The sequence below is a fragment of the Monodon monoceros genome, unplaced genomic scaffold (genome assembly GCF_005190385.1).
Source record: "Monodon monoceros isolate NGI ecotype Baffin Bay Population unplaced genomic scaffold, NGI_Narwhal_1 Super_Scaffold_18, whole genome shotgun sequence".
NCBI lineage: Eukaryota > Metazoa > Chordata > Mammalia > Artiodactyla > Monodontidae > Monodon > Monodon monoceros.
This window is the reverse complement of record NW_021703774.1, coordinates 45737372-45991797: the sequence shown is the minus strand read 5'-3', so window position 1 is coordinate 45991797 and position 254426 is coordinate 45737372. Positions and strand designations below refer to the sequence as shown.

Genomic DNA, 254426 nt, shown 5'->3' with positions numbered 1-254426 from the left:
CACCAGTGCATAAAGTTTAGATATTTGACAAGTTACTCTACATTAACATGTATTTCAAAGGATATTTGTTAAGCTAGTCTGTTTTAGTGGAGATGTTTATACGCTTATAACACTTTATAAGTTTCCAATGAATTTTCACATTTCTAATTTCAGAATAGCACAGTATAGTAGAGATTACAAAGTTTTTGGATGAGACAGAACTGAGCTCACGTCTTAATGCTGCTGACACATGAATGATCTTGGGCAACTTATATTTTGTGTTACTGTCATTTTCAAAATCCTCCTCTCATTATACGTATGTTCTTTAGCTCACCTTTAGCGGTTACTGTTGATAAGCTGATTAGCCCGGTTCAGAGACCCTCAGATCTGTATCTCCAACTGAGATTTTCTTTCTGAGCATCCAGACCTTGGTAAACAACTACTTACTGGACATACATTTCTGTCCAGAAATTTAAAAAAAGTACTTTACAAACTGAAGAAAACCCCCTAACTCATCCTAAGCTCTATACTCTGTTCACTCTTCAACTGGTTTTTCTTTGTTTAAACACAGATAGGAGTTTCTGCCAAAGCCATAAATATCACCACATCTAGTCAATTCTTCTTCCAGAGCACCTTCCAGTTGTGCTATTCCAAACAAGCTGCCTCTGTTCTATTCAGGCTATCATTAACTTGGATGTACACTGATGCAGCCTCTTAACTGATCTTCCTGCTTATTTAGTTCTGCCTGTCTACAGTCCATTCTCCACACTACAGTTAGATTAACATTCCCATACAAATCTAAGGTCACCACTGCACCCCTCTTTGCTTAAGCCAGTGGTTCCTATTGCCTTTGGAGTAAAGGCTAAGCTCCCTTCTTATGCCCTCACTCCTACCCTACACTCAGTTCCATTTAGTAGCCACACCGAATTTCTAGCCTCAATCAATGGCTTTCTTGTGTCCTTTGCACATGTTGTGAAAACTCCCATAAAAGGTATAAATTTAGTAATGCCTCACCTGACTGGTACGTATTCCTCCAACTTCAACTAGAAATGGGAAATCAGAAATGGCCAAAAGGGATATCAAATTACATTTTCTGAAGCTTGAAAGAACCACTCAGGCAGGCATAGTTCTCAGAATTTAGCTAGAAACATAAGGCAGTTGCTATGCAGATTTCTAGAACTCTTCTCTTTGCAGCTGTGTCCTGTATTCTGCCCCACAAATTTTAACTACCCTCCTCAAACTCCAGTGTCTTAACTCAGTGAGACTGCTCTTCTCTGCTTGTTCCTTTCTCGCTTTGTCATGATCCAGAGTGCCTCCGCGCAAAGTCAGGGTGGTCTTAGGCTCATCGAATTTTTTCCCTTATTTTGGGGGTCACAGTTCTACATTGCCTGTTGTCCAATGTCTGAAAGCAGTTGACTCATATATATAATATTTTGTTGTCATTTCAACAATCTTCACAGCATCTTCACCAACCAGGCGTAGATTCCATCTTAAGAAATCACTTTCTTTGCTCATCCATAAGAAGCAACTCCTCTGTTCAAGTTTTATCATGAGATGGCAGCAATCCAGTCACATCTTCAGACCCCACTTCTAGTTCTCTTGCTGTTTTCACCACAGCTGCAGTTACTTCCTCCACTGAAGTCTTGAAGCCTTCAAAGTCATCCATGAGGGTTGGAATGAACTTCTCCCAAACTCTGTTAATGTTGATATTTTGGCCTCTTCCCATGAACCACAACTGTTTTTTTTATATATATATAAATTTATTTATTTTTTTGGCTGCGTTGGGTCTTTGTTGCTGTACGTGGGCTTTCTCCAGTTGTGGCGAATGGGGGCTCCTCTTTGTTGCGGAGCACAGGCTCTAGGCTCACAGGCTTAAATAGTTGTGGTTCGCGGGCTTTAGGGCACAGGCTCAGTAGTTGTGGCGCACGGGCTTAGTTGCTCCGTGGCATGTGGGATTTTACAGGACCAGGGCTTGAACCCACGTCCCCTGCATTGGCAGGCGGACTCTTAACCACCGCGCCACTAGGGAAGTCCTACAAATGTTCTTAATGGCATCTAGATTGGTGAATCCTTTCCAGAAGGATATCAACTTATTTTGCCCAGATCCGTCAGACGAATCACTATCTGTAAGACTTGAAAGTTGAAATTACTCCTTGATCTGTGGTCTGGAGAACGGATGTTGTGTTAGCAGACATGAAAACAATATTAACTTTTGCACATCTCCATCAGAGATCTTGGGTGCCCAGGTGCATTGTCAGTGAGCAGTAGTATTTTGAAAGGAATCTTTTTCTGAGCAGTAGGTCTCAAAACATTCAGTAGACCACTGTAAACAGATGTGCTATCATCCAGGCTTTGTTCTGTTTTGAAAGTAGATTTAGCATAATTGTTAAGGGCCCTAGGATTTGCAGAATGGTAGATGAGCATTGTCTTCAACTGTATTATCCCCTAACAAGAGAGTTAGTCCTTTGCAGCCACGCATTGGCTCCTCCTGTAGCATCTTCCTCCAACATAAGGCTGTTCTGTCTACATTGAGAGTCTTGTTGAGCGTAACCACCCTCACTATCTTAGCTAGGCTTCGGGATAACTTGCTGCGGCTTCTGTGTCAGCAGTTGCTGCTTCACCTTGCTCTCTTACAGAGACGGCTGCTGTTCTGAAACCTCATGGACCAACCTCTGCTAGATTCAAACTTGGCTTTAGCTTTTCACCTCTCTCGATCTTCGGAGAATTGAAGAGAGTTAGAACCTTGCAGTTGATTAGGCTTTAGTTTGAGGGAATGTGGCTGGTTTGATCTTCTATCAAGACCAGTAAACTCTCCTTATCAGCAGTGAGGCTGTTTCACGCATTCATTGGAGTAGCACTTGTAATTTCCTTCAAGAACTTTATCTTGGGGCTTCCCTGGTGGCACAGTGATTAAGAATCCACCTGCCAATGCAGGGGACACGGATTCAAGCCCTGGTCCTGGAAGATCCCACATGCTGTGGAGCACCTAAGCCCCTGCGCCACAACTACTGAAGCCTGTGAGCCTAGAGCCCGTGCTCTGCAACAAGAGAAGCCACCGCAGTGAGAAGCTCACGCACTGCAATGAAGAGTAGCCCCCGCTCGCCGCAACTAAAGAAAGCCCATGCGCAGCAACAAAGACCCAGCGCAGCCAAAAATTAATTTTAAAAATTAAAAAAAGCCCTCCCGGGCTTCCCTGGTGGCGCAGTGGTTGAGAGTCCGCCTGCCAATGCAGGGGACACGGGTTCATGCCCTGGTCCGGGAAGATCCCACGTGCCGCGGAGCGGCTGGGCCCGTGAGCCATGGCCGCTGAGCCTGTGCGTCCGGAGCCTGTGCTCCACAACGGGAGAGGCCACAACAGTGAGAAGCCTGTGTACAAGAAAAAAAAAAAGCCCTCCCATTGAATACACTCATATGTCAAGTAATCTATTAAAAAAGAACTTTACATTCACAACTTTGCTAACTGGCGCTGGAGGCCTAGCTTTCAGCCTCTTTCGGTTTTTGACATGCCTTATTCACTAAGCTTAATCATTTCTAGCTTTTGATTTAAAGTGAGACATGTGACTCTTCCTTTCACTTGAACACTTAGAGGCAGGCCATTTTAGGCTTATTAATTGCCCGCATGTCAATATTGTGTTTTAAGAGAATAGGTTAGGCCCAAGGAGAAGGGAAAGAGAGAGGGGTATGGCCCATCAGTGGAGCATTTATCAGTTCAGTTATTGAACTCATTTATCAGTTCACCATCTTTTATGGGCATGGTTTTTGGTGCTCTAAAACAATTAGAAGCATAAAGATCACTTATCACAGATCTCCATAACAAAATAATAATGAAAAAGTTTGAAGTATTTCGCAGCTTACCAAAATGTGACACAGACATGAAGTGAGCAAATGCTTTTGGAAAATGGTGGCAGTAGACTTGTTTGATGCAGATTTGCCACAAACTTTCAATTTGTATAAAACCCATCTGTGAAGTGTGTTAAAGCTAAGCGCAATGAAAGGTATGCCCACACCATTGAATCTCTCTGATTGAGGTCACCTGAATTTATCAGACTACTTTAGTGATAATTTAACTTTAAAGAAAAGAATCTATTTCCTAGGAACTAATTAGGGTGACCAGATGTTCCCAGTTTACCCAGACTGGTTTTCTGAGACATGGGAAATGCTAAAACAAAGAAAGTTGTAGGCAAACTAGGATGAGTTGGTCACATGAACCTTAATGGGGGAATCTTTCAGAAATTTCAAGACTTTGAAATTGCATATTACTTTCAAACAAATTTAAGGTAAAGGCAACAAAGGATTTGGCTACAAATCCAGTATTTTAATGTTTCTCAACTGGTAAACCTGTATAATACTTTTCATGTTAATCTGTAAAAATGTGAAATATATACTTGGCGGTTATTTTTAATACTATAGTAATTTTAACTTAAATAATTGAAAATTTTAGCTCTTTTTAAAGTAACAGGAAGCATAAGAGGCTTAGGTTAACCTGCTGACCTAAACAGAATCTAAGTTATAGGGCATTAGTAGTTCTAAGCATTTCCAAATTAAGCTAGTATTCTAATGATACCTGCCCATGGCTTCAGAATTTTATTAGGAAATAAAGTAAATTTAGCTTGTGCAACTGCAAAATCTGAAAAATATCAAATTACCGAAAAACACATGGCATAATGTTTAGTATTAAAATAATGATATAAAGTTGCCTGAATTTTCTACAGAACAAATCAGAGTATTCTGTAGACAAAGCAACACATTTTGTTAAAAGCTGTTTTAGGCCTCAATTGAGTAATAGTAAAGAATATGTAAAAGGAAACTTAAATACTACCTAGTTCAGTTGGCTTAAGCTTTTGGTGACTGAGAGGCTCCTTTGAGAGTATGAAAGTTATGGACTCTTTCCAGCAAAGAGCATGTACACAAAGTTTTTTACTTAAAATTTCAGGTAGTTCACAGACTCTTGGTGCCTGTACTTCAGTTTAAGAATGGCTGATTTGATTCAGTCACTGAAAATATAGTATATTTGTATAATTTTCTCATTTTCTACTTTAATACTTTGGAAGAATTAGACCCCTGTCCTCAAGTTTATTGCTTTCTGATTATAACTGTTAAATCTATAAGATAACATGCATCTCGGGTGTCTCACAAAGAATAGTAACTTGCTCCTATTTTTTTTTGTGGCCATGCCGGGCAGCATGTGGGATCTTAGTTCCCTGACCAGGGATTGAACCCATGCCCCCTGCAGTGGAAGCATAGATTCTTAACCACTGAACCACCAGGGAAGTGCTCCTATTATATTAGCAACTTCTCTGTACCTTGTGTTGCTGAGGAGTGCCTCAGTCCCTTGGTTTGTAGCCACCTGCCACTTTTCACTGCTTCTAATAAACTGACAAGAGGCTCTAGCATTATAGTTCCCATTCTTTTCTTCAATTGAGAGTTTACCATAGCTGCTACTGGCATTGCAGCGGAGCAAAGGAAATCTCCACTCCTACTGCCAGCTCCTTGCAAAAAGGCAGAAAGGGGTTCTAATTCATCCCTTTTCATTCCACACCAAGGCCACTCTTCTAATCTTGATTTGTCCAGTCCTCACCTCCAGAATCCTAACATTTCCATCCCCAGCAACTGTGATGAAATATCCTTAAAAGTCCTAGATTGTAAATCTCATTTCAGTCTTTTGCATAAGCAGAGACCCATTGGTAGCATTCTTTTTAAACTGTTAGCAGTTATTACTTGGAATGCACAGCACAGTGGGGAATATAATGGTTACTAAGACCCAATACCTGTACTACAAAATTAGTGTCCAGTAGGCCAGCCAGATATGTGCACGAGTGAGGACAGAGCAGAAATATGGAACCACCTCTAGGTTCTAAATTAGAATCTCTTATTTTTATACATCTTTATTGGAGTATAATTGCCTCACAATGGTGTTAGTTTCTGTTGTACAACGAAGTGAATCAGCCATATGCATACATATATCCCCATATCCCCTCCCTCTTGCATCTCCCTCCCACCCTCCCTATCCCACCTTTCTAGGTGGTCACAAAGCACCGAGCTGATCTCCCTGTGCTATGCGGCTGCTTCCCACCAGCTATCTGTTTTACATGTGGTAGTGTGTATATGTCCATGCCACTCTCACTTCACCCCAGCTCCCCCCCCCGCACCCCCCACCCCCGTCCTCACAAGTCCATTCTCTACGTCTGCGTCTTTATTCCTGCCCTGCCACCAGGTTCATCCGTACCAATTTTTTTTAATTCCATATATATGCATTAGCATACAGTATTTGTTTTTCTCTTTCTGACTTACTTCACTCTGTATGACAGAGGTCCATCCACCTCACTACAAATAACTCAATTTCGTTTCTTTTTATGGCTACTATTCCATTGTACATATGTGCCACATCTTTATCCATTCATCTGTCGATGGGACATTTAGGTTGCTTCCATGTCCTGGCTATTGTAAATCGTGCTGCAGTGAACATTGTGGTACATGTTTCTTTTTGAATTATGGTTTTCTCAGGGCATATGCCATTGTTCTAAATTAGAATCTCTTTTAAAATGTATAAGAGCTATGCATTGGTTGGTCCTGGTAGAGGAAACTTCTTAAATCCCATTTGAGGAGTAGAATTAGTATTTGTCTTCCCTTGACCTAGAAAATTGGTTAAGACGAGTGGTAAACAGAATAATGGCTCCTCAAAGATGTCCACATGCTAATTCCCAGAGCCTGTGAATGCATATCTTACATGGCAAAAGGGACTCTGCAGATGTAATTCAAGTTAAGGACCTTGAGATGGGGAAATTATCCTGGATTATCCAAGTGGGCTCAATCTGGGCTCAATCTAATCATGAGTCCCTAAAAGTGGAATGGAGGGAGCAGAAGAATTGGCTCAGAGAGATAAGATTGAAGACGAGGCAGAAGAAATTAAAAGCAGAAAAGGGACTCAGTCCATTGTTGCTGGCTTTGAAGATGGAGGAAGGAGGACGTAACCCAAATGCAGTTGGTCACCAGAAGCTGGGAACAGCCCTCAGCTGACAACCATCAAGAAAACAGTCCTACAACTGCAAGGAACTGCATTCTGCCAACAACCCAAATGAGCAAGGAAACAAATCCTCCCCTAAAGCCTCCAGAAAGAAACAAACCCCTGTCAACACTGATGTTAGGCCGGTGGGACCCATGCCAAAACTGCAACCTACAGAACTGTTTGATGATAAATTGGCGATGTTTAAACCTCTAAATTTGTGGTAGTTCGTTATGACGGAGAGAAAAATAGGGTGGGAAGGTGAAGGAGGGAGAAAAATAACTATCAAAGTTCAGATTTCTTAGAAAATCTTAAAAATGCTTTGTGCATGCTTTAGAGATATGAGAATAGGAGAAAAAAAACAAAACCCTGTATTCTGAAGTGGGCCTGGGGAAAAAAGTAATTGGTTGGAAACCAATGGCAGCAACAGAAAGGAGGCAAGTAACCAATGAGTGAGAAGTTTGCTCCTGTGAGGCTATTGCTTTCTGTTTACTCAAAAGAGCCTATCTTTGTCCATCACATACTCTTCCTAAAGCCAAAAACAGGGAAGTAGAGGAAGAGGATTGTGAAGGAAAATCCCCACTTTTACAGCTTATCAAATTCATTATAGAGAGATTGTTCTTGTTAAGGCCTCCTCCCTGGAATTATGTCACCTGGCTAAGAAGACCTTGTGTGTAAAAAAAAAAAAGCTATTCAATGAAACACTGAAGAACAGCTACTATACTTCATTCAACTCTCAGCCTCAAGAGATTCTCTATAGCAACACAGGGTCGCCTTTGCTAAGTTACAGATAACACAAAGTACTGAATAAAAAAATTGTGGAAGGAAAGATTGGGGGCTGAAGCCTGAGTGCTTATTTTCTTTTATATCCTGAAGTCAATGTAAGCTGTGCTTTGTGAAAAAGACCAGTTTTTTCTTACAAAACAAACACCCTATTTTAGAGGACACATGCCATCCAATTTAAAGATTATATTTCCTAGCTTCATTTGCAGTTAGATGCAGCCATGTGATCAGATTCTAGCTGGAGGGAGGCATGAAAGTTGAAATAATGTGTGTGACTTTGAGGGAGAAATACATTTCTTTGTTTTTTTGCCTCTCTTATTTTGAATTTTCTTGTTTCCTATAGTTAAGCCTAAACATAGCGCTATCTTATCTTATTCCAGTTACCTGCACAGATAAATGGGAATGAATCAGATATTGTCCATAAACTTTTTTTATTTTTTCAATTCTCTACATAAAACACCTAAAGCTTCTTATTGGACTCAGACTATATAAAACAATATTTAAAACCACAATTGTTTTTGGAATTAATGATGATGGTATATACTAAAAATATACTAAATACCACTGAATTATGTATTTTAAAAGCGAATTTTATGATATGTAAATTATATCTCAAAACTTATTTTAAAAAACATGTTAAAATGAATCATTCAATGAAAGCATTAAATATTTAAATTTTAAAATTAAGTTTTACATTTAATTAAAACTACCATTTCTGTGGGATATGAGAATTATTAAATATCTGAAACATAAAACTTTAACATAGATCCAGATGCTTTAACTTGTTACTATTCTGATAGCCCCCTTTAGGTTTGCTTCTATTTTATTATTATTCATTTCCAGATTCAGATTTTGCATTACTTTGGAGAGCATATTATCATCTTTTTTATCTCCTGAAGCAGTCCCTTTGCTGAGGGTTTCTTCTGCTACAATAAAAAACTGTTCAGTTGGTTGAAGAATGCTTACTCCGTAGCCATTGTTGTTGTAAATATGATTGTTGGTCATCTTCAACTTGGGTGCTGGAAGAACCTGTTAAATTATTCAAGGAAATTAGTTTTTCAATTTCTATAAAAATAAAATATGAACTAATGAACATCTCATAAACTCTAGAACTTATTCTTGAGTTTACACATTTCTTTAGAACAACAATCTCAGTTTTGAACAAGTACTATTTTCCTCACACTGAATTAATGTAATACTAACTACAAAAAGTTTTAATATTAAATGGAGTTTTCAATTTTATCCATTATTGATAAAGACAACTGATTCTAGATGGGGGTACAGCAATATCCCATGAAGTTGACTTTTAATATAACATGATAAATATGAAAATAATTTCAGATAATGAAAATGCTAAAGATGAAAATAATTTAAAATAATGATATGTAAATTAGTGTTCTAGGGAAAACTTCATTAACTATACGAGTCTAGAGAGGGACCTAGAAAGGTAGAATTTATAGAAGTAGAAAGGAATGGGAAGGCATTTCACTTATAAATTATTGCTATTAATGTTTTAATTGGTTAGCTTAAATTATTTTACAAAGTTTGAAAGTAAGACTTAAAATATTTAATATATTCTCTTAATTTGCTTTACCTTAGAAAATCTATTACAAGTCTGCTCAGTGAAAAATTAAAACACTTATAAGAGTACTTTCTCATATTCAAAGTTATTTACTAAGAATTTAAGTTGAAATTATTAAATAAGACTAAACTTGTTTCCTATCAACCATCATTTAAACCATATTTTAATTACTTGTACCATACTTTTCCAAATCAACAATAACATTTAGACTAAAATTTAAGACTGAAGGTATCTTTCTAATAATTATTTATAATTCTTACAACAATTCTATGTTAAAAAATGTGAAAATACCTTCATATTAACTCCACCTAACGTGCTTTTTGAACTGTCAGTTGTTCTGAGGTTATTACAGTGATGAATTTCATTCCTTTCCAAAATAGCTATGCTTCCAGGATACAGTTCAACACCAGCACCCTGTAAATTAAAAGCAAATAATCTATAAAACACATGCACCTCTCCAAAATTTTCTTTAGATTTGAAAACTGTAATTCTGTATTAGCAATCTAAACACACTAAGTTACATGAAAATACATGATAGTGCAAACAACAATTTTGTGGAGATAATGTTTAAAACATTTGTGTCAGAGAATCATTGGGCCTAGAAGGAAGGTTGAAGTCATATGGCGTATAACATTCTCTCCTACCCAAATCAAGTCTTAGAAGGGAGTCAAAGACCTCTTTAAGCAACTTTCAATAGTTATAAAAATTCATTTATATATACTCTAAATCCCTCATAATTCTACTTAAGTATTTCCTTATTTTAGTGGGAACTAAGAAAAAGTCATTCTATAAAAAGGTCTTATTTTTCTGCTTCCTTTAATCTTTTTTTCATTCAATTTTCTAGTCCTTTAATGGTCTTTGTGATTGTTATCTTTAGACTCAAGCTGTCAGAACTAATCACAATACCTTACAGCAATGTCTGATAGCTTATAAGTACTTATATCTTTTTAAGTAAACTATCAAGTAACTGACTCATGATCTGTTTTACAGCCACTGATACCTAGATTTTTTTAAAAATCACACATAAACCAAAACTAGTAATTTCTTACTTTGGACTTAGGCAGTTTACTTTTCCTAAGTGTACTAAGTGTATAATGACACACGTATACTTGTTCTCATTTTATTTACTTTTGTCAGTTTCTAAGTTTAATTATAATTCAATTAAAAGATAAAATAATTGTTACCCTTTGTCTCCATATTAAGATCACTCAAAGTTATCAATAGCCAAATAAACCCATAAATTTTATAAAATAAAATACCTGGGCACCAGTTATTTCACAGTCTGTAATTGTCAAAGCAGCTCCTGTAAGAACACACACTCCTGTTCCTTCACATTTTAATACACAGTTTTCTAGAGTCATGTGACCAGACTCCACCACCACAATACCATCAACTGTCCCTTGTTGTATCAAAGATAGATGCATTAATTTCACATTATCAGCTTTGGACACCACAAAACTGTCATAAGAAGGTTCAGAAGTAATCATAATTTCCTCTCTCTTTCCAATTCCTGATGTATAAAGACAAAAATACATAATTAAATCAGTACTCCCAAAGCTTAAAGCCCTTTAGTCATTCAATAATACTTGTTCTTACTAAGTTTTTCTTTTCACACATTTTTAATAAGTAACATCTGTAATTATTCAGTCAACTAATTAGATACTTAACTATAATGTAGTCTTTTGTCCTTATTTTGATGCCATGATGGAAGAATCTGGGTTTATAATCAATCTAAATGTACCTATGGTACTTACTCAACATATTCCTTCCACTATATATTTCCCTATATTATATAGTGAGCAGTCATCTACAAAATGTGTAAGATACAAAAAGTATCTTACCAAAACCTGGTTTCAAAACCATTATAAATTACCGTAACGAAAAAGACTGGCAGAGACTTGAATTAGGTTACAAGATTAATGTAATCATATCCATAATTTTGTTCTAGAGTAGTCTGAGCAATCTTCTAAATTTAACATGAATCCAAAAATAAGGGGTTGGATCTTTAAGAAGACTACCAATTTTTAAAATTACAAATATGATCCTTATTACCCATATAGTTGAGCAAAATATAACTGACTACAGTCATCAAAATCTAGTGAAAATTTTGCTCAATTTTTGAATTGATAGCAAAGTTTAAGTCATCTGTCTTTTCTTTTGGCTAGACAAGGGGAATAACCTTACTTTAATGTAAAAGGGCAAAATTAAATATGTTCACTAAATATGTTCAGAACCTAAAAGAAATTTAGTAAACTCTGCTTTTTTACTTCTTGAGTTTCCATGTGAATTAAACTTTGAGAAAATGCTGAGCATATTTTAATATAGCCTTACATTTAGGTTTCCCTACTAGAGTGCTATGAAGTGCTATGGAGACAGGAGAAAAAAGTAGTTTAGGTAAAAATATAGAGCTAATAGAAGGTATTGTGAACTGATTTTTTTTTCTGATTTTGAGTATTTATTTAGAATCTCTGCTTGTAGTGCTACATTATCATGGGGAAAAAGTAGTCTCATTGATTGATTTGCTCTGGTACAGTATGTCCAAATGAGGTCACCTGTACAGATAATATACTACTGAACAGGTGAGAAAATCTTAATTGTAAAAAGCACATAAGGGATTTTTGTGAAACATAAAACCCTGTTCTAATTTCTAGTAATCTGATTAACCATGTTTATAAAATAGTTTCTCCAGCATACATTGCTGTTAAAAAATTGCAAAGGATGCCTTGCTAACCCTTTATAACGATGTCATCAGTCAATAAAGCAAGATTTACAGCTTGATATTCTCCTGGAAAAATAACTACTGTATCTCCACTATAACAACTATCCAAAGCCAAATCCAAATCATCATGCTGTTGGAGAAGTGTGTCTGAAGATAAGTCCTTTACCTGAAAAAAAGAAATAAAACAATAGGTCAAACTGAAACAGGTCATTTTAATCAGTTAACTCATTGGTAACGTGCTTTTCCCAAAGACTTACTTTGTATAGGTAGTGCACTGTAAATACTCTAGGTATTTATGTTCATTAAATGCTCAAAGTATCAGTCCATCAATTAAGGAATGATGAAAAGAGATTTTCTCATTACAATTACATTCACTAGTGAATGATTACAATCACTAGTAATTTTACAGCTATTAAATACAGCCAGAAGTCATATTTTGACCTTTACATATTACCTCCTAAGCCTCACAACAGTTCTTTGAGGTAAAGTATTATTATACCCTTGTAATGTTAAGAAATTGAAACTCGGTGAGAGTAAATGATTTGCCCACGGACACAGAGTTAGTGGGTGGTGAAGCTAAGTTTTAGATCTAGATGACACCAGATCTCTTTCCTACTGGAAACTACTACTTTGTTTTAACTCAAACTGACTCTAAAATTTTGGTAAACCAACAAAAATTTATATATTAAAGATTCTAGAACTAAAATCAAAAAAGTACCAGAAATTTGCACTGGGAGTAGGAAAGGGGAAAGAACTTCATTATTAGTGCCATGAAGAATGAGGAACTTTAAAAATAAAATCTGGTAGCTAAAAATTACTCTGAAAAAATGCTTATTCTTTTATCCCAATAGAAATGGCATCATCATTCATATATCGTTTTTCTTATTATGTAAGAGGCACTTATTGTAAAAAACAAAATGAAAAAAAGCATAACAAAAATGGAAATTTTAACCTAAATAAAATATATAGATATTTCCTTCTTGTCTTTTTCCCATGCATATATTCATTTATTCATAATACCAATATATCATACCATAGATGCATATGGTTTTGAATCCTGATTTTTCTCATTTCATTATATCACATTTCCCCATGTCTTTAAATATTTTTTCAAAGCCTAAATTTTTTTTTTTTAATTGGGGGTATAGTTGTTTTACAACGTTGTGTTAGTTTCTACTGTACAGCGAACTGAGGTGGAGTTCCCTGTGCTACATAGCAGGTTCTCATTAGTTATCTATTTTATACATAGTAGTGTATATATGTCAATCCCAATCTCCCAGTTCATCCCACCCACCCCGTTACCCTCTTGGTGTCCATATGTTTGTTCTCTACGTCTGTGTCTCCAAAGCCTAATTTTTATGATTTACATAATACATCATACAGATGTGTCATAATATGATTTTCTTACCCTCATTTAGATAGCTTACAATTTTTTTCAATATTACAAAAATATGACCACAAATAAATTATGCACATCTCTAGTTATTTCTTTAGGATAAACTAGATTGAGAATTACTAAGTCAAAAGGTATAAAACATTTTAAGCCTCTTGGATACATATTGCTAAACCACCCTCCAAGAAAGTTTAACCAATTGAAACTTGGTCTGAGAACTCACTTTTCTGCAAGCTCATCAGCATGGGGTATCTTTTAAATGTATAAAAATATTTGCCATTTTAATAGGCTCACTGCCTCATTTTAATTTTCTTTGATAAGCAGGAATGAACGTTTTTTTCCAGATATATATATGAAACTCTTAAAATCCTTACTAAATCAGCAAACCAATACAGTCATTTGTGCTTGTATTACATCTTACATACTCTAAATACTTCTGTAGCAGACAGTACAAGGACTACCTCTGTAAATACTTTGGAAGAACTCTAGAATACATCTCATTTATATATATATATTAAAAAAAATTTTTTTTTTGGCCATGCCATGTGTGCGGCTTGCAGGATATTTGTTCCCCGACCAAGGATCGAACCCGTGCCCCCTGCAGTGGAAGCTCAGAGTCCTAACCACTGGACTGCCAGGGAATTCCCATCATTTATATTTGCCTTATTCACTGAAACAGGAAACATGAGAAAAATGTTTGATGGGGGAAGATAATGAGTTTAATTTTGGTGCCAGTTAATTTGAGGTACCAGTGGAGTCACTCAGAGATATCCGGTAGACCATCTATATAAGGATCTAGAATACAGGACTGAAATCTGACAAGGTATAAAGATCCTAGAATTGTTTACTTGTATGATAATTCAAGCATGGGAATGGGTGAGATTAGCTATAAGAATGTATAAAAAGGAAAAGGTAGCACCCTTGTACAGAACACTGAGGAATAACATTTAAAGGATAGGCAAAAACAAGATATTACAAAGAAAACTGAGGAGTGGCCCAAGAGGTGGTAAGAAAATCAGATCAAGATGTCATGAAAGGAGGAAGTAGCTGATCATGTCAAATGCTGCTGAAAGATTAAAAGAGATGGTAATCCCTACTGCATTTAGCCACAGCTTGGTCCCACGTGACCACAAGAGCATTTTCACTGGTGTTCTGGAGGCAGAAACCAGATCACAGTGAGTAGAGGCATGAATGGGAAAGAAGTAAAGACAAGTGAAGCCAAATATTTCAAGAAGTTTGGCTCTGCAAGGGAAGAGACAAAGATGTGGTATTTAGGGTAGATATTGTTTTGTTATTTAAGATAAGACAGAATTGAGCATCTCTCAATGCATTCAGGAAGGAGAGAGCAGAGAGAAAGATACAAGCAAGAGGTGACATCCTGGAAATAGTGGAGTAAAGAGCTCCAAGAATTAGTTCTTCTTCTAAAGCAAACAAATTGGCAAAAAATGACAGAATCAATGTTTTTTTGTAACTCTGAAATCTAATTAAACATAGCAGCCAAGGAAGTGCTAGATGAAGAGGTGGTTAAAATTCAGTAAGAAAGTGTTCTGGTGTCTTTACTTACTTGCCTACCATATCCCATTCTCCAGACTGGCAGCAGTTGAGTGAATAGCAACAGCCCGTATTTCTGATGTGGCTTGCTGGCACTGGGATGGGTGAGGGGTGGGGGAAATAGGGACCTTATTCTCAAAAAAATTGTGACTGCATTTTGACCTGTCTGATGATCGAGTATCTCAGGAGAGGGACTGGCAAAGAAACTGACCTTTGTTTCACCTCCCTCAGGATGGAGCAGCTTTATAAGTAGCATCTGATGAAAGCATTTAAAGACATACTCTACCCAATGCTACCTGGGACAAAGGATGAAGGAAGGGCAAGGAAAAGCCTACAAATGAGGAGGCTGAAGAGGAAGATTCTTGGGGAAATAAGAGCTACCTTATATACTGGGGAATCTACAGTAAAATGCACAATCTCAGGGATGGTTGCATACTCAGAAGAGATCTGTAAGGACCTTAAGCTTGTGCTTCTGGCTGATCACTGGGCCCTGTGCAAGCAGGAGGTGAAAACTAAGGCAGAGTTGTAGGCAGCCTGGCTTAGTTTGAAGGAGTGCCTCAACTCAGAGCTAATCTGCAAAGACAAGGAGTTTTTTGTTTTTCTTTTTAGCTGCAGGTGTTTAGGGAAATTTCTGTCAGGTCACTGACTAACTGCTGAGATAACAGAGACTTCAGCAGCCACACACAAAAAAGAATACAGCCTTTGCAAAAACAGTTTGGAAAATTCACTAAACATATGGACAACTGCAGTCCTAAACAACCAATACAGCAAACCCTGGGGATGGGGTAGAATCCAATTTCCAGAGTTACCACATTATAATATTAAAAATACCCAGTTTTCAACAAAAATTATAAGACATACAAAGAAACAGGAAGCTATGGCCCATTCACAGGAAAAAAAAAAAAAAGAAATTGACAGAAACCATCTCTGAGGAAGTCCAGAAAAGACTTTGGACTTACCAGACAAAACTTTAAATCAATTGTCTTAAATAGCCTCAAAGAGCTCAAGGAAACCATGGATAAATAATTAAAGGAAACCAAGAGAACAACAGATGAATAAATAGAGAATATCCATAAAGGGATAAAACTTATAAAATTGAACCAAATAGAAATTCTATAGCTGTACAGTAAAAGTACAAAAAAGTACAATAGTTGAAATGAAAAACTCACTAGAGAGGTTCAATATCAGGTCTGAGCAGGCAGAAGAATAACAAACTTGAAGATAGGACAATTGCAATTATTGAATCTAAGGAGCAGGAAGAAAAATGAACAAAGTCGAAAGGACCAGTGGTATCCCATCAAGAACACCGATATTATGGGAATCCCAGAAGAAGAGAGAAAGAAAAGAGCAGAAAGAATATTTGAAAAAATAATGGTTGGAAACTTTCCAAATCTGTTGAAAGATGTGAATCAACACATCCAAGAAGCTTAATGGATGCAGAATAAATACAAAGAGATCCACACCAACATACATTATAATCAAACTGTTGAAAGCCAAAACAGAATCTTGAAAGCAGCAAGAGAGAAGCAATTCAATATGGACAAAGGACTGGCAATAAGATTAACATGATTTCTCATCAGAAACCATGGAAGCCAGAAACCAATGAGATGACATATTTAAAGTGCTGAAAGGGGGGAAAAAAACACTATCAACCAAGAATTCTATATCTGGCAAAACTATCCTTCAAAATAAAGAAAAACTTAAGACATTCCCAGATCAAAGGCTGGATCTTCCCTGTGCTAAAGGGAGTCCTTCAGACTGAAGGAAAAGAACACTAGTTAGTAACTCAAAGCCATATGAAGCAGTAACTCCAGCAAAGGCAGCAAATACACGGGTAAATATAAAGCCGGTATTATTATAATCTTTGTTTGTAACTCCTTTTCTTTGTTTCCTGTATGATTTAAAAGAGCAATGCATGAAACAATTATAAATCCATGTTAATGGGCAGACGATGTATAAAGATGTAATTTGTGACAACAGCAACATAAAGTAGGAATGGAGCTGTAAAAGAACAGAGTGTTTGTGTGCTATTGAAGCTAAGTTGGTATCAATCCAGACTAGATTGTTATAAATTTAGAATGTTAATTGTAATCTCCATGGTAACCACTAAGACGATAACTAAAAATATACAGAAAGGAAATGAGGAGTGAGTCAAACAAAACACTAGAAAAAACTCATCAAATACAAAAGAATATGACATATAGAAATCAAATGGCAAATGGCAGAAGTCCTTTCTTATCAGTAATCACTTCAAATGTAAATGGATTAAGATCACCAATTAAAAGATAGAGACTGGTAGAATGGATAAACATGATCCAATTATATAATGTCTACAAGGGACTCACTTTAGGTCCAAAGACACAAATAAATTAATAGTAAAAAGATAGAAAAAAACATTCCATACAAACAGTAACCAGAAGAGAACTGCAGTGACTATACTAATATTAAACAAAATAGACTTTAAGTCAAAAGTTTTTACCAGAGACAAATAAGGACATTATATATTGACCAAAAAGAATTTATTCATCAAGAAGATATAATAAGCACGTATACAGGAAACAATGAGGCTCCAGAATATATGAAGCAAACACTGGCAGAGCTGAGGGGAGAACTAGACAGTTCTACAATAATATAATAGTTGAAGACTTCCATACTCCATTTGCAATAATGACCAGTACATCTACAGAAGATCAATAAGGAAACAGGATTTGAACAACATAATTCAGCTAGACCTAATACACACAGAACTCAATACAGAAGAATACATATTCTTCTTAATTGCACATGGAACATTCTCCAGGATACACCATATGATAAGCTACAAAACAAATTTCAATAAATGTATCCTCTCTGACCACAATGGAATTGATTTAGAAATGAATAACAGCAGGAAAAACTGGAAAATTCACAAATATGTGGAAATTAAACATTCTTAAACAACAAATGGGTCAAAGAAAACCCAAAGAAAAAATGAGAAAATGAGGTGAATGAAAACAAAATCACAACGTACCAAAACTTATGGGATGCTCAGAGTGGAGTTCAGAGTGAAATTTATAGTTATAAATGCTTACATTAAAAAAGAAAGATCTTGGGGCTTCCCTGGTGGTGCAGCGGTTGAGAGTCCGCCTGCCGATGCAGGGGACACGGGTTCGTGCCCCGGTCCGGGAGGATCCCATGTGCCGCGTAACGGCTGGGCCCGTGAGCCATGGCCGCTGAGCCTGTGCATCCGGAGCCTGTGCTCTGCAGCGGGAGTAGGCCACAACGGTGAGAGGCCCGCGTACCGCAAGAAACAAACAAACAAACAAACAAAAAAAGATCTTGGGGACTTCCCTGTTGGTGCAGTGGTTGGGAATCCACCTGCCAATGCAGGGGACACAGGTTCGAGCCCTGGTCTGGGAAGATCCCACATGCCGCGGACCAACTAGGCCCGTGCACCACAGCTGCTGAGCCTGCGCTCTACAGCCTGTGAGCCACAACTACTGAGCCTGTGTGCCACAACTACTGAAGGCCTCATGCCTAGAGCGCATGCTCTGCAGCAAGAGAAGCCACCGCAATGAGAAACCCGTGCATCGCAACGAAGAGCAGCCCCCACTCACCACAACTAGAGAAAGCCTGCGCGCAGCAATGAAGACCCAATGCAGCCAAAAATAAAATAAATAAATTTAAAAAAAGAAAGATCTCAAATCAGTAACCTAACTTTATATCTTATGGAACTAGAAAAAGAAGAACAAACTAAATCCAAAGTCAGCAGAAGAAAGAAAATAATAAAGATTAGAGCAGAGATAAATGGAGAACAGAAAAACAATAGAATTAATGAAATCAAAAATTGATTCTTTGAAATGATCTATGAAATTGACAAACCTTTAGCTAAACTAAGAAAAAAGGGAGAAGGCAAAAAATAACATCAGAAATGAAAGTGGAGACACTACTACTGAACTTCTAGAAATAAAAAGGATTATAAGAGAATATTATGAACAAATGTACACCAACAAATGCTCCAACAAAATGAACAACAAAATGAAGTGTACAAATTTCTAGAAATATACAAATTACCAAAACTGAGTCAAAAAGAAATAGAAAATCTGAACAGACCTAGAACAAGTAAAGAGATTGAATCAGTAATCAAAAACCTCCCAACAAAGAAAAATCTAGGACCAGATGGCTCCATTAGTAACCACTACAAAACATTTAAAGAATTAACACCAATTCTTCTCTCCAATTCTTCCAAAAACAGGAGAGAACAACTCCTAACTCCTTCTATGACACCAGCATCCTCTGATAACAAAGCCAAAGAAACCAGAAGACAACTACAGACCAATTTTGCTTATGAATATAAATGCAAAAATCGTCAACATATTCTAGCAAGCCAAACCCAACAGTATTTTAAGAGTTATACACTATAACCAAGTGGGATTTATCCCAGGAATTCAGGGGTAGTTTAACATATAAAAATCAATCAATGCTACATTAATAAAATAAAGGGGGGAAAGAAATTACAGGATCATCTCAATTGATGTATAAAAAGCATTTGAGGGCTTCCCTGGTGGCGCAGTGGTTGAGAGTCCGCCTGCTGATGCAGGGGACATGGGTTCGTGCCTCAGTCCGGGGAGATCCCACATGCCGCGGAGCGGCTGGGCCCATGAGCCATGGCCGCTGAGCCTGTGCGTCTGGAGCCTGTCCTGTGCTCTGCAACGGGAGAGGCCCCAGCAGTGAGAGGCCCGTGTACCGAAAAAAAAAAAAAAAAAGCATTTGACAAAATCCAATACCTTTTCATTATAAAAACCACTCAGAAATTAGGAATAGAGGGGAACTTCCTCAACACAATAAATGTAATTTACGAAAAGCTCACAGTTAACATCATAATCATAAAAGACTGAAAACTTTCTCCCTGTATTAGTTTCCTAGGGTAACAAAATACCACAAACTTAGCTAAACAACAGAAATTTATTTTCTCACAGTTCTGGAGGCTGCAAATCCTAGATCAAGGTGTCAGTAAGTTTGGTTCTTTTGAGACCTCTCTCCTTGGCTTGCACATGGCCACCCTCTTGCTTCCTCTTCACATGGTTGTCCCTCTGTGCACGTGCACCCTGGTACCTCTTTGTGTGTCCAAATTTTGTCTTCTTATAAGAACATCAGGCAGTTTGCGTTAGGACCCACCATAAGGACTTCATTTTAACTTAATCATTTCTTTAAATACCCATCTCCAAATACATGTAGTTATATTTTGAGGTATGGGGATTAAGACTTCAACATACGAATTATGGAGAGACACAGTTCATCCTGTAACACTTCCCTACGATCAGGAACAAAACAAAGACACCCATTTTTACCACTGCTATTCAACACTGTACTAGCCAGAAGTTCTAGCCTGAGCAACTAGGTAAAAATAAATAAAAGGCATCTAGACTGGAAAGGAAGAAGTAAAACTATTTCTATTTGCAGACAACATGATTCTACATACCATATACATAGAAAATCCCAAAAGAATTCACCAAAAAACTATGATAGCTATTAAATTCAGCAAAGTTGCAGGACACAAGATCAACACACAAGTCAGTTTTGTTTCTATATACCAGCAATGAACAATCTGAAAAGAAAATTAAGGAAATAATTCTATTTACAAGAGCATCCAAAATAATAAAATATCTAGGAATAATTTTTACATACATATAAGGTGAAAGCCTTTATGTAAAAACTACAAAACTTTGCTGAAAGAAATTAAAGAATGCCTAAGTAAATTGGAAGGCTCCATGTTTATGGATTGGAAGCTTTTCATATTGCTAAGATGGCAATAATACCCTAATTGATCTACAGATTCAATGTAATTCCTGTCAAAATTCCAATAGCCTTTTTAGAAGAAATGGAAGATCTTATCCTCAAATTTATATGGAATTGCAAGGGACCCTGAATATCCAAGACAGTACTGAAAAAATTTGGAGAACTCACACCTCTGATTTCAAAACTTACTACAAAGCTATGGTAATTGAACTGTGTGATACTGTCATAAGGATAGACAGTATCTGAAACAGAACTGAAAGCCCAGAAATAAACCCATACAACCAAGGCCAACTGATTTTCAACAAGGGTGCCAAGATTATTCAGTGGAGGAAAAAACAGTCTCTTCAACAATGGTGTTGGGACAACGGGATATCTACATGCAAAGAAATAGAATTGGACTCCTCACTCACACCATATACAAAAATTAACTCAAAATGGATCCATGACCTAAATATAAGAGCTAAAACTATAAAACTCTTAAGAGAAAACATAAGGTTAAATTTTTATGACCTTGGATTTGGCAGTGGATTCTTTGGTATGATACCAAAAGCATGAGTAATAAAAGAAGAAATAGATAAACTGAACTTCACCAAACTTTAAAACGTCTGTGCATCAAAGAACATTATTAAGAAAGTGAAAAGACAACTATGAAATGGGAGAAAACATACATAAACATACATCTAATATGAATCTAGTATCCAGAATATACAAGGAATTCATAATCAGTAACAAAAAAACAACCCAATCAAAAATGGGCATAGGACTTGAAGAGATATCTCTCCAAACCAGAGATACAAATGGCCAACAAGCACATGAAAAGAAGAAACGAAAATCAAAATCACAATGAGATACCACTTCATATACCACTAGGATGACTTTAATGAAAGAGACAGGTAAGTGTTGATAAAGATGTGGAGAAATCAGAACCCTCAAACATTGCTGGTGGGAATGTAAAATGGTTCAGCCGCTGTGGAAAACAGTTTAGTGGTTCTTTAAAAAGTTAAACATATATGGTTTAACATATGTAGTTGACTGGAAGGATATTTAGGACATTAATTCAATAGAGAATACAGAAGGACTAGGGATGGGATTAATTAATAAGTTAAAAAAAATTAATAAGTTCAGGTCGAGGAAACACACCATGGTGGAGTAGAAGGATGTGCTCTCACTCCCTCTTGCGAGAACACCAGAATCACAACTAGCTGCTGGACAGTCATCGACAGGAAGACACTGGAAATCACCAAAAAAGATACCCCACATCCAAAGACAAAGGAGAAGCCACAATGAGACGGTAGGAGGGGCGCAATCACAGTAAAATCAAATCCCATAACTGCTGGGTGGGTGACTCACAGACTGGAGAACACATATCACAGAAGTCCACCCACTGGAGTGAAGGTTCTGAGCCCCATGTCAGGCTTCCCAACCTGAGGGTCCGGCAACAGGAGGAGGAATTCCTAGACAATCAGACTTTGAAGCCTAGTGGGAATTGATTGCAGGACTTCACAGGACTGGGGGAAACAGAGACTCCACTCTTGGAGGGCACACACAAAGTAGTGTGCACATCAGGACCCAGAGGAAGGAGCAGTGACCCCAGGGGAGACTGAACCAGACCTACCTGCTAGTGTTGGAGGGTCTCCTGCAGAGGTGGGGGGTGGCTGTGCCTCATGGTGGGGACAAGGACACTGGCAACAGAAGTTCTGGGAAGTACTCCTTGGCATGAGCCCTCCTGGAGTCCGCCATTAGTCCCATCAAAGAGCCTGTAGCCTCTAGTGCTGGGTTGCCTCAGGCCAAAAAACCAACAGGGAGGGAACCCAGCCCCACCCATCAACAGTCAAGTGGATTAAAGTTTTACTGAGCTCTGCCCACCAGAGCAACAGTCAGCTCTACCCACCACCAGTCCCTCCCACCAGGAAACTTACACAAGCCTCTTAAGATAGCCTTATCCACCAGAGGGCAGACAGCAGAAGCAAGAAGAACTACAATCCTGCAGCCTGCGGAACAAACCGCATTCACAGAAAGACAAGACGAAAAGGCAGAGGGCTATGTACCAGATGAAGCAACAAGATAAAACGCCAGAAAAACAACTAAATGAAGTGGAGATAGGCAACCTTCCAGAAAAAGAATTCAGAATAATGATAGTGAAGATGATCCAGGACCTCAGAAAAAGAATGGAGGCAGAGATCGAGAAGATGCAAGAAATGTTTAACAAAGACCTAGAAGAATCAAAGAACAAATAAACAGAGATGAATAATACAATAACTGAAATGAAAACTACACTAGAAGGAATCAACAGCAGAATAACTGAGGCAGAAGAACAGATAAGTGAAAGACAGAATGGTGGAATTCACTGCTGCGGAACAGAATAAACAAAAAAGAATGAAAAGAAATGAAGACAGCCTAAGAGACCTCTGGGACAACATTAAACGCAACAACATTCGCGTTATAGGGGTCCCAGAAGAAGAAGAGAGAGAGAAAGGACCAGAGAAAATATTTGAAGAGATTATAGTCGAAAACTTCCCTAACATGGGGGGCTTCCCTGGTGGCGCAGTGGTTGAGAGTCCGCCTGCCAATGCAGGGCACACAGGTTCGTGCCCCAGTCCGGGAAGATCCCACATGCCATGGATCAGCTAGGCCTGTGAGCCATGGCCACTGAGCCTGCGCATCCGGAGCCTGCGCGTCCAGAGCCTGTGCTCCGTGGCGGGAGAGGCCACGATGGTGAGAGGCCTGTGTACCGCAAAAAAAAAAAAAAAATTAACTTCCCTAACATGGGAAAGGAAATAGCCACCCAAGTCCAGGAAGCGCAGCGAGTCCCAGGCAAGATAAACCCAAGGAGAAACACACCAAGACACATAGTAATCAAATTGGGAAAAATTAAAGACAAAGCAAAATTATTGAAAGCAGCAAGGGAAAAACGACAAATAACATACAAAGGAACTCCCATAAGGATAAAAGCTGATTTCTCAGCAGAAACTCTACAAGCAAGAAGGGAATGGCATGATATACTTAAAGTGATGAAAGGGAAGAACCTACAACCAAGATTACTATACCCGGCAAGGATCTCATTCAGATTCGATGGAGAAATCAAAAGCTTTACAGACAAGCAAAAGCTAAGAGAATTCAGCACCACCAAACCAACTCTACAACAAATGCTAAAGGAACTTCTCTAGGTGAGAAAAACAAGAGAAAAAAAGGACCTACAAAAACAAACCCAAAACAATTAAGAGAGTGGTCATAGGAACATACATATCGATAATTACCTTAAACATGAATGGATTAAATGCCCCAACCAAAAGACAAAGGCTTGCTGAATGGATACAAAAACAAGACCCATCTATATGCTGTTTACAAGAGACCCACTTCAGACCTAGGGACACATACAGACTGAAAGTGAGGGGATGGAAAAAGATATTCCACGCAAATGGAAATCTAAAGAAAGCTGGAATAGCTATACTCATATCAGATAAAATAGACTTTAAAATAAAGAATGTTACAAGAGACAAGGAAGGACACTACATAATGATCAAGGGATCAATCCAAGAAGAAGATATAACAATTATACATATATATGCACCCAACATAGGAGCACCTCAATACATAAGGCAACTGCTAACAGCTATAAAAGAGGAAATCAACAGTAACACAATAATAGTGGGGGACTTTAACACCTCACTTACACCAATGGACAGATCACCCAAAATGAAAATCAATAAGGAAACAGAAGCTTTAAATGACACAATAGACCAGATAGATTTAATTGATATTTATAGGACATTCCATCCAAAAACAGCAGATTACACTTTCTTATCAAGTGCGCACGGAACATTCTGCAGGATAGATCACATCCCGGGTCACAAATGAAGCCTCAGTAAATTAAGAAAATCGAAATCATATCAAGCATCTTTTCTGACCACAACGCTATGAGATTAGAAATCAATTACGGGGAAAAAAACCGAAAGAAACACAAACACATGGAGGCTAAACAATACGTTACTAAATAATCAAGAGATCACTGAAGAAATCAAAGAAGAAATCAAAAAATACCTAGAGACAAATGACAATGAAAACATGACAATCCAAAACCTATGGGATGCAGCAAAAGCAGTTCTAAGAGGGAAGTTTATAGCTATACAAGCCTATCTCAAGAAACATGAAAAATCTCAAATAAACAATCTAACCTTACAACTAAAGGAATGAGAGAAAGAAGAACAAACAAAACCCAAAGTTAGCAGAAGGAAAGAAATCATAAAGATCAGAGCAGAAATAAATGAAATAGAAACAAAGAACACAATAGCAAAGATAAATAAAACTAAAAGCTGGTTCTTTGAGAAGATAAACAAAATTGATAAACCTTTAGCCAGACTCATCAAGAAAAAGAGGGAGAGGACTCAAATCAATAAAATTAGAAATGAAAAAGGAGACGTTACAAGAGACACCTCAGAAATACAAAGCATCCTAAGAGACTACTACAAGCAACTCTATGCCAACAAAATGGACAACCTGGAAGAAATGGACAAATTCTTAGAAAGGTATAACCTTCCAAGACTGAACCAGGAAGAAATAGAAAATATGAACAGACCAATCACAAGTAATGAAATTGAAAGTGTTATTAAAAATCTTCCAACAAACAAAAGTCCAGGACCAGATGGCTTCACAGGCAAATTCTATCAACCATTCAGAGAAGAGCTAACACCCATCCTTCTCAAACTCTTCCAAAAAATTGCGGAGGAAGGAACACTCCCAAACTCATTCTACAAGGCCACAATTACCCTGACACCAAAACCAGACAAAGATACTACAGAAAAAGAAAATTACAGACCAATATCACTGATGGATATAGATGCAAAAATCGTCAGCAAAATACTAACAAACAGAATCCAAAAACACATTAAAAGGATCATACACCATGATCAAGTGGGATTTATCCCAGGGATGCAAGGATTCTTCAGTATATGTAAATCAATCAATGTGATATACCATATTAACAAACTGAAGAATAAAAACCATATGATCATCTCAATAGATGTAGAAAATACTTTTGACAAAATTCAACACCCATTTATGATAAAAACTCTCCAAAAGGGGGCATAGAGGGAACCTACCTCAACGTAATAAAGGCCATATACGACTAACCCACAGCAAACATCATTCTCAATGGTGAAAAACTGAAAGCATTTCCTCTAAGATCACGTACAAAACAAGGATGTCCACTCTCACCACTATTATTCAACATAGTTTTGGAAGTCCTAGCCACAGCAATCAGAGAAGAAAAAGAAATGAAAGGAATACAAATTGGAAAAGAAGAAGTAGAGCTGTGACTGTTTGCCGATGACATGATACTAAAAATAGATAATCCTAAAGATGCCACCAGAAAACTACTAGAGCTCTTCAATGAATTTGGTGAAGTTGCAGGATACAAAATTAATGCACAGAAATCTCTTGCATTCCTATACACAAATAATGAAAGATCAGAAAGAGAAATTAAGAAAACAATCCTATTCACCATTGCAACAAAAGGAATAAAATACCCAGGAATAAACCTACCTAAGGAGGTAAAAGACCTGTACTCAGAAAATTATAAGACACTGATGAAAGAAATCAAAGATGACACAAACAGATGGAGAGATATACCATGTTCTTGGATTGGAAGAATCAATATTGTGAAAATGACTCTACTATCCAAAGCAATCTACAGATTCAGTGCAATCCCTATCAAATTACCAGTGGTAGTTTTAACAGAACTAGAACGAAAACTCTTAAAATTTGTATGAAGGCACAAAAGACCCCGAATAGCCAAAGCAATCTTGAGAAAGAAAAACAGAGTTGGAGGAATTAGGCTCCCCGACTTCAGACTATACTACAAAGCTACAGTAATCAAGACAATATGGTACTGGCACAAAAACAGAAATATAGATCAATGGAACAAGATAGAAAGCCCAGAGATGAACCCACAGACCTATGGTCAACTAATGTATGACAAAGGAGGCGAGGATACACAGTGGAGAAAAGACAGTACCTTCAGTAAGTGGTGCTGGGAAAACTGGACAGCTACATGTAAAAGAATGAAATTAGAACACTCCCTAACACAATACACAAAAATAAACTCAAAATGGATTCGAGGCCTAAATGTAAGACCAGACGCTATAAAACTCTTAGAGGAAAACATAGGAAGAACACTCTTTGACATAAATCACAGCAAGATCTTTTTTGACCCACCTCCTAGAGTAATGGAAATAAAAACGAAAATAAACAAATGAGTCCTAATTAAACTTAAAAGCTTTTGCACAGCAAAGGAAACCATAAACAAGATGAAAAGACAACTCTCAGAATGGGAGAAAATATTTGCAAACGAATCAACGGACAAAGGATTAATCTCCAAAATATATAAACAGCTCATGCAGTTCAATATTAAAGAAACAAACAACCCAATCCAAAAATGGGCAGAAGACCTACATAGACATTTCTGCAAAGAAGACATACAGATGGCCAAGAAGCACATGAAAAGCTGCTCAACATCACTAATCATTAGAGAAATGCAAATCAAAACTACAATGAGGTATCACCTCACACCAGTTAGAATGGGCATCTACAAACAACAAATGCTGGAGAGGGTGTGGAGAAAAGGGGACCCTCTTGCACTGGTGGTGGGAATGCAAATTGACACAGCCACTATGGAGAACAGTATGGAGGTTCCTTAAAAAACTAAATATAGAGGGCTTCCCTGGTGGCACAGCAGTTGAGAGTCTACCTGCCGATGCAGGGGACACGGGTTCGTGCCCCTTTCCGGGAAGATCCCACATGCCGCGGAGCAGCTAGGCCCGTGAGCCATGGCCGCTGAGCCTGCGCGTCCAGAGCCTGTGCTCCGCAGCGGGAGAGGCCACAGCAGGGAGAGGCCCGCGTACCGCAAAAACAAACAAACAAAAAAAACTAAATATAGAATTACCATATGATCCAGCAATCCCACTACTGGGCATATACCCAGGGAAAACCATAATTCAAAAAGACACATGCCCCCCCAACGTTCATTGCAGCATTATTTACAATAGCCAGATCATGGAAACAACCTAAATGCCCATCGATAGACGAATGGATGAAGAAGATGTGGTACATATATACAATGGAATAATACTCAGCCATAAAAAGAAATGAAATTGAGTCATTTGTTGAGATGTGGATGGATCTAGAGACTGTCATACAGAGTGAAGTAAGTCAGAAAGAGAAAAACAAATGTATATTAACGCATGTATGTGGAGCCTAGAAAAATGGTACAGATGAACCAGTTTGCAGGGCAGAAGTTGAGACACAGATGTAGAGAACATACGTACGGACACTACGGGGAAAAGCCATGGGGGGATGGGGATGGTGGTGTGCTGAATTGGGTGATTGGGATTGACATGTATACACTGATGTGTATAAAATTGATGACTAATAAGAACCTGCTGTATAAAAAAATAAATAAAATTCAAAAAATTTTTAAAAATTAGTAAGTTCAAATTTAGGATTGTTGTATGTTAGTGAGACATAAGGTAAAGATGCTGAGAAGGACTTGTAGTAATGTTGGTCAGCAAAGAATACAAGCAAGAAGGGAAAGAGAAAAGGGAATGAAATTACTGAAAGACCACTGTGTGCCAGACACTGCTAGGTATTTTATACATAGCATCTCATTTCATTCTCAAAAAACCCTATAAGGTGTCAGTGGTGGTGGTAGCCGTAATAGTAGTAATAAAATGTTTATTTAGTACTTACTATGTGCTGGCCATTATTCTAAGCACATTACATATATGAACTCATTTAATCTTCATAGCTCTATAAATAAGGAACACATAGCTCTATAAATAAGGAAATAAGGTATTATCCCCATTTTACAAATGAGGAACTAAAGCACAAATGGGCAAATAACTTGTTGAAAATCACATAAGTAGTAAGTGCCAAAGCCAGAATCTGAATCCAGGCAGTTTGGCTCCAGAGATCATCATCCTCATCAGAACAGTACAGTTTTTTCTCTTTTTAAAGCACTCTGCAAATAGAAATTGAGGTTCAGAGGTTAGGCAGCTTGCCCAAGACAGGCTATTTACCTGACTACAAAGTCCATGCCTTTTCGCTATACTACTTGTGAAGATCACCAGCATAAAGATGATGGGCATGGATAAAACTGTTTAAGGAGAGAGTATAGAGGAGGAAAAACACCAAGTAAAGAATCTTCAAAGTTGAGAAAATTGTTAAAGGCTTATGTACATAGCTGCAACTACCGTCAAATTAAAATTTTTTGTCAACCTCAAAGGTAAATCTAAAATCGAAGATCCAAGCAAAGTGGAACTTGATGATACTGCCTTCTCAGAGTAGCCTTCCTCTCATTATCCTGTCCTCTGAAGTTCATGGATATTTACTTACACAAATGAAGAAAGGGTTGCAAAGCACTGAATAAAAATCAAATAAATTTCTTACTGCCATATAGGAAAATAAAGCCAAAAACAGATTTAAAAACAAAAAAAAGATAAATAAAAATAAAAATATTTTAAAAGGCTGGAGATAAAAGCAAAATCTATACCTTACTTTAAAATGATGTTTTAAAAGATGTTTACAAATATAATTGGTGGAATAATTAATGTTATTGAAAATCTGATCTAATAAGCAAATCAAAGTAAAGTTAAATTTTGTTGAAAATAATAAAAATGGGTAGAATAGCAGATAAGACCAGTCTAATAGTCCAGCTTTATCTCTAACCACTCTCCTAGGAATTAAACACCATCCTTGCTGGACTTCTTTTAGTTCTTCACATATACCCCATACTCTCTTGTCAAACATGCACTCATTTGCTAATTCAACAAAAACTGCTCAGCACCTACCTCGTGCTAAGCATCATGCTAGGTGATTGGATGAATGGTAAACATACACCCCTTGCTCTCAAGAAGCTCATATTCTAGTAAAAGAGACAGACATGCAATAGATAGCCACAAAAGTATTTAATACAGTCATGATAAGGAAAAGTGCCAATAAGAGAAAGTGCAGGGTACATGGGAATATCTAGTAAAATGTATTCTGGAAGGTTGAGAAAGCCTTTTTCTACGGAAATGACATTTAAATTGAGACCTAAAGGATGTGCAGTAGCTCTCTGAAACAACATGGTGTACACCAGGATACGGTATTAATGAGGAATAAAAGAGGGTACATGAAGGTGATGAGGGATAGGATTAGGCTAACTCTCAGAAGATTGTAATTAACAACTGGGTAGATAGTGGAGCCATTTACTGAAACAGAGAACTCTAGTATATAAACAAGTCAATGGATAAGATCATGAATTTAATTGTGGACATGTGAGTTGAAGTACTCATGAGGTTATCAAGGGGTGATGAGTAATAGGCAGCTAGACATATAGGTTTGGGACTCAGAACGAAAATGTGGGCTGTGGATACACATTTTAGATTATCAGTGTATATAACTGAAGTCATGGGAAGAGATCAGATAAATGACTTAGGGATATTATAGTGCAGAAAAAAGATAAGTTCCAAGCATTTAGAGGACAGAAGGATAGACAGACTGAAACCAGCAAAGTATTGTAACAGAAGACAGTGAAAAAGAGTATTCCAAGGAGAGAGCTGTGAAATGCTGAGAGGTCAAATGAGATAGAAATATTTACTCTGACTTAGAACACTTTCCCCTCTTTGGCTGGTTAAATTTACACTCATCCTTCAGGTTTCATCTGGTGATTTCTTCCAGCCAGCACTGCCAGAATTCCTAACTCTGGCTTATGTACCCATCTTATATGCCTTCTGTACATACTCCTATCATAGCATTTATCATTTTGTGTTGTAATTGTAATAGCCTATTTACTTGTCCATATCTCCACCATAATTCAAACTTGTCAAATGTATGGAAGAAGCAAGACTGTGGGTCTGGTTCAAAACTGTATCTCCCTCAAATGCAGTATTTCTCGTATTTGTCTCCCATAGCTACTAGGCATAGCACCTGGCAACAAGACTAGTACTCTGTAAATAGTTGCTGACATATATTTATTTAGTACCTATTAATTGCCAATCTCTGAGCTGGACGTAATGGAGGAAATAAGGCATTACTGTCAGATAAGAATCCAACCTTCAAAGAGCTTCTTTTCTGATTATATGCAGCTATATAAATGAACAAATAATAATAGTGTATTTCTTACCATGTCAGTAGTCATCACTTTTGCTACGATATGTGTTATAGTCTTTCCAAAGTCTCTTTTTCCTTTCCTACGCCTCAGAATTCTTGGAAAGAAAGGCCCATGAACTCTGAAGTTGAAAACATTTATTTATGATTAAATTAACATGAAAAAGACAACATATACCTACTTAGAAAATTAAAACTTGGTACTAAGCACCTTTGAGAAATAGGTTTCACTAATTTTAAGCTTCTTGAGAGCAATGAGCAACTTGAGAGCAATGCAACAATTGAAATATTTTAGATAACTGAGTGTTTAAAGCTTTGAATTCTAAAATCTTTTCATTTTAATGAAAATCTGCGTGCAACCCACTACAATCATCTCAACTTTTCAATACAGTAGAAATTTTCTTGATTGTACTTTCATAATCCACTGAATTGTAGACACTTGAAGCAGCGATAGGTTGTCTGTGATACTGAGGTATAAGAATGTTTTGGGACATGCCTAATTTGAGATACTGTGTTCATTTAACAGATTGTTTTTGTTTCAAAGGTTAAGTTCTCCATAGATATAGTTGGCTGCTGGCCTCCCAGCAGAACAATTCTAGCTTCCCTCTTCATTGCTTTTTAACTGTTTGATGTTCAGCACTCTTTCTCTTCTTTCTGCTTTTCTTTACAGTTCCTGTTTCCTATCAATCATTTAAATGTCATCAAAAGAAAGAAAGGAAAAAAAAATTGAGTATAACTTTTACCGTTACTGTCAGCCAAAAGGGATACTCCTTTTTCAACATATTTACCAGTAGTCTCCTTAGGTGTAATCTTTTGGGTTCTCTGCAGCACTTTGATTATTGCTTGATGCTAATGGGATGCAGCATTAATACCAATATTTTTCAGCTTATATTTCAATTGTTAATATTTTTGTAAAGCTTAAAATTTCAGAAAACTGTTTCTAAGAATTTATGACACCAATTATTAAATTTTGAATTTTAAGATACTAGCAATGTCCTTCAAAGCAAAAGTTTCATTTAACATTTCAAAATCAAACCCATTCAGCATTTTTATACCTATTTAAGCAATTGGTTTTGATTTTGAGAGAAATACTCATATATTTTTTTCACTGTATAGCTAATTACTAGTTGCTCAAAGAGTAAAGCATCTTACATGCAGGAAATAAGTAGTTTCTCATACAATCCTAGTTTTGAAATTAAAGGTATATGTGATTTTTAAAATTATACCTTTATTAAGGTATAATTTACATCACAGACACTCATTTTAAATGAACCATTCTATGAGGTTTCACAAATGTAAACACCCATTTAACTCAATCATAATAATCAAGATATAGAACATTCCCATCATACTGATAAGTTCCTTCATGCATCTTTGCAGTCAATCCTCCACACCCACTCCCAGAAAACCACTGATCTGCTTTCTGTCATAGATTTCCCTTTCTTGGAAGTTTTTTTTTGCGGTACGGGGGCTTCTCACTGTTGTGGCCTCTCCCGTTGCAGAGCACAGGCTCCGGACGCGCAGGCTCAGCGGCCATGGCTCACGGGCCCAGCCGCCTCGCGGCAGGCATGTGGGATCTTCCCGGACCGGGGCACAAAACCGTGTCCCCTGCATCGGCAGGCGGACTCTCAACCACTGCGCCACCAGGGAAGCCCCCTTTCTTGGAATTTTTAAATGGAATTTTAAAATGGAATATGCTATGTACTCTCTTGTATCTGGCTTTTTTCAGTCAGACTATTTTGAGATCCATCATATTATTTTGTGTATCAGCAATTTATTTCTTTATAGCGCAGAGCAGTATTTCATTATAGGATTTTCTATATACAAGCATGTCATCTGCAAGTACAGATAATTTTACTTTTCCCTTTCTGACCTGGATGACTTTTATTTCTTTTTCTTGCCTACTGGTCTGGCTAGAAACTCTAGTACAATTGAATACAAGAATGGACATACTTGTCTTGTTCCTGATCTTAGGCAGGGAAATATCCATTCTTTCATCAGTAAGTATGATGTTAATTATAGGTTTTTCATAGATGGTCTCAAACAGGATGGGAAAGATCCATGCTATTCCAAGCTTTTTGAGAATTTTTGTTGTGAAAGAGTGTTGAATTTTGTCAAATGATTTTTCTATAACAGTTGAGATGATAATATGGCTTTATTGTGTATTACATTGATTTATTTTCATATTTTAAACCAACCTTGCATTCCTGGGATAAACTCCACTTGTCATAATGTATGATCCTTTTTATATGTTGCTAGACTCAGTTTGTTAAAGTATTACTGAGGATTTTGCATCTATATTTATACGGGATAGTTTATGTAGTTTTCTTGTTATGTCTTTCTATAGTTTTAGTATCAGGGTGATTGATAGTGGCCTCATAGAATGAGTTGGGGAGGTGTTCCCTTCTCTTTTTATTTTCTGGAAGAGTTTGTTAAAAAAAAAAAAAATTGGTGTTAATTCTTTAATGTTTGGTAGAATTCACCAGTGAAGATATCTGGTCCTTGGCTTTTCTTTGTGGATAGTTTTTAAATTTGCTAATTCAATCTCCCTACTTGCTATAGGTCCATTCAAATTTTCTGTTTCTGTTCGAGTCAGTTTTGGTAGATTGTGTCCATTTGATCTAGGTTATCTAATTTGTTGGCATATAATTGCTCATACTATTCCTTAATAATCCTTTTTATTTCTGTTCATATTTTCATATTTTCAACTTATTTGGGTAAATACCAACGGTTTGAATAAGTTTAGTTTTTAAGAAACTATCAAACCATCTTCAAAAGAGGCTATACTACTCTGTATTCCCATAAATAATGAGCGTTCCTATTGCTCCACATCCTTGTCAGCAATTGGTATTGTCAGGTTTTTGCTTTGTTTTGTTTGTTTAGCCATTCTAATAGGTTATAATGAGATCTCATTTTAATTTGTAATTCCCTAATGACAAATGATGTTGAGCATCTTTTTTAAATTTATTGATTTATTTATTTTTGGCTGTGTTGGGTCTTCATTGCTGCGTGTGGGCTTTCTCTAGTTGCAGCGAGCGGAGTCTACTCTGCTGCGGTGCGCGGGCTTCTCATGGTGGCTTCTCTTGTTGTGGAGCATGGGCTCTGGGCACGCAAGCTTCAGTAGTTGTGGCACACGGGCTCAGTATTTGTGGCTCACAGGCTCTAGAGCGCAGGACCAGTAGTTGTGGCACACGGGCTTAGTTGCTCCATGGCATGTGGGATCTTCCCGGACCAGGGACTGAACCTGTGTCCCCTGCATTTGCAGGCAGATTCTTAACCACTGCGCCACCAGGGAAGTCCCTCGAGCATCTTTTTATATGCTTATTTACCATTTACCATCTATATATTTTCTTTGGTAAGGTGTCTGTTTAAGTCCTTTTCCCATTTTTAATTGGGTTATTTGCTACTTATGAATGAATTTTAAGAGATCTATCTATATCTATCTATCTGTATATTAGATATGTCTCTTTTTTTTTTGGCCACACCACATGCCATGCAGGATCTTAGTTCCTGACCAGGTATTAAACTCGTGCCCACTGCAGTGGAAGCGCAGAGTCCTAACCACTGGACTGCCAGGGAATTCCCCTAGATACAAATCTTTTATAAGATATGTGTTTTGCAAATATTTTCTCCAAATCTATGGCTAATCTTTTCATTCCCTTAACAGCAGTGTCTTTCACAGAGCAGAAGTTTTTCATTTTAATGAAGTCTAATTCATCATCTTTTTCTCTCATGGATCATACTTTTGGTGTTGTATATAAAAACTCATTGCCAAACCCAAAGTCACATAGATTTTCTTCTGTTTTATTCTAGAAGTCTTAGTTTGTTTACATTTAGGTCTACGGATCACTGTGAGTTAATTTTTTGTGAAAGGTGTAAGGTCTGTGTCTAAGTTCATGTTTTTGCACAAGGACATTCAATTATTCTAACTCCATTTGTTGAAAAGAATATCCTTTCTCTATTTAATTTCCTTTGCCAAAAATCAGTCAACTATATTTGTGTAGATCCATTTATGGACTCTCTATTCTGTTCCATTGATCTATATGTCTATTCCTTCACCAATACCATGCTCCTCTGATTACTGTAGCTTTATAGTAAACCTTAAAATTGGGTAGTATGAGTACTCCCACTTTATTCTTCTTTGGTACTGTGTTGGCTATCTTAGGCTATTGCCTTTCCATACAAATTTTAGAAGTAGGTGGTATCTACAAAATAGCTTTCTGAGATTTTCATTAGGATTGCATTGAATCTATAGATCAAGTTGGAAAGAACTGACATCTTAACAACATTGAGTCTTCCAATCCGTGAACATGGAATATCTCTTCATTTATTTACATTCCCTTTTCTTTTCTGTCATCATAGTTATATAATTTTTCACATATAGATCCTATACATATTTTGTTAGATTTATACCTAAGTATTTCATTTTTTTGGCTCTACTGTAAGTGGTATTTTTTAGAATTCTAAATTGTTCCTGGTGTATAAGGAAGCAATTGACTTTTTAACTGAGGTTTATTGATTTACAATATTATATTAGTTTCAGGTGTACAACATGATTCAAAATTTTTATAGATTATACTTCACTTATAGTTATTATAAGATATTGGCTATACTCCCTGTGCTGTACAATATATCCTTGTAGCTTATTTATTTTATACATAGTAGTGTGTACTTCTTAATCCCCTACTCCTATCTTGTGTCTCCCCCTTTTCCTCTCCCCACTGGTAACCACTAGTTTGTTCTCTATATCTGTAGGTCTGTTTCTTTTTTGTTATAGTCACCAGTTTGTTTTATTTTTTATATTCCACACACAAGTGAACACAGACAGTATTTATTTTTCTCTGTCTGACTTATTTCACTAAGCATAATACCCCCAGGTCCATCCATATTGTTGCAAATTGCAAAATTTCATTCTTTATATGGCTGAGTACTATTCCATTGAATCTATATGGACTTAGGTTGCTTACATATCTTGGCTATTATAAATAATGTTGCTATGAACATTGGGGTGGAAGAAATTGACTTTTGAATATTAACCTTGCATACTGTGAACTTGCTATACTCATTTTTTGTTCCAGGCTTTTTTGTTATTGTGGTGGTTATTTAGGATTCTCTATGTAGACAGTCATGTCATCTGTAAAGAGTTTTATTTATTCCTTCCCAGCCTGTATACCTTTCATTTCTATTTCTTGTCCTATTGCACTATCTAAGACTTCTAGTATGATGGTGAATAGAAGTGATGAGAGAAAATATTCTTGCCTTATTCCTAGAGGGAAAGCATATAGTTTCTCACCAGTGAGTATGATGTTAGCTGTAGAGTTTTTGTAATGTTCTTTTTCAATAAGAGGAATTCTCCTCTAGATCTATTATTATTATTGCTTGATCTATCAACTACTGAAAAAGGGATGCTGAAGTCTCCAACTATAATAGTGGATTTGTCTATTTGTCCTTGCATTTCTATCAGTTTTTGCCTCACATACTTTGATTCTCTGTTGTTTGGTGCATACACACATTAAGGACTGTCATGTCTTCTTGGAAAATCAAACCATTTATCATTATGCAATTCCTGATAATTTTACTGGTTCTGAAAGCCTACTTTGTCTGAAATTAATATAGCTACTCCAGCTTTTTAATGGTTGTGTTAGCATGAAGTATCTTTCTCTAACCTTTTCCTTTGAACATTTCTAAGCGTTTATGTTTAAAGTGGGTTTCTTGTAGATGACATATGGTTGAATCTTGTCTTTTTATCCACTTTGACAATCTCTTATCTTTTGATTTATGTATTTAGATCATTCACATTTAAAGTAATTATTGAGGGACTTCCCTGGTGATCCAGTGGCTAAGACTCCGTGCTCCCAATGCCAGGGGCCTGGGTTCAATGCCAGGTCTGGGAACTAGATCCCACACGCTGCAACTAAGAGGTCACATGCCACAACTAAAGACCCCACATGCCACAACTAGGATGCAGCACAGCCAAATAAATAAAAATAAATATTTTTAAAAATAAATTATTGATATCATTAAATTAATATCTACTACACTTGCAACAGTTTTCCATTTGTTGTACCTCCTTTTTGTCTCCTCTAGTTTTAGCTGAGCATTTAGTAATTCCATTTTATCTTCCCCCTTAACGTATCAATTATTTTAAAAAGTTTTTTTAGTGTTTGCCCTATAGATGGCAATATACATTTTAAACTAAGTCCACCATCAAATAACACTATACTACTTCATGTATAGTACAGGTACCTTTTAACAGAGTTTTCCCATTTCTCCCCTCCTATCCCTATGATATTACTGTCACTTATTTAACCAATCCATAAACAATTACCACCCAATACCATCATAACTACTATTACTTTAAATAGTTATCTTTTAGATTGATAGAGATCTATTGAGAATAAGAAAAAGAAAAGATTTTATCTTCATTTATTCCTCCTCCAAAGCTCTTCTTTCGTATAAGTAGATCTGAGTTTCTGACCTTTAATAATTTTTCTTCTCCCTGAAGAACTTCCGTTAGCCTTTCTTGCAAGGCCAATCTACTGGTGACAAATTCCTTTGGTTTTTGTTAGTTTGCTCTTCTTTTTTTTTTTTTTGGTCTAAGGAAGCTATTCCCCTTCACTTTTGAAGGATAATTTCACTAGACATAGAATTCTAGGATGGTGGTTTTCTTTCAATACTGAATATTTCACTCCACTATCATCTTGTTTACATGATTTCTTATAAGGAGCCCATTGAATTTCTCATTCTTGTTCACCTATAGGTAGGGTTTCCTTACCCCCCTAGGCTTCTTTCAAGATTTTTTCTTTATCTTTGGTTTTCTTCAGTTTAAATATAATATGCCTATTTATACAATTTTGGGGTATTTATCCTGCTTGGAGTTCTCTAAGCTTCCTAAATCTGTGGTTTGGTGTCTGCATTTAATTTGGAAATTTTTCACCATTTTTTTTTTTTTTTTTTCCCTGCGGTACGCGGGCCTCTCACTGTTGTGGTCTCTCCCGTTGTGGAGCACAGGCTCCGGACGCGCAGGCTCAGCAGCCATGGCTCACGGGCCTAGCCGCTCTGTGGCATGTGGGATCTTCCCGGATTGGGGCATGAACCCGTGTCCCCTGCATCGGCAGGCAGACTCTCAACCACTGCACCACCAGGGAAGCCCTTTCACCATTATTAATTTAAATTTTTTTTCTGCTGCATTTCCTTTTTCTCTTCTGGTATTCCAATTACACATATGCTACATTCTTTGAAACTGTTCCACAGTTTTTGTATGTTTTGTTGTTTTTTCATTATTTTTTCTCTTTGCATTTCAGTTTGAGACAATGCAATTGACATATCTTCAAGCTTTCTGATTCTTTCCTCAGTTGTGTCCCATCTACTGGTGAGCCCTTCAAAGGTATTCTTCATTTCTATTTACAGTGTCTTTGATTTCTAGCATGATTTTTTAATTTGTTCTTACAGATTCCATCTTCTGCTTACATTAGCCATCTGTTCTTGCAGGTTGTGTACTTTTTTCCCATTAAAGTCCTTAACAAATTAATTATAGCTTTTTTTTTTTTCTTTTTGGCTGTACTGCACAGCATGCGGGATCTTAGTTCCCTGACCAGGGATTGAACCTGTGCCCCCTGCAGTGGAAGCATGCAGTCCTAACCACTGGACTGCCACAGAAGTCCCAATCATAGCTATTTTAAATTTCCTGTTTGGTTAATTCCAAAATCATACTTGAGTCTGGTTCTGATGCTTGCTTTCCCTCTTCAGACTTAGTTTTTTCTTGCCTTTTAGCATATCTTATAATTTTTTGTTGAAACCCATGCATGATGTATTGGCTAATAGGAAGTGAGGGAGATAGGCTTTTAGTGTGAGGTTTTATATTAATCCAACCAGGAGGTAGCCTGTGTTTGTTTGTTGTAGCTTTAGGTGTCAGAGGCTTCAAATTCCTGTAGTTTCCATATTTCTGTCTCCTCTCCTTTCCATATTTCTGTCTCCTCCTCTTCCTTTAAAACTTCTCTTGGAAGAGTCTGTGTCTTACAGGTCTTTTAACTATAATCCAGTTATTATACTGGAATCCTGTTGGTGTGGTTTTAAGTTTCGGCAGAGAGGAAATGTTCTATATTCTTATGATTGATTTTCAGGCTTTTACTGAGTCTATATCACCAAACTGTGACCCTCACAAGTGTTTCTTAGTCTGCTCTTTCCCCAGACAAGAAGGCTAGACGGGGCTAGAGTCTGGAAATGCCCTTCCTCTAGGTGGGAAAAAGCTCTGGTAAAGTCTTTTCCCCTGGAGAATAGATCTTTGTTATGGAAAATGCTCAGGGTATATTTCACAATGGTTACTTTTCCCTTCACCCTGCCACAGTCATAATGGGATCTTTCTTGGCTCTTCACCTGAGAACCTAGTGAGACTCCTGGAGGTTAAACCCCACAAAGGTATGAGGTCTTCATAAGAACTGCAGCTCCCCAGGAGTTTCTCTCATACTCGTTAACATTCAGCCTCCAGCAATCTATCAAAATTACCATTTAAGTCTTTTACAATTTATGGCTCTAGTGGATTCTGTTCAAGGTAAGCAGATCTTAGCTGTGACTCTTACCTTTCTCCAGATTTCAGGGTGGCAGTTTGTCCTGTGACCTCGGTTCTCTGATAGTTCCAAGAAAGTAATTTTCAAGTTTGTTCAGCTTTTTTCTTGTTGTAAGGATAGGACTGATAACTCACAAGCTCTTTCATGTCAGAGCTGAATCTGGAAATCCTTGGTTCTATTTTATAGTTTTCTCTGCTGAGATTCTCTGTATACTTATGCTTTCCTTTAGTTCTCTGATATAGTTATAACAGCTGCTTTGAAGTCTTTGTCTGACAAATCTAACATCTGGGCCCACCCAAAATCAGATTCTATTAACTTCTTTTTTTCCTGAGGATAGATCTAAATTTCTGGTTTCTTTGCATATCTATTAATTTTGGGTTGAACACTGGAGATTTTGGATAATATACTCTGGTAACTCTGTGTTATGTTCTTCCGAGGATTGTTAGTCTTGTATTTTAGCAGGCAGTTAACTTGCCCGGCCTCAAAATGCAAAATGTTTTCCTTGAGGTATGTAGCAGCTGACATCTCTGCTCAGTTCTCTCACCTTCCATGTTTCGCTCTTATACTTCCTTATTTAGCAGAGTTCCCAGATTTCTCTCCCCTGCCATTGCTAGCAAAGTTTACTGGACAGCCAAGGATCTGAGCAGAGTTTATGCTCAAATTTTGGGTCTCACTCCTTTTGCAGCTCTCTCACTTTCAGGCTATCCCAACTAAATTTCCAGCTGCTCTGCCAGCACTGTCCTTTGTCACCTTGAAACAGTAAGATGCCATTTTTTTTGCTGCCTGGGCTATGAGAACTGGTGATGACCCTCAGACCAGAATGCCACAAGTTCCCATTTCTTACCCATTCCAAGGATAAACTTTTCTGGTTCCTGATGCTTTTGGTCATTTCTTAGTGCCTTAAAATATTTGAAGACTTTTAACATATTTTGCCAGATATTATAATTGTTACCTATGGAAAGGTTTGACCAATTAACTCACTCCACCACCCCTGGAATAAGATTCTCTGTGATTATAACTTTTAAGATGAGAGGACTCTGTGTTGCCCTATACCATTAGAATATAAAGTCTAGTGACGATAACTTGTATTAAAATTCAACTTTCATTGAATCTGGATTTCTAGATAGGTGGATTTCAAAAATCTTATCTATACTGATTCCCCAAAGTAATCCTAAGATTTTGTTACACAGGAATCCCACTAACAATGAAACATCAAAAATGGGCACTAGAATGAGATTCTTAGTGATTTTTAAAAAGGGCAAGCTTGGGGACTTCCCTGGTGGTGCAGTGGTTAAGACTCCACACTCCCAATGCAGGGGCCTGGGTTCAATCCCTGGTCAGGGAACTAGATCCCACATGCGCACCACAACTAAGAGTTCGCATGCCGCAACTAAGACCCGGCACAACCAAATAAATAAACAAATAAGTAATTTTGTTTTTTTTTTTAAAGGTCAAACTTGAGGGCTTCCCTGGTGGCGCAGTGGTTGAGAGTCTGCCTGCCGATGCAGGGGACACGGGTTTGTGCCCCGGTCCGGGAAGATCCCACATGCCGCGGAGCAGCTGGGCCTGTGAGCCATGGCCGCTGAGCCTGTGAGTCCGGAGCCTGTGCTCCGCAACGGGAGAGGCCACAACAGTGAGAGGCCCGCGTACCGCAAAAAATAAATAAATAAATAAAAATTTAAAAAGGTCAAACTTGAAAGAAAATAGAATAAGAAAATATTTAGGCTAATAATTAATTGTTAGACAAGTAAAATATGGCTCAGAATTCCTAAGGCAAAGAATGAGTAAAGGTGGAACACAAAGGAAGGAGCTTAACAGCCTAGTATGAAATAGCCAAAAGTCCTTTGGCTCCAATCAAGATTTTCCATTAATTTTGGGGTCATGAGCAAGAATTCCTCTTTCCCCTCTATTTCAAACAAAGACAGAAATATATACTTTACTGCACAGTAATGTAAAAATATTTTAATACATTTTGAAGTATTCTGGAGAATGATGCCAGTTAAATCTGCATTATTTTATTTAACATCAAAAAAACAACTTATTTTGGTTAGAAAAGAAATTATGAGGCAGTCAAATTAGTCAACTCTCTCTCTACTTTTCATTTTATATGTGGATGACGTCTACTTACTCTTTTCTTATGCTTTGGCCAAAATTAAGAAGGTAAAGAAGAAAGGTAAGGAAAGGACTAGATTTATGAGATTTTTTTCATCAAAAAAACCCAAAACAATGATTTCAGTGAATTCAGCTAATATAAAAATAATTTTCCAATATTGGTAGTTGCACCTGTGCTTATAAATTGGACATCTACTTTTTTTTTTTTTTTTTGGACATCTACTTTTATAATCTATTTCAATTAGGGTAACATATATGACAAGTGATATGATAAAAGAATGACCATGCAATCTTTTTGTTTCCATTTAAAATAGAACAAATTATTACCTGAGGCGTAAATCTTCCCACATTTTCAATAATCCACAGAGCATTACTATCTCATAGTACTTTTTCCAGCATTCAACAGCCTCTGCTGCAGATGGATCTTCTTTAATATTGCTCTGATACTCAATGAGCTCGATTCGCTTGTTTTTATACTTCTCCAAAGTTTTTTTGAAACGTTGTGCAATAGGACCAGGTATTGTTCCATCTTGTATATCACACCACCTGAAAAGTATGAGTATAGTTACAATGTTTATCTTACATAATGTGATGAATGCTTTTAACTATACTTACAAATTAATTCTTTCTTCAATCAAAGCAGTATAATTCTCACAACTTTCTTCATCATCCCAGTCCCTCCAAAGAAAGTCATAAAAAAACCTATGATAAATCAAATTGAGATGACAGTGATCAAAATCAGCCAGTACATGTTTAGAATTAAAAAGACATTCTGATGTCAGAAATCTTTATATGAATCTTAATTGTTAAGAAAAATATTTCAAAATGATCTTTCAGTGAACTAATATTAAAAGTAAAACTTTATACATTAGATGATCTGCATTCTATTTCAAGTTACTACAGATAATGTTTCTTGAAGTGGGATTGTAAAATTCATGTTCCACATTTCACAGATTGTGGCTATGGTTTTGTTTACCAAAGAAATAATACTTGAGATATCATCATATTTTTATTTTGGGGGAGCATTAGGAAAACAAAAACATGACCCCAATATTCTGTATTATGCTTACGTATAGCTTCTCTCAAATTATATCAACTTGTAAGAAGCAATCACAATGAGGATGAAGACATCAGGTATTTGTAATGCCTTTAAAAGTGAAAAATGAAATCTAATATATTTAAGATGCTTAAATATGAACAGAATTTAGTGGGGGTTTTTTTGGACTTTGGGTTTTTTTGGCTGTGCCGTGCAGCTTCCCAGAACTTAGTTCCTCGACCAGGGATTGAACCTGGGCCCCAGCAATGAAAGCGCTGAGTCCTAACCACTGAACTGCCAGGAAATTCCCTAGAATTTAGCATTACTTATCTCTAGAACTGTTCAAAATTCAATTTTTGTAAAATGCAAGATCAAAAAACAGCAAACTTCCACAAGAGAGAATGTTTTAAGTAAAAGTTACAAGTATGTTCATTAAAAATAGAAAAATTGAATTCAGCAGTGAGTAAAAGTTAAATAAAGTGCCTATATGAACAAAACTTACATATTAAATTAACTTTTTGAATATGAGAATTTGAACTTTCAGAAGAAATAACCTCTAATACCTTACAACTTCCAAGGCCAAAGCAATATCATGTAAATCAGAATCTTGTCCTTCAACAGGGTACACTTCCAAGAGAGGCACACTATGCTCTAGTTCTTCCAAAATCTCATCGACCAAATCCCTTGGAATATTTGCAATGTTAGAAGAAAAGGGCTCAGCAACAGAAACAGTAACTTTGAAACAAGATGATGAGCTTTGGCGTAGTTTACAAGTTACCTAAGATAAATATTATAAAATTTGTAATTATAAATGAAAGTAAACCACAAGAATTCTTTCTCAAATATGACCTACTTATAAAATTTCTTCTTTTAAATTTTTATGACTTCGCTAACAATCAACATACATAATAATAATAGATCAATATTGAATAAAATACAAACAATTTTTCAAACTAATTTTTAAACAACATTAATTTTAAGGTTCATGAGAGGAATTGCCTATCTCCCACATTATTCTAAGTTTGAGTTGCCAGACTTTGGGATTTTATAAAATAGTAGTATTAAAAAAAGTTTTTGGACTAATTTTGCCATAAAAGTATGTTTTTTAAAATCCTACTATCTATATTACATTATTTTTAAAAGAAAGGCTAATAAAGAACCAAAAAAAGTAGAATGGACATAATCAAAAAATGAAGTCCTAAAAAAAAAGGTAAAGTCCTTAGGTTGAATAAATTTAGCTTCATAAACAGCACACTATATTGTGGTTACTTGTCTCATTTCACCACAATAGAGTGATAACCTCCAGCACGTCTGAAAATCAGTGCTTGAGAACCACTGAGTTGACAGTAGCTTTAAAAATTAATAAATTATGCTAAGTATTAACACAAAATTTAAAATTACAGAAGTTGGTAAAAGGGTACAAACTTTCAGCTATAAGGTGAATAAGGTCTAAGGATCTAATGTATAGCATAGTGACTATAGTTGATAACACTGTAGTATATATTTGAAATTTCCTAAGAGAGAACTTAAATCTTTTCACCAAATAAGGGGGGGGGGTAAATATGTGAGGTGATGGATATGTTAATTAACTTAATGAAGGGAATCCTTTCACAATGTATATGGGTATATATATATATATATATATATATATATGTATATAAAATCATCATGTTATACACCCTATCCTACAATTTTGTTAGTTAAACCTCAATAAAGCTGAAAAAAATACACTTCCAATAATGAATTTTAAACATTTTCAAGTACATCTCCAATAAAATTGTTTATTTTTAAGTAGATTTTATTTACCTAATGCTACTTATAGCAGCTTTATTCATAACTGCCAAAACTTGGAAACAACCAAGATGCCCTTCAGTAGATGAATGGATAAATAAACTGTGGTACATCCAGGCAATGGAATATTATTCAGTGGTAAAAAGGAATGAGCCATCAAGCCATGAAAGGACATGGAGGAACCTTAAATGCATATTACTAAGTGAAAGAAAACAACCTGAAAAGGCTATATACTATATGACATCCTTGAAGAGAGAAAATTTTTTCTACTCTTTTACTAAAACTGACAGTGTGACTGGGTATAGAATTCTAGGTTAGGATATCACTTTTGTTGACAATATACTTACATAGCTTTTTAAAGTTAAGAACTTACTTTTGAGAAGTCCAATGCTATTCTGCCTCTTGATCATTTATATGAACTTATTGTTTTTCTCTGTGTAATCCTGCTCAACCTTCTCTTTGGCCCTCGTGTTCTCAAATTTCACTATGTGCTAGACAATCAGTGGGCCTTTTCAATTTAGAAATTCATGTCCTTTTGTTCTAGGAAACTTGCACAACTTGACAATTTTCTTTCCTCTGTCTGTTGTTCTTGTTTTCTCCTCTTCCATTTTTCTCTCTCTCTCATTACTTCTCCTCTTCTTTTCTTCCCTCCCTCCCTCCTTCCTTTTCTCTCTCTAGAACATTTAATTGGATGTTGGACCCAATCCCCTAACTACTCTCCTCTCTTTCCTTTCCATTTCTTAGTCCTTCAGCTCTACTTTATGGGAGATTTTACTCCAACTTTATCTTCTAATGCTTCTAATCCTTCTATTCAGTTTTTCACTTGCTGTTGTATTTTTATTTTCCAAAAGCTCTCTTTCTTTCTTGGAATTTTCCCATCATACAGGATCCAGTTCTTGTTTCATGAATGCTTTAGCTTGTCTCTTCTTTCTGAGAATATTAATAGTTTTATATATGTGTGTGTGTTTTTCTTCTCCCTGTCATCTGTTTCTTCCAAATGTCTTCTTTTCTGCTGTTTTAACCACTGTTTTGATATTTAAGTTTCCTCAAATGTCTGGTGACCCTTGGCTGTCTGCTCATATTTAAGAGTTGAGTACTATAAAGGTAATTGGAAGGTCTGTGTGGAACAAGTCTACTATGGATCCACTGTAAGATGTTCTGCCCAGGCTCTTTCCATGGGAACTTCATGTATCAGTATCTTTAGATCTTTTCTTTTGAACTGATCATAGAAGAATCTTTCAATTTTAATGCCTAGAGAGATATGCCTTAGCTGCCTGTGTTCTAGAAGGAGAATCACCGTAGAAGACAGAGGATCCTAACATTCAGTACCAATGAAGTATCACAATCTTTTTTTCAGTGGGATACTCCCACCTTTAACCATGCTTCTCAAGCCAGCTTCTTAAATCTGTAGGTTTATGTCTTTTGCCAAATTTGGAGAATTTCAGCCATTATTTCTTTGAATATTTTTTTCAGCCCAATCTTTTCTTTTAAAACTCTGAAGACATGAATTGTTATAGTCTAACATGGCCCTGAGGCTCCGTTTTTTATTTGTGTATTTTTTGGGTTTTGGGGTTTTTTTCATCTATTTTCTCTCGGGTGTTCAGTTAGGTCATTTCTATTATTCTACCTTCAAGTTTACTGATTGTTTCCTCTGTCTTCATTCTGTTGTTGAGCACATCCACTGAGTTTTTAATTGCAGTTACTATATATTTTTTAGTTTTAGTTCTAAAACTTTGTTTCGGTTTTTCTTTACATCATTTCATTTTCTTTATATCTTTCATTTACTTACTTTCTATTTCTTTGCTGAGACCTATTTTTTCATTTTGCATGTGTTCATAATTGCTCATTGATGCATTTTTATGATGGCTGCTTTAAAATCCTTATCAGATAATTCTAACATTTGTGTCATCTCAGTGTTGATGTCTATTGGTTTATCTCATTCAAGTTGAGATCTTCCTGGGTCTTAGAAGTGATTGAGAGTGATGACAAGTAATTTTCTATTGAAACCTGGACATTTTGTGTATTACATCGTGAGAGTATTAATTTTATTTAAATCTTTTATTTTATCAGTCCTCTTCTGACACCAATCTGGCATGGAAAAGGGGCTTTGTTACTGCCAGATGGGGATGGAAGTCCAGATTCTCTGCTCAGCCTCTGTTGACCCTGGAGGGTGAGGGGGTTGTTCATTACTGCTATTCAGGAGTGGGGGTTCAAGTTCTCTATTAGGCCTCCACTGATACCACCCTGGCTCAGAGAGAGGAGAGCACCTCATTACTGCTCCCTACGTTGTCTCCACTAACATCATGGGGGTGGTAGTGAAAGTTCTGATTCTCCACTAGACCTTTTCTGACACCATCCTTGCAGGGAGTGGAAGGAGTCCCTTTACCAGTGGGGGTGGTAGTCCGGGCTTCCCATGTAGTCTACACTGACATCATGGAAGGCAGGGAAAGTTCCTTTTCACCCAGCTCCCCATTTTCTTCCCACTAGATCTTCTCTAACACCACTCTGGGAGTGGGGTTAGTGTGCCTTGTTACAACTTGGCAAGGGTGGAAGTGTAGTTTCTTCACTTTGTCTTTTCTTGCAAGATGGGAGTGAAGAGCAGCAGTTTTTTTTCTGTATTGTTTGGCTGTCCCTTTCCTGACTTTGACTAGAGAAAGCAGGCTTTTGAGGGGAATTTAAAATTTTTTTTCCTACACCTGTTGGTGTTTCCAGGTTTCCAGCTCCTCTGGTACACAGTCTAGGATATATGAAGCAAAGCCCAGGGAACTCATCATCATGTCATTCCTTGTGTCACAAGGTCCCTAGACAATCTGCCTTCTCTCCAACTTTCAGAGTCTCATGTTTATTTATACATATAATCCAGGGTTTTTAGCTGTACTTGATAGGAAGAATAGGGAAAAGTTTGTCTTCTCCATCTTCCTGGAAGGGAAGTCTCTGTTTCTTAAATAGCTTTCAAGCTATTCTTCTTGAATTCAAGCTCCATCTTCAAGCCAATTCAAGTTCTAAGTACAGTCAATTCCTAAGCCTTTGGGGTTATGCAGTGTAAATCAAGTGGTTTTTTTTTTCTTTTTCCCGGCTTTCCCTACTGTAAACAGAATTCAACTTTCTTAGCTCTACTAAGTCAGTTGTCATTTATTTATATGTTTTACACCTTCTAAATTGTGTTGCTATTGTCTCCTTTTCTATCTCTTGTCCTTGGGTACCTTTTAAAAAATCCCTTTGCTATCATTTTGGTGAAGGACTCTGGGGACAATACTATAAGAGAAGATACTATAAGTTTTCAGACAGGAAACAATATATCATCTGGACTTCCCTAGTGGCACAGTGGTTAAGAGTCCGCCTGCCAATGCACGGGACACGGGTTCGAGTGCTGGTCCAGGAAGATCCCACGTGCCACAGAGCACCTAAGCCCGCGAGCCACAACTACTGAGCCCACGCACCGCAACTACTGAAGCCCACAAGCCTAGAGCCTGTTGCTCCGCAACAAGAGAAGCCACTGCAATGAGAAGCCTGCGCACCATAATGAAGAGTAGCCCCTGCTCGCTGCAACTAGAGAAAGCCCATGCGCAGCAACGAAGGCTCAACACAGCCACAAAAATATATACATATATTTTATATCTATATCTATATCTATAGATATATATATCATCAAAGAATCAGTGACACTGGATTCTCAACCAGCAACACTGGAAGTTTGAAGACAATGGAATAGAATTTTACAAATTCCGGGCATGAAATCAAACCTAGAATTTGTGTATCCAGTTAATCTGTCAAATAAACTTGAAGATCTGTAAAGATATTTTCAAGCACACAATATCACAAAAATTTTATCTACTTTGTGCCCTTAGCCGTGAAGCTATTAGGATAAGATCCTTGGCCAAAATGAGAGAATAAACTAAGAAAAAAGGAATTTGGGGAAATAGGTTATTTACACAAGAGAATGATGAAAGAAATTTCTAGGATGATGGTGGAGGGAGATCCCAAAACCTGTCCAGCAGGTCTAGAGATCACCAAGTTTTAAAATAGGCTTTAAAACCAAGGAGCCTATTACTGGAGTTGGGAGTGTGTGGAAATAGCCGTGATGCAAGCTCTGAATGTTGAGCACAGCCCAAAGTTACTATTTCCTCTGTACAACTATGATATAGCAGAATCAGGTAAATAACCAATTTCCAGAATCCACTAAGAATTCCCTTAAACATCTGCAAATTAAAGATTCTCTAAGCCTTCATCAAGGGATATAAACAAAATTTTAAAGCATGTTGTCCAAGAAAGCTTACTGATGGTGACTAGACATGCTTTTTTTACAAAATTTTTAAAAATCAACCAAAATTCTGTCATCAGAGATAATCACTGTTAACCTTTTGCTCTTTATCTTCCAGTTTTATTCCTATGTACTTCGTTGGATCATACTGTATATTTAGTTTTGTGTCTTCTGTTTTACTTTATGTACACAATGAGCATGTTCCAAGTCATTAAGAGATTTTTTGTTATCATAAGTTTTATAACTACATGATATTCTATCTTATGAATAAATTATCATTTATTTGACCCATATCCTATTATTAAACTTTTATGGTCTTCCCAATTTTTTATTTTATAAATATGACTTGATTACCTTAAATACATAAATCTTCTTCTACATTTATGATTTCTATAGAATGAATTTCTAGAAATAAAATGAACATTTTTAATTTTTATTTATTTTTCTGTGCAGTGGGGTCTATTTATTTATTACTATTTTTATTTCTTCCAGCTTTATTGAGAAATAACTGACTTACAACAAATAAACTATTTTAAAGTTCTTAATATATTTTACCAAATTGCTTTCTACAGAGGTTATAAAAAAGTTTCCTTAATATTTGGCCCACTTTCTAACAAAGAAGGATATGCTAGATTTCCTTCCAATCAAATATTATATTTCCAAGTCTTTTTTCTTTGTTGTATGGATCTGTATTAGGCAGAATAATGGCCCTCAAATGGTCCCCTAATACTTAGAACCTGTGAATATATTACTTTACAAGGCAACAGGGACTTTACAGATGTAATTATGGTTAAGGAATTGAGATGGGGAAGTTCTCTTGGATTACCCAGTTGGGCCCATTCTAATCATGAGTCTTTTAAAATGGAAGCACCTTTCTAGACTGTAGGGAACCAGAGAGATAGTGTGAGAAGGACTTTGAAAATGGATAAAGGGGGCCACAAGTCATGGAATGCAGGTACCTTATAAAGGCTGGAAAAGACAGGGAAACAGATTTTCCCCTAGAGCTTCCAGAAAGGAATAAGCCCTGTCTACTCCTTGATTTTAGCCCAATTAGTCCCATGTCAGATTCCTTTCCTATAGAATTGTAAAATAACAAATTGATATTAAGCCACCAAATTTGTGGTAATTTGTTGCAGCAGCAATAGAAAAACTAATATAGCATCTAAAGCTAAAGCCAGAGATTGAGGTCCATAGGAATAAATTATTGTAACTTCAGAACAAGGAGCATTATATAGCACTGTTGATATTTCGATCCAAGTAAGACTAAAGAAGTAGAGGCAGACAAAACCACCAAATGTGAATTGGGCAGCACAATCTTAAGAGGTCCCAAGAGCTAGTCTCAATGCCTTGTAATGCAAATTAGAATCTGCCAATATGTTATTCTGCTTTTCTTCTGTTCTCGCTTTTCTTCCCACCTTTCTAATGTTTAAAGGACGTTAGCATTTCATAGAGGATATTAAAGCAATCTAATTATGTGTAATCTTGTCTGTTATTTTTGGAATAAGGAAGAGAGCAAATATATTGCATGTAAAATCTTAGAACTTGATAGAATTTTTGGATAACCTAATCCAGTGAGTTTCCATGTAACTTTAGGGATCTTGAAAAGTTTTATGGAATGTAGGGGCTATCATGTGATGTTGAGAGAGAAGCCAAGCAATTGCTGTGTTACCATCCCTCATTTCAATCAGGAATGTTCCACTTTAATATGTTGTATATGTGGGACTTCCTCATAAAACTTGACTGAAAAAACCCAAACTTATACTGTTAAAAAATTTTTTTCAGATACTATAGAGTCCACCTCCTCTTATTTTATCCATGTGAAAAAAGTCCAAAGAAGTTATGAAAGTTCTAGGCAAAATCTACTCAAAATCTGAAGTTGGTCAAACCTCAAAGAACCACTAAAAATAGAGTATTATTGGAAAATTAATCCCAAGACTTTCATATTCTTTTGTAGCATCTATGACTGAAAATATGCCATCCTTTACTGTAAAAATACCACTAATTTACTTTTCCATATAACACAGAATTGAATTGTTTTCAGGCAGTGTGCAATGTAATGAGTTTCAAACACAATTTTTTCTTGTCACCAAAACCACAAATTTGAAATATCTATCTGAAACAGGGGTACTATTTGTGATTGTAAATATTGATTTCTATACAAGGATAATTAACCTTTAAGTGAATTGAATTTATCATGTCAAATATGCTACAATATTTAACATATAGACCTATAAAAGCAAAATTGTATCAGCTGAAGGTTTGGAAGTGGATGTATTATACTAAAAGGGCACTTTTCATAGGAAAATATTTCAAATTTTACCAATAGTTTTCTGATCTATTTTTTTCTTTCCTAATGTAACTAAACCTCATAATTCGGATAAATGAAGATTAAAGAGAAATGATGGGGAAAAAAGGCCCAAGTTAATTAAAGCCTAAGTTACTAAATTTTAAGAAATGCACTTTAGTTATTTTTATGTTATTTGAGCAATTGAAACTAGGCTAATAAATATTATGTAATACTAGATTTGATTTAATGACAACTGTTTATAGGTAAATGGGTGCTAATATCCCTCCTTACCTTCTTTTTACACTATTAATTTGCTTAGAAACTTAAAATAGAAGTAAACTTTTGTCAACCTTTGTTTAAGTATCAAAGCCTCAAATTAATAAGGTTACATTTTGGTCTTAAAAAGAACTGATAATTTCACTCAAAGAACAAGGATCAGGTGAAAATTATTTACCTCAACCAGTATACCAACAAAAGAAATAGAAGCTTCTTCATATTTCACAAAGAATAACTCAGGATTAGTTTTCCAGACTCCAAGCCATTTGCCTTTCAACTTTAATTTTTCTGATAGGTATCTACACATAGCATCATCAGCATCTTCTGCCTAGCAAAAGAAAAAATAGATACATATAAATATATGAAATTATAGATTTATATATTTTTTTACTGATTTCTATTTAAATATGAAACCAATATACCCTTAAATAATGAAAAACCTGGGAAATAATAGATTTTTAACTGAATCTATAATGGAAAATAGAAACATTAAAAAATTAAAATAAATTTAAAAGAGATCTATTCACTCAATAGAGTAATTCAGAGATGAGACATCTACTTATTATGTTTTAAGTAATTGGTTTTATTAATCCACTGAGCAAAAAGTATACTGTAATTATACATATAAGAACATAGTTATTATCATGTTAAAAAACAGTAATGATTTTTTCTGAACTTTAAAGATTTATTGACTTTATTTAAAATTTATTCAGTACATAAAAATTTAAAATAGAAATCCACTCTATAAAACAAATGAGCATATTAAGCATTCAATAAATATCTGCCCATTTGATTTTCTACATTTCAATTCAGCGACCTCAGGATGACAAATAATATAAACTATTATGAAACTCAGTCATTAGACACTGACTGATTAATGACACTGTGATTTATATAAATGTTTTTCAATTGCCTTTAAGAGGTCTAGCCTTCTCCAACCTCGAATATCAAATATAAGTTGGTCATTAAATACCATTCTAGTTTTATGGTAACAGTATTTTTAAAATTTTTCTTCTGATTATAAAATATGGTTAACCTACAGAAAATCTGCAAAATACAGATAATATAAGGAAAACAAAAACCACCCCTAATCCTGACAGCCAGAATAACCATAGTTGATATTTTGGTGCATTTCCTTCCAGTCTTTTTTCTATGCGTATATTCATCCATACATATGAAGCATATGTTTTGTCTTCTGATTTTTTTTCCTTAACATTATAGCATAAGCATATCTATAGTTTCTGAAAACATAATTTTTACAGCTGCATGATTTTCCATTACATGAAGCACCACAAGTTCTTTACAGCCCCCATAGTTGGAAATTTAGTTTCTAGTTTTTAAATTTTATAAACATCGGTGCAATGAAATCCTTGTACACAAATTCTTCTGCTATAACTTAAAAAAAGAAAAAACAGGTTAGAAAAAACAATATTTGCTCTATTCAGTATTACCAAGTATGTATCTTCTTTACAAAACCTCATTCCACATCCTAGACTGATGGCTGGGAACCACTCTTAAAGTGTAAACGTTTTGAGTTATTGTAGTGTAAAAGTCAAGGCTAAGTAACCTTATCCTTATGCTTGGGCACAGATTGTAAACGAAAACACTAAGATGCATACCTGGGCACTGATAACCTCTCAGAAAACCAGAAAACACTATGTGATCTGTTTGAAGGAAAATCGAATTGGAACTCCTTTAACAGGGCCTGGGAACCTCCAACAAGGTGGAAGCCCTGGAAGTGTGGAGTAAATTTACTTTTTGAAATGCAGGGTTTCTTTGTGCCCTCTGTACCCCCATCAGCATAGGAGGAAGACCCGAGTCCCTCGGTGCTGGATTCCCGTCCGTTTTCTTCTTCTCCTCACCTTGCAGCCCTGCAGCACCTCGTCGCAATACAGCGCCACCTTCTCCTCCCGCCACATCCCCCTCATAGGGGACACGCAGACTGGGGGCAGTGGCTGCGCCTTCTCGTCATCCTCCTCCGGCACCGACAGAAGGGGCTCCTCTTCCTCCTCCTCGGGCCCCTGTCCCCGGCCCTCGGCCTGAGAGCCCGGCAGGAGCTGGAGCCGCCGCTGGGCCGCCTCCCGGACGTCTTTCCGCTTCACGGGGCGAGGGGAGGCCACCACCGACCGCACGGCAGACGCGGCGCTCTTCAGGGTCCCCGCCTCCACCGAGTCCCCGGTGAGCGCGGAGACAGCCTTCTCGCCTCGCCGCCCGGGGCTGACGGTTCGGACCGAGTCTTCAGGCACCGTGGCTCTGGATCCCGACGCCATCTCCTCAGCCCCCTGCGGGCCAGCGGCAACCGTTAGTCGCTTCACGGCCCGGCTCGCGCGGGCCAATGGGCGAGCAACGAGCGCGGCGGCTCGAGGGGATCCCGCTTGGAGGGAGTTGGGGGATGGGGTGGTGGGCGCGGGTCCGGGTGTCGCGGGTGGTTCTGGGGCTTGGAGGTAGGTAGGGATACTGTGGGGCGCGACGGGGCCTGGGGGAAGGAAGGTTCTGGGCCGTCTGTTGGCGGGCGGGGGAGGGGCGCCACTAGATGATGCCCACTCCGCGGGCGCTGGCTCTAACCACACCCTGCTCACCTCAGAACCATCCAGAGACAGAATTCTTTCCCCATGGAGGGTTTTCATGGGGTCCTCACACGTTTTCAGGGTGATTGTGCGTCACCCTTCAGGTCCTCAAGACCTAACGAATGTAGGTGGTACCTAACCCTCTACACACGCGTGTCTGCACAAACACAACCTGGAGGAAAATTTATTTTTATACTGGGTGGTGATGATAACTACAACTTTCTGGTTATTACTAGAGTTAACTCCAGTGTCAAATCCAACGACGTAGGTTTCCTCCAACATATTCACAGGGTTCCCAAAATAAAATTTCTTTTACATTTTAAGCAAGACATTTTCTGCCAAGAAGGATAGGTTAGTCTATTTTCATGCCCCTATTGTGTTGCTCAAAATTCTCACGTGAAAGATTATATTATGTAACTGTTAAACTGGACGCAAATTTCCAGCTGGGAGTAATGTATGCAAACTATAATACTTTCATAATAAAAGTCTGCTCAAGATAATACTTTGGAGAACAGAGACCATTCGTTTCTGTGATTTTACTATTGCATGTACGTTGAGCCAACTGGAATAACTTTTGTTTACAGTCTAGCTGTGAAATACTGCATAGGGGCTGACAGCACCCAAGGAGAGGAACACCATTGGGAAAACACCTGCCTGCCTTACCCCTGATCTGGAAGGACACTGTGTTAAATTTGGAGTCTATTTTAAGGTAAATATTAGTATTAATATCGTGTAACTATAGTTCAGGGAATAATTACAACATTCATCATGTTTAACTCTAAGTTTATTTCTTTTGTCAGAAGTCCTGGATTTTTTTAAAAAATGATCCCACGCTGTAGATTTTACTCACCAAAAGTAAAATCAGTTACATAAGCATCTCCTGAAAAAGTTTGTTTTTAATAAAATTTGGGTTTTTTATTCTTAGGTTCAGAATAATAGAGACCACTTGTCTTAGTCAGAAGTTCGAAAACAACAACCTCCCACCAAAAAAAGAGAAAGAAGACAAATATTTGTTAGGAACCTGCTACGTGCCAGGCAATGCATAAATGCCAAGTCATAGAAATAAAAGACAAAATTCTTATCCTCATAATCGTAGTGAAGAGTGCAGATAGGTGAATAGATGATTGTGTTTGGTAAGGACCATGATAAAAATATATATACATATATAAGTATACACATATATATGTATATACAAATATATGTATATATATATATTTTTTTCCACATTGTGAGAAAAAGGGACTTTTCTTCCCAGAAGGGATACTTAACCTGAATCTTGATTATGAAAGCAGTATCTGTTCCCTGAGCCAATTTTGCAGTACAGAAAAGCATAAGAAAGAAGAAAATTTAAATAACTTTTTCTTCTTATTGCAATGCCTGGCAATAACAGCTGCTAAATTTGGTAATATTTTCTTTCAGTATTGTTTCCTATCATATTATTACAAAGTTTTGGCCCTATTAACTTCATTTTGTTTTTTATTTAGCGTATCATAAGCGTTTTCTTATCATTACAAATTATTTAAACACATCATTTTCAATAGCTACATACAATTTTTTGTATGGATGTAATTTCCTTAAACCTATACTTTCAGATATTTGGGTTATATTAATTTTTATAATAATAAATATGCCATTTTTAATATCTTTGTGCATAAATTTTTGAAAATTTCAGATCCCCTCACACCACCCCCAGGGAAAAGTGGGATTCCTGAACCAATTTAAGGCTCTCAGTATTGCAAAATTGTTTCCAAAAAAGGATGCATTAACTTCTACTTCACTTAGCAGATAAGATTCCCAGATGAGCTGTTATGAAATAGAAGTAGACTATAGGTGCCTACGGCAGGGGTAGAATGGGGGATGGAGTAGGGTGAACATTCTAGGAAGAGAGAGTTGTTAATGGTTTTACAGAGGGGTAAAATAACTTGGCCTAAGTAGGTTGGTATTGCTGGAATAGAGGGGACAAATTGAATAAAACCTCAGGTTGGAAAACACACAAAAGTGGAAAACACACTTTATATTCCACTCTCTGATCCAGCACCCTCAGTATGCATTCCCATATAAACTTTCCCACCTCCTTCCATTACATATGGGCCACTCCTTCAGTGTCCTTGTCTTCCCTTAGCAGACCCAATACTCCCCTGGCTGAGTTATGTTGTATCTTTTTTTTTTTTTTAATCACCCAAAAGATCTCCTATAAAATAAATTCTTAGGCAAAGAGATAGAATATGATTAAAGTACACACACACACACACACACATCATAGAAAAAACAGTTAGGGACTTCCCTGGTGGCGCACTGGTTAAGAATCCACCAGCCAATGCAGGGGACACGCGTTGGAGCCCTGGTCTGGGAAGATCCCACATGCCGCGGAGCAACTAAGCCTGTGTGCTGCAACTACTGAGCCTGCGCTCTAGAGCCCGTGAGCCACAACTACTGAGCACACGTGCCACAACTACTGAAGCCAGTGTGGCTAGAGTCCATGCTCTGCAACAAGAGAAGCCACCACAATGAGAAGCAGACGCACCACAATGAAGAGTAGCCCCTGCTCGCCACAACTAGAGAAAGCCCACGTGCAGCAATGAAGACCCAACGCAGCCAAAAATAAAAAAATAAAAATTAATTAATTAATTAAAAAAACAGTTAATAGGAGTATACCTAGAGATGAACCAGATACTGAAATTAACATATGAAGTCTTTTTTTTAATTTAATTTTTTTATACAGCAGGTTCTTATTAGTTATCTGTTTTATACATATTAGTGCATATATGTCAATCCCAATCTCCCAATTCATCCCACCACCACCCCCCACCCCCGCTTTCCCCCCTTGGTGTCCATACCTTTGTTTTCTACATCTGTGTCTCTATTTCTGCCTTGCAAACCAGTTCATCCATACCATTTTTCTAGATTCCACATATATGCATGAATATACGATATTTGCATCTCTACAAATGACCCAATTTCATGGCTGAGTAATAGTGCATTGTATATATGTAGCACATCTTCTTTATCCATCCCTCTGTTGATGGGCATTTAGGTTGCTTCCATGACCTGGCTATTGTAAATAGTGCTGCAGTGAACACTGGGGTGCATGTGTCTTTTTGAATTATGGTTTTCTCAGGGTATACGCCCAGTAGTGGGATTGCTGGGTCATATGGTAATTCTATTTTTAGTTTTTTAAGCAACCTCTATACTGTTCTCCATAGTAGCTGTATCAATTTACATTCCCACCAAGAGTGCAAGAAGTTTCCCTTTTCTCCACACCTGCTCCAGCATTTGTTCTTTGCAGATTTTCTGATGATGCCCATTCTAACCGGTGTGAGGTGATACCTCATTGTAGTTTTGATTTTCACTTCTCTAATAATTAGTGATGTTGAGCAGTTTTTCATGTGCCTCTTGGCCATCCGTATGTCTTCTTTGGAGAAATGTCTATTTAGGTCTTCTGCCCATGTTTTGATTGGGTTTTTTGTTTTTTTAATGTTGAGGTGAATGAGCTGTTTATATATTTTGGAGATTAATCCTTTGTCAGTTGATTTGTTTGCAAATATTTTCTCCCATTCTGAGGGTTGTCTTTTCATTGTGTTTATAGTTTCCCTTGCTGTGCAAAAACTTTTAAGTTTCATTACATCCCATTTGTTTATTTTTGTTTTTATTTTCATTATTCTAGGAGGTGGGTCAAAAAAGATCTTGCTGTGATTTATGTCAAAGAGTGTTCTTCTATGTTTTCCTCTAAGAGTTTTATTGTGTCCAGTCTTACATTTAGGTCTTTAATCCATTTTGAGTTTATTTTTGTGTATTGTGTTAGGGAGTGTTCTAATTTCATTTTTTACACATAATTGTCCAGTTTTCCGAGCACCACTTATTGACGAGACTGTCTTTTCTCCACTGTATATCCTCGCCTCCTTTGTCATAGATTAGTTGACCATAGGTGCGTATGTTTATCTCTGGGCTTTCTATCCTGTTCCATTGATCTATATTTCTGTTTTTGTGCCAGTACCATACTATCTTGATTACTGTAGCTTTGTGTTATAGTTTGAAGTCGGGGAGCCTAATTCCTCCAACTCCATTTTTCTTTCTCAAGATTGCTTTGGCTATTCGGGGTCTTTTGTGCCTTCATACAAATTTTAAGAGTTTTCGTTCTACTTCTGTAAAAGCTACCACTGGTAATTTGGTTGGGATTGCATTGAATCTGTAGATTGCTTTGGGTAGTATAGTCATTTTCACAATATTTATTCTTCCAATCCAAGAGCATGGTATATCTCTCCAGCTTTGATTTCTTTCATCAGTGTCTTATAATTTTCTAAGTACAGGTCTTTTACCTCCTTAGGTAGGTTTATTCCTGGGTATTTTATTCCTTTTGTTGCAATGGTGAATAGGATTGTTTCCTTAATTTCTCTTTCTGATCTTTCATCATTTGTGTATAGGAATGCAAGAGATTTCTGTGCATTAATTTTGTATCCTGCAACTTTACCAAATTCATTGAAGAGCTCTAGTAGTTTTCTGTTGGCATCTTTAGGATTATCTATGTTTAGTATCATGTCATCTGCAAACAGTGACAGCTTTTCTTCTTCTTTTCTGATTTGTATTCCTTTTATTTCTTTTTCTTCTCTGATTGCCATGGCTAGGACTTCCAAAACTATGTTGAATAATAGTGGTGAGAGTGGACATCCTTGTTTTGTACGTGATCTTAGAGGAAATGCTTTCAGTTTTTCACCATTGAGAATGATGTTTGCTGTGGGTTAGTCATATATGGCCTTTATTACGTTGAGGTAGGTTCCCTCTATGCCCCCTTTTGGAGAGTTTTTATCATAAATGGGTGTTGAATTTTGTCAAAAGTATTTTCTACATCTATTGAGATGATCATATGGTTTTTATTCTTCAGTTTGTTAATATGGTGTATTGCATTGATTGATTTGCATATATTGAAGAATCCTTGCATCCCTGGGATAAATCCCAGTTGATCAAGGTGTATGATCCTTTTAATGTGTTGTTGGATTCTGTTTGTTAGTATTTTGTTGATGATTTTTGCATCTATATTAGTGATATTCATCTGTAATTTTCTTTTTTGGTAGTATTTTTGTCTAGTTTTGGTGTCAGGGTAATTGTGGCCTTGTAGAATGAGTTTGGCACTTTTCCTTCCTCTGCAATTTTCTGGAAGAGTTTGAGAAGGATGGGTGTTAGCTCTTCTCTAAATGGTTGACAGAATTTGCCTGTGAAGCCATCTGGTCCTGGACTTTTGTTTGTTGGGAGATTTTTAATCCCAGTTTCAATTTCATTACTTGTGATTGGTCTGTTCATATTTTCTATTTCTTCCTGGTTCAGTCTTGGAAGGCTATACCTTTCTAAGAATTTGTCCATTTCTTCCAGGTTGTCCATTTTGTTGGCATAGAGTTGCTTGTAGTAGTCTCTTAGGATGCTTTGTATTTCTGAGGTGTCTCTTGTAACGTCTCCTTTTTCATTTCTAATTTTATTGATTTGAGTCCTCTCCCTCTTTTTCTTGATGAGTCTGGCTAAAGGTTTATCAATTTTGTTTATCTTCTCAAAGAACCAGCTTTTAGTTTTATTTATCTTTGCTATTGTGTTCTTTGTTTCTATTTCATTTATTTCTGCTCTGATCTTTGTGATTTCTTTCCTTCTGCTAACTTTGGGTTTTGTTTGTTCTACTTTCTCTAGTTCCTTTAGGTGTAAGGTTAGATTGTTTATTTGAGATTTTTCTTGTTTCTTGAGGTAGGATTGTATTGCTTTAAACTTCCCTCTTAGAACTGCTTTTGCTGTGTCCCATAGGTTTTGGATTGTTGTGTTTTCATTGTCATTTGTCTCTAGGCATTTTTTGATTTCCCCTTTGATTTCTTCAGTGATCTCTTGGTTATTTAGTTACATATAGTTTAGCCTCTATGTGTTTGTGTTTTTTTCGGTTTTTTTCCCCTGTAATTGATTTCTAATCTCATAGCGTTGTGGTTGGAAAAGACACTTGGTATGATTTCAATTCTTTTAAATTTACCAGGGCTTGATTTGTGACCCAAGATGTGATCTATCCTGGAGAATGTTCCATTTGCACTTGAGAAGAAAGTGTAATCTTCTGTTTTCACATGGAATGTCCTATATATATCAATTAAATCTATCTGGTCTGTTGTGTCATTTAAAGCTTGTGTTTCCTTATTAATTTTCTGTTTGGATGACCTGTCCATTGGTGTAAGTGAAGTGTTAAAGTCCCCCAATATTATTGCGTTACTGTTGATTTCCTTTTTTATAGCTGTTAGCATTTGCCTTATGTATTGAGGTGCTCCTATGTTAGGTGCATATATATGTATAATTGTTATATCTTCTTCTTGGATTGATCCCTTGATCATTACGTAGTGTCCTTCCTTGTCTCTTGTAACATTCTTTATTTTAAAATCTATTTTATCTGATACGAGTATTGCTACTCCAGCTTTCTTTTGATTTCCATTTACATGGAATATCTTTTTCCATCCCCTCACTTTCAGTCTGTATGTATCCCTAGGTCTGAAGTGAGTCTCTTGTAGATAGCATATAGATGGGTCTTGTTTTTGTAACCATTCAGCGAGCCTGTGTCTTTTGGTTGGAGCATTTAATCTATTCACATTTAAGGTAATTATCGATACGTATGTTCCTATTACCATTTTCTTAATTGTCTTGGGTTTGTTTTTGTAGGTCCTTTTCTCCTCTTGTGTTTCCCACTTAGAGAAGTTCCTTTAGCATTTGTTGTAGAGCTGGTTTGGTGGTGCTGCATTCTCTTAGGTTTTGCTTGTCTGTAAACTTTTGATTTCTCCGTCAGATCTGAATGAGACCATTGCCAGATAGAGTAATCTTGTTTGTAGGTTCTTCCCTTTCATCACTCTAAATATATTGTGCTACTCCCTTCTGGCTTGTAGCGTTTCTGCTGAGAAATCAGCTGTTAACCTTACTGGAGTTCCCTTGTATGTTATTTGTCGTTTTTCCCCTGTTGCTTTTAATAATTTTGCTTTGTCCTTGATTTTTCCCAATTTGATTACTATGTGTCTAGGCATGTTTCTCCTTGGGTTTATCTTGCCTGGGAATCGCTGCACTTCCTGGACTTGGGTGGCTATTTCCTTTCCCATGTTAGGGAAGTTTTTGACTAAAATCTCTTTAAATATTTTCTCGGGTCCTCTCTCTCTCTCTTCTCCTTCTGGGACCCCTATAATGCGAATGTTAATGCATTTAATGTTGTCCCAGTGGCCTCTTAGGCTGTCTTCATTTCTTCTGTTCCACGGCAGTGAATTCCACCATTTTGTCTTACAAGTCTCTTATCTGTTCTTCTGCCCCAGTTATTCTGCTATTGATTCCTTTGAGTGTGTTTTTCATATTGGTTATTGTATTGTTCATCTCTGTTTGTTGTTCTTTAATTCTTCTAGGTGTTCTTTAATTCTTTTAGGTGTTTGTTCTTTAATTCTTCTAGGTCTTTGTTAAACATTTCTTGCATCTTCTCCATCTTTGCCTCCATTCTTTTTGCGAGGTCCTGGATCATCTTCACTATCATTATTTTGAATTTTTTTTCTGGAAGGTTGCCTGTCTCCACTTCATTTAGTTGTTTTTCTGGGGTTTTATCTTGTTCCTTCATCTGGTACAAAGTCCTGTGCCTTTTCATTTTGTCTGTCTTTCTGTGAATGTTGTTTTCATTCCACAGGCTGCAGGATTGTAGTTCTTCTTGCTTCTGCTGTCTGCCCTCTGGTGGATGAGCCTATCTAAGAGGTTTGTGGAAGCTTCCTGATGGGAGAGACTGGTGGTGGGTAGAGCTGGGTGTTGTTCTGGTGGGCAGAGCTCAGTAAAACTTTAATCCACTTGTCTGCTGATGGGTGGGGCTGAGTTCCCTCCCTGTTGGTTTTTTGGCCTGAGGCGACCCAGCACTAGAGGCTACAGGCTCTTTGATGGGACTAATGGCGGACTCCGAGAGGGCTCATGCCAAGGAGTACTTCCCAGAACTTCTGCTGCCAGTGTCCTTGTCCCCACCGTGAGCCACAGCCGCCCTCCGCCTCTTCAGGAGACCCTGCAACACTAGCAGGTAGGTCTGGCTCAGTCTCCTATGGGGCCACTGCTCCTTCTGCCTGGGTCCTGATGCACCCACTACTTTGTGTGTGCCCTCCAAGAGTGGAGTCTCTTTTTCCCCCAGTCCTGTCAAAGTCCTGCAATCAAATCCTGCTAACCTTCAAAGTCTGATTCTCTGGGAATTCTTCCTCCCATTGCCAGGCCCCCAGGTTGGGAAGCCTGATGTGGGGCTCAGAACCTTCACTCCAGTGGGTGGACTTCTGTGACATAAGTGTTCCCCAGTTTGTGAGTCACCCACCCAGTGGTTATTGGATTTGACTTTATTGTGATTGCGCCCCTCCTACCGTCTCATTGTGGCTTCTCCTTTGTCTTTGGATGTGGGGTATCTTTTTTGGTGAGTTCCAGTGTCTTCCTGTCAATGATTGTTCAGCAGTTAGTTGTGATTCTGGTGCTCTCGCAAGAGGGAGTCGGGTTTTGTTGTATCTTAACTCTATTTATTGGACTGGTGGCCAGGAGGAAATATGGGGTAGATCGTCAGGAGTGGTGCATGTAAGGCAGAAGCGTATGCATCATCTTCGAGCACAGGGGCTAGCCTTTGATGGGAAGATGTATGCCCAGAAGGTTCAGGGGAACCTGGGGATTTAATATTTTCAAATGTATCAACCAAGATATCCCCAACTCTCAGGTTCCTACTCCTTCCCAATCAGAGCCTCACTTTGATTTAGCAATCTCGCTCTGACTGAGAACTCAACCTTCTCTGAAACTTCATTGCTTTTGTAAAAACATGGAGCTCAGTTTTTTCCTGCCCTTCTGCAGAAAATGAGTCTTTTTATTTGCTGCAGTGGAGGCCTCTCGCCTCTCACCTTAAATTGGTGATTAATCACCTTAGCCTTTCTTTGTCTTATGCCAGTGCATAGAATAAGTAAGACTCAGCAAGAGCCATAAGAGTCCTTATAATTACCTCTTCCACCAAACTTCTCAAACTCCTGATATTGTACCACCAGTGAAGCCCTTCCCTTTCACCCGCAGTGAAAGTTTTAACCATTGCACCTACACCTGCTGGGAGCTATTGGTATTCCACCTACCACCAATGACAGTGTTCTCATTGACAACTGGTGATCCAGCTCCAAAATATCATCTTATAATCTGCTTCCATACCAACTGTCTTAGGTTGGGGATCCTGGGATTCAGGATCTGAGAGAATGATTTGCATAAAGAGAATTTGAGGGAGTGTTTTTGAGAACAACATCTGTAAGGGAAGGAAGGAAGTGGGAATCTGTGCTTTCTTACAGCAGTTAAAACAATTCTTGCGTTTGATTAGTAATTCTAACTAGCAAGGCCTTGTGTGCTAAATGAGGCCAGCTCTATTCTATACTTTGCATGGGAGAGGGGTTGTGTGTGGGGGGAGGGGCATATTTCCTCTCTTTTTGGAGACTTTTCCTTGAATTGGATATTCCTTGCCATTGTAGTGGTAAGATGCATGATTTTGATAGTTGAGTGGTGCCCCAAGGTGGAAAGGATGTTTCCAGGCCTGTGTAGAGATTAGGGCTCAGGTCTGCCAAAAATGAGGAGAGAGTCTGTGGACCCTGCATACATGGGCTAGTTTCCACATTGGGTTTTGTTGCAAAAACCTCCTGGTTTGTCTTGTTTGTCACAAGGACCTTGAAGGGGATACCTGACTATAGCATAATTGAATTTGAGAAACTTAAGGTCCTGGATATCGTTCTTTCTCTCTCATTCCCAAGGATCTGATCAGTAGCCATTGTCCTACCTTGCTCATGCTCTTTTCTTCACCTGAAATGCCTTTCCTGCTTGCCTCTACCTGTCAAAATTCCTCTAAGCCAGGTTCCAATACATGTCCCTTATCAGAACTAAACTTCCTCTCTTCTGTGCTCTCAGAGTACTTTTTGCATAGTATTATAATACACTGAAAACACTTCATGTGGAAAGACAACGACATTTATAGTTTTTATCCCCAGTACTTAACCCAGTTTTGGCACATAACTAGTAAAAGTTTTGAGAATTACAGCACTCTAGGGGTACAATAAATATTTTTCCAACTTCTGAATTGTGAAGTGTGTGTCTGTCTCCCTTAGGTTATTACCTCCATGCTGCTCAGGATCAGGTTCTACTCATCTTTATGTTCACTACAGAACTTTTTTAGCACGGAGGTCTCACATTGCCAGTTCTTAGTGCATGTGTGCTTAAATTCTTTAGGTTAATGTAAATACTTGTATGCTGTTATTCTCTTTGGGTTGGGCTGTCTTGGGGAGCTCTGGGTTAAATCCACAGACTGTTTCCAATATACAAATCATCTAAATGACAAAGTTTTATTTAAAATTTAGAACTCATTATTTTTTATTAGAAAAATATTTCTGATCAAAACTCCTTTTCTTCTTAGGTCACCGTGAAGTAGAAAAAGTAGGCTTGTAAATTCTTTCAATCCTGCAGCCCCTGAACATTAATTCCTTGGGATCTTCTTTTCTCTTTTTTGGTCTTAGAGGGAAAGAACAAAGCACTGATGAGTAATAACAGCTAGCCCTAAGCAAAACAAAGCATAGATAAGGCTCACTGACATTTCAGAGGTCCACCCAGACTCAGAGTTTTCTTGATGTTTCATTATTATATAGAGTAGGGGCTTGGAGTCAGGAGCAGTGCAGATCCACTTGACATAAATACAGAGATGTAATAGGGGCTGGAGTGTAATAAAACCAACTTTGGGATTGGAGGAATGTACTGGAGAGATAGCAGAGACCTGGAGGATTTGTGAAATGTGAAATAAAATAGAGTCATTAATGTCAAGCAGTTTTAAAATGGAGTCGGGGGCTGTTAAGGAAGTGGACATTACACATATCCTCACCAGGTGGAACCATGAAATTTTGAACTGAGCCAAAGCACAAGTAGTCCAAAGATTCTGCAAAAACACCTGCAACTTGTCAGAGTAATGGACTTTTACCTCCCTCTAGTGATAACCTTGGCATTCAGTAATGTTTAGCAAAGACTAGCCTCTGCCTCCAACTCCAATTAAAAGTCTTTGTAATGCAAACCTCCCTTCTTTGCCTTTAAAAGCCCCTGACTTTTTCTCCCTAGCAGGACACTGTTCGGGTTGCTACCTGAATTTGCATGCCTTGAATTGCAATTCTTTGATCCCAAATAAAGGTTTTTTGCCTGATTATCCCTTTCTAGTTTTGTTTAGGTCGAGGGGTGTCAGAAGTGGGATCTGAAGTGCTCTCAATGCCACAGGACTGATATTTCCTGGAATCAGTGTGGTACACCCAGACCGTCTTGTGTTCACTGTTTCCACAGATTGCCATCTCCTTCAACTGTGAGTCATCTCAGGCTCCAACCTCCCTTCTTTAAGTTGAGGTTGATCCTTTCTTTGGGATCAGGTGGGCAGTTGCCCTGGAGGACGATTGTCGCACTCTGCCAGTTCATTGCTGTGCTGCTAGAGGGGTTTCCCTTCTGCTGAGTGTTCTGATCTCTTTGCATGCTTATTTAATTATGGGATTGTACTTTTTAAAATTCCCCCAAGTATCTTCCCCCAGGGACCCAAGTAGGTTTTATGTTTAAAAACTATGGTCCTGGGAGTTCCCTGGTGGCCTAGTGGTTAGGATTTGGCACTTTCACTGCAGAGGCCCAGGTTTGATCCCTGGTCGGGGAACCATCCCACATGCCACACAGCATGGCCAAAATCCAAAAAGAAAGAAACAAACAAAAAACAGAAAACAGGGCTTCCCTGGTGTACAGTGGTTGAGAGGCTGCCTGCTGATGCAGGGGATGTGGGTTCATGTCCCGGTCCGGGAGGATCCCACATGCCGCGGAGCCACTGGGCCGGTGAGCCATGGCTGCTGAGTCTGTGCATCTGGAGCCTGTGCTCCACAACGGGAGAGGCCCACGTACTGCACAAAAAAAAAACAAACCAAAAAACCAAACAGAAAACAAAACAAAACAACAACAAAAAATCCCCAAAAAACTATGGTCCTTTATTTTATAAATTTCTCTTTCAATGGACTGATAATACCAAATATGATTTAAAATTACAGTTGGCTACAACGGGGTTCTTTTGAAGTCCCTAAACTTATTTTTCTGCACAATAAACTTGAGAACTGCAGAACTAAGCAAACTGAATGGGGCACTTACTTTAATTGGTATTTAGAAGCCTCTAAATGAGTCCAAGATTCCAAAATCACTTCCCTCCAAGATACAAATTCTAAACTTTCTGAAGTGGTTTCTCAGTTACAAAAGACTCATAACTCTTCTCTGTCACCCCCTCCTGCTCCTCAAGTCTGCCCTCCACCCACCCATCCTCCACCTCTCCTGCTTCCCTTTACCCTTCCCTTGCTGAACTCCCATTTTATTCCAAAGACCCCAAGGCCTCCCTTGATCTTCCAGCCCCAGCGTCTTCTATTTAAACCATTTCAAATTCTCCCCTTTAAATTGGAACCCAATAATGAGGGCACCCATTTATTTATTTGGCCATGCCACATGGCTTGTGGGATATTAGCTTCCTGACCAGGGATTGAACCCTGGCCGACAACAGTGAAAGCATGAAGTCCCAACTACTGGACCTCCAGGGGATTCCCAGGGCACCCTTTTAAATGTCATTTATACACTTTGGACGAAGGCAGAATTGTGAGCTATAGCCAAAGAATTTCCCAAGGTTACTGAAGATCCTCACCATTTTGCAAAGGAATTTATCATTGTCATTCAAACCTATGAGCCTGTGTTTCCTGATCTTTAATAATTAGTCCACATGCTCATGGGAGAAGGTCAGGTCCAACACTAGATAGCTAATGCTAGCTGGAATCATCCTCTAGAGTATATTCAGTGGATCATGGCAGCTGATCCAAAGCCCAAGAAGCAGCAAAAACCTTATATGAAGCCATCCACCAGGCCTTCCCAAAAACCGGTTGATAGGAATAAAATGCAAGCATGCAGTCAAGGACTGACAAACCTGTGCATGACTATTACAACTGACATAAAATTGTTTTCAAGGAAAACTCTGGACTCCCTTTGGATGCAGAGTCACTAAGGTGGCCTGTAACTCCATGTTCATAAACAGCCCAGATGAAGATCTCACAATTCTAGTAAAATGAGCACAACTTAATTGGGAAACCATGGTAACTTCCAATTTGGTTAATCTGGGAAACCAATTGACCTGGACTATTCAAAATTCAAATAAATGAAAAGCCACTAAAATCGTGAATTTACAGCTTTAACAGGTATAGGCCTCTTTCCAGGGGCTTCAACAAACTAAATCAAAGCCTCACACTCTAAAAATGTTTGCCATTTTTGCAAGAAACATGGCCATTGGAAAAAGGATTGCCTTAAACTAAAACACTTTAAACAATCCTCCCGTGTTAAACCTTCAGCTCCTCTTATGGACTGAGCCTGCTCGAGGACAAACAAGGGGTTTTTCCAATCCTTCCCTTTAGTCTTCTGGACGAAACTTCCCTATGATTGGAAATGAAGTCCTTACTGTCTTAATTGACACTGGAGCCACACTATTCATGCTCAACCACACCAACCTCAAACAACCCCTTCCTCAGAGCACTGAGAAAATTCAAATGGTGACAACATCTAATAAACCCCTGATAGCTTATAAGTCCCTTAACTTTCCTTTCCAACTGGGCTCCCTCCAGGACAGCTATTCCTTCCTATTGCTCAATTCTGCTCCTGTCAACTTCCTAGGAAAAGACTTTTTAGACAAATACCATGCTGCCATCTTTTTTTCTCTAAAGAGGGAAATTATCCTCGAAATTGATTTAACCCCCTCAACAACTAATGGCATTCCAAGCTCCTCAATCCTATTAGCAATTTTTGCCCTTAGGACAAGCTTTTAAAATGACATAAACTTAAAACTCCTCAAAGAAGTCCCTGAGAAACTCTGGGCAAGCAAAGTCCACAACCAACATTGGGTGGATTCATTCAGCTCTCCCAATTCAAATTTAAATTGACCCTGGTAAGCCTTCTCCTAATATTGAACAGTATCCTTTAAATCTTGAGGCCTTAGCAGGGATTAAACCAATCATAGAGGAATATAAGACACAAGGCCCCATAGTCCCTTGCACCAGTCCTTGTATTATACCCATTCTCCCTATTAAGAAACCCGAGGAAGAGGATAGAGATTTGTCCAAGATTTGAGGGCTATTAATAACATTGTTATCTCCTTCTTGTTATCCAGTTGTCTCCAACCCTCATACCGTTTTAACGGCAATACCTACAGAGAATAAATTTTTCACCATAATAAATCTCTGTAGTGAATTTTTCAGCATACCCTGTGGATCCTGAAAGTCAATTTTTATTCACTTTCATGTGGGAAGGACAACGATACCCCTGACTATACTGAGAGCTTTTTCTACTTTTCACAGATCCTAAAAGCAGATTTAGCAGATGTCGTTTTTCCACAAGGGTCTACCGTCTTTCAATATGTTGATGAACTTCTTTTCTGGTCCTCTTGCAAGGAAGCAAGTGAGCAAGATAGCATCCGTCTCCTCAAGCTGTTAGTAACTAAAGTCTTTAGGTCTCTAAAGAGATTACTGCTTACTCAAATTCAGATCAAATACCCAAGACACTTGATCTCAGATCAAGGACTCCTTTTAGACTCTAAAAAGATTCAAAATGTCTCAAATTTCCCACAGACCAAAAGACAACTTCAAGGATTTGGGGGTCTGGCCAGATACTGTAGGAACTGGATACCTAACTTTTTCTTAATCACCCAGTCTCTTTATGCGTTGCTCAAAGCTGAAAGACCAGATCCCTTAGAGTGGGAAGAAAACACCTTATGGCTTTCCAGAACCAGAAAAGCAGATTTCTCAGCCCCCCTGCTTTAGGACATCCTAATTACCAGCTTCCTTTTTTTTCTCTTTGTGTAGGAAAGGGAAGAGAATGCCTTAGGAGTGCTTATTAAAAGGCACAGAGGTCAACACCGACCCCTTAGCTATTGCAGTCAACAACTAGACCCTGTAGCCAGAGGTCTTCCCCCATGAACGAGAGCTATTTCAGCTGCAGCAGCGCTTACAAGATCAACTGAAGAAATAGTTATGGGCTGTCCACTCATCACCTATGTTCCCCATGCAATAAAAGCCTTGCTCAATTCTCACCACACTAAACACCTTTCTGCAAGCTGTCTTACCTCACACGAAATATTGTGACTAACTTCTCACATAACTCTTTCCCACTGCAACGACCTTAACACTGCAAGCCGTGTCCCTTTACCTACTGAGGAAACTCCTCGTGACTGTCTGATCCTGACTGATCAGTTATTAATCCTAAGAGCTGACTTACAAGAAACCACTGTTGCTAATGCAGGGATTTTACGATTTATTGATGGTTCTTATTCGAAAAATGGCAAAGGAAAATGTTGTGCTGGGTGTGCAGAGTCACCTCATCTTTTGAAGCTATTTTGAGGCAGCTCTGCTGATGACTGCTACGTCAACACAACACCTAGAACTCCCATGTTTTAACCAGAGCTTGCACCTTAGCAGAAGGCAAAACTGTGAGTATCTATACAGATAGTCACTATGTCTTTGGGGTAGTTCATGACTTTGGCATGCTTTGGAAAGTATGGGGGGCAGGGGGAAACCAGATTAAGAATAGAAATTGGGATGATCCAACTTCCATTTGTTCTAGCCGTCATTTAGGTACTTGTACGTTCAAAACTAAATTCAGGTGAAACCAAAGGAAATAACTTGGCTGATCAGGACACAAGGACAGCTGCCTTACAAGCTACCCAACCTGAAACGGTTATAGCAAACTTTAGATTAAAATTTAATTTAAAAAATTACTAACATCAGATGACATCTGAGGCTAACGGCTTTCCCAAGATTCAGGACCAGGCTCGTATGTACATACACACTGCTCTAACCTCATTACTGATCCTTTTCATATTAGATCTGCTGTATCACACTGAATAATTTACTGAGTTTAATGATACTCATTCAACATTGTTGCTAAGGAAGGCCCACTCAATTGGCTGGTGGTTTCGGAATATCACTTAATGACTTCCTTTATTATGTCCAAGATGGTGACATTTTGTTGGAATCTATTTAATCTTAGCTGAAGTTTTTACCTTCGCTGAGGGTGCTTCTTTTGAAAAATGGGAAAGATATTATTCTATTTGAACTATTGAACTATTCCCAAAATAGAGCAACTGGGGGACCTCTCTCTGAGTGCTTTGGTATGTCTCCAAAGACCACAATCATCCAGATCTAAGGGCTTCATAGTTATACTCATCACCAATAATTTCTCCTTGGTTTCCAACACTCTGGTAGATTTTAAGCATCCAGCCCTTAGACTGTCTGCAGAGTAAAACTATATGATAAGGTGTCTCCACCTTGCTTTCAGTTGACACAAAACATTTCTCTAAAGCCCTATCCCTCTAACGTTACCACCTGTACCCTCTTTTTCCTTTACCTCTGGCATCAAGCAAATGATTGACCAAAATTTGTAAGAAATGTGATGTCATCAGTGTATGCCAAGCCTTTTGTCATACTGGGATCAGATGGTTGTCAGCCGACCCTTAAAAGTCTGTAAAGGCCGCATTGATCCTTGGCTAGGATGGATCCCTAAGTTCATACCTGTCACTGAAAACATGAATAACCACACTCTTGGCAGCATACTATGTGCCTCTTCTGGATACACCTTTGTATGTGGTTACAAAGGAGAACCATGGGCTTATGAATATCTAGAAGCTGGCATATGACAGGACAATACCTTTGGGAATACCATAAATTTAGTTTCAAGCTTTTGTTAAAGAAAAAAATCCAAGGAGAGACTTGGCAGCCTCTTTTTATACCCAATCTACTCTCCATTGATTACCGTTGCCAAAGGACTTGTTCCCTGGATTGGTGCAGTCCATAATGACCTGCTGATAAAGAGTTTATCTCTAAGCATAGCTAAATTAGAAAATTCTACCTCTCAAGCCTTGGCTCAACGGCAATGATCCCTGAATTCCCTAGCAAGGGTTACATTTAGATAATCGAATAGCACTCGATTATCTCCTTGCAGAACAGGTTGGTATCTGTGCCATAGCCAACACCTTCTGCTACACCCAAATCAACGCTTCCGGTGAAGTTGAATTAGAACTCAAAAAAATTAGAAAAATAGCACAAGACCTCTCTGGTCCAATATCCTCTGGTTCCCTATTGATGTTTTCAGCTGGGTTCCTTCAGGTACAGGCTCTTGGCTAACATCAGGACTTCAAATTTTGCTCATTCTTTTATTACTGGAATTTTGCTATGAGTGCTTGATTTAAACTTCTTATGCTACTCCTCACTCTGTTCTGCTCCAAAACATCTATGAAAACCAAGATTATGGCTGCTCAACAGATTGAAATGATAGATAAGTCTTATTCACCTGAACCTTCATGTAACTTGATGAAATTCCCAAACAAGGAAACTGCCTCAGAATCACTTCCTAAACATCTCCCTGTTGCTCAAATGTGGCCTAACCCTTAAGATACTGACTCCTTGAAATAACCACGGAAGATTAAAAATTCCCCCCAATGTAGGACATGACTTTCTGGGACAGGTCCATCCCAGCAATGTGAGACAAAGCAAATCTGTAAGTTGATTAGCAATGTTTTAGAGAAAGATCTTGATCAAGAGGGGGAAATGTGAAATGTGAAATAAAATGAAGCCACTTATGTCGAGGGATTTTTTAAAATGGAGCCAGGAGGCCATTAAGGAGGTGGATCTTACGCATGTCCCCACCTGGTGAAGATCTTGATCAAGAGGGGGAAATGTGAAATGTGAAATAAAATGAAGCCACTTATGTCGAGGGATTTTTTAAAATGGAGCCAGGAGGCCATTAAGGAGGTGGATCTTACGCATGTCCCCACCTGGTGGATCCATGAACTCTTGAACTGGGCCAAACAACAAATACATTTGACCCTGAACAATGTTGGGGGTTAGGGGCACCAACTCCCACACAGTCAAAAATCCTTTAACTTTATAGTAGGCCCTCTGTCTCTACAGTTCTGCATCTGCAGATTTAACAAACCAATTAAAGTATTTGTAATGCAAAACTCCCTTCTTTGCCTTTAAAAGCCCCTGACGTTTACTCCCTAGTGGGACACCGAGTGGGTTGCAATTCTTTGCAATTTTTTGATCCCAAATAAATACTTTTTGCTTGATTATGCCTCCTAGGTTAATTTACGTCTACAGAGTCACCTTCCTTTCTTCCTAGGGATGACTCACCTGACTTTAGGCGAAAAGTTGGAACCAGAATTAAGAGGAACTGAGGGAGCCCATGCTGCAAAATATTGTCTTCCAAAAAGGAGAGAGGAAAACAATTCATTCATTTTTACAGGTATGTATTGAGCATCTACCTTATGTTGGCATGGTATTAGGTGCAGGGGATATAGCAAAATATTCAAAAATCTCTGAACTTGCATTCTTGTTGGGGAGACAGACAACAAACATGATTTTTTTAAAGGAAGTAAAATTCCCAACAGAAATGAAAACATACATCCTCACAAAAACTTGTACATGAATGTTCATAGCAGCATTATTTACAATAGCCAAAAAGTGGAAAGAACCCAAATGTCCATCAGAAAAGGAAAATGTGGTATGGCCATACAAAGGAATATTATTTGGCCACTGAACGAAATGAAGTACTGATGCACGCCGCAACGTTGAAGAACCTTGAACACATGCTAAGTGAATAAAGTCAGTTACTAAGGTCCATATAACATGTGATTCCATTTATATGAAATGCCCAGAACAGGCAAATCTGTAGAGATAGAAAGTAAGTTAGTGGCTGCTTAAGAGTAGGGGCAGTGGGATGGTTTGAGAGGAAATGGGGACTGACTGCTAATGGGTTCAGGAATTCGTTTGGGGACAGTGAGAATGCACTATAATTGATTGTTATGTTGGTTGTACAGCTCTGAAAATAATACTAAAAACCATTGAATTGTACGCTTTAAATGAATGAATTGCATGGTATGTGAATTATACCTCAATTTGAAAAAGTAAAATTCATAGTACATTCAGTGGTGGTAAGTACTATGGAGAATGTTAAAAAAATAAGGGGGAAGGGCATGGGCCGAGCAGGGATGGGGGAGTTTCGGAGGGTGGAGCTGGGATACAATTTTTATACAGAGTTGGGAGGGTAGTCACCCATTGGTGACTTTTGAGTAAAGATCTAAAGGAGGTCAGAGGAAAACCTTCGACTCTGACAGCTGCAAGGGAAGGAAAGTTTTTTCCATCACTCAGTCATTCCCAGAGGGCAATTCAGATATAACGAACACTAGTAAATAAAGAGTAACTACAGTTTTATAAAGTTCCTAATATTGCTAGCATATTATTTTCACATTTTTCTACATGTTAAGCATTTAAATAAGGCCGGTATTGGTCAGAAAACACTAAGTGAGTGCATCTGATGATTTAGGAATTTTAGAAGTTTTGTGTGGTGGAGATTTGGTTTTTATTGTTTCGAAGGTGCACACAGTAGGATGCTGTAAAATGTAGTTGTATTTTTTTTTTCTTTTGGCTTTCTCAATTGAAAAAATAAATATTAATAAACATGGCAGTCAGCAATTTATTCCCAAATACTTTAATTTTTCTCTCTCTTTTTTTTTTTTTTTTTTTTTTTGCTCTACACGGGCCTCTCACTGCTGTGGCCTCTCCCGTTGCAGAGCACAGGCTCCAGATGCGCAGGCTCACGGGCCTAGCCGCTCCGCGCATGGGGCACGAACCCGCGTCCCCTGCATTGGCAGGCGGACTCCCAACCACTGCGCCGCCAGGGAAGCCCAATTTTTCTTTCTTGAAACACTGAATTTTCCCTCTTCCTTAACTCTTTGACGTTAACTTTGTAAACAAATACTCTGAATGTTGGGACAATACAGGAAACGTTCTCCGGTTGGCATGTAACTCCTCACTTTGGCCAGAAGAGGGCACTAGAGAGCTTTTGGGCTGCTTAATCCCAAAGGGCTGGGTGGAGCCTGAAGCATTCCTTTAGCCCCGCCAGCTCCAGCCCTGACTCAGAAGCAGGCTACCCACCACTTTTCTGAAGGACAAGCTCAGACACATTCTTTAACGTCTAACACTTCTTTAACCTCAAGCGTGACGTTCTGCGAAATCTTCAGACTCTGACAATATGTGCTTATCCCCTGATACTTGTTTTGTGTTCTGCTTTTCTTTTTAGCTCTTTTTGAGGTAAATACAGGATTTTAATTTCATTTTACATAAACCACACAAAAGAAGCACCAGACATGTTTCAGGGCACATGTGTCCCACTAAAGAGAGGCAATACCGGATATGGACAAAGTACAGCCTAAAACCGCTGACTATAGCTCCTCTGGTAAAAATCCGGTGGCCTAAACTTGTCTTGATACCCAACAGAAGTCTTACATTTCAGTCTTGACAGTAAAGGACACTGAGAATGACAATAGCTAATTAGCCTAAGTTTTGAAAAGTGCACAGATGTCTAATAGTAGAGCAAACATATTTAAAATTGATAGTGACCAATGTAAGATAGGCACTCTTAACTACCGTGGATTAAAGTAGAAATCGTTAAAGACTTTTAGGAAGACAATTTGGCAAAACCTTTCAAAATTTTAAATGTGCTTAACTTCAACCCAGTAATTCCACCTTTAGAAATCAGTTCCCTTGTATATGTGCACAAAGATGTTATATATAATAATTATAATAATGATAATAGCGTTTAGCTCTTACTATGTGCCAGACACAGTTGAAGAACTCTATATATGCTGACTAATTTAATTCTAAAAGTAGCCCCATAACCCCCACTTTATTTGTTTTTTTTTTTGTTTTTTCGGTACGCGGGCCTCTCACTGTTGTGGCCTCTCCCGTTGCGGAGCACAGGCTCCGGACGCACAGACTCAGCGGACATGGCTCACGGGCCCAGCCACTCCGCAGCATGTGGGATCTTCCCCGACTGGGGCACGAACCCGTGTCCCCTGCATCGGCAGGCGGACTCTCAACCACTGTGCCACCAGGGAAGCCCATAATCCCCACTTTATTAATGAGGAGACTGAGGCACAGAGAGGTTAAGTAACAGCTATGAAGTGGTGGAGCCAGGATTCAAATGCACGTAGCCTGAGTCCAAAGTTCATGCTCTTAACCACTATGCCATGCAGCACAGGGTATTTACCGTTGCACTGTTTACAATAGTGTAAAACTGGAAACAACCTGTGACTATTGCTGGTGGAATTGTTAAATAACTGATGGTAACAACCATTTTATCAAAATAAATTCAGTTTAGATATGCTGACTCTGAAAGAGCCCTAAAGATATATTGTAGGGAAATGGGAAAAAGGGGAGAGAAGCAATTCTCAGAATAATACACATAATATCCCATTTATGGGGTTTTAAATTACAAATTTGTATTTGGACATATATAAAAGCATAGTAAAAGGATGGAAGGACCTACAGACATCAAACTATACTAGTTGTAGCCTTTGGAGAGGAGAGTGGTACTGGGGATGGGGGTGGTTGTAAAATGGAAATTTCATGTTTTACTCTATATAATTCTGTATTACTTAAATGTTTAAAAAAAATAAAATAGGGTAGGGCTTCCCTGGTGGCGCCCTGGTTAAGAATCCGCCTGCTGATGCAGGGGACATGGATTCGAGCCCTGGACCGGGAAGATCCCACATGCTGCGGAGCAACTAAGCCCGTGCGCCACAACTACTGAGCCTGCACTCTGCAGCCCGCGAGCCACAACTACTGAGCCTGCGTGCCTAGAGCCCATGCTCTGCAACAAGAGAAGCCACTGCAATGAGAAGCCCGCGCACTGCAAAGAAGAGTAACTCCCGCTCGCCTCAACTAGAGAAAGCCTGCACACAGCAACGGAGATCCAATGCAGCCAAAAATAAATAAATTAAAAAAATATATATATATACATATATATATATATGTTTATGTACTACAGTAACACCCTTTCAAAGAAAGAAAATGATATAGTGTAAAAATAGAAGTGAATCTTAGCAAGCAGTCCAATCAACCCCTTCATATCACAAATGAGGAAACCGAGGTATGAAGAAGTAAAATGGAGTGTGTACTGTGATATGTACAATGACTGGGCAAAGCTAGAGCCTGCCAGCCTTACTCCTGCCTCAGGGTTCTTTGTGTTACATCATTTTGTCTTTCCCTGGTAAAACTTTAGAAAATGAGTTATGTACGATTTTAATGTGATTTCACAGTTACACTTTATTTCAGAGATTCATAATTATGTGGCCTTTAAAAAGTTTTGGAAGGATATATAATGTCAGTCATTCAATCAACTAATATTTGTTAAATCAAATAATTAGACATTACTAATTAGATGCTAATTGCTATATGCCAGGTACGGTGCTAGGCCCTGGAAATATAACGTTGATCCAAATAAACATAGTTGCTGCCCTCAAGAATTATGAGAAAATGTTTACCACATTACCATACATGAAGAAAACAAAATGTGAAGCTGTATATGCTGGAAGAAAATGCACAGAAATGTTAACAGTGTTATCTTAGGAGTTATGTGGTTCTTTACATATTTCCATGTTTTCTTTTTCTTAAAAGTTTTCGATTTGCATGTATTTCTGTCACAATCAGAAAAATATACATTAAAGAATCAAATAGTAACTCCTTGCTAAGTTTTGAAACACATTGAATTATATGAAAAGAGAAGAAGGCCATTGTACTAGAGGAAATCAAATGTTTCCTGGGGGAAAAAAGGCTTGGGCTAGCTCTTCTATTCCTGACTCAAAACCGTAAATCTATGGAATTCCCAGACTTCTCAGAGGGCACAGAATGGAGGTGGGAGACATCTTTTGTCGCATTACTAGGGAACATCAAGCGTAAACTTCAGAAGAAAGAGCACTGGGAACCACTTCAAGCTAGCAGTTTAGTCCTCAGGCTCTGGAGAAAGACAACTCAGCTCGGCCCCTTTCTAGCTATGCAACTTCGAGAAATGTACTTGCCTTTCTGAACTTTGGTTTCTCCATCTGTAAATGGGAACAAGAGAGAAATTATATCACCGTGTGGTTATGAGAATTAAATGAGATAATGTCTGTAAAATGCTCAAAACCATGATTGTCACATAATTGTACTTAGTTTATGTTACCTGCTGCCAAGCTCAGCAGCAGGAGCTTATTCTCACTTCCCTGACCATCCCCCTGACTCTGACGTCCACACACAGTCCACACACATATATGGACCCATACACTGAAAAACACAGGCTAACCCATAGAGAAAATGTCATTAGTGCACTTTTAGGCCGTCATACAAATTAGCTCCTCTACTTAATAATTGGACTAGAAAGAGAATTGCCCTGAATATTAAAATATAATAATAAATAGAGAATGATACATTAGAAGAAAATTTTCACATTATTGTTTAAGCTTCCTCTATGTCCATAGAAATAGGTCTTAATATTTTACAATATCCATTGCTTTATTTTCCAAGTCCTTTAAAAATAATGTTTTTTTTTTTTAAGCATATATACTTTTAAAATTTATTTATTTATTTTATTTTTGGCCATGTTGGGTCTTGGCTGCTGCGCGCGGGCTTTCTCTAGTTGCAGCGAGCGGGGGCTATTCTTCATTGCGGTGCACAGGCTTCTCACTGCAGTGGCTTCTCTTGCTGCGGAGCACGGGCTCTAGATGCATGGGCTTCAGTAGTTGTGGCTCACGGGCTCTAGAGCACAGGTTGTGGCGCACAGGCTTAGTTGCTCCGCAGCACATGGGATCTTCCCAGACCAAGGCTTGAACCCGTGTCCCCTGCATTAGCAGGTGGATTCTTAACCACTGCACCACCAGGGAAGTCCCTAAGTCCCTTAAAAATAACCAGTAATGAAAGGACTCTGAAGAAAACTGGCCATATGGTAATGCAAGACGGCTTAGCCCTGAATTCCAGAGCTCCCAAATAAACAAAGGCTTGGTGCTCTCCTGACGTGGGACCAGCAGAGCTATCCAACTTGAAGAGACCACACGCGCCTGGACAATGTGGATGTCCACAGCCCCCATGGTGACTTAACCCTTATTCATTGTCCAGAGCCAGAAGTTGGTGCTTCAGCACTTTGATGCTTTGAAGAACCATTTGTCAAATACACAAATGCCATTTGTGTAATAATGCAGCACCTGCTAGATTTTTTTTTTTTTTTTTTGCGGTATGCGGGCCTCTCACTGTTGTGGCCTCTCCCGTTGCGGAGCACAGGCTCCGGACGCGCAGGCCCAGCGGTCATGGCTCACGGGCCCAGCCGCTCTGCGGCATGTGGGATCTTCCCGGACCGGGGCACGAACCGGTGTCCCCTACATCGGCAGGCGGACTCTCAACCACTGCGCCACCAGGGAAGCCCCAGCACCTGCTAGATTTTGAAGGAAAGTAAAAAAATTCAGTAAGCCTACAGTGAAATCATAAGATCATTTTCCAACATGTAGTCCTACTGCTGAGATCCCTCTTACAGCCACGAAGGAAGCCAGCACCAATAAGGAAAGAAAGAAAGAAAACCAGAGCCCTGAATCAACAATGCTTGAAGCTTGGAACTACCTCTGGACTCTTCAATTCTATGGGCCAATAAATCCTCATGCTTTAAAAAAATTAACCTATAATGGATAAATAGTGGTGAAACAAGTGAGTTTTTTATTCTGGTTTTGAGTCATAGAACCAATTTTTTTTTTCTTCCAGTTTTATTGAGCTATAACTGACATACAGCCCTGTATAAGTTTAAGGTGTACAGCATAATGATTTGACTTACATACATCATGAAATGATTATTACAATAAATTTAGTGAACATCCATCACCTCATATAGATACTGAATTAAATAAATTCTCGTGATTTACTCTCTTAACAGCTTTCATATATAACACACAGCACTGTTAAATTATATTTATCATGTTGTACATTATATCCCTAGTCCTTATTTATCTTATATCTGGAAGTTTGTACCTTTTGCCTTCATCCAATCCCCCTCCCTTGCCCCCTGCCTCTGGTAACCACAAATCTGACCTCTTTTTCTATATTTGTTTGTTTGTTTGTTTTTGAAGTATAATTGACCTACAACGCCATGTTAGTCCCCGTTACACAACATAATGATTTGATATTTCTGTACATTTCAAAATGGTCACCATGATAAGTCTAGTTAAGATATGTCACCATACAAAGATATTGCATAGTTTTTAACTATAGTCCCCACATTGTACATTTCATACTCATGACTCATTTATTTTGCAACTAGAAGTTTCTCCCTCTTAATCTCCCACACCTATTTCTTTCCTCTCCCCACTGTGGCAACCACCTATTTGTTCTCTGTATCTGTAACTCTATTTCTATTTTGCTGTGTTTGTTCATTCATTTTATTTTTTAGATTCCACATCTAAGTGAAATCATACAGTATTTGTCTTTCTCTGTCTGACATTTCACTTGTCATAATGTCTTCCATGTTCATACATGTTGCTGCAAATGGCAACATTTCATTCCTTTTTGTGCTAAATAATATTCCACTGTGTGTATATATATATATATATATATATACACACACACACACACACACACCCTACGTCTGTCATAGAACCAAATTTATGGAGCATGGACTTATGCAGAGTCACACCAACGTTTTAACAGTAGTATGTTTGTTCCCTAACACTAGGAATTCCAAATCCTATTTCTTTTGGAATACTTTTAAACTCAGATTCATCTCATATATATTGAAAGTCTAAGCCATAAGTATGTTTTACTGAGGAACACATTACATAAATCAGCTTGTTGTTTGCACATTTGGAAGGCTCACCAAGAGGTGCTGGAGTGCTGGGCTGACTGAGCGACTTAAGGCCCGAGGGAAGTGTGTGAAGAAGCACTGTTCCAGGGAGTCACTCATCCATCTTTCTTCTGGATTTGTTGCTGGAGGCAACATACCGAACACTGAGGCAAGGCGGAATGAGGTATCAATACGTTTTAGATAAGGAACTGCTTGACCTAAGCAGAATTTCTCCATTTCCTTCTCTTTGCTCTCAAAGGGAGTAAGAAGGAAATAATGTGCGAGTAAAGAGGTGAATGGGAGAGCGGTCATGTTTTTACCTTATAAGTGCTGAAAAACTTGAGTCGCTGAATACCTTTATCTGGCTTTTGCCTGTTGAGATAACAAAAACCATATTCAGGCAGCCCAGGGAAGAATACAGTAATGGGGATTTAGAAAACTCCAAGCAAGGCCACTTCAAAGCAGGTTCCAGTTTGACTTATAAATGTAATTCATTTTATCTTGTAGTCTTGAAAAGTTAATATCTTTCTAAAGAACTTGGAATCAGAGGGTAACTAATGAAGAAGAAAATGGAATGGTCTGGGCCAGAATGATTTGGCCTGGGTTGGGAACCCCATCTCACCCCGCCCCACCAGACAAAACAATTGAAGATTCCATTGTGTTCGTAATCAAGTGCATCTCCCTAGCCTAAAGTTGAAAGCACTCCACAAATTGGTCCGTGCTTATTTCAAGCCTTGTTTCCTGCTAAACTTTATTTAACCCATACAAACACAGGTGACTCCTTTCATACCATTTCTTAGCTTTGTGCTTTTGTTCAAGTTGCTCCATTCCTGCTTGGAATGCCCTCTTCCTCTCCCTCCCCCGAGCATCTGCCCATCAAATTTAAACTCTTTATTTAAAGCATAGCTCAAAGCTGACATGCTCCAAAGTGCCTTGCAAAGGGTCCTCCAGCAGGAAAGAATCTCACCGTCCTTAATATTTCCATAGTATTTTGTATGTACCGATATTGTACACTTATTGCCATCTGTCTTGTATCACATTTATTTATGTGTTTATCTTCCACACTTGGTTTCCAGCTCAGAATGCAAAGGCCATGTGTCCCTTTCACCTTTGAGCCTCCATCTATGAGCTCTGCACATATTGTATAGCTCCTAGACTCAGTACCTTCCTATTTCCTTACAGTACATATGTACTACCTATAATAATAACTCACTTGTACTCATTTAAGCACTGTTTTAAGAGTTCTACATATATTGACTCATTTAAAACACACAACACTGCTATGAGGTAGGTTACCATGCAGTATACAGTTAAAGACACTGAGATGTTACAATAAATTGCCCAAGGTCACACAGCTAACTGATTGCAAAACTGGGATTTGAATCCAGGTAAGTCTGGTTCCACAGTCATACTCTTGGCCTCTAAGAGACGTATATATATCACCTTTAATCTTTTTCTTTTTTTTGAAATCAGAACTTCATAAAAACTCAAGTTTTATATGTAACAGGGGCTGTGTTTGGGGTTTCTGTTCTTCTTCATTGACTGTTTATTCTTATGCCATCATTGCTTTGGTAATTGTAGCTTTGCAGTACATTTTAGTGACTGGTGGTGCCCATTACCTTTCATTAATCTACATTTTCAATTGTCCATGTCACAAGTATTTCATTCTTTCATGTGGCCCTAACAGTCATTTTTTTAAATTTCAAAAATAAATTCATTGTTTTTTGTTAAACATTTTACCACAAAAAATTTCAAACACACACACACACACAAACAGTAAATACTTTTCTGAGGCCCTGTATACCTATCAGCCAGATTCAACAGTCAACATTTTTCCCAGCTTTGTTGAGATATTAATTGACATACAACATTGTGTAAGTTTAAGGTGCACAATGCGATGACTTGGTACACATATATATTACATATCACCATAATAAGGTTAGTTAACACATTCTTTTTTAAAAAATTTATTTTATTGACGTATAGTTGATTTACAATGTTGTGTTAGTTTCTGCTGTACAGCAAAGTGATTCAGTTATACATATATCTACGTTCTTTTTTTTTTTTTGCGGTACGCGGGCCTCTCACTGTTGTGGCCTCTCCTGTTGTGGAGCACAGGCTCCGGACGCGCAGGCTCAGCGGCCATGGCTCACGGGCCCAGCCGCTCCGCGGCACGTGGGATCCTCCTGGACCGGGGCACAAACCCGCGTCCCCTGCATCGGCAGGCGGATTCTCAACCACTGCGCCACCAGGGAAGCCCTATATCTACATTCTTTTTCATATTCTTTTCCATTACGGTTTATCACAGGATATTGAATACAGTTCCCTGTGCTATATAGTAGGACCTAGTTGTTTATCCTTTCTATATATAATATTTTGCATCTGCTAATCCCATATTACCAATCCATCCCTCCCCCGCTTTGCCTCCCAGCAACCACAAGTCTGTTCTCTATGTCTTCAAGTCTGTTTCTGTTTTGTAGATAAGTTCATTTGTGTCATTTTATTTATTTATTTATTTTTAATAAATTTATTTTTGGCTGTGTTGGGTCTTCGTTGCTCTGTGCAGACTTTCTCTAGTTGTGGTGAGCGGGGGCTACTCTTTGTTGCCATGCACAGGCTTCTCATTGCAGTGGCTTCTCTTGTTGTGGAGCATGGGCTCTAGTAATGTGGGCTTCAGTAGTTATGGCACATGGGCTCAGTAGTTGTGGCTCGTGGGCTCTGGAGCGCAGGCTCAGTAGTCGTGGCGCACGGGCTTAGTTGCTCTGTGGCGTGTGGGATCTTCCCAGACCAGGGCTCAAACCCATGTCCCCTGCACTGGCAGGCAGATTCTTAACCACTGCGCCACCAGGGAAGCCCCATTTGTGTCATTTTAGATTCCACATATAAGTGATATCATATGGTATTTGTCTTTCTCTTTCTGATTTACTTCACTTAGTATGATCATCTCTAGGCCCATCTATGTTGCTGCAAATGGCATTATTTCCCTCTTTTTTATGGCTGAGTAATATTCCATATATGTCACATCTTCTTCGTCCATTCATCTGTCAATAGACATTTAGATTGTTTCCATGTCTTAGCTATTGTGAATAGTGCTGCTATGAACATAGGGGTGCATGTATCTTTTTTTTTTTTTTTTTTTTTGCAGTACGCAGGCCTCTCACTGCTGTGGCCTCTCCCATTGTGGAGCACAGGCTCCGGACGCGCAGGCTCAGCCGCCATGGCTCACAGGCCTAGCCGCTTCGCGGCATGTGGGATCTTCCTGGACTGGGGCACGAACCCGTGTCCCCTGCATCGGCGGGCGGACTCTCAACCACTGCGCCACCAGGGAAGCCCATCATATATCTTTTTGAATTAGAATTTTGTCCAGATATATGCCCAGGACTGGGATTTCTGGGTCATATGGCAACTATATTTTTAGGTTTTTGAGGAACCTCCATACTGTTTTCCATAGTGGCTGCACCAATTTACATTCCCACCAACAGGGAACACATTCTTTAACTCACAAAATTACCATTCTGTGGTAGTTGTTGTTGTTATGGTGAGAACATTCTTTTTTTCTTTTTTTTTTTCTTTTGTATCTGGGATGATGAATGTTAACTAAACTTATTGTGGCAATCATATAATCACCTTTAATCTTAATTATTGTATTCTTTTGGATAAGTTAGAGACTTTGATAAGCCACACATTGTATGTGGAATTCTAGAGGTCTGATATCATAAGTATTAGATTAGGAGAATTTGACTGAACATGGGTAAATCCAATGAAAATTAGAAGCTGTTGAAATAGACATTTCTTACATTTTCAGTCTGGCAGCATCTTTTGATCACTCTTGCTATGTCTAGGAAGAGTGTCTGGCTTTAGGAGTCCTGCTTCCTCAAGATAGAAACCCAGAAAACTCAATTCCTCAGGATTCTGTGCAGCTAGCGCATAGGCATTTGAGACTTTATTTCAGAAGCTGCATGAGGAGACAGGCTCTGTCTCCAAGCGCAGAAGCAGAGGGATGGCTGTGGTCATAAGGTTGAGTTCTGACCCAGGAGTTAGCCTTTGCTGCCAGCAGTATGGGCACAGTAAGGTCAATCCCTGGCAGAAGGGCCATGATGTGCCCTCCCACAGTGTGGAGAGCAGGGCCAGCAGCAGCAGGTTCCTCATCAGACCAGTTCTGCACCGTGGTTTTCAGGGTTGTTCCTGGAAGTGTAGCCTTAAGTCTGTTTTCTCCAGTCCTCCTACTGATTCTGTGAGCCAACCTGTGATACTGTGATTTATAATAAGAAATATATATATTTGGTCTTTGTCTCAGTGATGACAGCAATAAAGATGCCTTTTATTATGTTAATGAGGTGACTTTTGGAAAGCCCCAGGATAACCTAAGGATGGGAGCTAGTTGCTAGGGGAGCCAACAAAGTGATTAGAGGGTTGGTGGCCCTCCTAGTCCCCTCTCTACTTCCAGGGAGCAGAGAGGGGCTGGAGACTGAGTTCCATCACCAACAGCAAGTGAGTTAATCAATCATGCTTACATAATGAAGCCTCCATAAAAACACAAAAGGATGAGCTTTGAAGAGCTTCCGGGTTGGTGAATACTTGGAGCTGTGGGGGAAATGGCATGCTCAGAGGGCATGAAAGCTCTGTGCCGCTTCTCACATACCTTGCCCGTGTGTCTCTTCCACCTGGCTGGGCCTGGGTTATATTATTTTATAATAATCTAGTGAGGAAATTGTTTCTCTGAGTTCTGTGAGCCATTCTAGCAAATCTGTCGAAGCCAAGGTTGGGAGCATGGGAACCTCTGATCTATAGCTGGTTGGTCAGAAGCACAGGTGACAGCCTGGACTTGTGATTGCTGTCTGAAGTGGGGGGGGGGATGAGACAGTCTTGTAGGACTGAGCCCTTAACCTGTGGGGTCTGTTGCTAGCTCCAGGTAGACAGTGTCAGAATTGAGTTAATTGCTTGGTGGTGTCGAAAAACACACATTAGACACCCAGTATCCTCTTTTACAGCTTTATCAGGCTATGCTTTGCATACCATAAAATTCATCTGCTTTAACCCAATATCTTTTCAAAACTTCTTTTAATAAACTGCTTAAATATCCAGATTCAGTTTCTATTGTTTGTAACTGAAAAGTCGTTGAGTTTTCTATAATCATAAAATGATTATGGCATTTTCTTTGGGATGATTTATTGCCACTTTTATTATCGTAATTATTAAGTTATTCATGAGTCTCTCTTTGTTCAATTGCATTTCTTTTTTTTTTTTTTTCCTGTACGCGGGCCTCTCACTGTTGTGGCCTCTCCCGTTGTGGAGCACAGGCTCCGGACGCGCAGGCTCAGCGGCCATGGCTCACGGGCCCAGCTGCTCCGCGGCATGTGGGATCTTCCCGGACCGGGCAACGAACCTGCGTCCCCTGCATCGGCAGGCGGACTCTCAACCACTGCGCACCAGGGAAGCCCCAATTGCATTTCTTTGGCACACTTTATCACACCCATGATATATTTTAAAAATAAGGAATATCATAAAAATGGCAAAAGCCAACATTTAAGTAGATTCTCTTTTAAGGACCTCCACCTAACTGACTTACCTGGTGCTCACAACATTAACTCTTATGGCGAGGTGGCTGCTCTATTATGCTTGAGGTGTTTGTTCTCAGACCTTTTAATGTCAGTTATACTTTTTATTGTTTAACCTACATCTAATTTGACAACTAAACAGGTTTAAGTGATTCGATCTTATTGCGTGTTTCCAAAGCGTTCAATTTACGTTTCACAGAAACAATTTTCTTTCTTTTCATTCTTTATTATATTTTATTGATTTAGGTAACTTAAAAAATTAAACTGTGTACTTAAACACTAATGGAAATGTCAGAATGAAATGTTACCAATCAAAAAACCCATTCTTGGAGGCTGCTCCTGCCTAATGTCCTTGTGATATATTAGGTACTGCATACCTCATCAGAGAGCGAAGGCTGTCCCTATATCTGTGTTGGAAGCTGGGTTGCTCAACGGACATACCTTGCTTATCACCAAAAGGGAAACTGAAGACCAACTTAGAAGCCTGAAGCGGTTTAGTCCTTTAATTAAGAAGTGACAGGTATCAGTACAACAGAGGAATGAAGAGTCCCATCCAATAGAAGAGTCTGGTATCTAAACGATAACAAAATTAAATAAGAAATGACAAGCTGCTGGGTTTTTCTGTTGTGTTTTTTTTTTTTTGTAATCTGAGGTCTCAGGTCTTAAACATTAAATCAGTTTATCTAGAAATCTTGTGTAAAAATGGACTGGGATGAATTCAGTAAGACAATAAGATATGGATAGTATTTTCAAAAGGTATTTTTAAGATAAATCTAATCATCCCTTCTCAGCATTTGAAACTCAACCTATGTCCCACCACACAAAGCTATACCACAATAAACAAAGGTCCAGGGCCTAAAGAGATAGAGGAAATGAATACTCTTTGGAAGTTCTTTCTAGCCAGAAAGTAAATACGGCCAAACAATGGAGTATGGTTGTGGTATTTTTCAGATATGAGCTAAATTCAGCGTGGTGTGTTAACCAAGCACAATTTATTCAGCATGAAATGTTCCAATTCATAAGGAGGTGTGAGGAGAAGCCCCAGTTTACCTGCCACCATAGATTTTAGAGGAAGATCAAGTCTAAGGTTTACTTTTGGTTTCTAAGGACTTCATGCATCTCAGGGCACTGAGGCCATGAATATTTTGGTTTTCACTGTAAAGTTACAGTAACTAACTCTGGTGGTTTTTAGAAACACATAGAATAAGGTTGCCTTTGTCAGCAAGCTATTAGAAATAGACTGTTGATTAACCCCTGCACAATGTCTGATGTTTAACTTCTTGAAGTAAACATTTGCAGGTCACAGCAGTGACTTGGTAGGTTTTACATATCACTTCAGGTGGAGAGGTAAAGGTATTAATGGCAAACTACACATTTGATCAATGTATCTGTTCCCTGTGTTTAAGAGTTGAAAGTGAATTAAACTTATGACTGAAATCAATCTCTTAGATTCTAAAGTATAAATTCATAACAATTTCAAGAAAAATGTTTATAACTTTACAATTTCAATACAAAACCACGATGTCTGAAATTAAAAAGCATAAAACTACGAAATCTTTAAAAAGTTTTAAAAACATTTTAAGTGTATTGGTTAAATTTCTAGGACCATGGTAGGAATTGAAACATTCTAGTAGTTGCTAGATTTCTGGAAATAATTACCTGCAAGGAGATTAACACCTCTCAACTAGTTAGTGGCTCAGCTCTATGCTATTGTTCTTTGGTAAAGGAGCTATTCATTCATCAAGCTGGACCCAGCCAACCAAACAAAGAGACCCTTGGTGGCTGTTCAGGTGGACTCCAGGACAAGAAAAAGGACTGCTCATTTCCTCAAGATTGAACTTTTGATCAGTGCTGTGTGGCCAAGCTAAAAAGTTTGATAGGAGTTTAAACAAGGCTTTAATGGCATTTCGGAAGCCACCACCAAATATCCTCCACTAAGGAAGCAAAGTAACGAGTTAGATGGAGCCAGACAGGAATTTATTAAGGAAATTCACCTCTGTTACTACAATGTGCATAGAATTCTTTTGGCATCTACAGTCATGGCTGATGAAAATTTTACAAAAATATTATTCACTTTGGCAAATCTGAGGATGTGATAGAGGTCTTATTCACAACTGTCAAGTTTTTAGTATCTAGAATGGGGTTGAGTTTCCAAGATGCCAGGGTACAACAGAAAAATGGCTGACAAAACTTCCTTTCTCCTGAACCTTATATTCTAGTGGTGGAGACAGACTGTAAACATCTTTCTACAATATATTTTTACAAACTGTGATTAGTGTTTTGAAAGAAATAGGGTACTGAGAAGAAAATAGCAGAGGGGAGGGCTTCCCTGGTGGCGCAGTGGTTGAGAGTCCGCCTGCCGATGCAGGGGACACGGGTTCGTGCCCCGGTCCGGGAAGATCCCGCGTGCCGTGGAGCAGCTGGTCCCGTGAGCCGTGGCCGCTGGGCCTGCGCGTCCGGAGCCTGTGCTCCGCAACGGGAGAGGCCACAGCAGTGAGAGGTCCGCGTACCGCAAAAAATAAATAAATAAATTAAATAGCAGAGGGGAGCTAATTAAATAGGGTGTCAGAGAAGTCCTGAGTTGGGGACTTTCTTTTTTCTTGTATTTTCTTCAGTTGAAGTATAATTGCTGTTCAACATTATATAAGTTACAGGTATACAATATAGAGATTCATAATTTTTAAAGATTATACTCCATTTATAGTTATAGAAATTGGCTCTATTCCCTGTGTTGTACAATATATCGTTGTAGCTTGCTTTATACATAATAGTTTGTGTCTCTTAATCCCCTACCCCTGTTTTGCCCCTCCCCCTACTGGTAACCACTAGTTCACCCTCAATATCTGTGAGTCTGCTTCTTTTTTGTTACATTCACTACTTTGTTGTATTTTTTAGATTCCACATGTAAGTGCTACCATACAGTATTTGTGTTTCTCTGTCTGACTAATTTCACTTAGCATAATGCCCTCCAAGTGCATCCATGCTGCTGCAAATGGCCACATTTCATTCTTTTTTACTACTGAGTAATATTCTGATATATATTTACCACATCTTCTTTATCCATTCATCTGTTGATGGACACTTAGGTTGCTTCCATATCTTGGCAATTGTGAACATTGTGGGTGCATATATCTTTTCAAATTAGTGTTTTCATTTTTCTCAGATATATGCCCAGGAGTGGAATTGCTGGGTCTTATGGTAGTTCTATTTTTAGTCTTTTGAGAAACCTCCATACTGTTTTCCACAGTGGCTGCACCAATTTACATTCCCACCAACAGTGAATGAGGGTTCCCTTTTCTCCACATCCTCGTCAACATTTGTTATTTGTGTTCTTTTTGATGATAGCCATTCTGAGTTGGAGACTTTTAAAATGAGACCCAAATGATGAAAAGAAGCCATTCATGGGAAACCCAAGAGGATCAACACAGGCAGAGGTACTGCAAGTGCAAAGGCCCTACAAGCCAAAAGGCTTGACATGTTGTAAAAAAACTGACAGAGGCCTGTGTGACTGAAGCATCAGGACCAGCTGCTGTAGGAAGAATGAAGTGAAGGGTTACAAAAATGGAAATGTTTATGATCAGTTATGGTATTATTGCAGAGGCCCATGTGAAAGATGATAGTAGCTTGGGTAGGGTGGTGGCAATTAAGGTAGAGAAACATGTTCAGATTCAGGATATATTTTAGAGGTAGAACCAGCAGTTCATAGGCATCAATGCTTCTGGTTGTAATAACTGAAAGACTGGTAACCTATTTATTAGGATGAGGAAGTCTGGAGTATTATAAGATATATGGGAAAAGAAAAAATTCCACCTTAAACATATTAAATTTGAAATGACTGAGTAATCTAGGCAGTTAATCATACAACTGGAGTTCAGAGAAGAAAGCTGAGGACCACTAAAATCAGGGTCTAAAACAAATAAATAGCATTTAGAATCATGAAAATGGAGAGTTCACCTAGAGAAAGTATGGATAGAGAGGAAAAGAAGAAAGGGCTCAGGAAGGATTCCAAGGAACTCAAGTGCTGAGAGGTGGGGTAGAGGGTATTAGGAGGAGCTGGCAGAATAGATCAAGGAGGAGCTACCATTGGAATGTGAGCAATGTCAGCAGACTCTGCTGTCCTGACCTGGGTGGAGATTCCAAGGAAGGAAAAGCTGAGTTGAAAACTGTTCAGGAACCAAGCATAATGAGAACAGAAAATTACCCATCTGGCCCTATGGAGGTATCTGGTAAACTTAACAAGGGTGTTCAGTTGAGTTGAAGGAACAAAAGCGAGAGTAGACCCTATAACCCAGAAATTTCACTTCTCAGTTATTGGAAACAAGAAACTCTTGCATGAGTGCACCAAGAGACTCATACACAAGATGGTTATAACTGCTTTGTTGCTGGAGCAAACTACTGGGAATGACCCAAACTTGCATCCTTAGGAGAATAGATAAATTGTGCTATATTCATAGAATGGAATAGTATAGAGTAATGAAAGTGACTGCTTTAACATGGGTAAATCTCACAAACTTAATGTTGACCAAACAAACTCCCGAGAGACTCAAAACACCTGCAGTATAATTCCATTTATATAAAGTTTCAAAAATGAAGAACTAAATAATACCTTGTTTAAAGATACATAAAAAAGGAAATGATAACACAAAATTCAGAAATCCTGTTACATAGGACATATAGGGATGCTCAAAGATTATATATGTGTTATATATACACTTTGGTGGCCTAAAGATAGCTACCTAGCTTTGTCCACTGTATAGGCCTAAGTGCATTTATCAAGCCAGTAGCACTGAGCGCTGCTAGCACCCAGACTGTGGTCTCCAAATAGCATCTCGTACTAAAAGTAACAAGCACACTTTGGGAAAAGAACTGATTTCGGGTATAGGACAGGGAATGTACAGGACAGGCTTGAAAAGCTTGTCTTAGACTGCAAGGAATGTTTTGAGATTGCTAAGATTGTGTCACAATGCAGAAGCCTATCTGAAGAGGCTCCCACTGACAAAGATAGGAAAGTTTAGGCGTCCATAAGGATAAATACTGCACTGGATTGAAAAGCACATCAAATATATATGTTTACCTGCTTTTCTTATGTAAACTACTACTGTTGGTTACCTAAATGGTAAATAAGGGAGGTTTCTCTTTATCGTATTCCAGGTAATAAATGAAAAAGAAACAAGAAAATATAATGATTTTTTGATTTGTAATAAATTACTAGCACTGCTCGTCAACTGCTGCTAACATCGCAAAAAGAAAGAGAATCAGACATATGTGCCTCCTGATGGAAGGACACAACCCAAACTGTGATGTCTAGCCAAAAGAAATCAAACCTGACTTTGATCAAACCTCTACATCCAACTACCAATTTTCAGGAAATGCAGAGGACAAAGGAATATTTTATTTTATTTATTTATTTTTGCGGTACGCGGGCCTCTCACTGTTGTGGCCTCTCCCATTGCGGAGCACAGGCTCCGGACGCGCAGGCTCAGGGGCCATGGCTCATGGGCCTAGCCGCTCCGCGGCATGTGGGATCTTCCCGGACTGGGGCATGAACCCGTGTCCCCTGCATCGGCAGGTGGACTCCCAACCACCGCGCCACCAGGGAAGCCGCAGGAATATTTTAAACTACACTACAAGGATGCAATCGGCAAAATCCATACCATGAAAAATTCTTAAAGAAAAATAACTTGTTTTTTTCAAGAACATCCATACACTGGCAAAGGAAATATGAGAGGTGGAGGAGGAAGCTATGGATTCAAAGAGATTTAAAAGATGTCTCAACCAATACCAGTGTGGAACTTAACTGGATTTTGATTTGCTTAACTAACAAACATTTCCAAGAAATGTATGAGATTAATTTGAAATTTGAATACTGTGACTAATTAGGATATTAGGAAATTATTAAATATTTTAATAGGTGATATGGTATTATGGTTTTTTGAAAATTAATTTTACATCTAAAATGAGGTTAGTTTGGGGGTAAAATTAATTATAAGAAAGAGCTAAACTAGGTTAAATAAAGAACAGATAACATAGCTAATTGAATGTAGTTTTACAGCCATTTCCTCCCAAACAAGCTACAGCGATAGAAAAGTGTATACAAACATGTATGAGCTTTAAAGTCCTAAATCCAGAAGGACAAAAGATAAAGGGAAGAAAACAACAACAGAATTTTGGACTTGGGGACACAAGGTCCATGTAAGTGTGGGATATACCAAAAAAGGGATTTAAGCGAAAGCTTCCTTGGCCCATTCAGCTTGGGGAATGTTGGTTTCATCACTTTAATTTGTATTTCCCTAATTAAGTGTGGAGTTGATCATCTTTGTTATTGACCACTTAGTTTCTTTTTTTGTGATTTGGTTGCTCATATATTTTGCATAATTTTCTATTGGGTAGTTTGTTTTCAAATATTCTGAAAACTAATCCTTTACTGGTCATATATGCTGCAAATATCTTCTCTGAGGCTGTCACTTGTATTTTAACTTTGTTTATGATATCTTTTGTCATATAGGTATTTTTTATTTTTATGTAGTCAAATCTATAGATATTTTCCTTTATGATTTATGGTTTTTATACCATGTTTAAGAAAACTCTCCTTCTGAGGTCATAAAGATTTTTCCTATATTTTCTCCTAAAAATTTTACCTTTTATATTTAAATCCTTGATCCATCTGGAACTGATTTTTGTATAAGATTTGAAGTAGGGATCTAATAGCTTTTTGAAAAATGTGAATTATCCGGTTGTCCCAAGATCATTTATTGAATAGTTCGTAATTTCCCCATTAGTCTACATAGCTTTTTCTATCACATACCAAGTTCCCAAATACTCATTAATCTGTTTTTGTTTTTTCTGTTCTGTTTCATTGACCTATTTGTCCCCTTGCCTATGCTTCTTTTACCTATACCTATGTTTGAATTACTATAGCATCAAAATGAATCTTGGTATAAGTTGGGGAAGTAAAAGAAGGCTTTATTTTTTAAAGTGAAATCAAAACATTATTAGAAGAGAACGGAATTAGATTGAGAAGGGGGGGAAAAGGCCATAAAATGCTACACTTTAAATCATTTATAAGGTCTCATTGTCATTTTTAGTCTTTAGAGAATTAACAACATGAATTTTTGCAGAGTAGAATTTGTTCTGGAACAAACTGAAATTTGTGTTACAACTAAAAATGAACAAAGAATTCATACTAGACAGGAAATTGCCCTTTTGCACTTAATTGTTTATTTTTGTAGGAAGTAAACATATTATGAGTAAATAATCTGGATGAGTTACTTAACTTTTTATCTTAAATGCTTAAGTGCAGCTTGCTACAATGAAGTATATATCAAACCATGATTAGGAGAAACATATTTTTGTTTTGAAAGATTTCAAAATTTAATAGGACTAATGACTTCCATTAGTGGTTCTTTTAAAAATTGTCTCACAAATATCTCAAATCTGATCTCTACCTGAAAAAAAAATCACTTTTATAAGCATAATTTTTTTAAACAATAGAGGCAGTTTTGTGACAAATCAGTATATTATAAACTGATAACTGTAGTATGGAAAATTTGGAAAACTAAGGCCAAAAAATCACCCACAATTTCAACTTTACTATTATTTTAGTGAACATTTTCAGTATATTTCAGTATATTTTTCACCTGAATATATTTTTACTAATAACTTCTTATTACATTATACATAGGCACATATAAATGAATTATGACAAAGTGAACACATCCTGTAACAGCACCCAAGAGTACACATACGTGTCCTCCTCTCCCCACCGTTGACTGCTAATGCCTTCTTTCTCCTAAATGGGATCACTGTCCTGCCTTCTAGAGCCAAAGATTGTTTGTCTGTTTTTAAATTTTATGTAAATGTAACTAAACAGTAAGTTTTCTTTTGTCTCTGGTTTCTTTTAGTCAATATTATGTTTGTTTCATCCATGTTGCTGCATGCAGAAATGGTTGGTTCTTTTTAACTGCTTGGTTCTTTATATTATATTTATATAATATTCTATTGTGTGATGAATATAATTTAGTATATTAAATATATTTAATATATATGTTGTAATGTATAATAATTATTATAATTTATTATCTTTGTGGACATCTGGATTGTTTACAGATTAGGGCTAATAAGAATAATGGTGCTATAAGTTTTCTTTTTTAAAATTTTTATTTATTTTATTTTGGCTGCTTTGGGTCTTCGTTGCTGTGTGCGGGCTTTCTCTAGTTGCGACGAGCGGAGGCTACTCTTCGTTGTGCACAGGCTTCTCATTGCGGTGGCTTCTCTTGTTGCGGAGCACGGGCTCTAGGCACTCGGGCTTCGGTAGTTGTAGTTCATGGGCTCAGAAGTTGTGGCTCAAGGACTCTAGAGCGCAGGCTCAGTAGCTGTGGTGCACAAGTTTAGTTGCTCTGCGGCGTGTGAGATCTTCCCGGGCCAGGGCTTGAACCCGTGTCCCCTGAATTAGCAGGCGGATTCTTAACCACTGCACCACAAGGGAAGCCCTATAAATTTTCTTATAGTTGTCTTTTTACTGTACATATCTATTTATTTCTATTGGTTATATATCTAGGAGTGGATTTGCTAGGTCATGGGGTATGCATATGTTTAACCTTAGTAGAGAATGCAAAATAATTTTACAAAGTAGTTGCACCAATTTACTCTCAGCAACACATCCTCACCCAACTCTTGGTATTGTTGGTCCTTTTAATTTTAATCATTCTGATGGGTGATAGTGGTATCTGATTATGGTTTTAATTTGCATTTCCGTGGTGATTAATGATGTTGAGCACTTTTTCATATGTTTATTGCCTATTTGAATACCTTCATTTTGAGATCTTAAATCTTTCTCCAATTTTTCTATTAGGTTCTTCCTCTTTCTTACTGATGTATAGTTCTTCATATATTCTGGATACAAGTTGGTATATCAGTTGCAAATATCTCCTCCCAGTTTGTGGCTTGCTTCCCCCCCCGCCCCGTCTTAATGCTGTCTTTGGTGATGAACACAGGTTCCTAATTTTAATGTATTCCAATTATAAATGGTTTCCTTTATCGTTAGTGCACTTTTTGTCCCACTCAAGAACTCTTTCTTTAAGGTTATGAAAATATTCTTCTAAGTTATTTTCTTGAAACTTTATTGTTTCACCTTTCATAGTTAGACTTTTAATCCACCTAGAATTAATTTTGTATGTAATGTGAGGTAGAAGTCAATATTTACTTTTTCCTAAATGACACTATCCTAGGATCATTTATTGAAAATACTGTTCTTTCCCTACTACTCTGCAGTGCTGTTTTGGTATAAATCAAGAATCTATAAATGTTTGAGTCTGTTTTTGAATTCTCTGTTCTGTTCAGTCTATTTGTCTATTCTGTGTCATTGCTACATTTTTTAAAAATATATTTATTTATTTGACTGCGTTAGGTCTTAGTTGCGGCATGCAGGATCTTTCACTGCGGTGTGCAGACTCTCTAACTGCGGTGCGCCAGCTTAGTTGCCCCGCGGCATGTGGGATCTTAGTTCCCCAACCAGGTATCCAACCTGTGTCCCCTGTATTGGAAGGCAGATTCTTAACCACTGGACCACCAGGGAAATCTCTACATTGTTTTTATTATTGTAGCTTTATTTTGATACCCAGGGGTATATATCTTCCAAATTTGTCTTCAAGATTTTTTTGCTTATTATAGAATAGCCCTTTGCATTCCTTCGTATATTTTAGAATTGGCTCATCAATTTCCATGAAATAAAAAGCCATCGGGATTTCTGATAAGGGATTACACTGAATCTTTGGATTCTTTGGGAAAAAAATAACTTTGCAATGTTGATTCTTCTAACCCATGAACATGGCATATCTCTCCATTTATTTAGGTTTTCTTTAATTTCTCTCAAGAATATTTTATAGTTTTCTGTGTAAAAGTCTTTCCTTCATAGGATTTATTCCATGTATTTGATGATATTCTTGGTATTGCGTCATTTTTAATATTCATTTTCTAATTGTTCTCATATGGAAATATAATTGATTTATGCATATTGACCTTGTATCCAGAGACCTTGTGAAATTCTTTTATTAATTGTAATTGTTTATCAGCAGTTTCTTTTGGATATTTTTACATACACAGTCATGGCATCTCCGAATTAAATGTGTTTTATTTCTTTCTTTCCAAACTTTTGGCTTTTTATTTCTTTTTCTTGCCTTCCTCCACTAGTTATGGATTCAGGGCTATGCTAAATAGAAGTTGTGAGAATAGCTTCCTTATTTATTACAAATCTCAGGGAAAAAGCTTTGAACATTTCACCATTAAGTTAGGTGTTTGCTATATGCTCTTGGTAGATATCTTTTATCATATTAAGAAAATTCTCAGGGGACTTCCCTGGTGGTCCAGTGGTTAAGACTCTGCGCTTCCACTGCAGGGGGCATGAATAGGGGCATGGGTTCGATCACTGGTCAAGGAGCTAAGATCCTACATGCCTTGCAGTGCAGCCAAAAAACAAAAAAAATTCTCTTCTAGTCTAGTTTGTAGGAGTTTCTCTTTTTTAAAATTGTGAGTGGGTATTGAATTTTGCCAAATGTTTTTCTTTTACATCTATTGTCATGAACATCTGATTTTCTCCTATATTCTGTTAATATGGTAGAGTATATATATAAATTTTCAAATGTGAAATCATTTTTGCATTCTTGGAATAACTCCAACTTGGTCATAATGTATTATCCTTTTTATATATTGCTGGATTCATTTGCTAATATTTTGTTTAGGATTTTGTTGTAGTTCATCAGAGACATTCTGTGGGCTGTTTTTTGTTTTCTTTATATGTCCTTCTCAGTTTGGATGTGAAAGTTTTCTGACCTCATAAAACAAGTTGGGAAGTGTATATACTGTTTTTGTTGTCTGGAAGTGTTTGTAAGATATGTTATCTCTTCTCCAAATGTTTCATAAAATTTACTGGTGAAACCAAAGGGGCTTAGAATTTTCTTTGTGGGAAGGTTTATAATTAAGAATTCAGCTTTTTTATTAGATGTAAAACTATCCATTTTTAAAAATTGTTTTTCTAGGAATTTGTTCATCTACATTTAAAATTTTATTGTCATAAAATTATTCTTAATATTCTCTTGCTGCCTTTTTAATGCCCATAGCATATACTGGTATCCTTTTTAGTTTTCTAGTCTTGGTAACTTTTAAATTTTGTCTTTTTTCTTTGTCAGTCTTGCTGAGATTTATTAATTTTATTTATTGTTTAAAGAACCAACTTTGGCTCTATTGATACTTCTCTATTCTGTGTTATTTTTTATTTCTCTAAAATTTGCTCTTATCTTTATTATTTTATCTCTGCTAATTTGGGGGGGATGTTAATTTGCTGTACTTAAATTTTTTTGAGATGTTTACTCCAATAATTAACTCAGTTTTTCTTCATTTTCAGTATATGCTTTGAGGAAACTATACTGTTTCCATAGCACCTGCACCATTTTAACATTCCTACCAACAATGCTCAGGGTTCCAATTTCTCCATATCCTTCATAATACTTGTTATTTTCTGTTTGTTTGTTTTAGTAATAGTCATCCTAATGGGTGTGAAGTGGTATCCTATTTCGGGTTTTGATTTGCATTTCCCTAATGATTAGGGATGTTAAGCCATTGTTGACCTTTTAAAGTATCTGATACAAATCATAACTTTTACTTCTTCCCAAATAGTGGAAGGACCTTAGAATACTTGATCTCCATTGTCCCTCTTACTGCCTTATGGTGCTGCTATCATTATATAATTTAATTTTAGCTATATTTTTAAATCCCATGAAGCATTATTATTGTTTCATAAAGTCACTATTTATTTTCCTGAAAATAAAAGCTAAGAAATGTGCTCTGTGCCATATTTGCTGTTTGTTCTCATATCCATTTTTCTCTGCTCCCCTGCTCTGCTCTGTATCACAAGGAATTACATTTCCCAGGCTCCCTTGCTAACTGCTCCTGTTAGGTTCACTCAAAGGGTTGGCACTGGTAAGAGATTGGAAGGTAAGAGGAATGGAGAAGCCAAGGTATTTTTCTCTTTTTCACTCTGCTTCAGGTGGTATCTCCAGCAGTCACTGTGCCTTTCCTATAGCTGCAGCTCCTATGGAGCAACCCTGTCCTCTGGGGTCCTGGCCTGACCTCTAGGCCTCTAGGGCCTAGTAAGCCCTCCTCATCCCATTGCCTCTGCTAATACCTGCACTGCCACCTTACCCCTGTGAGGCTTATCAGTGACTCCATCACCTACATAAACAATTCCAATTGATTTGGAAGCCCCAAATCAATGTTTGCCAAATAGGAAAAAATTAAATACATTGGTATTTAGGGGAAGGAAATTTTATTTTTCAGAGTTTAAGTTAAAACAATAGAATGCTTAAAAAAGAAAATGCTAAGAATATATAAGAATAAGCCAGTTTCGGGCTCCCCTGGTGGTGCAGTGGTTGAGAGTCCGCTTGCCGATGCAGGGAACACGGGTTCGTGCCCCGGTTCGGGAAGATCCCACATGCGGCGGAGCGTCTGGGCCCGTGAGCCATGGCCGTTGAGCCTGCGCGTCCGGAGCCTGTGCTCCGCAACGGGGGAGGCCACAACAGTGAGAGGCCCACATACCGAAAAAAAAAAAAAAAAAAAATGAGCCGGTTTCCTCTGAAATACTGCAGATCGTTATTTCCTTTATGAAAAAAAATCAGTCAATACCTATTTAGAAAATAAAAATATTCAATCATGTTTTTAAAAACAAATTTAAATTTATTGTTTTAAATGTTAAATTAAATAATAAAAATATATGGGGCACCTGCTTTGTGCTAGGTAAGTATTATGAAGCATACAAAGACAAGACAAAAATAATTTAAAAGATAAAATACAGGAAGGAAAAAATGTACATGTCTGATGATGTGTGAGTCCATGTATAAGATCTCTCTTCACTTAACTTAAATTTAACTAACTTTATATAATACCTATTATGTTTTATCATGGAATCAGAACAAAAATTTAATATTAGGATACTAGTGATATAGTGCTAATTTCTTCTTCTACCATTTTGCCTTTTATTCTCCCATTCCTGCTCTACTGGATTTATTTCTATCCCCTGAACAAGCTAAGCATGCAGCAGAGGCAATGGGAGATAATACATAAAATACAAATATAATACATAAAAATAATGAAATATATTATTGATGATGGGTGCCAGATTCTTCCATTTTTGGGGGGAAAGGAGTTACAGGTATGGAAAAGGAGTAAACTAGAATGAACACTTTAATGGATTGGAATTAGAAGTATTCATGTGAACTTGTGGATTTCAGTGTATATAGATGGGTATGGAAATAAATATAGATACAGGAGACATACATTCCCTAATTCTGGCTGAGAGCAGCACCCCTTTCCCCAAAACCCAATAGCAACAAGCACACCAATGGTGCAGAAGTTGACTTCTACATGCCATTCTCCACTAAAAGGAATCAGGACTCCTTATAAAAATGGCTGATTCCAGAGTTGGTGCAGCAAAAGTGAAAGATGAGCCTGGAATATTTTATTCTGCCAGACAGAAAGGAAATACTCAAAGAATGATGGGGACATGTTAAAAGGACACAGAAGTCAATTTAAAGAGAGTTCTCATTGGCCAAAATGGGGACTGTTTGAACAACAAAATAATGTTTGTAATAAGTTATGAATCCATGAGTCCTTATTAACATAAATTAATAAATGAATACATTGAAGGTTTGGTGAGACTTTACCTAGTTTCAAAGTACTGCTTTACAAACTACTTATTAGTGACAAAGGGAAAAAGAGTAACTGTAAAGTGGAGAATTTTGGCAGACATCGCTTTAATCAAGTGATCAGAGTTAAACAGAACAAATAAAAATTCTGTACACTTGGATTAGATGGAATGAGAAGAACAGAGTAGTATATCTGTGATGTTCCTGACAAAGGTGCATTACTTGAACTCATTAGGAATCTCAGATAAATCCAAGTTGAAGGACATCCTATAAAATAACTTAAAAAATCAAGGTCATGAAAATCAAGGAAAGACTGAGGAACTGTTTGGTATTGAAAGAGTCTAAGAAAACATCACCTGTAAATGTAGTAGGTGATTCCGGATTAACTCTGTCTCCTATAAAGGAGATCATAAGTGTTAATTTCCTCATTGTAATGGTTGTATTGTGGATATGAATTCATAAAGTATTCCTTTATGAATAGGACAACAAGTCAGCAACTTAACTCTCAAATGATTTGGGAAAAAGTTCTTTGTAGTGTATTTGCAACTTTTAAGTTTGAGATGACATCAAAATAATATGATGTATGCAAACAAAAAGAATGCAACTCTCACAATTCTTTCAGCTAGGGATTCAGGCAGGACTCAGCTGGGCATTTTTTGTGCTCCATGTAACAAAGGTTACGGTCACTCACTCAGCTGCATTCAGCTGTAGCTTGGGCTAGAAGTTCCAAGAAAGCTTCACTCACTGTCTGGCTCCTCTGTGCTTCTCCACATGGCTCCCTCTGCCTCTACATGGTGTCTCATCATTCAGGAGTGTAGCCCAAGCTTCATTCAGCATGATGGCAGGGTTCCCAGAGTAACAGAAGTAACAGTGAGGCCTCTTAAAGTCCTCTTCACCTGGCTGGTGGTTGCATAGGTGTGTTTGCTTTGTAAAACAACAATCATGCTGTATACTTAAAATTTTGTGCACCTTCTAGTACATAGGATATACTTCAACAAAAACAGTAGAAATAAATTATGGTTACTGTTTTTCTAATTGCACATCCTCCTTTTTTACCTTTCCAATTAACACCATGTGGTAGGCAAATTCTTCCTGGGATGAAGCTAAGAGTAATATAAGCATATGCATTTGATGACCTTACTTTCCAAACATCTACTAAAATAGTCTAGCAAATATAAAATGGATATATTTTGCCTAACCCTGGAAAGGAAAGACCTATCTCACTTACATATCTCAAGACTCAAGGAATTTTCACAGAGCTAACATAAAGCAGGAAAGGAGCACAAACCTGTTGGCAGTTTCTTTTAACCATTTTCTCTAAGACAAGGTAGAGAATGGCTTTGATTCATCCTTTTAGCTTGCTAGGAGAACTGGCTGGTTCACAAATACTTATTAGCCTCCCACCCTGGAGGAAGCCTCTTTACAGGTTTGCCCCCAGGGAAAGACTTGCCTGGCCCTGTTCTCTAAACCACTCAACAAAGAGGAAGCCTGCTTGGAGACCTTCCCCCCGGGAGATTGTGATCAGTGTAGCCAAGACTCAGTTCCTGCTCAAAGGAAGCAATCTGAGAATAAGAGAAATATATTTTAAACAAACCCAGTTAAAATAATAGATTGTAACTGAATGAGCATCAAATTATGGAAAATTAAATGTATGAATTAGGTCTTGGTCAGTAAGCCCATAAAGGAGAACAAAAAAATAATGGAGGGGGAAGGGTGAGCTTTGACAGGGCAAGAGAGAGTCATGGACATATACACACTAACAAACGTAGTAAGGTAGATAGCTAGTGGGAAGCAGCCGCATGGCACAGGGATATTAGCTCGGTGCTTTGTGACAGCCTGGAGGGGTGGGATAGGGAGAGTGGGAGGGAGGGAGACGCAAGAGGGAAGACATATGGGAACGTATGTATATGTATAACTGATTCACTTTGTTATAAAGCAGAAACCAACACACTATTGTAAAGCAATTATACCCCAATAAAGATGTTAAAAAAAATAATGGAGATTATTAGATAAAAGGTAAGAACATGGAACGTAGATGTTAGTAATCTGATGTTGTTTTTACTGAATTGCAGAAAGCAATAAAGGCAGAGAAATAAAAGAGAAAACAAAAAGACATTTATAAGTAGATATGTAATCAGGATCACTGAAAAAGATGTACACCTAGATATGTTCTCATAAAATTTCAAAGATAAAGAAATGTTACATACATCAAGAAAGAAAAAAACTTTTCTACAAAGTAAAAATACTCAGGGCTTCCCTGGTGGCGCAGTGGTTGAGAGTCTGCCTGCCGATGCAGGGCACACGGGTTCGTGCCCCGGTCTGGGAAGATCCCACACGCCGCGGAGCGGCTGGACCCGTGAGCCATGGCCGCTGAGCCTGTGCGTCCGGAGCCTGGGCTCCGCAACGGGAGAGGCCACAGCAGTGAGAGGCCCGCGTACCGCAAAAAAAAAAAAAAAATTTTTTTCATCAAAGTAATATATACAAATAGATAAATTATCAAGTAGTACTAAAGGCTTAAATCAAGAAATACTAGTCTCCTCTTTCTACCACCAAATATAACTCCCTAGGGGCAGCCATTTTCAATTCTTTTAGCTGTGTCTTCTGCTACTTAACTCCATCTTTTTATTTATTTATTTATTTTGTTTTCTAGCTCCTGTTTTCTAGCTCCCATGTATTGTTGTAGATTCTTAACAGTCTAGAGAATGTACTCTAGCTAGAGTCCAAAGAAGTTTATTTATACAATCATTGAAAGAGCTAAAGGAAGACTCTCTTGTCTGAACTTTCAGGACCTCTCCCAAAGTAACACATAGAACTAGGTAGTGGCTGACTCTGTCATGCTCAGGAAGCTGCTGAATCAGGAAGATGCTTCCACAATGGCTGGCACCAGAACCAGGCCACCTTTGCCACATCAGAAGTTGCTGAATCTGAAAGCCTCCTGTTAAAACAGGAGGATCCCTGGGAATCAGTGTGCCATAGCTGCTAGCTCTAGCACATCTCTCTTCTCCACCATCTGTATCAGTCTCTACCCTCACATAATTCAGTTCCAAATAAAATTCTTTCAGAGTGTATCTGCTTGGCTCAATCCAAATAACCTGAATCTGGAAACTTAGCTGCAACTTAAATCTAAATTCTGGTATAAATAGCTTTCAGCTTTCCAACCTCTGCGTTTCATGAAGGCATTCTGGGACAAGGGTGAAATAGGTGTTGTGCAAACTGTTCCACAATGTGTGCACAAGTCCTCTTGGCTACCCAACATTTATACACACCCTTCTTCCCACACTTAAACTTCCAACAACCACATATTCCCACTTAACACAATGCAAATATACTTTGTACTAATAAAAACATCCTTACCATCTTTCCAAAAGAGGAAACCCAAAATCTTTTCGGTCACAGCATTCATCTCTGGGTGATGCTCTTTCCTACTCTAGTTCAGTCACAATCCTCATTTGAGAACCTGTGACGTGTGGACTAAATAAATTCACCACTACCGACACACTCTATATAAAATAGCAGAAGAAAAAAGAGGGAAAAGCAAGCAGGAAAGAATCTGAATTACCCAAACTGTTAAGCTGCCATACTAGCCTGAATCACCTACCAGGATTTTTAGAGGAAAGAAAAATATGCTTTATTCATATTACTCTTGCCTTAAGTCTCTGTATTTTCAGCTTAACCTGTCATCTAACTTGTACAGTCACTCAAGAATAGCAATCACTAAATCAGCCTTGATAAGAGGAAGTACATTTTGATGAGCCCATACATAATCTCCATTATTGCCATCATTGGTAATTTGTACTTGAGCCTATTAAATATTCATTAGAGTGGCTGGAGAAAGGGACTGGTTATATCCAAAGAGTGGATCAATTTGTCCACTGATTATTGCTCTGATTATTTAGAGCTTTCTCTAATGTGGGGTGGGGTGGAGAGTTGGATGATCATTTACATGGAACACAAATATCCTCACATTCTGAATCTAGGCTGAGAGCTTCATATGTATAGCTTAACCAAATCTCCTTGTTATCAGTTCTCCCAATGGGCCTTCTGTCCAGTCCCTGACCATTCATCTAAAGGGTAGTGCCATAAATCACTATTGATTTTAACCTTTGGCCACCTATCCTTCCAGGCAAAGCAGATAACCCATATTGCTGCCTAAAGCTCTTCCCACCAGGAGTGGAATTGTTTTTCCCCGGCCACTTCTGGGTGGAGTTCTAATTCTTTTTTTTCTTTTGGTGCATTTATAAATTTATTATTTTTTTTTTTCTGACTAACAGTGTTTTCTTTTAAAATTTTCGTTTCTATATTTTTCAGTTTTATTGAGATACAATTGACATACAGCCCTGTATGAGTTTAAAGTGTACAGCATGATAACTTGACTTACATATATGGTGAAATGATTACCACAATAAGTTTAGTTAACATCCATAATCTTCTTTAGATACAAAAAAAAGAGAGAAATTTTTCTTCCTTGTGACAAGAACTTTCAGGATTCACTCTCTTAGCAACATTCAAACATATCACACAGCAATGCTAACTATAGACATCATGTTGTACATTTACATCCCTAGTACTTTTTTTTTTTTTTTTTTTTGGCTGCGTTGGATCTTTGTTGCTGCGCATGGGCTTTCTCTAGTTGTGGCAAGCAGGGACTACTCTTTGTTGCGGTGCACAGGCTTCTCCTTGCGGTGGCTTCTCTTGTTGTGGAGCACGGGCTCTAGGCATGCGGGCTTCAGTAGTTGTGGCTCGTGGGCTCAGTAGTTGTGGCGCACAGACTTAGTTGCTCCATGGCATGTAGGATCTTCCCGGACCAGGGCTTGAACCCATGTCCCCTGCCTTGGCAGGTGGATTCTTAACCACTGCATCACCAGGGAAGTCCCTACATCCCTAGTACATTTATCTTACAACTGAAGTTTTGTACCTTTTGACCACCTTTATCCAATACCTCCCATTCCCACCCCCACTTGGAGTTCTAATTCTGTGGCAGTCTGCTTCTTGCCAGTACCAGCACATACTCCAAAAACTATTTAGATCAGGCTTGAATTTTTCTTCCTCAGTTAACTGACAATACTAGACTTCCATGAGGCCATATGTGTGGGTTCAGGGAGAGGAGCCAGTGTATAGCATAAGTGCAATGGAAGAGTGAGCCACCTGTTCACACAACTTACCTGTCCTTTAAGGACCTGCTTCAGACCAAACTCAACTGCTGCTTCCACTTAATGATGGAGTGCTCTGGTCATGCCCAGCTTTTCACTGTGATGGATTAGATAAGAAAACACCCAGTTTGTGATGAGTAACCAGGCTAATTAATCATTTAATGTCCTGTGGTCAGGTGTTTAATCTTTATCAGGACCCAATAACAAATTAAGGGATATATATGAAAAGGAGAGTAGTTATTTGCTGAAGAGAGAATGACTTTGTGATAAAATCCAAAGGAGCTTTGATATGATTCTCTTATTTAGGCCTGCCACAGGTTTCTACACAGCACTCCAAATTAGTCACAGATATGTCAATTGCCACTTTATTTTCTGTATATTAAGGACCAGGTGCTTACATTGAAGCCCAGAGCAGCTGACATCCTTCTCTTACTCTAGGTTTATTCAATGTCAGTGGTTTTATGGGTTACTCAGGAAAGGTCAGAGATGTACACCCAACTATGGCACATATGACCCACAAAATGCAAACCATGCCACCGAGTGCTGTGCCTTTTTCTCAAAGTAGAATTGCAAGGTGCGTGATTGTATATTTCTTTTTGGAAAGAATATCCTCATGTGACTCAAACAACTGGAATCTCAGGGACTTCCCTGGTAGTCCAGTGGTAAAGAATCCGCTTTCCAATGCAGAGGACGTGGGTTTGATCCCTGGTCAGGGAACTAAGATCCCACATGCCGCAGAGCAACTAAGCCCGTGTGCCACAACTACTGAGCTCGTGTGCCTCAACGAAAGATCCCGCATGCCTTAACGAAGATCCCGAGTACTGCCTCTAAGACCCAACGCAGCCAAAAATAAATAAATATTTTAAAACAAAAAATCAAATAAAACAACTGGAATCTCAGAAACTTTCTTGAGGTGGCAGGACCGTGCACTTTTATGGGACTTATCTTCCATCCTTTGGCACACGTGACATCTGCTTACCAAGATAGTGATGGTGTACTGCTGTCCACATTAGTGAAAGCAAGGTGCTTCTAGTGTTCTCAGCTTATTAAGACAGAAAAAAATGCATTTATCAAGTCAATAGCTGCATACAAGGTGTGGTATTCTGTTGATCTGACTCAGTAAAGAGATCAAAGTTGTAACTATGTACTCTTCCTGATTAAGCTTATGATGCCAGAACCTGTTTGTCTTCTGCACAGGCAAATGTCAAATTCAATGGAGATAAGCTGAGGACTAGTATTCTTGTACTGGTTCTTTATTTCAAGTCTTTTAAACCCTTTCAAGCACTAATTTCAACGATTCTCCCTGAAATTCAGTAGTGTTTTTTTTTTTTTTTTTTTTTTTGGCTGCTTGGGAGATCTTAGTTCCCCAACCAGGGATTGAATCTGGGCCACGACTGTCGAAGCACCTAGTCCTAACCACTGGACCGCCAGGGAATCCCCTACTTGATCTTTTCTATTGTAATAGCCTACTTGGATTGGGAACCAATACGAGAATTCTACCAACTGCTGAGTATATTATTCCAATTATATACTCTGGAATAGTGGAAGTAAACATAGGGTGGGTTTGTAAATGTCAGGACCCACTGTAAGATGGACCTGAGCCCAACCGTGTTTATGAAATGACATGTGTAAGTCAAACTCAACTGAGTGACCATAGTTAAGTTCTGGGTTCCCAGGGATTCATGGCAGCTCAGAGCTACATGTCCAATAATCCATGAAGAATATTTCTCTTTCCCCAGTGTACAGTTACCTCAGTAAATGGCACAGGGTCTTTTGGAAAAATCCAGGAGCTTTTGTGAGGTTTTAATATAAACTAAATTTTCTGGAAAGCAAGAATCATGTCAGTGAGGCTATTACTATATTGTTTTGCTCAGAACTTCGCCAATACTTGTTTCATTATTTTGGAAAAATTATATCACCAACTACAATACTGCCTGTGAACTTTTATCTTCAAAACAATACATCTGTATCAGTCTACATTTAGAGCTGTTGTACTCAAGGCAATTCCACATATAGATGTAGACATAGGACTACTTTGCTGCTGTGTCTTCTAGTAGAGTTGTGCTTAAGCATTCATACATTGAAATAATAATATTTTCCTTTTATTTGTTCATGTTACAGTTAGAATATTATATTGATTTAAGAAAATAATATGTATAGGTAGGTTAAATTAAATATGAATTTCATTTGAGAACAAAGGGGATATTACAAAAAAATTCTCATAAAGAGGGGGCATGAGGTCAAACAGAGCTGAGAATCACTGCTTCATATATACCAAGGAATTTCTGTTATCTCAGCTTAACTCAGCATAGAATACCATTAAATCAAAGCCAACAGTTAGAACTATTCTCAGCTGCTTGAGTTAGCTCACTGAATCCAGAAGCTCTCCTGGATACATGCCAAGTGATAAATTCAGCCCAATCTAAAATTATGTTCCTGCCTTCTGATCTAACATCCTTAGAATTCATTACCACACATATTCACTGTCCAGGGTTTGGACAATATAAATGAACATTTAGAAGCAGCCAGTCTGCCTGACAGTTTTTGACTCCTTGTACCCTCCACCCCTACCCCACACCTGCTTAAGATCTGTTGCAGCAGATACGACGTCTGCTAAGGCCTTGCCTTCAATAAACACTTTCAAAGTCATCACAGGTGGTAACAAGTGTTTTATCGCTGGTGCTTGGACTAGCAATGCCCCATTTTTTTCTCATTATGGTTTTTTGATACTGTTTCACAGAAAATATGTCTTTTTGTATTTTATGGAAGAGGCCCAAAATGGAAATTTTCTTCTGAATAATGCTAGATAATTTCAGAATTATGTTTTGCCCCCAACCCCCATTGGATTGTCAGTTAAAAAATATTTTGGGGGAATCTACTATGTGCTAGACATTAGGTAGGTAGGCATCAGGGCTATTAGACTGGCAGTGTCCCTGCTCCCATGACATGTGGTTTATTGTTTTTTTCTTTTTTTTTTTTTGGCTGCACCTGCACAGCATGCAGGATCTTAATTCCCTGACCAGGGACTGACCCCGTGCCCACTGCAGTGGAAGAGCAGAGTCTTAACCACTGGACCACCAGGGAAGTCCCTCCCGTGACATGTTAAAGATACTTCACTTTACTTCCCAAGTTCTGAAGAACTTTTTCATGGTCCACATTTAGTTTTCATCTCCTTCCTCATTTCTTCATGAGGTGAAATCTTTCCAGAATTTATATTTGTTTTTGTCAAGAACAGTGGCAGTTGAATGGATACTTTTACCTAATTCTGGATTATGCCTAAGTGATTGCGAGTTTAATCCAAAGAGGATATATCTACTGTATGCAAAACATTATACTAGGAGGTGTGGCTAACAATAACAGCTAGCACTTACCGAATGCTTAATAAGTGCCAATTACTTTTAGGTACTTTGCATGTATAACTTGTTCAGTCCTCAACCACTCTATGAAGTTTTGCTATTATTACTCCATTTTACAGATGAAGAAACTGAGGCATTAAGTGGAGTAGAAGCTTACTCAAAGTCACACACCAGTAATTAAATTTAGGAGGTTCACATCCAGGACCAATTCTCTTCACTACTTCCTTGTGATAAATAGGACACTAAGTTGAAAAATATGACTTGCTTCAAATAACTTGCCAACAAGTGGAAGCTTTGAAAATTACTATAACTTATTATTAGTTAAAAAAGAGAGTCAATCAAGATTCTTGAAGGTTTTTTAGAACAACTAGCTCAGGTAACTTTTCTATTGATTTTCTTTCGCTTTCACTTTTTTTTTTCCCTCTAGTGGTTCACTTGACCATTCATGAAATTGTAGTTATCTATGTTGACTCTTTGATGTTATGGTTTATCTTCTCTGCTAAAAGGAAGAATTCCTTGAAGGTAGGAACCATGTGTTATTTATCTTTTTATCCTCAGCACCAAATATATAATAGAAGATGGCTAAATATCAGGACTAAATAAATTACTGTATTCAAAATAAGTAGCAGTAATTATTCATACTTAGTATTTACAAATACATTTCACTTAAGGGCACAACAGTGTTTTAACACCTTTGATTGAATAACTTTCAAAAATATTCTCATAGGAGAGTGGAACACTATTATCCTGTATCACAGTCAAGGGCTTAATTGTCAACAGGTCAAATGCCTTACGACAAGTTAAGAGGAAAAAACAGCACCTAAGTGTTTCTCTTCTTGTTACAAAAAAGATTTCCCCCAACTTAAATGAATGCACATAAAAATGCAAAAAAAAAAAAAGCTTAACAAAGATACTTTATCAAAACCAAGCAATATTTAACCACAAAACATTAACTTACATTAACTTTATATGAGTAAGTTATTTTGAAAAGCAACTAAAAAGATCATGTTCTGAAACTTCTTTCCATGCTATTTTTGTTTTCTACACATTATTTTAATAATAAGGGCTATATCCTCCCATGAGATCTACAGGGCGGTTGTGAGATAAGCCACAGATGAGTTAAATTGTTTTGGCTTAAATAAGGAAATGTGGTTGCTCCAGATGCTTCCATGCTCCAAGCACACCGGGATCTAGTAGGCAATAGAAACTGGGCTAAGACTCAAATAAAAGGGGTGGTTTTAGTCAATAACAAAGCCTCCTCCTCCTTTTGCTCCTCCGTAAGCAAAAAAAATTTTTTTTAAAGAAAAATGTTATTACAACATAGTTATAGAAAAATTCTTGGTAAACAAACTCCAGCAAAAGATGATCCTGGCGTCTCAAATGTCTAACTGTAGAAACAATTATTTTACTCTTATATCTGTTCCAATGACTGTTTTCCCTACCTCTGTTCGTGGCTTCACTATCCTTTGAAGTGACCAAGCTAGAAACCTCAAATTTCTTCTCCACAGCTCCTTCTCCCTCACCCTTACATGTCAAAGGTTTTCCAAGTCCTACCCATTTTACCTTCTAAGTAGATTTATCTCTTCTTCTCTCTTGTGGACTATATGACAGTCTCCTAGATGGTTTTCCTGCCTCCAGTCTCTCCTCTTCCTAGTCGTTTTTCCTCACTAATCTGATAGTTATTTATTTAGCTAAGAACTACCAATGGCTCACCCTTGCCTACAGATCAGAATACAACCTCCTTAGTATGATATTCGTGCCCTCCCCAATCTTTATCATCACCTTATTTTCTTCTACTTCCCTGAAACCCTGTACTTTAACAAATGTCTTCTTGCCATTCCCCAGATATCTGTAATGTCTCGAGCTCATCAACACACATGTCGTTCCCTTAGCCTACAAAGTCTTTCCTCTGTACTCATCACATGGCCGACTCGTAGACTTTCTTCAAATCTCAGCATAAATGTGACCTCCCTGTGAAGGATTTCTTGGCTCTCCCATATAGTTATTGAACCACTCTCATTTCAAACTCTTGTTCCTCACTAGGTAGTCTTTTGATGCCCTACATTTTCCAGCTCCCTTCTAATGAGGTAGGGCCGTGTGACTTCTTCTGGTCAAACAGCCATGAGTGGAAGGGAGGTGTGCCACTTCTGGTCTAAAACACCTAAAAGCTGGTACATGACCTTCTAATGCTCTCTTCTGTTGGTAACTATGGAGGTCTTGTGATGAGATGGCAGAACCACAAGATGGAAATGGCCTAAACATACCACGTATTGGGGGAGGGGGGTTTTGCTCTGGAAAGCCCTTTGAACCTGCATTAGAATTCATATAAGCAAGAAATAAATTTTTGTTGGTTAAGTCACCGAGCTTTAGAGTTTATTCATAACCTCACGTATCCTATTTCAACATTCTGTGTCTCTATTTAGTCTTTTATTATGCTGAATACAATAACGTGTTCATTATTTTCCTCTTATAGTATGAACCCTCAAGGTCAGACATTATGCTTTGTTTTGCATCTAACACAGTCATTATGACCAAAACTGAACTTGTTGAAAATTGAACTCAGCATATTCAAATTTTACCCCCGAATGTATTCTTCTTCCAGCATTTCCTTAAATGACATCACCATTAACCCAGTCGCTCAATCTAGAATCTAGAGATTTCTTTCCTATTGTCTTCGTAATCTTCTAAACTCAAGAAATAAACCCAGGAGGTACTTATTCTACCTCATATGTATGTCTTGAGTTTGCCATGTTTCTCCATCCCCTTATCCATCATTATCTATCTCCTATTGGGATGATAGCCACCAACTTTCTAAATGGCTCTCTTCCATTTGTGATTCATTTTTCAAATTTGCAAATATTATCATGTTACTTCCATGCTTAGATAACTTCCAGTTATTTAATATTTCCTTCAATGACTTCCAGTTACTTTTGTATTTCTTATGTCATATCCCATCTTACTTTATTGTACTTATTTATTCAAATTTTTATCTTCCTCTTTTGGGTGTTCTGAGACCCAATTTCCAACATAGTGGTGAGGGGGGTAAATTCCCCACACCAACAAACAATTCTTGGACACCAGAGGAGTGTGTCCAAGAATTCAACTCAATTCTGTCACTATCTATCAGGAGATAGCATCAGATTCCACAGGTTAAGGGTTCAGTCCTATAAGATTACCACCCCCTTACACACACACACACACACACACACACACACACACACACCACACACTTCAGACACCAGTCACAAACCCAGGCTGTTACCTGTGGTTCTGATCAAGCAGCTAGATTGGAGGTTCCAGTGACTCCCTCCTTGGACTTCAGACTCCATCCCAAATCTAGGTGTTACCTGTACTTCTGACCAACTGGTTATAAAGTAGAGGTTCCCACGACCACCTCCTAGGTTTGATTAATTTTGCTAGAGTGGCTCACAGAACTCAGAGAAACATTTTACTTACGAGATCACCAGTTTATCATAGAAGGATATAACTCAGAAACAGCCAGGTAGGAGAGATGCATAATACAGGTATGGGGAAAGAGCGTGGAGTTTACATGCCCTCTCCCTGAGCGCCACTCTCCCAGCATCTCCATGTGTTCACCAACTGGCAAGCTCCCTGAACCCCTTCCTTTTGAGCTTTATTGGAGGCTTCGTTACATAGGCATGACTGATGAAATCGTTGACTACTGATGATTAAACTCCATCTCCATTCCCTCACCCTTGCTGGGGGTGGTGGGAGGGTGGAAGGTGGGACTGAAAGTACTAACCTTGCAATCACAGGGCTAGCTCCACTGACAACCAGTGGAGCCCCCATCCTGGTATCAATATTTAAAACAAAGTCAAAACAAAAAACCTTGGTCTTTAACTTCAGGTGATCTGGAATATAAAAGATACATTGCTTATGAATGAAATCAGGCACACATGTGAACTTATTCTTTGTGTGTCACTGACCCTGCCTGTATAAGAAGGACTCTTTCCTTGGCTGTACTGCCTCAGCAGGGGGAAACATTCTATTTTCTGTAGGTCCAGTGCTGCTGTGTAATTATATATCTCAGATGAAGGGATAAGATTGATCAGGATGGCAGCCTGATAACAATGATTCTTTCATGCACTCAACAGACACTGATATGATGTTTTTATAATGAGCTGTCTTAAGACAGAAGTTCCAGAAAAAGAAACTGGCTTGCAGCCAGGCACCTTCTCATTGTGTCTTCACATGGAAGAGAGAAACAGGGAGCCAGAGAGAGAGAAATATGGAGAGAAAAGGGTGGAAGCACTTGCTCTCCAGTGTCTCTTCCTATAAGGGCACTAATCCCATCAGACCAGGGCCCCACCAGCATGACCAGATCTAACCCTAATCATCTCCTAAAAGCCACAGTGCCAAGTAACCATCACACTGGAAATTAAGGCTTCAACATATAAAATTTGTGTGTGGGTGGTGGAGGAGAGCACAAACATTCAGTCCATAACAATAATTTAATGGATTTTTTGCCTTTAAGCACTCTGGCTATTGGGAGTTACCATGGTGCCAATTTCCAAAGTATGTTACTTTCTTTCTTTCTTTCTTTTTTTTTAACATTTTGCTGTTTTTTATTTCCCAAACTTTAGCAGTTTGCTTTGACCTTCATTTTGTGACATAGTGATAAGAATTCTTTAGAAGTGCTTACTTTCTTTTTCTACTTAGGAAGCCATGTGGAATATTTTCACTTATTTGCCTTATGCAGTGATTGTATTGCTACTCCTGCTCTATAGCCTGAAGTACTTTCATTGCTAAGACCTCAGTTATGTCACAGAGGCCCTTTGTATTCAGACTGTCCTTTCCACAACTCATTCCAGAATAAGTGACCAATGCTTCCATTAGCACAAATGTTCAGATGCTATTAAAAACAAAACAAGGGTGCCTTATGCCTAAGAAGTTGTACTGATGTACATGTAAAACTGGACATCTAAAAGACCATCCAGCTCTTTGAAAGAAAATGTCATTCTTGTATTCAGTGAATACTCTGATGTCAAATTACTTCCTGGAATGACTTTTCCATGAAATCAGTTTGAGTCAGTATTAATTCTTGCTTTGGAAAAGCATACCCTTTGTGGTTAACAAATGGGTATAGTGAACACACACCAAAGAACAAAAGTGAAATGTTAGTAGAAAACTATTATTACTTCAGTCAAATATGATTGGATAAAGCATTGAAAGCTCTATACCTAAAATTGTGGCATGCTAACACTTAAAAACAAGTTAAGGACTTCAATTCTGTATAATTTACTGGACAGCTAAAAAAATGTGATGTGTGGGGAGAGGATTGTTCAGCTTTGCAGTCACTAAGTTTACCTAAATATTAGACAGGTGACCCTGTCTCTGGACTTGGATGAAAATGGACCCTTTCCCCTTCATGTGGAACTAACACCGAATAAGCCTTGTCACTACAGCATATTTATGAAGTCCTTGAGTGGTTTAACATTAAAGTTTAACTTTTAAACTTTAATAATTCAGGTTGCAGCCATGGAAAAAATAACCTAGGTGCATAACTTAGGGCAAATTGAAGTTTTCTTTCCCTCAGTTGATGTTATCTATAAGTCATTTCTTTTTGTCATAGAATTCAAACTAAGACTATAATGTGTATATTTGTGTAATTATATTTGTCCTAAACACTATTATTTGTAGGTTATTTCTATTATGCTTATAAATTGTTTTTAAATTTTAAAAATTGGAAAGAACTTTATTTATGAGCAAAGCATTCATTCAGAAATAAATGTCACCATTACTGACATAATTATCAAGTCTGGGTGAATGTTAATTTGAAAATATAATACAGCATGAACTGATGTGTTTGACAGGCCATGTCTTTGATAAGTCAATATGGTTTGAGGGGCAGTATTACATAATAGTGAAGACAAAGACTCTGCAGCCAGACTGCCCATGTTTGAATCTCAGCTCTGCCACTTACTAGCTGTGAGATCTTAAGTAAGTAACTGAACCTCCCTGTGCTTTTGTGTGCTCACCTATAAGATAGAATGATAGTAAAACTACATACCTCATAGGGTTATTATAAAGATTAAATGAGTCAATATATACTGAGCACTTAAAATGTCACTGCAACCTAGAAAACTCCAAATTAGCACTTATTATAGTATACACAATGGTTAGGGGCATCAGCTCTAGTGCCAGACATCCTGAGTTTAAATCCAGGCTCCACCAGCAGCTGAATAACCTTGGACAAGTCACCTACTATTGCAGTGCCTTACTTTTTTCATTTGAAAATGGGGATAACAGGTATGAGGACTAATTGAAGTAACAGAGGCAAAATGCTTAGAAAAGTGCTTGAGACATAGTAAATATCAGCTATGGATATTATTAACACAGTAGGGAGACTAAGTTATATTTATGTCTCCTAAATATCAAGTGAAATATGATATCAAGTGAAAAATGTTATATCCTGTTTCTCCAGCTTGGAGAATAACTTAAGGTCACATAATTTTAGTAGTAATATGACACCAAACATCTGTCCTGCTTTATTTTGAGAATGTTTTTCATTTTCTGGGTCCCCATGTTATGGTAAGTCCAGAAATCCAAGGGTTGTTACTCAGTCTAAAGGGGACAGTTCTGATGACTGTTCTTTGCTACTGAAAGGCCATTGCTGCTCCTGTAGTACACCCTCAGGATACTGGGTTAGAGAGGTTGTGGTGTCAGCCAACCCTTTCCAAACTGATCAAACCACAGGGTCCTCTTTATCACCTCCATCCATGGACAGACTCCATGATCCAAGCAAAACAATCACAATAATAAACATTATATTTCCTAAGGTCCCATTAATTACATTTTAAATAACATTATAATAAAGAACTGTATAATGACAAGCATCATTACAAAACCCCCAAATCTTTGGAAATTAAACACATACTTGTAAATAACCTATGGGACAAAGTAGAAATTACAACAGAAATTAGAAAATATTTTGAGCTGAATAATAATAATAATGACATGGCACATCAAAATTCATAGGATGTAGCTAAGGTGGTGTTTAGAGGGAAATTTATGTCCTTAAACATATATATTAGGGGGGAAATGGCTGAAATCAGTTATCTAAGATTTTATATCAAAAAGTGGAAGAGAATATCAAAGTTGAAGGAAGACAATAATAAAACAGAAATAAATGACATTATAAACAAATAATAGAGAAAAACTACAAAGCCAAAAGCTGGTAATTTGTAACAATCAATTAAACTGATAGATCCTAGTAAGTAAAAAAAGAGAAAATACAAGTCTCAGGAATGAATAAAGTTCCTGCAATCATTAAAAAGAGAATAAGAGGTTATTATGAATAACTCGATGCCAATAAATTTGAAATTTAGATGAAATCAACAAGTTCCTTAAAAAACACAAGTTGCCAAAACTGACTATAAAAGAAACAGAAAATTTAAATAGTTCTATATTTATTTTAGATATTGAGTATGCTATTAAAATGTCTTCTCCTATCCTACCCACCCCCTCCACCCCCCAAAAATATCAGGTCCAAATGGCTTCACTGGTAAATTATTCCAAACATGTAAAGATGAAATAACACTTAGAACAATTCCTCCAGAGAATAGAAAAAGAGAAATACTTCCCAACTTGTTTTCTAAATCCAGTATGCTCTTGATAGTAAATCCTGAAAAAGATGTTAAAGGATAAAAAAAAAAAAGAACATTAACATAGATGAAAAAATTCTAAATATAGTATTAGAAACTAAATTCAGTGATAGATAAAAAGATAATAGCACAAGCAAATTGAGTTTATACCATGAATGCAAGGTTGGTTTAGTATTTAATAATTAATCAATGTAATGCAGCACACTAACAAAATAATATCATATGATGTGCAAAATAGAAAAGTCATATGAGTATTTCAAAAGATGCAGAAGAATCATGACCAATTCCAACATTTATTCATAATTAAAAAAAACGCTTTTAACAAACTAAGAGTATAAAGGAAATTCCTTAATCTGATAAAAGGTAAACATAGAAAATGTACAACAAACATACTTAATGGTGAAATGTTGAAAAGAGTTTCTCTGAGATCAAGAACAAGATAACAATGTCTACTATCACCACTTCTATTTATCATTTAACAAGAAGTCCTAAACAATGCAGGCTGAGAAAAAAAGAACTGAAAGCTATTTAAAAGGAAAAAAACCCAAAAAAACAAAACTGTTTTTGTGCACAAATGACCTTATTGTGTAGATGGGAAATCTAAAAGAAATTTCAAAGTATTAGAAATAACAAGTGAATTTAGCAAGGTTTTTGGATGGCTAGATACAAGGCCAATATAAAGCTATCAATTGTATTTTTATATTTGAGTAACAAACAATAGGATAAAAAAAGAAAATACTTAGCAAAACATTTAATTTTAAAATGTACAAGATTCTACACAGAAAACTCTCAAAAATTACCAAGATAATCTAAAGAAGGACTAATTAGAGGGACATATCATATTAAGGGATGGAAGACTCAATAATGTATAGATGTTACTTCTTCCCAAATTAATATATAGATTGAATGCAATCACAAGCAAAATTCTAGGTACAAGTTTTGTTGAAAATTGACAAGCAATTTTTAAATTGTTTGGAAAAGTAAAGGACAAGAATAATCAAATAATGGTCTTGAAGGAAAAAAAAAAAGTGAGGACTTCTCTTGGCAGTCCAGTGGTTAAGACTCCATGCTTCCACTGCAGGGGTCACGGGTTAGATCCCTGGTCAGGGAATTAAGATCCCAAATGCCACGAGGCCAAAAAAAAAAAAAAAAAAGTGCTGGAGAACCTACACTTCTGGTTATCAAGACTTACTACAGAGCTACAATAAAACAGATTACAGAAACCTGAATCAGATTATTGGGCACTTGATTAGTGATAAAGGCCATGGTGCAGAGTAATGTGGGAAAGAATAGTCTTTCCATTATTAGTGTTTAAGCAATAGGGCAGCCATATGAAAAAATATATCTTGACCTCTGTATCATACCATATACAAAAATCAATTCCAGGTGCATTAAAGATTTAAATGTGAAAGATAAAACAAAATTTCCAGATCGTAACATAGGAAGATATGTTAATAACTTTAAAGATTTTTAAATTATTTTTAAAAATTTCATGGTTAGAGATTTTTTTAAATGAGTGTACAAACAACACTTTTTTTTTTTTTTTTTTTTGCCACACTGTATTGCTTGAGGGATCTTAGTTCCCTGGCCAGGGATTGAACCTGGGCCACAGCAGTGAAAGCGCCAAGTCCTAACCACTGAACTGCTAGGGAATTCCCGAAACAACACTAATCCTAAACTTCAAAATTAGGTTATATTAAAATGAAGAATTTCTTTCATCAAAGGACAGCATTAAATGAAATAGTATAGTGGGGGAGTAGCCAAGATGGTGGAATAGGAAGACCCTGAGTTCACCTCCCCGCAAGGGCGTACCACAGTTACACCTATTTACAGAGTAGCTATTGATGAGGAAGACCTGAAGACTGGCAGAAAAGATCTTATACAACTAAAGATATAAAGAAGGAACCACAATAAGACTGGTAGGAGGGGTGGAGACACAGTATAGTCAAAACACATACCCCTGAGTGGCAACCCACAAATAGGAGGATAATTACAATGTAGAGGTTCTCCCCAAGAAGTGAGGGTTCTGAGACCCATATTGGGCTTTCCCAGCCTGGGGGTCCTGCACCAGGAAGACTAGCCCACAGAACATTTGACTTTGAAAGCACTTAATTTCGGGAGAGCCAGAGGGCTGTGGGAAATAGAGACTCCACTCTTAAAGGGTGCGCACAGGGCTTCCCTGGTGGTGCAGTGGTTAAGAATCCGCCTGCCAATGCAGGGGACACGGGTTCAAGCCCTGGTCTGGGAAGATCCCACATGCTGCGAAGCAACTAAGCCCGTGCGCCACAACTACTGAGGCTGCGCTCTAGAGTCCACGAGCCACAACTACTGAGTCTGTGTGCCACAACGACTGAAGCCCACTCTCCTAGAGCCCATGCTCCGCAACAAGAGAAGCCACTACAGTGAGTAGCCCCCGCTCGCCGCAGCTAGAGAAAGCTTGAGCAGAGCAACAAAGACCCAATGTAGCCCCCCCAAAAAAAGGGGTGCACACAAAAATCTCACACTCTGAGACTCAGGGCAGAAGCAGTAATTTGAAAAGATCCTGAATCAGACCCACGTGTTGATCCTGAAGAGCAACCTGGAGAGGCAGGAGGCAGCTGGAGCTCACCCTAGGGACATAAACACTGGCAGCAGCCATTTTGGGGATCTCATTCTGTTACAAAGACGCTGGTACTGGCAAGCACCATTTTGGACTCCTCTCTCTAGTTTCTTAGTGCTGGGGCTGGCACATCCCCGCACCAGCCTGTTGGCACCAGCACCAGCAGGCCTAAAGCCAAGCAGCTGGCTGGGCAGGAACACAGCCCCACCCCCAGCAGGCCTGCTTCCTTAGGACCCCCTTGACCCTGCAGCAGTCCCAGGACCCAGTCCTGTCCAACAGAGGGCCCAGGACCCAGCCCTGCCCGCCAGTGCACCAGAACTAGCCCTGGGACACTCAGGGCCCCGCAGCCAGCCTTTGGGAACTGGCCCCACCAAGCAGCAGGCTGAGACCAACTCTGGGACCCCCAGGGCCCTGCAGGCAGAAATCCCAGGACCTGGCTTTACCCAATAGTGGGATGGCACTAGCTCCAAGACACCTTGGGCCTCTCAGCTAGTTGCCCCAGTATCTGGCCCCACTTACCAGTGAGCTGACACCAGCTTTGGGGCACCCTGGACCCTGCGGCCAGCTGTAAGAGAAACTAGCCTCACCCACCTGCAAGCTGATGCTAGATCTAGGAACCTCATCCCCTCAACCATCCATGGTGAGACCTGGCCCCGATTACCAGCATCTGACAGTCTCCATATAAGGCAGAGTCTGACAACCAAACAAACCAGGGGCCAGTCACACCTACCACACCACCCACAGTAGTCTGCCCCTACAACAGAAGGGTCCATGCAGCCCACACAGGGGCACACCTAGAGCATATACCTCTGGTGACCAGAGGGGAGTATGCTGCTGGGAAGCACAGGATGTTTTCTACAAAAGGTCACTTCGTCAAGGTCAGGAAACATAACCAATCTACTAAACACATAGAAATAAAAACAGTGAATTAGGCAAAATGAGGTGACAGAGGAGTATGTTCCAAACAAGGAACAAGATAAAATCCCAGAATAACTAAGTGAAATGAAGATAAGCAATCTACCTGATAAAGAGTTCAAGATAATGGTCACAAAGATGCTCAAAGAAACAAAGAACTCAGGAGAAGAATGGATGAATAAAGTGAGAAGTTAGAAGTTTTTAACAAAGAGTTAGAAAATATAAAGAACCAAACAGAGCTGAAGGATACAATAATTGAAATAAGAAATACAGTAGAAGGAATCAACAGTAGATTAGATGATACAGAGGAATGGATCAGCGAACTGTAAGATAGAGTAGTGGAAATCACTGAAGCTGAAGAGAAAAAAAAAAATTGTTAATGAGGACAATTTAAGAGACCCCAGAGACAACATCAAACATACCAACATTTGCATTAAAGGGTCCCAGAAGGAAAAGAGAGAGAGAAAGGTGTGGAAAGCATATTTGAAGACATGATAACTGAAAACTTCCCTAACCTGGGAAAGGAAACAGATATTCAGGTCCAGGAAGCACAGAGTCCTAAACAGGATCAACCCAAAGAGGACCACACTAGGACATTATGTCCAAAAAATTGGACACAATATATATATACATGGCAAAAATTAAAAATAAAGAGAGAATATTAAAAGCAGCAAGGGAAAATCAACAAGTTATGTACAAGGGAACTCCCATAAGGCTATGAGCTGACTTTTCACCCAAAACTCTGTAGGCCAGAAGGGAGTGGCATGATATAAAGGAATGAAATGGAAAAATCTATGACCAGAAATACTCTACCCATCAAGGCTTTCATTCAGATTTGAAGGAGAGATCAAAAGTTTTACAGATAAGCAAAAGCTAAAAGAGTTCAGCACCATGAAGAAGAAATGTTAAAGGGAATTCTCTAGTCAGAAAAGAAAAGCCCACAACTAGAAATATGAAAATTAGGAAAAGAAAATTCTCATTGGTAAAGGCAAATACACAATAAAGTTAGTAAACCAACAATGTACAAGGTTAATAAATGAAAAGATAAAGGTAGTAAAATCATCTATATCCACAAGAAGTAGGTAAGGGATACATTAAAATAAAAGGATGTAGAACATGATGTCACAGAAAAACATGGGGAGGGGAGTAAATATGCACGGTTGTTAAAATGCATTAAACTTAAGAGATCAGCAACTAAAAATAATCATGTATGTATACGTACATAGGTCAGTATATATATACTTCTTGGTAACCACAAAACAAAAATCTATACTAGGGTTTCCCTGGTGGCGCAGTGGTTGAGAGTCCGCCTGCCAATGCAGGGGACACGGGTTCGTGCCCTGGTTCGGGAAGATCCCACATGCCGCGGAGTGGCTGGGCCCGTGAGCCATGGCCGCTGAGCCTGCGTGTCCGGAGCCTATGCTCTGTGACAGGAGAGGCCACAACAGTGAGAGGCCCGTGTACCGCAAAAAACAAAACAAAACAAAAAATCTATACTAGATACACAAAGAAAGAGAAATGAATCTAAACATAACACTAAAGATAGTCATCCAATCACAAGGGAAGAGAGCAAAAGAAGAAGAAAGGAACAACAAAGAACTACAAAACAACCCCAAAATAATTAACAAAATGGCAATAAGCACATACCTATCAATATTTTAAATGAAAAGGACTAAATGCTCCAGTCAAATACAGAGTGGCTGGATGCATACAAACATAAGACCAAGATACAAACACAAGATATGTGCTGCCTATAAGAGACTCACTGTAGATCTAAAGAAACACACAGACTGAAAGTGAGAGTATGGAAAAAGGCATTCCATGAAAATGGAAATAAGGAGAAAGCTGGGGTAGCAATACTTACATAAGACAAAAGAGACTTTAAAACAAAGAGTGTAACAAGAGACAAAGAAAGACATTACAAAATAATAAAGAGATCAATCCAAGAAGATATAATAATTGTAAGTATATATGCACCCATCATAAGAGCATCTAAATACAACATAATTAATAATATAATTAACCCTGCTGTATGTTATAATGAAAGTTGTTAAGAGAAAAATCCTGAGTTCTCGTCACAAAGAAAACATGTTTTTTTTTCTATTTTTTTCATTTTGTATCTATATGAGATGTTGGATATTCACTCAACTTATTGTGGGTATAAGTCAAATCATTACGCTGTACACCTTAAACTTATATAGTGCTCTATATCATTTTTATCTTAATAAAACTGGAAGAAAAAAATAGTATAGTATCTGTGAATTTGCTTCAAAATAATTAAGTGGTGATGGAAGTGGGGTTGGGGAGAAATGAGGAAATATAGCTGAAATAAGATCGGTCTTAAATCAAAAAATCTTTTTTGAAGCTGGGGTTTCACTGTGTAATTCTCTCCACTTTTATTTATATTTGTATTTTTGATAATAAAAGTTTAAAAAGGAGAGACACTACTAACAAACCAGAGTGAAGGAAGATATTTGCAACACATAGAACCAGAAAAGGGGCCTATATTCAAATGTATAAAGAATATCAATAGGAAGAAGACAGTCAACTCAACAGAAAAATGAGCAAAAAAAGAAAAAATGTACAAAAAAGAATACCCAAATCGCTAATAAATATATGAAAAAGGTGTTGGTCTAATCAGTAATCAAGGAATTAGAAATTAAAGCCACAGTTCAATACTACACACCCAATGATACAAGTAAGTCATCATTTGTTCAAATACATATACAAACCAGAATGAGAGGCTCTCAAGCTCTGCACCAATACCATAATAATGTTAGCCTAGAATAGATTAAAAAGACTGACAATACCAAGTATTCCTGAGGATATGGTGCAACTACAACCCTCATACACAGTTGGTGGGAGGGAATATTGGCACAACTAGTTTGGAAAACGGTTTGGTGATATCTACTAAATTTGAATATATGCCTAATCCTATGACCCAGGAATTCCATTTCTAGGTCTGTATTCACAAAAGTGTGTGTATTTCCAAAGGACAAAAATTTTGATGGTAACATTATTCATAATAGCCCCGATTGAAAATGACTGAAATGTCCACCAATTATAGAATGAACAAATTACAGTTTATTTATACAATATAATATGACACAACAAAGAAAAATAGTGAACTATTGCTACATACATGATGGATTCATATCAAGAACACAATATTGATCAAAGAAGCCACCCCCACACAAAACACATACTGTGTGATTTAATTTAAATAGCATTCGAAAACAAGCAAAACTAATCTATGGTGACAGAAGTAAGGATAGAAGCTACATTTGGGGAGAAGGGAGGGATACTGATTGTCAGGGGACATGATGGAGCTTTTAGGTTAGGGCAATATTCTATTTCTGGACCTGGGTAGTGATTACAGAAGTGTGTGCACTTCGTGATATGAACTACTGAACTATACCCTGGAATTTGTGTGTTTCTTGCATGTAAACTGTACTTCAATAAAAGATGTCCATTAAAATAAAAGAATGATTAGGACCAGGAGAGGGAGTTCTGATAAAAGAAAAGTCATTTTAGTGTAGTATAATTATGGATGAGGTTTTTAAAATCTTGCTTTAATTTGGTTGTTACAATAAACAAAACTTGGGTGGAAGGACGAAGTAATTTAATATTTGTTCAAATGCATATATAAACTAGAGATGGAGGCCCTTGAGCTCTTTATGAGGACCATAACAAATTCAATGAGAAAAAAATTTAAAGCTGGTATTACCATACCCCAAAGAGAGTTTTGCTCAAAGAGCTGTGAACTTCTAATTTTGAACAATAAAATTTCTAGGCACATCCTCCAAAAAATTGTTGCACTATATATCCAAGTAATTGAATGAGGTAATGAACTATAATGCGATTAAATGTTGGGAGAAAACTACCAATAATAACTTTGGTTTTGAAAGAATTACCCTTTCTAACAGTATTTAACCACTATCGGTCAACAACTTATTAAAGACATTCTGAGTTCCCACAATAAAGCCATTTCATCTGTGTATAAAAGATTATTTATCCCTCTGTTCTGTACAGTAGGATGCGTTCCACATCTGGTTAGCAGAATAATACAATTTTTGAGATGTGAAGTTTTCTGTTCTTTTGATGGGAAGATTTTGGGTGGGGGAGGGGTTCGACTTTGCTCCTAACTTTTGGAAATATTTTTTTTTCATAAGTTTGTTTATTTTATTTATTTATTTTTGCTGCGTTGGTCTTGGTTGCTGCGTGCGGAGTTTCTCTAGTTGTGGCGAGCGGGGGCTACTCTTCATTGCGGTGCGTGGGCTTCTCATTGCAGTGGCTTCTCTTGTTGTGGAGCATGGGCTCTAAGCGCACAGGCTTCAGTAGTTGTGGCACACGGGCTCAGTAGTTGTGGCTTGTGGGCTGTAGAGCGCAGGCTCAGTAGTTGTGGCGCACGGGCTTAGTTGCTCCGCAGCATCTGGGATCTTCCCGGACCAGGGCTCGAGCCCATGCCCGCTGCATTGGCAGGAGGATTCTCAAACACTGCGCCACCAGGGAAGCCCCGGAAATATTTCTTTTTAAAATTGTCTTTATAATAAGAAAATTCTAGTTTAAATCTTATGTATTATGTGTCCTTTTTCTTTTTCTCTCTTCCTTTTAAAACTAGTATCACAATGTAAAGATGGCTTAAATTGGGTATGGGGGGCTAGATGGGAAGGATGGGCTTTACCTCATATAAGAGGAATCCTATCTTCACCTGAACCTTGCCACAATGATATATTATTTTGTTATGCTTGGACCTGTACCAAGGACCCAAGCAGGATCTATAAACCTAACACCAAGAATCACGGGTAGTTAGCGTAACTTTGAAGAGGGATATTGTAATTCTCTTCTAGTATCATATTTATTTTCACCTAATTAAAAATTCTCATTTGACAACCTCAAAACCTTGGAAGTTTGGGAAAGCTCTTCCTTTTCCCTCTTCTCTACAATGATCTTTACACACAGAAAAGAAAACAACACTAGACAGGGAGCCACAAAGTGCAGGCTCCTGTTTTGACTTTGCTGTAACTTATTCTCTTTGATCCTGTTTCCTCAACTCTACACAATTAATATTCTTTGCTTCAGAGTTATTACATTTGGAAAAGTATAAAACAGAATGTAAATATAGACTAACATCATTATATAATTAGTTGTAACTGTTATCTTTAAGTTGCATGCTAAATATAAAAGATAAAGCTTATAGTATAGTGGTGTTTAGGCTTGGGAAGAATATAGGGAAACAAGGTCAAAAAGACTAAGGAATGGAAAAATAAACACATTGGTAATTATAAAAGGATAAAAAAGGGCCAAGTGGCAATCTGAAAAGGTCAATACAACATTTTAAATTATTTTTCTAATTATATGACATAGTCTCAGTCTTGATGTAGTGGGCATCTTGTGTTTTTTTTTCTTCTGCCTTGCAACCTGCCACCTTCTAGCAACAGCAACGTGTTTCCTTGGAGAACTGCTTTTCCTAAACTCCATGGTTTTCTGGTGGGCTGCTTAATCACATTACTCTATCCCCCTCACTAGGGATGGGTATGCTCAGGAATTTGCAGTGACCCAAGTCAGGGAAATCAGCATCCTTCCTTGAAATTGAGTATACAGATCCTGATGGGGAAAGCTCTTTTCTCTGAAATTCTAAGTGGAATTAAAAAAATTTTTTGGAGGTCTTTTGTATGTACAATAAACGACTACATTCCCTCATCCTACCTTTCTTTCAGCATAGAGGCACTGGTGATTGGGCACTAAGATCATCTTTTGAAGGATCTGAACCCATTTCTCCCACACCTTCACGTTTTTCTTCTAAACACCACATTTGCTCACCAAATAATGGAGCTTCCAGCAGAACATGTATTAAGGGCTCCGGAATTTTTTGAAAAAAAACAGGGCAACTTGAAGTAAAGAAAATCTCACACACTCTCACTTAAAAAAAAAACACACCCAAGCCTATTTAGTCAACAGTGGCATCTCCAGGTAAATACTTAATTTGTTATCATCAAAGATCTAATTAGTGTTTGAGTTTCCCAAATTGTCTTAAAAATTTTGTTTTAACCATTAGTTTGTTTGAATCAGGATTCAGACAATGGAGCAAAATTTTTTATCATCAAGCACACTGGTTACATTCTAATCTCGCTTCAAAATAGATATCTCCTTGTTACACTCTCATGATGAGCAATACAATTCAGAAATCAATTCAAAGTCTCTTTATGTGCTTTACAAATACCACATGAGGTTCTGGTAATGAAACAGTGGGGTAGGTAAGCATAAGTAAGAGCTTGTAGTTAACCCTTGGACATTAGAACCTAAAAGGGAGCAGTGACAAAGAAACATTTATGTTGATTTGCAGCCTTTGGGGTCTCCTTACCCAACTATTGACCTGGTGGAAAACGAAAGGAGACCACTGTTTGGTTTGCCAATACCTAATAAAATACTGAAAATTTATCAGGCAAATGTATTAATATATGCATTTAAATATAGTTATTAAAATATCTGTAGCTTTTTTTACAGCTAACATCTTATCTTTGTCCTGTATGCCCTCGTTTGTTCCCAAGAACAATCAAGGACTGAGAGAGAATAGCATCCCCTCTAGGTATAAATGAATAAATTTATTTTGCTTCCACTCACACGTGAAAGGATTAAAACATTGTTACCCACAGCTCCATAACTTTCCCAAAGAGTTGATGCCAGGGGGCGAGGAGTTAGAGACTCTGAGTCATGCATGATCTCCACCCATCTCATCAAATAAACTACCAATATAAGTGATCCTTGTATTTGCTAACCAAGCTCACCATTTGACAAGTCCCCTAGTCTGCTCCCCTCCCCCAAACCATTATCCTTAAGGTCCTCCTAGAGTTAACACTGACCCCAACCATAGTAACCTAACATTTACTTATTTCATTATTTCACATCCTCACCATCCCTCTCTTGACGGGACTACTGGGTCCAAAACTAGGTATTTTCCACCCCCGCCTTCCGCCCCCAGTGTATATTTATCATTCTCACTTTACTGTTAACGAGCTTGAATAGTTAAAAAAAAAAACAAGAAAAAGAAAAAAATCTGCCTCAGGAGCATCCCCAACGTACACCCACTTTGCCTGGGGACTCCAAAGGTTTAAAAAACGCCGCCTCGGGCCAACCACTTTTATGGCACCCTCCCTTCGCGTCTTTGCTTGTCGTTATCAGCACTGGTTAAGTGCCCAGGTTCGGATCTCGGACTAAACCTCATGATCTTCTGGCTCAGGTTCTGTGAACTGAGTCATCCTGGCACGGAGAATATTCCGTGACTCAGCAGGCCCGAAAAGGAGGATGTCAGATCCAGATAATTTGAGTCTTTTAAAGGCAAGCTGGGGAACATAAACAACACAGTGGAAGAATTTCGCAGTGGGTCTGCGTACCCAGGGGAAAAATGTCATTCCATTCCCAGCCTTTTCACTTCCTTCCTTGCGCCTTTTAAACGACTGGTTACACTTTGATTCAGAGGCAGGAAATCGCTTCAGAAAACATTATGATGCTGCGACCAGGCCCTATATTCTCCGGGGACCACCATGTCAGCCCCCTGACACCCCGGGACCGCTCCTCGGAAAGAGCTGGAGCCGACCCCGAGCGGCAGGGGGCATTCCCGGGGCGGCCGGCTGGGGCGAAGAGCCTGCGGGCAGTGCCCACCATCGATCGGGTCCCTTTGGTCCCTGGCCCGGGGTGCTGCCGGCTGGACGCAAGGACTGACACCTGGCGGGGCGGGGAACCGCGCTCTTGCGGCCCAGAGCGGTGTGGGGCCCAAAGGCCGACTCCGAGCGACCTCACCCCTCCGGCGTCGCCCCTTTAAGGCCCCCTCCGTTACCCGCTCCCCTAATCCCGAGTCTTCCGGGGACTCGGCGCCAGGGAACCCCGGCATCCACCTCCCGGCTAAAAGCTGCCTCTCCGCTGCCTTCCTTTCCCTCCCAGCATGCACCGCCCTGCCGCCCCTCCCTCCCCTCTCCTCCCGCTCCCCGCCCACCCCTCGCGCCCCTCAAAGCCCCTCCCCCGCCGATCGCGCGCCGCGGGCTCGAGCGCGAGATGTCACCGCCCCCGCCGCTGCCACCGCCGCCGCCGCCGCGAGTTGCCGGGGCGGACGCGCAGTCCACCGTGCGTGGAGAGCCGGGGAGCGGCTACGGGGGCCGCGGGAGCTACTGAGAGGACGCCGGGGTTGGGCTTTCTCGGCAGACCCCACCCCACTCTGCCGATCCCACCCCCTGCTCCTTCCTCCCCGGGGGCGCGCGGTCGGGTACGCGCTCGGAAGTCGGGGGTCGGTGGCGAGTGCCGGCTGTGTCCCGGTTGGGAGAGGGAGGCGCGGAGGCGGCGTGCGGGGCAGTGGTTAGCGAGCCGCGCAGTTCTCGCCAGGGGCGCCCTTCGGACCGCCTCTCCGCCGCGAGCCGCCGCCACCGCCCGTCCGGAGAGTCCGGCCACTGGGCCCCGAGGCTCAGCCCGCTGAGCGGCCTCCGAGGGACGCCGCTGCACGAGAGGAACGCGGCCGCGCTCTTGCCTTTGCCGTGGCCCAGCGCGCGGGCGGCGGGATGAGGGGCAGCAAACCGGCCGCGCCGGCGCTGCGGCCGCGGGGCGGCCTCTGGCGGGTGTTGGCTGTGCTGGCGGCCGCTGCGGCCGGCTGCGCCCGGGCAGCCATGGACGAGTGCACGGACGAGGGCGGGCGGTCGCAGCGCTGCATGCCCGAATTCGTCAACGCCGCCTTCAACGTGACCGTGGTGGCCACCAACACGTGCGGGACTCCGCCCGAGGAGTACTGTGTGCAGACCGGGGTGACCGGGGTCACCAAGTCCTGTCACCTGTGCGACGCCGGGCAGCCCCACCTGCAGCACGGGGCAGCCTTCCTGACGGACTACAACAACCAGGCCGACACCACCTGGTGGCAGAGCCAGACCATGCTGGCCGGGGTGCAGTACCCCAACTCCATCAACCTCACGCTGCATCTGGGTAAGCGGTGACAGCCCCATCCCCTACTACTGCTCTCCCCCTCACCCAGTCTGCGGGGACCAAACAGCCGCGTGGTGGCTCTCTGCTCCCCAGCATGGGCCACACAGAAATTCCCTTCTCCAACTTCTAAACTAGATCTAGCACTTAACATCCCGCGAGCCAAGATGCTTCCCGCCAGCATCTCTCTCTGTTTGCTTTCCTAGTCTATAACTTAGCCGGATTTTCGCCCCCTTGATTATTCGCCATTTCGGCTGTTTTGGTCCCTCTTTCCTGAAGCGTTAATCAGAACCCCCCCCCTCCTCGCTTGTCAACCTTTAGCACTTTTACCTTGTTTAAAAGACTTTCTCTCCAGGGTTGAGGGTGATTGCTGTTTGCTTTGCTGAATAAGCTAGAGAGGAAAGGGTCTAAGTTAAGGGGATTTGAGGGGAGCAAATGACTTTACTACCGCTGTTGCCTATGTGTAATTAAAATAGAAGTTCACTTTTAAAGTTATTGTTCTTTAAAGTTGTTCAGCTTTAATTAAGGGCCACAGAGCGATTTCACTGATAATCCTGGTACAGACAAAACAAAAGGAAGTATCTGCACTCACTGTAATTGTTGGGTACAGTTTTGTCCCTGAGTAAAAAGGCTCTCCTCACTGTCTTTCCTTTTGCTTTGATTCAAAGCAAGTGTAGAAGCATGTGTAAGTGACCTTTTAGCAATCAGGAAAGGGATGTATAGAAAACTTCATTGCTGGGTGGTGGACGAGGATGGACATGTTTATCCCCGAGTATTAAAAATCATGTTTGATCTGGGTCTGTTTTTCTTCATCGTTGAAATATACAAACAAGCAGAATGATTCATTATTGTGTTTAACAGAGTAACATGCGTGAGAAACTGGCCTTGACGGGCAGAGCTTCAGTCCCGTTGCAGACCAGTAGCTGGTAGTAATGAACTTCCAGAGCGAACAGCGTGCCAAGCCATTCTTCTATCAAAGCAGTATAATTCTATAAGGCTAGTAACATTATTTGGGGAATCTTCGAAAGGAACGTTTGGTAGGCACATGGTTCTTTTGGTCTTAGTTTTTGTATTTTTCTTTCCACTGCTCTCTGATACATTAAATTTTATGAAAGCGTCAAGATTCTAGAGAAAGTACTTTGAAAAGTGGAGTTAAATTACTGTGTGTGGAGCAAGTTTTAGAAAAACAGTATTTAGCACCTTTGTAGTAAATATCATTTTATTTGTGGACAAGTTATTACGAAGATGAAACTTTTCAAAAGTAAGTTCATAAACTGGAACTCTAAGGCACCTGTTTTTCAGAGGTGGAAGAAATAAACTGAGTTCAGTTTTTCAAAGGTATTGGAAACATGGAACTAAGCAGTATCTTGGAACAGGTACCTTTCTAAAGATTCTGCAAGAGACCTAGGGCCTCCTAAGACTTTGTGGGGATGCTCTTTATCACTTTTCTCCTAAGTGTCGTATTTTTAAACTTGGCCAAGATTAGTTTTGAAACTTGTATCCAATTATTAAAAAATTTTTTTTGTCTTTTTAAAGCTTCTGTGTTGAATTTTGAATGCCTACAGCGTCTTATTTATTTTATCTGTTTTGAAATATTAAAAATTTCAAAGCAAAAGCACAGCCTTGATGTCTCAAATGCCTGAGATTCAACTAAAATTTCTGAATGAGAATCTCTTATATAGGTAAAGATAGGGCTGTCAATCTGGACCTTCTGAATTTTCTGCTGTGAGCACTATGTAGCAAAAGGTTACTTCAGGTGATGGTAGAGGAAGGTAGATTACTCGGTGATTACTTTTCTATTACAAAGATAATGTGTTAGGTAAGATAGTATCCGTCAAGTTAGGTTGCTACTACTGGGAGGCCGATATATGAGCTTTGGGTCCTAGTGATTAAAAAGCTCGAAAGACTTTTTACTCTGAAAATGTTATATATGCTTGAACTTGTTTTGCTGAAAAATTCTTCAGTTTTTGGTAACATTCTTGCTAAATGAAGTTCATAAAACTATAGATTTAAAACTTCTAAGTAAATAAAAGTGATTTAAAATAGTTTTCATACAAATACTGTAAGAACATTTACTTGAAGATTTTTAGATAGACAATTTCTAAAAACTTGACTAGAAGTTATTGTACTTGTGCCATCAGAAATGCTGTCCTGGAGGAAACTGTGTGTGGAGAAGATGGGGAAGGGGAGGGAGATTTGTGTGTAGTGGCGTTGATGTCTCAATCTCTCTCCCCTCTCTTTTTTCATGACAAGGATATATGTATTCATGAATGTTATGATCTATAACTTAACAACAGATAGGCAGGGCTTTATGTATTATTGTGTGTTTTGATATTCACATTCACTCCCTAACTGCAGTTACTCCATGGGCTCTAGCTAACTAATTATTTCCCATGAATTCAAGGACCATGACTGTTTGTGCATCTATTAAATCTCCCATCCAGTTCAAATTTCACATACCCTTAAACAAGTGATGCATATTGCGCTTTGCCCTTACAGAGCATGTGAAACTGGAAGGGAGCAGTGTGAAAGAACTAGGTCTAGCCACCACTTTTGTAGCCTTCCTTTTGATGTTGAACTTTAAGCACAGTAAACTTTAAGCAAAGTCAGATCACAGTTAAGTTGTCACAAGAAATATACATATTTTGCCAGTGATCCTAAGACTTTTCTTATTGTAAAAGTAAAACATGACATAGTGAATTAAAACAGTATAATGACTAGTGAGTCTCTTCATCTCCATTTGCTAAGTTGCCCTAGAGACTGTCGCTCACAATTTTGTACGTAACCGTCCAGAAACATTTCATGCATACACATGTATGTATAAAATTACACGATCATTTTAACTGGTACCTTTTTTGGGGGGTGAGGCATATTTTAACAGATGGCAAGTACAAATTAGGTGATTGTACCATTATCATCACTTGTACAAAAGCCAGGAAAATCAGCATTGTTTCTGTAAGCAGCCATGTCTTAAGCACCATTTACAGTTATCCAGGGTACAGGGTGCAATGTATACTTAGATATAATGAGTTAAAGTTGCTGTGGGCATCAGAACTGTATTTTCTGCCCATTGAGGAGAGAAATCTCAGCAAGGCATCCTTTTCTAAAAAGAAGTCTTTCTTATTTTGCCTTTCACTTCTGGATCTTCTCTCCTAACTCCTATATGAATTATTCAACTGCTTTTTAAAAGTCTGGCTTCTGTGTTTTATAATAAGTTTTATCCTTATCAGCAGAGTAGTTGATAGTAAGATTGCATCTGAGGATTTGCCTTTTATTAAACAGCCCCTTTAATTAACTTGATAGTCACTGTAGATGAAAACTTGGCAGACTGGGTGTCCAGCCTGCCAGATTGGTGTCCAAGCTCCTTATAAGCTTTAGGAACAAGCAGTGATTAAATGACACTTTTAAGCTGTATCTAAATATTGTTTTTGTGTGTCTAAATCACAATAATTGCTATATAAGGGTATTACATTTTATTCTGTTTGGTCCTCTTACTGTGTATTTAACATGAAACAAACAGCAAATTTTTTTCCTGGGAATATCTTTGCGAGGTAGGTTCTGACTCTGTTAGAACTCTGGTGACTTCACTGTGGTATTTGTGCACCCTGAGGGGACACTATTTTAGTTTGTCTTACAAAGGCCTGATTTACATTTTGCAGGTTTCAACTTGAGGAGTTAAGGAGCTCTTCTTTAGTGGCCAGCAGTTGGTGAACACAGTTTTATAAAGTTGCTTGTTGGCTGTTTTCCTGTTCTACAATTCACTGCTTTTTCCGTAAATACCTTTTTCATGTTTCTAAAGCATTCAGAAAAACAGTTTACACATTAGGAGAAAGTTTGGAACTATGAGCTCCCCTCCCCCCATTATTTTGTCATTGGCCACATTTGTGGGAGGGATAAAGTTTGACTATTTCAATTCTAAATCCTTTTAGGAAGTTGGACATGCCTTTTGCTATGCACTCCTTTCCCTGTGCATACATTCTCACGTTACTCCCAAATATTCTGCAAACATATTTTAAATACCTACTAAATACGTGGTGCAGTACCTGATAGAAAGGTTTAGAAGATTGAAGGTCCATTCTTCAGAAGTTTATACTCTGTTAGATGGAATTTTCATACCCAGATGTAATGACATTACAATAATAAATCAGGAGTTCCTTTATAATATTTTACAGTTTATAAAGCCTCCAGTTTATCACTGATTAGATTTTCATAACTCAGTGAGGGAAGGCAAAGATGGGGTCCTGAGGTTGTGATTTGCCAAGAATTATGGTGGAGTTAGGTTTTTGACTCAGTCTAACATACTAGCTCCTGCAGTTCTTCGTTTCTCTAACAAATCTCTCAAAAGAATGACTAGTTTATTCCAGGGCAACTTTAAAATATCAATACAAGTTCATGTACATACTGATTCAGAGATACTAGACTCCCTTGGTTTTCCTCCTGTTCCCTCTGTTCCTTTTCACTTATGTTTCTCGATTCCTTTTTTTTTTTCTTTCATGCTACTCACTCTTCCTCAATGAAGTCCTCTAAATCTCAAGGCTTCCATTACTATTTGCAAATCAATAAATTCTAAATTTGTATCTTCAGGACAGCTTTTTCTCCATGTGGGACACAGTCAGTTTGCTATGTCCAGAGGCCATGTCCCAAACTAAATTCATTCCTTATTGTCTTATCCAGTTCAAAGCTGCATCTTAATGAACAGCACTACTGTTTATTCCTGAGGCTCTCAACCAATCTTTTGCCAAGAACCATGCTTCATCGGCTTTCATCAGTAAAGATTACTCTGTTTGGCCAGCAGATAGCATCTGCTGCTGGGTCTCTGGGCAGCTGTAACTCCACCCTCTTTCCCACCCATCCTTGTTACAATCTGCCCAAGACTCCACTCTCACTTCCTGTATCCAGCCATATGTCTCTTGGATCCTTATCTTTATATCTGCTTTACTGTAACCCCCCATGGAATTTCACCTTGATTACTGCAACATCTTGCTAACGAATTGGTTGTCTTTCTGCCTCCAGTTTTGCTCTTTCTATTCAGGCAGCCATCGCTTTGGACTGAGCAATGGTTCTAAAATGCAAATCTGATGATATCGTTTCCCAGCTAAAAATTCTGCAGTGATTCCTCAAGCCTTTAGGATAAAGTCCAGATGCCTTGGCGTGGTGTATAAGGTACTTTAGGATCCGGACCTTTATAACCTCTACGCTTATCTTTTGTCATTTCATGTGTTTGAAGGGCTGTTTCTTTGGTTTGGAACACTTCTTCCAGGTGTCATCACCTTCAGGAATCCTTCCCCAGTTTCTTTCTCCCTGGCCTGGATTAGGTGTCCCACTCACACCACCCTGTAGGTATCTACCATAGCATTTATCACATGGTATTGTCTTGCTTCTTTACTTGTCTGTCTCCACTTCTAGACCATGAGGTCTTTGAAGGCAGGGTCGGGGACTTAGTCGTCTTTTTAGTTTAGTTGAATATAACTAACATGAGTTAATTGCTTGCTATGCCTCAGCACCATACAGATTCCTGGGTGTATAATGATTCATTGGACATTGCCCTGACCTCATGGAACTTGTGGCTTAGATGTGGAGACCTAGGTCTCTAGCCTGGGGGTAGGCAAATTATAGCCCACAGACTAAATCCAGCCCTGGGCTGCCACCTATTTTTGTATGGGCGATGAGCTAAGAATGGTTTTTACATGTTTAATTGGTTGAAAAATCAAAAGAAGAAGAATATTTTATGATGTGAAAATTATATGAAATTCAAATTTTAGTATCCATAAAGTTTTATTGAAACACAGTCAAGTTCATGTATTAACATATTGTCTCTGGCTGATTTTGCACTAGAAAGGCAGAGTTGAGTAATTGTAACAATAAGTCCTGGCCCACAAAGCCTAAAATGTTTACTCTCTGACCCTCTACAGGACAAGTTTGGTGACCTCTGCTCTAGACTGATGTGTTCAGTGTTATATAATAAGTTTTTAGGTAAAAGGTGCACACACAGAAAGCATTCACTTAACTTACCGTTTGGAGGGAGGCTGGAGGGTTTGTATCTCCACTGCTTAACAATGTGTCTGGCATAGTGTTCAGTAAATATATGAAGAGTGAGTAAATAAATGAATGCCTGAATTATAAGAAGTCCCAGAACACTGCACATTAATTTATATTCTTCTCAGTAACACTTTTGAACTTGAGTTTATTTTTATCAGTGCCATCTCTCCATTTTTTTGAGATTTATGCCACTGTGAATGTGGTACCTGGTTGTTTTACTTCTGTAGCTTTGTAAAAAAGTACTAAGTTGGGTATGGAACTGATATGGAATTGAAAGATCTGTGACTGTCCTTTTTTGGTGTAAAAATTAGGCTTTTATATGATTTGAAGTCAGCTGGATAAATTTTATGAGTAAATTACTTGCTCAGGTTTGAATCTCACATGTGAATATGTTTCTGAAATTTTAATGTTGTGTGTTTTTTCCTTAGAAATGGACATAAATTTTATTTTAAAATATATATTCACATGTTTGTTGTTGAAATAGACTCTAAAAGGGTATTATTAAGCAGTTGTGGAGAAGGGTTGCAGTGAAACATCTTATTTGCTTATTGTGTGTGGCATCATTTTTAGTTTATTTAATTCATTATGGGTACACTCAGGAGACTGGCATACTGAGGTATGCCTTCTCTGCAGGGTAGTGAAGAACCACATTAAAGTGGTTAGACAGATGAATAATAACCACTTATTTGTCTAGATTTAACAGGCAGCAGAACCAACAGATGCTTCTTTCCTTGTTGCTTGTTTCCAGCTATACTTAATTGACAGCTCCACTGCTGGTCTGTTTGAGTTTTAGGGAAAAGTGTCAAAGTTTAGAGCAGAACTGTTTGTTTATTTTTACTGCCCAAAATTCCAGAGAGGATTTTTTAAAATAAGGGATTAATCTGTCCCTTATCTTAAATTGTCAAAGGATAAAATTTCAAGATGACTGTGTGCCGGTTCTATTACTTTGCCTGTTTCTTGCCCTAAGATTTGTAAGAGGGCCTTGCTAAGATTTGCAAGCATCTCCTTTCTTCTAAAATGATAAAGTTAGATGTTGGCTCATTTGGGCCTAAAACGGACAGCTTGCTAAATGGGGTTAGCAGAAAACTCATTTATAGAAATGTCACTGAGGTTTTAGAGTTTTGTGCCAGACTGTGGTGACACTAATTAAGTACATCTGCTTTTCTTTCCATGGGCTCTTCCAGGAGGCCAGCCTAAAATAACTGGGTCCAGTCAGCCTGGTGCCCTATGCAGCTACATATTCATGAAATAAAATAAAGCAGACTTATCTCTTTCTTAGACAATGGCGCTCTCAGATCTTTTGTGGCAAGGCTGGGAGATGAATTAGGGGATTTACATTATTTCTTTTAAAACTTTAGGAGTTTTAGTCCCTCAGCTCCCTCCTTTTACTCTTTGTTTCCGACTGCATGGCTGCTTCCTATCATATTGCAGTCAACATTGGATTTTTGCTGTATCGTCTTGTTTTGTGTTTTTTTTTTGTTATTTTATCTTCTTTTTGTTTTGGAAGTTTTTGGAAATAAGGATTCAGAATCAGCCTTCACATTTTTTTTTAATTTCTTGAAATAAAAAATACAAGTGGTATTGTATAGAGTTACTCTACTGTATAGAGTATAGAGTTAGGGACTCAATGAATTTTGTTCGTGATGATAAATCACATTGTATGTGAAGGTTTCTGCTAACCAGAGCGATTGCCCAACGCAGTGACTACAGAGATGCCTGTCAGTGTTTTCAGAGACACAGCTAGTAATCAGTCTTTTTTTTTCTCCTTTATAGTTCCCACTTTACGTTCTGTATCTTGACCTGCATGGAGGTTACAAAGGTGTATACATATGTACAGATTCAGAGCTGTACATTTAATATTTGTGTACTTTGTTGTATCTAAATTATTCTTCAGATTAGAAAAAAAGAATTAAAAGTTTCAACCTATTAAAATACAAAAAATAAATAGGTGATTTTCTTAGTTTGGAGTACGATTTTGGTTTAAAATAGGAGAGCACAGAATCTAAGACATAATCATCTACGTTCTATTTCTTGTACGGTCTTTCTACCCTACCAGCAGTTGCTGGCATCAGTAGGCATTCAGAAATGTTTTTTGAGTGAAGGGACACAAGACAAGCCAACCAGCTGATTTTCATTGAGGTATCAGCTGGTTTTACTTGAAGTACCTACAGAGTGCTTTCAGAAAAGCATTCAGGTGAGCTTCCTGGTAAGTCTCAGGAAGTGGAGTGTGGGCAGGTGTACAGGAAGAGCAAGTTCTCTGCTCTTCTCACGACTACCTTTAACCAGGTGATGGATTTGGTTGGTGCTTGGTGGTTTGAAGTGATAAATGGTAAGTTTGTGTTTTGGGGGGCAGGTTTAGAGAGTTCTCTAAGAATGTCCCTGTGGCATGTGCTTTTGTTACAATGTCTGGTTTTTATAAAACTTGTTACTTAAATTCTACAGTGAAAACAAAATATTCCACATATTGCATAAAATGTATAATGTGGAGACCCCATCTTTCTTCCTTTGACATGTTCCAGATAGTGGCTTCTTCTCATTGAGCCGTTTAGAAATAATACATTTGGGGCTTCCTTGGTGGTGCAGTGGTTAAGAATCCGCCTGCCAATGCAGGGGACACAGGCTCGATCCCTGGTCTGGGAAGATCCCACATACCACGGAGCAACTAAGCCTGTGCGCCACAACTGCTGAAGCCCGCGCACCTAGAGCCCGTGCTCTGCAATAAGAGAAGCCACCACAATGAGAAGCCCGTGCACCACAACAGAGATCCAGTGCAGCCAAAATTAAATAAATAAATAAATTTATTTTAAAAAAAGAAATAAGTCTGAAGCTTGAACTGTGTTGTGTGGCTTTCTTAGAGAAGTGTATGAAATTTTGTGAAGTATTTCCAACTAAGTGAAAAGACTTACCCACTCAAAATGAGGTGAGCCTATTTGATTGTGATTTTAATTAGTTAGTTGGCAAAGTTCTTTTGTAAATAAAATTCTTACTTTGCTGAGAAAATTCTTCTCTTATGGGCATTGTAATATGGAACGTGTAGGTAATATTGTTGAAACACTTTCTTTATCCTCAGGTGATTTGTAATGTGTTTTGAGGGGATAAGACAAAAACACTCATGTACAGACAATCAGTGGGAGAATATAAGCACAGTAAACATAATTCAGTTGAAACTTTTTAAAGTGCTGAGGGAATACCTGTAAAGCACTTTGAAGAGTGTCGATGGCAGTCACCCAGGAAAAGCTTCTTGGGTCTTGAAGAGTGGTAGACATGAATGGAGGACTTTCCAGGAAGGGTATTTGTTTGAATAAAGGTCTAAGAGTAACCAGATAATGGTGAAGGCATTGTTTGCTTTTCATGGAGTAGTAGAGACTTGGGAGGATGGGTTCTGAGGAGATGCGGATCGTGAAAACTGGGCAACAAAAGAAAGTAAATTTCCTTTCGTCGAGCACCCCTCGGTTGCCTCTTTGAATCCTTAAAACAGTCTTGAGAACTGCTGTTACCCCTATGGATAGTAATGTGACTGGTGACTGCTCTGAGGTAGAACAGGTTGAATTTAGGTTGGAATTCAGACCTGCTGTGGATAGGTTATGCTCTTGCCACTCTGCCATGTTAGAACAAGCCTGGTAAGTGATGGAGAACTGTAGAGGACCTTTAATTAGGAAGTGAAATGAAAGTATACCAAACCAAAGGACTGAGTCTGGTTTCTCTGACAGATCTCTGCTTGAGCTCTGGATTTGGAGTGCTTCTTTTAAAAAGATCTTTGCACTTATTTGTGAAGAACAGAGGATTGTTAGCAATGGGAAAATACTAGGTTTTGGGTACTTATACTAGTTTTATATTTAGCTGTTAACGCTTCTAGGAATTTCTAAGGAATTTATTGAATTTCAGAATGAGATTCTGTGTTTTGTCAGTGTCTAATGATAGGAAAAGTGTACCACATACCCTGTTTCCTGAAGGGTGGTCAGGGGAACGCCACCTTATCTCCTTTCTGCCTTATCCATGACTCCTTTCTGGTTGTTGAGAATGGCTGAGTTAGTTCAGTTGCTTACTTTATCTGACATCCTTAAAGATAAGGCTGTCAGGGCCATCTCCAGGTTCTACTTTGTTTCCTCTGCTTCAAGTAAATTCTTACTCTTACTTGGTGGCCTTTTTGTTGTTCAGGTTTGCTAACTGAAAGGTCTAACCACCTTTTATTGATTGATAAATAACTACTGTGGTCCCAGGAGATTTCTTTGTGACTGTTTCATCTTTCAGGCTTGGAAGTGACTTCCTTCACTTTGATTTCTGTATATGTTAGTTTGTAAATCTACAACTCTGTCTATCTATCTTATCTGTGTATCTATCATTCACTCTTTATCTCCTTAGTTTCCCCAGAGCATTCCTGAGCCAAGGTTCAATCAGCGGACTCCTAGATACCTTACAATTTAGAAAAAGAAATTTTTTTTTTGCTTCCTCTCTGAAGAAGGGGTTCCCACTTAGATTTTGTATTTTGGGTTTCTCCCCCACTGCATACTACCTCCGCTTCTACAACTCAATATTAAGTATTATTGAATCACAATCCTGCTTTCTTTACAGACCTGCTTTGTCCCCATTGCATTTCTGTGATACATGTGGTTATATCATCACATCCTAGTGACTGAGGATATTTAAATTCACATGCTCAGTTTTATTTCTTACGGGAAGAATGGCACCCACTGCTACATTTGAGGCGGAGTATTGGGCTTAAAATGCCCCCACCCCTTTTGCCAGTTGGTAAAATACAGAAGCATAAGTATTTTCTAAGGGCTTTCCCATCAACTTTCTTCAAAGAGAATAAAAGGATCTTAAGTCTTTCCAAGAGAAGAGCTTCACAGTTTTTGAGAAGGGGGTCATGACAGCTTGATGAAAATGAGTTGAACAGCTTTTATTGAGCTCTCTGTTCATTGGCAGGGACTGGGAAATGATGTTTTCCTGCTCTAGCAGCACAAATCCTGATTAGAAACAGGAATGGTCTGCACAGATGTTCTCAAAATCTGAGATCATCTTATTATCTGAAACTATTAAGAAATAAGTTATAGTAGCTTGGCAATGTAAAATGATTAGATCTAGAAATGGATTTTGTTTTCTGACCCTATCCTGTACAACATTTAGACCTTTAGTTTTCTGGAATGTTGGCATCTCTGGACTTTTGAATATGTGGCTAACTAGAATAATTTTGGAGTTGGAAGGAAACTTAGGAAGGTTTAAGCTGTAAAAAATATGTTTTAGGGATGGGTCCTGGTTTAATTAATCTCTTACCAAAGAAGTTAGGGTATAGTTGCCTTGGCTTAGCAGTTTATCTGTGCTTCAGTGTTGCTGTTCCTCCCCCTAGTGGTTCCTTCTCCTATGGACCTTATCCTGATAGGACTGGTGACTTGTCCTGTTGTTTTGGTGTCACTAAGTTTTTATTTTTTTAAATGAAAAAAATTGTTTTTCATTTAAAAAAATTTTAAATACATTTATTTATTTTTAGCTGCGTTGGGTTTTCATTGCTGCGTGCAGGCTTTCTCTAGTTGCGGTGAGCAGGGGCTACTCTTCATTGCGGTGCACGGGCTTCTCATTGCAGTGGCTTCTCTTGTTGTGGAGCACGGGCTCTAGGCGCGCGGGATTCAGTAGTTGTGGCATGAGGGCTCAGTAGTTGTGGCTCGCGGGCTCTGGAGTGCAGGCTTAGTAGTTGCGGTGCACAGGCTTAGTTGCTCTGTGGCATGTGGGATCTTCTCAGACCAGGGCTCGAACCCGTGTCCCCTGCATTGGCAGGCGGATTCTTAACCACTGTACCACCAGGGAAGCGCTAAGTTTTTAGATTATTACTATTATTTAAATGCCAGATGATGATCTGGTAGAGATGAGCATCCTGAAATTTTCACTGAAGTTCTGTTCTTTTTGGAGGTGGGAAGAAACACGAGGCTAAAGGTGAATATTGTGTGGGGAGAGACAGTTGGAAACGGAAGAGCAATTGTCTACTTTAATTGTTTTGGTCATGTGGTTACCGTAACTTCATGCTAAAGGGGTCATGTTCTGTGGGGTTGAGCGTCTAGGATTAACTTTCAGAGTGTCTCTATACATGGTTGTGAATTTATAGTGAGTATTTTAGATAAGTTCATGGGATAGAAAGTCTATCCAATACCAAATTCTTACGACTCTATTACAGATTATGAAAGTTTGTGAGACCATCTGTAATGCAGTTGTAATAAAATTTGTTTACTTTATCAGGATTGCTTTAGGGACTCAAGCTGGTTTTTTTTACTACTGTTTTCAGCATTTTTGCTGCTTGGCAAGAAATAAGTTAGCATCAACTCCTGGTGCAATAGGAATCATTCAGTTTTGCGGCCATTCTGATAAAGCTTTGGTTTTATACTTATGCCCACTTTAAAGTTCTTATATCCTGGCACAAGGCATGGATGGTAAATCTAGGGTATCAGAAATAGACTGATTCTGGATATTAACATACTTTCCAGATGTTTGGAGAATGTAAGCTTGTTTTCTTTGCCTCTTTTTGTGTGTTCTTCTGTGTGTATCTATATCTGTGCTTCCCTGTGTTTTTATAGGAAAACCTCTTGGGGAAGGGGGAATCTGCTTTTTGGACTGGGAAATAAAATAAGTATTAAATTTTTTGGGTGCAACCTTTGAGTTGGTAGTGCCACTGCTGTGAGAGAAAGGAGAGGCAGCTTTGTTCCCGTAACGGAGACTGTTAGGAAGGCTGGTGTTGGGGTGAGACTCTGTGGAAGTAACTAAAAAGACTTCTTCACATCTCCAGTGATTTTCAATTATGAAATGGACCACGAATGCTCTGAATCAGCAGCCTTTTAACCATGCCTGACTAAATAGACCTTGTTTTTGAAATTCACAGCAGTGTCAAGATCCCTGCTGTCTCTTTGTCCATCCTGCTAACGCACAGCTGTTTTTGTTCATAGATCATTTTGTGTTCAACTGCCTGGTTACTTCCTCAGGTCCCTTTTATGGTGAATAATGGACACATGGGGGTTTGAACACCCAAGTGTGTGGTTATTCAAACAGGAAGTCTCGAGGAAGCACAGTAACCTTGTCAGAGGGACAAAAGGTGGAACGGGAAAGGGCATTGATGATTTTGGGCTTAAAACATCTGCAGGGAAACATCTGACAATTTCTGAGATGTGGACATTCTGCAGCTTACAAAAGGGATGGTTTATTTGGAACTTGTTTCATTTTTTCCAAACATTTGGAATCTTAAGCCCTAATCCATGACATAGAAATGGAGGTGAAAAGAGAAGCAATGTGGCATCATTGGCATTAAAAACAGGAAGGAAGCTCTGTGGGTCTTGGAAAGAAGGTGCAACAACTCATCTTTACCAGAGGTAACAATGAGGCTGTATACAGGAGCAAGCAAACGGGTTGGATTTGACAGGGACTGCAGGAGCTGATGTGGTTGGGTTGGATTAAAAGATGATTTTATACAGAGCCTATGATTATTGAGCACTGGAAGAATATGAGATAAGAATGTGAGTTGTACATAAAAAGCGTGTAGTCTAGTGGGAGAGCGAGCATGTGTATATCAACAAATATACTCTCAGACAAAATATAAAGTGCTGTAAAAGAAGGATAAAAATTCCATGTGACTGCAAAGAACTGATTGTAGCTGGTCAAGATAAATGACTTCCCAGAACATTTATCTGGTGACCTTTCAGATTTCTACCAACCTTGAGATTCTTTGATTATATGATGGAGGATTTGTTAGAACTAGTCAAATAAATCCTGATTTTAGATTTAAAAATGAAAATTAAATCTGAAAGTTAAAGAAGGGTGTAGCACTGCATTGACAGCAGTTCATATGATGATGCAAATGCTAAAGAAAAGATGTCAGTTTTTGGCTTAATTAGTGGAAGCAGTGGTATTCAGAGGAGTACTAGATATGTTCATTGTGTGATTGGAACTCTGCCCTTAAGTTCCAGGCATAGTAAACATGTTCAGACAGCATGGGCGCTACATCTTCTTGATTCCTTACTTTGTTTATTTGGTTACCTTCTAATTGTCCTTCAGAACTCATGGCAAATTTCAGTTTCTCTGGGAAGATTTTGATTTCTAATTCCTCCTGCCCCTCCGTAGCATTTGCTGTCATGTTGTTCAATGCCCATACATTCATTCATTTCTAAAAATCACTGACCATATTGCATGCCTGTGATGTGAGAGGTGCTAGATTGTATTGTTTTGTTCCCCCCCCAGACTGAATTCATTGAGGATAAGATGAATTTATTGATTTCTTAATTCATTCACATAACAAATATTTATTAGTGCCTGTTATGTAAAAGGCACTGCAAAGTGCTGGAGATGGGACAGACAGGAAGACCTGGGTGAAAAGCATGCAGAACAGAGGACCTGCCCAAGGATGGTTCCCTTGGCTTTCTTTTTTACGTTGGCTTATATATTCCTAGTGTATAGCATAATACCTTTCATTTAGTAGTAGGTGCTCAAAAGTTTGCTGAATGAATGAATTCCTATTTCTGTGGGGCTACAGCCCCAGAATGCAGATGAGGGTGAGAAATGGCAGTTTTGTTTAGATTTCCCCAAGATGGAGTTTGCCTATTACATAGGGTTCTTGAAATTGGACAGGTGGAGTGGGATGGCTAGTCCGTGATGTAGCTTCCTCACCAGTGTTGTTAGGTAAAAACTAAGCCATAGTAGTAAAGAGCCCCAATGATAAAGTAGTTCAAGAAGCATAGAGGTTTCTCTTTCATGTGGTAGTCCTGAGTGAGCAGCAAGGTAGCTCTGATCCACACAGACATTCTGGGGCCCAGGGTCCTTTCATCTTCATGATTTGACATCCCTTAGGGTGCTGTCCTCATGTGTGTGGTTGAAGCTGAGTGATAGCTACCTCTGTATTACAAATGGGAAGATGCTGCTGAGAAGTGTATGCCGAACTTTCAAGACTGAGACCCGACAGAGGTCCACGTCATTGTATCATCTGCCACTGGAGAGCATTTAGTCACCTGGCCACTCATATATGCAGTGGAGGCTGGGAAATGTAGTCTGGCTGGGCAACCTTGTGCCCAGCCACAAATCTGTTACAGTGATGGAGGGTGGCGGGGAGGGGGACTGGTTTTGGCAGATGGCTCTGGCATGCCAACCCTCTACTGTGGTATTGTGCCTGCCAGTTCCTGTGCTGGAGAATCCTCTCTTTCCTGAGTTTTGGTCTTCCTGAAGTACCTTCTTCAGAGGATCCCATTCTGTGGCTAGCAGTTTTAGGAGGTGGATCTAGAAAAACTAGCAAACATGCTCTCTGTAGACCTTCACACCCTAGGACTTCAGGAGAAGAGCCTCTGAAGAAAAGGGGTGCACGCTCGTCCTGCTCTTCTCAGTGTGCACCATTCACTCCCTTCCTTTGCACAATTCATTTTATTCTGAGACTACCAGGTTTCATTCCCATGGTCCCCTCCTGACACTGAGATCTCACTATGTTAGTGTTGGGTACTTACACCGTCTCTGTATCAGATTCATCTCGGAGGAGCACATCCTTGCAGAATCATTAAGTCTTGATTTACTTGACAGTAGTGATCATGTTTACCTTCAGCTGTGATGGATGAATCAAAGCTGTTTTAAAATCCAGATGTGTTTCAGAAACAAGAACTCCAGAAGTAGTAAAACAGTGCCTATTGTTTGTACCACTTACTGGTCACTTGAACATACAGTCTTGTTCTGGAATCTTTTTTAATGTGTATTTATCTTTTCCTTCAATATGAGTTGAGTTCATTGAGGGCAGGAGCTGTATTTTAAACATTAATTAGGTCAGAGACTTAACAGCCAGGTCCTCACTATCTCTGCGGTGAAATGTATTCACACTTTTATGAATTAAAGGCTGATTAAAGCCTGTAAGGGCCTCACACTAGTTTAAGTCACATTTTGTTGTCAGATATTATGAAAATCCTCTGCTGTTTAGAAATTTTTGGATATAGAATCACAGATAAAGGATTATGGACTGTATCGCATTTGATTATATGTTATACCACTTTTACAGATAGTGATAATAGAACTACTAAAGACTATGTAAAAATTTGGCACATAATAGGCATTTGATAAATTGGTTATTATCTAAATGATTGAATAAAAGTCCATTTAATAGGAACTTTTATTTCATTGAAAGGGTGCATTTTAACAGCTGTATTTTAAGACGATTTGAATGGATGGGTTATTAAATTATGGTAAGAGTATTTAGAATTCCAAATAGAGCATTAGATAAATGTTTCAAAGAAGTAGTTTATTTTTTTGTTTGTTTGATTGTTTTTTGTAGAAATGCAGTTTCATCTCCAATGCCTCTGTTAGGAACCTGGCTGCATGAAAGCCATTTCATTCGAGATACTTTTTGAATTGGAAGTTAATTCTGATTTTCTTCTTGTTCCTAGAAGCATATGATTTCAGTGATGTCTGTGGCCTTACTCTCTCCACACTTTGTGCATCTCCCTCCCTATCTACCTACTTATCACAGCTTTTTTTTCTTTCTGTCCAGTTGCTTTAAATTAGCAATAAATCAGTGTCTCTAGGAATCTTTAAAGAATCACTTATATTGAGAATGACTACATAAATGGTTATAAGTGATTGCTTTTGCCTCTAGGGTTCTCTCAGCTTGGATTTTGCTTTCTAAAAGATTGTGGTCTCCTTGAATTGACATCATTTTTCTTAGACTCATTGTCTTTATTTGCTCAGAGTCCTTTGCCATCACGCTTTGCCTAAATATATATCATGTTGTCGTCTGTGCTTTATCACCCCAGTTTCTTTTGGAAGGAAATTGCCTTCTCTAAAAATTCTTTTCCACATTCTGGAAGTGTGAGACAGTAGTGCTTATTGTATCACTCCTTGGTCAGTTGAGCATATCATCTTGTTCTGGAGTCTTTTAAATGTGTACTTATTTTGTTTCTTCATATGAGCTCATTGAGGACAGGAGCTATGGGTCAGCAACTTAGAGCTAGGTACTTGACTTGTGAAATCATAGGCATTTGAATATCCTTCGATTGTCTTGAATCAGAAAACTCAATTCTGAACTCATGAGAAGCATAGGGCTAAATTCAATAAATATGTCCAGACTTTTTGGAAAAGTGTTTGGAAGAGGTGTGTTTACTGATCTTTGGAGAAAGTCCACAGAGCTGCTTTCTCAAAATTTAAGACATCATCCCTGTTGTGGACAGTAAAAATAGAAGGCCTGTCTTTTTGTTCTGATGAACTTTCTTTTAAGAACCGAAGAATAGCTGAGACCAACCATAGTTTTGTTTCTTTTTGAGAAGCCTTGTGCTCCTTTCCAGGATCCACGATGCCAAGTTAAATACCTTTCTTTTTTTAGGAGAGCAGAGTTTCTCAGACTGAAACTTTTAAGAGTTTCTGTTTTGCTAAGGATAGAGCACTTTAAAGTAGGTGTTTAAATTCCTTCTTCGTATCGTTTGAAGGTTATTACAGTGTAATACTTCTTATAAATTCTTAATACTAATTGCCAGTGAATCCGGGGATTATTCCTCAAGGAGGAAATCCTGTTGTCATCTAGGCTCGTGGTCCTCAAGTACTCACCAATAACAAATAGAATCATCTGTGGAGTTTCTTTGTGTTTTATTTTGTTTTGAAATACATATGGTCACACATATCCACAGTAAGCTGTGGATTACTGTGAGGTGTTGTTTTGCACTTACAGGCAAATGCAAGATAAAATAGATAACTATGTTGTTTGTGCAGCAGATACTCTGTTTTAGTGTACAGAAATCTGGAGTAGAAGTGAACACTTCTCTGTGAAGTATTTGAGTAGCTCTAGGAGGATTTCTGCCCACCCTCCTACCCTAGGTATCCATTACCCCGGGTTTTATATTTTATTCCCTTGCTTTTAAAAGAGAGTAGTTTATCATCTCTAGACAATGTATTGCTTGCTTTTGAGCTTTATAAAAATGGTTTGTATAGTCATCAGTACCTTGCTTTATTCACTCAATACATTTCTTTATTCACTCAATACATTCACTCAATACATTCACTGATTTCCATTCCTGTGTAGTATTCTATTGTGATTATACTACAGATAATTTATGGATTATTCTGCTGATGGACTTTTTTTTGGTTGTTGTCATGATGAAAAGTATTCTGTGAACATTCTCACATGTGTCTCCTGTAGCTTATGTGGGAGTCTCTCTAACTGGGTTGCTGGATCATAATGAGTGTCTTCATTTTTATGAGATAATGCAAATTGTTTCCCAGAGTGGTTGTGCCTGTTTAGATGCTCACCAGCAGTGTTAATAGACTGTTGATCCACATTTCGTATTGTTAGAATTCTTAAATTTTGCCCATTTGATGGTGTAAAATTATATCTCAGTCATTTTATTTATAAGGGCTAATATCTTTTCATGTATTTATTTGTCTTCCATATTTCCTCTCCTATAAAATGTCTCTTCATGTTTTTTGCTCATTTATTGATTTGCCTGTTTATTGATTTGTAGAATTCTTCCTGTATTCTTGATACTAATCCTTCATCAATTATGTATTATCCATATCTTCTACCAGTGTATGGTTGTCTTTTTATATTCTCTATGATAGCTTTTGGACAGAATTTCTTCATTTTAATGTGTTAATTGATTTGTGTGTTGTCTTTATCTCCTAGGACAAGTCCCTTTCAAACTTATTCTTCTATTTTAGAAATATCCTAGCTGTCCTTGGCCCTTTGCTCTTACACATAAATTTTAGAATGAGGTTGTCAGGTTCCTCAGTAACCTCTATTTAGATCTTGATTGAAATTGCATTGACTTTAGGCATCCATTTGGGTTGAATTGACATCTTGAAAATTTCAAGTCTTTCTATTCATGAGCATAGTATAATTTAGGACTTCTTTAATGAATTCCAGTAATGTTTTATAATTCTGTCCATGTGAACCTTGTCCTTTTTCTGTTATAATTATTCCTGGGCACATTTTTGTTGTTGTTATTTTAATTTTTTTCTAAATTACATTTTCTATGTCTTTGTTGCTGGCATATAAAAACGTAACTGGTTTTTATATGTTGATCTTATACCCCTTGCTTAATTCTCTTATTAATTCTAATTACTTGTCTTTAGACTCTTTCGGTTTTGTATGTAGACAGTCATCATCTGTAAATAATAAGTTTCGTTTCTTCCTACTGACGCTTAATTCTTTTATTTATTTTTTCTTTGCTTTGCTGTCTACAGCAGTATACAAAGTTCCTGTTTAAACATTCCCCTTAAGTACTATGATTTTTATAAAGCTTTGCTAATTTGATAGATGAGAAATGTTTTGATTTTAGGTTGCATTTCTTTTTGTAATTGTTGAGGCTATTTTTTATTCTGTTGCATAATATTTATTTCTATAAGCTACCTCACTTCCTTTTTTTGTAAAGAGATACGGTATTAATACAAAATCTTTTTAGCTTAGTTTCTATTTTGGTATTTAACCACTCTAAGGAATGTTTTGGCTACAGGTTACAGTGAATTAAAATAGTTCAAATTTGGGAATTCCCTGGCATCCCAGTGGTTAGGACTCTGAGCTTTCACTGCTGAGGGCCCAGGTTCAATCCCTGGTCAGGGAGCTAAGATCCCGCAAGCCACGCGGTGCGGCCAAAAAACAAAAAATTAGCTCAAATTTAGTAATATACAGTTATTACTCACCTCTTTGGTAAAGTAGTCACCAAATTAGTTGTTATTCATACTGTTTGGCCTAAGTAGTATTTTGGATAATGAAAACATTGCTACTTATAAAATACACTGAAGACTTGATTAAAACATTTGTTTCTCTAAAAAACAAAGCAGACTGTCTCAGTGGCACCTCCAGGAAGCACTGATAAAGGGACCTGGGTTTTAATTTGTCTTCCTAACTGAATCACCCTTGACTTCAGAGTTTGATAAATTTCTCAAGCTCCTGAGATGTGTTAGGCCAGTTGTCATGGTTTTGCTATACCATTAATGTGGGTCATATACTTTAAGCTCTTTTCCCCTCTTTAAACAGCAGCTCCAAGAAAAAGAAAAAGCTCCGAAAGCTATCCCAGGAAAATTAGAATGGACATTTCCCTAGTAGGGCATAACTTACAGAGATATTTCCCAGCCCATCCCCTATAGCCCAATAAAAATAAAAACAAATTCACGAGTCAAAAAATAAATAAATAAATAAATAAATAAATAAAACTGTCTTAATACACTTTGAAACCTTATTTATAATCTGAGAGGTGGATTGGATTTAGAGGTTTTAGAACAAGGAATGGTGAATCTATGGGAATCTGTAGAAAGATTGTCTTGTACAATGCAAAATGTGATAAATCTGAAGTTTTTTTAAGTTCTTGGGATGGATAAGCCTCATGGATTCAGCTGTAAACCCCAGAGAGGTGGCCCTCAGAGGAGAGTGTGGTACTGTCCCTTTAGGGGTAAATGTAATAGACAGGAGGCAGAGGGGGTGAAGTGGGGAGGGGAGGCTGTCCCACACAGCAAAGAAGTGCCCAAATCTTGCCCAACTTCGTGATTTCTCATGGGACATTTATGCTATTAAAAACCCAGTCATAAATATCTGAGCCTAGAATGTAACTTTGCCTTTATACATAAACACAGTTTTTTTCCACATAACTTTATTACACATAATTTTCCATGAATACAGCCACCATGTAAATAAATAGTTTTTGAGCTTAGCAAGAGGAAAGTCATTTCTCTGCCAAGAGTGCCTCTCGTGGTGTTCACGTTGCCCATTCGGCACATGTGTAGATCACACTACGTTCTAGCACTCACAGTCAGAGTGATTCTTTGTGCATATTTGTATATTTAGCCTCTTTTTTCTAAAATATCAAATGTCAAGAAGAGTGTTGATCTTATTCAGTTGAAATTTTGGAATTTGCTTTTACAGCTTTTCCTGCACATGAATAGTTACCAACATGCCTATCCTGCCAACATGTTTTTTCTTCTGGAGCAATCAAATCATTAAGATTAAGTGAATATTTTACAAGGAAACATGCTGATAAAGTTGGCTGAGATATATCATTCTAACTCGTGTTCTCTACTTTGACAGTCTGTAATTTGTCCTGACTTGTTATACGTATTCAGTTAAAGTGATATTTCTCTTTTTCTTAAAACACACAGGTTAATCTGGTATGTTATTACTTTTGCTAACACCAATTTTTTTTTTTTTTTTTTTTTTTGCGGTACGCGGGCCTCTCACTGCTGCGGCCCCTCCCGCTTGCGGAGCACAGGCTCCGGATGCGCAGGCTCAGCAGCTATGGCTCACGGGCCCAGCCGTTCTGCGGCACGTGGGATCCTCCCGGACCGGGGCACGAACCCGCGTCCCCTGCATCGGCAGGCGGACCTCCAACCACTGCGCCACCAGGGAAGCCCTGCTAACACCAATTTTTATTGCAGTGTCCACCTATACCTCTGCCCCTTCATTTTCTGTATGTCTTGTACAGAATGCCATCCAGTCCTATTTTTAAAAATGCAAACTTGGGACTTCCCTGGCGGTCCAGTGGTTAAGAATCTGAGCTTCCACTGCAGGGGGCATGGGTTCGATCTCTGGTTGGGGAACTAAGATCCCGTATGCTGCAGGGTGGCATGGCCAAAAAATGAATAAATAAATAAATGAAAAATGCAAACTTACATGTTATAAGTTGATAAAAGTGTCTGATGGCTTTGTTATGCCTTCTAGCAGTTATCGAGCTTTTATCTATTGAAATGCATGTGTTTCCTTTTAGTTTCTGCTTTACATTATAGGTGGGGCTACACACATACACACACACACACACACACACACGCGCGCGCACACACACACACCCAAACTTGGAAGTTACATGTTGTAGATTATATAACCTATGGATTTCATTTTGGGTTGATGAAGGGAGCGCATTACAAAATATTTGTTATAAAGTGGGGCTGGAGTCTGTAGGCTTGCGAATCATCTTACAGCAATTCATCCTCACACAGGTAGTCTTCTAACTGGTCTCCTGCCTCCGATTCCCTCTCCCATTTTTAAAATACCAGCTGTTACTTCCTCAAGTGCTATCTTGTACTGTTTTGTGGTATATGTAATTGTCTCACCATTTGGAGACATTGATAGGCAGGGACTATATCTTACATTTCTTTGCATCTCCAACATTAATATAGTTCTTTGTGCCTAGTGTATAATCCAGAAGTGTTTGCTGATATTTTTAATCTGCTTTTCCCCTGTTATAATAGAAACTGAATTTGGAGAAAGTTCTCCATGCTTCCTTACTCTTTTTGTTGTTGTTATTTTGGTTTTTTTAATTAAGAAAATTTTTTTATTGAGGTACCATTGTTTTATAACATTATATAAGTTTTATGTGTACAGCATTACATTTCCACTTCTGTATACCCTACAGTGTGCTCACCATCAAAAATTTAGTTTCCATCCATCTAAGCTTTTTAGTCTTAAACTCTGAGTAGTAGGGTCTGAGAGTATCTGTTGCTCTGGAAATTCTCTTTCCTTCTCTCCTTTTCATGTGAGGTAGTCAGATGAATTTTTCTTCACCTGGGTTTTAAAATTCCCTATCTTGAGTAGTTAGCAAATCATGGTTGCCTAAGATGCAGCTCCGATTTTGTTGGTTAGGATGGATTAAAGATGAGCATGAGTGCTTTGACACTCCTCCCTCTGCATGTGGGCTGGCCTGTGACCCAGCAGTGGGATAGCAGATGTGGTGATATGCCAGTTCCAGACTAAGCCTTTAAGAAGAGTGGCGGCTTCCACCTTGGTCTCCTGGATCCTGCTCCGCCATGGAGAAGTCTGACTACTGAATCTGCTAGGCTTGAGAGGACATGGGTAGACACGCTGGTGGGTAGTCTCAGCCATGTCCAGCCTTCCATCCATCCCCACCAAGGCACCAGGCATGACCAGCCCAGCCGAATACTACCAAGTGACTTCACAGTCAGTGCCCTGTGGACTCAAGAATCACCCAACCGAGCCCTTCCCAAATTCTTGACTCTCAAAATCATGAGATACAAAGATGGTGGTTGCTGTAAAGCACTGTGCATTGGAGTAGCCGTCTGTCAGCAATAGATAATTGGGCCAGTTATTGAGTCTCTGGGGTATTGACTTGGAAAGCCTAAGCTGTTTTTCCCCCAAGGGGAGTCAGCCTTTATTTTTTCTTGGAATTGTTGCATTTAAAAAAAAAAACCTGTGGACTCTCAGCAGAAATTGCACTTCTGCTTGGCTTCAACTAGAGAGCAGTGGGAGAGGAGCCAGAAGTATCCCGAGGCTGTGCATTTTTGTGTGAGAACTGAAGCTTGGCAGAAGTTTCAAACCAAGTTCCTATCACGGGAATCTTGTATCTGAGAGAGCAGACTCTTTTATGGTCAGTATCCTTTTGTGGCTGCTGAATGAGAGGCAGGTGCAAGAACCCATCTTTAAGATGGTCTCAAGGAGAGCCAAAAATGTGGCCAACACTAAGAAGACAAGCTGTGTTCAGATTCTTGGTATCCATAGGTTCCTGCCATTCTCCATGACCAAAAAGCTTCCTTTTCATTTCCGGGCAAAGAAAATGTACATCTCCTGGTGCCATTAACCATAGCCTTAACTATCACTGTTTCCTTACAGGTGTCCAACTAGCTACCTATCCATTTTTATGCAGCTCTCATGCCTTTTCTTTGCTGTTCCCGCCTCCTTCAAAGGCACCCTAGTTTCCACTCCTCATCCTGTCTCTCCCAGACTTTGCAGGTTGATATTCTATTCGTATTAAAAGGCCAATTTCAGTTGCCTCCTTTTTATTCCCATCTTTCATTTCATTTCTCCTACTCATGTCCCTCCCCCTCCCTCACCTTGAGCACAGTCAGCTTGGCTTTTTGGGTGTTTGTCTTATATCCCTTCATATAATAGATTATAAGCAGTTTGAGGACAGAGAAGGACTTTATTCGTTCATGATACATAATAGTGTTCATTAAATTATTTGGATTAACTAGAAACCTTTTCTACATTTGCGTTTTCTTTCATACTCAAAGAAGCTACATAAAAGCTCTTGAGGGGTTTAGTGACTGGGAACTTAAGGAATTATTGTCTTGAGAGCATGTGGGTTTCCTTATGCAAACGCAGGTAAATGAGGCAAGAGACTTACACAATGATTTCTCTGTTTTTCCTAGTGTTGGCTGGAGTTCTCTGTACTTCTGCTTCCTGTCCAGGGAGGGTAAAGAGCAGTCCTTTCTGAATTTATTTGTTTGAATTTATGTTATGCTGTAAATCAAATCTCTTGTTAGGGTTTTACAGTGCATTAAATGTGAAAACTTGAAAAACGTGCTTAAAGACTCGAAAAACTTAGTTTCCTTGTCAATTTTTAATAGATGAGTTTTTCCCAGATATTTTTGACTGTAGCCCATTTTAAGAAATATATTTTACATAGCCACCTAGTTAGTACATACAGCTGAGACAGGCGTCTTAAAACAAGGCTTACCCTGATATTTCCATTCTATTCTAATTATTATTTTTTTTTAATGCTTACCTTGACCTACCAGCGTTTTTTTCATTTCAAACCAATGTATGGTTTGAAAACTACTGAGTTCAATAATAAGCTTGAATGGTAAGGGTCTGGTTCTGAGACTAGTCAGCTTCCCTGAGAGAATTATCTGACACTTAAGGCTCCTCGTATTCTGGCTCCTCTCTATTTCCTCCTTGTTTGAACACTTGACCTTGCCAAATCTGGTGTATTTGTTGTCCACGGGACAAGGACCGCTGTCTTTGAAGCCTGACTTGAGCCTCTTCATCCTTGAGGGCTTCTTCACATTTCCCCGTTCCCCTCCCCATGGCTTTGCCCTCCCTCCTGAATTCTCGGGTACCATTGGTTGGCACTTAACCAGCCTTGTGAGGCAGCATGAAGGCACCTCGGAGACCTCAGAAGTCATTTCACTGACCACACGCATTTTTAAAGATGAAGAAACTGAAGTCCAGGGAAGATAGCGATCAGGTTTCCTGCTTCGAGAATAGTGCTCTCTCTCCACGATTCCTTGCACCACCCCAGTTTGTGAGCTTATTAAAAAAAAAAAAAAAAGGCGGAAATAGGTTATGTATGCAGACTGCGCCTCACGGGACAGAGAGCCTCTTCCAAGTGTGCGTCCTGCTCACAGTCTATATACCCGCTTTATTTACATGGCAGCCATAATAGTTGAGTAATCCTCTCATTTAAAATCACAACACAAGCATCAATAATCCTAAATTTACTAAGCACTTTGTGCTAAGCTTTGAGGACTGTGAGCTTTATAAGAAAGTCTGTGTCTTTGAAGGGCTCACAGGTTACTGGGCTGTTAAAAAACAGGCAGATTAGGAAGACTCCGGAGCAGGACTAAGTATTCTTAGGTTTGCTAAAGTGTTGTTTCCCCACAGAACAGATTCAGAGAAACACAGATTGGTACTCACCTGGTCTCTGCCCTCAGCTTCTCCAAGAGAGAAGGTATTTAGTAGTGACAGATGCATTTGTTTCTGTTTCAAAGCCATAGTTGTACCCACCTCATAGCCTTCTGAATGCTGCCAGGGACTTTCTTTGGTCAGCCACTCCCTTAGCCATCTTTGATGCGTAAACAAATTTCATGATACAGGCCAATCTCCAGAGAGACTGGATTGCCTGTCTTTCTGGAAACTTCCTAGGCCATCCCAAACCATGTAGAAATTTATTTAAAACTTCGAATAGCTGTCAGCTATAGCCTAAGCTGGTAGGGTTGGGAAGTTGAAAATATAAATATATATATATATCACCCTCATTTAGTCTCTATTGAAGTTTTTCTTTCCTTACATAAATATTATGTGCCCTAACTATAAACGTATCAGATATTTTATTATGCTTAACACCTAAGAAGTAACTAAGTCATAATCAAAAGTCATATATTATGTGCCCTAACTATAAACGTATCAGATATTTTATTATTCTTAACACCTAAGAAGTAACTAAGTCATAATCAAAAGTCATCTTTAGGATTTGCTTTTGTTTAGCAAATAATAACAGACCTCATCTCTTCCTAAAAATAAACTGTCAGTTTATGTCACTGAGTATATTTGACGCTTCTGAAAAGAGGCTCTCTCTCATTCTCCCTAACGTGGGAGGACGTTTATTTTTTTTTGCCTGTGATGTAGTTTTCCAAAAGTTCATTGCTATTGACTGCTCCATTTCTGTTCTAAATCTAGTAAATTCTTGGAAGTATATTTAAAGGGTCAATTTAAGGATTTTATCTCAAGCTTGCTGATTGTGTGGTTTAGTGGACGTGAGTTTTGGTCAACTGCTGTATCTCATGTTGACAGCGTAGGGATATTGGGGGTGATGGAATTTTACAGTGCATTGCCATTTTATCCATCGTTATGTTTCTCTGCTTCTTGAAATGAATATACTGCTTTTTGTGGAGAAGATTCCTCTGTGGTTATTTTAATTTGCTTGGTAGGTATAAATTTAAGTCTGGTCCTGTTTCATCTCTGTAGTTATTTGATAATACAGATCCATATTGTTTTTTTGTCCCCAGAAGACATTGATTGAAGTGAAGAATGATGAATTTGGTGATTTGGGAGTTTTGTGTGTGAATGAATCATTAGAAAACACATCTTAAAGATTTAAGTTTTGTTCTTACACATCTTTCCCATTTTCCTATAATATTTTCTTATGTCTCAACATGTAAATATTTTATCTTTACTCATCCTAATGTTTCTTGTTAACCAAATTATCTCCTAAGACTGTTTATCTAGACTTGAAGTAGTTTTTATGTCTCTGGGTGTGGGTGTTCTCAGTATCTCCCAGAAAACCTCCAGGAATTTTTGCCCACCTACTTGGTTTCCCTGGAGGGTGAAAGATGATTAATGGAGGAGAAAAACTCACAAAAAGCCACCAACAAAAAGCTCCCTACATGTTTATTAAAGGTAAAATCCATCAACAGCAATCTCAATAGCCAAGGGTTCTTCAGGTAAGGTATTATCTATATTTTGTTCTGTTTTATAACATGTAAATTTTTCTTCTCCTGGAATAAAGTCTCGAAAGATTTCTCTTGAAAGATAGCTGTACTGTGGCAACATCTGTTTTTGCTATGTGTCTCAGTTTACTGGAAGTTTAATGTAGGTAATTCGTTCCATTGTGTTCCATGTAGCTATTGCCTGTCTTGTGATTTACTTAGAATCCCCTGGTAGTGAAGTGGTCTCTAATTCAAGCCTTCATAAGCAAAGCATCCATTTTTAGCGGAGGCAGAGTTAGCAGAATAAGAAAGCTGCTCAGGTGTAAGAGGGGAGGCTTCATTGTTGATGATTTTGTTAACTCAGGTTTGGCTTCCTGGTTTGAGAGGTGTTCTGCATAAATGTTGGTGGATGGATTATTAATAAGTTATATCATGGTGGACCACAGCATCCCAGGTTTTAACAGTCCGTTTGCCCTGTTATATATCAGCACTTGTAGTTTGTATTAACCCCAAGTGTGTGGCAGGAGAAAATGGAAGTGATCTGAGAGACCACCTGGTCTAATTCTCCATTTCAGCCAAGGAAACTAGTTAAGGTAAGTGACTTGCCCAAATCAACAAGTAATTTGTGGCAGTCCTGGGTATGGAACCCAGGTCCTGCAGCAATTTACAAGATAGGTAAAAGAGAGGACACATAGATATGGAACAGGGAGAGGCCAAGGAGAGTGCAGTTCAGTGTAGGATTATGTGCAGCGTAATGGATGGAGACCACAGAATCTGGAGTGAGGTTTGAATGGCATCTGCCACTTACAAGCTATGTGACATTTGGACAAGAAACTTAATTTTTCTGACTCTACGTTCCTTTATCTTAGAACTGTTGTAAGGATTAAATATAATGATGGTTTTAAATGTCTGGCATAGTGCATGGGACATAGCTAGTGTTCCATAATGACAGTTATTGTTGTTCTGTTTCAAGGGGAGAGGGGAACAAGGAGAGAAATGTGAACATTGGGGTAGTAGGGAGATGTATTAGTCAGAGCTCTCCAGAGAAACAGAACCAATAGGAGAGATGTCTTATTATATAAAGACGTTTATTATATGGAATTGGCTCATGCAGTTTTGGAGGCTGAGAAGTCCCACTATCTGCTGTCTGCAGGCTGGAGACCAAGTAAAGTTAGTGATGTAATTCCAGGCTGAATCCGGAGGCCCGAGAACCAGGGGAGTCAGTGGTGTAAGTCCCAGTCCAAGGGCAGGAAAAGACAGATGTCTCAGCTCAGACAGACAGGAAGCAAAAAGGGGTGAATTTTTCCCTTTCCCATTTTTCTCTTCAGGCTCTCAATGCGTTGTACGATGCCCACTCACATTGGGGAGGGCAGAATACTTTACTGAGACCACTGGTTCAAATGCTAATCTCATCCAGCAATACCCTCACAGACACACCTAGAAATAATGTTTAGTCTGAGCACCCCTTGGCCAAGTCAGGTTGGCCTAAAATTAACCGTAACAAGAAGACTCTGTCGATCCTGAAAGGAGAGTTTCTTCAGAGCAAGCTTTAAAAACCTGACCATGTCACTGGTTAAAATCATCCATGGTTTTAAAGCAAGCTTTAAAAACCTGACCATGTCACAGGTTAAAAATCATCCTGGGTTCCTCATCATGTATCAAGAAGTTAAGCCTACGCAAATGTACTTTCCAGCTTAACCTCTTGTATTTTTAATGCTGAATCTTTTGCAGTTCCTGAAACATGATACGTATTTTCATTTTTTTCTTAAATAGCAGTTGCCCCTTTATCCTGTCTCACCACTCCCCATTAGTCATCCTTCATGACTTAATTCGAATTCCACTTCTTCTGTGCAGTCTCTCGGACCATGGTTTCTCTATCTCTTACCTTCTTCTGTGGTGAATCACTACTTCTGTTGTGTTTCCATAGTACCTTGTACACAATATTACAACAACAGTTATTAAACTGTGTCCTAATGACTTGTTTACATGTCTGACTCACTAAATAATCATTACATCCCCTGAGGACAAGGATCAGGCCTTAGTTATCTTTGTATCCCTAGCACTACCCCTACTGCCAAACACATAGTAGATGCTCATTAGATGGTTGTATGTATGAATAAATGAATGAAAACAGAAATCCTGATTAGAGGTTATGCTGAGATGATATAACAGCATAAGCAAAGGATGCAAAATTAGCATTATTTTGATGGGAAGAATGAAACCGTTTAATTGGAAAGAAGGATTTGTGTTGAGAAGTAGGCTTCTGTAAAAGAGGAAGATGTGATCACTTCATCTGGAAGGTTTTGAACATGAAGCAGAATTGAGGTGCGTTATGGAAGGCGGTCATTTTAAGGTTTTTGTCAGAGGAGTGACATGGTTACGTAGCAGAGTTACCGGAAAATTAGTCTAGTGGCTGCGTGGTTTGGAGTGAGGAAAAGTTTGGATCCTGGGATACTAGTTTAAATTATCGTAGCAATCCAGATGTGAGCTAATGATGACTGAGTCTAGGGTGATGTGCCAATCAGAAAGGCCAGAGGAGAGACATTTAAAACAACAAACCGCAAAACTCTGGCAGACCTAGTTCCCTTTTAGATTTCTCACATTTTGGTTTGCCAAGGTGGTTTTTTTTTCTCCCCTTTCCCTCCCTTCAAAAGTAAAGTCCTTTCCATTCCAGTCTTTTGGTATCAATGTCTAAAAGCTCAACCTAAATCTGAAACTCTCTACTCTGATTTTTCGAAGAGGAACAGAAGTTCTTTCTGTAATAACTGTTGGTTTTTGTTTTTTTGTTTTCTGTTTGTTCTTGGCTCATCTCTCCTGGACTGTGGACCTAGAAAGAAGCTTGGGAAATAATTTGTCAGTTCTTTTTGGCATTTACAAGTTGTTCCTATGGCTTCCTTATTGTAGTATCACTTCCTGACATTTCGTTAGGGTTGCTGTTGATAAGCACTTCTTGGGATACAGCACCTATATCCTTTTTCTTTCTTTTTTTAAGGTTCCTATATCTTTTAAGTTTTATGTTTCTTTGAGATATTCCTATAAGTTCTTTATAAGATATTCCTATAAGGTCTTTTTTATGGATTATGAAAAACTATAAAAATTCTAATCAGAAGTCAATTTTGCTTTCTGAACATGTATGTTAAAAATACATGATCTAATTGATAAACTACTATCTCTCATTTTCATTTGCTATTGAGGTAAATGCACACAGACCTTATAAGAAGGTCAGGAAAACTGAGTGCCAAGTCTTCCCCACTCTTGGAGCTAGTTGCTTCACAGACATTTTATTGAATGCTCACAACATCTGATAAAGTAAATACTAATAATTTACTTTATTAAGGAAACTAAAGCTTTGCACAATTAAATTGTATCTGTGCATAATTGGGAAGGAAGCCCGCATTTTTTTTAATATGCCCAGTTGGCCCTGAACATTTACATGTAGCAGTTCTCAAACATTCTTAATAACAGGACCTTTTATCCAATGAAATCAAACTCCCAATACATAAAATGGATAAGAATAGTGCTGAGTTATATACATTTAATTTCTTTGGTACACTAAATTTCAGTTTGAGAGTTAGGTTTCAACCTTCAATCAGTTTTATCTTATAACTTGTTTTTCAGATAGACTGCCTATTTCCTCTTCATTTGTTAGGTCTGGTGGGTTTTTACCTTGCTCCTTCATCTGCTGTGTGTTTTTCTGTCTTTTCATTTTGCTTATCTTACTGTGTTTGGGGTCTCCTTTTCACAGGCTGCAGGTTCGTAGTTACTGTTGTTTTTGGTGTCTGTCCCCAGTGGCTAAGCTTGGTTCAGTGGGCTGTGTAGGTTTCCTGGTGGAGGGGACTGCCTGTGTTCTGGTGGATGAGGTTGGATCTTGTCTTTCTGGTGGACAGGTCCACATCTGGTGGTGTGTTTTGGGGTGTCTGTGGCCTTGTTATGATTTTAGGCAGCCTCTCTGCTAATGGGTGCGGTTGTGTTCCTGTCTTGCTGGTTGTTTGGCATAGGGTGTCCAGCACTGTAGCTTGCTGGTCGTTGAGTGGAGCTGGGAGGTCTCTGGTGGACCAGTGTCCTGAAGTTGGCTCTCCCACCTCAGTGGCACAGCCCTGACGCCTGGCTGGAGCACCAACAGCCTGTCATCCACATGGCCAGGTACGTGGGGAGTTTCTTGCCTTTTGGGAGGTCTGAGGTCTTCTGCCAGTGATCAGTGGGTGTTCTATAGGAACAGTTCCACGTGTAGATGTATTTCTGATGTATCAGTGGGGAGGAAGGTGATCTCCGCGTCTTACTCTTCCGCCATCTTCTCCAGAATCCTAGGGATGATGATTCCTGCCCACGGTCCCCAGGATTGTCGCGGCTTCGGCTGCCGGGGCCCCTCCAGAGCCGGCAGCCTCAGTGAGGCCGCCCTCCCCTCGGGCTCCGGGGCAGTTCCGTGACGGCGGAGGGAAGAGACCCCGAGCTGGGAGTTCCAGCTCTGCAGAAACGCGGGCTCCGTTCTCCTGAGTCCAGTTTTATCATAACTTAATTCCACATTTTGTTTGTAAAATAAGAGTTCAAAGTCATTTGGATAAGATAATTCTAGTAGCTCTTTTTGGGCTGGATTAATATTATTTAATATTGTTTTTCTTGTCAGAAAGTGCTAAAAATTACAATGTGAACCTTTAATAGCTTTTAAAATAGCTTGTCGTGCATGTCGGGGTAGTGTCTGATTACAGTGGTCCAGAAAACTTGAAGGAGAAACAGGAAATTTTGTTTTAAAGTTGAATTACTTCTACTACAAAGCTACAGTAATCAAGACAGTATGGCACTGGCACAAAAACAGAAAGATAGATCAATGGAACAGGATAGAAAGCCCAGAGATAAACCCACACACACATGGTCACCTTATCTTTGGTAAAGGAGGCAAGAATATACAATGGAGAAGAGGCAGCCTCTTCAGTAAGTGGTGCTGGGAAAACTGGACAGCTACATGTAAAAGAATGAAATTAGAGCACTCCCTAACACCATACACAAAAATAAACTGAAAATGGATTAAAGACCTAAATGTAAGGCCAGACACTATCAAACTCCTAGAGGAAAACATAGGCAGAACACTCTATGACATAAATCACAGCAAGATCCTTTCTGACCCACCTCCTAGAGAAATGGAAATAAAAACAAAAATAAACAAATGGGACCTAATGAAACTTCAAAGCTTTTGTACAGCAAAGGAAACCACAAACAAGACGAAAAGACAACCCTCAGAATCGGAGAAAATATTTGCAAATGAAGCAACTGACAAAGGATTAATCTCCAAAATTTACAAGCAGCTCATGCAGCTCAATATCAAAAAAAAAACAAACAACCCAATCCAAAAATGGGCAGAAGACCTAAATAGACATTTCTCCAAAGGAGATATACAGATTGCCAACAGACACGTGAAGGAATGCTCAACATCATTAATCATTAGAGAAATGCAAATCAAAACTACAATGAGATATCATCTCACACCGGTCAGAATGGCCATCATCAAAAAATCTACAAAGAATAAATGCTGGAGAGGGTGTGGAGAAAAGGGAACCCTCTTGCACTGTTGGTGGGAATGTAAATTGATACAGCCACTATGGAGAACAGTATGGCGGTTCCTTAAAAAACTAAAAATAGAACTACCATACGACCCAGCAATCCCACTACTGGGCATACACACTGAGAAAACCATAATTCAAAAAGAGTCATGTACCACAATGTTCATTGCAGCTCTGTTTACAATAGCCAGGACATGGAAGCAGCCTAAGTGTCCATCGACAGATGAATGGATAAAGAAGATGTGGCACATATATACGATGGAATATTACTCAGCCATAAAAAGAAATTAAATTGAGTTATTCGTAGTGAGGTGGATGGACCTAGAGCCTGTTATACAGAGTGAAGTAAGTCAGAAAGAGAAAAACAAATACCGTATGCTAACACATATATATGGAATCTAAAAAGAAAGGTCATGAAGAACCTAGGGGCAAGATGGGAATAAAGACGCAGACCTACTAGAGAACGGACTTGAGGACCCGGGGAGGGGGAAGGGTAAGCTGGGACAAAGTGAGAGTGGCATGGACATGTATACACTACCAAATGTAAAATAGATAGCTGGTGGGAAGCAGCTGCATAGCACAGGGAGGTCAACTTGGTGCTTTGTGACCACCTAGAGGGGTGGGATAGGGAGGGTGGGAGGGAGGGAGATGTAAGAGGGAAGAGATATGGGGACATATGTATATGTATAACTGATACACTTTGTTGTAAAGCAGAAACTGACACACCATTGTAAAGCAATTATACTCCAGTAAAGATGTTAAAAAAAAAAAAAAGTTGAATTACTAGTGGTTTCTACATTCCATATCAGTTAAATTCATTTTGGGGCACAGACAGGGAATTAGTGAATACCTCGACATCCAGTTTCATTATTCATTATTTGGCAGAAAATGGTTTTTGAATGTACACTGTAACATTTTAAGATGTTCATGGTTACTTAAAAAAATCAAAAGACTGCCAGCTTTTCACTCAAAGTTTCAGGATAGTCACATTTATTTTGTTTTACATGTTGAGTCCGAACCAACACTTGTCTGTAGGCCTTAAGTACGTATAGTAAGATTGGAGCTTGTTCTGGAATACAGGCAAATTAATATATATTAAATGTTTTATTTAGAGGTAGTTAATTGATGGAATTTATCAACCAAAAAGTGAGTTTAAAAATCTCATTAGAAAGATTTAAATCAGCACACTGCTCCAGAGCAAATAGCAAACTTAGGTATAAAAAAAAAGTTGAAATTGCTGTATACGGGTGTTGATACCCTGGAAAACGAGCATTTCAAAGATGGCTTAGTGAAATTGGCAGCTTTTATGTCATTGTCCAGTAGTGTTTGGAAGATGCTGACATCAGATGCTTATTATTGAACACATTATAGAGTTGCTTTTGTAGGGGCCATGCTATTCCTGAGGTCTTTTCTATCATTGCTTTAAACAGTGTAGCATAATGTCTTGTAAATCCTCTTCATATTTTTTTTCTGCAGCAACATGTTAATAAAGAAGACAGAGGCATATCTGTCTCATCACACTGAATTGTTAGCATGAGGTGAGCCAATTTCAGACATTGAATGAATTCATCATATACAAAGGATGCTCTTGCTTGGAATCTTCCCTGGGTGGTTATGAGATAATGATATTAAATTTATTTCCATAACTGCTTCATACATCAAACTTGATACTGTTTTTTTACCTTTCTTTTTCTGGCTAATGTTTGCCTCCCACACAGTTCATTCTGTGATATGGTAATTTACTTTTGAATGACAAAGTACTTCCATTTTTATTGTCAGGTTATAAGTATCAAAGACAGTAAGACCTGACACTTTATGTTTTAAGATATTATGAAGCAAAGCGGGTAACATCTTTATTATTGAGAATTGACTCTTACACCGTGGCAGGTGCAGGCACCAGGGTGCAGGTTTGTTTAGGCTTTCCCTGGCATTCGAGTGTGGCATACAACGGGAGTTGAAACTTAATTTCTTGTTTTGGTGCTAGTGTTCATTGAAGTGGAGCTATATTCTCCATAAAATCTTTAAAGCAGATCATGTTCTTATAGATTTCATAGCTAGGACCTTGTTTAACTAATGATGATTTACTGATCAGCTCTAGGATTTTGCTCAGAAATAAAAAGTAATCTTTGATTATAAGGTTTTCCAGTTTTGTTTGGAATTCTCTTTTTTGTAAGTGTATTTTTAAAGTTATGAAAGCACTCTTAATAAAGAAAAAATTAGGGTGCCTCCTCTTAAAGTTGACCACACAACTGCAAAATGTGTTTTGTGCATTTCTTTGTTGCTGTAGTGCTGTGCTGAGTGTTCTGTAGCTTGTCAGTATTGACCTTGATATTAATAGTGTTGGGAGTATCATGATAGCAGAAGCAACTTCGGAAAGATCTGTTATTGGGGGGCCTCACGTGGGTGCTTCTGTACTAAAATGAATGGCATAAAGAGATTAACTGTTTCTACCTGTTGCTTCTGGTCAATCTCCTGGAAAATGAGTAGATTGGAGTCCATTAACCTGAGTTTCCTGTAGCATATGGAAGGTGCACTTAGGGTCTGTTTCCTAGTAACCTGCTGAGAGGCTAAAGGCTATACTGAAAGTGCCTCGTAATACTTAAGTTTCTTACTTGAAAGTGGACTTTTAAAAAAAGCCACGTTTGTTATTTATTGCCTATTTATTTATTGTGATATTACATTTTAGTGGGTTATCCATTTTGTTTTGTGGTTGGTTTTTTTTTTTTTGTGGAGAACGATAGCGGATACAGTTGTCCCAAACTCAGATGCTTAAGTGAACTTGAAGTGTAAGGTAATTATTTTTATGTAAATTGAAGTAACATCTGGGATGTTACAGTACAAAGTAAGAAATTGTAAGCCAGAACTCATATATATATAGTACATAAACAAGGAAGGGCAAGTACATCCATTGGGGTGGGAATGGAGAGGTCAAAATTAGAAAGGTTTTAGGGGTATTGGTGCTCACCAAGTAGTCCCAGAAGGCTAGCAGTAGCCACTGACTCCTAAAGAAGACCTGCTGTGTGCAGGCCCTGTGCTAGCATTTGACGTTCATCATCCTCACAACCACTCTGAAGTAGGTACTAGATTATTGCAGGTCTGGAGTCCCAACTCCAACACCCTTGGGGCAAAACGTGTTTCAGAATTCATGATGTTTAGAAATGTAACACAATGTGTACACTTTATATTACGTACTCCTCCTCTCAACAGTTTTTTGGACAAATACCCTATAATCAAATGCAGTGAAATAAAAATTCATGCATATGTGGAATAATGACTATATATAATATATAGCCCGTGTCATTTCAGGTCAGATTTTGCTACAAATGCTAAATAGGTGAATTTTACAGTATGTGAATTATGTCTCAATTAAAAAAGTAGTGTTCTCAGAGAGCTTTCATTCAATGTATTGTACTTGGCATCTTAATCCAAATCTCTTGGGCTTTGCACATTTTTTAATTTATATAATAAATATTGAATTAATTCAGTTGCCGTTTCCTAGGTACTCTAGGGCAGTGGTCCCCAACCTTTTTGGCACCAGGGACCGGTTTCGTGGAAGACAGCTTTTCCACTGGGTGGGGGGGCGGGAAGGGGGGATGGTGCGGGCGGTAATGCGGGCGATGGGGAGCCACAGGTGAAGCTTCACCCGCTCGCCTGCCGCTCGCCTCCTGCTGTGTGGCCCGGTTCCTAACAGGCCACGGAACCATAGCCAGGGGTTGGGAACCCCTGCTCTAGGGAATAAAGAGACACATGAAAACACAGATGCCATCTTACGTATTCTAGTCTTAACGTAACCCATATTTGTGGAAGGATTTGTCATTTATAAAACTATTTTCACATATCTTATCTCTTTTGATCTTTTACTGCAGTCTTGTGATTTAAGTAGGACAGAAGTAATTTGTTTCTTATCTGTGTTTTCCAAAGCCTTTTCATACCTTTTACTATGATACCAGCTGTATATCTGTTTACATGTTCTTCATAAAGCCTTATTTATCTTGTCTGTCAGCTAGTAGAAACTCAGTTAATGCTTTGCTACTAGAATCACTAATCCCCATTTTCTAGTTGAGGAGATCAAGACTCTGAAGGTTGAGGGGACACGCTGGAGTTCCCACACTGGGTAGGAGCATAGCTGTGGGGCAGAGCCTAAGTATGCTGGGATCGTTCCATTTTTCCTCACTTGACCACCTACAAGAAAGAAGGTGATTATGAGCCATGAGGGAGGCTCTGCCAGAGGATTTCTGAGGCTTGGATGCAAAGGCAGTGAGTTATGAATGAAGTCTTGAATGGAGGTGGTAAAGTGGGCATTTTTTGTCTTGTTCTTAATTTTAAATATGAGAATGATTTAATGTTTTACAGGTGATCATGATACTGGCTGAAGGCTTTTTGTAGATGCCCTATTAGGTTAAAGAAGTTATCTTCTCTTCCCGCTTTGAGGTGCTGTCGGCCCTGGAGAAGTGTGCTTATCAGATATTTGTTACTTTTTTGTCTGTTTTGCCAACCTGGTGCTTTAGGAACGTAGCCTACCTAAAGTGAGAGATACACTTAAAGGCAGAAATTGGAAAATACTGTCTCAAAGCCATTTTGGTGACTAAAAATGTTTGAGCGAAATAATGATATCAATATTATGTTTTTCCTACTTTGATGATGCCTGTTTGAAGTATAGAGGTTTTTGAAATTATATTTCGAGAGTTTGTCAGAATTTATAGCATAAACTCTAAACGCGGGTTTTGGTAATAGGCCAAAACTGAAGCGAGTAGGCTTCAGTTTTGGCCCATTTAGAGTGAAAAGAGTACTCTCTGGGGTGTTTGGCAAGGACTCAGATCTTTCCTGTGTCACTTAAGGATGGTATGACTTCGATTTTGAGCTCTTAACATTTTTGAATTCGTTTCTTTAAACCCGCAAACAAGGTTCTTTCCAGAAGTAACCTTTCATGAATCTGGTAATTAATTAACCTTATGGTCCTGGGGTATTTGAAATGATTTCCAGGTGGTGGGCTGTACCTATAAGTTGTGATAAATCAGATTGCTAGAAACCATATCACTTATTGATTGAGCTTTAGGAAAAATAATTTTACCCTGAAGTAATAGTGGAAATCTTAGTAATATTCCTGTTTTAGAGGGATTTAATAGGGAATGGCCTGATGGTAAGTTTTTTTGTATTGTTATTTGTTTTTAAAATTTTAAAAATCGTGGTTGAACTCTGCCTGATTTGTATATCTTAAAATTTAATATGTACCCTCACAGTAGAAACTGTACTGTACCTACTATACTACTTATTACAGCAACTTCAGAAGAACCCAGTGAGTAGCTTTAGGCTCATTGTCAGAGAGTGCTTTAGTTCATTTTATCCACTGGCAAATGGGCATTTTAGCTTGCTTTTCTTGCCAGATTTTCAAAACAGCCTTGTATGCATCTGGGAACAATAAATATGGAGTTTCATTATCCCTGTTGTGCTAATGCTTGTTCAAAGTAAGACAGATGGGAGCTATCCACCAAAATATAGAAAACCTAATCATTAAAAAATGCAGTTTAATGTCTTACTGTGTTTGTATACTTAGAAGTAGAAGTAGAAGATAGAGAGGGCATTCCAGGTAAAGACGGAATATCATGGGCAAAGGCACTGAGTCCAAAAAGAGAATGGACTACTTGAGTAATTTTAAGTAGTTTGGGATGGCACAGTACATGGCACACAGTAGACTGTTCATGAATAATTACTCAAAGAATGATTGAGTGAATGGACAGATGAATGAATGTGCTGGATTGCAGAGTGTATGTAGAATTAGGTAAGAGATACGTAGACTTAGTCATAAAAATCTTTCATACCATATGTAAAGTCCAGAATGCTTTGAGAAATTATTGAAAGATCTGTACAAGGGAATGAAATGACTAGATTATATCTTCTAAAATTTGGGTATTTTTATTGCCTAATGAATCATCCTTCCATAGCCCTTTTATGAGGCAGATACATAGTTATACAGTTCAGTCTGTGATTCAGTAGTTCTGTTAGCAAATCATTTAATCTTTGGGCTTATTTTCTCACCTATTAATGAGGCAGTTAGACTTGAGAACTCTTCTATTCCTTCCACCTTAGAACATCTATGATTTTAAGTAAAGGTACAGGGACTAGTGCTTTTGTTGGGGCTTCAGAGCTGAGTCCCTTCTGTTGGGTTCTATGTCCTGGCTCTCTAAGCATCACTCTGGTCTCATACACTTTGGATGACTGAGATGCTTTGTGGGTGCTCAGATGTTCCTGGGATACTTCCAGTTTTGTGGGTGATGGTAACATCTGTGTGTTCTTCCTCTGTTGTCTGGGTCATGATCTCACTAGTATACTGCCATTTGTATCTATATGGCTACTCTGATCTCTGGGGTAGTGAAGGAAAAGCTCCTATTAGGTTTTTATAACTGTAAGTGGAATAAATACTATATCTAGTTGGTGATTAGGGAAACCTTAGTCTTTGGAGGTGGTCAGGTGTAAAGGGTTTAATAATTTCTTGAGATATCAATGTTATATTTTAAAATCTGTGGCTTAAGGAGATTTGCTATTAATTTAGAGAATTAGGAATTGTTATTTTTTTAGGAATTAAGAAATCTTTTTTCTACTTGAATTCAGTGTAATTCTCACAGTAATGTCCCCCTTGGCAAATTTCTTATATTAATATCTAAAGAATTGTCAGATAGGTGCAAAGGGTAGCTGAACAGTGGGTGAGGGTGAGTTAAAGGATGAGAAATTGTACAGATGTTGGCTGGTTGGATGATAAAGATGTGGAATTGTGTGCTGATGTATTCCCTGTGGTGGTCTGCAAGTCTGTGTGTGGGAGACATTTGTTCTCATTTCCTGTTTCATCACACCCTGCCACCTGCTGTGTCACTATACAAAGTAACAGTGCTTTTCAAGATTGCTGTTTAGGAAATCATGTTTTATATGTCAGGAAGCTGATTTTGTTGTTGTTGTTCCACAAAAAGCTGATCCAGGAAATGTCTTTCAAGGGTCTAAATTTGAAAGCTGCTTTGTGTGTGTGTGTGTGTGTGTGTGTGTGTGTGTGTGTGTGTGTGTGTATGTTGTCAAGTTAGGGAACTGGTGATTGATGCAGGAAGAGACATAATGAGTACCTTGGAATTGTGTGTGTATAGATGTTTTGTCTATACTTGGGTGGAGGAAAATACTTTATACTGTGTTCTGTAGCTGTTAACCTTGTGGGGTTTCTCACTTGAAAATTGAGACTGTATCCAGTTACAGCTGTAATTTAAAATAATGATAAAAGAATTCCCTGGTGGCGCGGTGGTTAAGAATCCGCCTGCCAATGCAGGGGACATGGGTTTGAGCCCTGGTCCGGGAAGATCCCACATGCCGCCGAGCAACTAAGCCCGTGCGCCACAACTACTGAGCCTGCATGCCACAATTACTGAGCCAGCGCTCTAGAGCCCGTGAGCCTAGACCCCTTGCTCCGCAACAAGTGAAGCCACCGCATTGAGAAGCTCACACACTGGAACAAAGAGTAGCCCCCACTCGCTGCAACTAGAGAAAAGCCCGCAAGCAGCAACGAAGACCCAATGCAGCCAAAAATAAATAAATAAATAACAAAGAGTAAGTCTGTTATTTTTCTTTTTCTGGACACCAGGAAGACAGACTAAAATTGTGTTGCTGTATATGTAGACCCTGTAAGTCCATAATCATTATTCACAGATTTGGTATTTGCAAATTCGCCTCCTTACTAAACTTCATTTGTAACGCAAAAACAGTACTCCTGGTACTTTTGCAGTTATTTGGGAACGTGCTCAGAGTGGTGAAAAATGTCACCTGACGTGTGTTCTCGGCTGACGTTGGAGAAGGTGATGCGCTGCCCTGTTGTTTCAGCTCTCATACTGTGAACATTTAGTGCCACATTTTTCACACTCTGGTGCTTTATTCTTGGTGATTTTGCTATCTGAAATGGCCCTCAAGTGTCTAGTGTTTCTTGGTACAAGAAGGCTTTTATGTGCTTTAGGGAGAAAATACATGTGTTAGATAAACTTTGTTCAGGTGTGAGTTATAGTGCTATTGGCCTGAGTTCAATGTTAATGAATCAAAAATATGTTAAATAAGGTGTCCTAAAACAGAAATATACATGAAACAAGGTTATGTATTGATCTGTTGACAAAATGTTGTGACCAAAGGTTTTCAAGAATCTAATCCTGTATTTCCCCTGGGAGCAATGCTTCTGTATTTGCTAATTTAGTGTTCACAGCAACCTTATAGAACATAACTACCAGAATAATGAGAATTGACTGTATTTAATGTAAGCTTATTGGCCCTTCTCGTGGTTCAGATCTCTGGATGAACATGGGAAATTTTTTTTTTAATTAAAGTATTATTGATTCACAGTGTTGTGTCGGTTTCAGGTATACAGCAAAGTGATGTATACATATATACATATATATGTATATATGTGTGTATGTATCCTTTTCAGATTCTTTTCCATTATGGTTTATTACAAGATATTGAATATAGTTTCCTGTGCTGTATAGTAGTCTTTGTTGTTTTATCTATTTTATATATAGTAGTTTGTATCTGCTAATTCCAAGCTCCTAATTTATCCCTCCCCCCTTTCCCCTTGGTAACTGTAGTTTGTTATCTATGTCTGTGAGTCTATTTCTGTTTTGTAAATAAGTTCATTTGTATCACTTTTTTAGATTCCACATATAAGGGATATCACATGATGTTTGTCTTTCACTGTCTGACTTACTTCACTTAGTATGATAATCTCTAGGTCCATCCATGTTGCTGCATATGGCGTTATTTCATTCTTCTTTTTGGCTGAGTAATATTCCACTCTGTGTGTGTGTGTATACACCACATCTTCTTTATCCATTTATCTGTCGATGGACATTTAATTTAGGTTGCTTCTGTGTCTTGGCTAGTGTAAATAGTGCTGCTCTGAACAATGGGGTGCATGTATCTTTTTGAATTAGTTTTCTTTTCTGGGTATATGCCCAGGAGTGGATTGCTGGATCATATGGTAGCTCCATTTTTAGTTTTTTAAGGGACTTCCATACTGTTCTCCATAGTGGCTACACCAATTACATTCCTACCAACAGTGTAAGAGGGTTTGAACATGGGGAATTTTTATGCTTTTTAAAAGATTTTTAAAATCTCCTGAGAATTAAAGGAACTGTTTAATTTGGAGCTAAGAACAAATAATAGCATATAGGTAAAAGTTTGACTTTCTATAGTCTGTTACTTGGGGGACACCATCTGTGATAATGTGACTGTGGTAAACTTCTGGGTGTAGATAAAATCTTGCTACAACACATTCCAAAGACTGAGGCTTGGGAACATTTAATTCAAGTGGTCCCTGCAAAGTCTGCAGACAGCTCTTTGAATATCTTGGACTCCAAAAGTCCTGGCTGATTGTGTGTACATTTCTACTTCATTAGAGGTCCTGAGTTGACTGTCAGGGAGCCCCTCATTCCACTGGTTTTCAAACACTGTATTCCTTTTACAGAGACCATTCTTTATGGGTATGGACCTTCCAGAGTAAATGCCTGACTTGAATCTAGGAAATGGTGGGAGAGAATTTCCCCACATTACTGTTATAGGAACGTACTTGGATGTGGTGAATGGATGACTCTTGGGTACAGCAGGTTAGAGGACAGAGTCAGCTGGACATCATTGCAGCATCATTACTTGGTGTTTTCTTTTAATAGCATTAAAACTGAGGTTTTGCTTTTTAAATTCACCTATGACATTTAGTGTCCTTCCTCTTTATTTGACCTCATTTACTCTTGTCTGAAGAGGACTTCCTTAAACCAGTCTTTAGATCAAATATATATGAGAAGTTAAAAGAAGAAAGTACTAGGTAGGCAGTGCCAAACTAAAAATACTATTTGTATAGTTTAATCTAGAAGATGTTCTTTTACCATATGACAACGGGAACCTAAAGGAGACACACCCTTTTTTTATATGAATCAAGTATCTAGGAGTCAGACTTTTGCATGAGCTGGATATATGCCAAATGTTCAACCATGATTTGCTTTGTAAAACTTTTTTTCCATAAAAATTGTTTAATGTAAGTCAGCTTCCAAAATCTGTTTGAAATGATACTTGTTATGGGCTGAATGTTTGTGCCCCCTCTCCCCCATTTCATATGTTGAAGCCCTAACCCTCAATATCATGGTATTTGGAAGTGGGGCCTCTGGGAGGTAATTAGGTTTTGATGAGGTGATGAGGGTGGGGTCCTCATGGTGGGATTGGTGCCATCATACAAAGAGGAAGAGAGACAAGCTCTTTCTTCCTCTCTGTACCATGTGAGGAAATGGTGGGAAGGCATCCCTCTGCAAGTCAGGAAGAGGGTTCCCACCAGGAACTAAATCTGCCAGCACCTTGATCTTCTACTTCCCAGCCTCCAGAAATTTAAGAAAGAAATATGGTTGTTGTTTAAGTCGTGCAGTCTATGGCGTTTTGTTATAGCAGCCTGAGCTTAAAACAGGCATGTGCTGTAATAAAGGGTACATCTTATCTTGGGCCTTGGTACAGAGCCTCAAACACTCTTTGAATTTCCTGAGTGTCAGGAGTGTTTGTTATGCTGTTGAGGTGACTCATGGTGGGTCCCTAGATAGCTTCAGGTAGGGGGCTGGTCTCCAGAAAGCCCAACCATGTGGTTAGAGGGTTGGGCCTTTGGGCCAGCCTGACCTCCAGGGAGGGCATGGGGACTGGGGATTGAGCTCAGTCAGGTGGCCAATGATCTAATTAGTCATGCTTATGTAATGAGACTCCCAATAAGACTCTGGACACTGAGGCTCAGTGGAGCTTCCTGGTTGGTAAACACATTGATGTGCAAAAAGGATGACATTCTTGGATTGCTTGAGGAGAGTGCACAGAAGCTCTGCATTCCCCTCTGCCCGCATCTCACCCTATGTGTCTATGTGTCTCTCCATTTGGCTGTTTCTAGTCTGTAATTGAAACTGTAGCACTTTCCTGAGTTATGTGAGTCATTCTAGCAAATTATCAAACCTGAGGGGGTTGTGAGAACCCCTGAATTTATAGCCAGTTGTTCAGAAGTGTGGGTGACCTAGCGACTCCCGAAGTGCAGCTGGCATATGAAGTAAGAGAAGTGCTGTGGAGCACCAAGCCTTAACCGGTGGAGTCTAATGCTAACTGCAGGTGGTTGATGTCAGAGCTGTATTGCAGTGCACCCAGTTGGCTGGAAAGGGGACACTACATTTATGTCTAACATAGTGGAGAAAGCTCACAACTAGCTCATGTATTTTATAACACTTTATATTGACAGATCTTTTCATTTCTATCAATCTAATGGGTGTAAAATGGTATCTCGTGGTTTTATTTTTTATGTCCCTGATTAAAAAGCTTGAGCACCTTTTAATTTATTTATTGGCTGTAAGTGCTTCCTCTAATTCTTATCCTTTTACCTTCTTTTTCTTTTGTGGCGACTAGGTTTCTAGTATGATGTCAAAGAGTTAGGAATCTTTGTGTTTGCGGAACTCACTTTGCCATTGAGTATGATTTTGCTAAAGGTTTTTTGGTGGGTATTTTCTTGGTTAATGCCCTTTATCAGGTTAAGGAAATTCTCTTTTATTTATAGTTGGCTGATTTTTTTTAATCATGAAAGAATATTGAATTTAATCAAATGTGCTTTCTTTGCCTGTTGAAATGATTAGATTATTTTAATTTCTCAAAATGATAGATTACATTAACATGTTTTAAAAAGTTTTTAACCAACCTTGCACTCCTGAAATTAGCCCAACTTGAACGTAATGCAGTATCTTTTTTATATGTTACTAGAGAGGACTTGCTTCTGCCTCTGGTAACATTCAGCTAGGATTTTCAGCCTAGTCTTTGTGAGGGGCAAAAAACACCTCAAAGTGCTAACAAAATAGGTAGGAATTTCTGAGCATAAACCTAGAAGAAGGCAGGAATCACAGAGGTGAGCCTTGAGTGTGTTTTCTAATCAAAGAAATAGCTACAAAACAAAGGTTTTGGCAGCCCCACAGGGCAAGGGAAATAGAGTCAAAGTCTAGGACTTATCTGGGTCCCTAAAAGGCTTTCATCTTCTGAGTAAGGGGAGAATAGAAATATACAATTCAATCACAGATAGACTTGAGCCAGCTTTGCATCACCTGGGTAATTCAGACACTCAAGCCTTGAACTTAGATTAAGGTTGAGCCAGTTTGGTGTCACTCCCAAGTGCTTGGCATAAGTAATTGAACATTCTTTTGTAGGACAATACTAGCTCTGAGTTTTTTCATGTGTGTGTTTGTTTGTGTGTATAATATATGTATGAGTTACATGTTTTATTAGTGAAGAGGAGGCTAAGTACTTACCTAAGGAATGTACCTTACCTATACCTATGTGTATTTTTTAAATACAATGTCCAGCACATAGTGAAAGATAACAAGACATATAAGAAAACAAGATATAAAGAAAGAAAACCAGCAAAATAATAGACAAGAGAAGCAGACACACAAATTTCAGATATTGAAATTATTAGAGACAGTAAGATAAATTTAATTTCTGTAGAGAAATTTAATTGAGATTAATTATGAAGTTATTCAAATCAGATACATGGTAACATCAGTCATATGTGTCTTTTATATAGACTTATAGGTTACTGTTATTGGATATGCATACATTTCCCTCATACATATCGTATTTTTATAAAGTGATGAATTTAATTGTTCTTATGCTCTTACCTGTTAAGCTCTATGAACCTATAACTTAGAAAAGGCTGAGTGTTCAGAGTCTAAGAGTGATATTTGCATGTGGAAAACAAGTGCTGTTGTCTAAAAAGTACATCCATACAAGTTTACCATATAGTGTGTGGTTCACTCTTTGATCATGCATAGGAAGCAAAAAGATATAAAGCATGGTTTATTAAGGATTCCCCCAGTCTTCACAGGGTCCTGGTTTAAAGCTGGAACTGTTAGCTTGCAAAAGACTCCAGTCCATAGGGACCTTGACAAGATAGGGTATTTTCTGTATGGATATGATTTTATAATATTGAACTTGAGTCACATGTTTTATTAATGAAGAGGAGGCTGTGTACTTACCTAAGGAAGAGCCGGACGTAGAACACTATTCCCATCTACTTCATTACAGAGGGTTTTTGACACTTTATGAGTTAGAAAAAATTATGTTTTTCATTCTGGCCTGTTGTTTTATAGTTTTAATCAATAATCTTAATGGAGTCTATAAGGAAAAAATCCTGGAAATTCTCTACTCAGTGCTGCAAGAATGAAAGATGAAACTTTACCTAAATATCAGGTAACTGAATAGCAGTAATTGAAATCTCTTTCATTTATCTACCTTTGGATATAGAGATTGGCCTTTATCTCGTTTAGTTTTATAAAGAAAACTTATTTCCTCCCAAATTCAAACACAACCTCAATCCCACTTAAGTCTAAAAGAATTGTCCTGAAATAAAAGTTTGTCCAGTGCTTATAATTTTCTTGTCTAATGGAAAATATTTTCCAAAACAGGTTATTAAGATCATAGACATATTTAAGCAAGAATGAAAGGATGTTACATAAGTTAGGAAGTAAATTCTCAGGTTATCTCAAAGTTTTACCCAGTGTTTGAGTCCCTTGACAAGCATGGGTTCTGAGTGGCTATCTGGACCTATGGTCTCTAAACTTTTTGGATCAAGCACACTAGTAGTAAAATATTGCTTGGCGTACACCCATAATATATGTATATTGATTTATTTATAAATAATATACATGTAGGCTGTAGTAATATATTATGTACATTACAAATACAGTAAATGGTAAGTTTAGAAGGGTAAGACAAAACTAAATACAAATAGCGTTTCTGATGTTTTCTTCCCACACATCCTAATGGACCATCTTGTTTTGTTTGCTCATTTTGGATAGCGATGATCTGGCCTCCCCTGTCTTTCCCCAGAGATAGGGAATTTACAACTTTTAGGGTTAGCAATTTCAGGTATGGTGTTAATTTGTGTAGTACATTTGAGTGAATAGCTGCAAGCATTTGGTAGAGCTCACTCTTATGTCCTTGGAGAGTTTTTAAAAATTTCATTTCCTTTCAAACAAATCCTCAAATTCTGGGTGCTTGAAAATGTTTTGGCTTATGACTCTCAGCTGTCTCCTGTGTGGAGAGGAAGGGCCAGAGGTAGTACAGTAATAGTTTACTAATCTCTTGGCACACTGGGACACATGAAATCAGTGGATTCAACATTGTGTTGTCTGGCCAATTTCTATAAATGCTTCTGCAGCTGTCGTAAGCAATGTATCACAAAACCTCATTCTGTCATTTTACCAGATCTTATAGCTATTATAAAGAGAGAACTAACTTTCCTTGGCAAGTTGTCTCCAACAGTGAATCTATAAATATGCCTCCACAGTAGTAAAGGATGGAAATGAAGAATCTATTGTGTTCATCCTTTGAAAGTCTCTGTGCTTACCAGACTTTTTTGTGATTGCTAGGCACGCTCCATGTTAATGCTTTCAGCTCCCTTTCATTTGCCTTTATCCCTGAGTAGAGAAGGACATTTTGTCTAACTGAGCTTTATCATTTTTATTTTTTAGCAGTAAGGACCAAAAGAATGCTGTCATGGGATTTTTGATGTCAGATGAGAAACACCTCAGTAGTTATATTTTATTCCATTAACATGTCCAGTGACTCTCTTCATTTGTTCATCATCCTTTGCCGTCTTTGTCCAACAGCCTGGGAGGAACAGTGGAACCAAGCTAGGGGTTGGAGTGGTAAGGCAGAAGGGGTTAACCTCTTTTCTCTCTTCCCTTGTTCTGCGATGGCTGAGAACCAGCCTTCATGCATCAGCAAACCCTACCTCGGGACCATTGGAGACCTTTAGGGTGAGACAGTACTTGGACCATACAATACTGCCTCTAATACTAGGTCAGAGCAAAGTCAGTCTCCACTTGTTTTCCTTGCTTTTCTCTATCTCAATTGTCATCTCATCCTGTGAATGTACTCTAATTCATGTTATAGGTTTGATCACTGGTTATTGAAGGCTGGATATAATTTTCGGCAAATTTTGGTAAAATCACTTGGCATTCAAAACATTTCTGCACAAACAAAAAATAAATTATTTCTCTCCAAGATATCCCAGTTTGTCCCCCCTACCCCAGGCCCCACCAACCATCTAATGCCTTGTCATAAATATTTAAGCACAAAAATATTTTAACTTCATGCCCAACTAGTTAAAGAAGGGCCTTTTGGGGCTTCCCTGGTGGCGCAGTGGTTGAGAGTCCGTCTGCAGATGCAGGGGACACGGGTTTGTGCCCCGGTCCGGGAAGATCCCACATGCCGCGGAGTGGCTGGGCCCATGAGCCATGGCTGCTGAGCCTGCGTGCCTGGAGCCTGTGCTCCGCAACGAGAGAGGCCACAACGGTAAGAGGCCCACGTACCGCAAAAAAAAAAAAAAAAAAAAAAAAAAAAAGAAGGGCCTTTTGATTTTGTTACCTAGTGACTGACCTTTTCACTGCAGTTTTGTGAAGTAGCCTGAAAGGCCAAGGTTGTGCTTCATGAGTTCCTTTTGGTAGTTGGTGTAATTAAGAAGTTCTCTGGAGAACAGTTCGGGTTGCTTCTTTCTAATTTAAAGAGAACAGAACAAAGGAACTAAAAATGCAAACAGTCTCAAACCTAAATTACCCCTCATTTCTCCTTTTTTTTGAAAAGCAGGTACGCTTGCTGAAAGTGTGTGGGGAAGTGGGGATTCCTTTGAAGGTACCTTGCCGAATAATTCTATAGCATTTTCTTTTTACACTGTGATCCCAGAGATAATCCTGTTGAGTCCTTTCGAAACAAATTACTCCATGAGGGGAGACTCATGGTGTGGACAGTACTGACTATTTGCAAGAATTCCTTTTCCTTTCCCTCTTTCCTGTTCTGTCAAGTCTTTTCTCAGTACTGTTGTTTGTGCTGACTGGTTCTTACCAGCGTTCTCTCATCTCTTTGGAGTTTCCTTGTTTGGGGCAATAAAGTTCTCTCTTAAATTTTATTCAACTCTGGTGGTTTTTTTTCCTTAACTTTTAAAAGTTGTGCTTTGCTTTTTGTTGGTTTGCTTGTGTGTATTTTAGTGTTTACTTTGTCCTTTGATATTTTAGATATGGATTAAAATGATGAAAGATACTAGTTCAGAAAGATGATTCTTAACAGGAATTTATCGTATTGGTTGTTTATTTTTGACTAGTTATGGGTCCTATGAATTTCTGCATCTGGAGATAAGGTGCTAACTGGAAAGATAGGTATCACGTTGGAATGTTAATTGCTTTTTTAAATGCACTTAAATCTAAAAGCTCAAGTAATGATAAGATCCTCAAATCTCCAAATCTGGAGTCAAGGTGAGAAAATGAAACCTAATAGATGGAGTAATTTTAACTCATTTTTATGTCGTAGTTAAAGGCAACATTGTGAGATTAAGGGGATCATGATGTATAATTAATGTAAAAAACTATAATAACAGAAGTTTTAGTGACATATAAGGAATATTGAAAAGGGGGAAATAAAGAGTAAAAATATTAATCTCTGTCCCATTCTCTGTGGGAGGGAGTGCTCTAACTTTAGACAACTAGTCTGATTATTTTTACAAAGAACTATCTCTAGAATAGGGAAGGGCAGTTTGCCATAATTTGATAGAACTCTTGCCCAAGAATGTTCAACTCCCATTTGCTCTAGTTCTTTGCTTACCAAGCAACTTTATGATCTCTAATTTGGTCTGTGAGTACTTGCCCTGTGCAGCTATCTGCTCCTGTTGTTTTGACAAAAATAGCTTTTATCCAAAATGAACCTGTGGTTGTTTATGGATAAATCAGTTTGGTTGAGTTTGGTTAGCACAAGTCAGTTCCAAGAGCCTAATCATTTAATGGACTGATAAAAATTAAATTTCTGAATTTGAACAGCTGAAGATCATGATTTTGCATAAAATAACTAACCAGACTGGTAACCAGCGTTACCAGTCTGCATAAGAGAGTCCATAGAATTCTATTGAATAGAAACATAAATGTTTTTCATTACTCTAGGCATAATGAAGGGATGTCTTATTGAGTAATGACAGTGCTATGAAAATGTAAAAGAATAAAAAGTTATATTATATTGGCTATTTTTTTCCCACAGATGATATTTAAGATACCAAGATAGTTTCTACAGTTTCTAGGTAGTATCCTTTATCTTTGGTTATCCATTTCCAGAGGGCATTACACTGAACAATGATGAAATATACATGGGCACAAGTCAGAGTGTGGACAATTGTTGTAGCTGAGGGGGCCAGATAGGATGGAGAGTAAGCTTGGAGTTCTCAAGGGGATCAGCCCCACCTTCCTCCATCCTTGGTATTTTGCCCTGGTCCTACTTATGGAAACTAAGCCTTCCCTGTTCCTTCCCTTATCTTCTCAGACTTCAGCCTTGGGACTTAGGACCGTTGAGAAAACCCCCAACTACACTTAGTGGTCAGTGGATTGAGTCAGACCTTTTGGGGATCAGAGATTTTGTTTCTTCCTGTTCTTCTTTCCAGACTCAGTAGCTAGTATGTTAAATCTTAACCATTGTAATTTGATGCTAGTGCTTTTTTAATATTATGTTAAATAGAAAAATGCATATTGTTAGACTGTGTTATTTTATATATGTTGTTAGATTGGTAAGATTTTATTTTTTAGTTGTTTATTCCCAACACAATCCTTTTTTAGCCTTAAAAAACTGGCCATTAGACAACTTTTTGGCAGTACTAATGTTCTAAGTTTTTAATATTTTTGAATGAAAACTGCCTTGAAAGCCTATAACAAAGTTCATTAGGCTTCTAAAACAAGACTTTTAAATGAAATTTAGTAACGTTCTTTTTAAAGTTAATAGACATTATTTTTTGAGTAGTTTAAACAGCAAAATTGAGTTGAAAGTAGAGTACAGAGACGTCCGGTGGCATAATTCCTCCCCTCATTCATACACACAGCCTCTCCCACTGTCAACATCCTAAACCAGAGTGTACATTTGTTACAATTGATGAGACAACAGTGATCAATATCCCCCAAAGTCCATAGTTTACACTAGGGTTCACTCTTGGTGTTGTACATTCTATGGGTTTGGACAGTGTTAAATGACATTATGACCACCACTGTATCAAACAGAATAGTTTCATTGGCCTAAAAATCCTTTGTGTTCCACCTATTCATCCCTCTCTCCTCTCAAATTCCTGGCAACCACTGATCTTTTTACTGTCAGCATGGTTTTTCTTTTCCAGAATATCATGTAGTTGGAATTAGCCTTTTCAGATTGGCTTATTTAACTTAGTAATATGCCTTTAAGGTTCCTCCATATCTTTTTGTGGTTTGATAGCTCTTTTCATTTTATTGCTGAGTGATATTCCATTGTCTGGATGTACCACAGTTAATTTACCAGTTGAAGGACATCTTCGTTGCTTCAGGTTTTGGCAATTATGAATAAAGCTGCTATAAATATCCATGTGCAGGTGTTTGTGTGTGTGTAAGTTTTCATCTCATTTGATTCAATATCAAGGAGCACAACTGCTGGATCGTATGGTAAGAGTATGTTTAGTTTTGTAAGGAACTGCCAAACTGTGTTCCAAAGTGACTGTACCATTTTGCATTCCCACCAGCAGTGAACGAGAGTACTGATGCTGTTAATTCTAAAGAGATTGGTATGCTAAATATTTTTGATGGCTTCCTTGCGAGAATATCATTTTGGTGTAGAAGGGCTGTGGAGTTTGAAGCATTGGCAGGTTGACACGTGTGTGATGTGTGCATGTATGTGCATGTGCCTAAGTAAAGGGAGTTGAAGGGCAAGGACTTCCCATCATGTTCCCTTTTCCAAATTACCACAGCTCATCCAGAAACTGTGTCTTACTTTTAAGAATCATTGTTGGAAATAGAGCCATGTTTCTTTTTTTTTTTTTTTTTTTGGCGGTACGCGGGCCTCTCACTGTTGTGGCCTCTCCTGTTGCGGAGACAGGCTCATACCAGGCTCCGGACGTGCAGGCTTAGCGGCCATGGCTCATGGGCCCAGCCGCTCCGCAGCATGTGGGATCTTCCCGGACTGGGGCACAAACCCGTGTCCCCTGCATCTGCAGGCAGACTCTCAACCACTGCGCCACCAGGGAAGCCCGAGCCATGTTGTTAATGTGATTATAGCACTGATGCTCTTTCATTACACAGGCATACCTCGGAGATACTGTGTGTTCGGTTTCAGACCACTGCAATAAAGTGAATGTCATATTAAAGCAAGTCACACAAATTCTTTGTTTGCCCAGTGCATATAAAAGTTATGTTTACACTGTATTGTAGCCTATTAAGTGTGCAGTAAGCTGTCTAAAAAAATGTACGTACCTTAGTTTAAAAATACTTTATTGCTAAAAAATCTGTCATCTGAGTCTTCGGCAAGCAGTCATATCAAAGATCTCAGATCACCATAACAAATATAATAATAAACAAAATATTTGAAATATTGCTAGAATTACCAAAATGTGACACAGAGGCACAAAGTGAGCAAATGCTGTTGGAAAAGTGGCGCCAATACACTTGATCGATGCAGGGTTGCCACAAACCTTCAACTTGTAAGAAATGCAACATTTGCAAAGACTGATGAAGTGAAGCACAATAAAACAAGGCATGCCTGTATTAGTATTGATGATGAAAATGTCTGTGGCATTTTAGGCATGTGCCTGGATCTTTAAAGATGGTTTTTAAGTGGGGTTTTATTAGGATCAGTGCCAACCATATCCTAGTGCTGGGAACTGAAGTGAGAACCGTGACTTTGGACAGTGTTCTTTAGAGTCAGGGTGGTTTCCTGGTGAGGTTCCCCCAGCTTGAGCCTTGATGTGGACAATCATCATTTGGCCTGATAGTGATACAGTGGAGCAAGGGCTCTGGCCTTAGCACAGCTCATGCAGTTAGTTGAATGCACACTTTCCTGCTGTCTGTGCTACTGACTCTTCCAACATTTTTGCCCTTCACAGTGACTTGTGCAGGTGGGAGGACTTCGGAGGAAGGAAAGAAAGGTGATAATTTTTTGAATTAGTGGAAGGCAAATAAGAGAAAAAAAGATTTTTTTTTTCCTCATGCTATTCTGTTACCATCAAGGGTATATCATACCTATACTTATGCTCTTTCATGTATTAGTGTTGATAGTGATTGATCTGCCCTTAAAGTTGATTTTCCTTTTTAAAGTAAGAATAAAATGGGAAGGGATGGAAGAGTCTCAAGCAGGGCATCCACCTGGATAACTTGTATCTGTTATATGGAAACAATAAGAATCATACCAGGATGATTGGTAATGTGCCTGCCAACCCACACACTTCCTGACTTGTGCTGGTTTCTTCCGGGACTGAAGCTTTGGTATGGGTACTGCTCTGTTAAATATTGGACAGTTCTCATACAGAATCCCCTTTGAGCTACTGTCTTGTCCCTTTTGAGTCACAACACGAAATTTACCATATGGATATGTATAAAAGACAACCTCAAATATTAAGCTGTTTCTCATTTTCCCTTTTAGAAGATTTTAAAAACAGGGATTTGCCAACGTGAATATATTAAAAATTTAAAGGATATAGGTGAAATAATCAGCTGTCTATTTAAAATGTTTATTAATTTACATATTTTAAATAATATATTTATAAATTAGCGTTGTTTTCCCCATTTTCACATCTTATGGAACCGTTTTATTCCAGTTCTTTACATACATCTTTGACATCAGTGATTGTTAAAGTCACTTTTTAGCCATCAGCACAGATTTTTACAGATCATATTATATTCATTTCCATGAATAGATTGTTTATGATACAGTGCTTTTACACTTGTATAAGATTATCATTGGGAATTTTATCTTAAGCCATACATACTGATTATATTAATATAATACTAGCATATGTATTTTTCCACTTATTTTGGTTTGTATTTGCAGTCCTCATAGTGTAACCATTTACCCTCCTGCCTAATAAAGTATTCTTTAAAAGTTTTATTATTTACAATATTCAGCACTTTTAATTTTTAAAGCCATACCTCTCAGGGGAAATTACATAAATCTGAGTTAATTTCTTGCCTCTTGTAAAACAAAACAAAACTAAAAACCCTTCTATTATGTGTCTTATGTAAGTGTCCAAAACTTGTATTATATGAGGTCATTTCAAGCTAATTTGATTTCCTCACAGTAATTTGTGGTCTAAAATGAAATAATTGGGAGGGATTGTAAGAACTGAAATACAGAGCAGTTCTCCCTTTTCTGAAAGGATAATTTAGGGGGAAATTCTTTTACTATATTCAGGCAAATGTGGTATTTAAAATCAGTCTCTGTCCTTATCTGTACATGTATTCATATAAATTCTCTGTGGGTTCCTTACAATGCTTCCTTTTTTATTCTGACAGTAAGGGTGACAATGCCAGGCATTCTATTCAAGTGAGTATTCTTAAAACTCATATACTAAATAAAACATCAGGAGAAGCGCTGAAAGAAAACGCTGTTGAGAGTATATATTATGTTGGTCTATTGTGTCAAAACCACCCACTTGTATTTTATCCGTTATTCAGAAGAAGAAATCTAAATTTGTCTATAACTGCTTTATAAAAGTTTATGAAATCATCCATTTGGAATCAGTCTGCCCTGTTTATGCTTTTGCTAAAACTTAGCACATTCTTCTCTGGGTTGCACTTGGATTTGTGGTTCTATTAGGTCGTAAACTCTTTGAGGGCAGAGAGCATATCCATCCTTATATAATCTGTTACTTTAGGCAGTCAGTATGTGCTTGGCAATTAAATTAGAAAGTGGGGACCACTAAAAGAAGTTTATAAACTTGCTTTATCAATTCTAAAGATATAGCAAACTGGTGAAAATTGGTTTCTGCTCATGCTATCCTTTTGCTCTTGTTTTCTACCAGTAGCCCGTTTCCCATTCTCATATTCCTTTCATTTTTCATAATAATATTTTTCTTTTTAGGTTCTCACTGGATATTTAAGAACTTGGAGTGTTTGACCCTTAGCATGTGTCCACTTATCTGGCCTTTTAAGAAGGAGAGCTCTAAAAGGGTTGGAAATAACACTGAATATGAGCAGGCAAATTAAAAAATGTAATGCCTGTTTTCTATTTAAAAATGTGCAGACAGGCCTGCTTTATGCTAAATCACACATCTGTGTTACAGGGTAGACTTGAAATTATATTGCTGTGGAAAGAAGGAAAACAGGGAGAAATATCTAGAGAAGTGTCCCTTGACTTATCACAGTTGAATCACTGAGCAGTAATGTGCTACATGGCTGCATTGCAATTCTAATCTGCCTACATGCGTAAGTCAATGGGGTCTTTGTTCCAAACTTGTGGAGGAATGCATGAGCCAAGTCTTGGTGGGAGTTCAGTTTAGTTCCACTGTTTTGTAGATTGGGCTAATTTTCAAAGGGATGCAGACATTTACTTTTTCAAGTGAGAGAAGCAAGAGCAGAAAATCCATTCTTTCTTGGTACTGAAGAAATTTTTCTAAAACATTGTGTCATTTGTCCCTCATGACTAGATGTGGACAGAGATGTTTAATTATTTGCTTATAGCCTGGAGATTGAACTGCTTCATATTTTATGGACCTAGAAACCAAGAGTTATTTTTTTCTCATCCAAAGATGGAAGCAACTATTTGAGAACCCTTTGTTCAGTCATTAGAAAAGTTTTAACCTTAAAAGTAGAACCTGAATTTCTGTTATCCTTTGCAGATTATTCAATATAAGCTCACCTGGGATTATAGGACTTGACAGATACAGTATTGGCAAAAGCATTGTATAGGTTCAGAAAATTATTTAAGTCTTTAAAGAACTGAGGTTAATTGGAAACCAACTGCTTTTGTCATTTGTCTTTGCAAAATCAGTTCCTGTGGCATTTTAACATTTCTCTAGAATGTTACTATAAGAAAAGAAAGCATTGATCTGGTGAGGGAAGGATCCTTAGAAATGTTGCTGACATATAGATTGTAAAATCAAGCTTTTGGGATCTGAATGTTAAATTCACCTTGTCAAAGCTATTTTATGGATGAGAACATATGTGGTTGCTCCTTACTCCCTAGTATAATACTTCTCTCACGTTGCATTTTAATTATTTCTGTCTTCCCTTGTGTATCATATGGAAGTCCTTTAGGGAAAGGACTGAGTCTTTTTTCCTCCTTGTGTCTTCAGTGCCTAACCAACTGCCTGGTACACAGTTAAGTTTTAGCATATCTTTGCAAAATGAATGAATCAGTGAACGAATGAACCAAACAACAAACCAGACTTACCTAGGTCACTGACTTTCTCCTATTAGCTTGCTGCTTATTTTATAAGTCAGATATTTCTCTCTCTTTAAAAGGCAAGAACAAAAACATATCTCAAAGTAAAGGGATAGCAGGGGACAAGACAAAAGTCCTGTCCTCAAAAGCTTACTCTCATGTGTGTGTATGGGGGTGGGGGGTGGTGACATAGAAACCAGACATGCAAAAAATAAAAGAGATAATTCCAAGTACTGATAACCCAATGAGAAAAGTGCCATGAACATGAGACATGGAGAACTGAGTTTCCCAATAGATATCAAAATGTTTTCTCTTTAGTAGAGTCTAACGCCCAGCGCTGGGCATCACTCCATCTACCCCACAGAGAGGACATCCTTGCTGCTACCCTGAAGGCTCATGCTTGAAGGACTTCTGGAACCAGAGCTGCTAAAAAGAACTTCTTTGGAAGGATTAGTTCAGGTGGGGCTGGTGGCTTCTGGTCCTGTTAGGGATGCCATGTTGATGAATGGGATTTTGCCTTTTAGCTTTAGGAAAAGGTTTTTGTTTCGTTTTGTTTTGATCTTGTTAAAGGCTGCCACATACAAAGGCTTTTAAAAATATCGTTCAGTTTTTTAAGTAATTGGAAGGTCTTGAAAGGCATCTTCTTAAATTTTATGTCAATAACTAGAAAATGTCATTTTATTGTGGAGTTCTGACCTGTTGTTTGTAGTAGATGAGTCAACCCATAGTGAACAAATATTTATTGAGCACCTGTTTTGTGCCAAGGACAGTGCCCAAGGGATTACAGGATAGTGTTTTCCAAATTAGGTTACAACTTCCTAATGTCATAAAATGAATTTTGTGAGCTGTGACTAGCGTTTTTCTAACAAATGAAATAGAGAATGGAATAGAATATCAGATTGCATAGATGGTATTTCATTATTTTATCAAACTTGATTTTCAGTTTGTGTGTGTGGGTGTGTGTGTGTGTTGAGAGTTGCAATGTAAAAAGTGCCTTTTTTACTGTCCGTCACGGTCAGAAAAACTTGAAAAATACAATTGTAGAGGATATCCAAAAAGTATAGGTAGATTACTTGCTTTTGAATAAGTTATACTTTGAAACTAATATATTTTTGGAAATCAACTATAATTGAAAAAAGAAAGTTAAACTCTTTTAAGGGAAAGAAACTTATACAAAGGAGTGAATACTCAAGTTCTGAATTATGTGGTTTGGATACTAAGAGCTGTGTGTTCCAATAAGTAAGATAACACAGGTTGGAAGTGTCGAGACAGTGGCACGTGAACTAAACCTAGGAAGATAGGTAGGGTTTGGAAGGAGTGAAGGCTAGAGAATGACTTAGAGATAAGAAATGGTATATATATAAAAGAGATGGTAAGACTGGGGTCTTACATTGCAGAGTTTTAGGATATAGTTTGGAGGTATACAGTGAAGCACAATTGTTCAGATTTATGAATGCCTTTCAATAGCATGCCTAAAGAGTTTGCACTGGATTAGATAACTTGCACAGATTCATAAAATGGGTAGCGATATGATGTAGGGTGGATTTATAGAATATTTTCCAGCTCCTTCCTGCCTCTTCTTTAGTCATGGAGCTCCTGAGGGGATTTCTTCTGGTGGGTGTTAGATACCAAGTCTCTGGCACCAGATCAAAGAGAGCTAGAAAGGACTTTGGCTGTTCTCCAGAATGTAAATAGAAAGGTAGAACAAGTCCCATTGTGGTGCATGTGAAATACTCCCATGGATGAGAACTCAGCACTGTCTGTTTGAAATATGGTGAAGGATGGGTTAGAAGAACATTTCTTCTGATATCACTGCTAAATATTTGCTCTCAATGTAGAAGGAAAACCAGATAAGGAAGGCTTATGTTTTTGAAGTACAGGGAATCTGACTGGCCTACCTGAAGCATGTTATGTAAATAATTTGTCAGATGATCTTCTCTTACCTTCACTGAATGTGGCATGTACCTAATTTATAAAACAATTTTGGGAGCGATCACAAAACGTTTCTCCTCCCTGAAAGGCGTCATTAAAACTCGCTACTACTTTCCAATTGGAGAGAAATTTAAAACAAAGAAGCTTCTGAAATTATACTGTACATTAAAGGGAAGATGGTTTAACTAGAAAAAGTGTATTTAAGCATGACTAATCTGTAACACTAAATACACCAATAATTTTGATTGACTTCTGGCTGGAAGTTTTGATTCTTTGTTGTGGTAGATTATCAAATGTTCTAAATTGAGGCTATGCTAGAGAGTATTCAGTGTTTAAATTATTAGAAAAAATAAGCAGGTGCTTGTATCTGGGAGCACAAGGTTTTTTACAGATAATCTAGGGAGATTGCATACATCTTAGATATTTGGTGGGGGGCACAATATAATCAGAAACGCAATGGCAAGTCCAAGCACGGCCCATGAGAGATGAAGGGATGTGAAGTGCACAAACTTTGGTCTCTAAAAGATAGTGTGTAGAGCATGCATTTCCATTCCTCTGCCAAGAGGGGGGATGAATGAAAGATGAAGAAGGGGGTGTATCCGTTTACCCTTATCTTATGAAGGCATCTGCTCACAATCCGTCGCTTGTGGAGAGAGTGCCAGCTGGCAGAGTATTTTCATGATGTAAATTGTCCATCCGCTCAGAAGAGCAGAAGTACAAGGAGGCCTGTGTGAAGGACTGAATTCCTACCCAGAGGACAAGGGAGGGAGGTTCTCGCAGAGATCTAAATGGGATCTACTTGCATTTTCCACTCTGTTTGCAGTTTTCAACATCATTTTTCCTGCCATCCTAGCGGTTGCTGTGGAGTTGATTCATCACTTTTCCTCCGTTCACTGCTATTGCTTATTAAAGTCTCCATTCGGGGTGGGTCTGAGAGGGGGCACCACTGGAAACATGGTGCTACTTTTTCCAGTGGTTTTTTCCTTGTCTCTCTGCTTGACTGGTTCATGTTTGTGGGCTGTGTAAAAGAGCTAAAGCTTATTATTATAGATTTGATTTTTGAAATGAGTTAAATCTCCGTTTCCTCTCAACTGCTAGTCTTTTTGCTTGTTCATTTGAAATAATAATTTTCCTACGAAGTAATAAAATAAGTAAATCTAGGTATCAAATGGATTTGAATTGTTATCAATCTTGTAAAATTTCTGAATAGAATTCCTCTTTCCATATTTTATGTGACCATAGAGGAAAAATTCAGATGTCCTTGGGCCAAATTTTAAAATAGTATGCCCTGCAGAAAAGAGGTAGACAAGGTCTCAGTAGAATTTTTTTGTTTTTATATTCTTTGATTTCTTAGATCAGGATCAGCAGATGTTTTCCATAAAGGGCTACACAGTAAATATTTTAGGCGTGCAGTCTCTCTCACAACTGCTCGACTCTGCCCTTGTAGCCAGAAAGCAGCCATAGACAAAGTGCAATGTATGGGCATGGTTTTGTTCCATTAAAACTTTATTTACAAAAAATAGGTGATGGGCTAGACTCCGTTTGTGGGCTACAGTTTGCCAACCTTAGATTTCTGAACTACTCAACGTGTGCCCTAAGGCTTGATTCTGGACGGAGATGGGATCAGTGACCTCAAAGTATTTTCAAAATGAAAAGAAAGCACGCCCTGTAGATCAGATGTGAATGTTGGGAGAGAATTTAAAAACCAGAATATCGAGTCTGAATTTTTGAAGTGTTCTTATAATTCTTCAATCAATCTCAGTCTCCCCCTTCCCCACTCCCCACCCCGCATCTCTTTAATATTGATATGAATGTCTGGTACTTTGCTTTATTAAAAAAAAAAAAAACCTGAAATTTCTTCTCTGAAAAGTAAATATTTCTACATTGGTCTTTAACCAACAGAACGTAACACTCTCCCTGAAAATGCCAACACTACCCGACACAGACTGGGATTAAACAAGTCTAGGCTTCTAGACAAAGAAGAAAAAGTGTTTTCTTATCTTTTTGAGTGTACTGAAGCAGATGTTAACTCTTTGCTTCCAGATTTGTTCTTGCCATTGAGAACTGTTGGTAGTGTTCTGTCATTTTATTAACTATTAGTAATTGTTGGGAGGAGGAAGGAAGGATAGAAACCAGAGGGGGTGGGGAATTTGAATTACAGGGAATCTTGACAAATATCTGCATGAAAAGAAGAGCACTGTGAAACCCCCAGCAGTAGGTGGGTTTTCTCCAGAATCAAACGTTTATTTCTACTTGCCTGGGAAATAGGGCCTTGAGGATACAAGTTGAATGACAGAGGAAATTGGCATGGAGAAAAATGTTGCAGAGCTTGGGTTCAGCTGGTCCAGTCATCCCAAGCCTCCTTGCTTATGGAGTGAACAACCCCTGTGTAGTTTAACATCTGTCTGTGTCTTAAAGAAGATAGACCACTGTTATTCTGGTTCCCTGTTCATGCCTGCACAGTTAACACTTGCAATAAATTTCACCTTAAAATACGTGATGTGAAAGTGGAAGTCCCCACTCATGAGTGCCTGAGTTTATTCTGCAGTGCAGCGCCAAGGGCAGAGCCTTTCCTACCTAAATCTTTAAAGGATGAGAACCAGAATAAGGAAGAGTTTACACAGTAGGACAGTATTTTTCAAATGTAATTGTACTTGAAAATTACCTAGGGTGCCTTTAAAAATACAGATTTGGGGAACTCACCCAGAACCCACCAAAATGGAACTTCTGGGGAGGAGGCTCAACAATTTGCTTTTTTTTCAGAAGCTCTCCGGTTGATTCTAACAGCTAGTCTGGTACCTTATTGTGGGCCAGATTATTTCTAGCAGGAAAGCCTAGATCTGGGCTGTCTCTACTGGGGAGGGCCTTCCAGAGCTCCTTGGGTTTTAAACTGTTTGGGTACCAGATAACTTTTTTTTAAGTTTTATTTTATTTTTTTTTAATTTATTGAAGTATAGTTGATTTACAATCTTGTGTTAATTTCTGCTGTACAGCAGAGTGAGTCAGTTTTATATATATATATATATATATATATACATTCTTTTTCATATCCTTTTCCATTATGGTTTATCAGAGGACATTGAATATAGTTCTCTGTGCTGTAAAGTAGGACCTTGTTGTTTATCCATGCTATATATGATAGCTTGCACCAGATAACTCTCTTTAATCTAGATACTTACAGTGATCCTGTTAATTCCATTATTTCTTCTTCCTTGAGGGAAATGTTTGGAAAGGCTCAAAGAACTTTACAGTGTACCAAAGTGGGTCTCTTTTACCCTCTCTAATCCACCTGCAACACCAGAGATGGTCCTTATTGTTCAGTGTAAATTCAGCTGCGGCACAGGATCGTTCCCATCAACATAACACGTGCTGTCTTCCGGTCTTAGAAAGTAATTTCTCCTTGAACCCCTTCTTCTCCCTTCTATCTACCACCTCATTTCTTTATAGCAAAATTACTTGGGAAAATGTCTTTAGTAGCTGTCTCCAGTCTCTGTCCTCCCCACCCCCTCAATATTCTCTGGCTTTCATCCCTGTCATTCTACCAAACCATTTGCTGTCAAGGTTGTAGTAATCAGTTATATCCAGTGGCCAACACTCAGTTTTCATCTTTCTCACCTTTTCAGGAGCATTTGACTCAGTTGATCATTCTCTTCTTCTTGAAAAGTGCTTTTTTAAAACTTGGCTTCTGGGGCTTCCCTGGTGGCGCAGTGGTTGAGAGTCCGCCTGCCGATGCAGGGGACACGGGTTCGTGCCCCGGTCCGGGAAGATCCCACATGCCGCGAAGCGGCTAGGCCCGTGAGCCATGGCCGCTGAGCCTGCGCGTCCGGAGCCTGTGCTTCGCAATGGGAGAGGCCACAACAGTGAGAGGCCCGCGTACCGCATAAAAAAACAAACAAACAAAAAAACAAAACAAAACAAAACTTGGCTTCTGGAATTCCGCCCTGTTGATTCTCTTTCTGCTTCAGTGACTGTCCCTCTTGAGTCTCCTTTGTTGGATCCTCTCTATCTCCCCCATCTCTAAAAGTTGGTTATGTCCCAAGACCCAGTTCTGTACCTCTCAATCCATTCTCTAGGTATGTTCATCTAATCTCATCACTTTGAATACTGTCTGTCTGCTCATGACTTACAGATTTCTCTCTCCTGCTTGGACCTCTCCCTGAAATCCAGACTTGTATATCTTAATGGCTGACTTGAAATCTCCACTTGGATGTTTCATAAGCATCTCAAACTTAAAATATCCAGAACTGAACTCCCAGTTTCCTTGATCTCCGTCCCCACACTCGTTCTTACCATGTACTTCGCTATCTCATTATAAACGACAGTTCGATCTTTGTAGTTGCCACAGTTTACACACCATGTCCAGTCCATCAGTAACTGGTCTGGTCTACCCTCAAAATATGGCCAGAATCTGATCACTGCTCACTGCCGCAACCATGGACCAAGCTACCATTGTCTCCTACCTGGGAGATTGCAAAAAAAATCCCTGACTAGCCTTCTTGTCTCTCTGTACTCCCCTCCATAGTCTTTTGTCAATAAAGCAGCCAGAGTGATCCTTTTAAAATACTAGTGAGATCATGTTACTCCCTGGTACAAAATCTTCCAGTGGATTTTCATCTCATTCAGAGGAGAAGCCTAAGTCTTACAATGGCCTGAAGGCCGGCATGATCCGCAGTCCCTCCCTCCCCTCAGCTTCCCTGACCTCATACGCTGTTCTTTCCTTTTTTTTTTTTTTTTTTTTTTTTTTCGCGGGCCTCTCACTTTTTCGGCCTCTCCCATTGCGGAGCACAGGCTCCGGACGCGCAACATCCCCGCTTTGTTCTTTACCATGTCGTCTATCATCTGACACACAAGATTTTTGTTTTTATTTTTGCTTTTTATCTATCCCTTACCCACCCCCCACTCCCTGCCACACTGTAAGCCCCATGAAGTTGGAACCTTGTCTGTCTTTTCTTCTGTAGCCCTAGTGTCTAGAATAGTGCTTGGGGACAGTGACATAATAGGTGCTCAGTAAATATTTGATGAACGAGTGGAAGCATTTCGACTTGCAGTTATCAACACCAGTTATGGCTATTAACCTTGGCCTAATGGGTGGCTGTGGTAAGAAATTACACAATTGTGAAAACTGAGAAAGACATTTGAGTATTGAAGATACTTTATGGTGTTTGTAATTGTTTCTTCTGTTGAGGACAGATTCAAATAGTTTATGATCTAGGGGACTAGCGGGCTGAGCTTACTAAGACTTAAACTGGAGCTTATTAAGACTTAAACTGGAGAGTAAAAGGCATTCTAGCAAAATGAAGGACTGGGTATTTTAAGTAGCTTGTCGTGGTGGACTGTCACTTAAATTCACTTAGCAAATAGCTATTGAATGAATGAAAGTGCACTATTGGTTAACTTCTTGGGACTTTGTGTGTGTGGGGAGGATTTATTAGAATTGATCTTAGTCTGTGATTGTACTACTATGACTATATATTAGAATCTCATGTTTTTCTCCAATCAGATTTTCTCTGTCTTCTTTTACAATTCTTCACTCTTCTGCTGCGGATGACAGCCAAAAAAATAGTCAAATCTCAATAGTGTATGGACGTCACAGAACAAGAAACAGCTTCCCGTAAAATTATGGTGTCTTTTTTCCTTTTCACGTCTTAACAATTCGACATTTTTCAAGTGTGGGTTTTACTTATGGAGCTTACATTTCATTGCCTGTTGATTTCTTTATTTTATTTCCTTAGTATTATAATTGACTACTTTCTTTATGTGACTCCATTAAGTCTTACACATCAGTCAGTCCCGCATAGTTAGAATCTAACTCTGACGCTCAGCAGAGTGGATTTTTTCGCCTCAGCTTGGGTGAGTGGGAGTAAATGCTGGCTACATTCCTTCAGCTTGGCTCAAAGATTTCAGGCATGCTTGTGACCTACTGGCCTGAATTAGGGCTGGTATTGAGTCTGCAAGCATGAGGTTTGGGTTAGTAAGGCACAGGCCCAGTTCTTGTCTTGGAATTTCACTTGGGAATCTTGTCTCTCCTGGTGACAGTTTCAAATAAAATGGCAAGATATACAAATTAGAATATATATGTCTTATGTTTTGATAATGGAAAACATCTGTAACCTCTAACAGTAATTTGCACCTATTTGAAATTACCCTCCAGAGCGTTTGATGTCCTAGTGTTCAGTTAAGAATCCTCCGTGTTCACATAACAACTGTCTGATGATCTCATATTTATTGATATTTAGTGTATAAAGCCAAATCAGTTTTGACCCTTCAATTTGCTGAAGAGTATGTAGCATTTTTGGATATTACATTTGGGCAACACAAGCAGAAGGATTTTATTTTTTGAAGATTGCTACACTAGGTTAGTGCCATGGTCTTATTCAGCAGATGCACCAAGTGGAGGTTTGGCAGGTGATAGGGAGAGAGTAGAACTGTTTTCTTTGGCTTAAACTTTAAATTTGGTACTTTATGAACACATCTAGTTTCCCTAAGAGATTATGGGTTTATCTTCTCTGAAATCATACCAGTCAATTTTAAAACTTTTGTTTTCCCCTTAGCTTTATTGTTACAGCCATACCATCATTTTTATACATAGCCTTTGGTATAGAATTTAATTAGCTTTTTAAAAAATTCTAAAAATGATTTTCTTCACTTTGTCTGTTATACCTGCCTCCTTTGTTTTGTTTCCCAGTGGCAGCTTGAAATGGAAACTGTCCATATTCTAGCACCACTCATCTCGGCATGTCTTTCTGTCATGACAGGGGTTCATGTGTGATGGTATGTGCTTATAGCATGTACTCAGGACATTTGAACCATTTTCTTTATTCATCTGAAAGGGATGCTTTCTCAAATTGTGAATACTGTTGCATTTGTTTCAATAAATTCAATGAAAAAATGACTGTTTCATAGAAAGCTATAAAGGTTAGTTGTCCTCGTTCATAAGTTGTGCTGACTGATTTAGATGCAGTTCCTATGGGATTGTCCCCTTACGCTGTTGGCACTTAGCTGATTGACAAGAGAGAGGCCTTGAAAAAAGAGCACCGAAATTTAAGGGAAAGGAACGGGATAATACGTTTTTAAAAACAATCTATTTTGAAGGTAAGTTTTGAGCCATAGAAAACTAGCCCTTCAACAGGCAGTTAGGAAAGAGTCTTCTAACAGTTGGAATAACTCCATGTACCCAGATCACCCCAACACATTCTGTCTGTGCTTGACTGTTCCTCTCCACGCTTTCTGATCTCCCATCTGTGTCCACTTGAGGATCCCACGTTCAGCATTAGCTGGCCCTGGGTCATCTTGATTGGCGAGGCCGTATTTGTACAATCTGTCTGCTGAGGTGGAACAATAACAGCTGGTACGCAGCTGTACAGTTCGTCCTGGGAACTCCTATTTCAGCCAGCAGTTATACTAACAAGATTGGAAACATTTTCAAATAGTTGCTTTCTGTGACTACTGTTTGTGTTAACTGTTTGGAGACTCCCATTTAGTAACCTACACATCTCCCATCTCTAATTGACTTTCTGTGCTACAGCCTCATTAAAGTTTCGTATTCCTCAGATCAAGTCTGACTGCAAAGAGAATAGTCATTTTCTGATTCTGAGGAGTGAGCACGTAAGAACAATAGTGAATCAGTGACTCCTAATTTGATATTTCAGAATGAGCCAGTTCTCTTCTAATTCAGGCCATGGAAGGGCGTTTGGAAGTTTTGTGAAATTCTGTATGGCCATTGTCGCTCATTACTTCACTGTAAAGGAGGCTGTTTCACAACATCCTCATGGAATTCTTCTGAGCTGCACATAACAGAGAAGCATTTATGTTCCCCAGCAGTTAGTACTTGAATCCAATTCTAAGACAGGAAGGGTTTCTCCCCTACTCAGAGAGATTAGACATACTTCACCACGTAGGAGGCTTAAGCAGAATTCCTTGGCTTGGCCCTGTGTGCACAAAGGCTGGATTCTCATTGTCCAGGTGGCCCCCTCCCCTTCTCTTAGTCCCTCAGGCAGATTCGCTGTAGGATTCAGAGCAGGAAGCATTAGTTATTTTGTGTGCTTCGTTCTAAACATCTGCACCTGAGTCTTTTTGTTTGTGGAAGGAATGTGGCAGGGGAGGCGGGGGAGGCAGCAGAACCTTCAGAAGCTAAACAGTTTCTTGAGGGTGTGTATACCCATGGTTAGTTTTTTTTTTACTTTTTAATTTATTTATTTTTGGCTGTGTTGGGTCGACGTTGCTGCGTGGGCTTTCTCTAGTTGCGGCAGGCGGGGGCTACTCTTCTTTGCGGTGCGCGGGCTTCTCATTGTGGTGGCTTTTCTTGTTGCGGAGCATGGGCTCTAGTCGTGTGGGCTTCCGTAGTTGCAGCACGCTGGCCCTAGAGCACACGGGCTTCAGTAGTTGCGGCACGCAGGCTCTAGAGTGCAGGTTCAGTCATTATGGCGCACGGGGTTAGTTGCTCCGCGGCATGTGAGATCTTCCTGGACCAGGGCTCGAACCCGTGTCCCCTGCGTCGGCAGGCGGATTCTTAACCACTGCGCCGCCAGGGAAGTCCCATGGTTAGTCTTCATGTGCCTGAACGTGAGGCGAAGGGGAAAGATGTTCTAGCTGTAGATTTGCTGGAATACTTTCCAGACGTGTACTTACTGGTTTTCTTAATTGTTTGGCTTGGCTCCTTTCCTTTAAAGTCCTTCGTCTACTTTTGCATGCCCCCACAGTATGAAGGTAGTGTCGTCGCTATCATTGGAAAAACGGAGACCTAGTCCTCTTTTCTGTTCATTTGCCATTTAACTAGCTCTTCTTACTCTGTCAACTGTGAAATGAGTAGGATGGACAGATAAAGAGTAGAGAAGTGTATTCAGAGAGAGAGAGTGTGTGAACAAGCACATGGAAGGTCTCGACTATAGTTGTTTAATGGAATAAAAAGTAGCTCCTTCAGCTTTCAGTTCTTGATTATCCATGATTACAGGTAGTTTCAGATAACACAGGATATTCAAGCCATGACTCTTCCACTCTGTTTTCTGTATTTGCTTCCTTATTTATTCAGGTTAGATTCTAAGTTCCTTGGAGTTACATCAATCCCGCTACCTTATTGTCCTTCCATTGACCCTGTACAGGAGGTGCTAAGTGCTGCTGTAGAAAATCACGCCTCCACGAAGATGTCCGTACCCTCATCCTGGCAGCGTTGTCTCTGCCCAGCAAGCCTTTCTCTCTAGTCAGCTTTCTGCTAGTCTCTATCGTGCCTCTACACTCTCTTCAGATATTCCCCACTGGCTTTGCCCTCAGCCCCTGAGCAGGTACCCTTGATTTTCACTGCACAGAAAAAATAAAGTCATCAGTTAGAACTCTTTCAACTTCCATCCTCTAAAACCTACTAAATCACTTACATTTGCACCCAGGTAGAAAGCAAGGATGCAGGTTTTCTCCTTTATGGAGCCAGTCCTTTCACCAGTGCTGAATCACGTTCTTGTTTCCCCGCCTTGTTTCCACAGTCATTCTTTCTCTTTCTGCTGACTGGAGCACAACAGCATGTAATACAGCCTTGTAACTTCTCTCACAAAAAAAGGGAAAAATCTTCCCCTGGCCCTGTATCCCCTCCAATTACCGTCATCTTCTTTTTCTCCTACCCTTTAGCCAGATGTCATACCAGGTTGGCTACACTCACTGTGTCTACCTTCCCACGTCCTATCTACCATACATACTCAGTTCCAACCCAGCAAGATCGCTGCCGGTGGGACTGCTCTCACTCAGCACCTCAATGACCTCTTTGTGGCTTGAAGCCATTGGACGCTTCTTAGTCATTATCTTACTTTATTCGCTTAGCAGATTTAAACACCATTGATTCTTTCCTTCTTCACCCTCTCGGCTTCTGTGATATTCTGTGTTGTCTTTTACTTGCCCTCCTCCCTCTGGTCTTCATAGTCTCCTCTGTTGCCTCGTCTTCTGGCTGTGCTTTAAATGTTTATGCTCCTCAGCATGATCCTAAAAGTCAGCTCCCTCCTCACTCAACACTCTGACCTCACTGGTCTCAGCGATACCACATCTTCGTTATCCATCCACAGGCTAATGAATCCCAAATCTGTATCTCTAACTTAGATGTCTCTCTTGGGCCATCAGACTATTTACATCCAGCTCCCTACTAGACATTTTTTCTTGTCTGGATGACCACAGACACCTTAAATCTTGTGTTTCCAAAATAGAACTCATCTCCCCATCCTGCCCTCCACTTCTGCCTCCAATTTTGCTTTAACCTCCTTTGTTCTCTATTTCAGTGGATGGTACATCTCTCCATTTGGCTGTTTTTAAACTAGAAAACTGCATGTTATTCTCAATCCTTCCACCTTGTGGAATGCATAAAGGAAGCTTTGGCAGTGAAACAGAATGTCAATAGGGTAAAAGTAAAGAAGGCTTTCAGAAATGATTCCTGCTCTCCTCCATCAGTTACAAATTACTATTGAAGTCTGCTAACTACATGTCACCCAAATCCGTTCATTTCTCTATTCCAGCTGTCCCTATTCTTAGTTCAGCCACTGTCGGCCAGGGTTACCGCCACATCTTCTTAAATATTCTCTCTACCTTTAGTCCTGTCCCTTCTAACCTAATCTCCACACAGTGGCCAGAATGATCTTTCTAAAAATCAAACCTGATCATACATTTCCTGATGTAAATCCTTCAATGGCTTGCCATCAGCCTGAGGAAGTTGAAGTTGCTCTTTAGCATGGCCTCAGGCCTGGCGTGCTGTGCTTGCTAGCTGACTCATCTGCAGCCACTCTCTCCAGTTCTAGATGTACTGCACGCCTCTGAGTCCTCCAGTGGCCACTCCTCTGTGTTCTCTGGGCTTTCATACATCCTATTCCATCCGCCTGGATGACTGATCTCTGTTGGCCTAGCTAATTCCTCTGCATTCCTCAGGTCTTGGATTTAGATGTCACTTCCTCTAGAAAATTTCTTGGCCTCTTATAGATGTGGGTTAGGTGACTTTCCTCCATGCTCCCAAAACCTCATGTCCTTCCCCTGTCATAGCACTCATCACATGGAATTGCAGTGATCTGTATCCACTACTGGGCTGGCTGCAATGTCGAAGGTCACGCACATGGCCATCTTGTTGTGTGGAATGTGTGAGCCCCCTTTACAGATTGCCACAGAGCCCTCTACCTCTTTCAACTGTAGCTATAAGTTAGAATGAAAAAAGCAGCTCTGAAAATGAGGCATGGTGAGGCAGCGCCAGCAGCAGCAAGCTAGGGTGCTTCAAAGTTTAATGCTAGCGGAGTGGCTTTTCTGACGTTCTGCCACCCATCGCTGTGTTTGTGCCGACACTGAGTGACCACATATGCCTGTTTCTTTCAGTGTGTGGCTTTGTGGTGCAGATGTTTGTCTGGGACACAGGATACCCTGATCCATTTACCTCTTCTCCTTTGATCCATTCTCCTGTAGGTTGGGTTGCTAAAGAACAATGAGATGGCAGAAATGTAGACAGAGAAAATAGAAAAGCAAGGGTAATCTGTAATCCACAGATTAGTGAGTAAGCCTTTGAACATCCCAAGCCACTTACTCATGAGTGAAACTAAATTGTTTTACCATTCCAGAATGTTTTAGATAGTCTCTGGAATGCCATCGATACTGTATTATAACCTCGCCTTCATTCAAAGATGACGTCTTTACGTTTTTGACACAGTAAAGAGATAGAGGTTAAATTTGCATTCTTTGAACAAGAAGGTTGTAAACTGTATTTGCATGACCTGTGTCCAGACAAAGTGTTATACTGCCTCCTAGGTAGAAGATCTGGATTTGTAAAATATTCTTTGGCAACTATACCAGGTAGGCCCTTGTACAATCAGGCTCTTGTGTGTGAACATCTCCAGGATCCTACTTCACGAATTCTCTTCTGTACCGTATTATAATAATGCCTTATATTTGTATAGCCTTTTATAATGAATCAGGTATATGCAAGATCTTAGTTTGACCTTCCAACAACTCTTTGAGGTAGGAGGCTCAGGGATTATCACTCTCATTTTCTTTTTTTAATTTTATTGAAGTATAGTTGATTTACAATGTTGTGTTAATTTCTGCTGTACAGCAAAGTGATTTAGTTTATACATATATATTGTTTTTTATCTTCTTTTCCATTATGGTTTATCACAGGATACTGACTATAGTTCCCTGTGATATACAGTAGGACCTTGTTGTTTATCCATCCTATATATAATAGTTTGCATCTACTAATCCCAAACTCCCAATCTTTCCCTCCCCTACCCACCCCTCCTCCTTGGCAACCACAAGTCTGTTCTCTATGTCTGTATCACCCTCATTTTTACAGAGGAGAAAATGACCGAACAGAAATCATACAGCTAGTAATTGAAGGAGCCAGGATGTCTACTTAGGTCTCATAATGCCCAGTCCTGTGTTTTTTCCATCATACCATACATCTTTATGTTCAAGATCTTATGCGTGTGAATGTTTCATTATATGGGGGACAGTTAATCAAACCCCTCTTTTAAGATCTGAACCAGTTGGGAAATGGAGTCAGATATGGCTCATCATATCAGTTTTATTACAGGTAAAACTGGCTTGAAGAACAGAGCCTGGGCATATAGCTTACATGGGCCTTTTGCCCCACCCCACCTGAACTCATGCACTTAGTCCTGAATTGAGTAGCAGGACAGCAGCAGGCCTCCCCCGCAGTGTCAGAGGTGCTGTCTTGCACTGAGGAGTGAGGGAGAGGAGAGAGAGGGACTCGGGTGGCAACTAGGAGAGAGCTGAGGAGATCCTGGGCCACACGTGAGCAACACTTCTTCTCCCCTGGGGATGAGTGGGTGTGAGGAAGTGAGAGAATGGCAGAAGTCTCTCCTCAGCACTTCTGAGAGTGCAGGAATTCCTCTTCTGTGGGCTTTGTAGGGTGGCTCTTCCTGTGAAGTTGATTCACTTGGACAGGAGAGACTGTAAGCTTCTCGAGTTCAAGGACCACTTATGTCTAGTGCATCCTGTCCCCCAAAGTGTATAACATGGGACTGAGCATGTACTTGTGCCCAATAAATACCTGTTGACAAACCGTGATCTTCATTATAACATAGAAGCAGCAAAATATAGATATTGTCAGAGATAGAAAGACCAATCTGTGAATGAATGGTGTTTAAAAACAGCTGCACATTATCTTTTTTACCCACCTGAAATCCTGCTGGCTGGCAACCAAGCTGTCCCAGCCGTCAGGCTGTGTTCTGCTTGCTGCAGGGAGCTGCCTGATGCAGTGACTCTTCTTCCAGAGGGATGACAGCCCGTTCGTTCCTCCCTGTTGCTGTCCTTTCTTGCTCAGCACTCATACATTCTCTTTTGAACGAACACAGCTTCTTTAAATCGCCTTTCTCTTCTCTCTTTCTCTTTTTTTTGTCATCTCTTTGTCAGCTACTAGAGGAATTTTTTTTCTTCTTTCCTGCTGTAGTCCCTGCCCCCGTATCTCAATCACTGTCCTTCACTCTTTTTTTTTTTAAATTTTATTTATTTATTTATGGCTGTGTTGGGTCTTCATTTCTGTGCGAGAGCTTTCTCTAGTTGTGGCAACCGGGGGCCACTCTTCATCGCGGTGCGCGGGCCTCTCACTATCGCGGCCTCTCTTGTTGCGGAGCCCAGGCTCCAGATGCGCAGGCTCAGTAGTTGTGGCTCACGGGCCTAGTTGCTCTGCGGCACGTGGGATCTTCCCAGACCAGGGCTCGAACCCGTGTCCCCTGCATTGGCAGGCAGATTCTCAACCACTGCGCCACCAGGGAAGCCCCGTCCTTCACTCTTTCTCAGATTTCTCTTTCTTAACCTGGTAAGTGAGTAGAATAGTGCTGATGATACTCTTCCTGCATCAAGAAGTAACATTAAAATTAATAAAGAACGAATTTTTAAAAATCTTGAAAGTGACCAGAAGACCCATTTAGAAAGCCAGCAAATATTTTCTTTTCTTTTAATTAAGCTTTTGTGGAAGCACCGGCATTAAGGATAAATGCTCATTTTCACTCAATTTTATTTTTGTTTAACAATATAAGTACATAATACATGCTATCATTTTTCATGGCAACCAAAATTTTAACAACACACATCATAAATGGGCTTTTATGAGCCAACTTATGAGTGCAGCTATACCTTATTTCTGTGGGAAAACACGCACTGTTTCCAGGCTTAGAATAGCCTATTAGACACAGCCAATGTGTTGTGTTCTGGAACCCTCTTAGCGTAGTGTGCACAGGTTGGTTAGTATCCTCTTTCTCTGTCAAGTTCCAAAGCAAAGTGGGAATAGAGGGGGTTTCTTTGCTTCGTACGTATGACTTCTGGACATCGATGTGTTTGCCCCACAGGAAAAGCGTTTGACATCACATACGTGCGCCTCAAGTTCCACACCAGCCGCCCGGAGAGCTTCGCCATTTACAAGCGCACGCGGGAAGAGGGGCCCTGGGTCCCTTACCAGTACTACAGCGGCTCCTGCGAGAACACCTACTCGAAGGCGAACCGAGGCTTCATCAGGACGGGAGGGGACGAGCAGCAGGCCTTGTGCACAGATGAATTCAGTGACATTTCCCCTCTCACTGGGGGCAACGTGGCCTTTTCAACCCTGGAAGGAAGGCCCAGTGCCTACAACTTTGACAATAGCCCTGTGCTGCAGGTAGGCACCTAGCGGTTGTCTTGGTAGCCAGTCAGTTCTTCCATATGCAGGATGCAGGAAGATCATTGTAGTGGGGGACCGTGGTCCCACTTCTGAAGTAAGGGGTAGGAATAGCACCTACTCCACCAGGACAGACAGCTGGATTTTATTCTGCTCTCCTGTGTACTCTTAATAAGTGAAGGAAAGTGGTTTTATTTCTGCTGCCCAGTTGATGTTTGTTCTTAGTTTTCATGCACGTGTATTCTGGGATGTAAATTTTACAGATTTTTTTAAATGTTGAACAATTTTGACTTGAGTCTCTGTACTTGCAGTGGAAACATTTTGCTTCTGCCTTCCTTTTGAAGGAGGGTATTTGAATGAATCTACCAAGTTTTTTTGTATCCTGTCATACCTCTTCTTTGATTTGACAAAATAAGAAAACTATTTTTTTTTTTTGTGTGTGTGGTACGCGGGCCTCTCACTGCTGTGGCCTCTCCCGTTGCGGAGCACAGGCTCCAGACGCGCAGGCTCAGCGGCCATGGCTCACGGGCCCAGCCGCTCCGCGGCATGTGGGATCCTCCCGGACCGGGGCACGAACCCGTGTCCCCTGCATCGGCAGGCGGACTCTCAACCACTGCGCCACCAGGGAAGCCCAGAGAACTATTTTTTAATATTAGGAAGAGGGAACAACTGAAGCAAGATGTTTAAGAACTCTACCTTCCTTTGTTATTGTACAAGGAAATTTTGGTTGGGTTTGTCTGGTACCGTTGCCAATCACTATGAAAACTCTTCATTACCTAAAAGCACTGGTTTTGGTGACAAGATATAAATTTAGGTAACCCTGGTATATTGCTTAAGAATGGTGATAGAAACTTTTCCCTATATGGCAATAGAAAGAATTAAAGGTTTCTTTTTTCATAAATGCCGTATGCTTATTCCTTATACACTATAATTTGGAATCTTGCTGTATTGCTTAGATGTCTGTGACGTTTTCTTATGTTCTGGCTGTTTGATTATGGAGAGGCAGATGCGTGTCATGCCATACTCAGCACATTCACACAGACTGGAGATGCTTCTGTCACATGGCTGGAGTTAACATTTAAATGGGGACAGTCTGTATTAATTCGCTGAGACAAGAAAGACTGGATGTGGGTTTGCAAACGCTGTGTATACTTTATGAAAAGCTGTTGTGACTTCTAAGTAGGGAATCTCCCTGTTTTTCTGGGCCTTATGCCTTTGTGTTCCCTCATTCTTTCTCTTTGGAACTTTTTATGTACAAGGACCCTTTGTCTAATTTGGCCATGTGGCTTTGGACAGTGGCAAAAGATGAGAATATATTCTCGCTGGGTCCAGTTCTTCCCTTCCATTGTATTTATGTAGTTTGCTGGGAGATCATAAATCTTGATTTTGGTAAGCTCTGAGGGTTCTGGTAAGCAATGAGTGTGTTTGCAAAGGTCTTTCAGAAAATGTTTCTTTCGAAGGCGGTAAGGTATGTTCAAAATACATGGCAGAAAGAATAACTGACTTCGATAGATGAAAAAGCAGGAGACAGATTACCTAGGGCAGAAGTGATCTATAAATACTCTTTAAGTTGGTCAACTGGCACACATTTTCTAACTTTGATTCTTCCTACACAAATTATTGTATTTTACTGTCCTGGGGAGGGAATAGCATAGTCAGTAGGGAAAAGCAGTGAGGTAATGATGTGACTGTGGTTTTCTGGCACCTTTGCTAACTGTATGCCTTGTCAGCCTGTCTTGAAAGCAGTTCCCCCAGCTATAGGAATTCTGGCGTTTCTTAACTCTTCATGCCACAGAAACTTGTAAGACTAAATGTGGCAAAAGGCTGTGGGCATCTGCAATAGATTTGGTCGTTTGGTATCATTATGCAGAAACATTTAATTATGCGTCTCTGGATGTAAGAGCTCTGGCTCTGATATACAGTTGCCAAGGAGGGTTGACTGATACGACTTGTAGCCGATCTGACAGTGAGGAGAGAGGCAGTTGGCTTCTCCCTCATTGCTCCCTGTGCCTCCCTCTAAAAGTTGTGATCTCCCAGAAGAAACCTTCCCGGTTTCAATGTATATGAATATTACTAAGCATGCAGTGATTTATAATAATAATTAGCATTTATTATAGCACTTACTATAATGTGCCACAATGTGACAAGCATTTTTCTAAACCCTTTAGATATATTAAATGTATTAACACATTTAACCTTCCCAATAACTCTATAAGGTAGATACTTTTATTTTCTCCATTTTACAGATGAGGAGTCAGGGGCCCAGAAAAGATAAAATCACTTGCCCCAAATCACACAGGTTTTTTGTTTTTTATTTTTTTTACATCTTTATTGGAGTATAATTGCTTTACAATGGTGTGTTAGTTTCTGCTTTATAACAAAGTGAATCAGTTATACATATACATAATCACACAGTTTTAAGTGGCAGAACTGGGATTCAAAACGTAGAAAGTCTAGTTCTAGAGTCTGTTCTTTTTAAGATGCCTGTTATGGAGAAAACAAAAAAACTTAGATTCAACTCTTGAGAAGCTTTTATTCCAGGAGAGCTGTGATAAAGATGGAGGCTGTCGAAGATATAATAAGCATTAAACACAGAGATATGTTTAGCTGTTTACACTACAGACGACTAAAAGATTCCTAACGTTGCGGCCATGAGTGGGCGTTGTTATTGGAGTTCCAAGTTTGGATATGGTGAAATCATCTCTTCTCCTTTCTAATTATACATGAAGGCTTCATGGAGATTAGCCTTGATGAGCTCTCTGTGTTGTTCTACATGCCAGGTGTTTGGCCTGGTGTAAGCAGGGATTCTTAATCAGGGGTGTGCTTCCCAGTCTCACGTGAAGCCTTCTGAAAACATAGACGCCTGCAGCTCTGCACGTGCTGGTTAACGTCTCCGTAGGTAATGCTGATATGCAGTCCCAGAAGAGGACTTAAAGTGGACATGGGGGACTTCCCTGGCAGCCCAGTGGTTAAGACTTCGTGCTTTCACTGCACGGGGTGTGGTGGGTTCGATCCCTGGTCAGGGAACTAAGATCCCACATGCCATGGGGTGTGGCCAAAAAATAAAATAAGTAAGTAAGTGGCCATGGTATATATGGGTAGTTTTATGTAATATACCACTCTAAAACTTAACGGTTTTAAACAACCGTGATTTATTATTTCTCATGATTTTGTGTTGGCCTGGGCTCGCTCCCTGGCAGGTCAGCTGGGAGCTGGGTTTTTCTCTCCCTGTGGTCTTACATCCTCAAGGGGGCTTCTTCATGTGATGGAGGAAGTATTCCAAGAGGGTAAATCCCAGTGCACACATGCTTGTTAAACCTCTGCTTGTGTCACATTTGCTGATGTCTCCTTGGCCAAAGCAAGTCACACGCCCAAGCCTAGAATCAGCGTATACAGGGACTACACAGGTTGTGGACACTGGCAGACATGATTCATTGGGATAATTGTTATAACTACTACAGATGTAAACATCTGACTAAAATTAGCTCAGTGAAAGGGCATTTATTATAAGCGCTTAGATCTCATAAAACCGAGGGGAAAGCTGTATAACCTTCATTCTTGTCCTCTGCCATTATGGTATACCTACCGACTTGATCAGTTGGAGTTTCCTCAAATCTGTTCATTTGCTCGGTAAATGTTACTTGAGCACCAGCTATATGCTAAGCACTAGTGAAATGCAGTGAACAAAACAAAACAGATTCCTGCCCTGTGGGGCTTATAATCTGGTGGTGGCAGTGGTGGGGTGGGCAGGTGGTGGTGATGGAAACAGGCAGTTTAAATAAAATAGGGAAGGGAAATAGGGAGTTGCAGGGGGTGGCAATTTTCGATAGGATGGCCAGGGAACGCCTCACGAGAAGTGACATTTGGGAAGGGTCAAGACAAAGTACGTCTGATTGGTTCAGGCCAGTGTAATGATTGATTGCTTTGTGCTTGGATGTGTCTCCCAGATCTGTCCGTAGTGGAGGGGGTAAGAGGGAGAGGGAGATGGTACAAGATGGGCAGGAGGAGGCAATGACCAGTGTATCTGATACAGTGGTGGTACTTCGTGAGTTCTGTGCTGGCTTCTCTTGACTGGCTTTGGGGTGTGGGTACAGGATGGAGAGACGAGACGTGTGTTGACTACCTAATGCATGCTGAGCGTTGAAAAGCATATTTCACTTCAGCCTCTCTACAGCCTTGTGAAGAAACTAATATTATTCCTGCCTCGGGAGACTCTGAGTGGTAAAGTAACAACTTAGATCAAAGAAGGGAAGAGTCAAGAAGGAAATTCAAGTATGAAGAAATGAAAGGAGTCCTTGAGTGTTATAATAGATTTAATGCCAGAAGAGGACATGAGTTAAATGATACATTAACTGTTTAGAAGATTTTGTCACATATATGTCTCTTACCTTCAGTGCCTTTACCTATCTTTTCTGTGTTTTTGTTTTCTGACAGGAATGGGTAACTGCCACTGACATCAGAGTAACACTCAATCGCCTGAACACTTTTGGGGATGAAGTGTTTAATGACCCCAAAGTTCTCAAATCCTATTATTATGCAATCTCTGATTTCGCTGTGGGTGGTAGGTAAGTAAACCATTAAATAACCTTGAAAGTGATTGGAGCTTTGGTGTAGAAGTGAATGTAGCAACTTGTTTACAACTGTATTAGTAATGTTTTTTTGGACCTCATTATCCTGGAAACAAAGTAATTAGGTTTTCTAAAACCTTGTCAAATCAACACATTAGTGAATTCTTATTGAGCATTTAAGCGCAAAGCTCTGTGATAGGCACTATGATGCTACTGAGGAAGTGCAAGTCTGACATTCACTTACTGAGAAGGACCTGACCTTCTAGGATCCTACAGGTGAATGGGGCAGGCGATGTATGAATATGCGAAAAGTTAAATACTAGTACCATCAAGCGTTTTAGATAAAGAGATGTCATATGTCAGAGAATAGTTACAGGACTGTCAGGCTAGAGAAACAGATGGAATCTAAGCTGGGCGTTGAAGAATAGGTAGGGTTTAGATAAGGAGAGAGGATGTCTGGGTTGGGTGCAGGAGGGTTGGGTGCATGTCATGAGCAAAAGTTTAGAGTTGGAAGCGTTTAAACCTCCTTGACTTAAGGAAAATCTTATATGAATTTGTGGAGTTGTAAACCAGAGAGTTTGGTAGCCAGAGACCTTAGACAGTGAGCCAGGAATCTTGGACTTACCTCGCCTTGTAGTAGACTATGAAGTCTCAAGAGCAGAAGCATTATTTTTGTATGCAGTGTTCCTGGTATGGGATTGATGCTCAGTGAAAGTTGATGGAAACTGTAACCAATGAGAAATCATGTACTTTTTTTGTTGTTAGGGCTATGATTTCAACACAGTAGATTAGGAAGATGAGCTGCAGGCAAGGTAACAGTAGAATATGATCAAGAGAATTTATATTCCTGTTATTATGCTGTCATCTAGGTGTTAGGTGACACCAAATACCTGACATTAAGGTGGTGACAGCAGAATGGAAAGAAACATTTAGGTGCATTTTATGAAGGAAGAATTATCAGGATTTTGGTCAAAGGTGATTCTGAAGGTTTAGTGACCAGGAGAATGGTGGTATCATTAACAGAATAAACGGAGAAGATGAGCTCATTTGGGAAGGTGGTGAGTTTAGTTGTAGAATGTAAAGTTTTAAGTCGTGGAGGACATCTAAATTTGTGCAGCAGTCAAGGACAGGAGCTTGGGAGAAAGAGGCGGCCTGGAGATATACATTTGGGATTCATCCTGGTGCACTGTAGGTGTTTCAGAAGTGTTTGAGTGTATTATTAGGTGGTGATTGAAGCTGTGGAACTGACTGCCATCTTTAAAGAGCGAGTGAGGGTAATGGCTCTGCACCAGAGCGCGTGTTAGTATTCATGGGGATTTCCATGAGTCCTTAGTTTATGGTAGTACCTGCATCTAGAGGCTCCTTCAAGGATTCTTGCCCCAAACAACCCGAGGGAATGTCAGTCTACCGGAGATCCATATGGTGGTGTGGTATCTGTCTCTCACTGTCTTCAGATCAAATACTTTAAAATCATGATGGCAGATAACTGCTGAAATTTATTGACTTGTTATATGCCTGTACAGTCCTGGGCACATACATATAGCAACCTCTTGATCTTCTCAATAACTCCATGAAACAGGTATTATCATCCTCCCTATTTTACAGGTAAGGCACCGAGTTTAAGTTCCATTGGTAAGTCACAGGGCAAGGTTTCGAACCCAGGCAGCCTGGCCTTGGAGTCCATGTTCTTCTTAACCACTACACTTGGCTGCCTCTTGAGATGCACACATTTCACTTCAGGAAATGGTCCTACAGATGTCCTCAGAAATTGTTGGGGGACTTTCTTCTCATGTCTGGTTAATGCCCCATCCCCTGTTAAATAAAGCTACCTTTTTTTTTGTCTTGTTTGATTTTTCTTCATACCTGAAAACACACAGTCATTACTTAATCTTGCTCAGTTCCTCAGTTTACAGTTTTGAGTGGTAAACTCAAAAACATCCTGAGGTGGTTTTCAGTTCTCTGTGTACATCCCTTTTCTGCATCCGTTTCAGGGCTTCATAGGTGTTTCATTCTTTTAAGGGTCTCTTCTCTCCCCAGGTGTAAATGTAACGGACATGCAAGCGAGTGCGTGAAGAATGAATTTGACAAGCTGGTGTGTAATTGCAAACATAATACTTACGGAGTAGACTGTGAGAAGTGCCTTCCTTTCTTCAATGACCGGCCGTGGAGGAGGGCGACTGCCGAGAGTGCCAGCGAATGCCTGCGTGAGTGCCCCTTGGTGTTCGTCTGCTAAATTGTCTTGAGGACTTCAGAGGTGGGAGAAGGAATGGGTGACTTCCTTTGATTCCTCCTTGAAAGGAAAAGCCTGGAAGACAGAGCTTCTTCCCTAATTTGAGAGTGTAGAATAACCTGCATGCACGTCAAAGGAAAATCATAGATGCGGGCAATTGGCCACAAACGTAAACTGTGCTGGTTTTATGTTTCCTTCATGAACACACATAACAGAATGGGAGCAGCATCTTCAAGGTTTGGCCTTTGCTTAGCTCTAAATACTGGGCTGGGGTTGCCTACTCTAAAATATGGTTTCTCCAGTCTTTTCTTTGTTGCCCTTTAAAATATCCTTCTTGCTTTCAATGCTCATTTATTCGAACAGCCAGGCTTGTTGATGAACATTTGTCAGGTGTGATGAGTTCTAGACTAAGACTGCTATTCGATGGATTATTTATCAAAATTATTTTTTCTTTATCTCACTAAAGAGCACAATGGGGAGGATTTCCTACTTCCGTCATGCAGAGGTGGGTGGCTCTGGGAGGAAGAGTAGAGCCTAGTATTCTTAGGAAGAGGTAAAATGAAAAAGATTACACATTGTTTATTCCTTCATAATGTCTTGGTTTATTCTGAAGAGATAGAGAAAGGAATCTCAGGAGAAAAATCATGAAACCATGTAATCATGATTTGCCAAGGACTTGAAAGTGAGAAACTTTTAAAGCAGCAACATTTTCTTATGTCCTTATAAATATTCCTTATCGTATCCTCTTGGTAATAAAGGGAATAAGAAGGAAGACACTCTGAACTTGCAGGAATTATTGGCAGAAACCTTGAAAAAGGACCAATATCTTGACTCATGACTGTTTCCATTAGCTGCCTACGGCAGATTTTCTTATTCAACTTTTCTTTTCTCAACAAATTCCTGATTTTCAGATAAATTTTACAGCCTCCTCTAGCATTCCTAAGCACTTGAACTTCTTTCATTCTTTTACTGAACTGTAATATCCAGTGTTGGAAACTACATGATAAAGGCTGATAAAAGGAAAAATGAAATACTCCTAAGGTGTGACATCTAAATAAATGTACACATGTGTTTGAAAAGTAATCTGCTTAATGATGTCATATTTTGAGTCTATCCAGGAACATTATGGGAAAAAAACAAGTGTGACATTATATCCAGCTTCTCACTAGCAAGTGAACAGAATACAGTAGCTAACAGACTTTGATAAGGAGCTAAGTCAATTTGCTTTCCTCTTTGGTCCCTTCAGCACCATGGCCCATCAAAGAGAGAAGTTTCTGGAGGTGTGACAGTACTGCATTATTGTCAGGGTGCTGGAGCTGGGGAAGAGGAAATGACAGCTGCCTTCTCTCTTACCAGCTGGTGATGAGGGAGCCACAGCATCCGCTTTTAGCAATGGGTTAGGACAGCATAGACATGGGGATCGTTCTGCCTCACAGGCTCTAAGCACCAGTCCATTTAGGTGCCGTGAGCTGGGCTGATTGCGAGGTAATCTAGGGAGACTTGAGGGAAGAGAGATAGCTGATGAAGAAGGGAGTGGGAGCTTTCAAAGTTATTTAACTCTAATTCTTGGTGCCAGCGATTCAAGTTTCTAAAAAGTTTTCAGATATAGTACTATAAAAGAACTGATTGTAAAGGCAGGGAGGAGAAAAAAAAACATATTCAAATTTTTTTAAACAACAATCTCCTGCTCTATCTGTAATCAAGTAAATTTTTATTTAGTGTCTGTACTTGGAGCAGAATCAATAATTAGGAAAAAATCATCTTAGTATAAATATAATAAAGATTTTCAGTGACTACAGATACTCGTCATGTAGGGAATATAGCTACTTAACAGATGACCCATTTGGCACTATGGCTTCCCAGCAGATGGAGGCATCTATGGATCTAGATTTCCCTTCTTGTGGATTTACTTTCTTGTGGATCTATAGATTTCCTGCTTCTTTTGACAGAGGCACTAATTTTTACCCATGTGTCTCAAGATTACTCCAGTCTGGGTATGCAAGTAATCTGGCATTTTAGAAGTTGGTGTCTAATGTATTTGAATTGTCTGAGCCCTGAAAAGTTAACATAAATTGAAGGCCACGTATAAATTGGCCCCTTGTGCTTGGACTTGATATTAGAACGAAGGATAAAGGTTCAGAAAAATTGTAATTTGACTTGGCTTTTGTTTGTATGTGTACAACCATGCAGAGATTCCTAAGTACAAGGATTACTTATATTTTATGATGGTACTATTTTTGATAAGGATGAACATTTCTTAGTAAGCTGTTAACCTGACGGTATGAACCCTTTATAGACAGACATACAGTTTTCGTTTTTGTTTTTGAATGAACAGTGCATCTGGCGGTCGTTCGTAATCTGCCACCACCTGTCTGTCAGAGATGTGGGGAATTATGGTTTTGTTTTGAGTCTTTTAAAATGCTGTTTGTAAAGGAACATGGATCTGACTTAACGTTTTGGCCAACAGCCTGTGACTGCAATGGCCGATCGCAGGAATGCTACTTTGACTCTGAACTATACCGTTCCACGGGCCATGGTGGCCACTGTACCAACTGCCAGGATAACACGGACGGCGCCAACTGTGAGAGGTGCCGGGAGAATTTCTTCCGCCTTGGGAACAGAGAAGCCTGCTCTCCCTGCCACTGTAGTCCTGTTGGTAAGTGACAGGCAGAGTCTGCTTCATTGTGATGGTTGGAAGACAAAATGAGCATTCCCTGTACCCCCAGAACATAAAGCTTTGTTCCCTAGGGATTCGCACAGCTTAAGTACAGGAGAGTGTACGTTGTTATAACATGTAAATGATTTAGGATCTGCCTCTACTCTCTTTAACCAGGTTGGGCCTTCAGACGATTTTCTGGTGTGTATAAAAATGTGGGGTTGGCCTGAGTAATGGTTCTGTAAATAATTAGCAATAAGATCATCAAGACCATTTGAACTTTGACTGTAAAAGGTTAGCTTCTTCGTGAGTTCTTCCTTGTTAATGATTTTGTTTAGTCTAACCTCCTTGGAGGGCTGAACTCTTTCAGCGCATTGGTGTGTGTTCAGAGGAGCAGAGTGCTCTTAGTCTGTTGTGCTTTTTCAGGAGTTTGAACTTTATTTTTGTTATTCATGCCTGTATATACTTAAATTCTAGACACAGGCCATAAGGAGCCTGTGCTCGTCCACAGAGCAGTGACTGGTTTTGTGTACAGTTTACCATTGGGTACAGAGTGATTCGTTAGTGTTTTTCAGCAGTTATGAGTGGATTCATCTTAGGGTGTATGTCTGGAAAGTTTAAAAGTCATGGCTTAAAGGGGTATGATTTTGAGAGTGTTCTGATTTAAAATTTGATCTTTATTCTCTTGGTTACCATCTAGATACTGAAAAACAATCTGCATTCTGGTTTTCAGGCATGGTTTTTAGTTACCAACCTTCTTTCTTTGAGACATTAATTTTACTTATCTGACTGGTGGTTGACACTGAGCACTTTAAATTTCAGGTTCTCTCAGTACACAGTGCGATAGCTATGGCAGATGTAGCTGTAAGCCTGGAGTGATGGGGGACAAATGCGACCGTTGCCAGCCTGGGTACCATTCTCTTACTGAGGCTGGATGCAGGTAAGATTTTTCAAGGGGGCAGAATCCAAATGTAGCTCTTTCTTTTTTTTTTTTTTTTTTTTTTTTTTTTGCGGTACGCGGGCCTCTCACTGCTGTGGCCTCTCCCGTTGCGGAGCACAGGCTCCGGACACGCAGGCTCAGCAGCCATGGCTCACGGGCCCAGCCGCTCCGCAGCATATGGGATCCTCCCAGACCAGGGCACAAACCCGTGTCCCCTGCATCGGCAGGCAGACTCTCGAACACTGCGCCACCAGGGAAGCCCAAATGTAGCTGATTCTTAATAATAGATGTTGTAGCTAATCTGCAGCCATATAAACATTTTCCCCCCATAATACTTGTAAACCAAGATTTAAGGCTTCTCGCTGTCTTCTCGCTGTAATGATGATCCAGGATTGTTCTGTACAGAGGTGAAGCAGAGTTTTCAATGTCTAAATGTGATGGTTATCCTTGATTGAAATCAAATCCAAATATAAAGATGACTTTAGGGTTCATTTTGCTCTTTTCCTTTTTTAAAAATCTGTTAACATATAAAACAAAAGATTGACTTTGAGTGGAATTTCTTTATCTTTTCTCTTATTTCACTGTTTTCCTCCATTTTCCATCCAATAGGCCATGCTCTTGTAATCCTTCTGGCAGCACAGACGAATGTAATTTCGAAACAGGAAGATGTGTTTGCAAAGACAATGTCGAAGGCTTCAATTGTGAGAGGTAGCTCATTTTTTCTCTAGCCGTATTGTATTTTCTCTGTTATCATATTTCAAGTACAATGAATACCTGATTGTATCTTAATCTCTTTCAGATGCAAACCTGGATTTTTTAATCTGGAATCATCTAATCCTATGGGTTGCACACCTTGCTTCTGCTTTGGGCATTCTTCTGTCTGTACAAATGCTGTCGGCTACAGTGTTTATTCTATAACCTCTACCTTTCAGACAGGTAAAGTAGCCCTTTCCTTCTGTCCTCTAGAATCGTGAGACTAGACTTACAGTGTTAAAAAGTCAGTAGCTCTTTGAGCACCTTTTGACGGTATCAGCACTTTGTTTTTTAATGTATGTGATTTTTGTTTGGCTTTTTAATTTAATGAAAGTATATATAAATGGTTTTAGAATTTACCAAATTAAGTATAAACTATTATATAAAATAAAGAAGATTATAGCTTGAGGGGTATAGCTATATATAGGTACTGTTATAGCCTCCATTTATTAAAAAACTTTCATTGATGACTTGCTGTATATTTTGTGGTACATAGAGGACCTGAATTCAGGACATTTACAAAGTGACGGCATTTGTGTTCCATCCTCTGCTTGCAGATGAGGATGGGTGGCGTGTGGAACAAAGGGATGGCTCTGAAGCATCATTTGAGTGGTCCTCTGAGAGGCAAGATATCGCTGTCATTTCAGATAGCTACTTTCCTAGGTACTTCATTGCCCCCGGTAAGTAAGGCTAGGAAGCGGTCTGGCTTGGCGTGTGCCCCCTGTTTATTCTTACTCTCACATTCTTGCTCACCATTGTTTCTGCCTTCCAGCAAAGTTCTTGGGCAAGCAGGTGTTGAGTTATGGTCAGAACTTCTCCTTCTCCTTTCGAGTGGACAGGCGAGACACTCGCCTCTCTGCAGAAGACCTGGTGCTTGAGGGAGCTGGCCTAAGAGTGTCTGTGCCCTTGATCGCTCAGGGCAATTCCTATCCGAGTGAGACCACTGTGAAATATGTCTTCAGGTAAGACAGTTCTGTTTTTAAAATCTGACTTGACCAGAATTATAAAAGTGGTTTCTTTGTCAAAGCTCACCAGGCCTCAAGGTGTGTGTCGAAGAAAAACTTCTGGCTTCTCAAGGTGACTTTGTAAAAGGGAACTTTCCCTTTGTTTACGTGTACCTTTTCCAGTTGTACTGTCGAACCAACAGACTCATCTCTGACCTGGTTAGATTGGCAGAGCAGTGCATTGTTGGTGGCATAAATGAGTAAGAAGTGCTTTCTCAGCACCCAGAATTGTCCTTACAGAGGTTAATGTGGCCCTTCCTTTTTCTCTAGGCTCCATGAAGCAACAGATTACCCTTGGAGGCCTACTCTTACGCCTTTCGAATTTCAGAAACTCCTAAACAATTTGACCTCTATCAAGATCCGTGGGACATATAGTGAGAGAAGTAAGTTATGATATAATTTAAGAGAATCATTTAAGATGATTAGATAAAAGGATCCATAATCAAAAGTTTATCTCTAAAGTCCTAATGCTATAACACTGATCCTAAAGAAGTGGTATAAATTGCCTCATCATACATGAATTATGTATAAAAATAATGCATTTTAAAATGACTTTTAAGGACCTGGAGAAAATTAGCCAAAATTAATAAATAGTATTGTTTTATAATAAATAAGCCTATTGAGGCTACATTATCTATAATTAGAATCTTCTAAGAATCCCAAATATAATTCTGCTGGCTCACATTGCTTAACCTTTGTTTCTTTTTATTTCTTGCTTATGTAACTATCAAGCCCTTTTAACTAAATTGGCTAAATTATGCAAAATTAAAAATTACTGGATGAACATTTGTTATAATTTTAAATTTAAAAAAGCTGTGTTTAAGCATTTCTTTAAATTTTTTTCCTATAATTTTTTTTTTTTTTTTTTTTTTAATGAGGACCTATTTCTATAGAAAGGTAAAGCTGTCTGGGGGAAGAGGAATCAGAGTGGTGGTGTGGCCCTGAAAGTGGCATCAGCAGCTTGGATGTGTTGATTTTTGAGATGCCTGCATGTATATCCAGATGAAAATGTCTTATAAGTAGTTAGAAATATGGATGGGGCTTACGAAGAAGTTGAGACTGGAGATCTAGAATCGAAGGGTTGTCAACGTATGGGTAATCATTTTTAAAATTGGAAATATAACAAAAAAATACAGAAAGAGAAAAGAAGATGCAGTCCTGGAAACAGTTATTTAAGGACCATGACCTGAGACTTGAGAGAAAAAGAATTTTAAGGAAGAGGAACAATTAACAGGTTTAGGAAGATAGTACAATTGGATTTTGGTATTGGGTAACTGAGGAATCATTGGTGAGGGTTTTTTTTTTGTTTGTTTAAGAAATGTTGGGCTTCCCTGGTGGCGCAGTGCTTTGAGAGTCCACCTGCCGATGCAGGGGACATGGGTTCGTGCCCCAGTCCGGGAAGATCCCACGTGCCGCAGAGCGGCTGGGCCCGTGAGCCATGGCCGCTGAGCCTGCGCGTCCGGAGCCTGTGCTCCGCAATGGGAGAGGCCGCAACAGTGAGAGGCCCGCGTACCGCAGGAAAAAAAAAAAAAGTGTTGAAACTGAAGTTAGATTGCAGTGATTTAATTAAGTAAATTAGATCACAAATTAAGTAAATTCAAAGGTGAAGAAGTAAAATACAGATTATTCTTTTAAGAAGTTCGGCTGTGAGGGAAGGAAAAGAGAGGGACTGGACTCTAATTAGGGAGTAGGGACAGATCGAAGAAAGAGTACTTTTAGGATGGGGAGGCTTAAGAATGTTTGGAGTTGGAAGCACATTAACAGTGGAGATGTCTCTCATGATCTAATGTTGAAAAAAACCCATAAATGTAGTAAAAGTTAACTAAATTCAAGGCAGAAATAGAAGAGCTGTCCTTTAGCCTCAGGTCATCAGTTTCTAAGAATTATATAAACAGCAAGTGATATTTCATAACATGGGGAAATACACTTGAAAGATAAGAGTGCAAGAGACAGGAGTGGAATGGAAATTAAAGGGAAATGTGATGATACAATCAAAACCTTCCTCTTCCATAGGATGTTCCTGCTGAGTCTGTCATGTGCACTGTTAGGCTGGATGAACCATTGGGCTAAGCCAATATAAGGCTTCCTCTATTTTTATTTTCTTCTGGAAACGGGAAAGCATTATGATATATGGCATAACAGCTTTGGAATAATTACATATTTGTCAAAGTAGCCCTGATTATTAGAACTTGTTTACTTATTTTTTCTGTTTTATGCAGGGCAAAAAATATAATTTGAGTGGTACTTGTCGACAGGTGCTTTCCCTGCTTTCTTATCCTTGAGCTCTATGATCAGTGCCTGATTTTGTGGGAAAAGAACAAAAACACGGCTTAATGGCTGTAGCCTTAAACTCTTGTTATTTCCACATTCTTCCTTTTATCTTTTCTTGCCCCAGATTATTGCCCAGTGCTTTTCATTTTTCACATTGGTGATTGGGAGAACTGTAAAATCCAACAAATCTCTGTGTGTGTGTGTGTGTGTGTGTGTGTGTGTGTGTGTGTGTGTGTGTTTAAAAAATGAATTTTGCTCTACCACCATTCGAGATACTTAGCACCAGGTAGCACATAATTGTTCTACATGCTATTTTCTGGTTATCTTCTCCAACAGATGAATTAAACTGATGGTTGATTGTCTCTGAAATTTTGGGTGTGGTTACCCCTTAGCATTATTGACTTTGCAAGAAGTTTTGGAATACGAAAGCCAGTTCAGTGGTCCTCTTCTCCACATCATACACAGGCGCTGGATATTTGGATGATGTCACCCTGGCCAGCGCTCGTCCCGGGCCTGGGGTCCCTGCAACTTGGGTGGAGTCCTGCACCTGTCCTGTGGGATACGGAGGGCAGTTTTGTGAGATGTGCCTCTCAGGTTACAGAAGAGAAACTCCGAGTCTTGGACCATACAGTCCATGTGTGCTTTGTACCTGCAATGGGCACAGTGAGACCTGTGACCCTGAGACAGGTGAGAAGATGACCTTTGGGGGCTGCTAGACCTAAATTCTCTTTAGCAGGTGGTTGGAAATGCTCATTGTCTTATTTGATTATACACTCGCCTGTTTTCTCACACCTGCTCTCCAAACAGGTGTTTGTAACTGCAGAGAGAATACAGCCGGGCCCCACTGTGAGAAATGTAGTGACGGGTACTATGGAGATTCAACCGTGGGCACCTCCTCTGATTGCCAGCCCTGTCCGTGTCCTGGGGGCTCCAGTTGTGCTGTTGTCCCTAAGACACAGGAGGTGGTGTGCACCAACTGTCCTACAGGCACCACTGGTAAGTCTGCTCTATCCATAGAAACACCTTGGGAAGAAGGACTTTGGAGGTTTTTGGATTTTCTTGTTTGGGTCCATGATTAGTTTTCCTAGTAGGCAGAAGTTTTGTAGGAAACAGGTTTATTTTGGATTTGTAAAATGCATATCAATTACTAATAATAGCTAACATATTTATGGCCAGGTGCTTTTCTAAGCACTTTAACATATATTGCCTCATTAATCCTCACAACCCTCTGAGATAGCTTCTTGCATTATCCTCAGGTTACAGCTAAGAAAACTGAGGCACAGAGACATTAAGTTACATGTCCAAGGCTACATGGCTATAGTCATTGGAGCAGCTGGAATTTCAACCCAGGCATTCTGGCTCCAAAGAGGATGATCACTACAATATACTCTCCCTTACAAGACGCGAATCAAAACTTGAGTTTTAGTTTGTGAGGCTGCCCTGGGATTCTTGGTGTAAAGTGGTAATTTTAAAATTCTTTAAATTCTTTATCTAAATAGTCCTTTCAGTGTATCAGGGCCCATCGCATTTAGTTGGGGAAAAAAATATTTGTAGAGCTTTGGATAAGACCTCTGTTCCCATTCTCTGAGATTCTTTCTTTTTGATAAGAACATAAAACTAGATCTTTCCTGGCTACTCAAGGAGTTGCCTGTGCTGATTCACAGAGGAGACGGGGGCTCACTGTTGACCGTTCGCCTTTCTTCCACTGACTTTAGCCTCCACGTAATGGAGAGGTTCTGGCCAGGCTTCTGATACAGACTTTGACTCCATTACAAGCTCTTTGTTCAAAAGATAATGCTAGAGAGCATGAACATAAGTAGAAAAACCAAAACACTGAGCTCATAATCTGTATCTCTCATGTCTCATCAAAACATTCTTTAATCATTGGGAAACATTAAAACACTCCACCTTCCTTCCACTTCTCCCCTGACCGCACATCGAGCACAAGGGCAGTGCCACACAGGGAGAGCCAATCATTTGCTTAAGGTAGTTGAAAAAATAAGGAGTAGAAGTTAGTGTAGAATTTCATATTTTTTGCTCTTTTCTCCTTTTTTTTTTTTTTTTTAAGAAAACAGTGGCCCAACAGAGTCTCTTAGAGATAGACTTCTCCAGCCTCAATCCCCACCACCCACCGCTGCACTTGTACCCTCTGCTCCAGCCCTCCTGGGCTCGGGTGTGCCCGACTCTGGCCTGCCACGTGCTGTTCTCTTTCTTTAGAGTGCTTACCCGACTCTCTCACTTTTCTTAGCCAACTCCTGTCTGTTCTGTGGGTTGAGTTGAAACGTTACTTCCCCAGGATGGTTTTCCTCAATGAACCCTCCCTGCTGTACCCAGGTTCTTAGGACCCTTTACTCTGCTACCACAGAGTATAGTAAGTATCCCTCGTTCAGTGTCTACTCCCAGAAGTACTTAATAGAGCATTTTGATAAGAGATCCCTCTACTGATTCTGTTGTTTCACTGGACAGTAAACTAAACAGTTAGGCATTGTGGAGTCGTTCTCATATCTATACTAAATAGCACAAATGGTGAAGTAAAATTATTCGGGATGCTTATAGAGAGATGGAGTATCATATAGGAGATTTTAGGAAATGTTATACACATATTAGTCACTAATCAGATGTTTCTCACAGAACATTTGTGAAATATACAGTTGACCCTTGAACAACACAGGTTTGAACTGAATGGGTCCACTTGTATGAGATTTTTTCAATAGTAAATACTACAGTACTACAATCCACAGTTGGTTGAATCCATGGATGTGGAATTGCAAATTCAGAGGAGCCGCAGAAGGTGGGGGCTGGCTGACTATAAGTTGTATAAGGATTTCTGACTGTGCAGATGGATCAGTCCACCCCCGCATTGTTCAAGGGTCAGCTGTATTTGTTTCGTTAGTTATCACCTGGATTGAAGGAAATGATCTATAGCAGTTCTTGAGGATGTTAATTAAGATGTAGAAGTCTGCATGAAAACAGCACAGACCCTGTGAAAAATAATGCCATCAGTCTTTTTTTTTTTTTTTTTTTCACCTGTGTTGTGTCTTCACTGCGTGCAGGCTTTCTCTAGTTGCGGCGCGCAGGCTTCTCATTGCGGTGGCTTCTCTTGTTGCAGAGCACGGGCTCTAGGTGCGCGGGCTTCAGTAGTTGAAGCATGTGGGCTCTAAGGGCGCGTGGGCTTCAGTAGTTGTGGCTCGCGGGCTCTAGCGTGCAGGCTCAGTAGTTGCGGTGCACGGGCTTAGTTGCTCCGTAGCATGTGGGATCTTCCCAGACCAGGGATCGAACCCGTGTCCCCTGCATTGGCAGGTGGATTCTTAACCACTGAGCCACCAGGGAAGTCCAATGCCATCACTCTTTATTTTCCTATATCCTGCTTTACTTCTTTTCATAGCACTTTTTAGCCACTTGATATTTTTATGTGTATTCATTTGTTGATTACCTATCTTCCCCCTCCACCTCCAGTTTAAGCTCCTTGAGAGCAGGAACTTTTGTCTGTTTAGTTCACTTTTGTGTCCCTAACACCCAGAATAGTGTTTGGCACATGTGTTTGTTGAATGAATGCAAGTATTTATTGAATAAATGAATAGAGGTTGCAGATACAAAGTAAGATGTTCCTCATTTAGAAAATTGTTGAAGAATATGAATAACTGCTGATAGTCACTGAAATATTCATGTGTGAAATGCTTCTGCATTTAATTTAATACTTTAAGCAGCCTTTTTAGGTAAATTAAAAATAATAATCATTTTTTCAACAAAATTTTTTGAGTGCATGGCTTTGGAACATGAAGATGAATAAAGGAGGGTCCCTAATCTTCAGGGTCTAAAAGTGTGGAGCAAAGCACAGATCATTTTAATACAGTGTGGTTAGTTCAGATAAAGGAACACACACAAGAGTGCTAAAGGAGAAGAAAGGAAAACACCACTCCCAGTGTGGGAGGGATAATAAGGAAAACCAAGACTAAGAGAAGTCTGTAATTTGCCCGAAGTCATATAAGTAGTACAGCCTGGACTTGAACCTACATCCTAGACTCTGAGACAGAGGGGTAGACTAGCTGTAGCTGTGGAAGATATTTTGCAATGAGAGCTTTTCATGGGCTATCATGTAGCTCTGTTTTAAGTTTTCTAGCAGATTTTTTAATTGAGTTTTATTCAGAACAGGTTTTAAGACATTTTAAATATGGATCGTATCTAGACTAGCTAAACTACCTGATGAAAAAGCAGAACTGAAATGTTGTCTTAATCCCAATCTGGAGAAGGATCTTGGGTGTGGGTCTGGAAACTATGGAATATTTGCCTCAGAGGCAAGAAGGGCCCCTAGCTTCCTGTCCTGTCTTAACATCCTGTTTCTTCGTGTCCTCCTCCTCCCCCAGCCACATTTTCTGTTACCTCATCAGTGGTCTCTGTTTGCCAGATGCAGTGGTCACTTTTCAGTCCTTATCTGACCTGGTCTCTCAGCAGCACTGGACACTGTTCACTACTCACTTTGCTCCACACGTTTCCTCCTGTTGCTTTTTGTGACACTTCCCTCACCTTGGTTTTCTTCTACTTCTCTTCTCTTGGATCTCCTTTGATCACTTCTGTTTCTCAACCTAGGGCTTTCATGTCAGCTTTATCTGTATTCTCTCCTTAGGTGAACAGATCTCATCTTTAGGCCTCAAAAGCCCCTCTGTGCCTACAACTGCAAAATCCATGTCTTCAGCCCTGACCTCGCTCTCTTGAGTACCAGCTACCTTCTTGCTGTCTCCACTTGGATGGTGGGCTGGAAGCCTTCCATCTGCCCCTCCATATCCATTCTTTATCCTTCTCCACCCTGATGAGACCTGCATGTACTACATCACATGGCCATCTCCATTTGAGTGCAGGTGGTGGGAAGCACATAGGAGATCAGAGAGAGAGAGGAAGGAGAGTGAGGGCAGAGTATGTATTCCAAGGCCCCCTCTCTGTAGGGTCCTTGTGGTTTGGTGACCTTAATCAAAGTTACCAGCTCTTGGCAGGTGACCTTCTCCTAACAGCCCTTTTTAAGAAAGTTAGAAACTATTAGGTTCTGGTAACTGCTCCCTCCACCCACCCTCTGAGGCCAAGGTTCTGGAGCCCTGCAGTTACTATCGCAGGTGCTATGCTCTACTTGTGGTTTCTCAACACTATCCCCTTCCTTCTATGGATAGTATATTTTATTAACTCTCCTCAGGTCTTTTTTTTTTTTTTTAATTATCTGTCTTTTCTTTGATGTTTTGAAATGCCATTTTTATCATGTTCTAATATACTAATATCCCATGAATTTTTAATCACTGGAAAATTATTCTTGAAAAAATGCTCTGCAGTGTGTGACACTGCATAGGATGGTGCTGTATATAAACATTTTAGTCAGAGTTCCCTACCGTTTCTCAAAAAAGAATAGTTTGATATAAGGAAATTAAACTAAATATTAATAGGGACATAATTTTCAATTTTATTTTTCTGTTTTTTTGTTTATGTTTATTTATTTATTTTCTTATTAGTCATCCATTTTATACATATCAGTGTATACATGTCAGTCCTAATCTCCCAATTCATCACACCACCACCACCACCCCCACCACCCCCACCGCTTTCCCCCCTTGGTGTCCATACGTTTGTTCTCTACATCTGTGTCTCAACTTCTGCTCTGCAAACCAGATCATCTGTATCATTTTCTAGGTTCCACGTATATGCGTTAATATATGATATTTGTTTTTCTCTTCCTGACTTCCTTCACTCTGTATGACAGTCTCTAGATGCATCCACGTCTCTACAAATGACCCAATTTCGTTCCTTTTTATGGCTGAGTAATATTCCATTGTATATATGTCCCACATCTTCTTTATCCATTCGTCTGTCGATGGGCATTTAGGTTGCTTCCATGACCTGGCTATTGTAAATAGTGCTGCAGTGAACATTGGGGTGCATGTGTCTTTGTTTTGTTTTTTTTTTGCGGTACGCGGGCCTCTCACTGTTGTGGCCTCTCCCGTTGTGGAGCACAGGCTCCGGACGCCCAGGCTCAGCGGCCATGGCTCACGGGCCTAGCCACTCTGCGGCACGTGGGATATTCCCGGACCGGGGCACGAACCTGTGTCCCCTGTATCGGCAGGCGGACTCTCAACCACTGTGCCACCAGGGAAGCCCCCGCATGTGTCTTTTTGAATTATGGTTTTCTCTGGGTATATGCATGGTAGTGGGATTGCTGGGTCATATGGTAGTTTTATTTTTAGTTTTTTAAGGAACCTCCATACTGTTCTCCATAGTGACTGTATCAATTTACATTCCCACCAACAGTGCAAGAGGGTTCCGTTTTCTCCACACCCTCTCTAGCATTTGTTGTTTGTAGATTTTCTGATGATGCCCATTCTGACTGGTGTGAGGTGATACCTCATTGTAGTTTTGATTTGCATTTCTCTAATAATTAGTGATGTTGAACAGCTTTTCTTGTGCTTCTTGGCCATCTGTATGTCTTCTATGGAGAAATGTCTATTTAGGTCCTCTGCCTATTTTTGGATTGGGTTGTTTGTTTTTTTAATACTGAGCTGCATGAGCTGTTTATATATTTTGGAGATTAATCCTTTGTCCGATGATTCATTTGCAAATATTTTCTCCCATTCTGAGGATTGTTTTTTCATCTTGTTTATCGTTTCCTTTGCTGTGCAAAAGCTTTTAAGTTTCATTGGGTCCTATTTGTTTATTTTTGTGTTTATTTTTTTTTATTTCCATTACTCTAGGAGGTGGGTCAAAAAAGATCTTGCTATGATTTATGTCAAAGAATGTTCTTCCTATGTTTTCCTCTAAGAGTTTTATAGTGCCCGGTCTTACATTTAGGCCTCGAATCCATTTTGAGTTTATTTTTGTGTATGGTGTTAGGGAGTGTTCTAATTTCATTCTTTTACATGTAGCTGTCTGGTTTTCCCAGCACCACTTATTGAAGAGACTGTCTTTTCTCCACTGTATATCCTTGCCTCCCTTGTCATAGATTAGTTGACCATAGATGTGTGGGTGTATCTCTGGGCTTTCTATCCTGTTCCATTGATCTATATTTCTGTTTTTGGCCAGTACCATATTGTCTTGATTACTGGAGCTTTGTAGTATAGTCTGAAGTCAGGGAGCCTGATTCCTCCAGCTCTGTTTTTTTCCCTCAAGACCGCTTTGGCTATTCAGGGTCTTTTGTGTCTCCATACAAATTTTAAGATTTTTTGTTCTGTAAAAAATGACATTGGTAATTTGATAGGGATTGCATTGAATCTGTAGATTGCTTTGGGTAGTATAGTCATTTTCACAATATTGATTTTTCCAGTCCAAGAGCATGGTATATATCTCTCCATCTGTTGGTATCATGTTTAATTTCTTTCATCAGTGTCTTATAGTTTTCTGCATACAGGTCTCTTGTCTCCCTAGGTAGGTTTATTCCTAGGTATTTTATTCTTTTTGTTGCAGTGGTAAATGGGAGTGTTTTCTTAATTTCTCTTTCAGATTTTTCATCATTAGTGTATAGGAATTCAAGCAATTTCTGAGCATTAATTTTGTATCCTGCAACTTTACCAAATTCATTGATTAGCTCTAGTGGTTTTCTGGTGGCATCTTTAGGATTCTCTATGTATAGTATCATGTCATCTGCAGACAGTGACAGTTTTACTTCTTCTTTTCCAATTTATTTCTTTTTCTTCTCTGATTACCGTGGCTAGGACTTCCAAAATTATGTTGAATAATAGTGGTGAGAGTGAACATCCTTGTCTTGTTCCTGATCTTAGAGGAAATGCTTTCAGTTTTTCACCATTGAGAATGATGTTTGCTGTGGGTTTGTCATATATCGCCTTTATTATGTTGAAGCAGGTTCCCTCTGTGCCCACGTTCTGGAGAGTTTTTATCATAAATGGGTGTTGAATTTTGTCAAAAGCTTTTTCTGCATCTGTTGAGATGATCATAGGGTTTTTATTCTTCAATTTGTTAATATGGTGTATCACATTGATTGATTTGCATATACTGAAGAATCCTTGCACCTCTGGGATAAATCCCACTTGACCATGGTATATGATCCTTTTAATGTATTGTTGGATTCTGTTTGCTAGTATTTTGTTCAGGATTTTTGCATCTATATTCATCAGTGATATTCGTCTGTAATTTTCTTTTTTTCTAGTATCTTTGTCTGGTTTTGGTATCAGGGTGATGGTGGCCTCATAGAATGAGTTTGGGAGTGTTCCTTCCTCTTCAATTTTTTGAAGAGTTTGAGAAGGATGCATGTTAGCTCTTCTCTAAATGTTTGATAGAATTCACCTTTGAAGCCATCTGGTCCTGGGCTTTTGTTTGTTGTAAGATTTTTAATCACAGTTTCAATTTCATTACTTGTGATTGGTCTGTTCTTATTTTCTGTTTCTTCCTGGTTCAGTCTTGGAAGGTTATACCTTTCTAAGAATTTGTCCATTTCTTCCAGGTTGTCCATTTTATTGGCATAGAGTTGCTTGAAGTAGTCTCTTAGGATGCTTTGTATTTCTGCAGTGTCTGTTGTAACTTCTCCTTTTTCATTTTATTGATTTGAGTCCTCTCCCTTTTTTTCTTGATGAGTCTGGCTAAAGGTTTATCAATTTTGTTTATCTTCTCAAAGAACCAGCTTTTAGTTTGATTGATCTTTGCTCTTGTTTTCTTTGTTTCTATTTCATTTATTTCTGCTCTGATCTTTATGATTTCTTTCCTTCTGCTAACTTTGGGTTTTGTTTGTTCTTCTTTCTCTAGTTCCTTTAGGTGTAAGGTTAGATTGTTTATTTGAGATTTTTCTTGTTCCTTGAGGTAGGCTTGTATAGCTATAAACTTCCCTCTTAGAACTGCTTTTGCTGCATCCCATAGGCTTTGGATTGTCGTGTTTTCATTGTCATTTGTCTCTAGGTATTTTTTGATTTCTTCTTTGATTTCTTTAGTGATCTCTTGGTTATTTAGTAAAGTATTGTTAGCCTCCATGTGTTTGTGTTTTTTACTTTTTTTTTCCCTGTAATTCATTTCTAATGTCATAGCATTGTGGTCAGAAAAGATGCTTGATATGATTTCAATTTTCTTAAATTTACTGAGGCTTGATTTGTGACCCAAGATGTGACCTATCCTGGAGAATGTTCCATGCGCACTTGAGAAGAAAGTGTAATCTGCTGTTTTTGGATGGAATGTCCTATAAATATCAAGTAAATCTGTCTGGTCTGTTGTGTCATTTAAAGCTTGTGTTTCCTTATTTTCTGTTTGGATGATCTGTCCATTGGTGTAAGTGAGGTGTTAAGGTCCCCCACTATTATTGTGTTACTGTCGATTTTCTCTTTTAGAGCTGTTAGCACTTGCCTTATGTATTGAGGTGCTCCTATGTTGGGTGCATATATATTTATAATTGTTATATCTTCTTCTTGGATTGATCCCTTGATCATTACGTAGTGTCCTTCCTTGTCTCTTGTAACATTCTTTATTTTAATGTCTATTTTATCTGATATGAGTATTGCTATTCCAGCTTTCTTTTGATTTCCATTTGCATGGAATATCTTTTTCCATCCCCTCACTTTCATTCTGTATGTGTCCCTAGGTCTGAAGTGGGTCTCTTGTAGACAGCATATAGATGGGTCTTGCTTTTGTATCCATTCAGCGAGCCTGTGTCTTTTGGTTGGAACATTTAATCCATTCACATTTAAGGTAATTATCAATATGTATGTTCCTATTACCGTTTTCTTAATTTTGGGGGGTTTGTTTTTGTAGGTCCTTTTCTTCTCTTGTGTTTCCCACTTAGAGCACTTCCTGTCGCGTTTGTTGTAGAGCTGGTTTGGTGGTTCTGAATCCTCTTAGCTTTTGCTTGTTTGTAAAGCTTTTGATTTCTCCATCGAATCTGAATGAGATCCTTGCCGGGTACAGTAATCTTGGTTGTAAGTTCTTCCCTTTCATCAGTTTTAAGTATATCATGCCACTCCCTTCTGGCTTGTAGAGTTTCTGCTGAGAAATCAGCTGTTAATGTTAACCTTATGGGAGTTCCCTTGTATGGTATTCGTCGTTTTTCCCTTGCTGCTTTCAATAATTTTTCTTTGTCTTTAATTTTTGCCAATTTGATTACTATGTGTCTCGGTGTGTTTCTCCTTGGGTTTATCCTGTGTGGGACTCTCTGCACTTCCTGGACTTGGGTGGCTATTTCCTTTCCCATGTTAGGGAAGTTTTTGACTATAATCTCTTCAAGTACTTTCTCTGGTCCTTTCTCTCTCTTTCTTCTCCTTCTGGGACCCCTATAATGCGAATGTTGTTGCGCTTAATGTTGTCCCAGAGGTCTCTTAAGCTGTCTTCATTTCTTTTCATTCTTTTTTCTTTATTCTGTTCCGCAGCAGTGAATTCCACCATTCTGTCTTCCAGGTCACTTATCCGTTCTTCTGCCTCAGTTATTCTGCTATTGATTCCTTCTAGTGTATTTTTCATTTCAGTTATTGTTCATCTCTGTTTGTTTGTTCTTTAATTCTAGATTTTTGTTAAACATTTCTTGCATCTTCTCAATCTTTGCCTCCATTCTTTTTCCGAGGTCCTGGATCATCTTCACTATCATTATTCTGAATTCTTTTTCTGGAAGGTTGCCTATCTCCATTTCATTTATTGTTTTTCTGGGGTTTTATCTTGTTCCTTCATCTGGTACCTAGCCCTTTCATCCTGTCTGTTTTTCTGTGAATGTCTCTCCTCAAGTCTCACTAGTTTGAATGTGCCAAATATTTTCTGGTGTGATCTTGAATCAGATGGCTAAAGGAATGTCAAATTTAAGCAAATTCAAGCTAGATCTTTGATTTTCTCCAACCCTAACCTGTTCCTTCCCCAGTCTTGTTCATCTCAGTAAAAACACTACCATCTACCTAGTTGCTTAAGCTAAAAATCCGAGGCTTGTCCTTGATTCTTCTGTCTCTCATTTCCTAGGAGCAGTCAGTCAGCAGGTGTTGCTGGCTCTCAAATCTGAGCACTCTTCACCACTTTCACCGCCACCACCCTGGTCTACTCCGCTGTCATCTCTCACCTGAAATAGCCTCCTAATTTGTCTCCGTGCTTCACTCTGCTCTCCTACAACCCATTCTCCATAGAGCAGCCAGAATAATACTTTTTAAATGTAAATCAGATCTCATCACTTAAAAAAAACCCTAATAGCATCTCACTGTACTTTAAACCCATTTTCCTTACTGTGACCTACATGGTTGTCTCTTACTGCTTCCACAAGCTCATCTTGCTTTTCTGGAACATTCTTCTCTTGGATATTATCATGGTTTGTTTCTTGTGTCTTTCCATTGTCATCCCAAATGTCTCCTCTTACAGAGGCTTTTCTCTAACCACCCAATATAAAGTCGCCCTCACCCTGTCTCTCTGTCACGGTTTCTGTTTTGTTTAACTTTTTTATGTGTGTCGCTCTCTGAAGTGATCTTGTTTATTTATATGTCTGTGAACTGGTCTCCCTCAGTTGCTGCATAAGCTTTGTGAGAGCAGAGACCTCATCCACCCTGTTCACCACATCACCCTGATAACCTAGAGCAGTGTCTGTAGATGCTCAGTTAGTATTTGTGGGATGAGTAAATGAAGAAACCTCTGTTTCTCCAAAAAGTTTAGGTAATTCAGGCCCAGTTGGCTACAAAGATACCAAGAACACAACTTGAGCTAATAATAGTGGGGAAGTGGAAAAAGAAGGAGGAGGAGCAGTGAGTTTAATACAGTGGAAAGAGCCCTGAATTCTACCTCTGTCTCTTTTACTATCAGCTGTGCGGTTGTGGGCAAGTTTCTCAGCCTGGCTGTTCCCTTAGTTGTAATAGAAGCAAGTGGCAAATGATGACCTCCAAATTCTCTCCTGTGCCAGCTGACACTGCTCAAACAAGGATTAGCACATGCCGTTTATTTTTTAAGAGAATGATCCTGCCCACCCTGTGGTATAAGAAATGTATGGTATCAAGAGTCATCTTTCATTTTTCTCAGTATTATCGGAAAAAACAAACATAGATGAATGTACCAGCCCTTGGGACTGGAAAGGTTAATAAACCTGAGCTGGACTCATTTACAGAGCACTCCTAGTGCATGATTTCAGTTAATCCTCAAAACAACTGACGCAAAGGAGGCAAAACAGGTGCTATCTTTCTAATAAGGAAATGGAGATGTGTCCAAGGTCACTCACCATGCCAGGACTGCAGCCCAGGTCCTCTGCTCTCCTAGGCTGGTGCCATGTCCACTGCCCCATGTTGCCTTGCATCTGATGTTTACTCCAGACTGTTTGTAACCAGTAGCACTAGAAACACCTAAGGCCTTTTCTTTCATAACATCAGATTGTCTCATGCGTAGGTAAAAGATGTGAGCTCTGTGATGACGGCTATTTTGGAGACCCTCTGGGTAGAAACGGCCCTGTGAGGCTTTGTCGCCTGTGCCAGTGCAATGACAACATCGATCCCAATGCAGTTGGAAATTGCAATCGCTTGACAGGAGAATGCCTGAAGTGCATCTATAACACGGCTGGCTTCTACTGTGACCGGTGCAAGGACGGATTTTTTGGAAATCCCCTGGCTCCCAATCCAGCAGACAAGTGCAAAGGTAATCGGCCATCGGCCAGATTCTGTCACAGTTATATTCATTCGTTCTGAGAATCATTGCACGGTCTCTTTAAATATTTACAGTTGTTTGGTCGAATGCAGCACTGCTCAATAGAAATATAGTGCAAACCACTTATGTAATTTAAATTTCTCTAGTAGACACAGTACAGTAAAGAGAAACGGGTGAAATTAATTTTAACACTATATTTTATTTAACCTAACCTATCTAATGTATTATCATCTCAACAAGTAATCAGTAAAAAATTTTTGCGATGTATGTTCTTTTCCACACCAAGTCTCCGAAGTCCAGTGTGTGTTTCACACTGACAGTACATCTCAATTCAGACCAGCCACGTTTCAAGTACTCAGTAGCCACTGGTGACCAGTGGCTACTGTACTGGATAACTCAAATCTAAAGAATCTATTTGTGTTGTTTATACTTTAGTATTTCTCTCAGATGATCTGCATCTCTTGCTGTCTCTGTCTTCCTGCCTTAGCCTGCGACTGCAACCCCTACGGGACCGTGAAGCAGCAGAGCAGCTGTAACCCTGTGACCGGGCAGTGTGAGTGTCTGCCTCATGTGACCGGCCGGGACTGTGGAGCTTGTGACCCTGGATTCTACAACCTGCAGAGCGGGCAGGGCTGTGAGAGGTAAGATGGCGGCTGCCTTTGGTTCAAGTGACCTTTGCTTTTTTATTGTCAGAGATGAATTTTTATAAGTTATGGTTCATAGTTGGCTTGGCTTTGTTCAGGAATTATTGGAGTGCCTAAAATAGGCAAGGCACCCTTTCGAGGCAATACTGGAGAGCTGTAATTAAGTAATGAGAGAAAAGAGTGGAATGCAGTGGCCCCAGCTGTGTCAGTGTCACCCGAGCAACATTTTTTTAACAATACAAATTATATGGTCCTTTCTGAGATGCTTAGAATCAGACCTTCAAGGGTTGCAGTTGCCTGGGAATTCCTGTTTTCAAACCTCCTATTCAGCGCCCATGTGGTGCCAGATTGGAGAGCCATGGGTAGTAGTTTCAGTAGTGAAATAAAAGTATTTGTGTGGGTTAGGCTAGAAAAAGAAGTTCTGAATAGAACTCATGAAAATTACTTGAACCTCAGGTTTTAATAACCCTTAACATCTGTCATAATAGCCCTTAACATTCTGTTTTCTAATACAAATTACATCAGTCCTATGCTGAAAGGAACAAAAAAGAAAGGTTTGCTTAAAGTCTGATTTTCTTACCTGAGAAATGTCATGTGTTCATTTTCAGGTGTGACTGCCATGCTTTGGGTTCCACCAATGGACAGTGTGACATCCACACTGGCCAGTGTGAGTGCCAGCCTGGCATCACCGGTCAGCACTGCGAGCACTGCGAGGTCAACCACTTTGGGTTTGGACCTGAAGGCTGTAAACGTAAGGGGCGTTGGTGGCAAAGTCTCGTCTCATTCCAGTTAGAACTGTTAGTCCAGAAAGGACTTTGACAGCCTCAGTGTAGCCACACGGCTCACAGTCAGCGCTGTGCCCAGATCATCACAGATGCTTTTTTTTTTTTTTTTTTTTTTTTTTTTGCGGTACGCGGGCCTCTCGCTGCTGTGGCCTCTCCCGTTGTGGAGCACAGGCTCCGGACGCGCAGGCTCAGCGGCCATGGCTCACGGGCCCAGCCGCTCCGCGGCATGTGGGATCTTCCTGGACTGGGGCACGAACCCGCATCCCCTGCATTGGCAGGCGGACTCTCAACCACTGCGCCACCAGGAAAGCCCGTCACAGATGCTTTATTCAAGAAATATTATCCATTTCTTAAAACTCAGAGGACCGAAAGCCTCTCTAGTTTCTTTGCAACTACCTTATTTATGTCTTTTTTTTTTTTTTACAGTGTTTCTGATTCTTCCTTTTTCTAGTCTTTAATTTTTACAGATGATTACCCTTTGGTTACCGAGCCTTCCCCATGCTTAATGAAACTTTTTAATTGATCACCTTAGCACAGAAAATGAAACAGTGAGGGATTCTGCTCAAACGTGTTTGTTGACTTACTGGCTCAGTTGCTTCCCACCCTTGGGGCCCTTTTGGTGCGGTTACATGTCCACATCTGCTGCTCCTTGGCATAAACACTTGCTTGGAATTAGGCCGTGGAACAGTTTGGGTTTTTGCTTTCTGAATTCCTTCATTTCTCCTGTGGAATGTAGCATAAGTCATTGACTCCGTCCAGAGAACAAAATGAGTAAACAAACTATAAAATAATGGAAAATAAACATTAGCATTTGGGTTTTCTAGTTCCTTAGTGAGAGAGAAGCAGTGGAGAGATGAAGGTAGAGATAAATTCTCGCAGTGCACAAAAAGGGCACTTTCTATAATAGACTAATTTCTATAATTATTCAGTCACATGAAATGTGCCCCCTCCAAAAGATGCGCACTCTAAAATTTACTCTTGTTTTAAAAATGTCTGGCTTCTCTGCTAAGCAGGCTTAACCATTTAAATTCTCCTAAATCAGCCTGTTTTTCACAAAGCATCTAATTATAATGATAATACAGCTGGCTTATTGATATCAATGTGAGTTAAAAGAAGATGCACTCTTCCTTTTTTTCCTTATTATGTACCCTTTTCCCTTTATTCTGCAGCCTGTGACTGTCATCCTGAGGGGTCTCTTTCCCTCCAGTGCAAAGATGATGGTCTCTGTGAATGCAAAGAAGGCTTTGTGGGGAATCGCTGTGACCAGTGTGAAGAGAACTATTTCTACAATCGGTCTTGGCCTGGCTGCCAGGAATGTCCAGCTTGTTACCGGCTGGTAAAGGATAAGGTCAGCTGTCAACAGTGCATGCGTTCATTCATTCAGCAGACGTTGAATGGGCACTTCCTATGCTCTAAGCTCTAGAGAAAAAATGGTGAACAAAATAGACACAGTCCCTGTTCTCAAAGACTCAAGTTCCAGTTGGGAGACAAATAATAAAAATTAAAGAAATACTAACTGAGATAAGTGCAAGAAAGAATACAAACAGAGAATAACTGGGGAGAACTACTTTATATAGAGCGTCTGTGGAAACTCACTTAAGGTGCGATCTTAAGGATAAGAAAGAGCAAACCAAAGGAGAAGTGGTGGGTAGGCTGTTCCGGGCAGAGGGAACGTGGGGTACAAAGGCCTCAAAGCTGGAGGGTGTCTGGAGCCTGCTGAGTGAGGAGGGAGTGGTTTGTGATAAGACTGGAAAGGTTGGTAGAGACAGCTTACGTTGCACCATGTTGACTAGAGTAAGGAATTCAGATTTTATTCCAAATCCAGTGGGAATGCACTAATGAGTTTTAAGCTGGGAAATCCAGTTTATATTTTAAGAACAGCACTCTGCTGTGTGAAGATTGATGGTTAGGTGTGGGGCAAAAGGGGAAGCCTAGATTGAATTGGATAAATATTATATGTGTGTTCGGCAGGGCAGGGTATGAGAGAGGTTAGGGAAAGAGAAGAATCAAGGCTGGATCTTGGGTTTTTTGCTTAAGGTAGTTGTAGGCATTACTTACTGAGATGGCGATGACTCAGAGAATACATATTTAAGAGAAAGAATCAAGGGTAGAATTTTGGATATTAGGTTGAGAATACGTATCAGAGAGCCAAGTGGGGGTATCAGATAGGTAATCTCAAACACAAGGGAGAGGTCGGAACTGGAGAATCATCAGCATGTAGAGTTTAACGTCAAAGGAATCAACCAGATTTTCTTTTGAAGCCAGAGAAATGAGGAAAAACTACCCATGTTATCTACTTAAAAGTATACATAAATGGAGTGTATAGACCTTCATATTTATAGAGCAGCGGTCCCCAACCTTTTTGGCACCAGGGACCGGTTTCGTGGAAGACAGTTTTTCCGTGGACAGGGTGTTTGGGGGGCGGTGATGGTGCAGGTGGTAATGCGGGCCGTGGAGAGCGATGCAGGGCAGCAGATGAAGCTTTGCTCGCTCGCCCGCTCGCTACTCGCCTCTTGCTGTGTGGCCCGGTTCCGAGCAGGCCGTGGACTGCTGCCGGTCTACAGCCTGGGGGTTGGGCACCCCTGTTCTAGAGTACCCCCTTTGATTATTGTTCCTACAGGAAGTACAGTCGAGTTCTTCAGGAATGTCTGTACACCCTACCTTTCCCTTTTCTTCCTCCATTGTGCTTAGGTTGCTGATCATCGAGCAAAACTCCAGGAATTAGAGAATCTCATTGCAAACCTTGGAACTGGGGATGAGATGGTGACGGATCAAGCCTTTGAGCATAGACTAAAGGAAGCAGAGAGAGAGGTGACTGACCTCCTTCGTGAGGCCCAGGATGTCAAAGGTACACACGATTAAACAAGTGGGTGATTTCTATAAGATGGTCCGTCTTTAGATGTAGCTCCTAATGCAAGGTTAAGTAGTATGGTTTTATAAAATTCTTAATCAATTTTTTTTTTTTTTTTTTTGCGGTATGTGGGCCTCTCACTGTTGTGGCCTCTCCCGTTGCGGAGCACAGGCTCCGGACGCACAGGCTCAGCGGCCATGGCTCACGGGCCTAGCCGCTCCGCGGCACGTGGGATCTTCCCAATCCGGGGCACGAACCCATGTCCCCTGCATCGGCAGGCGGACTCTCAACCACTGCGCCACCAGGGAAGCCCATCAATTTTTAAACTCTGTTTAGAATATGAATTATTTTATTTTTTAAACATGTAGAAAAGAACCTGTCAATGTTTTAAGATACACTAAGCAGAAATAGTTCTCCCAACACATCAAAAACTGTTAGATGTTAAAATCCAAGCATTTTATGAATCCTTCTATCAAGGTGCTCACCACTGGGCTGAAGTCACTTTGTTTTGGAGTTTTCCATCACTGAGACACATATGCTCATCAGATACTCATAGTAACTGTGCATTAATGTTGATACACCCAGGACCACAGTGATCAACTTCCCTATTGATGTTTCCATCTGGAGTTAGAGAAGTCCTCTTGTCAGAGTACGGGTCAACAAAAGCTAAATACATTGCTTATTTCTTGTTGTAAATGTCCCTAAGATTTTATAAAATTACTGAAGTAGAGAAGGAAGAAATTGGATGTATCTGGTTTGGGCCAGTTTGTTTAATTTTTATTAGGACAGTCCAAAAATTGTTCTATGAGGTAAATTTTTAGAAATGGAAAAATAAAGTGAGAGGTCAAAAACTTATGTGTTTTGTTTCAGTCGTTACATTTTAAGTCTTAAACATAGATTAAGAAGAATTTATATGTTTCCTGTTCTGTATAAACAATGGTGGTTTTTTTAGGCTGTTCATTTTCAAATTTGGACACAGGTTTTTTTTCATTAATGTATTCTCTTGTAACAGCAAATTGGCATCTGTCCTGCCATATCCGTTGAAGAACTGAACGTGGGGTGATCATTCTTAGGTGCCAGTCAGTCAGCCTGAGAGGTGGGGTGTGGCAGGCAGCTCTGGTGCCAGCAGCACCAGCACATGGGCATGGTCACGGGGCAGGGAGGGGAGGTCAGCCAGCACTGCCACTCATCCAGACTCCACACCTTGGTGCAGCCCCAGTTACATCTGGCTCTTTTGGGCCACAATGGCTACGTACTTTCCTCTGCCCAAGCCGGTGGTTCTGTGGGACAGAAGCTCTGATAGGAGCCATGGCCACCATACCTTCCCTTGAGCCACCTGCAAGGTGGGGAGCATAACGGGCTGCTTCTGGTAGCTTTGGGAGCACCACAGTGAGGCTGGAGTTAAAATCCACTCCCACTAAATCCTGATTCATGGAGTTCCTGGCTGACCTTTCCTACTTAGGTTCAAACTAGCCAAGAATAAAAATATCTTCAAAATGATTTACCCTTTCAGACTCTCCCTAAGTGTTCATTTGTAGTTAAACTTGTGTTTATTCTGCAGTTTGAAGGGAGATTATGTGGTGCAATTAGGTCTTGCAATTGGACACTCGGAATTAGAGGGCTTTGAAGTGATCCACTTAGGTTATTTGTTCCGTTTTTGGGATACTATTGTTTCTGTAAAGAACTGGCCAGAGAGATCGGTATCTGTTACCTTTTTGAAGTTCTAAAGGGAAGGGGCTTCTATAACTTCATTAGCCAATGAAGCCAATGCTTACGCTTCCTAAATCTGAATGATTTTCTATGATTTCAGCTTGTTTTTATATTTTGCATTTTCTTAAAAATCTTTGGATTATCAAGGAATTGTTTTAAGTAATCATCCACGCAGGGCCATTTTGTATAGTTGGATGAGATGTTTTGCAGGCCACCAGCTTTGCATGTGTATTGATTGGGTGGCCCTGCTTGTAAGTTGCTATTTTTCCAAACCTGTATTCATCTTTGTTGATCTTAACTTTGACTTCTCATCTCTTTTACATTCCTTGGAAAATTTAGATGCCAGCACTAACACCATGCAGAAATAAGAACTGGTCAATTTTGAATAGGATTGACTTAATGGTTCCTGTATATTATAATATAACTTCATGACATGTGAGAATTGTAATAACGTCAGAATTATGTTTGCATGGGCTTATATTGATTGATTGATTAGGACACAGGTATGAGGTTTAAATTGAATGTGCATAATTAATAGAGAACAATTTGAAGAACTTTTCAAAAGCAGAGATCAATTTAAAAGAAATTACATGGATGTGCCAGGCAGTGGGAGGTGGCAGCAAGAGTCTATTTAGTTTAAAATACAAAATAATTTTAACGTGCCATATTTCAACATCAGGTTTTTTTTTTCCAGAAAGAATTATTATTTATGTTATTTATTTATTTTTGGCTGTGTTGGGTCTTCGCTGCTGCGAATGGGCTTTCTCTAGTTGCGGCGAGCAGGGGCTACTCTTTGTTGCCGTGCACGGGCTTCTCATTGCAGTGGCTTCTCTTGTTGTGGAGCACGGGCTCTAGGCATGCGGGCTTCAGTAGTTGTGGCATGTGGGCTCAGTAGTTGTGGCTCACGGACTCTAGGGCGCAGGTTCAGTAGTTGTGGTGCACGGGCTTAGTCCGCGGCATGTGGGATCTTCCTGGACCTGTGCTCGAACCCGTGTTCCCTGCCTTAGCAGGCAGATTCTTAACCACTGCGCCACCAGGGAAGTCCCTCAACATCAGTTTTGAACCGAGTTTTTTCCTAGTTTAGAAAAATGCCCAGCTCTCAGGGCTGGTAGTACTTTTAACAACATTGTATTTTTATGATTCAATCTTGCATGTGCTAGAATATCAAAATCTTTCCTTCAGCAGACATTTTTTGAGTGTCTTCTCTTTGCCAATCACTGTGTGATACTGGGGATACAGTGTTGAGTAAGAATGAGGGACTCATAGTCAAGTGGGAGAGAGACAGTGTGTTAATCTCCAGTTAACCCACTTGGAGACCGTAGATGAATGTAACAGTGGTGCTACTGCTGGGCACAGTGAAGACTGACCAGCTCTGCCAATGGACTTAGGGAAACTTGTCAGAAAGATGCTATGTTTGGAAGAATAAGGATAAGCAGCGCCTCAGATTTCATGTGAGATGATATGTGTTCCGCCCCCCCAACCCCGCTTCAGATAATTTATGGACTTCCTTCTGCACTGTGATTGCAGATGTAGACCAAAATTTGATGGATCGCCTCCAGAGAGTGAATAACACCTTATTCAGCCAAATTAGCCGATTACAGAATATCCGGAATACCATTGAAGAGACTGGAAACTTGGCTGAACAAGCATGTGCCCGGGTAGAAAGCACAGAGCAGTTGATTGAAATCGCATCCAGAGAACTTGAGAAAGCAAAAGTTGCCATTGCCAATGTGGTGAGTGACTGGGAAGGTCTGAGGTGGGGCTGAGGGAGTCCCTTGGCTTTTACTGGTAGTGGAATGCTTCTTCAGCTAAATTGACTCCTTGTATCTTTTTATTTGTCTTCAAACATGGAGCAAGAAAGCCACATTGCTCGTAGTTGCCATGAAATAGTTATCACAAACTGGATTAAAACCAAAGGACATCTGGGTCCTTTCTCTAGTTCTGTTCCTTCTATGGCACTAGGCAATTTAATCTTCCTTTTTTTTTTTAATATTTATTTATTTATTTGGCTGTGCCAGGTCTTAGTTGCAGCACGCAGGATCTTCGCTGCCGCACGCGGGATCTTCGCTGCCGCACGCGGGATCTTTTAGTTGCAGCGTGTGGGCTCTTAGTGGCAGTATGCAGGATCTAGTTCCCTAACCAGGGATCGCACCCAGGTCCCCTGCATTGGGAGCATGGAATCTTAACCACTGGGCCACCAGGGAAGTCCCTAAGCTTCCTTTATTCTCTGCTGAAAATAGAAATAATAATCCACAATCAAGGATGCTGATGTTACCTGAAGATCTCTGAAATTAAGAAGAGACGTTCTTTCTTGAAATGACACTAGTGAAAATTTAGTTTTGACACTTGCTTTATTAAATTTAAATAATTCATTCCTTTGAGATTGGTGCTTTGTTTATTTCCTCTCTAGTCAATCACTCAGCCAGAATCTACAGGGGACCCAAACAACATGACTCTTTTGGCGGATGAGGCACGAAAGCTTGCTGAACGGTAACCTCCAGCTCCCTCTTTAATGGTTAAGTTACGGCTTTCATCGCGGTGTGCACACGTTGTTTCATTCTATCCCCACACACACTGCCCATGTAACGCACTTTTGCAAAGTTTGCTCTCGTTTCTGAAATGCGATTAGCTACATGTACTCTTTGCTTCCCTTTACTTTGAAATTAGAATATTTACTTTGAATATTAGAATATGATGGTTTGGAGGGAAATTATATTTGCACATCTAAGGAAAACGGTAACATTTTTTAGATTTTTAATTTTGAAAGCTTAAAGTTAATAGATAATTAAGCTCGATAGAATTTAGTTATTTTTAAAATTTTTAAAATTTTCAACAAAAATGTTTAATTTTCAAGTTTCAGTAGAGAACATTTACTAACCCATAGTACACGTGAAAATCAGAAACAGACCATTTCATTCCTGATTAAATGTAAGGTAATTTCTTAAGAAGACTTTAAATTGTAGAGGGCATCAAGTGAAAACATTTTTTAAAAAATAAAATTGCTAAAATGGAGGCTCCGTGAGGGCAGGTGTTTTTGTGTGCTTTATTCACTGTTGAAGTCCCAATGCTTAAAACCATGTCTGACATATAGTAGGTACTCAATAAATGTTTATCGAATGCATTGCAGAACAGCTAGTAGACCTCATAGGTACAGGGTGCTTAAATAAGCCTGATGTTAGAATTTTAGCCTCAATGTCTGAGCAGTTACATTGGCTTCTTGCTTTACCATATGTGCTCTCTTTCTGTCCTTTGTAAATGTGTGTGAACTGTTGTCATTTAGCTCATAGAACATTCATGGTTTCAGAGCTGAATTTTCTGATTAAAAGAAGACAGCTGAAAACATTATAGAAAACTCCCGAGAAAATTAGGTCTTGGAAATTAATTGTGGTGTACTTCATGCATGAATTTTGAAGGAAAGTTTATCATGTCAAAAAGAATGGCCATGTATTGCAGTGTGACAATGTAATATGAAATTTTAGAGTTGAAAAAACCTTAGCATTTACCCAGCTAAAATGCGTTATTTGTCTGGAGTCCCTGTTGACGTGTTCCTTGTTGAGTTGCTCTTCCTGGCCAGTAACTAGGTTGCATGTGAGAAATCTGAATAGTCGAAGTTGTTTCAAGACTATGCAGTAACAGAACCAGAGTGGCAATTAAAGATGAGGTCTGGGATTTGTGTTTATGACTAGAGAAATGAGTTCTTGCTGGTATCCACAGTTTCATACATAAATACCCTTAATAATTATATTTAAATGTAATTTTTAAGAAATATAAGCATTTGCCCCTATACATTTTATATCATTAATATCCTTGGGAAATATCATTTTCTCAGATTACAGAACGCTATTTATAAACTCAGCCCCTCTGAAATGATGACGAAATTCCAAATTTATAAGATTTTTTCAATATTTGTGGAACTCTGCCCACATTAGTTTATGTATATTAATAAGGTAAGCATTACCTAAATTCTACTTCTTTCCCTTTTAGACGGTTGTGTTTCATGGCTTGTTTTTCCTCTTATGTTATACAGCCATAAACAAGAAGCTGATGACATTGTACGAGTGGCAAAGGCAGCCAATGATACATCAACTGAGGCATATAATCTGCTTTTGAGGACACTGGCAGGAGAAAATCAAACAGCATTTGAGATTGAAGAGCTTAATAGAAAGTGAGTGTAATTTAAAAGTGGTTTATAGCCCTTCAGTTGTTCTTGTAAGTAACACCAGTTCAAGGAAAAATTAAATGCCGGTGAATTCAGGCCATGTATTCATGCAGTAAGATTTCTTTTGTTAATCATGCTTTTGAAATGATGCAGTAATTAGAGCAGGGGATGTAGAGCCACAGAGATTTTATTTGATCCAGTTACTGTATCAGCAGAGAATGGTAACGACTAGCCATGATACTTAAAATTCTGCATAAAGGAGAAGAGAAAAAATATCATAGAGTAAGCAGAGAAAATATATTTGAGCTACAAATATTTAAAAGGTGTCTGAAACAAGAAAGCATATGGTAAACCATATGCCTTAAATAGAAGTGATGAGATGAAATCTAAATTTAAGCTGTGTTGGTATTAAATAATAGCATTTTAATATAACATTTCTTTGAGGTTTTGGAAATACTATCACGGTGATTTAAACTGGAATGGATCTGGTGAACATTAAGATGCGAAAAGCAACTAGGGTTTTCATCACATCACATCTTTTGTTCCTTAGGTATGAACAAGCGAAGAACATCTCACAGGATCTAGAGAAGCAAGCTGCCCGAGTACATGAGGAGGCCAAGAGGGCTGGTGAGAAAGCTGTGGAGATCTATGCCAGTGTTGCCCAGCCGACTCCTGTGGACTCAGAAGCCAGGGAGGTATGGCGCTGACAGCCTGCATGCACAGGCTTTGGTTGTCACTGCCGTCCCCCATTCACAGCTCCTACCCTACCCTCTTCCCACCAAACACACAGCCACGTACCCCCTCAGTCTGGGTAAGAGCTCTTCCGACTGCCCTGCAGCTGTCATCAGTACCTCCCTCCTCTGTCCTCCCAACAGCTCACTGGTAAAGTTGAGTTCTAGTTTAGATACGTTAATAGAACTTGTTGAGGTAAAAAAAAATCCTGTGGTTATAAACATTGAATAGCAAAGACTCCTTTAGTGATAGGAATAATCACGCCTAAATCTTGGATATGAATCCAAATTATAATATATTTGGATTCATTAAAACAGACTACACCTAGGTCGTTACCCTGGTTTTGAACAAGAGAGAAATAAAAGAATGGTTTAAATGAAAGAACTATATCAGGATGCTTTGGGGCAGGTAAAATATTTAGGGATTGGTAGTGTTTTATTTCATCTGTACTCTGATCATGAATCCTCATACCAAGTTCTATGTAAGTGGTGTATTTTTTACATTAAACTTGCAATTTATTAAGTTTCACTTTTTACATCTGAGGTGTTGACTTCGTTTTTACCATAAAGTTTTAGGTCTCCTCAGACGTGTACATACTGTATGATTCCATATATGTGGAATTTGACAATAGGCAAAACTAATCTATGATGATAAAAACCAGACCAGTGGCAGCTGCATTGTTGGAAAGGTGGGTGTGGAAATTGACTGGAAAGAGATACAAGGGAATTTCCTGGGTGGAAATATTCTGTATCTTGATTGGGTGTTGGTTACACAGGTGAATATATTTGTCAAAACTCATCACACTAAGTGCTGTGCATTTCACTATGTGTAAGTATACCTCAGTTTTTTAAAAAGGTCCATAAACTCTTGACCTGTGCTATTCTTTAAAAAATGTCCCCTAAGTATAGAATTACTAAGCCCACCTTTCGTCAGTTTAGTTGTTTTGCCTAAAATATAATGATCTTACTTGTTTCTCATAGAATGAGGCAAATAAAATAAAGAAGGAAGCTGAGGATCTGGATCGTCTGATTGACCAGAAGTTAAAAGATTATGAGGACCTCAGACAGGACATGAGAGGGAAGGAATTTGAAGTAAAGAACCTTCTGGAAAAAGGAAAGACCGAACAGCAGGTTGGTTTGCTTTGCAAGTTGCTTCGTTTCTCGAGGCAAAAATTGAAACTGCCTGACTGTAGGCTGTGTCCGTGATGTTACCGCAATTGCAGAAGCAACAAAACACATGAAAGAGTATTCAGAGGAGGGCCTTACCCTGATGCCCAGGCCTAACCTGCTGTATACCGGCCAGTGTCAGGGTGGTGGCTTGTAGGTGCCTGGTCTGTTAGGAGAGAGAAGGGCTTTACCTTGGAGGGTTTGTCCTCTTATCTGCCACGTGTTTGCAGACTGCCGACCAACTCCTAGCCCGAGCGGATGCTGCCAAGGCTCTTGCGGAAGAAGCTGCTAAAAAGGGACGAAATACCTTACAAGAAGCCAATGACATTCTCAGCAACCTGAAAGGTATGAGAGGATCAGATAACAGGGTAAATTTGTATGTCTCCTTCATTAGGGTGATTCTCTCTCTTTTGTAAAAAAAGTTTTTACTATGAGACTTTCTGAACACATACAGCACAAGAGATAATAGTATAAAACATCCCATATACCTGTCATTCAGATTCAGCAGTTAAGATTTTTACTGCACTTACTTCATCCCCCAACACCTACCCTACCTTTTTTGAAAAAATGTTTTTATCAGTTAATGCATATAATTAAAGCCAACAATTACTGCTTTACGCATCAGCTGATAGTGCTTTATTTTTTAATTGATTAATTAATTTATTTCTGGCTGCGTTGGGTCTTTGTTGCTGTGTGCAGGCTTTCTCTAGTTGCAGCGAGCGGGGGCTACTCTTCGTTGTGGTGCGCGGGCTTCTCATTGCGGTGGCTTCTCTTGTTGCGGAGCACGGGCTCTAGGCACACGGGTTTCAGTAGTTGTGGCCCTTGGGCTCAGTAGTTGTGGCTCGCGGGCTCTAGAGCACAGCCTCAGTAGTTGTGGCGCACGGTCTTAGTTGCTCCGCAGCCTGTGGGATCTTCCCGGACCAGGGATCAAACCCGTGTCCCCTACATTGGCAGGTGGATTCTTAACCACTGTGCCACCAGGGAAGTCACTACCCTACCTTTTTCTATGGTAAAGCATTTCAAAGAAAAATCCCAGCGCTCATGTCATCTTACCCCAGCATTCTTCAGTATGGAAGCCAAAAAAAGATATTTCCTATAACCAAGATATGCCTATTTAGCTGACTTGTGTTGGTAAATGGAGATTATCTTTAATTTTTTCTGACAATTGCATCTCAGTCTTTATGTTTTCTTTCCTCACCCAAGATAAAAACGAACTGTGCTCAATTCACTGTGTAGCCTTGGACTCACCTCTGATAAACATAAGCTCTATATATACGGAAGCTTTATAGAATAATGGTTGAAACCCACTTTGTGTCAGTGGGTTTGGTTTAGAATCCCTGATCCACCTCTTACTTAGTGTGAATCCTTGAAAAAAATTACCTCTTTAATCCTCAATTTTCCCATGTATAAAAATGATTCAGTGCCTGTGTCACAAGCACATAAAGCTCTTATTAACTCAGTACCTAACACTTAGTAAACACTAAGTAAACTGCAGCTTTCGATATTGGCTGAGGTGGAGGCGACGGCATACTCAGCTCTGCATGAAAATAAATGTTTCAAGTGAGAATTTGCCTTCCAGAAACAGGTGTTCATTCACATGAATCTTCCATGTAGATCTATGTGCTTTGTTCTAACATTTCAGTTCATGCTGTTTTTCAGTCTTTTCCCCGGACTTTCATTGTTCATAAAACAAAATCCAGTGGCAGCTCCCTGAAAAGTTCCCTTTTGGCTTGTTGAGAGTTTAGTTTAATTGCATTCCTTGAACCTGTTTTAGATTTTGATAGACGAGTAAATGATAACAAGACGGCTGCAGAGGAGGCACTAAGGAGAATCCCTGCCATCAACCAGACTATAATTGAAGCCAATGAAAAGACCAGGGAAGCACAGCTGGCTCTGGGCAATGCTGCCGCAGATGCCACCGAGGCCAAGAACAAGGCCCACGAGGCGGAGAGGATCGCCAGCGCTGTCCAAAAGGTGTGCTCTCCCCTCTTGTCCGAAACGAAGCCTTTGCTAATCTATTCTCTAGTCATTTTCCGGTTTCTTTCCAGACCCCCAAAAGCTCTTGCAAATTTTTTCCTCAACTCCAGTAAAGTTATATTAAACCATCCTTGTCGTTCATTTTTTTTTACTAGGCATTAGAGCAGGTAACCACATTGATTGAAGAGGGAGAGTCATTGAAAGGGTCCTTTACTCTAAAATTTCTGCTGTGTCTCAGTGGCAGGGTCTGAGTTGTTGAGGAGGGGAGTTGGCTTCAGTGACCCATCAAGCTCCTGCCCACAGAAAATCAGATTCTTTCTAAGTAAACACAATTCCTTGACATGAACAATTGATATTTTTTCCATCTTATATACAGTGCCAAGTCAGTACAGTTTTTAAGACCCCCTTTCAAGCATATTGCCATATCTAAGACCCACCTATTTAGAATTTTTGAAGTTACCAGTGCTAGGATTCTTCCTACTCATCTTAAAGAATAATTTCTCTAGGCTGGCTTTCTCCTACTTAAAGATAAATCTGTTTTATTTAAAGGAGAAATTGGAGCTGATTCTAAACTTATGTGTTTGAAAATCACACACATTTTTTAGTTTCTTGGATTAATTATATTTTATAAAATATATTTCAGAATTATGGACTTTTTGTACGTTATGATGAACATGCTAAGTATCAATAGAATAAGGCTAGCTTTGAATAGAAAATTATCCAAGTGAAAGAGTCTAATCAGTACAATGTGGTGGCAAGTATACACCATTTAAATGTTGCAACTATGTGACCCCAACTAAAAATGGCAACAATAGAACAGGAATTTTTATTAACAGGATTAAACTAGAGGATACAAATTAAAGTGCTTTATAAAATATAAAATGTTACGTTAGGTGGTAATGTTATTTTTTCATTAAATTTGTAGCCCAACTAAACGTAATTCAACATATAGTACAAATTATTGCCCTGTTCTTTCTGGATCATATTTTTGAACCATTTTACAGATTATAAAAGGAGTGGCAGCATACTTTAGAAAAAGGAAAACTTTTTTTCATTAGGAATTGTTTACTTTGTGCCTAGAATGCTACCAGCACCAAGGCAGAAGCTGAGAGGACTTTTGCAGAAGTTACAGATCTGGATAACGAGGTGAATAATATGTTGAAACAGCTACAGGAAGCAGAAAAGGAGCTGAAGAAAAAACAAGATGATGCTGACCAGGATATGATGATGGCAGGGATGGTAAGTGATTCTGGCAAATGTTTGCTAATGGGCAGAAAGTGAAGGGTGTTTAATAATAAAGATCCCTAACTTGTTGAGAAGAGTCTTTTTCATATTGACTTCTGTTTTTAATTGTGTTTTCTGGTCAAGAATTGGGTTAGTAACTTACATAGAAGACAAAGAATTTGGATCTTCTGCCAGATTGTTGCACAATAGTTCCTTCGCAAAGCTACTCTCAGTTAAAAGAAAAACATTGTTTTACACATTTGAGGTTTTAGGACATTTAAAAGTATGTCTTTATATTTTTGTATGGGTAAATCATAGGTGGTATAAAATCAAAAAAGAACAAAAGGCATGCAATCAAAAGTTAATTTCCGTCCTCTTATTCTCCCAGCAACTTGCTGCCTAAAGACAAAGACCAGTTTCTTGTGTAAAAGGACATTTTTGAAGATGACAAAACATACCAAACTTACATCCACTTTGATTTTTCACTTTTTGTGATGACGTGTATACATAGCCCTGTTCATAACAAAATTGACTTGTGAATGCATGGCCCAACAAAGGACTAGGTTCTGTTTTGTGCTGTATTTTGCTTTTGAAAGACTTTGATGGAGTCACAATGGAAATATTCCTTTACAGTTCAATCTGATTATAACCACAGTAATGATAGACATGAACTTGTTTAATTGTGGACTTTCAGTGCAAGGAAGGGACCCTTCTTCCACTCCTGCTAAAAATCACACCCTTCACTGTAGATCATTTTCACCTTGGGATGGAAAGAAGAACTACTAAGCCTGTTAATCTAGGTAAAGAAGTCCCTAGGGAAGTGATAACAGGAAGCATCCCTGTGCAAATACCTTATTTTACTATGCATTTTTTTGTTGTTTTGAATTGTCCTCATTTTCTATAGCAAGGTATGGCTCAAGTGGAAATTCCCATATAGTAAAAATGTGTATATTTCATACGTGCTGAGGGTCTCTGGATTTTATGTTTTAATACAGTTATAGAAACATTAGATTTAGAGCCTGTTGAAGGAAAGGAAAAGATATATATTCTCTATAAGCTTCAAAAAAGGGTATGAATTCAATTAAAAGGGTAGAAAGAAGATCCATCTTTTGTTCCTTTTGGTAAGTAACTTCTAAGGAGCACAAGGCACCCTCATATATACTATGCCATTTATATTTAAATATCAATCCTGAAAGGCCAACATTGCATCAGTATTGTTGCAGTCTGTAACCTGTTTTTTAAGGGAAAGAGTGAAGGCTCACAGTTGTTCTTGGAAGAGGAGGCTGCAGAAAGCAGGTTAAATGTAATAGTATGGCCGTAGCAGAGTCCTTTACAGCTCTGTTAGAACACTCGCAGACAGCCTGGGAAGGTGCAGTGAGAATGGCTGCAGTTTGAACAGAGGTTAATCGTTTATTTGTGAAGTTTTTTCCGTTGCTTTCTTTTTCTTTTTAAAATTTTCACATTGTTTCTATCCAAAACTTTTGTATTCTCTTGACCCAAAAAAGCTAGGAAAAACATATCTGTGGTAGGAAGCTCAAAGCTACTCGTGTATATCCTGACCAGATTTATTTGTGAGAGCATCTGTTTTCTGATACTTAGACACTTCCTCTTCCATTGCCATTTCCTGTGACTCATGCACAAGTGTATTTGTTCAGGTTTCATGGAATTTTCCCCAATATATTTACCTTTGGTTGATTTTTTTAAATGTAAGTTGTATTTGCCCCAGTTTGTATGTGTGTATTTGTGTGACTGCATGGGGAGAGGGAGTTTTAGAAGAATATCACTTAATTATGAAAAGTTTCTGAGAGTAGGACATTTCTGACAATCAAGTCTCTAAGATCATCCCAGAGGGCATGTTTTGGTTCTAAAATGGTAGTTTTTATACTCGTCCTTAAAAAGTAACTTGCTTCTGCTTGATGGGTTTTATTATGAATACACCTCCATGTGTTCCTGAGTGAGAAAGTGAGAAAAGGAGGTAACGTTGATCTTTGAAAGACAAATACAGTCATTGTAGGCATACTGACTGCCTCCTCATGACTATGAAGTGAATTAAAAATAGCCACATCCTCAACATGAAGATATGACCAAAAAAGAACATCTCTACAGTAAGAGATAATAGTTTCACGAGTTAGAAGAAGGGAAACCATCTGAAAATTAGATTTGTTGACTCACCGGGGAAAAGATACTTCAAGAAGATAAAAATGTATCATCAAGACTACTGTATCATTTATCCTTTTTTCCCTGTACAGGCTTCACAGGCTGCTCAGGAAGCTGAGATCAATGCCAGAAAGGCCAAAAACTCTGTCACCAGCCTCCTCAACCTTATTAATGACCTCCTGGAGCAGCTGGGTAAGTAACCATAGAGTCTTGTTAGGCAGCCTTTGAATTCTTGGTACTGTTCTTGGGATCTGAGATAGTTGACTCAAAAGTAGATACTACAGTGCCAAAGACCGTATGAACTGAATCGTGACTTTAAGTTGTATTAATTCAACATGTACTTACTAGGTCCTTCCATGGAATCTGACTCAGTATTGGAATCTGACCGTGGTCTGAGGACTTAATAAAATTTTGAAGATATGCTTCCAGCTAGGGTGGCTCATTTATGGTCAAGGTTTATGTTACAATCGAACAGTGATTATTCTTAGTTCATCCTGCTGGCAGAATGTCTTTAAAGGATTTAAAGTGAAGGATTTCAATGACAGAATAAAAGAACACTTTAAAGGATAATCGATTAAAGGCTAATTGGATGAGGTGACAGTTTTTATGCCAGAAGAGAGAAGGCTTTCTTTTTGAAGGAAATATAAGCATATTAAAATGTTCCTTTAATCCAGCTTGATACAGGGAGCAGGCCTCATTATAGGGCAGATGTACTTTTGTCACCGGCCTCTATTATAAAGTTGTAATACTCTAGCCAGTACAGCTTTGTAAGCAAGGCACTCTATTTTAATGTGATAGCCTTTAAAGTTTGGTTTTGGTCAGTGTTTTGTTTTGTGGGGAGTTTTTTGGGGAGGTGTGTGTGATATTTTTATGTCTCAATTTTCAAGAATAATAAATTATGTGCCAGCAGATGGACTTTAAAATGAAAATAAGCTGGAAGAGGTAGGTTTTGTGACAGAAAAGGTTGTATTTTAAAGTTATTCAGACTTGGGTTGGAATCTTTGCCTTGTTGCCTGTAAGCTGTGCAAATTTGGGCAAATTACTTAACAGCTGAGAATCATTGATGTCAAATGATCTGGTGAGAATTTAATCAAGTTCAATATGCATAAAGTGCTGGTCGTTGTGCAGCTGGCTACCTGCTTTCGTTTAATATAGAAGTAGTTCCTTTCAAAAGGACCTCTTTTTCTTGCTAATTTTATTTATTTATTTATTTATTTATTTATTCATTCTTGCGGTACGCGGGCCTCTCACTGTTGTGGCCTCTGCCGTTGTGGAGCACAGGCTCCGGACGCGCAGGCTCAGCGGCCATGGCTCACGGGCCCAGCCGCTCTGCGGCACGTGGGATCTTCCCGGACCGGGGCAGGAACCCGCGTCCCCTGCATCGGCAGGCGGACTCCCAACCACTGCGCTACCAGGGAAGCCCTCTTGCTAATTTTAAAGCGAAGGTTTGGGGCTTCCCTGGTGGCGCAGTGGTTGAGAATCTGCCTGCTAATGCAGGGACACGAGTTCGAGCCCTGGTCTGGGAAGATCCCACATGCCGCGGAGCAACTAGGCCCGTGAGCCACAACTACTGAGCCTGCGCGTCTGGAGTCTGTGCTCTGCAACAAGAGAGGCCGCGCTAGTGAGAGGCCTGCACCCCGCGATGAAGAGCGGCCCCCGCTCGCCGCATCTAGAGAAAGCCCTCGCACAGAAACGAAGACCCAACACAGCCAAAAATAAAAATAAATTAATTAATTAATTAATAATAAAAAAAAAAAAAGCGAAGCTTTGCTGAAATTATTTCAGCATTTCAACCCTGGCCATTTTCCATAGGAGGACTCCGAAAATAGTGTCTAACTCTGGCGAGCAGGACATGACTCCCAGAACAACCCAGTTTCCCTGGAATCGAACAGCTGAGGGCTTAGGGTTCTAGCGTAAAGATTTTTATGTTCATTAGAGGGCACTAAAAAGACACAAGGATTACATATATAAACGTGAAAAAGGTATTACACGTTACCAGATGACCTTCAAAACCACAAGTGAGGCTTAAGGTCTAGGACATGGTTGTTATACATTTAGAAAACATTTCACAAAAACCGTCTTCTCAGGAAAAAAAAAAAATCCAGCCCCAATATTCATTATAAGCTCTGACCCATCCCTGCTAGATTAGGTCAGTGATTGTACTTGGTTTGCATTGTTAATGCCCTTGTATGACAGGCATCAAGTTCTCAGGCCACTTTTTCATGGCGACAGCTGCTGGGCTTCCTTTATAAAAACGCTGGTGGGGATACTTGCGGAGTGATGTTATAATTCTCACTGAATGTGTCTGTCCTCTTCTGTGTCCTTTCTGACTCAACAGGGCAGCTGGACACAGTGGACCTGAACAAGCTAAATGAGATTGAAGGTACCCTGAACAAAGCCAAAGATGAAATGAAAGTCAGTGACCTAGACAGGAAAGTGTCTAACCTGGAGAATGAAGCCAGGAGGCAGGAGGCTGCCATCATGGACTATAACAGAGACATTGAGGAGATCCTGAAGGACATCCGCAACCTGGAAGACATCAAGAAGACCTTACCCTCCGGCTGCTTCAACACCCCGTCCATTGAAAAGCCCTAGCGTCTTCCTTTAGGGAGCCACTGTGAGGCCACAGAGTGCCTTAACACAAAGATTACATTTTTCAGACCCCCACTGTCTGCTGCTCTCCACCACTGTCCTTTTGGGCCAGGAAAAGTCACAAAGTTTAAAGAGAAGCAAATTAAACATCGTGAATCAGGAACAAAGGGTTTTATCTAATAAAGTCTCTCTTCCACTTAATGGTGGTCCCTTAGACCCACCTTTCCCTTCTGAGTCGCCTAAGGACGTGGCATCCTGCGTTGCTGTACAGTGGCTTAAACCCTTCGTGGGAACCGTTGTGGGCCAGGGCTGAGCCAGTAGCCCTCCCTTTCTCTCTGATGCCAACAGAACCTCCTCAGTCTCAGTACTCTTGTTTCTATGAAGGAGAAGTTTGGCTACTGACAGTAGCATTGTGATGGCCAGTATATCCAGTCTATAGGTAAAGAAAATGCATCCACATCTCCTGCCCCTCCTCCTTTTAAGCAAAAGGAAATACACATCCTGTGCCAAAGGTATTGGTCATTTAGAATGTCGAGAGCCATCATCTGTTGTTTTAGCTATTTTGAGTTTAGGACACTGAGCCATCCCACGGGTAAGGATGCAATGATTTATGACCGTCTCCAGGACAATGTGAGACTGCAGAAGTAGGCCGAACGTTTTCTCAGATGTTAATAATTGACTAGGAAGATAAACTTTTTTTCAGATCTTTGGGCAGCTGATAATTTAAATCTGGATGGGCAGCTTGCACTCACCAATAGACGTCTTCTATTCCTATAGATGGAATTTATGCAGAAGAAATAGGGATATGATAACCACTAAAGTTTTTTTCCAAAATCAAACTAATTCTTAGAGCTTTTTTAGAATATTAGTCTTGGAACTAGTGTTGTTACCTGGCAGAGAACGGGTGGTCCTTACGATCTTGACAAAACAAAAGAAAAGCCTCCTTGTCCTATAGTCTTTTCTAGCAAAGGGATAGAACTTAGATGCAGCTTGTATTGTCAGGATCCCACATATCCATTTTTCTTCCATTGGGGAGAGAGGAAACATTTGACCCTTAGCCTCAGTTTTCTCCTGATGTTCCCATCTTGTAGAAACCCCTCAAAACACATTGTTTGCCAAATCCTGGTGACAAATACTTGCACTCAGTATTTCACACAGCTGCCAACACCATCTCGTTCCTGCACTTTGTGATTTAAACCCACCTCTAAACCTTCCCTCTAAGCGTAGAGGGAAGACCCTTACATGGAGTTTCCTCGTGAGCTTCTCAACTTCTGACCCTCAGCTCTGTGGTTTTCTTCTAAGGTCACAGCGTGACGATTCTCTGCCACAAACCCCTTCCTCCTACCAACCCGCTTTCAAGATTCATATATAGCCTTTAACACTATGCAACTTTGTACTTTGCGTAGCAGGGGAAAGAAACTATTATCTGACACACTGGTGCTATTAATTATTTCAAATTTATATTTTTGTGTGAATGTTTTTTTGTTTATCATGATTATAGAGTAAGGAGTTTATGTAAATATCCTTGGTCCTGTTTCTAGAATGGCACTGTCCGTTCACTTCTTCACTTCATTTTTCCTCTTCACCGGCACAGCGTGTCTGTATACCTCCTTCCCTTCCATCTGCGGTTCTTTGGATTGGATTTGTTCCCTGTTGCTTTGCCCTTCGCCTTGTGTTTGCAGCATGTCCGTTTTCTGACATTCACATCCACCTGCTTTCCTCCACACACAGCCGCGCTAAAGAGGTACCTCGAACTCTCTTCCGTTGCAGTCCTGGTGGTCCTCAACCACAGCACGATGTTGTTCTTAATGGCTGCCCCAGAGCAGGAACGCCAGCTCCACAGGGAAGGATGGAATTAGGAAAGTCTACTGAAGGGCATCTTTACCATCAATGTGAGCCGAGCCAGGAGTGAGTGAGAAATGCCCCCTGGCAGTTGTTGGAGCTGGATGGGGTCGTTTTTTATAAGGGGTGCATAATTACTTGAGTGCCGTAGTGCATCAGGGATCATGCTGCAGATAGAGTGGGAGAGGTGGTCTGCCTTAGTTCTTCCCCTTTCCATCTCCTCCTTGCATCCCAGAGTTGACTTACTGGTGTTTAGACCTGGCATCCTCCTACGCTTTCACTCCAGGCCTCTTCTCCTGTCGCAGGAGGCCTGGCTCTTTCTTGCCAAGTGTTCACATCAGTGTTTCCTAGCTAGTTCCTCTTTTCTAAGTGGCCACATCCTATGAGACATTTTGGTCAAGGTTTCAGGGAAAGGACTGAAGATAGACTTGCTAAGGTAGTTTACCCTCTAGCCTATGGGTCAGGTTCACTCCAGTAAGTCTTAGGCCACAGTGAAATTTTGGGGATTAGTTGTTGTTGTTTCTTTTCTCCTTTTCCATCTGTGTGGTATATTTTTAAACAGAATTTTATTTTTAAAATAAAAGTTCCTTATTAGCCAATACCTTAATTACACACCTGCAATATAGCCATTATTTTATTGTATAGTTCCAGTTATCTGTGTTTTATGTAATAAAATTGACAGGATGGCTGCTGCAGAATGCTGGGTGTCACAGGGAACATACACAGCTGTTCCCTGGAATTTTCCCTCTTAATTCCAACCGTGGCCCTTTTCCATGTGCCTTCACTTTAGCTGTTTGCCTTAATCTCTGCGGTCTTGCTCTCCAGGGTAGTAAATAAAATGCAACACTTGGCATTTTTTATGTTAAAAAAAAAAACAGTATTTTATTTATAATAAAATCTGAATATTTGTAACCCTTTATACTTGGTGTGGCCTGAGTGTGGTACTGGGGATGTAAGATGTTTTCAAAGGTATGATGAAAAAAAAAAGGTATGATGAAGGGGAAGCGTCTCGTAATGTATTCTTTGGGTTGTTTCTTTTCCTGAGAACAATCCAGTATGTGTACGTGCGTGTGTGTGAGTATATAAATTTATTTATGTATATATTTATTTATTTTAACCCTTCCCAGATTGGAATACTTTGGTTGTGGTCCAGATGTTGGCAAATTCTTCCTGTTAAGCTCTAGATAGTAAATGTTTTACGTTTTGCAGGCCATACAGTCTCTGTTACAACTGCTCTGTCTGCTGTTGTAGCAGGAAAGCAGCTGTGGACAGTCTGTAAACAAATGAACAGGGCTGTGGTCCAGTACAACTATTTACAGGAACAGGCCTGGGCTTGCGGGCTGGAGTTTGCCAGACCCCCAGTGTAGTCTCCATATTTGATTAGTGACTATGGAGGACTATTTTCAAATTATTTGGGCTTTCTAAATTAGCAGATGTATGTAAAGAGTTGTCTTTCCACCTTTTAAATACGCACATCTTCAGCTAAACTAAAGGTACTTTCGTACTTTTTTATACGATGAGAAAGACTCTCAAACATAATGGAAGAAAAAGTAAGTAATGTGCTGGACCAGCAGGCCATCTGGAGGGCTGACCCAACTGGAGTAACTTAAGACCAGATGAAGAAGTTTGGAACTACAGAGACAGCAGTAAGGCTTTGCTCTACTCTTTGGCTCTGTTTATAGCCCTGAGGCCCTGGGGATGACATGCCACCTTCCCAGTCATGTAAATCATTACAGCTGTTGGGCTTCCCTGGTGGTGCAGTGGTTGAGAGTCCGCCTGCCGATGCAGGGGACACGGGTTTGTGCCCCGGTCCGGGAAGATCCCACATGCCGCGGAGCGGCTGGGCCCGTGAGCCAGGGCCGCTGAGCCTGCGCGTCCGGAGCCTGTGCTCCGCAACGGGAGAGGCCACAACAGTGAGAGGCCCGTGTACCGCAAAAACAAACAAACAAAATCGTTACAGCTGTAACACCTGTGAAGAAGAACCTGAACTCTTCTCTTTAGACTTCCTCGAAGAGAGCTTTAGAGGGCACTAGTTACTAGCTTTCTTACATACCGTGTTCTTAACCCATTTGTAGGATATGATTCAGGTGCAAATATACCTCAATGGTTACTGTGTCAGAGTGATGAGTGGAATTTTAAAAATTTGTTCCTATTCCTTTTGTTATTTCAGAGTCAGCAATTTCTCTGAAGTTGGTATCAGCATAATCTGATTCAAAATATCTCCAAAGGTTTACCCCTTAAATAAGCATTCTAGCCCTTTAATAAATCTGAACTCACCAGACCCACTTCAGTTAAGTTCAAAATAGAATGTCTGGAGAAGACAGGACTCCTGGTGCCCAGGAGAGTCATGAAGTAGAAAAGCAGGTGGCACCTTCCACCTAAGGTGAGGAAGGACCCACCCAAGGAAAGATCAAATCTCTTCAGGCCAATAGTTTATGGGAACAGAAATGAGACAGCTGAAAACGTCAGGTAATTTTGCCTGTTCACACTAAGCAGGTTTAATTGAAAATATTAATAGTTGGCGTGAAAAATAAGAACTTTCTGTAAGGAATCTATGTATCTCTCAGAGGCTGCACTCATTCAGGAGTCAGCCAGAGTGTCTTCTATTTGTATGGAGTCTCCTAGAATGATTTTACCTGCTCTATACCAATAAATGAAATTCTAAGTAAAAATCGTATGCTTAAAGAAAGGGAAATATTTAGCAGAAGACCAAAGAAAATCTCAAATAAGAATTCAGATAAGAGAAACCTTAACATTTCAAGTGTTAAGACCTCCATGTCTTGGCTTTAACTCTTCTCTGCCCAGAATGTGCTTGCTTTCCCTTCCCCAGTACAGGAAAACCTAAGGTCAAGGTGTTCCCTACTCTGTTGAAACTGGCCAGTCCTTTCTTTGTTCACCCCCCCTCTCAGCCTGGTACTGGCTTCCGGCATGGCCCTTGGGCATGTGTTTATTGGTCCGGTGTCTCACCCACCTCTCCCTCCCCACTCTCTCCTAACCTCTAAGATCAGGGTCTTGGCTACTCCCTTTCACATCCTCAGGGCTAGGAGGCAGACAGTAGTCACGTTGTCTTAAGGATGCAATCAAATCAACCTTTCTCATCCTGTTCTCCCACTCCTGTTACTTTTTCCCTGCTGTGAGCAGAGAGGGAGGTTTATGGATACTTGTTAACTTCTCTCTCTCTCTCTTTCTCTCTGTGTCTCTATCTCTCCCCCTCTCCTTCCAACAGCATTCTGTTCACTCAGCACTCTTACCTAAGGATGGATTTGTAGAAAAATAACCAAAACCACTGTCTTTCACCAAATGGCATAGCACAGGCCTCACTGGGCTACGCAGTCAGCAACCAGCTGGTGTGATGCGGTCTTCAAGGCCTGGGCCTCTGCGCTCCCAGCCTCACACTAGCCGTTCCCAACGCTGTGTATGTGTTGCCTGCGAGCTTTACCCACAGCCCCTTCTGTAGGCATCTCTGGCTCCTGGCCCAAGTTATAATATTAATTCCTTTTCTTTTTCTCTAACTCCTGGGAATGGTCCCAGTAAATTTCAACAGACTGGTTGGTGTTTTAGTGTTTGCTTCCTACCTTGGAAAGCCTTATAACTTAGGCCATAGAGGTATTGTGTATGATTAATTCAGTTTGTATTTATCTCTGTAAAAAGTTGAGCTTCAGGCCTTTGATCAAATCAGAAGGTAACCCTCTGTTACATCACTGTTCCCGTGAGTTTTTGTCCAAGTCAGTGTAAGTGCTTCTCTGTGAAAGGTCCCTGGTCATACCTTTGAGGGCCACCCTTCCATCCTCCCATAATTCTTTTTCACCATAGCTAGTAACCGAAAATTCTACGTGAGCCTTAGACTGATGCTTTGGGGGCCCGTGCCATGGCGTCTGCCCTTATAACTGAGATCCTTTGTCATCTTGGTAACTTTAAGGCAATCATCAGATTTTGTGCCATGGCAACTTGTGTTAACATAGCGTGATTTCATCCTGAATATTCAGTGCTTGGTTTCTAGGATGTATATGATCCTAATTTTCCTTAATCTTCTCTGTTCATTGATCCCAGACTCTTCTTCCATGGACCTTTCTTTCCTCCTGAGCATGGTTTCCAAGGTGAGATTAGTGCAGAGTAAGCACAAGTCCAGCCAGGAGCAGAAACGTCTGGGGAAGATGTGCTGTCCTAGTGTGGATTACACGTTCCTGGGCTGCTGAGCCAGCATCCAAGATAAAGGCTCAGGAGAAACAGCTGTGATTTGGGTGATTACGTGTTTGGCGTGGTCAGAGAAGTTTGTGTTACAACTTGCTGATCCCTCTTGGCTCAGACTGTCTGCTCTCTGTGCTGTCTCTGTTAGGCTGATACAGAGGCGCACACCTGGCCAGAGAGATGAGTTTTGCCATGTAGATTTCAGATGGGCTGCCTGCCCTCTGTATGTTTCTGAGGGCTCAGGCAAGACTAACACTATCAAAGTAACTCACACCGCATGCCGTGTTTTCAAAGGCACTTTCATAATTGACTTCTTTCATTTGCCTCTCGTGATGATGCTCTCCATTTGACCATTGAGAAAATCGAAGCCATGTTTTGCTTCCCCATCACCCTAGCCACTATGTTAGCTGTTGCCTCATTTTCTGTCATGATTTTGATCCATTTTCCTTTTAAGATCCTTGATTATGTACATGTATTTTATGAAAAGCTTCCTCAAATCCCTTGTTTAGAGTGATCAAGGCAGGATTTAAATATATTAGTAACTTGCCCAATATTAAGGAACCAGTTAGCGGCAGAGCTGTTACTTGGACCCTGATCGTCCTCGAGCAACCTGGGCCATATACACCTCATGGCTCACACCTCTCTCTCTGCTCTTGCTTTTTCCCTCCTTGTCTCTTCCCCCTACATAGGCTCAGGGTTAAGGAGCATGAAGCTGGGTCACCTAGCTTTACCTAGCTTCCTAATGTTAACATCTGATATATCTACGGTACACTTACCAAAACTAAGAGATTAATATTGGAAGAATACTACTAACTAAACAGTTTTTGCCTACTTTTAAATACCTTTTCAAGACCCCATTTTAAAAGTAATACTGAATTTTAAGACAGAAAATGAAAATACTCAACATTAATACCCAAGCTATGGGACAACGGGAGTGTGGAGTCCAAAATAATTGATTTTACCTTCATGATACACTCAAAACTGCCCAATACATAACTTATTCATAGTTAATTGCAAATACGTCATTAAACAACTTGCTAAAATGTCAGTGTTTCAAAAGAGATTTTTAAAGACCCATCAGAATGAACATGTCATTCATAATATGACACAAATTTAAGTATTTATTAGAGGAAATTTACTCACAAAGACTGCATTAAAATTTTTTGTTCTTATGACATAATTGCAGACTTAGAGAAGAATTTTCAAGAGTAGTCAAAAAATTCTCTAGTACTCTTTTTTCAGATTCCACCAATGGTACACCTGCTCTTTCACTGCTCTCACTCTTGCTCTCCGTGGAGAGAGGGAGAGAAAGAAGTGTTTTAAGTTGCGGACACGATGCCCATTTACCCATAAATACTTCAATGTGTTATTTCCCAAAGACGGGAAACTTTCTTACATATCGACAGTACAAATGTCAAAATTAGGAAATTCCCATTGATGCAGTACTATAATCTACAGCCCTTATACAGATTGCACCATTTGTGGTAGGCAGAATAACGGCCCCCCAAAGATGTCCACATCCTAATTCCTAGAACCTATGAATGTGTTAGGTTACACAAGGCAAAGGGGCGTTAAGCTTTCTGATGTAATTAGGTTGTGAATCAGCTGATCTTAAAATTGAGAGATTATCTTGGATTATCTAGTTGGGCCAATACAACCATAAGGATTCTTATAATTGGAAGAGGGAGGCAGAAAAGGAGGTCAGAATGATGCAATGTGTTAAGGCCACCACTGTCGGCTTGAAGATGGAGGAGAGGGCAGGAGCCAGGGAACGTGGGTGGCCTCTAGA

General features: G+C 39.2%; 2 protein-coding genes across 2 annotated transcripts; one reads left to right on the top strand and one right to left on the bottom strand.

The window, feature by feature from the left end:
* Nucleotides 1-8432: 8432 nt before the first annotated feature.
* Nucleotides 8433-53629, bottom strand: SHCBP1L (SHC binding and spindle associated 1 like). Its single transcript, XM_029227191.1, has 10 exons — nt 53124-53629; nt 51440-51589; nt 43210-43424; nt 42226-42312; nt 41938-42156; nt 30948-31053; nt 12079-12232; nt 10607-10857; nt 9639-9761; nt 8433-8794 (listed from the first exon to the last, which is right to left on the bottom strand). The coding sequence occupies exons 1-10, from the start codon at nt 53529-53531 to the stop codon at nt 8543-8545; spliced, it is 1965 nt and encodes a 654-aa protein (XP_029083024.1). The 5' UTR covers nt 53532-53629; the 3' UTR covers nt 8433-8542.
* A 72881-nt stretch (nt 53630-126510) lies between these two features.
* Nucleotides 126511-249368, top strand: LAMC1 (laminin subunit gamma 1). Its single transcript, XM_029228805.1, has 28 exons — nt 126511-127414; nt 199326-199630; nt 204065-204195; nt 206236-206402; nt 208896-209084; nt 209907-210024; nt 210634-210732; nt 210824-210960; nt 211335-211457; nt 211550-211739; nt 212052-212164; nt 214518-214739; nt 214860-215048; nt 226356-226601; nt 227098-227251; nt 227863-228005; nt 229209-229387; nt 230731-230887; nt 234128-234333; nt 235011-235090; nt 236628-236765; nt 237310-237454; nt 238472-238621; nt 238888-239002; nt 240432-240631; nt 241715-241873; nt 244108-244207; nt 246354-249368. Exons 1-28 carry the CDS (start codon nt 127000-127002, stop codon nt 246608-246610), a joined length of 4827 nt encoding a protein of 1608 aa, XP_029084638.1. The 5' UTR covers nt 126511-126999; the 3' UTR covers nt 246611-249368.
* Nucleotides 249369-254426: the final 5058 nt, after the last annotated feature.

Excerpts from the sequence above, each read along its gene's own strand:
- SHCBP1L (XM_029227191.1), bottom strand. The coding sequence starts at position 53,531 with ATGGCGTCGGGATCCAGAGCCACGGTGCCTGAAGACTCGGTCCGAACC. Across the intron at positions 43,425-51,439 it reads TTGTTGGTATACTGGTTGAG|GTAACTTGTAAACTACGCCA; the intron begins GTAAATAATTTT and ends TATTTATCTTAG. Across the intron at positions 9,762-10,606 it reads GTGAAATAACTGGTGCCCAG|GGTGCTGGTGTTGAACTGTA; the intron begins GTATTTTATTTT and ends TTTAATTTACAG.
- LAMC1 (XM_029228805.1), top strand. The coding sequence starts at position 127,000 with ATGAGGGGCAGCAAACCGGCCGCGCCGGCGCTGCGGCCGCGGGGCGGC. Across the intron at positions 235,091-236,627 it reads GCACGAAAGCTTGCTGAACG|CCATAAACAAGAAGCTGATG; the intron begins GTAACCTCCAGC and ends TATGTTATACAG. Across the intron at positions 238,622-238,887 it reads AAGGAAAGACCGAACAGCAG|ACTGCCGACCAACTCCTAGC; the intron begins GTTGGTTTGCTT and ends ACGTGTTTGCAG.